At 36.3% G+C, this 288,358-nt stretch overlaps 1 non-coding gene across 1 annotated transcript; it reads right to left on the minus strand.

Moving 5' to 3' along the window:
• Positions 1-38,954: 38,954 nt before the first annotated feature.
• LOC128285926 (small nucleolar RNA R71) lies at positions 38,955-39,060 on the minus strand. Its single transcript, XR_008276473.1, has one exon. It is a non-coding gene; the product is annotated as a small nucleolar RNA R71 (small nucleolar RNA).
• Between the last annotated feature and the right edge of the window lie 249,298 nt (positions 39,061-288,358).

Below are 288,358 nucleotides of genomic sequence, written 5' to 3' on the forward strand. Positions count from 1 at the left end.
AGAGAGGTTAGCTTCTTGGGTCATGTGGTATCTGCATCGGGTATTGAGTCGACCGAGTAAAATTTTAGCCATACTTAGCCGGAAGCCTCAGAAATATTCCGAGGTTCGAGCTTTTGGGACTTGCCGATTACTACCGACGGTTTGTAAAAGGATTCTCGATGATAGCCACACCCATGACGAAACTGGTTCAGAAAGATGTCAAGTTTGAATGGACGGAAAAGTGTCAGAAAAGTTTCGACCAATTGAAAACTCATTTGACGGAAGCTCCAGTACTAGTACAGCCCGAATCTGGCAAAGAGTTTGTCATCTATAGTGACGCTTCCCTACTTGGGTTAGGTTGCGTATTGATGCAAGAGGGTCGAGTTGTGGCCTATGCATCGAGACAATTAAAGCCACATGAGAAAAATTATCCGACCCATGATCTCGAATTGGCTGCCATCGTATTCGCCTTAAAGATATGGCGACATTACTTATTTGGTGAGAAGTGCCATGTGTATTCGGATCACAAAAGTCTCAAATATTTGATGACTCAAAGAGACTTAAATCTGCAACAAAGACGTTGCCTCGAGTTGTTAAAAGATTATGAGCTTGTCATTGATTATCACCCGGGAAAGGCTAATATGGTTGCGGACGCCTTAAGCCGAAAATCACTATTTGCTTTACGAGCTATGAATGTACACTTGTCTATTCTACCCGACAATGTGTTAATAGCCGAATTAAAGGCCAAACCATTGTTGACTCATCAAATTCGTGAAGCTCAGAAGGTTGACGATGAGTTGGTTGCAAAGCAATTTGAGTGTGTTCGAACAAGGAATCGGAGTTTCAAATTGATGATGACGATTGTTTGAGGTTGAAGTCGTCTGTGTGTTCCAAAGAATTGAACTTATTTCGATAATTCGAACGAAGCCCATTGTAGCGGATGGCAATCCACCCGGGAGTACGAAGATGTACAACGATTTGAAACGTCGGTTTTGGTGGCATGGTATGAAACGAGACATCTCCGACTTTGTTTGAGATGTTTAATATGTCAACAAGTGAAAGCGAAACATCAAGTGCCTTGAGGATTACTTGATAGATTCTGAAACCCGAGTGGAAATGGGATCGAGTCACAATGGACTTTGTGTCCGGACCGCCATTGTCGCAAGTAAGAAGGATGCGATCCGGGTTGTTGTTGATAGGTGACTAAGTCGGCTCACTTTATCCTGTGCGTCGGATTTTTCATTGGATAAACTAGCTGAATTATCGTTTCTCAGTTGTGAGATTACACGGGTACCGATTTACATTGTGTCGGATAGAGATCGAGATTCACTTGCGATTTTGGAAGAAATTGCAAGAAGCTTTGGGTACCAAGTTGCATTTCAAAGACCGCCTTTCACCCCCAAACCGATGGTCAATCCGGCGGATAATTCGGATACTTGAGGATATGTTGAGATGTTGCATCCTCAAGTTCGTGGTTCATGGGAGCAGTACTTACCTTTGATTGAATTCGCACAACAATAGTTTTCAATCAAGTATTAAGATGGCGCCTTACGAGGCCTTGTGCAGGCGTAAATGCCGTACACCATTGTTTTGGACCGAGCTCGGTGAGAACAAAATTTTTGGAGTGGATTTGATTAAAGATCTTTGAGCAGAAAGTAAAAGTAATCCGTGAAAATCAAGACGACCTCCGATCGTCGAAGTCGTGACGCAGATCTGAAACAAAAGACATTGAGTATCAAGTGGGAGATAAAGTGTTTCTTAAAGTTTCGCCTTGGAAAAAGATACTCAGATTTGGCCGTAAAGGCAAATTGAGCTCGAGGTTCATCGGGCTATATGAGATATCCGAACGAGTCAGTCCAGTTGCGTATCGTTTGATTTTACCCCCTAAACTTGAAAAGATTCACGACGTCTTTCATGTTTCGATGCTTCGGCGCTATAGATCTGATCCATCGCACGTAATTAGTCCATCAGAGGTTGAAATTCAATCCGATATGAGTTATGAAGAAGAACCGATTCGTATCTTAGCTCGTGAAGTGAAGGAGTTGCGAAACAAAAGGGTTCCGTTAGTAAAAGTGTTATGGCTCAAACACGGGATGGAAGAAGCTACTTGGGAACCCGAGAGCTCTATGAAAGAGCGTTACCCAAACCTATTTACGGTAAGATTTTCGGGACGAAAATTTCTTAAGTGGGGAGAGTTGTGACACCCAAAATTGACCCTAGTCGGGAAGTGGTTTCGGGACCGCTAAACCGAGTCACCGAAATGTTTGAATGTAATATTTATTGTCTAGAATATGTAATTATGAATGTGTGAAAATTTCAAGTTCGATTTAGCCAATTGCATGTGAATTCAGTTAGTAGGACTTGTGTGACACTTTTGAAAAGTGAAAGGCTAATCTATAAGGACCTAATAGTGCATGTAGTCAAGGGAGGACTTGCATGTCAAATTTCCCCCAAGTTGTAGTGGCCGGCCATGACAAGGAATCATGGGCTAAACATGTCATGAAACATGTTTTGTTGGTGCATTAGGGAGAAACAATAAACAAATAAGTATGGGTAATAAAGAAAGAAAAAAAAATGTGTGTGTGTGGTGAAACCCCCATTACTGTGCATTGTGGAAGAGAAAAGAAAAAAATTGTTCATCCATCTTTTCATTCTCTCTTGACCGAAAATACTAGAGGAAGGAAGGAATTTTGCTTCATGTTTGTTTTGGAAGAGGATTAGGAAGAGGTTGGCTATACTTGCATCAAGATTAAGGTATGTTTGAGGTTGTGCCATGAGATTCATGCATGTTTTTAGTTGCTAGCTTGATGTTCTTGGTAGCCCATGGTTCAAATCTTTGCTATGTCATGGGAATGAAATTCGCCAAAATAAATGTGGTGTTAATGCCATTGCATGCTAAATATCAAGCTTGATAATGATACATGTGATGGGGATTGAGGACTCTTAGATTTTCTTTTAGCATTTTGAATGAGATACTAAATTCTTTGTTTAATCATGACCAAAATTATGGTGTTGTGATGTATTCGGCCATGGTACATCCATAAGTGTGATTTATGCTCATTGCATGGAAAGTAAGATTTGTGTATTGAAATTTTGTTCATGTTTAGTTACAATCAACTTGAGATTCGGCTCTAGCATATATATATGTATATATGTTTGCACACGATGTATTGGTATGACATATATGCTATTTCAAGGTGTATATTTGCTTGTGATGATGTCTCGATTATGAAGTAAATGAGAGATGTGTATTGAGCTACGATATGTAATGCGTTAGTAGCTGTTTTTGTGTGGTATTAAGTGTATAATTGGCCTCAACATGGACATGTATATTCGGCCACATGAGGGGAAATTGGTGTGCATGCATTCGGTTAGAGGCAAGCATATTGATGCCTATTCTTGGCTTAGAAAATTCGGCTAAGAGGAATATTAACTAATGTGTTGAGTTCGATTCATGATTTCGTACATATGCGACTTTGATGCCTAATGAGTATATATATTGGCTAAGTATCTTGAATTCCTCTTCGATGCTCAAATGATAAAACCAATTTATTTGTTAAATTAAGCTCAAGAGCAAGGGAGCTAAATCCGATAAGGGAAGGAAAAAGTCGTCGAATAGCCGTCGAAATCGTTCGACCACATCCGAGGTAAGTTCTTGAGTAATAGAGCTTAAATTCGAATTGATTAGATCATGTTTAAAGCAAATTAAAATCATGCTATTTGTGTGTGGCTATTGAGCGAAATTGCAAGTGTAAAAAGTGCCTTGTGTTTGAGTTTTGCTATTGAAAATGAAATACGAATGTGTCATAATTTATTGATAATTGTGCTCGGTTATTGAATGATGTCGGGCTAAGTCCCGAAGGCTTTGTGCTAAGTGACTATATCCGGACTAGGATCCAAGGCATTCGTATGCGAGTTAATAAATTCGGGCTAAGCCCGAAGGCATTGTGCAAGTTACTAAACCGGGTTAAGTCCCGAAGGCATTCGTATGAAGTCGCTATAACCGAGCTTCGTCCCGAAGGCATTTGAGCGAGTCGTTATATCCGGTTAAATTTCGAAGGTACGTGATTCTAGAATAAGCGATCTTGCTGTAAAATTTCAGTTAATGCTCTTGAAAAAAATTCCAGCAATGAGGTATGTTCATATGAGCTTGAATTAGTTGATTCCTTGAATAATATTCGCTCGATCGAGTAATGAGTTTCGGTATTTGACTAAGGTGATCCCTTATGTATGAACATAGGGGTTGGAATGTGAAATGAGTATGATATTGAGAATTTGTGCATATGAAATTATCCGTTAGCTTTATGAATGCTATGCTTTTGTTGTGCTGGAATTTCTTGCTCAAACTTACTAAGCATAAATTGCTTACTCCGTTTTCTCTGTTTCTCTGTTTTATAGATTTTGCTCGTTAGCTATCGGATTCGGGATCATTGAAGTCGAAGTCATCCACACTATCAAAGCCTCCATTTTGGTATAATTTTGGTTGAACTTTGAAATGGCATGTACAGGACTACCCTTTTGTTGAAGGTCATGTACCTTTCGGTTTTGTGTAAACTTGGATAGCCATGCGAAAATGGCTTATATACGTTTTTTTAGTACTATAATCGTTTGTATGTCGATCGTTATGAGGTATGGAATTGTTTTGAAACGATTTGCCATTGGAATGGTTAATCATGATCACACTTTGTGCTATGAATGCAAAAAGGGGCAATTGAATCATGGAAATCATGAAATAGGTAAAGCCTACCTTAAAGACAGATGCTAACTGCAGCAGTAATGTGGATGTGAAAAATCACTAAAAATAGTAGTAATAATATTAAATAGTGAATAAATTATGTAAATGAACCTTGATGAGTCTACTTTCATATGGAAGAAACGAAATGGTCATAGGAGTTACATGTTAAGAGATATTAAAGTTCTCGTGAAACAGGGCCAGAACAGTTTCTGGATCCCCTGTTACGACTTTGAAAATTCATTCTAAATTAACCAGAGATAATTAGGAGTCATTCCATATATTTATAGATTCCTCTCTGAGTCTAGTTTCTATAGAAATAAACGACATCAGTATTAAAGCCCTCTACAAGGAGATATTCAATTCGTAACACACAAAGGTCAGTGTAGTCGAACCCTGGGATAGGGGAGACTTTAACTAATAAACTGTACCAATTGGCTTGACCAAAAATTCTAGAAAAAAAGTTTTAGATGGACATATGAGTCTAGTTTTAGGTAAAAATTACAAAACAAATTTTCGAGCTCTGAAACTCAAGATATGATTTTTAAGGAGAGATAGTGATGCAGTAACCAGCTTGTCTGGAAATTTCTAAATGGACTGTGAAAATAGTTAAGTCTGTGTGCACCTTGTGTTCGATTCCGATAACGGACTCGGGTACGGGGTGTTACACTGAAAAATAGGAACCTCGAATTACTAGGGGACATTTCTTACACACTTTGTCGACAAGCACGTAACGACCCAAGGGATTTGACACCCGAAATACGAACTCAGTAGACTCAATAGGTAAAGTCTTACTGGATGCTAAGGTTTCACATATATAAGAATGAGTAGAACCAGGGTCAATCAAAGCAATCACATTAGTATCGAAGAGAGTAAAAGTACCGGTAATAACATCTGGCGAGGAAGCATCCTCGCGTGCGCGTATAGCATAAGCCCTAGCAGGAGCACGAGCCTCAGATCTGGTTGTAGCATCTCTAGATCCTCTCTGACCACCACTAGGATTTCCCGTGTTTCTAGATGGTCTACCTCGAGCAGTGGTAGCACCCGGTTTCCCACTCTGATTTACATTCTGTTCAGACAACCTCGGGCAATCTTTAATAAAGTGGTCAACCGATCCGCACTTGTAACAGGAGCGGTCATGGAATCTACAACTCCCCGAATGCCATTTACCACAATATTGGCACTCCGTTCTGTCTTGACGATCATTTCCAACACTGGCGATCGAAGTGACGCGTGTGCTCAAAGGGGGTCGATCGCGATCTCGTCTAGAAAAACCCGATGTGTCCCTAGACCGGCCTAAGTCATCTCTAAATTTCTTTGATGACTGTTGAAAGGGCTTTCCTGAAGATCACTTACGAAACTCCTTTGCTCCCATGTCAGCTTTCCTTTTCTCCTTACTGAGCTCCTCGGCTTTGCAAGCTCGCTCGACAAGTACCACAAATTCTCGGATTTCTAAAATGCTAACATACAGCTTTATATCATCATTCAGTCCATCTTCGAAATGTTTACACATCACAGCTTCTGAAGAAATGCATTCTCGTGCGTACCGGCTAAGCCTCACAAATTTTCGTTCATAGTCGGTAACCGACATGGAACCTTGTTTAAGTTCAAGAAATTCCTTCCGTTTTGGTCAATGAATCTCGATCGATATACTTCTTTCGAAACTCAGTTTGGAAAAACTCCCAAGTTACTAGCTCTCTGGGCTGTGAAGTCAACGTATTCCACCAATAGTAGGCGTAATCACGTAGCAAGGAGATAGTACACTTTAGGCACTCATCGGTGTGCAAGATAGCTCGTCGAGTACCGAATAGTGTTGTCCAACCAAAATTCAGCTTGCTCGGCATCATCGCTGTCCGTAGCTTTAAATTGATAGCCCCATGCTTTCGGATTCTGTCAACTAGGGGCTCATTTGACCTTATTTGGTCACTCACGGAGGTATCGTAGAGTCTTGAGGTGGTATTTGTCGGGAATGGAGGTTGTGGAACAGCCGTATTAGTTCGAATGTATTGGTTGAACCAATCATTCATCACGCTATAAAAAGCTTGTCTAGCTTCATCATTCGGATTACTAGCATTAGGTTGAGAGTCCGCCGGGCTGTCCCTTGTGCGGAGCAGCGCTACACTCTCAAGATCATCACCATCGCTGCTGTCGGGATCGGGATCCATTACTATAAATAAACACATTTTCAATTGTCGAAATCACCACACTATCAAATAATCACAAAATGGCATGTATAGCTAGACCCAAACGTATTACGGTAGTCCTAGAATCGACTAAACCATAGCTCTGATACCAATAAAATTGTAACACCCCATACCCGAGACCGTTGCCAGAGTCGGACACGAGGGGTAACGGGCTTAATCCACTTATTTGCACAGTCCATTTTAAAATTCCAGACGAGCTGGCTAACTGCGTCACTGTCACCTTAAAAATCATATCTTGAGTTCCAAAACTAAAAAATCAGTTCCGTAAATTTTTCCTGAAACCAGACTCATATGTTCATCTAAAAATATTTTTCTAGAATTTTTGGTCGAGCCAATTAGTACAGTTTATTAGTTAAAGTCCCCCCTGTTTCAGGGTTCGACTACACTAACCTTTGCGCATTACAACTTGGATATCTCCCTGTACAGGGCTTCAATACTGATGCCATTTGTTTATATAGAACCTAGAATCGAAACGGAATCTGTACATATGTGGCATGACTTCTGATTATCTCTGGTTAATTTATAATGAATTTCCAAAGTCGGAACAGGGAATCCAAAAACCGTTCTGGCCCTGTTTCGCGAAAACTTAAATATCTCATAATATACTGTTCATATGATCATTTTGTTACTTTCCTATGAAAATAAATTCATCAAGGTTCGATTACATAATTTATTCACTATTTAATTCCATTCCCACTATTTTTAGTGATTTTTCAAACTTACGCCACTGGCTGCTGTCAAGATCGCCTTTAAGGTAGACTTTACCTATTTCATAGTTTCCATGATTCAACTAGCCCTTTTAGCATATATAGCACAAAATATGATCATGATTAACCATTCCAATGGCTAATCGTTTCCAAACATTTCCATACCTCTTAATGAACAACATACAAAACGATTATAATACTACGCTCAAAGTGTATATAAGCCATTTTCGCATGGCTATCCAAATTTATACAAAACCAAAGGGTACATGACCCACAACAAAAAGGATAGTCCTATACATGCCATTTCAAAGTTTAACCAAAAGTGTACCAAAAGGGGCTTTGATAGTGTGGGCGGCTTCGACTTCAATAATCCCGAGTCCGATAGCTGACGAACCAAAATCGATAAAACAGAGATTCAAAGAACGGAGTAAGCATTTAATGCTTAGTAAGTTTGAGCCATAAAATTAGACACAACTAAAGTGTAGCATTCATATGGCTAAACAGATAATTTCATATGCACAAATTCTCAAAATCATACTTACTTCACATTACCAACCCTTATATTCATACACAAAGATCAACTTAGCCAAAGGCGGTAGCTCATTTATCGATCGGCGAATACTAATTGTAAGGATCAACTAAATCAATTGCATACACGAGACATACCTCATTCTTTGGGATTTTACGAGCATATTAATTGAAACTATTACAGCAAGGTCGCTCATTCCCAAGCCAAGTACCTTGGATTTAACCGGATATAGCTACTCGCTCAATGCCTTGGGACATAGCCCGATATAGTAACTCGCACCAATGCCTTGGGACTTAGGCCGGATATAGTAGCTCGCACAAATACCTTCGGGACTTAGCCCGGATATAATAACTCACACAAATGCCTTCGGGACTTAGCCCGAATGTAATAACTCGCACAAATGCCTTCGGGACTTAGCCCAGAACTAGTCACTAGCGCAAATGCCTTCGGGACTTAGCCCGGTTATCATCCGAATATTCATGCACATATCAATAAATCATGACACATTTATATCTCATTTTCATAATTAGAGTTCAAACACAAGTCATGTATTAAGCACTCCCATTTTCAGCTCACTAGCCACATACAAACAGCATGGTTTAGTTTGCTTTATGACACGATCTCTATGCACATATGGCTACCCGTCATATGTATAGACTAACTAACTCATCATATAATTCGAGTAGAATCATCATATCACCGTATATTTGTTATGCTCATACATCATGACTTAATCAAATCATAAACTAAGTCTCATTGCTCGAAAACTTACCTCGGATGTTGTCGAACGATTTCGATGGCTATTCGACCACTTTTTCCTTCCCTTTATCGGATTTAGTTCCCCTTTGCTCTTGAGCTTAATTTAACAAATAAATTGATTTAATCATTTGAGCATCGAAAAGAGGAACTCAAGGTATTTAGCCCATATATATATACATTAGACATTAAAGTCACATACATATGAAATCATGAATCAACTCAACACATTAACCCACACTTCCTTTTAGCCGATTGTCTAAGCCAAGATAAAAGCATCAATATGCTTGCCTCTAACCGAATACATGCAACACTAATCTTCTTCCTATGGCCGAATATGCATGTCTATGTTGAGGCCGATTATATGCTTAATACTTCCTACAAGTATGGTTACTTGTATTGATTATATATCATCTTGTTTCAAGTTCAAAACTCGCTAATACGCATATATACACTAGTAATCAAATACTAACATTTTGCACTTCACCTTACTACCATTTCACATCTATTTTCTACCATGGCGAATGCATCAAGACACCATACCATTCAATTTTGGTCATGGGTTACACAAAGAACTTAATGTCTAACTCAAAATGCCAAAAAGAAAATCCAAGAGTCATCAATCACCATCACATGTATCATTACAAAGCTTCACACTTAGCATGCAAATGACATCAACACAAATCCACCTTAGCGAAACTTGACTCATCTTCATGCCTCATCACCACAACATCAAACATCAACCAAGAAGACAACACCCATGGCCGAATATCATCTCCATCTCATAGCAAACATTTAAACCATGGGCTAGGTAGAACTCAAACTAACAACTAAAAACATGCATGAATCTCATGGACAACATCAAACATACCTTAGTCTAGCAAACCACCATAGCCGATTTTCTCAAGCTCTTCCCCTTCCTTTCTTTCCTCTATTCGGCCAAAGATGTTCAAGAATGAACACTTTTTTTTTTGTTTTCTTTCTTCAATTCACGGCAATGGGGGGGGGGGAAACATGGATGAGACAATTTTTTTCATCATCATTTACCTTTCCATTATTATTTTATTGCCCATACTCCTTATTTTATTTTTTTCTAACATAAACCATTATCACAACATGTTTTATGACATGTTTTGCCCATCACCCTTTGTCATGGCCGGCCACTAGTAATTAAATGGGGGAAATTGACATGCAAGTCCACCCCTTTGATTACATGCACTAATAGATCCTTATAGATTAACCTATCACATTTCAAAAGTGTCACACATGGTCCTATTGACTAATTTCACATGCAATTTAGTAAATCGAAGCTTAACACTTTCACACATTCATAATCACATATTTTAGACAATAAATATCATATTCAAATAATTTGGTGACTTGGTTTAGCGGTCCCGAAACCGCTTTCCGCTAGGGTCACTTTAGGGCTGTCACACACATAGGTTACATATTTGTCAAACCATGACCGATTATGTATATAAATTAAATATTTCACATAACGCATAACTCAATGACCAAAATTTATATAACCCTAAATGTCTAAATATGAATATCCCTCAATTCTCTTATAACTTAACCCTTTTTCTCCTTTTATCCTAATATCCATTAGCATTTAGTTCATCAAACCAACATTTAATCCTATTTCCTTTAACACAATTGTATTCGGCAATGACCACATCATTTAACCAACTAAAATAATAAACCACAACATTTAAATTCATCTTATTCTTCTCCCATTTGACCAAATGAATATTTATCAAATGCAACTCAACTAACAACAACATTTTTGTTTCTAAATGTATATACACTCATACGGCCGCTTTCAATTTGTACTTTTCAACCATGAATTCTACTCATTCAAACATCATTTAAGCTACTTAACAAGTAATTAACATCCCAAAAAAAACCTTATCAAAATGACACCAATTTAGCACTTGCCGAATGGATATTTATCTATTGACTCATGAAATTAAACCACGGGTTAAATAAGCTATGTACTTATCAATTTAATCTCATAGTCAATTAAAAAGAAAAATCACAATGCATACCTTAAACTAGGATAGCCATGGCGAATACCTTGGTTTTTCCTCTTCAAAATTTCCTTTCCCCATTTCGCAATCAAGAAGAAAGATGAGCATGTATACTTTTTTTATTGTTTTACTAATCACTTTATTTTAAAATAAAATAAAGCCATCCCTTATTATAATTCTAAAACAAAACATATATCTTACATCAAACATCATTTATGGCCTACCACTAAGGAAAATTTGGTGCATTTGACATGCAAATCCTCATGTCATCACTTCATGCATTATTTAGTACTTTAAAATTTACTTATCACACTTTCAATTTTATCACATGAGTCCTATCTTAAAATTTCACATACAAATAACCAAATCAAAGCATGAAACTTTCACACATGATTTACACATATAATAAACACAGAATTTAATAGTTAATTATTTTTATGACTCGGTTTTGTGGTCCCGAAACCACTTTCTGACTAGGGTCAATTTAGGGCTGTCACAACTCTCCCCCACTTAAGAAATTTTCGTCCCCGAAAATCTTACCGGTAAATAGGTTTGGGTATCGTTCTTTCATAGAGTTCTCAGTTTCCCAAGTAGCTTTTTCAATCCCGTGTTTGAGCCATAACACCTTTACTAAAGGAATCCTTGTGTTTCGCAACTCTTTCACCTCACGAGCGAGGATACGAATCGGTTCTTCTTCATAACTCAAGTCAGATTGAATTTCAACCTCTGATGGACTAATTATGTGCGAAGGATCGATCAGAACGTCGAAGCATCGAAACATGAAAACGTTGTGAATCCTTTCAAGTTCAGGGGGTAAAAGCAACCTATATGCAACTAGACCAACTCGTTCGGAGATTTCATACGGCCCAATGAATCTCGGACTCAGTTTGCCCTTACGGCCAAATCTGAGTATCTTTTTCCAAGGCGAAACCTTAAGAAACATTTTGTCTCCCACCTGATACTTAATATCTCTTTGTTTTAAATCCGCGTAAGACTTCTGACGATCGGATGCTGCCTTCAGACTTTCACGAATTATTTTTACTTTTTGCTCAGCATCTTTAATCAAATCAACTCCGAAAATTTTACTTTCACAGAGCTCCGTCCAAAACAATGGTGTACGGCATTTACGACCGTACAAAGCCTCGTAAGGTGGCATCTTAATACTTGATTGAAAACTATTGTTGTAGGCGAATTCAATCAAAGGTAAATACCGTTCCCATGAACCACTAAACTCAAGGATGCAACATCTCAACATATCCTCGAGTATCTAAATTATCCGCTCGGATTGACCATCGGTTTGGGGATGAAAAGCAGTGCTAAAATGCAGCTTGGTACCCAAAGCTTCTTGCAATTTCTTCCAAAATCGCAAGGTGAATCTCGGATCTCTATCCGACATAATAGAAATAGGTACCCCGTGTAATCTCACAATCTGAGAAACATACAATTCAGCTAGTTTATCCAATGAAAAATCCGTACATACGGGGATAAAGTGAGACGACTTAGTCAGTCTATCAACAACAACCCAAATCGCATCATTCTTACTTGTCGATACTGGCAACCCAGATACAAAATCCATCGTGACTCGATCCCATTTCCATTCAGGTATCATGATCGGCTGAAGTAAACCCGTAGGCACTTGATGTTCCGCCTTCACTTGCTGACATATTAAACACTTCGAAACAAAATCAAAAATGTCTCGTTTCATACCATGCCACCAAAACTGACGTCTCAGATCGTTGTACATTTTCTACTCCCCGGGTGAATTGACATTCGGCTACAATGAGCTTCGTTCAGAATCATCGAAATAAGTTCTGAATTTCTTGGAACACACAAACGACTTCTGAACCTCAAACAATCATCATCATCAATTTGAAACTCTGATTCCATATTCGAAACACATTCAGCCCGTCTTGCGACCAATTCATCATCAACTTTCTGAGCTTCACGAATTTGATGAATCAACAATGGTTTGGCCTTTAATTCTGCTACTAACACATTGTCGGATAGAACAGACAAGTGTACATTCAAAGCTCGTAAAGCAAATAGTGATTTACGACTTAAAGCATCGTAACCACATTAGCCTTTCCCGGGTGATAGTCAATGACAAGCTCATAATCTTTCAACAACTCAAGCCAACGCCGTTGTCGCAGATTCAAGTCTCTTTGAGTCATCAAATATTTGAGACTTTTGTGATCCGAATATACATGGCACTTCTCACCAAATAAGTAATGTCGCCATATTTTCAAAGCGAATACGATGGCAGCTAGCTCAAGATCGTGGGTCGGATAATTTTTCTCATGTGGCTTCAATTGTCTCGACGCATAGGCCACAACTCGACCTTCTTGCATCAATACGCAACCCAACCCAAGTAGGGATGCATCACTATAAATGACAAACTCTTTGCCTGACTCAGGCTGCACTAGAATTGGAGCTTCAGTCAAATAAGTTTTCAGTTGATCGAAACTTTTCTGACATTTTTCCGTCCATTCGAACTTAACATCTTTTTGAAGTAGCTTCGTCATTGGTGTGGCTATCATCGAGAAACCCTTTACAAACCGTCTGTAGTAGCCGGCTAGTCCCAAAAAGCTCCGAACCTCAGTAATATTTCTCGGAGGCTTCCAATTAAGTATGGCTGAAATTTTGCTCGGATCAACTCGAATACCCGATGCAGATACCACATGACCCAAGAAGCTCACCTCTCTTAACCAGAACTCACACTTACTGAACTTAGCATATAACTGCTTATCCCGTAAAATTTGCAACACTAATCCGTGTGTTCAAAGATGATCGGTTTCATTTCTCGAATAGACCAAAATATCATCGATAAACACAACTACAAACCGATCCAAATACGGTCTGAAGATCCGATTCATCAAATCCATAAATACCGCAGGGGCATTAGTGAGCCCAAACGACATCACTAAGAACTCGTAGTGACCGTATCTCGCTTAAAGCGGTTTTGGGTATATCCGAATCCCGACCAAGAATCGATAATAACCCGATCTCAAATCTATCTTTGAAAACACTGAGGCTCCCTTTAGTTGATCAAACAAATCGTTAATATGCGGTATCGAATATTTATTCTTTATTGTCACCTTATTCAGCTGACGATAGTCGATGCACAACCTCATGGTTCCGTCCTTCTTTTTCACAAACAATACTGGTGCACCCCAAGGTGAGAAACTTGGTCGAGCGAAACCTCTATCCATCAACTCTTGCAACTGAGCTTTCAATTCCTTCAATTCCGTTGGTGCCATACGATACGGAGCTATCGAAATCGGTGTAGTCCCAGGTACAAGCTCAATACCAAACTCTACCTCCCGAATAGGTGGTAAACCCGATAATTCTTCGGGAAAAACATCCAGATATTCACAAACCACCGGCACAGATTTAGGCTTCTTTTCTAACTCTTTGTCATCAAGTACATACGCAAGGTATGCTTCACACCCCTTTCTTACATATTTCTGAGCCAACATCGATGATATTACAGCTGGCAACCCATTCAAGTCAGTAGACTCAACTCGAATTATCTCGTTGTTTACACACCTCAAATCAATGGTTTTTCTTTTGCAATTTACAATTGCATCATGTACGGTCAACCAATCCATACCGAGGATAACATCGAATTCATCAAACGGTAAAAGCATCAAATCGGCTGGAAAATAGGAACCTCGGATTACTAGGGGACATTTCTTACACACTTTGTCAACAAGTACATAACAACCCAAGGGATTCGACACTCGAATTACGAACTCAGTAGACTCAACAAGTAAAGTCTTACTGGATACTAAGGTTTCACATATATAAGAATGAGTAGAACCAGGGTCAATCAAAGCAATCACATTAGTATCAAAGAGAGTAAAAGTATCGGTAATAACATCTGGCGAGGAAGCATCCTCGCGTGCGCGTATAGCATAAGCCCTAGCAGGAGCACGAGCCTCAGATCTGGTTGTAGCGTCTCTAGATCCTCTCTGACCACCACTAGGATTTCCCGTGTTTCTAGATGGTCTACCTCGAGCAGTGGTAGCACCCGGTTTCCCACTTTGATTTACATTCTGTTCAGACAATCTCGGGCAATCTTTAATAAAGTGGTCAACTGATCCGCACTTGTAACAGGAGCAGTCATGGAATCTACGACTCCTCGAATGCCATTTACCACAATATGGCACTGCTCGTCTCGACGATCATTTCCAACATCTGGCGATCAAGTGACTCGTGTACTCACGGGGTCGATCACGATCTCGTCTAGAAAACCGAAGTGTCTCTAGACCGCCTAAGTCATCTCTAAATTTCTTCGATGATGTTGAAAGGGCTTTCCGAAGATCTCTTACTGAAACTCCTTTGCTCCCATATCGCCTTTTCTTTTCTCCATCGAGCTCTTGACTTTGCAAGCTCGTTCGACAAGCACCACAAATTCTTGGATTTCTAAAATGCCTACATACAGCTTTATATCATCGTTCAGTCCATCCTCAAAATGTTTACACATCACAGCTTCTAAAGAAATGCATTCTCGAGCGTACCGGCTAAGCCTTACAAACTTTCGTTCATAATCAGTAACCGACATGGAACCTTGTTTCAGTTCAAGAAATTCCTTCCATTTTTGGTCAATGAATCTCTGACTGATATACTTCTTTCGAAACTCGGTTTGGAAAAACTCCCAGGTTACTTGCTCTCTGGACACAACAGAAATCAACGTATTCCACCAATAGTAGGCAGAATCACGTAGCAAGGAGATAGTACACTTTAGGCACTCATCGGGTGTGCAAGATAGTTCATCGAGTACCTGAATAGTGTTGTCCAACCAAAATTCATCTTGCTCGGCATCATCGCTGTCCGTAGCTTTAAATTCAGTAGCCCCGTGTTTTCGGATTACATCAGCTGGGGCTTATTTGACCTTATTTGGTCGATTCATCGGAGATATTGTAGGTGCGGGGTTGTATTAGTCGGGAATGGAGGTTGTGGAACAACAGATTAGTTCGAATGTATTGGTTGAACCAATCATTCATCACGCTATAAAAAGCTTGTCTAGCTTCATCATTCGATTACTAGCAATAGGTTGAGAGTCCGCCATTGTCCCCCTTGCGGGAGCAAAGCGCTACACTCTCAAGATAGACCCCAAACGTATTACGGTAGTCCTAGAATCGATTAAACCGTAGCTCTGATACCAATAAAATTGTAACACCCCGTACCCGAGACCGTTGCCGGAGTCGAACATGAGGTGCCAACAGACTTAATTCATTTATTTGCAGAGTCCATTTTAAAATTTCCTGACAAGCTGGCAAACTGCGTCACTGTTACCTTAAAAATCATATCTCGAGTTACAAAACTCGAAAACTGGTTCCGTAAATGTTTCCTAAAACTAGACTCATATGTCCATATACAAATTGTTTTCTAGAATTTTTGGTCAAGCCAATTAGTATAGTTTATTAGTTAAATTCTCCCCTGTTTCAGGGTTTGACTACTCTGACCTTCATGCATTACGACTTAGATATCTCCCTGTACAGGGCTTAAACAGTTATGAAGTTTGTTTCTAAAGAAACTAGACTCAAAAAGGAATCTGTACATATAGGGCATGACTTCTAATTATCTCTGGTTGATTTATAGTGAATTTCCAAATTCGGAATAGGGGATCCAGAAATAGCTCTGGCCCTGTTTCACGAAAACTTAAACATCTCATAAAATACGGCTCATATGATCGTTTCGTTACTTTCCTATGAAAATAGATTCATCAAGGTTCGATTACATAATTTATCACTATTTAATTCCATTCCTACTATTTTTAGTGATTTTTCAAATCCACACTACTGCTGCTGTCAGCATCTATTTTTAAGGTAAACTTTACCTATTTCATGGTTTTCCATGAATCAACTAGAATTTGTCATACATAGCACCAAAATGATCATGATTAACCATTCCAATGGCTAATCATTACCAAACATTTCCATACCTCTCAATGAAAAACATACAAAACGATTATAATGCTATGCTCAAAGTATATATAAGCCATTTTCGCATGGCTATCCAAATATATACATTACCAAAAAGTACATGACTAGCAACAAAGGGCAGTCCTATACATGCCATTTTCAAAGTTCAACTAAAATAGTACCAAAAGGGCTTTGATAGTGTGGACGACTTCGACTTTGACACTCCCAAGTCCGATAGCTGACGAACAAAATCTATAAAACAGAAAAATCAAAGCAACGGAATAAGCATTTAATGCTTAGTAAGTTTGAGTAATGAAATTATGCACATCTGAAGTATAGCATTCATATGACTAAACGAATAATTTCATATACATATATTCTCAAAATCATACTTACTTCACATTTCCAACCCTTATATTCATATATATGGGATCAACTTAACTAAAGGCCGGAAGCTTGTTAATCGATTGAGCGAATACTATTTAAAGGGAATCATCTATTCCAATGCATATACGAAACATACCTCATCGTTTGGATTTTACGAGCGTATTAATTGAAATTATTACAGTGAGATCGCTCATTCTCAAACCAAGTACCTTCGGGATTTAGCCGGATATCGCAACTCGCACAAATGCCTTCGGGACTTAACCTGGATATAGTAACTCGCACACATGCCTTCGGGTCTTAGCCCGGCGAAAATAGTCACTAGCACAAATGCCTTCGGGACTTAGCCCGAGTATAGCAGCTACTCACACAAATGCCTTCCGGACTTAGCCCGGATATAGTAACTTGCACAAATGCCTTTGGGACTTAGCCCGGATATCATTCGAATAATCATGTACATAGGTCCACAAATCATAACACATTTTTATTTCGTTTTCATTACTAGAACTCAGACACAAGGCACTTATCTACCATTACCATTTTCAGCTCAATAGCCACATACAAAGAGCATGGTTTTGATTCGCTATATAACATGATCTAAATGAATCATGATCTAAGTTCCATTACTCAAAAACTTACCTCGGATATTTTTGAACAGTTGCGGGTAGGCTATTCGATCGCTTTCTCCTTTCCCTTGTCTGGTCTAGTTCCTCCTTGCTCTTGGGCTTAATTTAAACAAATGAATTTGTTTAAACATTTCGAATATTAAAAGCTTCTTTAAAGCATTTAACCCTTATACTCAATAATGAAACCAAACCATATACATAATTATTTTATCACATCACCTTAAGCACACATATCAACTATCATACATCCATTTCGCAGGCCAAGTTACAAATAAAACAAGAATTGCATACACACCAAAAATTTAATTACCCATTTCGACCTTAGAGGGTAACTTCAATGCAAATTGTATATACAATTTGCCATACACGTACCACATTTTTAACAAGCCGAAATTACTCCTACATGTTATCCATTATAATTATTTCATAGATATAAAACATAGCTGAAATATCTTTAGCCTAAATACGTATAATAATACCCAAATCCTCAGCTATTTTAACGAACACGACACAAAAGATTAACTGAAACTCCATTCAATTTTAAGGTATTAACCCTACTAAACTCTTATCATGACCATACCTAATCGAATTCAAGTAGAGGATTAATTACAACCATGTACACCAATATATAATTATAACATGTTTTAATATCTTATATATCTCATTCGGCCCTAACCACACAACTTAACTTTTATATACAAATTCTATCTCATGATCAATTGTAGCAATTTACACATAGGTTACATATTTGTCAAACCATGACCGATTATGTATATAAATTAAATATTTCACATAACGCATAACTCAATGACCAAAATTTATATAACCCTAAATGTCTAAAATGAATATCCCTCAATTCTCTTATAACTTAACCCTTTTCTCCTTTTATCCTAATATCCATTAGCATTTAGTTCATCAAACCAACATTTAATCCTATTTCCTTTAACACAATTGTATTCGGCAATGATCACATCATTTAACCAACTAAAATAATAAACCACAACATTTAAATTCATCTTATTCTTCTCCCATTTGACCGAATGAATATTTATCAAATGCAACTCAACTAACAACAACATTTTTGTTTCTAAAATGTATATACACTCATACGGCCGCTTTCAATTTGTACTTTTCAACCATGAATTCTACTCATTCAAACATCATTTAAGCTACTTAACAAGTAATTAACATCCCAAAAAAAACCTTATCAAAATGACACCAATTTAGCACTTGCCGAATGGATATTTATCTATTGACTCTTGAAATTAAACCACGGGTTAAGTAAGCTATGTACTTATCAATTTAATCTCATAGTCAATTAAAAAGAAAAATCACAATGCATACCTTAAACTAGGATAGCCATGGCCAAATACCTTGGTTTTTCCTCTTCAAAATTTCCTTTCCCCATTTCGGCAATCAAGAAGAAAGATGAGCATGTATACTTTTTTTTTTATTGTTTTACTAATCACTTTATTTTAAAATAAAAATAAAGCCGTCCCTTATTATAATTCTAAAACAAAACATATATCTTACATCAAACATCATTTATGGCCGGCCACTAAGGAAAATTTGGTGCATTTGACATGCAAATCCCTCATGTCATCACTTCATGCATTATTTAGTACTTTAAAATTTACCTATCACACTTTCAATTTTTATCACATGAGTCCTATCTTAAAAATTTCACATACAAATAACCAAATCAAAGCATGAAACTTTCACACATGATTTACACATATAATAAACACGGAATTTAATAGTTAATTATTTTTATGACTCGGTTTTGTGGTCCCGAAACCACTTTTCGACTAGGGTCAATTTAGGGCTGTCATAGATTCGAACCAAAGTCCTCTCACATGCCAACTCATGCCACCACCACTAGGCCATCAACTCATTTGTGTCATAAATCCAACACATTAAACTTTAAAGTGCACCTACTTGCTTCCAGATTTATTGAAAAGAAAAACCAAAATATATTGCAAGAGCCAAAACTTGAACCTTGGACCCCTTTCTTCCTCTATGGCGTCACTTCCTTGTCCCCTAAGCAGCGCCACCTTGCCACTACACCACATTCCTTTTTGTGTCATCTTTTACCCCTTTACTCTTAAAAGCCCAAAAGGCAATTACATCACCTGTTCATAAAATTAAAATTTTGAAGACTACTACAGATTTAACTTAAGTTTGGGCCTTCTAAAGGCCCATTAACCTACTAAAATATATATTTTAACCAACCAAAACACACACAAATTTTAAGAATCACAGAAACACAGAAAACCCAAAAATTAGGGCGTTACATGACACGGCCTTAACACACGGGCGTGTCTGCTGGTCGTGTATGTCACAAAGACTGGTACACAGGCATGTGGTCGGCCGTGTGACCAAGTCAGTAGCCTCCTTAATTTTTACACGGCCTGGAACACGAATGTGTCTTGCGGCCTTAGGATAAGTCAGTATGTATGCCCTGTTTTGCCACAGCTTAGACGCATGAGCACACGGCCTGTTCACACGGGCATCTGACCTTTTAAAAGTTGAAAATTTTCTAAGTTTTTGAAACTTTTATATGTTATCAGGTTGGTCCCGAATGCATGAGTTAGACTTTGTGTGCTCGATTTAAGTTCTTATTGAATGTGAATAAATGACATTTACTGTAATGATATGATTATTTGATAATGATTATTCTAAATATTATTATAAGTCTAGTAATGCCTCTTAACCTATTCTGGTGACGGTTATTGGTTAGGGGTGTTACAAAGAACATCACCGATATCTATAGCTCCGTATAGAATGGCTCCAACAGAGTTGAAAGAGTTGAAAGCTCAGTTGCAAGAGTTAATAGATAGAGGCTTTGCTCAACCTAGGTTTCCGCCCTGGGGTGCGCCAATGTTATTTGTAAAGAAGAAAGACAGATCAATGAGAATGTGTATTGACTATCGTCAGCTTCATAAGGTTATGATAAAGAGCAAATATGCATTACCGAGAATAGATGATTTATTTGACCAGTTGAAAGGGGCAACAGTGTATATTTGAAGATTGATTTGAGATCTGGCTATTATTAGTTGTGAGTTAAAGATTCAGATGTGCTGAAATCTACATTTAGAATGAGGTACGAACATTATGAATTTCTTGTTATGCCTTTTGGATTAACTAACTCTCTTGTCATTTTTATACATTTGATGAATCAACTTTTTAGACCGTATTTAGACAGATTTGTTGTAGTTTTCATTGACGACATTCTGATTTATTCACGAGATGATTCTCAGCATGCCGAGCATTTGAGAATTGTACTACAAACCTTGAGAGATAAGCAACTGTTTGCTAAATTCAGTGAATGTGAGTTTTGGTTCTGAAAAGTTAGATTTTTGGAACATATTGTTTCAGCAGAAGGTATACGAGTTGATCCGAGCAATATTTCAGCAGTTGTTGACTGGAAACCACCGAGAAATGTATCTGAAGTCATAAGTTTTCTGGGTTAGCTGGTTACTATCAATGATTTGTTAAAGGATTCTTGATGATTGCTACATCGATGACTAGTTTGCTACAAAAAGATGTAAAATTTGAGTGGTCTGAGAAATGTCAATAGAGTTTTGAACAGTTGAAAGCATTGTTAACAGAGACACCATTTTTGGTTCAACCTGAGTCGGGTAAAGATTTTGTGATTTTCAATGACACATCATTGAATGGTTTGGGCTGCGTTTTGATGCAAGAGGGTAAAGTTATAGCTTATGCCTCCAGAAAGTTAAAACCGCATGAAAAGAATTATCCGACACACGATTTAGAATTGGTCGCTATTGTTTTTGCATTAAAAATTTGGTGGCATCATTTGTACAATGAAAAATGCCATATCTTTACCGATCACAAGAGTTTGAAATATATAATGACTCAGAAAGATTTGAATTTGCATCAATGAAGGTGATTCAAGTTACAGAAAGACTGTAAGCTAATTGATTATCATCTGGGGAAAGTGAATGTTTTCACGGTTGCTTTGAGTAGAAAATCATTATTTACTTTACAGGCGATGAATACATAGTTATCTTTGTCTGATGATGGTTTGGTATTAGCTAAATTAAAAGCTAAACCGATATTTCTTCAGCAAATTTGTGAAGCTCAAAAGTGTGACAACGAATTGCAAGCCAAAAGAATGAAATGTGAGTCGACTAGTGATTCTGACTATCAAATCGGATCCGATGATTGTTTAATGTTTCGAGGTAGAATTTGTGTACCAAAGAATTCTGAGCTCATTCAGAAAATTTTACACAAAGCACATAGTGGTTGTCTCTCTGTTCACCCGGGGAGTACTAAAATGTACAATGATTTGAAACAGTTATACTGGTGGTCGGGCATGAAACGAGACATTTCAGAATTTGTATCAAGATGTTTGGTTTGTCAGCAAGTTAAAGTTGAACATCAAGTGCCTTCGGGATTACTACAACCGGTGATGATATTAGAATGGAAATGGGATAGAGTTACGATAGATTTCGTATCGGGTTTACCCCTGTCTCTGAGAAAGAAAGATGCTATTTGGGTTGTCGTGTAACAGCCCATTTTTGTGTAAAATTAAAATTGTGGTTTCGGGACCACAAATCCAAAGTATAAATATTTATTTTGTTGTTATTTTAAGGTCTACAGTATTATTGAATGATTGTGTGAAAATTTCATTAAGAAATTTTATCGATTTAGTGTCCAATTTGACTAGAAGGACTAAATTGCTATAGGTGCAAAACTTGAGTTCTCTATGTTAAAAGTGTCTAATTAATATGAATCCTTAAATTAGAGGTCCTTAAATGGTAATTAGACCATTATACTCTAGGGTGGACAAAAATGGACATGGTTAGGTGAAATTTTGAAGTTTTTCATTTAGGGCATTTTAGTCATTTGGTAAATAAAGACAAAATTTAACAAATAAAAGATGTCATCTTCTTCAAATTATTCCCCCATGGACAAATTTTACAAGGAGAAGACATAGCTAGGGTTTTGGCCACTTTCAAGCTCGATTATAAGTCCGTTCTTGTTCCATTTTTAACGATTTTTATATTTTTGAGATGTTGTAACTTGATTTAGCTATTTCAAGGACTAATTTGAAAGAAACATGAAGTTTAAAATTTTACCCATGTTGAACATGTATGTATTTTGATGTTTGATGGTAGAAAATGCATGTTTGTTATTTGTTAAATGACTTTTGTAAAGTGATTTTCAATAAAAAAACGACAAATAGGGACTTTTGTAAAAGTCTATAAAATGAGTAGAAAAATGTGAATAAATGAAAAATGTGGGCTGTCATGAGCATGAAAAAGGTTTGGCTAGGCTTGGACTATGAGGAAATTGAAAGAAATTCATTTTACGAGCCTAGGGACTAAATTGTAAAAATGTTAAAAGTTTAGGGGCAAAATGTTATTTTTACCATAGTATGTTTTTGGACTGAATTGAATAATGTGAGGATTAAATAAGTTAAAATTGATATTATAGATCAAGAAAACTGAAGTTCGAATTTAGATCGGGGAAAGAACAATGTTGTAGACTAAATCGAACTAATAACCGTTTTTGTAATCGAGGTAAGTTTGTATGTTAAATAAGCTTTAATATAATTGTATTTAAATGCTTTAATATTGCATGAACTGTATGATTGATTGTATAGACGATTTCGACGATGGTTCGATAAGCAAGAAATCTCGTTTGAACCTTAGGAATAGATTAGGATACAAGTGACATGTCACTAGGGTTACCATGTGTTATGTGAACTGGGTGCTGGTCTCGTACATCCTACCGATGGCTGACTATACTGGCATATGTTATGGCTACTTGACAGCTTGTGTGAATAGCACCGAGTAGCTACTTCTTGACTAATAGTTTGTGTGAGCAGGCCCATTGATTAGCTCGAGAGCGAGCAATTATGTGATATGAGATTGAGGTAGCATTGGCTACATATGTGGCACTTAGTGTGCAAGATCCCCAAGTATTCGACATTATTATTTCGAGTGGTTCACATGTATGTCAAAGATGAGAATAAGTGTAAATTTTTTACGAGATGGTACAAGTATGTACTTTAAGATTATGATTATTAATTCGTGAAATGATGGTTACAAGGTAAGTCATGATGGAAGTGAATTATGATCATGAGATTATGGTAAATTATGTTATCTTATGTTATATTACTTTCATGCTTAATGTATGGTAAGGTTGTTTATTTCTTCATACGAGCTTACTAAGCTATATAGCTTACTCCATTTTATTTTCAATGTTTTATAGTGTCACCAAGCTAACTCGAGATTGGAGATCGCCGAAAGTCGCATCACACTATCAAACTGTCCTTTGGGTACCGATGATTTTAAAACATTTTGAGCATATAGCATGTATAGGGACTTGGTCATTTTGTTATATGTGTCATTTGATTTGGCCAAATGTATTTGTTTAAGGTGACTTGGTATTTAGCCATGTAATTGGCTTATTTTGGCTAAAATGATTGTAAGCCCATTTATATAAGTATATGTGTTAATGATTTCTTGTTTTTGTGTTTTGTAATGGGTTACTATGTGTTTATTATGGTTAAATGACTTGTTGTGAAATGGATGAGATGGGTCCTTTGGTGTTCTAGGAAATCTAAGTAGAATTATGCATGATGAAAGTATTCATGTTGATACTTGTGAATGTGAGTTTGGTATGAATTGATTTGTAAATTATGCTGTAGTAAATATGTTAAGTGTTGGTAATGAATGATTTGACTTCGCCTTGACTATGGATGTTTTGGTTGCTTAAACATGCCATGGATTATGCCATTGAACTTGTGTATGTATAGGTGTAAAGTAGATAGCCTTTATTTTGTCCACACAGGTAGACACACAGGCGTGTGTCTAGGTCGTGTGTGACACACGGTCTGCCCCATAGGCATGTGTTCTAGCCATGTGTCCCCTCCACCTTAATTTTGAGAAATAGAATGCTCAGAATTGAGCAAACAAGCAAAGACACGGGCATGTTTCTTAGCCATGTGAGGGACAAGGCCTCAGGTATGGGCGTACATCCCGACCATGTGAAGTCTGCACCTATTTTATGAAAATATAATTTACCACACGGCTTGGCACACGGGTGTGTGACTTGGTTATGTGACATCGATTTATTCATGCATTGCAAAATAGAGAGTTACACTAGTTAGGGACACGAGCGTGTGTGACCACACGGCCTGCCCACACGGATGTGTCCCAAGCTACACAGGCATGTGACCCTATTCATAGCAAAAATTTTCTAAGTTTTGTAAAAATTTCCTAAGTGTTCGATTTAGTCCCAAACCACTTCGGGCCTCATAGGCTCTTATTAGGGACTCTATGATTTAATGCAAATGGTTTTAATTTGGATGAAAATTTATTACTCGGAATTGTATGTTTGCTCGCTTTGTAAGTCTGATAATGCCTCATATCCTGTTCTATCGTTGAATACGAGTAAAAGGTGTTACATGTCATTGATCAACTGATGAAATCTGCACATTTCATCCTAATATGTACAGACTATTCACTAGATAAATTGGTTGAACTATACATTTTTTAGATCATTAGATTACACGGGGTGCCAGTTTTGATTATTTCGAATAGAGATCCGAGGTTTACGTCGCGATTTTGGAAGAAATTGCAAGAAGCTCTGGGTACAAGGTTGAATTTTAGTACCGCTTTTCATCCGCAAACCGAGGTCAGTTTGAGAGAGTAATACAGATTCTCGAAGATATGCTTTGTTGTTGTGTTTTAGAATTTGAAGGCAATTGGGAGAAATATTTGTCGTTAGTTGAATTTGCATATAACAACAGCTTTTAATCAAGCATAAAGATGGCACAGTATGAAGCATTGTATGGTCATAAATGCCGAACTCCATTGTATTGGACTGAGTTGTGTGAGAAAAAGATTCACAGGGTTGATTTGATCAAAGAAACTGAAGAGAATGTGAAAGTAATTTGCAATAGTTTGAAAGCAGCTTCAGATCGACAGAAATCGTACGCATATTTAAAATGAAAAGACATTGAATTTTAGATCGGTGACAAAGTATTTCTAAAAGTATCTCCGTGGAAGAAAATTCTTTGATTTGGTTGCAAAGGCAAACTGAATCCTCGATTTATCAGGCCGAATGAGATCATTGAAAAAATAGGACCAGTGGCATATCGGCTAGCATTGCCATCAAAATTAGAAAAGATCCATAATGTGTATCATGTGTCGATGTTGTGTCATTATAGATCGGATCCCTCACATGTAATTTCTCTGGTAGAGATTGAAATTCAACCCAACATAACCTACAATGAAGAACCAATTAGAATTTTAGCTCGAGAGGTTAAACAGTTGAGAAATAAAAGCATAGCTATAGTGAAAGTACTTTGGCAACAGCACAGTGTTGAAGAAGCCGCGTGGGAGCCCGTGGAAGCTATGAGAAAACAGTACGTTAACCTCTTTTTTGGTAAGATTTTAGGGGGGGAAAATCCCTAAGGGGGAAAGTTGTAACAACCCGTTTTTAGTAAAATCAGAACAGTGGTTTTGGAACCACAAATACGAAGTCGAAATAATTATTTTATTATTATTCTAATGTTTTCAGCATGATAGATTAATTGTGTGAAAGTTTCGTTAAGAAATTTTATCGTTTGAGTGACTAATTCTATAAAAAGGACTAAATCACGTAAAGTGTAAAACTTGTGTTCTATTAGCTAAAAGTATTAAATGGCTATGAAGTTAAATAGTGGAGGTCCTTATGTGGTAATTATACAATTGTTTATATGAGTGGAAATTTTTGGACATCTTTTAAGTGTTTTTGAATGTTTATAATTAAGGTTAATTTTGTAATTTGGTAATTAATGATGATTAAAGAAAAACTAATAAAACTTTGCTTCATGCATCTGCAACAACCGAAAATAAGAAGCCAAAAACCTCCATTGTTGTGCTTGAAGGTTCAGCTATGTATTAACCTTGCTGTAAGTGTAATTTTACTCAGTTTTTAACGATTTCTATATTTTTGAGATCGTTGAAGCTTAATCTAGCAAGCCTAGGGACTAATTTGCAAAATTATTAAAGGTTTAGGGTTTTTCCATTGTTAAATCTATATGTGTTTTGAGGTTTCTTGATAGATTATGAATGGTTGATGTGAATTATACAAGTTTTGTTAAGTGATTTTTAGTAAAATGCTCAATTAGGGATTAAATTGAGAAATGTTCAAAATTTATGATCAAAATGTGAAATAAATGAAAATTTTTGGCTAATATGGGTACTAGGAAAATTAGGCTAGCATGGACTGGTATTAAATTGCATGTTGTGATTTTATAAAATAATGACTAAATTGTAAAAATGTGAATCATTATGGGCAAATGTGTAAAAATGCATTAATATGAATTTTGGACTAAATTGAATAGAGAGGTAATTAAATAAGTTAATTTTGATTATATTTAGATCAAGAAAGGCGAAATACGAACTTAGATAAGGGAAAGAATAAGGTTTCAAAATAGTTGACTCGTGTCGTCACTTTTGCATCCTAGGTAAGTTCGTATGTAATAAGTTTCGTTATAAATGTATGTCAAATGCTTTGATATTGCTTAAACTGTGAATACGAGACTACGAGCATGTTCGACAATGATTTGATGATGATTCGGCATTTGAAATCCAGTTGAACCTTAGGAATAGATTAGGATACGAATGACATGTCATTAGGGGTTATTCTGATTATATGATCCGGGTGTTGGTCCTGTACGTCCTTTCGATGGCTGAGTATACCGACATGTGTTGCGATTACTTGACAGCTTGTGTGAGTAGCACCGTGTAGGTCTTGACTGACAGCTTGTGTGAGCAGGCCCGTTGATAGCTCTAGTGTGAGCAGTATATGTGATACGAGATTGAGATAGCTTCAGCTATATATGTGGCACTTAGGGTGTGAGTTTCCCATGTTTTTGATAGTATTCCGAATAGTTCAATGGGTAAATGAAAGACGTGGTTGAGTGTGAGATTGATACGAGATGATACAGATATGTACATGAACCGTATAATCTTTAAATCGAAGAAACTTGTGAAGGACACGTTTGATTTTATGATTGAATATATGAAAGGTTTGTTAGTTAAAATGAGTTACATGTTGATATATTCAAATTTTTGAATTGTGCATTTATGAATAGATTGAGTTTATTTCATACGAGCTTACTAAGCTATAAAGCTTACTTTGTTTATTTTACCATGTTTTATAGTGAATTCAAAGCTAGATCGAATTTAGGGATCGTTAGAGACTTCATCACACTATCCTACTATCACTTTGGCACCTTTGAGTTTTTGTTTTGGGTTGTATGGCATGTATAGGATTAAGGTTATTTTGGTTATTAGTTGATAATGATTTTGGTCATTTGAAATGGCTTGTAAATGTTAAATGTTTTGTAACAGCCCGATTTAGGGCCTAGTCAGAATAGTGGTCTCGAGACCACAAATCCAGAGTTGAATAAATTATTTTATAATTATTTAGATGTTATAGCATGTTTATATTAGTGCATAAAAATTTTGGTGAGTTAATTTTGACGTTTGTGAGCCCAATTTCGAAAAAGGAATAAATTGCATAAAGTGCAAAAGTCTTAAATTGATAGCTAAGGGTGTCAAATTTTCCATGTATCATAGATTGGGGGTCTTTAAAGTGAAATTAGGACATTAAATAGGTGATGGCCGGCAATGGGACAAGAAATTAAAATAGTCAAGCATTAGGTGAAGTTTGGTGATTTATTTTGACCAAAATGAAATAAAAGAAAAGAAAAATAATATCATCCTTTTTCACTATTTCTCTCCACTGAAAATTCAGCCATTGTTGGGGGTTTTGAGCTTCAAAATTTCAGCAACTTATTCCTCTTACAAGTAAGTGATTTGCATACTTTTTTTTTGATGTTTTTTACAATTTTGGACCCTTTGAAGCATGACCTTTCAAATGAGGGGATTATCTTGGAAAATGGTGGAGAGTTTAGTGTTTTGCTATGAAAGCATATGTGTAGTTTTCTGAAATTTTATGGAAGAATATGAGTATTAGATGTGTAATAAACAACTTTTGTGAAGGGTTTATTCATGAAAACTCTAATATGGACTATTTGGCATAAGTTGGAAATTTGTTGATAAATGGGTGAGATAGTGGAAATTTTGGATTGTTATAAAAGTATTAAGGGTTCAGATAGGCTTTTAATAGGAGGAAATTTGATAAAAATTAATTTTCGAACCTAGGGGTAAAATGGTCATTTTACAAAAGTCTAGGGGCAAAATAGTCATTTTGCCCAAGTATAGATTATTGAGTAATGATTAAATTTGTGAATTTTTGTTATTATAGATCAAGAAATTCAAACTCCAAACTCAGACCGAGGGAAAGCCAAGCAAATTGATTAGACTGACTTGACACCATATTTTGTAACCGAGGTAAGTTATATGTAAATAATACAACTACATTGCTAATTTGTGTGTTGATTTGTATTTGAATTAATATATCATGAATTACTTGATTGTGGAATTGAGAAAGTATGATGATAATAGAGATAGTAGAGTTCCCGTTTGAACCTAAGAAATAAATCGGATATCCATGCCATGACACATGGGTTATTGTGGGCTAGTGTAAGATGTGTCTGGGACATGCATCGGCCACATTATGAGAGCCTATGTAAGACCATGTCTGGGACATGGCATCGACATCAAGACAAGTGCTAGTGTAAGACATGTTCGGGACATGCATCGGCCTTGAGACGTAAGCCAGTGTAAGACATGTCTGGGACATGCATCAGTTAAGACATGTCTGGGACATGCATCGGCTACGAGATAATAGTCAGTGTAAGACCATATCTGGGATATGGCATCGGCACCCTACCCCATGTTTAAGGCTTGTCGAATATCCGGTAATGTTCTGAATGGTTCAATGGTGAGAGATACAGTTTAAGCTAACGAGTAAGGTATAACCGTGTTGTGAGTGGTACAGGTACTTAATTGACATGCATGAGATATGAGCTCGATATATGCTATGAGATTTATATGGATAGAGATGAGTAAGTTGTACTTATGCCCATTTTTGTGTGATGAGCATGTTGAAGAATGGTAAAACTATCGTCGTATATTTATTTACGTGTAACTTACTAAGCTTTATGCTTACCCCCTCTTTTTCCATTTTCTTATAGTGACACTTAAATAGCTTGAGGATTCAACAGACGTCAAAGGCTACGATCACACTATTATCCGAAGCACTCGGTATAGTTAGACTTCTTGTTTTTGAATATGGCATGTATATGGCTTAGACTTTATTGTTTTATGTCCTTGAGAAATTAGCCAAATGTGTGGCTTGGGTTAAATCCTTTCATTTTGTATAAGGCCATGGGTAATGGTCAATATTCATTTTGATATTGTAGAGTAGATGTTACTTTTTATGGATAAGTAAATTTGCACAATTGAAGTATTGTCTATTGTGGTTGATTTGACCATATGATGTGCCCTTGTACTAGTAGTATAGAGTGATATTATGCAGGTTATGTAAGTAAGGTTGACAAAGAGGCTTGGTAAATAGCTTTATTTTGTCCACACGGGTAGACACACGGGCGTGTGTTTAGGCCGTGTGTGACACACGGCCAGCTCATGGGTGTGTTGTCCTGCCGTGTGTCCCTTGCGCGTAAATTTTGTAAGTTAGTATGCATGATAGTAAACACAGGGACAGAGACACGGCCGTGTGTCTCAGCCGTGTGAAGGGTACGACCTAGCACACGGGCGTGTACCTTGGCCGTTTGACCTTTAAGAAATGCTGACGTCAGAAATAGAATGTCCAGGTTTTTGCACACGGGCTAGGACAAGGGCGTGTCATGGCCATGTGAAGGACACGGGCTAGGGACACGTGCGTGTGCCAGGCTGTGTGAAAACACCTATAGGTATGAATTTGGAATTAGTTCTACATGGGTGTTGAACACGGGCATGTCCCTATATTGCCTAGGCCGTGTGAGCCACATGGGCCAATAGCACGACCATGTCAAATTGGTCACACGGGCGTGTTGCCCTCCCACACGGGCGTGTTGCCCTCCCACACGGGCGTGTGCCCCTGTGTCAAGTGTCATTTTTCTAAAGTTGACTAAAGAACCCGAGTTGGTTTCGAATGATTTCTAATGTGTGTTTTGGGCCTTGTAGGCCCAAATTAAGGACGTGTTGATAAGCTTGAGAAAGTTTTAAATTTGTCCAAGTCTTGGAGACTCAAAATTGGTTGTAAGCATGAGTTTATGTTAGGTATGATGTGATCCGGCTCGGGTAGATGAGTCGAATTCACGTAGTTGCCCAATCGTAGTTCGAGAGAGTCGTTCGTGCCTCAGATTTTAGTAATAAAAGTAAAATAATAGATTAGAATAAGCAAAAAGTTTCAAGAAGGGTAAGTTTAGTAATAGGTTCGGTTATGTGTACCAAAGATGGGTGATGGATAAATGAGTCAGTTTGGTTACGAGAAGGAAAAGTTGAAAGATGGGGAATGGAAAAACGAACTCAACGTCAGGAATGATTCAACACTAAGAAGTGTCACCCCGGTTCCTATATTGTTAAGGTGAAAGATGGATAGATGGATAGGTGAACGCCACACCAAGATTGGTGATAAGTTCAAACAAGACGATTGACGCCACTAGCACAAGCCAGATAAGTCTTTCGAAACTTGTACGAGATATGAGAGCAAGCAACCTCACAAGAACAAATGTTCATTAACAATTTTGGCCAAAAGTCCTTTACAAATGAAAGAAAACAAATATTTATAGGCACATAGATGACCATTCAAATTCGGCATCTAGGTGTTCACACAATAATAAAAACGTTCACACTAATGTATTAAAATAGTTCATAAATTCGGCAGATTCATGCACTAGCTAAATGGACACTTTCTTCCCCCTTGGTTTGTGCATGAATGCTTAGTCATAAAGAAAGGCTTCAAGTGACTTGTATGTGCACCAAAAGGTTGCATTCATCTCCTTGGGATGTTCATGCACTTGTATGGAACATGTATCTTCATAATTAAACACTTTAATGGCATGTAAGTTCATAAATCGCAGCATGAACCTAGTAAATTCGTTCTCCCCTTTGTGCATGCACTTAATTCAATCAATGTGTTGAATTATGGAGTTAATTCCTTCCCTTGGACGTTCTTGAACCCATCCATGCATGTGTAGTAGCCTATAGGTCAATTCAAAGTGTGAACATGTTCAAGGAGCTCTATGGTCAACATAAAATTAGTTAGCAGCTACTTCTTGGCCGAATAAGTGCCTTGGAAAGTTAAGAGACAGCCACCATACATGCACTTAAGCCATTCATGCATTCTATCATCCCATGCATTTGATCCATTCATGGACTAGCCTTTAATGTCCATACATGCATTCGACACATGCATGAATTTGTAGAAACATTGCATCTAGCCGTACATGCACCAGCATTTAATACTTCTTCATTCATGAGTGTGGAATGCCCAAAAGAGATGTTTCTTCATCCATACATTGTACCATCCAAAGGAATGTACCTACATGAAATAAACAAGTCATTAAGACATCTCATGAACACTCATAAATTCAGCACAATGTGAACACATTTAAGTTATGTGATATCTATGACATATTAATAACAAATATTAATATAAGACAAGTTTAATGCTTAAATAAATATGTGCAAATTTTATTTAATGCATTAAAGACAAAACCGAAGTTAAACTAAAATGAGCTAAGCTTTAGCTCGTGAGCTAAAGTTGAGTGAGATTAAACTCCTAAGCTGAAGTTGAGTTAAGGTTTAGCTCGTGAGCTGAATATGAGCTAGGAGTGAGCTCGGTTTAGCTCAGGCAAGTTGGATTGAGCTCGAATAAGCTGGATTTGAGCTGGACGGAGCTAGTGGAGCTGGAAACGAGCTTGGATCAGTTTGCCAACATGTCAATGCTCGGCTTGACAGGCTTGTTCTATAAAGTTCGCGGGGCGTGCTCGTATCAAGGTAACTCCTCGTACGCAGTCCCGGCATAGGATACGGGTATGGGGTGTTACATGTTTAGTTTTGTATGTTGCCATAGGAGTTGGCTTATTTGGCATGTTTGAATCATGTATATATATATATATATATATATGTGTGCATGGCTTATATTATGAAGCTTAGCTTATAGATATAGATATGGTGAATGCTAAATGGTTGTAATTAGAGAACATATATGTTTGTGAAATTGAGCACATTGATGCATATTTGGAAGTGTATAATTAGTTGAATTGTATATGTGACTTTAGTATAAATAGTATGGTCTATTTTGTGACTTGTGTGTATTGAAAAAGGTGGTAAAGAATATGCATGAATTAGGCTTGAATTGGTTGGTTTAAATGCCAAATTATGCTATGTTTTGGTGCCAATTGGGTTGATGTAGGTGTGCACAAGTCTGGGTGGCAAAATGGCTTGGTAAATAGCTTATTTTTGTCTACAAGGGTAGAGACACGGACGTGTGTCTCAACCATGTGTGACACACGGCCGTGTGTCCTATGGTGTTGAATTAGAAACCAAGTCAGTATGTTTTCTTTGAGTTTATTGTTTTTGACATCAACTATGGTATTTTAAATCCTATTTGCTAGGATGATTATGTTAATTCAATAAGATTTATTTTATTCATGTTTAATATGTTTGGGCCTTAGTCAATCATGTTGTCAATTAATATCATGATGCATTTCATTCAAATATTATTGGATGCATCCAAATTAGCTGAGCAATCCTAACTAGGTGATGACTAGTAGGCATATAATTGAAGAGTGCAATGCTTAAGTTATATCATTAAACCCAACTAAGTTTAGGTTCATAATATCTTTAGTTAGCTCTATTATCTTGCATAGTTTTTAGGTTTATGTGATTAAACTGTTGCAAACATAAATGTCCCTGTGACCTTGAATAAATTCTAAAAAACCCTTAGTCTAATATGATCAGTAAAATGCATATTTCACTAAGTAAAATATCTGAAAGGACTTAATTTGGTTTCCAAACTCATGAAATATTGAGTTGCCATAGAATGTTTTTCGAACATTGTTAAGCATGATAAAAATGAATTTAGTTGATTAATATAATTATCCTATCCCATTTAATGTTGATTGTTTTTGTTACTAAAGTCATACATTCATACATCTAGATAATTTGCATTTAGATTAAAAATTGCATTAGGGATTAATCTTTACATCTAGTTAATTTCACTTAGTCTACACATCACCTTTCAAATTATTATGTTTTTATATCAAATTGTGAATTTATAATTTTACAAATAATCAATTAACATACATAGTCCCTGTGGAGACTATAACTTATTTTTACTTACTTATTACTTGAACGGCTATGTACACTTGCACAAACCACATTACAAGTTTTTGTCGCCATTTCCAGGGATTGTTGCCTTAATCATTCTTTGTGAAATTATTTTTTGCAGTTTGGTTTTTATTTAATTTCTAAAATAACTAATTTATTCTTTATTTTCTATTTATTTATCAGATGTTTATGAGCATAGATCAAATCATCGTTCTATTACCTGTACACCCTGAAATTGAGAGGACATTTGGAAAAAGAAGACGTGAGAGATTTGCTCAAAGAAAAACCCAGATGGACCTTGGAAATCAAAATGATGGACAAGGTAATGGAGTTAATCATGTACACAACCCAATCCTTATTGCGGATTATAGGGATCGTGCCATAAGAAAATGTGACAGCCCTAATTTGACCCCAGTCGAGAAGTGGTTTCGGGACCACTAAACCAAGTCGTGAAAATAATTGAATGATAAATTTTGTGCTTAATATGTGTGAAAATGCATATGTGAATTTGTGGTGCTTTGATTTTTGCCAATTAAGGTGAATTTTATTGAAAGGGACTTGTGTGAAAATTTTAAGAAATGTGCTAGGTATTTATGTGATGGCTTATTACTATGGTTTAAAAAGCATAAGGATGTGCATGTCAAATAGTCATTTTTTTTATAGTGGCCGGCCATGTGGTTGAGTAATTGAAAAAGTATAAATTTTATATGTAGTTATATATATAAATGTATTATAATATGTAATAACAATTTTTATATTATAATGAAATAAGTAAGTGGGTGAAAAGAACAAGGTTGATAACTTTTGTTCTTCATTGCCGAAAGGGGGGGGATAGGAGAGACCAAACTTTCGGCTATGTTAGCATCAAAATTAAGGTATGTTTCATGTGCTATCTTCAAAGTCTTGTGAAAATCTAGTTAATCACATAGTTTCCTACATAGCCCATGTTAAAAACTTTAGTTTTGGTTGAGGATATAGCATTCGGTCATTTACCTAAGTTTTTGCTAAATTATTGATAGTTGAATGTTAGTTTTAAAGAATGAATAATTGTGATTGTAATGGAGTTTCATGTTGCTTAGGTGGTGAATTAAGCATATATGTGCATTAGATGCTAAGTAGGAAATCGGCTAATGTGTTGGGTGTACTATGGCCGATTGTGACTTGGATAAAATTTAGTAATGTATGTGCTTTAAATGTGTTATGAACTATTATAAGTTAAATTAAGTTGAAGCTTGGTAAAATTGAATAATTGTGGTTTAATTTCTTAATGGCAATTGGCTATTATGGTGAAATGCAAATGTTAATATTTAGTTACTAGTGTTTATATGTGTGCTAGCCAGATTTGAACTTGAATGATGATTTGAGCACAATGTGTTGTATTGATATTATGCTTAAGTGAAATTATAGATATATATGATGAAATTGATTGGTGATATACATGTTTGAATGATATGTATGCAAAGAATGTGTGAAAGAGTTAATTGGTAATAATCTGTTTGGGACAGCAGCAGTAAAGTGATTTTGGAAAATCACCATAAATTGTGGGAGTTGAGTTAGAAGTAATTAAAGCATAATGAGTCTAGTTTCTTATAAAAGAAACTATGTAAGCAAAAGAATTTCCGATAATAAGATATTTGAAGTGATGTGGGACAGGGTCAAAATGACTTCTAGATCCCCTATTCTGTTTTTATAAAATCATTATAAATTGTACAAAAATGGTTATAAGATGAAGTTTATATTCTTAGACTCCTTAATGAGTCTAGTTATAAATGAAATAAACGAGAACATATTTTTCATTCTGTACAATGAGAATTTTGATTCGTTGTGAAGAGTGGTCAGATTAGTCAAACAGTGAAACAAGGGAAATTTTAAGAAAAATCTTGTATTGATTTGCCAAACAAAAAATTCTGAAAATTTTATGGATAAAATATATATGAGTCTATTTTCAGGGAAAATTAACGGCACTTGATTTGGAGTTTCGTAGCTCCAGTTATAAATGATTTAGTGATTGTTTCTCAGGAAGACATCTTGCAGTGAAATTATGATTATGTGGTAAACATTGACAAAAAATTCATTAATGAGTTGCTTATTGATTTCTTATAAGCTTACTATGATCAGTAAGTGTGAAAGTTGAATAAATATATATATTATATTTATAAAGTGATGCTTGAATAGTCGAATAATGACTAGTTTAAAATCTTTGAATTTAAGCTTAAGAGCATAGAGGGACAAATTCGGATAAGGGAAAAGAGAAAGTAATCGAATAGCCGTTGTAATCATTCGGTAACATTCGAGGTAAGTTCTTAAGTGTTTAAGCTTGATTCCTTTTCATATGGCTAAGAGTTAAATTAATATGGCAAAGAGAATGTAAATTTTATTTAGTTAATGTGTCGAATATGTAATGATTTAAGGTTATAACCCGATTATGGCTATTATGCTTAAGTTGAATTGGATTTAGAAATTTCATGCACTAAATGAGTGTTACAATGAGTAAACTATGTCGTATATGTGTTGGCAGAGATATCACGATTTGTGATTATTAAATATCTAAAGGAAACCATGATGTGTATAAAATTATCATTATTAGTCCTTTGTGGTAGCCAAATATGGCTTGGCACTAAAGTGATTAAATGTGAACTTCGATGAGGTAAACTATTAAAAGTGTGGTGCTTTAAGACTATGGGCTAATACGATACGTGGATTCGTTCCGTAAAATAAATTATTCAAGTACGAATAACCTAATTAAGTATATGTGAATTAAATGAATTTGATGATTGATGTGAATCGAACATATAAGAAATGGTTTCATGTTTATGTTCAACTATGAGACCTTGTGTTAAATTGACAATCGATTTCGTTCAATACATTAAGTTGGTCAGGTATGCGATATGTACTTATGCATGTTAAATCGATTGGAATTGAATCATGAATGTGAATTGAGAAGCATAGGTAAAAATGCCTATGTCATATATGTGAGTAAGGGTAAAACCATCGTAAATTATCGATAAGGATGGGCTATGTGCGGAACCAACTTATAATTGCTAATTTGAAAGGTTGTGCGTGAATCGGTGAGCAATATGTATATATTAGGTGAATTGTGACCTTTTGGTTCTACTTGAATTAAGTTGTACGATAAATAATTTATGTATATGACCTATAGTCGAATGGTCACTATGGGTTAAGCTTGAATGGTGAAATGGATATGTGATATTTATGTATGACTTTTGAACCGAAATGTAAATGATGGTGTTCATATGGAGCTTATATCCGAATGTAGAAAATGACTACTAATGTGATATGTTGAATGAGATGTGTTAATATATTATTAAAGATGCATGATATTTGATGTGTATCCGAGCTTAAAGACCATGCAGCTATATGTGGAATTATATCCGAGTTAAATCCATGCAGTTTCGTCTTTGGTAATATATCCGGTTAAATCCATGAGCTTCGTCTTTGGTATTATATCCGGTTAAATCTCGCAGCCTAGTGCTGGTATTATATCCGAGTTTAAAGTCCCGTAGGCTTCGTCTTTGGTGTTATATTTGGGTTTTATACCTTGCAGGCCAAGTGTTAGTGAATTTGATAAAGTATATGACTACGAGATCCTATGCTAAGATGATAAATTGAACTCTTATTACACATTAAGTGATTCAAGTATGTGATATATATATATTATATGTGAGATTGATCTGACGGGAATTAAGAATGTGTAATGAGAAGCATATGAAAAGATGTTGTAAATTCATATGTATAACTGTATATGTGTGCATTCAGTTATTATGCAAAGTTACAAGATAGTTTTTGATATGCTATTTAACTATGAATGTTGAAAGTAAGTGTGGGTAAGAAATGATACACTAGTGAAATTTGAAAGAATTAAAGTTAATCCAGAAGCTTGTAAATACTATGTTTATATGAGTTTGAGTATAAACAGAGTAAAATGATATGTGTTTGTGCATAATCACCAAATAGTATTGTACTCGTAAAGTGTTATGTGATTTCGAACATTTGGTTTGTTTTTAAGTTCAACTGTTTAAATTGCTTAAGACTTACTAAGCTTATGAAAGCTTACTTTGAATGTTATGTTTCTCTGTTTATTTTTGTAGATCGTTGACTCTTACTATTAGCTCGGGGATCGTCAGCACTTCGTCACACTATCTACTATTATAGTAATCATGTGATTTGGACTTAGCTTATGGCATGTATAGGATAGACTATAAATAGAATGATATTTTGACTATTGTATATAAGCCATGCGAATATGGCATCTTATGGAAGTTTACTTTTATAAGTTTTAAATTCGATCTTTGTTTGTGTCTATTAGATATATAAATAAATGATCTTTTATTTAAGAAAAGGTTCAAAGTTTTACTGTTTTGATCCGATTCCTAATTTCTGGTAATGTCTCGTCCTATTCTAGCGACGGTTACGGGATAGGGGTGTTACAGAAAATATGCTATGCCACTCTTCAATGAATTAAATCTGGGAATCAAAAGGCCAGATATCGAGGCACCTTAAATCGAATTGAAACCAATAAGGTTTCAAATGCTCCAAATGATGGGTCAATTTAGCGGTATGCCCATGGAGATCCACATCTACACCTTTGATTATTCATAGAGGTGAGTGATTCGTTTAAGTTAGTTGGTGTGATTGAAGATGCATTAAGGTTGAAGTTGTTTCTGTACTCGTCCTGAGATTGAACACGAGCATGATTGAATTCATTCCCACCAAGTTCAATATCTACATGGAAAGAATTAGCAAAAAGGTTTTTGGTAAAGTATTTTCCACAGAGCAAGAACACAAAGTTTCAAAATGAGATAACTACTTTCCAATAATTGGATGGCGTGTCCTTATACGAGGCATGGGAAAGACTCAAGGAATGTCTTAATAAGTGTCCTTATCATGGGATTCCTTATTGTATTAAATTGGAGACATTTTATAATGATCTCAATGCCCATACAAGATTAATGGTAGATGCTTCTGCAAATGGTGCGACTTTGTCTAAGTCTTATAACGGGGCTTACGAGATCATCAAAAGGATCGCTAGCAACAATTACCAATTGCCAACAAATTGAGCAGTTTTAAAAAGACAAGTAGCTGGAGTGCATGAAGTGGATGAGCTGACTTCACTCTCTGCTCAGGTATCTTTTATTTCCTCAATGTTAAAACAATTTACCAGTAATTGTTTGAACAATTTTACAGCTCAATCACCAAGTCAATATGATATTGTTTCTTGAGTATACTGTCGGGATAATCATTCATCCGAGAATTTCCCTTCAAACCCCGAGTCAATGTATTATGTAAGGAATTAGTATAAAAAATAGAAGTGGACAAGGACCACAGTCTAATTTCTACAATCCATCATGGCGAATCATCTGAACTTTTCTTGGAGTAACCAAGGAAATGGACTGAACACTCATATGTAGTATAGACCCAACCAATCTCAAGGGTTTAACCAACAAGCACCAAAACCACCTCAAGTTGAGTCATCAAAGAGTTTAGAGGACTTGTTGAAGGTATACATAGTGAAAAATGACGTCTTGATTCAAAGTCAAGCAGCAACATTGAAAAATTTAGAGAACTAGATGGGTCAATTAGCTACTGGGCTTCGTAGTAGATCGCAAAGAGACTTTGCCGAGTATAAAGAAAATCCAAGGAGTTTGGGTAAGAAGAATTGTGAATTGGTTGCATTACGAAGTGGTAAGATTTTGAATGTAACACCCCAAACCCGACCCCGACGTTATGGCCGAATCTGGCATGTCACATTGAAGTGTTTTATCAAAAACCTTGTTTTCATTGAAAACCCTTCCTTAGAATGAAAAACCTTAATTACTTTGTAAAGTCTCTTTTCAATTGCGGAAGCTTTATTTAAAACATTTGATTTGTGAAAACTTGTCATTTAAAATTGAGTTGCGAAAACGTAGTATTCAATAAAAATAGTTAGGGTTTAGGAGCCCATGTTCAAAAATAAAGATAAGGCATAAAAATAATAATCCTAATTTGAAAAATAACTAGAGGAAATGTCTTATTACAATTCGATATAAAATAACTTAATAAACTAGAAACTATATAAAAAACAAAAACAAGTCCAAGTTGTCTTACTAGCTGGCCACCTCAGAGTCCCTCCAAACATCGAACCTTCTACTGAGCCTCACCTGAGAAAAATAAAAGAGGGGGTGAGTTTTTAAAAACTCAGTGTGTACAACCCTCGACGAGTAATAAGTATTCATCAATCCATAAAACCATACATGCAATGCAATGCAGTGCAACCCACCCCAATAATCCAACCGTTACACATCAACTTCGTCCCCCAATACACATCATGTGGGGATATAAATATCGACTCACCCATCCAATACATATCAATGGTATCTTGGTTGCGGAACTACCTTCATTGCAGCAAGCTGCCAATCACATATTGGGCTTAAAAGTCAGGTGGACCCACGGTTGTCAAGCAACCATGTGATCCTCATATACTTCCTACGTTCCATAATTCCCAACCCATATGCAACCTAAATAGAATATCGTATGTATGCAGCAGATATACATGTAACATCCATAAATCTTACATTCAACACATAAGGGTATTTTGGTCATTTTTTCCCTTAGAGGCATTTTGGTAATTTCTTTTCATTAGGTTTATTACTTACCTTGGCCCGTTAACAAGTCATCATTGGCTAAAGTGAACAGATACTATGCACCAGGTAGGATTCCAGAGAAGAGGAGGTGAGTCATTAAGATCGCTTAAGTACCAAGCTCTTCCTAGATCTAATCCTAGACATGCATATACCTATTACCACACCTTAACCTTATGACTCGTCCATGGTCGCAATTAATTAATTAAGTTTTATGTCAATTAAATAGTTATCAGATACTAAGCCTAAAACCCCTTACAGAGCCCAAACAAGTCTACATACATGCATATGGCCCACTAGGCCCAATCTCATTCATATGGCCCATTAGGCCCAAATCACATTTGCATGGCCCATTAGGCCCAAATCACATTCATACGGCCCATTAGGCCCAAATCACATTCATATACATGCTTTCATATAATTTTCATCACTTAACATCAAGTCGCTAATTTCGCCCATTTTGGGCCCAACAGCCCATCAGCCCACTTAGCCCATCCTGGCCCAGTTGGCCAAAACACGACTCAAGTTAATGGAATCTCCCATGGGGCCTCAAATAACCTCTTAGTTTCCCTCTTACGAGTGTTCGCACACTCGTAAGACTACCGTAGCCAAACTTTTGGCTTTTCGGCATTTCAATTTTTGCTGATCTACTGTGTGTGTGCAGTGTATGTACACACCTGGTAATAAAACATGTTGTGATCCCCCTTACCACGAACCTACAATCGATATCACTCAATGATTACTCACATATACTTATCGAATACTTTACCAAAAGCCGAAGTCTCACCTTAACCTTACTTGAAACGCCAAGTCTTAATAGCTTTTCCTTGATCACTAATCACAAGTGCTACTCAGATCTGCATTAACCTTTATCGTTAAAAACATATTGGGTGACTTGTATCCAGCATATGTCACTCCTTTTCTACTAAAGCCTATTCGGCCAACCTTTACTGAAGTGAAGAACACTTACCAAAGTTTCAACACCTAGGGAGCAAATCGGTAGAGATCCAAAAGATTGGGATTCGATACTAATCCTACCAAAACCGATTAGAAGAAGTGAGGGATAGCGTGATCTATACTAGAAAAACTGATTGAGAGAGCAAAACACTTACACGAGAATCAGTCGAAGTAGAAAGAGTAGTGGCAGCACAGAGGATATCCGACTCTTGAGTCTTGTATGGTGGGAAAGGTTATTCGACACAAAGAAAAGTAAAAATCGTTTAAAATCAGAGGTGAATCAAAAAGGAAAACTTTGAGTAGGGAAGAATGGAGAATCGGCATAAAGAAAATGTAGGAAGAACAAGGGATTTTCGGCTTTTAGATCTTTGGAGAAAAAAAAAGGTACTTTCTGGCAACAAGGTGAGGGAGAATTCAACATTAGCCTGGCAACCTCACATTCGGCACCTATATATAGCCTCTATGGCCGAGTTTCCCATGCCCAAATTCCCAATTCGGCTCCACCTCTTCTTCACTCCTCATCTCCTAATTTTTCTCCCTGATAACTCTCTAATCCCTCCTCAAATTTCTCCTCTTATCAATCCCTACAGTGTTCATATCCAACGCCACCACTGTCCATCCCTTAAGCAAAAATAAATCCTTCTTTTGAGCAATGAGGGATTCAAACCCAGACCTCCTTGTCATGCATGTGACGCCACTTGCCACTCCACCACAAGGCTTTCTTGTGTCCAATTCTTCCTTTATTTATTTAACAGCCAACCTACTTGCCAACAAGGTTCTTTTAATAACTAAACCATAATTTCCTTCACCCCTAAGTTCGAACTCAAACCTTAACCAAGACATAATTAACACTTGACTAGGAATGTTAAGCACAATTTTTATCAAAATCGAAAAAAAAAAAAGTTCAGGATTTCGGGATTTTTGGGGCATTACATTGAAACCCATGGAGGTTGTGATTTAAGATGAGCCTACTGAGAAGGAGGAAAGTCAACCAAAAGTTGAAGTTCTTATACTAAAAAAATCAGATGCTGAAAAATATGATGAGGTAAACCCTAAACTAGTAAATTCTAAGAAGCTAACACCTTTTTCAGATTTACTTCTTTATAAAAGTTGTCTATATCAACCTAGAGTTACATATCCTCAAAAACTTCAATAGAATAAATAGAAATAAGAGGTACAATTTAAGAAGTTCTTGGATGTTCTAAAGCAACTTTACATCAGTATCCTATTGGTGGAGGCTTTAGAATAGATGCCCAACTACGTGAAGTTTATGAAGGATATTTTGTCCAAAAAGAAATGGCTTAGTGAGTATGAGACTGTTGCTTTGACAAATGAGTGCAGTGCGTTTTTACATAACAAGCTACCTCCGAAACTAAAGGACTCTAGAAGCTTTATGATACCATGTAACATTAGAGAATCTTATTGCGGTAAAGCTTTGTACAACCTTGGAGCAAGCATCTACTTGATGCCCAAATCTATTTTCAAACTGTTGGGAATAGGTGAAGTAAGACCTACTACTATGACACTTCAACTTATGGATCATTCGTTAGCATATCCTGAGGGAAAGATCTAGGATGTTTTGGTAAGAGTTGATAAATTTATTTTTCCTACTGACTTTATTGTGTTAGACTTTGAAGCAAATAAGGAAGTTCCGATCACCCTAAGGACACCTTTCCTAGCCACAAGAAGAACGTTGATAGATGTGCAAAAAGGAGAACTCGCCATGCGAGTTCAATACAATAATGTAACATTTAATATTCTAAAGGCCATGAAATTTCCCGATCCGACAGAGGAATTTTCAGTGATGGAGGAATTAAAAACCTTAGTTTCTATGGAATGGAAGAGCAATTTTGAAGAAGACCTATTAGAGATCACTTTAGGGTCTAAACCCTTGGAAGATGAAAAAGGTAATGAAGGTATGGCTTTGATAGAAGCCAATTTGAGGAGTTATGTTCAAACACTGCGGTTCGAACCGCTAGAGTTGGAAGTTCGGGAATTTACACAACCCAAGATGTCAATTGAGGAACCGCCTAAGCTTGAACTAAAGCTACTTTCATCCCATTTAAAATATGTTTATTTAGGTAACTGTTCTACTTTTTCTGTGATTGTTTCAATAGAATTGATAGAACATCAAGAGGAGTAACTAATTGCTATTTTAAAGAAATTTAAAAAGGTAATTGGTAGGACCATGGCTGACATATGAGGTATAAGCCCTTCCTTCTATATGCATAAGATTATTTTAAAGGAAGATGAGTGATTTAGAATCAATGGGCAAAAGAGACTTAACCCTATCATGAAAGAAGCGGTACGGAAGGAGGTGATCAAATGGTTAGATACTGGAATTATCGACCCCATCTCAGATAGTTCTTGGGTAAGTTAGGTACAATGTGTACTAAAGAAATGTGGAATCGTGATTGTCGAGAATGAACATAATGAGTTAATCTCGATGAGAACTATCATGAGTTGGAGAATCTACGTTGAATATAGAAAGTTGAACAGAGCCACTCGTAAGGATAATTTTTCGTTGCCTTTTACGGATCAAATGTTAGATCGATTGGCAGGTAACGATTTTATTGCTTTTTAGATGGATATTTGGGATACAACCAAATAGTTGTAGCCCTGAAAGATCAACATAAAACTATTTTTACTTACCCAAACAATACATTTTCTTTTAGGTGAATGTCTTTAGGCTTATGTAATCCACCTACCACATTTCAATGATGTATGATAATAGTTTTCATTGATATGGTTGAAAATTTTGTTGAGGTTTTCATTGATGATTTTTCTGTTTTTGGTAACACTTATGAGGTTTGTTTGAATAATTTGGCTAAGGTACTTAAAAGATGCAATGAGATGAATCTTGTCCTTAACTGGGAGAAATGCCATTTTATGGTTAAGGAAGGAATTGTCTTAGGACATAAAATTTCCAAAAATGGGATTGAAATGGATAGAGCAAAGGTGGATGTAATTGAAAGATTATCACCTCCAGTTAGTGTAAAAGGAGTTAGAATTTTCTTAGGCCATGTTGATTTTTATCATGGATTTATCAAAGATTTTTCAAAAATTTCTAAACCTTTGTATATGCTTTTAGAAAAAAAGGTTTTTATTTTATTTTATTTTAACAAAGCATGTTTAGGAGCTTTTGAAGAATTAAAAATCCAGTTAATCTCAGCCCCAATAATTATTACACCTGATTGGAATTCACCTTTTGATTTGATATGTGATGCAAATGATTTTGTTGTTGGAGTTGTGATGGGTCAAAAAAGAAACAAAGTATTTCATCCTATCTACTGTGCAAGCAGAACTTTGACAAGAGCCCAGATCAATTATATGATAATTGAAAAAGAACTCTTTGCTATAGTTTTTGCTTCTGACAAGTTCTATTCATATCTTATAGGTACCAAAGTTGCAGTGTTTACCGATAATGTTGCCATTAAGTACTTACTCGCGAAGAAATATTCTAAATCGAGGCTAATTCTTGGGTACTTTTACTCCAAGATTTTGACCTTGAGATTTAAGATAGAAAATGTGTTGAAAATCAAGTAACTGCTCGTCTGTCGAGGTTGTAACATAATGAGGTAACTTCTTGACTTGTTCCAACTAATGAGAATTTCCCTAATGAGCATATCTTTAAGGTAAGTCGAATTCATGAAATACCTTGGCTTGTTGATTTTTCCAATTATTTAGCATGTGGAATAATTCCTTGAGAAATGACATACTAATAAAGGAAGAAATTCTTTCATGATATTCGATATTATTTTTGGGAGTATCCATTTTTGTTTAAACAATGTGCAGATAACATAATTAGGAAGTGTATAGATGGAAGTGAAATTATGAGATTTTGGACACTGCCATTCATCTCCGAGTGGGGGACAGTTTCGTAGTTCCTATACAGCAGCGTAGATTTTACAAGCTAGATTCTTTTGGCCTACTATATTTAAGGATGTATATACGCATGTGAAAAACTGCGATAGATGCCAAAGAACTAGAAGCATATCAAGGAGGAAGGAGATGCCCTTAACAAATATTCTAGAGGTAGAACTATTCGACGTATGGGGCATTGATTTTCTATGCCCGTTTTCATCTTCGTATGGTAATAAGTATGTTTTGGTAGTTATGGACTATGTATCCAAATGGGATAAAGTCGAGGCGTACCCAACAGATGATGCTAAGGTAGTCATACGATTCCTACATAAGCATGTATTTACACGGTTTGGGAATCCTAGAGCTATAACTAGCGATGAAGGATCTCACTTTGTAAATAGGTGGCTTAAGTGGTTGCTTGACAAGTATGATGTGAAGCATAAGATTGCTACTGCCTATCACCCACAACATAATAGGTAAGTTGAAAGGGTGAATCAAGAAATCAAAGGTATTATTGAGAGGGTGGTGCGCCCTAATAGAAAAGATTGGTCTCGAAGGCCCAATGATGCTCTATGGGCCTATCGAACTACTTTTAAGATGCCATTTGGAATGACTCCCTATCGGCTAGTTTTTAGAAAGGCATATCATTTGCCGCTTGAATTGGAGAATAAAGCTCACTGGGCTTTGAAACAATTGAATTTGGATCTTAAGCAAGCCAGTGAGAGAAGGATGTTACAGCTTGATGAGTTGAAGAGTTGGGGTTATTTTCATACGAGAATGCCAAGATATGTAAAGAAAAATATAAGAGATGGCATGATAATCATATACAACCTTGTGAATTTAGATAAGGTTAGAAAGTGTTATTGTTTAGTTTGAGGCTAAGGTTATTTTCATACGAGAATGCCAAGATGTGGAAAGCTCAAATCTCAATGGAAAGGACCTTATACCATCTACAAAGTTTATCCATGTGGAGCTGTAGAATTGTACGACAACCACAGAGGTATGTTTAAAGTTAATAGTCAATGTCTCAGGCACTATTGGGATTGTGAAGTTGAGCGAATTAAAACCTCATTCAAATTATTAGACCCTTAATTTTTCATGGTTTTCTCTTTAATAAAAAGTTAGAAATCATTTTCTTAAATTAGTACATTTAATTAATTTTTTCTAAGGAGATTGAGACTTAAGCGGGACCACTGTGTCTCCTCCAACCTTTCCTAGGAATTAATTTAATGTAGTCTTTTGAGAAAAAATTTTCTAGTTAATTTTAAAATTTTTATTTTTAACTTTAATTTCTGTTTCTAATGTTAATTTTATTTGTTTATGTTTAATAAAGGGGTCAAATTGTCCCGAGTACTAATCAGTTTATTTTATCTTAAGCGATCTAGTTGTAAATATAGTTTGGGCTCAAAGCCTAAAACAACAAGGATGAGAAATTTATCCCATCAGTGCTGTCCATAAGGGTTCCCCAAAACCCTAAAATTGCCACCACTTTTTCCCTCCATCTACACTTGTTGCCCAATTCACTTAAATAGCTAAAATTTTGCTATAAGATTGCCATAATTCACAACTATATAAACCTTTCTCTACCACTATAATCCTCATAACCCTTCAAACAATTAGCTTAACCTTAGCTACTCATTCTTTTTACTCTTAGTCGTTAGCCGAACTCCCTAAGAATCTACCCAATATCCTTCTTTTTTCGCAAAACCCTAGCTTACTATCATTGCACTCCTTTTGCCGAAGCAACCATATTGTCGCCACATTCCTATCGTCACCACACCCTATCACTGTCGCAAGCTGTACGCTACCACAAATTTGTTACTACTGCAAGCCTATCATTGCTGCAAACTCTTTGTTCCATCCATTACTGACTTTTTTTTCCCTTATTTTGCTAAAAATTTGCCTATTTTTGGGAAAATCACTATGTCTCGCAAAAGAACTAGATCTTCCAAAACCTCTTCTAAAAATCCCATTGTAATTCATGACAAGGAAGTGAAAGAAAGGTTTGATTCCATCTTCAAAAATCAACCTATGATGCCGAAAAAAGGTTACAACTTGGAAAGTAATGATAAGATGGTTGTGCCTTTGCTGATTCGAAAGACGATTGATACCCTTAATTGGAATTATTTTTGCGATGCATGACCATTATCTGATGAGGAGTTAGTTCGAGAGTTCTATGCCAATTTGACTAAGCCATATGCTATTGATGTTCTTGTTTGCAAGAAGAAGGTACCCTTAACTTCTAAATCCATTAATGATTTGTTTAACCTACCTGAGGTTGAAGAAGATGAATACTTTGCCATGATGACAAACATAAATTGAGATTTTCTTCAACTAGTGCTTAATATTGTAAAAAATCTGGGATCCCAATGGATTATAGGAAAGTATGGTAGTTATTCTTGTTGTAGGGAATATCTAAAACCATTGGCTAAGGTATGGTTCTACTTTGTTCGATATAATTTCCTGCCTATTTCACACAGTTCCACCATCTCGATGGAGCGAATACTTATTTTGTATGCAATTATGATAGAAAGATCTATCAATGTTGGGACGATCATTCTTAGAGAAATCCATTATTGTGCTAGAAAGAAAACTAGGAAAGAAGACTAGAAGTGCTTACTTTACATTATTGATAACTTCACTTTGCTTAAGGGCCCAAGTTAAAACAAAAGCAAACATGAAGGGCCCATATGTTTAAGGTTGCATCATTGCTTATGATATTGAAAGGTTGGTGGAGAATGCCCATGAACTAAACTTGTAACACCTTGATTTTGGGCCTTGTCAGAACAGTGGTTTCACGACCACGAATCTGACAATGAAAATTTCATTTTTATTATATTTTTATGGTCTACGATTTCACGGAATAATTTCGTGAAAATTTCATTCGAAAATTTTGACATTCGGGCACTTAATTTAGTTATAAGGACTAAATCGTAAAAAGTAAAAAAGTTGAGTTCTACATACTAGAGGTGTCCAATTGTTATAAAATTTTAAATTGAGGGTCTTTAAATGTTAATTAGACCATTGGTTAATTTCTGGACAAAAATAGACATGAAATGGGTGTAATAAAATATTTTTAAGTAAGGGTTATTTTGGTAAACTAATAATTAAAAGAATTAAAAAGGGAAATAAGCCAAATTAGCTATCATCTTCTTCATTCAACCATTTCTACCAGCAGCAGCCATGGTTAAGGTTTGTTCAAACTCCCAAGCTCGATTGTAAGTGCTCCTTAGCCCCGTCTTTAAAGTTCTTTACATTTTTGAAATCCCGGTAACTTAGTTAAGCTTATTCTAGCAATAATTTAACCTAGGGTTTATATTTGGAAAAATACCCAAAGGTGAAATGTGTTTATTTTGATGTTTTATGGTGGAATATGAAGCTTGAAATTGTGTTAAACAACTTTTACTAAGCGATTTTACGTGAAAACGAGTAAAATGACATAATCAGTAAAAATACCTAATGTTCATAAGTACATGTTAGAGTGTGAATTTGATGTTGCTATAGAAGGGAAAAATGATCAGCATGTCATAAAACATAAGAAAATAGGATGCAGTTTAATTTATGAGCCTAAGGGTAAAAATGTAATTTTGACAAAGTTTAGGGGCAAATTTTTTTTTAAAATATGATTTTAGGTCAATTTGAATAATGTGAGTCCTAATTAGGCTATAATTGTAATGATAGAGCAAGGAAAATTAAAATTTGGGCTAAAATCGGCAAAATACCAAGTTGTGGACAAAATGGTAAAAATGGCCATTTTCGTATACTAGGTAAGTTCGTGTGTTTATAATAATGCAATACCATACTTGAATTTCAATTTTCTATTGTTATGGCATAAATTGTATGATTTAATATGTTTAGGAGAAGTTGATGGATGGTGTGTATAATATGGAAAATGTGATGCTTGTTGTGTCATGTGAAATTGAATGGCAAATTATTTTTACATGAATTGAATGCTAAATTACTATTACATGGGTTGTACCTGATGAGATTTCGACAAGTTTGTACGTAAATCATTTATCGATTCTTTTTATTTTATTATATTTTGTTATCATATGAAATGTGGCTTCCTATAGAATGATTATTTGTTGTAAATTGCAAATTTAAAAAGGACTATGAATAAATTTGTAACATGTTGGAAAGTGAGGAATTTCCCGGTTGAGCCTTCGGAATAGAAACGATACGAATGATCTATTGTGAGGTCACGTGTGTAGTACTAAGTGTAGGCTACTACGTGTACCAGATAATTGGTCGCATGTGTAGTACTAAGTGCAGGCTATTATGCGTACCTGATAACTTCGATCACGTGTGTAGTACTAAGTGCAGACTACTATGTGTATCAGATGGTTAGGTCACGTGTGTAGTACTAAGTGCAGGCTACTACGTGTAATGGATAATTGGTTGCATGTGTAGTACTAAGTGCAGGCTACTATACGTACCAGATAGCCTTGTCTACAAATGTGAAAATATGTGCAGGCAACTGAGTATCAATTATATTCTGAAGAGTTCAACGGGAAAATCGATTAAGTAAAAATACATGTGAACATGATTATATGATGAATAAGTGTAGGTATATGTTTATGAAAATTTTGAGTAATGTGCTCGATATTTGAGTGAACTTCGATAAGATAAAATGGATTAAGTGAAATTATGTAAGAGTGAATTTTAGTAGTAAAATAGTGTTGGACAACAGCAGTTGTGTGACTTTAAAAATTCACCAAAAATTGTGTAAGTTTAATTAAATTTCAAAAAAATATAGAATTAAATATTAATGAGTCTATTTTCATATAAAATAAATAGGGGGAGCAAAAGAGTTCTATATGATGTGATATTCTAATTTTTGTGAGACAGTATTAGAATGAATTTGAGATCCCCTGTTCTGACTTGAAAAATCTTTAAACATTGTAAAACAATAATTATGAGTTATAATTTATATGAATAGAATCCTAAATGAGTCTACTTTCAGGATTAATGGACAGAAACATCATCCGAGTCCTGAAATAAGAGATAAATAATTTTTAGTGAAGAGAGGTCAAAACTGTTGGACAACGAAATAGGGGAAAATTTAATGAATAAACTATACTAATTGGATGAACCAAAAATTATGGAAATTTTATGGGAGAAAGCTATATGAGTATAGTTTCAAGGAAAATTAATGAAACTAAATTTTGAGTTTTTTAGCTCCAGATATGAATGATTTAGTAACTATATCTTGATAAAATAGCTTAACTTGAACATGTGTAATTGTACAATTATAATGTTTTATCTTGAAAAGCATGTTAGTAATTGCTTATTAATTTCATATGGACTTACTAAGCGTAAAGCTTACCCATCCTCTCCATTTCTTTAGTATTGGCAGGTCGGCTCGGGGTTGGAGATCGTCGGAGGCAAAATCACACTATCAAACTATCATTTTTGGGAGAATTAATTCAAATATTAGAAATATCAAGTGAGTGGCATGTATAGGAAGTTGGTTTGTGATATGTGTTATTATTATGACTTTGACCATACGCATCAGTCTACATTGAGTTATCGTATATGATCATGAGATGTGGTTCTTATCCATTATGGTTTATAAGTTTAATTAATCATGCCATGTCCTATGTTTTGATGTGATGATATAGTTAGCTTTGTTTGTTATGCATGATTGGTAATACATCAGGTAAGTTAAATGCAGGCCAGTGGATCATGAATTAAATGGAAATGAGTAATGTTGCCTTGAATATGGATGTTTAATGGAAAAATTGGTACATTATGATGGTATAAAATGAGAATAAGATTTAGCATGTCTAGTTCTAGTTAATGTAAGAATGTATATTATATACAGGATGGTAAGCAAATATGTTTAAAGTGAATGACATGTTATTGCATGATTATGGATGTGTAAGTGCTCATTTGTGCCACGTTATATGTCTTTAAATATGAGTCTATACATCTGTTCGAAAAGTTTTGAATTAAATGAAATTTTATGGCCCGATTTTCGTCTATGTGTATGGTTAAGTCTGGTAATGCCTCGTACCCTATTCCGGCCTTGGATACGGATAAGGGGTGTTACAAAACCCAACTAAACCAAGTGAACCAACAGAACCAGAGACTAATAAGTCATCAAAAAAATCCAAAACTGAGGCTAACTCAGTTACTGAGATAGAAGAAGCAGAATCTAAGAACCAAACAATAAGAATTGATAAAGGAACTGAAAATCTCTGAAGCAAGAAAGGAGTCGAATGCTGATAAGCCAGTTGAACCAAGTGTTGATCCTGAGTTGATCATTCCTGTGGCCACTTCTTCAAATGCTATGAAGAAATTAAAATTGTCAATTATGATGGATATGAGGAAATTTATGCATAACCAACAATAGGCTTATTGGAAATATGCAAAGATTAGAAATGATTCTGTAAGAAATACTTTTAAAAATATCTCTAACAATTTTTTTCCTGAGTTCCTAGATTATATCTTCAGGTCATGGAAGGAAGATGAGAATGCAAGTGAGGATGAAACATGAAAGGAGGAAGACGAGGAGGATAAGTCAAATAAATAAAAGGGGGGAATTTCTTGTCTTTAGAATATATTTCTTTTTAGGTGTTTATTTTTATTTACTAGTTAGAATTTTTTCTTTTGTATAATAAATAGCAAGCATGAATAAATAAGCTCAATGTCTCTTCGATAGAAAAAGCAAAGTGATGTGGTAATGGGAATGAACATGTCTAGGATTGGATTGTTGAGAAAGACTTGGTACTTAAAGCAATCTTTATGACTCACCTCTCTTTTCTTACAACCTTACCTGGCATTTAGTTTCCATTCATTACTTTGATTTTACAATGAGGACATTGCTTCTTTTTAAAGGGGGTAAGGCATTTTTCATGAATTTTAAAGTATGTTTCAATATTTTTACTTAAGTGTGCTTAAATAAGTATGTTTCAATATTTTTACTTAAGTATGCTTAAATAAATTATTGTTCAGAGAGAATTTTTGTTCATAATGTGTTCAAATGCAAGCATGATTTCTGGTTTTATCTAAGTTATTCTTATGTTATCTTGAGTGATGGAATGCTTGTATGTTCTTTAGACTTACGAAATATTTTCCATGAAAATTTGATTTCTTTAGAAATAGACATGCAAAGTTTGTCTTTAGAATTGACTTGGTAACTTTCTTCAGGTCAAATCCTAGGAGGTACAAGAATGTAATATGATATAGGCACACTTTCTTTGGATCGTATGAGCCTTTTAAGCTTACCTTATTAAATTAACCCTTGAAACTTAATTTTTGAGCTTAATGAACTGTTTATTGCAAATTACCTACATCATAAGCCGTATTATCATCTTTTTGATTTTATCCTGTTCCTTTGCACCTATCTTAACTAAATTTGTCTTGGTGATCAAAGTTTGAGGAAAAATACAACAGATGTACATACTCTTCACATGTTTAAAAAAAAAGGAGAAAAAAAAAAGAATGAAAGATACAAGCCATTTTTCTCACCCAATTTGACATGTACCTACAATCACAAATGCACATATACACAATCCATAATAAGGCACCAAAACCAATCATATTCTAGTCTTATATAAATGGTATGATAACATACAACCAATATGCCCTTAGGCACCTCAAATGACAATATATAAAAATTTATAACCATGTATTCAATATGGCCAATTAATCAACTAATTATAGGCATGTTTACCTTAATACATAACATATAGTTACCTTACCAAAACATACCAAATGATACCAATTAAACCACTCAATCATTAGACTCAAAAATACATATATGTCTTACAAAACAAAGTACCAATTCACAACAAGTTATAAGACATATATAATATGCACATTCAATTAACATTAAGCAAATCATCAACCATATTAAGGCTAATATTTACATGTCAAAACTATACCATTTCAACAACAAGATGCCAAAATACAAGCCAAGTTAAATGGCCAAAACCACAACCAAAACACATGGCCACATTAGCCATAATAACCTATACATGCCATTATAACCAAAATTAAACATCCAAAAGTACCAAAAGAGCCGATCGATAATGTGATATAGCTCCGACAAACTTCCAACCTGAACGAGCTTCCAACTCACTATAAAACACGAAAAAATAACACAGAGTAAGCATTTAAGCTTAGTAAGTTCGTACAACATAGAATATAACTTACCATTTAATCACATATTAGGTAAATAAATAAAGCATATCCCAACACAATTTGGCCAAATGCCTGAGCACATTCAACCATGTTAGCCATGTAAACACATATATACAAGTCAATAATCATTGATGAACACAACAATTTATCAAATTCCATATACAAGTATCATCCATTTCATATGTCTATATATCATGTAACATCATTTCTATGTATTTCATGTATATACCTGTAATAGTTCGTATTGAATTCATATCGTTTTCTAACAGAACATTGCCTGTTGAACTGTTTAGAATTGTAACACCCTGAATTTGGGCCTAGAAGTTTTGGGCCTTGAGCATGGGAGAGGTTGAAGGTAGCTTATAATATTCTGTTGTGCATGCAAATTTCGTTAATGAAGGCTTGTTTTAATGGTTAAGTGTGTTGAGAAGTGTTGGAGAAGTCACGGTTTAAACACGGATTCTAGCAAAAATTTGGTTTAAGGTGAATCAAACCACAGGTGTAGTAGGTAGGCCTTAAGAATATTGTTGGAGAAATTGTGACACAAAAACCTTATGGCTTAGTGGCAAGTGGCGTGTGGAGCATTTGAGGGAGGCATGGGTTCGAATCCCATAGCAAGCAAAGAGCATTTATTTTGCTAACAGGGGCGGCAAGAGTTGGTGTTGAATTTAAACTCTGATGTTGGAGGGATCCCACGTCGGGAAGCTAACATAAGAGTGGATAGGAAGCTGGCTTTAAATAGAGAGAACCATGAGGAGAGTAAAGTACCTTTCTTGGCTGATCCCTTTCGCTTTATGGCGTGCTCGTTTGGGTTGGGCGTCGGCGAAGAGTGCTCGGAGCATGGATTAACTCCAGTCTCCAATCATGTGTGTATTTATCACTACTCTTGTTGTTAGATGGCTACTTCGGGCCGCGATGGGCCGAAAGGGGCCATGTGGGCCTAATGGGCCTACGGACCCAATTGGATAAGTTGTTTGATTGTGTAGTAAATATTGGACTAGGCTAGGTGAATCGAATATCGTGGCTAGGTTTGGGCTAAAAGGGCCACTGGCGTGTGGGCCCATTTGGGCCGAGAATAGGCTTTAGGCCCATTCGCATTGTTATCCATGTTTAGAATACTTTAGTTTACCAATTACTGAAATGCCCTCGACTTGTAAAATTACCAAAGTACTCCGATTTACAGAATTACCGTTTTACCCTCGATTTACAGAATTATCGTTTTACCCTTGATTTTTAAAATTACCGTTTTACCCTCGATTTACAGAATTACCATTTTACCCTCGATTTTTAAAATTACTGTTTTACCATCGATTTACAGAATTACCGTTTTACCCTCAGTTTACAGAATTATCGTTTTACCCTCAGTTTACAGAATTACTATTTTACCCTCGATTTACAAAATTACTATTTTACCCTCAGTTTATAGAATTACTGTATTATCCTCGATTTATAGAATTATCGTTTTACCCTCGATTTGTAAAATTACCGTTTTACCATTGATTTACAGAATTACTGGTTTACCCTCAGTTTACAAAATTATCATTTTACTCTCGATTTACAGAATTACCGTTTTACCCTTGATTGTGAAATTACTAAAATACCCTTGTAGGGTAGAATTTCCGAAATACCCCTATAGGGTAGAATTATTGAAATACCCTTATAGGATAGAATTACCAAAATACCCCTGTAGGGTAGAATTATCAAAATACCCTTGTAGGGTAGAAATACCGAAATACCCCTGTAGGGTAGAATTATCGAGATACCCTTGTGGGGTAAAATTACCATTTGCCCCTAGAGTGTTAAATGATTGTTTTGCCCTTGTGGGCAAGTGGTGACTTGGATTTGTGTGTTTGTGGATTTGATTGTGAATATATGTTGGTGATATGAATGACTTGACTGTGATTGTTTGATTCAAATATTAGCATGACATTCTGCATACATGACATGTTGCATGGGTTAGGATTTTGTACGGAGGAAGCGTTCTGGTGGCTGTGCCACAATATCTGTATCTGGTGACTGTCACAATATCTGTTGACCGATCGATGGCTAAGTGCCGATCACGCTACCGAAGGCTGTGTGCCGTTGTTGTGGGCTTCGTGCCGATTATAGACCCGTTGTTAATGGCTCTGTGCCAACCTAAATATGGCTTTGTGCCATCTTGACTATGGCTTCGTGCCAAACATATTTACCTGTAGCTATGTGCCTAACATATTTGTTGACGACTCCGTGTCGATCATATTTACCGAAGGTGTGCGCTTGATTATATTACAAATCCACCGATGGCTATGTGCGAAGTTATTACGATTATCTATGGCTTTGTGCCACCTATTACGTTAGGTGGGTTTGCCACATTATCGATTCGGTGGCTCGCCACAATATCATATCTGGTGACTCTGTCACGATATACGATACTGGCGACCATCTTTGCAAATTTTAGGGTGTGTAGCGGATGGGTGGGTCGAGTTGTCTCCCACATGGTGTAAGGTTGGTACAGGGTGTATACGGCTGGATTGGGTTGGGATTGCATTCACATTCGATTACGATTACATCACGTAATTCGATTCGATTACGATTACATTACTATCTTGATTACGATTCGATTACATTCGATTCGATTCGATTACGTCACCTAATTCGATTACGATTACGATTCGATTACATTACTAATATTGATTCGATTCGATTACATTCATCGATTTTGATTCGATTCTCATTTGGGTTCCAATTCGATAATGTTTCTTATTCGTAATGGGCTAAGGTTCATCCGGTACTATCTGTTGTAATGGGCTAAGACCGATTGGTACTAAAATTGTAAGTAAGGGCAGGACTTTTAATTCTTTTAGATGACCTGATTCCTTTTTATAGTAGGGATTTCACATGAGTTTTCGTAAACTCACCCCGTTTATTAACCTTTCGTAATTTCCGACCTTAGATGGATCGGGGTTGCTAGGGGCTCGGAGGAAGCCACACACACTGGTTATGTTACAGTTTTGATTATTACCTTTAAATTATTTTATGCGGGTTGTAGTAAAGCCGTTGTAATTTTCTGGATTTCAAATTTGGAATTTTATTTATTGTTCTTATAATTGCTAGTATTAGAACACGATTTTCCAAAGCAACTCATCGTTATTCAAAACATCACGTAAGTAATTGTTTTTAAAGTAAGTTTCGCAACTACCAAGATTTTTACAAAGTTGTTAAGAATGTTATTAAATTGAGGTTTTCTAACAAGGTTTTAAAAGGGTATAAGTTTTTAATTATTAAGAAGGGTTTTAATGGAAACATGGTTTTGAAAAACACTTGATGTGACACGCCAAGTTCGAGCCAAACTTCCAGGCCGGGTTTGGGGTGTTACAAGAATACCGTTGGATACCCGAGATAGCTCACATATAATGTGCTAGCTCATATAACTGTAATCCATCAATTCATGTACATATATGCTCATACGAGGTGTGAATCAGTCTACTCATTTGAGCTGAAGATCAGTATGCTCTCACGAGCTATAAATCGGTAACCCTAATGACATGTCATTTGTATCTTATAGATTCTGAAGGTTCAAATGGGGCTTGGTAATCATTGTACGTCATTGGATATTCACTTGATAAGTATATATGAAAAATCATAGAATTTATATAATTCAATTAAAACATATAAACACAATTTAATTGCACAAACTTACCTCGACAAGTATTCGTAGATATAAAGGCAATTAATCTGAGACTTTCTCTTTGCCCCGATCTAACTCTGTACAAGGTCTAACTGGATCAATATAGATAAATTTAACTCAATTCAACACATAATTCATTCAATTTAATCCAAAACATATTTTTGGCAAAATCATCATTTTTCCCCTATACTTTTAATTTGTAGTCCCTAAGCTTGGAAAATGAAATTCATGGAATTTTACCCATACCCAAGCCTAGCCAATTATTAAACAAATTTATAGCAGCCCACATATTTCATAAATTCACAAATTATACCAAGAATTTATCACATTTTACAATTTAAGCCTTAATTGATAATTTTATAAAAAAAATCCCATTACAAAAGTTGTCTATCTAACAACAACTAATCATTTTCTTCCATAAAAATTCAAAAAAAACCTATATTTATTCATAGAAAAACTCTAATACTTTAACAGTTTCACAAATTAGTCCCCGGGCTAGCTAGATTAAGCTACAACGACTTCAAAAACATAAAAATCATTAAAAACGGGATTGGAATTCACTCACATGCACAATGTACTCTTAGCCGAACCTTCATGCTCCATTAATGGAGTTTCCTTAGTCTAAAATCGATGGTAGATGGAAAAAACAAAGATGATGACTTTTTTTTAATTATTTTTCTATCATATTTTATTAATTTACAATTATAACCTTATTACCAAACATTAAAATCACTTAATAATATGTACATATTTGTCCAACCACAATCAAAATGGTCTAATTACCACATAAATCCCTTAAATAATTAATATCATAACCCTTTAGTACCTTTAGCTTGTAGAACTCAAATTTGTGCACATTTTGCAATTTAGTCCTTTTTACCAAATTAAGCATGCAAACGATAAATTTTCTTAACAAAATTTTTATACGACTTTACTAATATTCTATAGACTCTAAAATAATAATAAAATAAATATTTTTACATCATATTTGTGGTCCCAAAACTACTTCTGATTTTACTAAAAATGAGTTGTTACAACTCTCCTCCTAAAGAGATTTTCATCCCCGAAAATCTTACCAGAAAAGAGGTTTGGGTATTGCTTTCTCATAGCTTCCTCAGGTTTCTAGATGGCTTCCTCTAATCTGTGACGTTACCAGAGAACTTTTACTAAAGATATGTTCTTATTTCTCAATTCTTTCACCTTTCATGCCAAAATTCTGATCGATTCTTCAGTTACGACATATCTGGCTGAATCTTGATATTCCTTGGGGAGATAATATTTGAAGGATTAGAGAGGTACTGTCATAACATAGACATGTGAAAGACATTATGAATCTAATACGGCCCAATTCTTTCAGTAACCTCATACGGCCCGATAAATCGCGGACTCTACTTTCCTTTGAAACTGAACCGAAGGACTTTCTTCTAGGGCGATACTTTCAGAAACACTCTATCACTGACTTGAAATTCAATGTCTTTACGTTTAAGATCCGCGTATGATTTCTGACGATTTGAAACTGTTTTCAAACTGTCTCATATCACTTTTACTTTTTCTTCAGTATCACGAATCAAATCAACCCATGTGTCTTTCTCTCATTGAGCGCAATCAGTATAGTAGAGTTCGGCATTTATGGTAATATAAAGCCTCATACGGTGCCATCTTTATACTCGATTGAAAACTGTTGTTGTACTCAAATTCAACCAACAATAAATATTTCTCCCAGTTGCCTTTGAACTCTAGTACGCAACAACGAAGCATAACTTCGAGAATTTGAATCACACACTCAGATTGACCATTGGTCTGAAGGTGAAATGCAGTGCTAAAATGAAACCGTGTACCTAAAGCTTCCTGTAACTTTCTCTAGAATCGTGATGTAATACGGATCTCTATCCGAAATAATAGAGATTGGCACTCCGTGTAATCAGACAATCTTTGAAACGTATAACTCAGCTAGTTTGTCAAGGGAGTATTTTGTACGTACTGGAATAAAATGTGCAAACTTCATCAAACAATCAACGATAACCTAGATGGCATCTTTCTTTCTTGGTGTGTAACAGTCCTACTTAGACCCTAGTCGGAATAGTGGTTTTGAGACCACAAATCTGAGTCAAAAGTATTTAAATATTATTTTCTGTGATTATTATATGTTAATTAGTATGTGTGAAAATTTTGTACGAAAATTTGATCGTTTGTGTGCTCAATTTGATAAAAGGACCTAATCGCATAAATTGTAAAAGTGACCTTTTAATTGTTAAAGTGGCCTTTTTGTTATGGCTTAATAATTGTGAGGTCCTTGTGAAGCAATTGGACCATTGTTATGGTCAGTGGACATTTATGGCCATGTATATTAATGTTTTATATGTTATAAATCAAGGGCAAAATGGTAAACTAATTATAAAATGAATTATAATTAAAATAAGGTATGAAAATAAGCCATTATGTGTTTATATAGCCGAAATTAGAAAAGGAAAAAGAGAGAAAACTCAAGCTAAACTCAAGCTAGGGTTTGACTATTGTTTCCTTTGATTAAGGTATGTGTTTTGATCAGTTTTTGATAATTTTTACATTTTTGTGATCGTTGCTTGATATTCTATAAAGCCCATGTCTAAATTTCAGATTTGTTTGATGATTTTGAGTTATGCCATTGATGAAACTATGAGTTTTATGAAGTTTGATGATAGTATATGGAAGCTTGATGTTGGGTTAACATATTTTGTATTTGAATTTTTGATGAATTTGAGTAATTTGGACTAAATTGAGAAATTTTTAAATTAAGGGACTAAAATTTGAAATAAATGAAATATGTGGGCTTGTATAAGCCATATGAAAATTCAGCTAGATATGTGTATAAAGAAATTATGTATATTTTGTGATTTTGTGAAATAGGGACTAAAGTGTCAAAATGTGAAAATGTGTGGGCTAGTTTGTAAAGTGCCCTAAATATGTGTTTTTGGATTAATTTTAATGAGTGTGAAAGTGAATAAGTTAAATTTGAATTGATATAGATCAAGAACCAAAGAAAACGAAATTAGATTGGGGAAAGTCAAAAGTCATCGAATAGCCGATTCTGTCTATCTGAATCTGTACGAGGTAAGTCTATATACAAATAAATGTGTTTGAAATGGTTTATTTATGCTTATACGTTAATGAACAATGATGAATGGCTTTATGCCTTGAATATGAGATATACGAGAAAGTAATGACAAAGTTTCGATGTTTGTAAAACCCTGTACGAACCTTAAGAATAGTTAGGATACATATGTCATGACATAGGATCCGACATGTGTTATCATGTAAGACCATGTCTGGGACATTGGGATCGACTTATGATTTACATGTAAGACCGCGTCTGGGACATTGGCATCATACTTGATTTCATGTAAGACCCTGTCTGGGACAGTGGCATTGATATTTGATTACATGTAAGACCACGTCGGGGACATTGGCATTGTACGAGCTTTCTGATTTATCCACATATCCTTATGATTCCGAATGATTCAACAGGTATTCTGAAAAATGAATGATAATATGAAATGTGTATTTGATTCAAGTACATTTAAGGTTGTATATCATATTGATGTTGAAAGGAAAGTATATGTAACAAAAGTATAAGAAAATATGCATTATGAGCAAATGGATTAGAAATATGTGAATTGTATGTGAACTATGTGGTATATGTTAGTATCTTGGCCATGAAGCATATGTATTTTATGATGTTTATATGTTTAAGTTGATAAATTTATTTGTATATGGCTTACTAATCTTTTGAAAGCTTATTTTGTATGTGTTTGTATTGTTTTATAGATATCGTAGCTATCAGGAGCTTAGAGATCTTTAAGGATCGTCACCACACTATTGAACCTTATTTTGGTACCTTTTGACATTGTGAATATAAGAGGATGGCATGTATGGGCTAGATGTACTTTGAGATATGTTTTGTAATGTGTATATCATGCCATGAGATATGGCTAGATTATGGTTGAACTTATGGTTTGATTTTGGTATATGATATGTGATGCAATTGTGGTATGTTTGATGTGTTCATGATTGGCCAAGAGAAATGGTAAGTTAGGTAAGTTTTAGTATGTGCTTAATTGTGGGATTAGTAAGAATGTGGTGTGAAATTGAATGTGAATATTAAGGTTATAAATAATAGAAATTAGTATGTTTTTGACTTGTGGAATGATATGATTTGGTATGTGTTTCAAGCATGAAATATATTGATAATGAATTGATATAAATGATGTATGTTTTGGTTGTAAAATGGTTGAGAATTTGGTATAAAATGATGTGATTTTGATGTTTGTAGGGAGGACCCTTAATGGGTGGAAATATGGCCTTGGAAATGGCCTCTTTTTTGCCCACACAGGCAGAGACACGAGCATATGTCTCAGTCGTGTTGGTCAAGCGCCATTTCGAAATGAGCCTTGGCAGACCATATGGTAGCACACACGGGCGTGTGCTAGATCGTGTGGCTAGGTCAATTTCGACCACAGGCTAGACACATGGTCGTGTGACTGGCTGTGTGACCCAAGTCAATAGCCTTTCAAATGTTCACACAGCCTGGCTCAAGGACGTGTCTTGTGGCTGTGTGGGCAAGTCAGTATGTATGCCTTGTTTTGACACGGCCTAGACACACAGGCGTGTCTAAAACCTTGTGAGGCACACGGCCTGTTCACACGGGCGTGTGGCCTGTACAACTTTGAAAAATGTTTAATTTTTGAAAATTTTGTATGTACTCAATTTAGTCCCGACCCTTTTCTAATGCATGTTTAAGGTCTCAATTACCTATATAAAGGACATTATGATCATGTTTGATTATGATTGTTGATAATGTATGTGAATGGTTTGTAAAATGTTTTCGATTGTCTGGAAAAGCCTTTAAACCTATTTCGATGTCAGATACAGGTTAAGGGTGTTACATTTGGTTGGTATCAGAGCTATGGTTTAGTCGATTCTAGGACTAACGTAGCGTATGTGAGTCTAGCTATACATGCCATATTTATGAACTGCGATGGTGTGATGAATCCTGGCAATGAAAATGTATTTTTATATAGCAAATGGATCCCGAACAAGCTGTAGCTAATGATGTCCAGAGTAATGCGCTTGCTCCCATGCAAGGGACAACACCATCCAATTCTAGATCGGCTACGAGTAGCCATGATAGAGAGGCTAGATAAGCCTTCTATCAAATGATGAATGATTGGTTTAGTCATTACATTAGAACTAATCCAGCTGTTCAACAAGTCCTCCATAAGTCCCTACTGGGTCACAAGCTAATCTAAATTAGTCGATCAAGCCTTCAGTTGATAAGATTAGAAGATATAGGGCAGAAGAATTCCGTGCTACAACAAATAATGATGCTAAAAGAGCCAAGTTCTGGTTAGAGAACACAATAAGAGTATTCAATGAATTGTCTTTGAATTCGGATGAATGCATAAAATGTGTCATTTCACTTCTGAGAGATACAACGTATCACTAGTGGAAGACTTTGATATCCGTGATTTCGAGAGAGTGAGTCACTTGGGATTTCTTTCAAGTTGAATTCTGAAACAAATACATCAGTCAGAGATTTATCGACCAAAAACGTAAAGAGTTTCTTGAGCTTAAACAAGGCCATATGTTTGTTACAGAATACAAGCGAGAATTTGTAAGGCTGAGTCAATATGCTTGAGAATATGTTACGAATAAAGCTATAATATGTAAGAGATTCGAGATGGATTGAATGAGGATATCCATTTGTTAGTTGGGATTCTTGAGATCAAAGATTTCATTGTGCTTGTTGAACGAGCATGTAAAGCTGAAGAACTCGAAAAAGAAAAAAGAAAAGCTGATTCAGAAGCTAGATAAGTGTGAAAGAGATAATCGAGCAAGTCATTTCAGTCTGCATCAAAGAAGTTTCGAGATGATTATAGTCACTCAAAGGCTAATGTAGGAAATTCGAGTAGAGATCGTGCTAGATCACATTCGAGTTTCAGAGCTCCAGCTACATTTGTTGCCAGTGATGGAAATGTTCGACCTGATCGACTCGAGTGTAAGCACTGTGGTAAAAGACATCTCCGCAATTGTAGATTATATGATCAAGCTTGCTTCAAATGTGGATTTTTAGACCATTTTATCCGTGATTTCCCTAAGTCTGTCGTGCAAGAAATTGTACAAAATCAGAGGCCAAGTGGCAATGCATCTCGTGGTAGACCTCCCAGAAATACAAGTAATGTGAGTGGCAGTCAGAGGGGAACAAAAGACATTGCTGTTAGATCCGAGGCTTATGCACCTACCAGAGCTTATGCCATTCGAGCTTGTGAGGAAGCTTCATCTCCAAATATGATTACGGGTACTTTCACACTTTATGATACTTCTGTGATTGCTTTGATAGATCCTGGATCAATGCATTCTTATATATGCATGAATTTAGTGAATAGTAAGACTTTGCCTGTAGAGTCTACTAAATTTATGATTAGAGTATCGAACCCCCTAGGCAGATGTGTTTTAGTTGTAAAGTCTGCAAGAAATCCCCATTAATGTTTCGAGACATTTGTTTTCCAGCCAATCTGATGTTATTACCTTTTGATGAGTTTAATATAATTTTGGGTATGAATTGGTTAACTTTGTATGATGTTGTTGTGAATTGCAAACAGAAAATTATTGAATTGAGATTCAAGAATGATGAAATAGTTCGAATTAAATATACTGATTTGAATGGATTGCAAGCTGTGATATCTTCGATGAAAGCTCTGAGTATTGTGAAAAGAGGTTGTGAAGCTTACTTTGCTTATGTGATCGATTCGAAAGTGTCAGAAAAGAAAATTAGATTAGTGCCTGTTGTCTATGAATTCCCTGATATGTTTTTTGAAGAACTTCTGAGATTACCTCCGATTCGAGAAGTTGAATTTGGCATTGAATTAGTGCCCGGGACTACTCCAATTTTGATAGCTCCGTATAGAATGACTCTAACTAAATTAAAAGAATTAAAATCTCAGTTGCAAGAGTTGATCGATAGAGGGTTTGCTAGATCGAGTTTCTCACCTTAGGGTGCACCAATTCTGTTTGTGAAAAAGAAAGACGGTACGATGAGAATGTGCATAGATTATCGTTAGTTGAACAAAGCGACTATCAAGAACAAGTATCCTTTGCCTCGAATTGATGATTTGTTTGATCAGTTGGAAGGAGCTACCGTGTTTTCAAAGATAGATCTAAGATCGGGCTATTATCAGTTGCGAGTAAAAGATTCAGACATTTCGAAAACTACATTCAGAACTAGGTATGGCTATTATGAGTTTTTAGTTATGCCTTTCGAATTAACGAATGCACCTGTTATCTTTATGGACTTGATGAACATAATTTTTAGACCGTATTTAGATCATTTTTTTGTCGTATTCATTGATGAAATATTGATTTATTCACGTGATGAAATTGAACATACTGAACATCTGAGTATAGTGTTACAGACTTTGCGAGATAAGAAATTGTATGCGAAGTTCAATAAATGTGAATTCTGGTTACGATAAGTCAATTTTCTTAGTCATATTGTATCAGCATCAGGTATCCGAGTTGATCCGGGCAAAATTTTAGCTGTTTTGGATTGGAAGCCTCGGAGGAATGTCTCCAAAGTCCACAGTTTTCTGGGACTTGCCTGTTATTATAGACTGTTCATAAAAGGATTTTCTATGATTGCAACTACGTTAATGGAACTGCTTCAGAAAGATGTGAAGTTTGAATGGTCTGAAAAGTGTTAGAAAAGCTTTGATCAGTTGAAAGCTTTATTGACTGAAGCTCCAGTGTTAGTACAACCCGAATCGGGCAAAGAATTTGTGATCTATAGTGATGCTCCATTGAATGGTCTGGGATGTGTTTTGATGCAGGAAGGAAGAGTCATTGCTTATGCTTTGAGACAATTAAAGCCGCATGAAAAGAACTATCCGACGCATGACCTTGAGTAACCTACAATAGTATTTACTTTGAAGATTTGGTGCCACTATCTGTTCGGTGAGAAATGTCATGTATATTCTGATCATAAGAGTTTGCAATATCTGATGACTCAGAAAGATTTGAATTTGCGACAGAGAAGATGGCTAGAGTTACTAAAAGACTACGAGCTTGTTATTAATTATCATCCGAGAAAGGCCAATGATGTTGTTGATGCTCTAAGTCGAAAAGCATTATTTGCATTACGTTCTATGAATGCTCATTTAGCTTTTTCGATGCTGGTTCACTTTTAGCCGAATTGAAAGCGAGACTGTTGCTCTTACAACAGATTATCGAAGCTCAGAAGGTTGATAATGAGATTTTATCAAAATGAGCTCAATGTGATTTAGATTCTAATTCAAAATTCAGAGTTGATAAATATAATTGTCTGAGATTCTGAGATCAAATTTGTGTTTTGAGAAATTCAGAATTGATTCAGACGATTTTGAATGAAGCTCATAACAGTCATTTATTTGTTCATCCGGGTAGTACGAAAGTGTATAATGATTTGAAACAATATTATTGGTGGTCTAGAATGAAAAGAAATATATCCAATTTTGTTGCAAAATGCTTAATCTGTTAGCAAGTTAAAACTGAACATCAAGTGCCTTCTGGTTTGTTACAAACAATTATGATTCCGGAATGGAAATGGGATAGAGTGATGATGGATTTTATTTCGGGTTTGCCCCTATCTCTAAGAAAGAAAGATGCAATCTGGGTTGTGGTTTATAGATTGACGAAATCAGCTCATTTTATTTCGGTACAATCCGACTACTCACTTGATAAGTTAGCTGAGTTATGCATTTATGATATTGTGAGATTGTATGGTGTGCCATTATCTATTGTGTCAGATAGAGACCTGAGATTCACATCACGATTTTGGAAGAAATTACAAGATGCTATGGGTACGAAATTGCATTTCAGTACAGTACTTCATCCGAAAATGGATGGTTAATCCGAGCGGATTATTCAGATACCTAAGGATATGTTGAGATATTGCATTCTTGAGTTTGATGGTTCGTGGGAACAATATTTGCCTTTGATTGAATTCATTTTCAATAATAGTTTTCAATCGAGCATCAAAATGGCACCATACAAAGCTTTATATGGTCGCAAATTCCATACACCTTTGTATTGAACTGAGCTCAGCGAGAATAAGATTTACGGGATTGATTTGATAAAAGAGACTAAACAGAAAGTAAAAGTGATCCAAGATAGTTTGAAAACAACTTCCGATCATTAAAAATCATATGCAGATTTGAAACGAAAAGACATTGAATTTGATATCGGAGACAAAGTGTTTCTGAAAGTATCCCCGTGGAAGAAGGTACTCCAATTTGGAAGAAAAGGCAGATTCATTTTGAGATTCATCGGGCCGTATGAGATTACCGAGCCTATCGGGCCGGTTGCATATAGATTGTTATTGCCACCTGAGCTAGAAAAGATTCATAATGTATTTCACGTATCGATGCTTCGACGATATAGATTTGATCCTTCGCATGTAATTCCTCCGTTTGAGATTGAGATTCATTCTAATATGACCTACGATGAAAAACAGATCTGTATCTTAGCTTTTGAGGTTAAAGAAATGAGAAATAAGAAAATTTCATTAGTAAAAGTAATGTGGCATTGACATGGTGCCGAAGAAGCTACCTGGGAGCTTAAAGATGCTATGAGACAACAATATCTGGACCTATTCGACGGAGATTTTCGAGGACGAAAATCCTTAAGAGGGAGAATTGTAATAGTCCAGTTTAGACCCTAGTTGAAATAGTGGTTTCAAGACCATAAATCCGAGTATAAAATTTTTAAATATTATTTTCTGTGTTTATTATATGTGAATTAGTATGTGTGAAAATTTCGTACAAAAATTTGATCGTTTGTGTGCTCAATTTGATAAAATGACCTAATCGCGTAAATTGTAAAGTGGCCTTTTTGTTATGTCTTAATAATTGTGAGGTCCTTATGATGGAATTGGACCATTGTTATGGTAAGTGGACATTTATGGCCATGTATATTAATGTTTTATATGTTATAAATCAAGGGCAAAATGGTAAACTAATTATAAAATGAATTATAATTAAAATAAGGTATGAAAATAAGCCATTATGTGTTCATATAGCCGAAATTGGCAAAGGAAAAAGAGAGAAAACTCAAGCTAAACTCAAGCGAGGGTTCGACTATTGTTTCCTTTGATTAAGGTATGTGTTTTGATCAGTTTTTTATTATTTCTACATTTTTGTGATCAGTGCTTGATATTCTATAAAGCTCATGTCTAAATTTCGGATTTGTTTGATGATTTTGAGTTATGCCATTGATGAAACTATGAGTTTTATGAAGTTTGATGATGGTATATAGAAGCTTGATGTTGGGTTAACATATTTTGTATTTGAATTTTTGATGAAGTTGAGTAATTTGGACTAAATTGAGAAATTTGTAAATTGAGGGACCAAAATGTGAGATAAATGAACTATGTGGGCTTGTAGAAGCTATATGAAAATTCAGCTAGACATGTGTATAAATAAATTATGTGTATTTTGTGATTTTATGAAATAAGGACTAAAGTGTCAAAATGTGAAAATGTGAGGGCTAGTTCGTAAAGTGCCCTAAATATGTGTTTTTGGATTGATTTGAATGAATGTGAAAGTGAACAAGTTAAATTTGAATTGATATAGATCAAGAACTAAAGAAAACGGAACTAGATCGGGGAAAGTCAGAAGTCGTCGAATAGCCGATTCTGTTTATCTGAATCTGTACAAGGTAAGTCTATATATAAATAAATGTATTTGGAATGGTTTATTTATGCTTATACATTATTGAACAATGATGAATGGCTTTATGCATTGAATATGAGATATCCGAGAAAGTATCGACAAAGTTCCAATGTCTGTAAAGCCCTGTACGAACCTTAGGAATAGTTAGGATACATATGTCATGACATAGGATCCGATATGTGTTATCGTGTAAGACCACGTCTGGGATGTTGGCATCGAACTTGATTTCATGTAAGACCCTATCTGGGATAGTGGCATCGATATTTGATTACATGTAAGACCATGTCGGGGACGTTGGCATTGTACGAGCTTTCCGAGTTATCCACGTATCCTTATGATTCTAATCGGTTCAACAGGTATTCTGAGAAATGAATGATAATATGAAATGTGTATCCGATTCAGGTACTTTGAGGTTGTACATCATATTGTAACACCCGCACTGCAGAGGCTGCATTGTAGGAGTCGGACACGAGGGTTAACGGCTTAACCACTTACTTGCACGTTCATTTTAAAATTTCAGACTGACCACTAAGCGTGTCATTGTCACCTTAAAAATCATATATTGAGTTCCACAACTTGAAAATCAGTTTCGTGATTTTTCCTGAAACTAGACTTATATATGCATCTACAAATTTTTCTAGAATTTTTGGTCGGGCCAATTAGTACAGTTTATTAGTTAAATTCCCCATGTTACGAGGATCGACTACACTGACCTTTGTGCATTACGACTTGGATATCTCCTGTACAGGGCTTCAATACTGATGCCGTTTGTTTCTACAGAAACTAGACTCGAAAAGGAATCTGTACATGTATGGAATGGCTTCTAATTATCTCTGCTCAATTTATAATGAATTTCCAAATTCGGAACAGGGACTCCAGAAACCGTTCTGGCCCTGTCTCACAAAAACTTATATATCTCTTAACATACTGTTCATATGATTGTTTCGTTATTTTCCTATGAAATTAGACTCGTCAAGGTTCGTTTACATAATTTATTCACTATTTAATTCCATTTCTACTATTTGTAGTGATTTTTCACATCCACGTCACTGCAGCTGTCAGCATCTGTCTTTAAGGTAGGCTTTACCTAATTCATAGTTTCCATGATTCAACTAGCCCTTTAACATAAATAGCACAAAATATGATCATGATTAACCATCCCAATGGCTAATCGTTTCTAAACATTTCCATACCTCTTAATGAACAACATACAATGATTATAATACCATGCCCAAAGTATACTTAAGCCATTTTCGCATGGCTATCCAAATTTACACAAAACCGAAAGGTACATGACCTACAACAAAAGGGTAGTCCTATACATGCCATTTCAAAGTTCAACCAAAAATATACCAAAAGGAGCTTTGATAGTGTGGGCGACTTCGACTTCAAAAACCCCGAGTCCGATGGTGAAGAACCAAAATCTATAAAGCAGAGAATCAAAGAAGCGGAGTAAGCATTTAATGCTTAGTAAGTTTGAGTCATGAATTTAGACACAACCAAAGTATAGTATTTATGTAGCTAAGCAGATAATTTCATATGAGCAAATTCTCAATATCATACTTACTTCACATTACCAACCCTTATATTCATACACAAAGATCAACTTAGCCAAAGGCGGTAGCTCATTTATCAAGCGGCGAATACTTATTTGTAAGGGCTCGACTAATTCAAAGCACATCTGAAACATACCCCATGGTTGGGATTTCACAAGCATATTAACTGAAATTTTACAGCAAGTTCATTCATTCCCGAATCACGTACCTTTGGAGTTTAACCGGATATAGCTACTCGTTCAAATGCCTTGGGACATAGCAGGTTATAGTAACTTCGCACAAATGTCTTGGTCTTAACCCGGATTTAGTAACTTCGCACAAATAACCGGGACTTAACCCGGATTTAGTAACTCTCACAAATGCCTTGGATCTTAGTCCGGATATAGTCACTTAGCACAAAGCCTTGGGACTTAGCAGGACATCATTGAATAACCAAGCACAATTATCAATAAATCATGACACATTAGTATTTCATTTTCATTAGCAAAACTCAAACACAAGACACTTATCACACTTGCAATTTCGGCTCAATAGCCACACACAAAGAGCATGATTTTGATTTGCTTAAAACATGATCTAATCAAATCATAATCCAAGTTCCATTACTCGAAAACTTACCTCGGATGTTGTCGAGCGGCTTCAATGGCTATTTGATCACTTTTCCTTTCCCTTATCCAAGCTGTGGTCCCCTAAGCTCTTGAGCTAATTCAAACAAATTTAACTTATTAAAGTCTCATTTTGCTAGCTTATGGCGAATATGACAAGGAGTTTGATAGGTCATATGGCCACCTTTTAGCTCAAATACACAATGATCATACACATTTTAATCACATCAAGCAATTTAATACAATTCATTCGAACATCAAAGAGAAGCTCAAGGTACTTAGCCCATATATACATTAGACATTAGAGTCACATATGTACGAAATAACGAATCGAATTCAACATACTAGCTAATATTTCCCCTTAGCCGAATTTTCTAAGTCAAGCTAAAGCCATCAATAGGCTACCAATGGCCGAACATACCCATCAACTCATGCACTCATTCATGTGGCCAAACATACACATCTATGCTAAGGCCGATTGTAACACTTAATACATTCTACAAGTATGGTCACTTGTATTGACTAAACACCATTTGTTTCAAGTTCAAAACTTGGCTAATACACATATATACACTATTAAAGCATCCTCTCCCTTTACACTAATTCAACACATGCATTACCCATAATATACAAAATTATATTCGGCCTTAGCACACAACTTGCTAGCCGATTCTTCTCCATCTAGCAACTAATGCACATACGAGCTCATATGTTAGACGCTACTTCATCTAAAAACAACCTTATTTCTCTTCTATTTCCTACCATGGCCGAATGCATCACAACACCTTACCATTTCAATTTTTGGTCATGGTTGAACAAGGAATTTAATGTCTCACTCAAGGATGCTAAAAAGGAGATTCAAGAGTTATCAATCCACCATCACATGCATCATTACAAGCTTCACTTTTAGCATGCAAATAACATCAACACAAATCCACCTTAGCCGAATATCATCTCCATGACATAGTAAAGATTTGAAACATGGGCTAGTTAGAACTCAAGCTAACAAAAAAAACATGCATGAATCTCATGGCACAACATCAAACTTACCTTCACCTAGCTACAAGCATGGCCAAATCTCTTCAACATTTCCTCCCTTCTTTCTTTTGAATTTTGGTCAAGAAAAAAACCAAAGAACACAACTTGTTTTCTCTCTTCCTTAGAACATTCGGCCAAGAGCTATGAAGAAAGATGGACACTTTTTTTTTCTTGTTTTCTTTCTTACACTCACGGCAATGGGGAGGGGGAGAAACAATCTCTCCATTCTTTTCTTTTTTTCCATTTCTTTATTACTAACTTTAGTTTATTGTTTCCTCCCATGATGCACCAACATAACATGTCTATGACATGTTTTGCCCATCATCCTTTGTCCACCCTAATGTCATGGTCGGCCACTACTAGATGGGTGGGAAAATTTGACATGCAAGTCCTCCCTTTTGATTACATGTACTATTTGATCCTTATAGATTAGCCTATCATATTTCAAAAGTGTCACACAAGTCCTATGTACTACATTCACATGTAATTAACTAAATCGAAGCTTAAAAATTTTTGCACATTCATATTCACATATTTTAGACCATAAATATCACATTCAAATAATTTGGTGACTCAGTTTAGCAGTCCCGAAACCACTTTTCGACTAGGGTCACTATAGGGCTGTCACAACTCTCCCCCACTTAAGAAATTTTCGTCCCCGAAAATCTTACCGGTAAATAGGTTTGGGTATCGCTCTTTCATAGAGTTCTCGGGTTCCCAAGTAGCTTCTTCCATCCGTGTTTGAGCCATAACACTTTTACTAAAGGAACCTTTTGTTTAGTAACTCTTTCACTTCACGAGCTAGGATACGAATCGGTTCTTCTTCATAACTCATATCGGCTTGAATTTCGACCTCGGAGGGTTTATTACGTGTGAAGGATCGGATCATAGCGTCGAAGCATCGAAACATGAAAAGCGTTGTGGATCCTTTCGAGTTCGGGGTAAAAGCAACCTATATGCAAGCGGGCCAACTCGTTCGGAGATCTCATACGCCCAACGAATCTCGGACTCAATTTGCCCTTACGGCCAAATCGAGTATCTTTTCCAAAGCGACACCTTAAGAAACACTTTGTGTCCCACGATACTCAATATCTCTTCGTTTTAAATCCGCGTATGACTTCGACGATCGATCTTGCCTTGAGACTTTCACAAATTATTCTTACTTTACGCTCGGCATCTTTAATCAAATCCACTCGAAAATTTTACTTTCATCGAGCTCGGTCCAAAACAATGGCGTCGGCATTTTCGCCGTACAAAGCCTCGTAAGGTGCCATCTTAATACTTGACTGAAAACTATTGTTGTAGGCGAATTCAATCAAAGGTAAATACCGTTCCCACGAACCACTAAACTCGAGGATGCAATGTCTCAACATATCCTCAAGTATCTGAATTATCCGCTCGGATTGACCATCTGTTTGTGGATGAAAAGCGGATACATATGTCATGACGTAGGATCCGATATGTGTTATTGTGTAAGACCACGTCTGGGATGTTGGCATCGAACTTGATTTCATGTAAGACCCTATCTGGGATAGTGGCATCGATATTTGATTACATGTAAGACCATGTCGGGGACGTTGGCATTGTACGAGCTTTCCGAGTTATCCACGTATCCTTATGATTTTAATCGGTTCAACAGGTATTCTGAGAAATGAATGATAATATGAAATGTGTATCCGATTCAGGTACTTTGAGGTTGTACATCATATTGTAACACCCCGTACCCGAGACCGTTGCCGGAGTCGGACACGAGGGGTTAACGGGCTTAATCCACTTACTTGCGAGTTTATTTTAAAATTTCTGACGACCCGACTAAGCGTGTCCTTGTCACCTTAAAAATCATATCTTGAGTTCCACAACACGAAAATCAGTTTCATGATTTTTCCTGAAACTAGACTCATATATGCATCTACAAATTTTTCTAGAATTTTGGTCTTGCCAATTAGTATAGTTTATTAGTTAAATTCCCCATGTTACGAGGATCGACTACTTGACCTTTGCGCATTACGACTTGGATATCTCCCTGTACAGGGCTTCAATACTGATGCCGTTTGTTTCTACAGAAACTATACTCGAAAAGGAATCTGTACATATATGGTATGGCATCTAATTATCTCTGGTCAATTTATAATGAATTTCCAAATTCGGAATAGGGACTCCAGAAATCGTTCTGGCCCTGTCTCACTAAAACTTATATATCTCTTAACATACTGTTCATATGATCGTTTCGTTATTTTCCTATGAAAATAGACTCGTCAAGGTTCGTTTACATAATTTATTCACTATTTAATTCCATTTCTACTATTTGTAGTGATTTTTCACATCCACGTCACTGCAGCTGTCAGCATCTGTCTTTAAGGTAGGCTTTACCTAATTCATAGTTTCCATGATTCAACTAGCCCTTTAACATAAATAGCACAAAATATGATCATGATTAACCATCCCAATGGCTAATCGTTTCCAAACATTTCCATACCTCTTAATGAACAACATACAATGATTATAATACCATGCCCAAAGTATACTTAAGACATTTTCGCATGGCTATCCAAATTTACACAAAACCAAAAGGTACATGACCTACAACAAAAGGGTAGTCCTATACATGCCATTTCAAAGTTCAACCAAAAATATACCAAAAGGAGCTTTAATAGTGTGGGCGACTTCGACTTCAAAAACCCGAGTCCGATGGTGAAGAACCAAAAATCTATAAAGCAGAGAATCAAAGAAGCGGAGTAAGCATTTAATGCTTAGTAAGTTTGAGTCATGAATTTAGACACAACCAAAGTATAGTATTTATGTAGCTAAGCAGATAATTTCATATCGCAAATTCTCAATATCATACTTACTTCACATTACCAACCCTTATATTCATACACAAAGATCAACTTAGCCAAAGGCCGGTAGCTCATTTATCAATGGCGAATACTTATTTGTAAGGCTCGACTAATTCAAAGCACATCTGAAACATACCACATGGTTGGGATTTCAAGCGTATTAACTGAAATTTTTACAGCAAGTTCATTCATTCCCAAATCACGTACCTTGAGTTTAACCGGATATAGCTACTCGTTCAAATGCCTTGGGACATAGCCGGTTATAGTAACTTCGCACAAATGTCTTGGTCTTAACCGGATTTAGTAACTTCGCACAAATGCCTTGGGACTTAACCCGGATTTAGTAACTCACACAAATGCCTTGGATCTTAGTCCGGATATAGTCACTTAGCACAAAGCCTTGGGACTTAGCAGGACATCATTGAATAACCAAGCACAATTATCGATAAATCATGACACATTAGTATTTCATTTTCATTAGCAAAACTCAAACACAAGACACTTATCACACTTGCAATTTTGACTCAATAGCCACACACAAAGAGCATGATTTTGATTTGCTTAAAACATGATCTAATCAAATCATAATCGAAGTTCCATTACTCAAAACTTACCTCGGATGTTGTCGAGCGGCTTCAACGGCTATTCGATCACTTTTTCCTTTCCCTTATCCAACTGTGGTCCCCTAAGCTCTTAAGCTAATTGAGACAAATTTAACTTATTAAAGTCTCATTTTGCTAGCTTATGGCGAATATGACAAGGAGTTTGATAGGTCATATGGCCACCTTTTAGCTCAAATACACAATGATCATACACATTTTAATCACATCAAGCAATTTAATACAATTCATTCGAACATCAAAAAGAAGCTCAAGGTACTTAGCCCATATATACATTAGACATTAGAGTCACATATATGCGAAATCACGAATCGAATTCAACATACTAGCTAATATTTCCCTTAGCGAATTTTCTAAGTCAAGCTAAAGCCATCAATAGGCTACCAATGGCCGAACATACCCATCAATTCATGCACTCATTCATGTGGCCGAACATACACATCTATGCTAAGGCCGATTGCAACACTTAATACATTCTACAAGTATGGTGTATTGACTAAACACCATTTGTTTCAAGTTCAAAACTTGGCTAATACACATATATACACTATTAAAGCATCCTCTCCCTTTACACTAATTCAACACATGCATTACCCATAATATACAAAATTATATTCGGCCTTAGCACACAACTTGCTAGCCGATTCTTCTCCATCTAGCAACTAATGCACATACGAGCTCATTTGTTAGACTCTACTTCATCTAAAAACAACCTTATTTCTCTTCTATTTCCTACCATGGCCGAATGCATCACAACACCTTACCATTTCAATTTTTGGTCATGGTTGAACAAGAAATTTAATGTCTCACTCAAGGATGCTAAAAAGGAGATTCAAGAGTTATCAATCCACCATCACATGCATCATTACAAGCTTCACTTTTAGCATGCAAATAACATCAACACAAATCCACCTTAGCTGAATATCATCTCCATGACATAGTAAAGATTTGAACCATGGGCTAGTTAGAACTCAAGCTAACAAAACAAACATGCATGAATCTCATAGCACAACATCAAACTTACCTTTATCTAGCTACAAGCATGGCCGAATCTCTTCAACATTTCCTCCCTTCTTTCTTTTGAATTTTCGGTCAAGAAAAAAAAACCAAAGAACACAACTTGTTTTTCTCTCTTCCTTAGAACATTCGGCCAAGAGCTATGAAGAAAGATGGACACTTTTTTTTTCTTGTTTTCTTTCTTACACTCACGGCAATGGGGAGGGGGAGAAACAATCTCTCCATTCTTTCCTTTTTTTCCATTTCTTTATTACTAACTTTAGTTTATTGTTTCCTCCCATGATGCACCAACACAACATGTCTATGACATGTTTTGCCCATCATCCTTTGTCCACCCTAATGTCATGGCCGGCCACTACTAGATGGGGGGGAAAATTTGACATGCAAGTCCTCCCTTTTGATTACATGCACTATTTGATCCTTGGAGATTAGCCTATCATATTTCAAAAGTGTCACACAAGTCCTATGTACTACATTCACATGTAATTAACTAAATCGAAGCTTAAAAATTTTCGCACATTCATATTCACATATTTTAGACCATAAATATCACATTCAAATAATTTGGTGACTCGATTTAGTAGTCCCAAAACTACTTTCCGACTAGGGTCACTATAGGGCTGTCACAACTCTCCCCCACTTAAGAAATTTTCGTCCCCGAAAATCTTACCGGTAAATAGGTTTGGGTATCGCTCTTTCATAGAGTTCTCGGGTTCCCAAGTAGCTTCTTCCATCCCGTGTTTGAGCCATAACACTTTTACTAAAGGAACCTTTTTGTTTCGTAACTCTTTCACTTCACGAGCTAGGATACGAATCGGTTCTTCTTTATAACTCATATCAGCTTGAATTTCGACCTCGGAGGGGTTTATTACGTGTGAAGGATCGGATTTGTAACGTCGAAGCATCGAAACATGAAAAACGTTGTGGATCCTTTTGAGTTCGGGGTAAAAGCAACCTATATGCAAGCTGGGCCAACTCGTTCGGAGATCTCATACGCCCAACGAATCTCGGACTCAATTTGCCCTTACGGCCAAATCGAGTATCTTTTCCAAGCGACACCTTAAGAAACACTTTGTCTCCCACGATACTCAATATCTCTTCGTTTTAAATCCGCGTCACGACTTCGACGATCGATGTTGCCTTCAGACTTTCACAAATTATTCTTACTTTCGCTCGGCATCTTTAATCAAATCCACTCGAAAATTTTACTTTCACCGAGCTCGGTCCAAAACAATGGCGTCGGCATTTTCGATCGTACAAAGCCTCGTAAGGTGCCATCTTAATACTTGACTGAAAACTATTGTTGTGGCGAATTCAATCAAAGGTAAATACCGTTCCCACGAACCACTAAACTCGAGGATGCAACATCTCAACATATCCTCAAGTATCCGAATTATCCGCTCGGATTGACCATCTGTTTGTGGATGAAAGCGGTGCTAAAATGCAGCTTGGTACCCAAAGCTTCTTGCAATTTCTTCCAAAATCGTGAGGTGAATCTCGGATCTCTATCAAAACACGATAGAAATAGGTACCCGTGTAATCTCACAATCGAGAAACATACAATTCAGCTAATTTATCCATTGAAAAATCCGTGCGTACGGGGATAAAGTGAGCCGACTTAGTCAATCTATCAACAACGACCCAAATCGCATCTTTCTTACTTGCCGACACTGGCAGCCCAGATACAAAATCCATCGTTACTCGATCCCATTTCCATTCAGGTATCATGATCGGTTGGAGCAAACCCGTAGGCACTTGATGTTCCGCCTTCACTTGCTGACATATTAAACACTTCGAAACAAAATCGGAAATGTCTCGTTTCATACCTTGCCACCAAAATTGATGTCTTAGGTCGTGGTACATTTTTGTACTCCCCGGGTGAATTGACATTCGGCTACAATGAGCTTCGTTCAGAATCATCGAAATGAGTTCTGAATTTCTTGGAACACACAACCGATTTACGTACCTCAAACAATCGTCATCATCAATCGAAACTCCGATTCCACATTGAACACATTCACCCGTCGGCAACCAACTCATCGTCGACTTTACGAGCTTCACGAATTTGATGAATCAATAATGGTTTGGCCTTTAATTTGGCTACTAACACATTGTCGGGTAGAACAGACAAATGTACATTCATTGCTCGTAAAGCAAACAGTGATTTCGGCTTAAGGCATCCGCAACCACATTAGCCTTTCCGGGTGATAATCAATGACCACTCATAATCTTTCAACAACTCAAGCCAACGCCTTTGTCACAGATTCAAGTCTCTTTGAGTCATCAAATATTTGAGACTTTTGTGATCCGAAAATACATGGCACTTCTCACCAAATAAGTAATGTCGTCATATTTTCAAGGCGAATACGATGGTAGCTAATTCGATATCATGGGTCGGATAATTTTTCTCATGTGGCTTTAATTGTCTCGACGCATAGGCCTGGCCGACCTTCTTGCATCAATCGCAACCTAACCCAAGTAGGAGGCGTCACTATAGATGACAAACTCTTTGCACGATTAATTTTGCACTAAAATCGAGCTTCCGTCAAATAAGTTTTCAGTTGATCAAAACTTTTCGACATTTTTCCGTCCATTCGAACTTAACATCTTTTGAAGTAGCTTCTTCATGGGTGTGGCTATCATCGAGAAACCTTTTACAAACCGTCGGTAATGTAAACAAGTCCCAAAAAGCTCGAACCTCGGTAATATTTCTCGGAGGCTTCGGTTAAGTATGGCTGAAATTTTGCTCGGTCAACTCGAATACCGATCACGGATACCACGTGACCCAAGAAGCTAACCTCTCTTAACCGAACTCACACTTCTTGAACTTAGCATATAACCGCTTATCCCGTAAAATTTGCAACACTAATCTCGGTGCTCGGCATGTTCGGTCTCATCTCTTGAATAGACCAAGATGTCGTCAATGAACACAACTACGAACCGGTCCAAATCTTGTCAAGATCCGATTCATCAAATCCATAAATACCGTAGGGCATTAGTGAGCCCAAACGGCATCACTAAGAACTCATAGTGGCCGTATCTTGTTAAAGCGGTTTTGGGTATATCTGAATCTTGAATTCATAATGGTAATACCCGATCTCAAATCTATCTTTGAAAACACCGAGGCTCCCTTTAGTTGATCAAACAAATCATCAATACGCGATAGCGGATATTTATTCTTTATCGTCACTTTATTCGGTGACGATAGTCAATGCACATCCTCATGGTCCCGTCCTTCTTTTCACAAACAATCTTGGTGCACCCCAAGGTGAGAAACTTGGTAGAGCGAAACCTCTATCCGTCAACTCTTGCAACTGAGCTTTCAATTCTTTTAACTCGGTTGGTGCCATACGATACGGAGCTATCAAAATTGGTGTAGTCCCAGGTACAAGCTCAATACCAAACTCTACTTCCCGAACAGGTGGTAAACCTGGTAATTCTTCGGGAAAAACATCCGGGTATTCACAAACCACCGGCACATATTCGGGTTTCTTTTCCAATTCCTTGTCATCAAGTACATACGCAAGGTATGCTTCACACCCCTTTCTTACATATTTCTGGGCCAACATTGCTGATATTATAGCTGGCAACCCCTTTAAGTCCGTAGACTCAACTTGGATTATCTCGTTATTTGCACACCTCAAATCAATAGTCTTGCTTTTGCAATTCACAACTGCATCATGCACGGTCAACCAATCCAAACCAAGAATAACATCAAATTCATCGAGCGGCAAAAGCATCAAGTCCATTGGAAAGCAGAACCTCGAATTACTAGGGGCATTTCTTACACTCTTTGTCAACAAGCACGTAATGACCCAAGGATTTGACACCGAATTACGAACTCGATGAGACTCAATAGGTAAAGTCTTCTTTGGATGCTAAGGTTTCGCATATATAAGAATGAGTAGAACTAGGGTCAATCAAAGCGGTCACATTAGTATCAAAGAGAGTGAAAGTAGGTAATAACATCGGCGAGGAAGCATCCTCGGCGTCTTGGCGTATGGCATAAGCCCTAGCGAGAGCACGAGCCTCGAGATCTGGTGGTAGCATCTCTAGATCCTCTCGACCGCCGCTAGCATTGCCGTATTCCTAGATGGTCTACCCAGCGGTGGTAGCACCGGTTTCCCACTCGATTTACATTCTATTCGAGACAATCTCGGGCATTCTTTGATAAAGTGGTCGGCTAACCCGCACTTGTAACAGGAGCGGTCATGGAACCTACAACCCCCCGAATGCCATTTACCACAATACTGGCATTCCACTCTGTCTCGACGGTCATTTCCAACACTGGCGATCGAAGTGACTCGTGTGCTCACAGGGGGTCGATCGCGATCTCGTCTAGAAAAGCCCGAAGTGTCCCTAGACCGGCCCAAGTCATCTCTAAATTTCTTCGATGATTGTGGGATGGGCTTCCCCGAAGACCTCTTACGAAACTCCCTTGCTCCCACCTCAGCTTTTCTTTTCTCCATATTGAGCTCCTCGGCCTTGCAAGCTCGCTCAATAAGTACTACAAATTCTCAGATTTCCAAGATGCCAACATACAGCTTTATATCATCATTTAGTCCATCCTCGAAACATTTACACATTACGACTTCTGAGGAAATGCATTCTCGTGCGTACCGGCTAAGCCTCACAAATTTTCGTTCATAGTCGGTAACCGACATGGAACCTTGTTTGAGTTCAAGAAATTCCTTCCGTTCTTGGTCAATGAATCTCTTACTGATATACTTCTTTCGAAACTCTGTTTGGAAGAACTCCCAAGTTACTTGCTCTCTAGGCACATCAGAAGTCAACGTATTCCACCAATAGTAGGCAGAATCACGTTGTAAGGAGATAGTACACTTTAGGCACTCATCGGGTGTGCAAGATAGCTCATCGAGTACCCGAATAGTGTTGTCCAACCAAAATTTAGCTTGCTCGGCATCATCGCTATCCGTAGACTTAAATTCAGTAGCCCGTATTTTGGATTCTATCAAGCTGGGGCTTAATTGACCTTATTTGGTCGATTCTGGAGGCATTGTAGGTCTTGGGGTGGTATTTGTCGGGAATGGAGGTTGTGGAACAGTAGTATTAGTTCGAATGTATTGGTTGAACCAATCATTCATCACGCTTATAAAAACTTGCCTAGCCTCATCATTCGGATTGCTAGCAATAGGTTAAGAGTCTGCCAAGCCTTGTCCCTTGTGCGGGAGCAGCGCTACACTCTCAAGATCATCACTACCGCTTCGGTCGGGATCGGGATCCATTACTATAAATAAACATATTTGCAAATGTCAGAAATCACCACACTATCAAATAATCACATAAAATGGCATGTATAGCTAGACCTAAACGCATTAATGTAGTCCTAGAATCGACTAAACCGTAGCTCTGATACCAATAAAACTGTAACACCCGAGCGAGACCGTTTCCGAGTCGGACACGAGGGTTAACGGGCTTAATCCACTTACTTGCAGTTCATTTTAAAATTTCCAGATAGCCACTAAGCGTGTCACTGTCACCTTAAAAATCATATCTTGAGTTTCACAACTCGAAAATCAGTTTCGTGATTTTTCCCTGAAACTAGACTCATATATGCATCTACAAAATTTTTTCTAGAATTTTTGGTCAGGCCAATTAGTACAGTTTATTAGTTAAAATCCCCCATGTTACAGGGATCGACTACACTGACCTTTTCGAATTACGACTTGGATATCTCCCTGTACAGGGCTTCAATACTGATGCTGTTTGTTTCTACAGAAACTAGACTCGAAAAGGAATCTGTACATATATGGCATGGCTTCTAATTATCTCTGGTAAATTTATAATGAATTTCCAAATTCGGAACAGGGACTCCAGAAACTGTTCTGGCCCTGTCTCACAAAAACTTAAATATCTCTTAACATACGGTTCATACGATCTTTTCATTATTTTCCTATGAAAATAGACTCATCAAGGTTCGTTTAAATAATTTATTCACTATTTAATTCCATTTCTACTATTTTTAGTGATTTTTCACATCCACGTCACTGCAGCTGTCAGCATCTGTCTTTAAGGTAGGTTTTACCTAATTCATAGTTTCCATGATTCAACTAGCCCTTTAACATAAATAGCACAAAATATGATCATGATTAACCATCCCAACGGCTAATCATTTCCAAACATTTCCATACCTCTTAATGAACAACATACAATGATTATAATACCATGCCCAAAGTATACTTAAGCCATTTTCGCACGGCTATCCAAATTTACACAAAATCGAAAGGTACATGACCTACAACAAAAGGGTAGTCCTATACATGCCATTTCAAAGTTCAACCAAAAATATACCAAAAGGAGCTTTGATAGTGTGGGCGACTTCGACTTCAAAAACCCCGAGTCCGATATGGTGAAGAACCAAAAATCTATAAAGCAGAGAATCAAAGAAACGGAGTAAGCATTTAATGCTTAGTAAGTTTGAGTCATGAATTTAGACACAACCAAAGTATAGTATTTATGTAGCTAAACAGATAATTTCATATGCTAAATTCTCAATATCATACTTACTTCACATTACCAACCCTTATATTCATACACAAAGATCAACTTAGCTAAAGGCGGTAGCTCATTTATCAAGCGGCGAATACTTATTTGTAAGGGCTCGACTAATTCAAAGCACATCTGAAACATACCTCATGGTTGGGATTTCACAAGCGTATTAACTAAAATTTTTACAGCAAGTTCATTCATTCCCAAATCACGTACCTTCGGAGTTTAACCGGATATAGCTACTCGTTCAAATGCCTTGGGACATAGCCGGTTATAGTAACTCACACAAATGTCTTGGTCTTAACCCGGATTTAGTAACTTCGCACAAATGCCTTGGGACTTAACCCGGATTTAGTAACTTCGCACAAATGCCTTGGATCTTAGTCCGGATATAGTCACTTAGCACAAAGCCTTGGGACTTAGCAGGACATCATTCGAATAGCCAAGCACAATTATCGGTAAATCATGACACATTCTTATTTCATTTTCATTAGCAAAACTCAAACACAAGACACTTATCACACTTGCAATTTTGGCTCAATAGCGACACACAAAGAGCATGATTTTGATTTGCTTAAAACATGATCTAATCAAATCATAATCCAAGTTCCATTACTCAAAACTTACCTCGGATGTTGTCGAGCGGCTTCAACGGCTATTTGATCACTTTTTCCTTTCCCTTATCCAACTATGGTCCCTAAGCTCTTGAGCTAATTCAAACAAATTTAACTTATTAAAGTCTCATTTTGCTAGCTTATGGCGAATATGACAAGGAGTTTGATAGGTCATATGGCCACCTTTTAGCTCAAATACACAATGATCATACACATTTTAATCACATCAAGCAATTTAATACAATTCATTTGAACATCAAAGAGAAGCTCAAGGTACTTAGCCCATATATACATTAGACATTAGAGTCACATATATGCGAAATCACGAATCGAATTCAACATACTAGCTAATATTTCCCTTAGCCAAATTTTCTAAGTCAAGCTAAAGCCATCAATAGGCTACCAATGGCGAACATACCCATCAACTCATGCACTCATTCATGTGGCGAACATACACATCTATGCTAAGGCCGATTGCAACACTTAATACATTCTACAAGTATGGTGTATTGACTAAACACCATTTGTTTCAAGTTCAAAACTTGGCTAATACACATATATACACTATTAAAGCATCCTCTCCCTTTACACTAATTCAACACATGCATTACCCATAATATACAAAATTATATTCGGCCTTAGCACACAACTTGCTAGCCGATTCTTCTCCATCTAGCAACTAATGCACATACGAGCTCATTTGTTAGACTCTACTTCATCTAAAAAACCTTATTTCTCTTCTATTTCCTACCATGGCGAATGCATCACAACACCTTACCATTTCAATTTTTGGTCATGGTTGAACAAGGAATTTAATGTCTCACTCAAGGATGCTAAAAAGGAGATTCAAGAGTTATCAATCCACCATCACATGCATCATTACAAGCTTCACTTTTAGCATGCAAATAACATCAACACAAATCCACCTTAGCGAATATCATCTCCATGACATAGTAAAGATTTGAACCATGGGCTAGTTAGAACTCAAACTAACAAAAAAACATGCATGAATCTCATGGCACAACATCAAACTTACCTTCACCTAGCTACAAGCATGGCGAATCTCTTCAACATTTCCTCCTTCTTTCTTTTGAATTTTCGGTCAAGAAAAAACAACCAAAGAACACAACTTGTTTTCTCTCTTCCTTAGAACATTCGGCCAAGAGCTATGAAGAAAGATGGACACTTTTTTCTTGCTTTCTTTCTTACACTCACGGCAATGGGGAGGGAGAAACAATCTCTCCATTCTTTTCTTTTTTCCATTTCTTTATTACTAACTTTAGTTTATTGTTTCCTCCATGATGCACCAACACAACATGTCTATGACATGTTTTGCCCATCATCCTTTGTCCACCCTAATGTCATGGCGGCCACTACTAGATGGGGGAAATTTGACACATAAGTCCTCCTTTTGATTACATGCACTATTTGATCCTTGTAGATTAGCCTATCATATTTCAAAAGTGTCACACAAGTCCTATGTACTACATTCACATGTAATTAACTAAATCGAAGCTTAAAAATTTTCGCACATTCATAGTCACATATTTTAGACCATAATTATCACATTCAAATAATTTGGTGACTCGGTTTAGCGATCCCGAAACCGTTTTCCGACTAGGGTCACTATAGGGCTGTCACATATATTGATGTTGAAAGGAAAATATATGTATCTTTAGGATCAATTGAGTATATGTGACAAAAGTATGAGGAAATATGCATTATGAGCAAATGGATTGGAAATATGTGAATTGTATGTGAACTATGTGGTATATGTTAGTATCTTGGCCATGAAGCATATGTAGTTTATGATGTTTATATGTTTAAGTTGATAAATTTATTTGTATATGGCTTACTAATATTTTGAAAGCTTATTTTGTGTGTGTTTGTATTGTTTTATAGATATCATAGCTATTGGGAGCTTAGGGATCTTCATGGATCGTCACCACACTATTGAACCTTATTTTGGTACCTTTTGACATTGTGAATATAAGAGTATGGCATGTATGGGCTAGATGTACTTTGAGATATGTTTTGTAATGTGTATATCATGCCATGAGATATGGCTAGATTATGGTTGAACTTATGGTTTGATTTTGGTATATGATATGTGATGCAATTGTGGTTTGTTTGATGTGTTCATGAATGGCCAAGAGAAATGGTAAGTTTGGTAAGTTTTGGTATGTGCTTAGTTGTGGGATTGGTAAAAATGTGGTGTGAAATTGAATGTGAATATTAAGGTTATAAATCATATAAATTGGTGTGTTTTGGTATGTTTTGGTTGTAAAATGGATGAGAATTTGGTATAAAATGATGTGGTTTTGATATTTGTAGGGAGGACCCTTAATGGATGGCAATTTGGCCTTGCAAATGGCCTATTTTTGCCCACATGGGCAGAGACACGGGTGTGTGTCTCAGCCGTGTTGCTCGAGGGCCATTTCGAAATGAGTCTGGGCAGACCACACGGTCGCACACACGGGCGAGTGCTAGGCCGTGTGGCCAAGTCAGTTTCAACCACGGGCTAGACACACGGGCGTGTGACTGGCCCTGTGACCCAAGTCAGTAGCCTCCCAAATTTTCACACGACCTGCCAAGCAGGCGTATCTTGTGGCCATGTGGACAAGTCAGTATGTATGCCCTATTTTGACATGGCCTAGACACACTGGCGTGTCTAAAACCGTGTGAGGCACACGGCCTGTTGACATAGGCGTGTGGCCTGTACAACTTTGGAAAATGTTTAATTTTTGAAAATTTTGTATGTGCTCGGTTTAGTCCCGACCTCTTTCTAATGCATGTTTAGGGTCTTAATGACCTATATAAGGGACATTATGATCATGTTTGATTATGATTGTGGATAATTTATGTGAATTGTTTGTAAAATGTTTTTGATTATTCGGTTAACCTTATTCTGGTGACAGATACAGGTTAGGGGTGTTACATGGTGATAGGGGTAAACCCGATACCAAATCCGTAATAACTCTATCCTATTTCCACTCCGGTATCATCACTAGTTGTAATAGTCCTGAAGGTACTTGATGTTTAGCTTTAACCTACTGATATATCAAACATCTCGATACAAAATAAAAAATCTCACGTTCAATTCCCTACCATCAGTACATCTGTCTTAAATCATTGTACATTTTATTGCTTCTTGGATGTGCAAACAAGCTACCATTATGAGCTTCATGCAAAATTTTTTGAATAAGTTCTGAATTCTTCGGTACACAAATTCTACCTCTGAACAATAAGCAACCATCAGATCCTATCTAAAATTCTGAATCAAAAGTCAACTCATACTGTGCTCGTTTTTCTAGCAACTCATCATCACACTTTTGAGCTTCATAGATTTGCTGTAAAAACATCGGTCTAGCCTTCAACTCAGCTAAAATTGATCCATCCTCAGATAATGTCAATCGAGTATTCAATGCTCGTAGAGAAAATGAGGACTTTCTACTCAAAGCATCAGCAACTACGTTTGTTTTTCCCAGATGGTAATCAATGATCAACTCATAATCTTTTAGTAGTTCGAGCCATCTGCGTTGTCTCAGATTCAAATCTTTCTGCGTCATTAGATACGTCAAACTCTTGTGATCAGTAAATATATGACATTTTTTGTAACACCCCTAACTCGTATCTATCGTCGGACTAGGGTCTCAGAGCATTAGCGAAACTTTTAGAACATTTTACAAATAATTGATGTAAATTACTATTCATTAGCCGAGAACATTCAAAACATCCCTTGATTGGCCCCACGAGGCCCAATACAAGCATTAGAATCGAGTCAGGACTTAATCGGGAACACTAAGAATTTTTTGTGACTTTTTAAAATTTTTCCAAGGTACAGGGCTCACACGCCCGTGTGATCCAAGGGACACGCTTGTGTGACCCAGGTACACGCCCGTGCTATAGGCCGTGTTAGACCCCGTGTAACTCTCTGACTTGTGAACACGACCATGCCACACGCCCGTGTGCTAGGCCGTGTGGTTAAACAATTTAATTCTAAATTAGGTGCAGGTTTCACACGACCAAGACACACACCTGTGTTCTAGGTCGTGTAGCATAAACGGCTGAGACACATGCCCATGTCTCTGCCCGTGTGCTCAATTTTGAGCATTCTGTTTCTCAAAATTAAGGTGCAAGGGACACACGGCCTAACCACATGCCCCTTTTACCAGGTCATGTGTCACACACGGTCTAGACACACGCCAGTGTGTCTGCTCGTGTGGACAAAATGAAGCCATTTCTAGCTTCATTTCTCACCCAAATTTTTACTCAAGACCTGTACTTGAAACACACATCCAATACCAACCAATCCAAGCATTCTAAATAAATAATTCCATCTTTCATCATGGCATACCATTACGTGCATAAGTGTTTATAACTTACCTTGGATTAACTTAGGCATTGACATCATTTGATTACATATATACTTAACATATATTTAACCACCATAACATGAAATTACAAGTATATCAAAACAACCATTACTAGCCATTCCAATGGCTAGATTACAAGCATCATTATCAAGCCACTAATGGTCAAGTTGTCCTATACATTCCATTATTCCAAAATAATTTTGCCATATATATAGTGTGACGATGCTCCAATGATCTTCCAACCTTCGAGAGCTTTCGAGCACTATAAAACAGGAAAAAATAAAAGGGAGTAAGCATTACGTGCTTAGTAAGTTTGTATAACAGAAACTAAACTTACCAATCCCGTTTATTAAATCGAAGCATACAATATCATGTTACCATCCATTAGCAACATTGCCTAAACACATGTATTCAATCAAACATGTTAGTCACCAAAATCTTTATAACAATCAAGTAAACATAGATGAGCTCGTCATGCAATGTCAAGAGTTTTATAATCATTTCATCTCATAATTCTCATACCATGTCAAGAAATTTTAAGTCCGTTGAATCATTGAAATTTTGATGGATGCTCAAGTAGTACACTCGAGGTGTACTATTCCATAATCCATCAATTCTTATTCGAGGGTACCCATTAGGGCACTTACTCAAGGAACATACTCTCGAGCCACATATTGTATAACAAGATTACCAGTCCAGGCTAAATCTTTTATATAATGTATGCTCAGAAGAGCTCAATTAGGATTACTAGTCCTGGTTAAACCTTAATCGTAACATACACTTGAGAGGTATTATATCAAGATTACCCATCCGGGATTAATCCTTTCTATAACAAGGTTAATAGGGTTACTCGTCTGAACTAAATCCCGTCCGTAACAAATGCAAGACCTTATCCGTTTCGGGAAAGCGCATACAATTATCGGAATCCAATATTCAATCGAGACTTAACCCTTTTTCACCAATTCAAGCATGTATTATATTTTTCCTTATAGCATTCAAATAATGTACATAAATATAAGTCACATTCCATACAAACACAACATTCAATTTAACATATTTACATGCCCGATTAAGTTACACGAACTTACCTCGACACTTGTTTGCGTATAAAATCTACTAATCTAAAACCTTTTCTTTTCCTCGATCTAACCTCGAATTTGTGTTGTTTGAATCTATAGAAATAGCTTTAATAATCAATCTTACATATTTCATATTCATTTAGATTCAATTTATTCAAACTCTGAATTACTGTTATTCATAAGACATCTGTAATAAACACTGAAATATTAAACTGATTCATAAAATTCTTAACCAGATAATACGAAATGAGTACAGGAGCAGCTCGTGGAAGAGGCCATGGACGTGGCCAAGGTAATGCTCAGGCTGTGTTCGTCTTCAAGATATTGCCGGCAGCAGATGCACCGGTACCACCGGCAACGGAGGTAGAGTCTCATGATCGAGGTGTCGGGGACAATGCTCTATCCCAAGCAATGCTCCGTGTTTTGGAAAGGGTTGGTGGGGTAAGTATGGGAAACAGAATTCGGGGGTCTATTTCTGAGCGGCTCTGGGCCAATGGAGCAGAGATATTTAGGGGCGTATCTGGTGTAGCTCCGAATGTGGCTGAGTATTGGTTAGAAGCCACAGAGCAGATTATGGATGATCTGGACTACTCTATGGAGCAGAAGCTGAAAGGAGCCATATCGTTACTCAGGGATGAGGCTTATCATTGGTGGCTCACGGTGAGAGATGGAACTCCTGCTGATAGTGTGACTTGAGAGCTGTTTAAGATAGCCTTCAAAGGAAAGTATGCTAGGGCTAGTTACGTGGACGCTTGTCGGAAAGAATTTCTGAACCTGGTCCAAGGGAGTAAGTCAGTGGCTGAGTATGAGTCTGAGTTTCTGAGACTGAGCCGGTATGCTTATGGGATTGTCGCTACAAAGTATGAGTGTAGCGTACGCTTCGAGGATGGTCTGAGAGATGAACTTAGGGTGCTGATTTCTCCGCAGAGGGAGCGTAACTTCGCTACTTTAGTGGAGAAAGCTAAGATAGCTGAGGAAGTGAAGCATACAAAAAGACAGAATCGTGAGAAAGATCGGAACTGTTTTAGAAGAGATTCAGGACTTTCAGGTGGTATGAATAGGAATGTTAAGAGAGCAAGGGTAATGGAGCCGATTCGGCGATCTGGATGAATCTTTGTTAGACCGCAAGGTTGTAGGAATTGTGGGAAGATGCATATGGGCGAGTGTCAGAAACGTTCTGGTGCTTGTTTCTGATGCGGATCTATGGAGCATAAGATTAAGGATTGTCCCCAGGAACCAGATCAGGTTCAAGTTTTAGAGTAGAGGGTCGCTCAACCAGTGAGGGGTAGACCACAGTTTCTGAGAGGACATGGGCAAGGCAAAATTGGTAATGGAAATAGTCAAGGAAGAAGAGCGTCTGGTAGGGGTGCTAGATTTGCTGAGGCTCGTCAGCCGGCGTTGGTGTGTGCAGCTCGTCGCCTAGAGGAGGGTGATGCACCTAACGTCATAACTGGTACGTTTATGATTTCCAGTATGCCATACACTGCATTAATAGATGTTGGATCTACCCATTCATATGTTGCATGTGCTATATCTGGGTTGCTGGGTGTGTGCTCTGAGGAGACCGTGAGTGGGGTATTTGTACTAAGTCCTTTGGGTCACTCGGTTAGGGTAGATAAACTGTATAGAGATGTACCTATAGAAACTCAAGGAAAAGTTTTCTCTGGAGATCTGATGGAGCTACCTTTTGGAGAATTCAATCTCATTTTGGGAATGGATTGGCTTGTTAAGCATAGGGCTACTCTGGATTGTGCTGCTAAGCGAATAATGTTAAAGACCAAAAAGGACGAGGAGGTTTTGGTAATAGGCGAGCATAGGGATTATCTGTCTAATGTGGTGTCAGCATTGAGAGCTGAGAAGTGGATTCGAAAGGGATGTGAGGCTTATTTGGCATTTGTAAGCCAATCAAAAACTGAGGATCTAACAGTGGATAAAGTTAGAACCGTTAAGGATTTTCAAGATGTTTTTCCAGAGGAGCTTCCTGGTTTGCCCTCGAACCGAGAGGTTGAGTTTGGAATTGACTTGTTGCCTGGAATGGCATCGGTGTCCATTGCACCTTATAGGATGGCACTGAAGGAGTTGGTGGAGCTGAAAGACCAAATTCAAGAGTTATTAGATAGAGGCTTCATTAGACCAAGTGTGTCTCCATGGGGAGCACCAGTGTTGTTCGTAAAGAAGAAAGATGGGTCAATGCGGATGTGCATCGATTATTGGCAGTTGAACAAACTGACGATTAAGAACAAGTACCCACTGTCGAGAATCGATGATTTATTCGACCAACTTAGAGGAGCTTGATATTTCCAAGATTGACCTTGATCGGGTATCATCGATTGAGGTTAAGGAGGTGGATATTCACAAGTCGGCATTCAGAACTCGGTATGGTCACTATGAGTTCTTGGTTATGCCATTTGGGTTGACGAACGCACCTGCGGCATTTATGGATCTGATGAATCGAGTGTTCCAGCCATACTTGGATCGATTTATGGTCGTGTTTATCGATGATATTCTGGTTTATTCTGAAACTAAGGAGAAGCATGATGAGCATCTTCGTATTGTCTTTGCAAGTCTTTGAGGAGAAAGAGCTTTATGCGAAATTCAGTAAGTGTGAGTTCTGGTTGAGAGAGGTAACTTTCTCAGGGCATGTTGTCTCTGCTGAAGGGATCAAGGTGGACCCTCGAAAGATTGAAGCGATTCTATAATGGAAGCCACCAAGGTCAGTGTCGAAAATTCAAAGTTTTCTGGGTTTAGCTGGGTACTATAGAAGGTTTGTGGAAGGATTTTCTGTGATGGCAGTGCCTTTGACAAAGCTTATAAGGAAGGGAGTACCGTTTGTTTGGACTTAGAAACAACAGGAATCTTTTGAGAAGCTGAAGAAAGTTCTGACCGAGGCACCTGTATTGATTTAGCCGGAGTCTAGAAATGATTTTACCATATGCAGTGATGCATCACATGCAGGGTTGGGCTGTGTGCTGATGCAAGAGGGTAAAGTGGTTACTTATGCATCATGACAGCTTAAACCACATGAAGTTATCTATCCTACTCATGATCTGGAGTTGGCAGCGGTAATCTTTGTGCTTAAGATTCAGAGACATTACCTGTACGGAGAAAGGTGTATTATATACACAGATTATAAGAGTCTTAAGTACTTGCTGACTCAGAAGGAGCTGAACCTTAGGCAGCGGAGATGGATAGAGTTGCTTAAGGATTATGACTGCGCGATTGAGTATCACCCGGGTAAAGCTAATGTGGTGGCTGATGCCCTAAGTCGTAGAACTTTATCTAATCTGAGAGCTATGTTTGCTCGTTTGAGTCTGTATGACGACGGGCAGCCTGTTAGCAGAACTGCAAGTTAGGCCGACCTGGGTGGATGAGATTAAGGAAAAATAGTCGAGGGATGAGTCCCTGGTTTTTCGTTTCTGATATGTTAAGAATGGGGATACTTCTGAGTTCGGACTGAACAGTGAGGGAGTTCTATGTTACCGAGGTAGAGTTTGTATTCCAAAGGACTCTGACTTGAGGCAAGCAATTCTGAAAGAAGCTCATGGAGGTCTGTGTGCTATGCATCCTGGAGGGAGTAAAATGTATCGCGACTTAAAGGAGTTGTATTGGTAGCCTAGATTGAAGCGAGAGGTAACGAAAGTTGTGGGAAAATGTCTGACTTGTCAGCAAGTGAAAGCTGAACATCAATTACCTTCCAAACTTTTGCAGCCAGTGAAAGTACCACTTTGGAAGTGGGAGAGGGTAACCATGGATTTTGTGAGTGGGTTACCTATTACACCGTCGAAGAAGGACTCGATTTGGGTAATTGTGGATAGGTTGACCGAATCTGCTCATTTCATACCGTTCGCACTGATTATTCACTTTAGAAGTTAGCCAAATTGTATGTGGCAGAAATAGTGCGACTTCACGGAGTGCCAGTGTCAATTATTTCTGATCGAGATCCTAGATTCACATCTCGGTTTTGGAAAAAGTTGCATGAGGCGTTGGGTACGCGATTGAACTTTAGTACAGCCTTTCATCCTCAAACTGATGGTCAGTCGGAAAGGGTTATTCAGATTCTGGAAGACATGTTAAGGGGATGCGTTATCGACTTTCGAGGTAGTTGGGAGCATTACTTACCGTTGGCAGAGTTTTCATACAACAACAGTTATCAGGCAAGTATTCGAATGGCTCCTTATGAGGCACTGTATGGGCGAAGATGTCGTACACCTAGTTTTTGGACCGAGTTGGGTGAGCAGCGGGTTCTTGGACTGAGTTGGTGGCGAATCTTGAGGATAAGGTCAAGTTGATTAGAGACCGGTTGAAGGAAGCATCTGATAGACAGAATTCATATGCAGATTTGAAGCGCAAGGAAATTGAGTACTCTGTGGGTGATATGGTCTTCTTGAAGGTTTCACCTTGGAAGAAAATATTAAGGTTTGGGAGGAAAGGCAAGTTAAGTCCACGGTTCATTGGGCCTTATCGGATTCTTAAGCGAGTGGGTCCAGTGGCTTATCAGTTGGAGCTACCTTTAGAGTTGGATAGGATCCATGATGTCTTTCACGTCTCTATGTTAAGGCGGTATCGTTCTGACCCTACTCATGTTGTGCCGGTTGCAGAGATGGAGGTCCAAACAAACTTGACTTTTGAGGAAGAGCCTGTGCAGATTTTGGATCGAGATGTTAAGATTTTGAGGAGGAAATCAGTTTCACTAATAAAGGTGTTGTGGCATAATCATGGCAGAGAGGAAGCTACTTGGGAGCTAGAAGTGGCGATGCGTCAACAATATCCTCATCTGTTTGATTCAGGTAAAATTTCGAGGACGAAATTTCTTTAAGGAGGGTAGAGTAGTAACGCCCCAATTTTTGGGTTTTCTGTGTTTCTGTGATTTTTAAAAATTTTTGTGTGTTCTGATTGGTTAATATATATATTTTAGTAAGTTAGTGGGCCTTTGGAAGGCCCAAACTTAAGTTAAATCCATGGTAGTCTTCGAAATTTTAATTTTATGAATAGGTGATGCAATTGGCGTTTGGGCTTTTAAGAGTAAAGGGGTAAAAGATGACACAAAAGGAGTGTGGTGTAGTGGCAAGGTGGCGCCACTTAGGGACAAGGAAGTGACGCCATAGAGGAAGCAAGGGTCCAAGGTTCAAGTCTTGGCTCTTGCAATATATTTTGTTTTTTCTTTTCAATAAATCTGGAAGCAAGTAGGTGCACTTTAAAGTTTAATGTGTTGGATTTATGACACAAATGAGTTGATGGCCTAGTGGTGGTGGCGTGAGGTGGCATGTGATAGGACTTTGGTTCGAATCCCTTGGCACGCAAAGGTTGATTATTTTGCTATGTTGGGACGGCAAGAGTTGGTGTTGGTTTTAAACTCTAGTGATGGAGGGATCCCACATCGGGAAGCTAACATAAGAGTAGATGGAGAGCTGGCTTTAAATAGAGCAAACCATGAGGAGAGTAGGCATACCCTTCTTGGCTGATCCCTTTTGCCTTGTGACGTGTTCGTTTGGGTTGGGCATCAGCTAAGAGTGTTTGGAGCGCGGATTAACTGCAGTCTCCTAACAGGTGTGTATTTCTCATTACTCTAGCGATGGGGATGACTATTTCGGCCGTGATGGGCTGAAATGGGCCATGTGGTTCCAATGGGTCTGTAGGCCCAAGTAGACAAGTTGTATAATTACTAAAATACCCTTGTAGGGTAGGACTACCGATTTACCCCTGGAGGGTAAAATGACTATTTTGCCCTTCGTGCGTAAATGACTAACTTGTGTGATGATTGGGTTAGTTGACGTGGATTTATGTTAGTTATCATTAATTCGTAAGTCTAATGTGTTAGTGATCGATTGTAGGATTATCGCGTGGGAGATATCATCATCAATCGTCATCAACCAGGTGTGTAAACGACACCCTCCCTTAGATTGAATCCGTAAAAGCCGAAATACCAAAACGTTGGCATTTGTGAACTTCATGACGTCTGGCTTCGTGAACGATTGTTAATGAATATGGTGCATTTGGATGATTAGAGTGCAGAGTGTGCATTTTCATGCACAACGATATTTTTGGGCTTAATTGGCCGAAAACAGGCCAATGGGCCAACAGGCTCACTTTGGTAAAAAGACGAGGTAAGTATTTCTGATTACTTGGTAAACGTTAGAATGAGCATGAAACCTTAGCAATAAGTAATAATTACTGAAATACCCTTATGCATGAAAATTACGATTTTGCCCTTAGGGTTACTTTTTTTTTGAAAAGCATGATGTTCTGTTTCTGTATACGTATGCCATGACATATTATTTCTGTTGCATGGGACATGGGTTTATATTGATGGAGGAAGCGTTACGGCGACCTCATTTGTATTACAGTGGCCTCGCCACATATATCTGTTCTAGTGATTTTGTCACAATATCTGGCGACCTCATTGTATGTGGTAACCGCCACATATATATATCTGTCTGGTGGCCTTGCCACAATATCAGTATATGGTGACTTCGTCACAATATCCGGTGACTTATTGCAATTTCGTGGTGTGTAGCGGTTGGGTGGGTCGAGTAGTCTCCCACATGGTGTAAAATTTGATGCGGGGTGTTATGGATGGCTCGGGTTAGGATTTTTGCATTCATGATATATCACATTACAGTATCTGCTATGGGCCTATGGGTTTCATTCGATATCTGTCTTGGGCCAAGGCCCGATAAGTCGACTCGAGGTTTGATCTGTTTTGGGCTATGGTTGGGTTATGTTACACTCGAGTTTACGAACTCACCTTTATTTTCATCTCTGCAGAAATCCCCAACCGTAGTGGGCTTGGAGCCGTGAGGGATTTGAGTGGCACATCATCTGCAAAGTTGGTTTTCTAAGTTAGTTTATTTTATTATTTTTATATTCGATTTAATTTTGGGTTTTAAGTTGTAATAAAGGTGCTATTTAAATTTCTTTTTCCGCTATGGTTTTATTTTCTGATTATATTTATACTATAACGAAACTGCTAGTGTTAGGCTGCGTGGGTTTTCAAAATTAATGAATGTTTTCAAGACTCAACAAGCGCAACAAATTGATAGCCTAAAGATTGATAAACCGGCTTTTCATTCAACCGCTGTTTTTACAAAGACCACCCCAATCACTTAAACCAACGAATGCATACTAAGTCGTAAGTCCATGTGACACGTCAGATCTGGCCATAACGTCTGGGCCGGGTTTGGGGTGTTACAATACTGACCTAGGGGGTTTGATACTTTAACCACGAATTTAGTGGACTCAATAGGTAAATTCTTGCTAGACATTAAATTCGTGACAATATGAATGAGTGAATCCCAGATCAATCAAAGCAGTAATATCAGTATCAGAAATAGAGAAAATACCAGTAATAACATCTAGCGCAGAAGCATCCTCTTGTGTGCGAATAGCATAAACCATTTCTGATGCTCATGCCTCAGATATCACAGTAGAATCTTTAGTAACACCACGACTACCTCTCACATTTTTGGGATTACGTGGTGGTCTACCTCTCACGGCAGTATTGCTCGGCCACGTGGTCTGAGCTTTCTCTTTCTCAGATTTCTCTGGGCAATCTTTAAGATAGTGGTCTAAGGAACCACACTTGAAACATGCTTCATTCTTTAATCATGTGACAGCCTTAAAACGACCCTAGTCGGAATGTGGTTTCGGGACCACAAAACCGAGGCATAAAAATAATTTAATATTTATTTTATTGCCTATAATATGTGTTAACTCATGTGTGACATTTTTGATGCTTTAATTTAGAGTTATAAATGTGAATTTCACTAGAAAAGACCTAGTAGAAAACTTTGAAAGTATGATGGGGGAATGTATGATGACTAATTAAAGCATGCATGCAAAACAATGGCCTTGCATGTCAAATACCCCTCTTTTTACAAGTGATGGCCGGCCATGACAAGGGAGTTGGGCTAAACATGTCATGAAACATGTTTTGTTGGTGCATTAGGGAGAAACAATAAACAAATAAGTATGGGTAATAAAGAAAGAAAAAAAATGTGTGTGTGAGTGAACCCCCCATTGCGTGCATGGAAGAAAAGAAAAGAAAAAAATTTTGCTCATCCATTTTTCTCTCTTGACCGAAAATACTAGAGGAAGGAAGGAATTTTGCTTCATGTTTGGTTTGGAAGAGGATTAGGAAGAGGTTTGGCTATACTTGCATCAAGATTAAGGTATGTTTGAGGTTGTGCCATGAGATTCATGCATGTTTTTAGTTGCTAGCTTGATGTTCTTGTTAGCCCATGGTTCAAATCCTTGCTATGTCATGGGAATGACATTCGGCCAAGGTGGATGTGGTGTTAATGCCATTGCATGCTAAATATCAAGCTTGATAATGATACATGTGATGGGGGGGTTGAGGACTCTTAGATTTTCTTTTAGCATCTTTGAATGAGATACTAAGTTCTTTGTTTAACCATGACCAAATTGAAAGCGGTATGGTGTTGTGGTGTATTCGGCCATGGTATATCCATAAGTATGATTCATGCATGTTGCATGGTAAGTAAGATTTAAGCTTTGAATATGTGTATATATTTGGATATAAGCCACTTGAGAATCGGCCCTTGCACCTACATGAATATATGTTTGCACATGATGTATTGGTATGACATATATACTATTTCAAGTGTATATTTGCTTGTGATGATGTTTTGGTTATGAAGTAAATGAGAGATGTGTATTGAGCTACGATATGTAATCGTTAGTTAGTAAAATGTACGCTGTTTTGTGTGGTATTAAGTGTATAATTGGCCTCAACATGGACATGCATATTCGCCACATGAAGGGAAATTGGTGTGCATGCATTCGGTTAGAGGCAAGCATATTGATGCCTATTCTTGGCTTAGAAAATTGGCTAAGAGGAATATTAACTAATGTGTTGAGTTCGATTCATGATTTCGTACATATGCGACTTTAATGCCTAATGAGTATATATATTGACTAAGTACCTTGAATTCCTCTTTCGATGCTCAAATGATTAAATCGATTTATTTGTTAAATTAAGCTCAAGAGCAAAGGGGAACTAGATCCGACAAAGGGAAGGAAAAAGTGGTCGAATAGCCATTGAAATCGTTCGACGACATCCTAGGTAAGTCTTCGAGTAATGACCCTACTTGAATTATATTGAAATCATGCTCCTTGTGTGTGTGGCTATTGAGCCGAAATTGTAAAGGTTTGATAAATATTTTTGTGTTTGAGCCTTAGTAACGAAAATGAATTATGGATGTGTCGTGAATATTGATATATGTGTAAATGAACATTGGAATGATATCCGGGCTAAGTCCCGAAGGCAATTGTGCTAGTAATTATATCCGGGCTAAGACCCGAAGGCATTCGTGCGAGTTGTTATATCCGGGCTAAGACCCGAAGGCATTTGTGCAAGTTACCAAATCCGGGTTAAGACCCGAAGGCAATTGTGCGAGTCACTATAACCGGGCTTCGTCCCGAAGGCATTTGAGCGAGTCATTATATCCGGTTAAATTCCGAAGGTACGTGATTCGAGAATAAACGATCTTGCTGTAAAATTTCAGTTAATACGCTTGAAAAATTCCAGCAATGAGGTATGTTCATATGAGCTTGAATTAGTTGATTCCCTTCGAATAATATTCGCTCAGTTGAGTAATGAGTTTCCGGTATTTGACTAAGGTGATCCCTTATGTATGAACATAGGGGTTGGAATGTGAAATGAGTATGATATTGAGAACTTGTGCATATGAAACTATCCGTTAGCTTTATGAATGCTATGCTTTTGTTGTGCTGGAATTTCTTGCTCAAACTTACTAAGCATAAATTGCTTACTCCGTTTTCTCTGTTTCTCTGTTTTATAGATTTTGCTCGTTAGCTATCGGATTCGGGATCATTGAAGTCGAAGTCATCCACACTATCAAAGCCTCCATTTTGGTATAATTTTGGTTGAACTTTGAAATGGCATGTATAGGACTACCCTTTTGTTGAAGGTCATGTACCTTTCGGTTTGTGTAAACTTGGATAGCCATGCGAAAATGGCTATATATCGTTTTTAGTATAGTACTATAATCGTTTGTATGTTGATCATTATGAGGTATGGAATTGTTTTGAAACGATTAGCCATTGGAATGGTTAATCATGATCACACTTTGTGCTATGTATGCAAAAGGGCAATTGAATCATGGAAATCATGAAATAGGTAAAGCCTACCTTAAAGACAGATGCTGACTGCAGCAGTGATGTGGATGTGAAAATCACTAAAAATAGTAGGAATGGTATTAAATAGTGACTAAATTATGTAAATGAACCTTGATGAGTCTACTTTCATATGGAAGAAACGAAACGGTCATAGGAGTTACATGTTAAGAGATATTAAAGTTCTCGTGAAACAGGGCCAGAACGGTTTCTGGATCCCCTGTTCCGACTTTGGAAATTCATTGTAAATTAACCAGAGACTATTAGGAGTCATTTCATATATTTATAGATTTCTCTCTAAGTCTAGTTTCTATAGAAACAAACGGCATCAGTATTAAAACCCTGTACAAGGAGATATTCAATTCGTAACGCACAAAGGTCAGTGTAGTCGAACCCTGGGATAAGGGAGACTTTAACTAATAAACTGTACTAATTGGCTTGACCAAAAATTCTAGAAAACAATCTGTAGATGGACATATGAGTCTAGTTTCAGGGAAAAATTACGAAACTAATTTTTGACCTTTGAAACTCAAGATATGATTTTTAAGGCGACAGTGATGCAGTAACCAGCTTATCTGGAAAATTCTAAATGGACTGTGAAAATAGTTAAGTCTGTGTGCACCTTGTGTTCGATTCCGGTAACGGACTCGGGTACGGGGTGTTACAAATCAACACTTGCTATAATATGGTTTCTTACAGTACTTCCAATCGAGACAAATATCTCTAACACTACCCACACTTGCTACAGATGTAGCTTGCGATTTTGGACTCGCATGTCAGGTACCTCTTTCTCTACTAGAATAACCCACAAAATCTGTAGAATGGTTGTGATGTTTTATTGATTTCTTTGATACTAACTGATATGAATTCCTAGTTGATCTCTTTCTCGAGTCTCTAGCTTCATAATCAGCACGTTTTTTCTCTTTACTTAGTTCCTCGGCCTTATGTGCTCTGTCAACCAATACAACAAATTCTTTCAGCTCAAGAATTCTAACTAGAAGCTTTATGTCTTCATTTAATCCTTCTCTAAATCTTTTACACATAGCAGTCTCGGTCAGAATACACTCACGGGCATATTTGCTCAATCTAAAAAAGTCTCGTTTATACTCTAATACAATCATTCGGCCCTATTTGAGCTCCAAAAATTCTTTGCGTTTCTGATCCAGAAACCTCTAGCTAATATATTTCTTTCTAAACTCAATTTGGAAGAATTCTCAGGTGATTTTCTCTCTTGGCACAAAAAAAAATTAATGTGTTCCACCACTGGCAAGCCAAATCTTTCAATAATGATATTGCGCATTTAATACACTCAACTGGTGAACAGGATAACTCATCAAAACCCTAATTGTATTCTCTAACCAGAATTCAGCTTTCTTGGGGTCATCTTTAGAAGTAGCTCAAAATTCTTTAACCTTGTACTTTCGTATCTTATCAACAGGAAGCTTATTAACTCGGATTAGTTCTAAACCTTGAGGAATAACGGGAACCAACTGGGGAGCAGAAGGGGGTGGAGGTTATTGAGTGTCGGGTTCGTCTGTATAAACTCAGTAAACCATTCATTCAAATCTGGAAGAAGGCTTCTTTAGCCTCTCCTCCCCGGCCCTTAGATACGGGCCTTGTACCGCTCAATGCTACTCTTTGAACGGAGGCTTGAGTGTTACTCTCTGCCTCATCGGAGTCAACTTGGTTGGACATCACTGTTATATGAAAACATGTTTTAAACAATCAGAAGATATCACACTATCTTAGGTTATATAATGGCATGTATAGCTAGACTCGTACACGCTATGTTCAGACCAAGAATCTACTAAACTATAGCTTTGATACCAATAATTGTAACACCCATAACCCGTATCTGCTACCAAAATAAGGTCACGTAGCATTACTAGAGTTTACAAAACAATCAAACAAAAATTCAAACATTTCGAAACATATTATTAAACATATTAAAACTAATTCAAAACATACAAATTTTCCTTTATACAAGCCCTCAGGGCCCAAAATATGTAATAGAAATAAGTCAGGACTAAATCGAAAACTTAGAGAATTTTTTGAAAAACATTGAAAATTTTTAACATTGTAGGAGTCATATGGCTGTGGGGCTAAGCTGTGTGACTCACACGGCCATGTGGCTAGGCTATGTGACTCACACAGCCAAGAAACACTTTCGTGTCTCAGACCATGTGGGCATTTGAAATAGGGACACACGGCTGTGTCCCAGCCTGTGTCCATGCTCATATAACTCATTGACTTGGGTCACATGGCCAAGCCATACGCCAGTGTGCTAGGCCGTGTACCTTTTGAAATAAACTCACACGCCTGTGTGCCATGCCGTGTACATATTTATCCACCCACAATAAAAATGGTCTAATTACCACATAAATCCCTTAACTAATTAATAACATAACCCTTTAGTACCTTTATCTTGTAGAACACAATTTTTTGCACCTTTTGCAATTTAGTCCTTTGTACCAAATTAAGCATGCAAACGACAAAATTTTTCAAAAAAATTTTTATACGACTTTGCTAATATTCCATTGACTCTAAAATAATAATAAAAGAAATATTTTCACATCGGATTTAGGGTTCTAAAACTACTGTCCCGATTTCACTGAAAACGAGCTGTTACATACATATTATGTCTCATGTTGACATTATGATATTAGTATAAAGTTTGGAAATAATATTTGCATCGAGCTACTTATCAATAAAAAATATTTTTGAGCATGATTTTGTTGATGCATGATTATGTGCGAGGATTGATGTTGCTTTATCATTTTGCAAAAATTGCCTTAATAAAAAGTTCTGTTGTGCACGAACATTACTTGGGACGAGCAATGGTTTAAGTTTAGGGTCTGTAAACTCGAACTTATATAGGGTTTTTCTATATATTTTTACCACCTTTTTACTTAATAAACATGTTAATATTGAGTAATTATTATTAAAATAAGTGAATTTTACTTAATATTAATATTGGACATGAATTTATAAAGTATGTGAAATTATGTTTCATTACATAATTTTTGTACATATTTTATATTATTTCATGTTAATTTATTAATATGTGATTTTTCACTATGTAGGAGGACCATTGAAGATGTGATTAATATGAATGAAACATGGACATGCACAAATCAATTCATGTGGACGACAAGATCATGCAAACTGGGTCATGAGGTTGATAATTTGACCTAATAAAAGATGTACTAAAAGATGAATGTAACAGCCCGTTTTTGAGTCAAATCAAAACAATAGCTTCATAACCACAAATTTGATGTCAGAAAATTATTTTAATATTATTTTTGGTGTTTACAGCATGATAGCTTGTGTGTGTGAAAATTTCATGAGTTAATTTTATTGTTTAATTTCTCAATTTGAGCAAAAAGACTAAGTCGTGTAAAATGCAAAAGTTGCATTCTACTTGTTAAAAGTGTTAAATAGATATGGTTTATTCAAGTTAAGGTCCTTATGATGATATTAGACCATTTGAAATGTTGGTGGACAATATTAGACGTCTATTATATGATTTTTTAAGTTTATAAAAAAGGTTAATATTGGTATTTGATAATTAAAAGTTAAATTAATAAAACAAAAAATAAATTATATTCATATTATCATCTTACACCACCGAAAATTCATGTTTGGAGAAGCCATTGAAGCTTTCTAAGGTTCGGCTATTGCATGGTTTAATTGGTAAGTAATTTTTACTCAATTTTTAATGATTTCTATGTTTTTGTAATTGTTGCAGCTCAATCTAGCTAGCCCGTGCCTTTAGTTTTGAAATTGTTAAAGATTTTGAGAGTTGTCGTTGTTGAATTTATGTGTTTTTGATGTCTGATGATAGATTATGAAAGCTTGATGATAGTTTTACATGTTTTGTTAAGTGATTTTTGACAAAAATGTCAAAAAGGGATTAAATTGAGAAATTGTAAAATTATGTGGGTAAAAGTAGGAATAAATTGAAAATATGGGCTGCTAGTAACACATAGTAAATTCCACTAAGCATGGGTTGTACTAAATTGCATGAATTTGTAATTTTATGTGATAAGGACTAAATTGTAAAAATGTGAAAGTTTAGGGGCAAATGTGTAAAATAGCCTTAATGTATGTTTTGGACTAAATTGCATAAATAGTTGATTAATAAGCTAAATTTGATAATATATAGATCAAGATAAGCCGAGATCGGGTTTAGATCAGGGAAAAGGAAAGTTGTCGATTAGCCGATATTTGCTATTCGAGCGATACGAGGTAAGTTCGTGTAATTAGAATTGAACTTTTACATATTTGTAATTATTTGAAATGAATGCGTATAATTGAGTAGTTGATATACATGGAATATGAATGCCTTATTGATATAAACTGATGGTTACCGATCCCCGTTTGAACCGTATGAATTCGTAGGATACGAGTGACATGTCACTAGGGTTACCGTTCTGGTTGAGATCCTACATGTGTTGTGGACTCACCGTAGCTTGTATTAGCTTATCGATATATCAGCTCGTATGAGCTTACTATTTTCAACTCATCGAGCTTATCGTTTCAGCTCAATAGAGCTTACTGTCCATCAGCTCAGGAGGAGCTTACTATTCATAGCTCGAAAGAGCGAAAAATGATAATCAATTGACGAATTACTGGTTTGTACGTAATGTATATCACTCGAGTATCCATTGATATTCTAATAGGTTCAACGGGCATAAATACTATTTATATAGATGAAATATTGTTTATATGGATGAGCTATTATTTGCAAATGGATTATTATTTATATGATTGAGAATGAAATAAAATGTTACTAATGTTGTACATGATATATGAATTTAGTATAATGCAATGTACTGAGTATTGAATTGAAATAATGGATGGTTACATGTACTTATATGGCTAACTTGTTGATAAATGTTTGTGTTTAGGCATTTGGAAATTGAATTGAGTATACCTTATTTATTGCCTTAATTGTATAAATGGTAAGTTTAATTCTGAATTATACGGGCTTACTAAGCTATAAAGCTTACTCTGCTTATTTTTCTATATTTTATAGAGGTTCAGTAGCTCGCTCGTTTCGGACAAGTCAGAGTTACAGATCACACTATCCTGTTGCCGATTGGTATTTTTGAACTTGTGGTTATATGTAAATATGGCATGTATACGCTAGTTATAATGGTGATAGTTATGGTTATTTAAGATTGTGATTTTGGTACATTTTGTGTTATGAGTCTAAGCCATGTGATTTGGCTAAATTTGATATTATGTTTTGGTATGCTTTGGCATGTAGTAGATGGAATGGAAATATGCAAATATGTTTTGTTATATGGTAGGCTTATGAATGGAAAATGAATGATATTAGTTAAGTATTTGAATACTATGTGGAATTTATATCATATGTGTATGAAATGTTATGGAATGACTACCAATTGGGTTGTAAAAGTGTTACCATTTATGCTTGTGTATACATGTGAAAATAGGGTGGCATAATGGCTTTGCAAATAGCCTATTTTTGCCCACACGGGTAGAGACACAGGCGTGTGTCTTAGCTGTGTGTCCCCTGGTGTTGACAAAAAAATGAAGTTAGTATGCTCGCCTGTGTCTCTACCCGTGTGTCCCCTAGTGTTGAAATAAAAATGAAGTCAATATGTTCCACACAATCTCACTCACGGGCGTGTGACTTGACCATGTTGCATAAGTCAGTATACCCTACAGTTTTGGCTTGGCCTAGCACACGACCTGGCACACGGGCGTGTGTGGCCATTTTAAAGGGCACACGGGCTAGACACATGGGTGTATGGTTGGCCATGTGGCCCAAGTCAGTATGTATGCCCTGTTTCCACACGGCTTGAGACATGGGCGTGTCTACTAGCCGTTTGAGGTACACAGCCTATTCACACGAGCGTGTGACCTCTGTATGGATGAAAAATTTTTAAGTTTTCCAAAATTTTCATATGTAATCAGTTTAGTCCCGAACCACATTAAAACATGTTTAAGGCCTCGTAGGCTATTATAAGGGACAACATTATTAGAATTGTGATGATTGCATGATCTCCAATCGAATGTATGAAAAGAGTACAGTTATGATACGATCCGCCTCGGAAGAGTCGAGTCGTATTAGTGTGCCCGATCGTCAACAAGAAGTTACGTTAGGTTTAATTGAAAAGGTCAGATGAAGGAAAGAAGGGTATTGGTTTTGGGTTCGGATTAGAATAGGTAAGAAGAGTTTGAAAATTTGGGTTTGGAGTCCGAATAGGTATAGATGAAGGAATTGGTTCAATTAGGTAAATGGAGAAATGGGGTTGAACAAAAAGTGCAAACAAGAACCAATACCGATTTGGTATCGACCCGTTGTTTATAAGCTCTTTAGTTCGGTTTGGAATTGGTAAAGGAAAAACCTCGACCCACTATCTAACAAGATAGGAACCTCGGTATGTTTGAACGCCACACTACGAGTAGTGATAAGTTCGGTTTCGACAAAAGCAACGGTGACACACTAGAACGCTAGGAAGCCAATCGAATCTTTGAACGAAATTGGAGAAAAGTTTTGCCTAACAAATTCGGCAACATAACATTAACAAAAGTCCAAAAGTTCTTTACAAAGTAACACAAGCCACAATTTATAGTGAATGCAAGGGGTAGCCGAATAGGCTCTTGAGGTAGCTAAATGGTTTCTGAAAATTCCAGAATTTTGATGAAGCTTCCTTGAAGTTTCTTGTGCATGGAGAACAGTAAGGGGCAGCTTCTAGATGCCTTGGTTCAATAGAAAAATTGAATGAATTGTTTGGGAGCTAAAATGCCATCAATAGGTTCGGCCAAATGCTTGAATTTGGAATTAATGCTGCTGCTTGATTCAGCCGAATGGTCATGTGATTAAGGAGCTATCTAGAGCACTTCAATAGTCTTAGAATGTGAACAAACCGATTAGAATAGCCACACATGTGTGAACAAACAAAACCGAACAGCCCTTGGTGTGAAAGGAATAATCGGGTGGGTGTGAATAGCCTTAATTTGTCTTGGGCAGCCAATCGGTCTTCTTGAAGAGTTGTAAGGTTTGGCTGAATGGTCACTTAGGGAACACCAAAGATCAGCACACCAATTTTAAATCATCCATGCACCTATGACGTCCAAGGGTAATGTACCTACAACATTTAATTCAGCAAATTAAATCCCTTTTAGACACATTAAATTCGCAACATAGACAAATAAATCTTGCACCATAAATTAGGCTGGACATAATTAATCTTTGTAATAGTTAAGACAAATTTAATTGGTCCTAATTAATTAAGTACTTAATTTAGAACATAATTAAAACATGTCCAGATTATGACAAATTAATTATTAAAACAAATAACTAATAAAACTAACAGCAACTTAAATGATTTATTCCAGCATAATAAACGCAATAATGAAATGAGTTGAAACGAGCTCGTTGAGCTAAGTTAAGTTGAAGTTGAGCTGATTTGAGCTTGAAGGAGTATGCATGGTTTGCTTGGCTTGCTGGTCCAAGAGCTTTCAAGAAGTCCAGCAACGGTTTCACCCCAAACTCTATCAACTAAGGTTGTTGTTGCATCTTTGAATCTCTTTGCTCGAGCTCGGGTGATCGGTCCTACGGGCAATTCGAGAGGATCTTCATTGGCAGTCGACAACTCGGGAGGTGTGGTTGTATCAAGTTATATGTGTTATATGTCCGGTAATGCTTTGTAACCCTATTCCGGCATTGAATACTGGTGAGGGGTGTTATAATGAACATGTCTGATTAATTATTGGACTAGAAACCATCCAACAAAGGGGAATTAAAGACCAGCTTTGGCACAAGTAGATGGCTTCCCAAAAGCAAGCTTTGGGGTATTCAATTAAAGGTCCTTACAGTTGGAAAATAATTAGAAATCAGCCTAACAACTTTGCTGCTGAAACCATCCACCCTATGGCTATTAATATAGCATTGGTTTGAATTCAAAATGAGGAGACTAAGTCATCCCCTTTTCCATGAATTGTGGCTGGCCATATGTAAGAGAAAAGGAAGAAGTTTAAATTTTATTTTTAGCAAACTCTACCCCTTACCTTCACCTATAAATACCACACAAATCTCACTTCTCAAATCATCCCTCAACACTTATCTCTCATTCATTCTCTCATTCATTATTCTCTCTCATTACCCTTTTCCTTTCCCTTGCATAGCCACCATCTCCCTTTCCATCCTTTAGCCAACCTAAGCTTTATCGAAATCATTCTTTGGCTGGTCACCTTGAAACCCTTAGCAAATAAGCATTGATCAGAACAAAGGAGCACATCAGTTAGAATAGATCCGAAAGGCTGCTGAACTGAATAGAGTTTACTCTTTCCTCTTGTTATTTATTTTAATTATGTTTGCTTTGAGTTTATTGTCTTTGACATCAGCTATGCTATTTTAAATCCTATTTGCTAAGATGATTATGTTAATTCAATAAGATTTATTTTATTCATGTTTAATATGTTTGGGCCTCAGCCAATCATGTTTTCAATTAATATCATGATGCATTTCATTCATACATGATTGGGTGCATTCAGATTAGCTGAGCGATCCTAACCAGGCGACGGCTAGATTGAAAAGTGCAATGCTCAATTTAGATCATTAAACCCGACTAAGTTGAGGTTCATAATATCTTTAATTAGCTCTATTATCTTGTATAGTTTTTAGGTTTATGTGATTAAACTGTTGCAGACGTAAATGTCCTTGTGACCTCGCATATGATGAGTAAAATGCATATTTCACTAAGTAAAAGATCCGAGAGGACTTAATTTGGTTTCCAAACTCAAGAAATCTCCAATTTCCATGCAATGTTTTCTGAACATTGTTAAGCATAATGAAAATGAATTGAGTTGATTAATATAATTATCCTATCCCATTTAATGTTGATTGTTTTTGTTGTGAAAGCCATTCATTCATACATCTAGATAATTTGCATTTAGATTAAGAATTGCATTAGGGATCAATCTTTGCATCTAATTAATTTCACTTAGTCTAAACATCACCATTCAAATTGTTGTGTTTTTATACCAAATTGTGAATTTATAATTTTAAAAATAATCAATCAACATACACAGTCCCTGTGGAGATGATAACTCATTTTAACTTACTTATTACTTGAATGACTATGTACACTTGCACAAACCACGTTTCACTAGGCCTTGGGCTGTTATGAATTTAAGTGGCCTTGGACCACTCCTATATACCAAAAAAAAAAACTTTTTAATATTTTTAAATAATTTTAAAATTTTAATAACTTATTACTTTTTACAATTTTAATATTTTTATAAGTTTTTTTATTATTTTTGGACAACATAGTCAACATCGATCAATATGGCCAACTTGGCATGTTGTTGGTCAATTTGTCACTGTTGGAAAAATATGGACATCACATATATAATAAGTATAATTACTTGTTATTATTTACTATCATAAATATTATTCCAAATTAAAAGTGATCAAATTTTGTTAAGGTTTATTGGGCTTTAGTTATTAAATAAAGTATAGGTCAAATATATGTATATACTCTAGTAATTAATTTCTACTTCATGATGGGCTTATTAGAAATTAGGGTTAATGTGCAAATGTTATATATTAGGATTATGGTCCCCAAATTAAGCATATATGACTTTTCTAACATTCCATCTTTAGAAAAGAGAGTCATCTTCTTTAATTTACTTGTGAGCTAATATGGAATATCAAAACCATAAGATTCGAAGATTTCAAGAAATCGATGGATTCAGGTACACTTCACATCTAGTTTTGTTCTTGATTTATTCTTGATGATTTGATATGATAGATCCTAGTTAATAATGTTTTATATCATATCTTGTTTTTACAGTTCTAAGAAATGGCATTCGAGCTTCGTCATGTTGAATCATTAAGAATGAACTGATTCTTTATTATTTTTAGGTTGATTCATTTTTCAAATTATATGGATTTGATATTTGAATTCAGTCTTTTCGATCATACACATATTAAATCTTTTGGATTTATCTTAAAATTTTGAGGTTTTGATTCTCAATTTTTAATATTATCGATTTTTATTACTATATTTCAATTAATAATTGTATATATATTTATAATCAATTGATAAAAATTGATTTGTGAGATTTTTTTCTTTGTTTTGCACAATCACTTTGGTCATTCCTAATTTCTTTGTTTCAATTCAAGTTTATTTATGGGAATTTACTACTGGCTTGAGGTTCGTAATCACTAAAGGAGAAGTCAACTATATTCTTTCAATATGAATTTTTTTTATGCTTCAAATTAGCTTGAATTCAATACAAGGAAAAAAAGTTTGAGATTTATGATTCGGATTTCATCCAAAAAAAAATGTTAATCTTAGTATCCATGTGTCAAGAATATAGCATAAAGAAAAGAAAGAAATTAGGGAGAATCCAACCTACCAATTCTCGTGGGAATTCATTAGGTATTTGTTTATGGGATAATTGCAAGTAAATTCTTTCATTGTTTTGGATGTTTATAAATGGGTCCTTGAAGTCCAGTTTTCAATGTTGATAATTTGTCTATTGCTGCCAGTTTCGTTGAATCATATTTTAAAGAAAATTTATTATTGAATAGTTTTATGAATCTGGAATAAGTTATTAGTATTTGTTTTATTCATTTATTATTGAATAGTTTCCATTTATATATATGTTGTGATTTATATATTTTTTGGTTTTAAGTTTTGTGTGTATTGATCTAAGATTATTGGTAATTTTTATGGATTTAATTTTTATTTTTGTCAAATTGATTTTATTTTTGTCAATTTTTTGAGTGCTTTGATGCAAACTCATGGTAATCATGAGTATTAAGTTTAAGTATTATAAAATTTGATTTGAATTTTATTATAAAATTTTAATGGATGCTTGTAATCCATCAAAGATTAAGATATTTGTTTTCATTTAGCAATGAGACAACCTTATTTTGAGTTATTATTATGAACACTTTAAATTTGAATATTGGTATGTTTATATATATTAAAATAACTTAATTGAAATAAGTTATCAAAGTGACCTCTGTTATTGAAATTATTTTGTTTTTAAAATATAAAAGGTTGTGTGCATGTAACTTAAGTTACGCTAATATTAATCGACCCAAAGGAAGGTTAATATTTAACAAAATTACATGTGCAATTGTGGTAACAAACGCGTGACGATTATTCAATTTTACAAGTGAGCAATAAATAGGCCCAAAGGAAGATTTATTGTTGGACATATTTTTATTGTCAATCTTTAATTACTACAATACAATACCACTTACAAGTTAATATTTTGTCCAAAGATGAAATATCAATGGAGTGTCTAATATCTTGTGATGGGATTTACCTTTATTCAAAGTATTTTGTTTAGATTTGAAATGTTTTGAAACAAATAAATTCAGATTTTGGCTTTAGAATTTAATTAAGGATGTATAATATTTTAAATAGATTACTTGAAACCAAATGTCACCAGAGTGACTTCTTTTGTGTAGATTAGTTTATTTAAAATGTCAAGATGATTATATATTTTTGTGATTCATGCGTTTATTAATTGACCCAAATTAAGTTAATGTTTGGCAGAATTTAAATGACATCTATGGTGATATGTAACACCCCTAACCCGTATCCATCGTTGGAATAAGATTACAAGGCATTACCGGACTTATAACTCGTACCATCATACATTTCATGTTCAATTTTCAATCCAAACAAAAATCATTCAAATACAATCATATGGCCCCTAACATGAGCCCTCAAGGCCCAAAACACGCATTAGAAGTGGTTCGGGACTAAACCGATAGTAAGGGTCACACGCCTGTGTGCCCTGGCCATGTCTGTCACACGGCCAAGAGACACGCCTGTCTCTCAGGCCGTGTGGGCATTCGAAATGAGATCACATGGTAGTGTTCCAGCCCGTGTTCGACCCCATGTAACTCTTTGACTTGGCTCACACGGCCAGACCACACGCACGTGTCCAGGCCATGTGCTAGGTCGTGCCAAAACTAGAGGGTATACTGACTTTTGCCACAAGGCCAAGCCACATGCCTGTGTGAAAATAATAACTTGATTTTTGAATGGGACACACAGCCATGTATGTAACACCCAAAACCCGGCCTGGACGTTATGGGCAAATCTGGCAATGTCACATTGAAGTGTTTTTCTTAAAACAAGCTGTCGTTTAAAAACTCTCCTTTCTATTCAACCTCTTTTTATTATCTTTCGAAAACATGTCGTTCATTTCCAAAATGTGAATCATTATCAAGAAGTTATTTACTTCCAGAATGATATTAAATTTCCAAAGCGTCACTTGTCGCTGAAGCATTTAAAACAATTTGCGTATTTGTGTGAAATTTGTTATAACACCTGATTCTTTTGAAAACCTGATTACACCTACTTTTAGCAGTTATAAAACAGACCAGTAAAAATGTAACACCCCAAACCCGGCTTAGACGTTATGGCTGAATCAGGCGGAGTCACATTGGAGTGCTTTTCAAAAACTTGCTCTTGTTGATGAAAACCCATTTGGAAATTTAAGGCCTCTTTGTTAGATCTCAAATCATTCATTACTTTTTAAACTCTGTTTGTTGTAGAAGCATTTTAAAAGCATTGCGAAAACATAGTGTTTTTAAAACAGTTATCATTTTCGAAAATCGCGTTCTACGTTCAACAGATATAAGTCATAATAAACACAAAAACCCAAATTAAAAACAAGAAAATTAGAGAGACCTTATTACATAATTCAAAACCCAAAATGAAATCTAATAGCAAATAAAAGAAAACAGAAGAGTAGTGTGGCCATCTCTGAGTCCCTCACAGCACCGATCCGCCTAAGGATTACTTGAACAGTTAAAACAAATGGGTGAGTTTACGAAAACTCAGTGTGTAATCCCAATATCAAACAAACAGTGAATAACATAGTCTGGGCCTAAGCCCAGATCAATAATAGTCTGGGCCTGATCCCATTGTGGAACAGTAACAGTGTGGGCCTTAGCCCAATGCAGTAACAATGCAACACAAAAAATGCAACCCATCCCAATCCAGCCATCACACCGCTCCGTACCACCAACACTTCATGTGGGGACAAAGTCGACCCACCCAGCCAACACACCAATATCGCAACAAAGCTGCTAGTAATAATATCGCAGCAAAGCTGCCAGTTTCAGTATATGGGACAAAGTCATGAGTGGCAACACGAAGCCATCAATAGCGGTACAAAGCCATCAATAATGGCAAAAAGCCATCAATAGCGGCACAAAGCCATCAGTAGTGGCACAAAGCCATCAATAGTGGCACAAAGCCATCGATAGTGGCACAAAGCCATCGATAGCGGCACAAAGCCTTAAATATCATAGCAATTCTGCCAGTAATGGCAACACAATGAAGCTGCCAGTAATAGGCTTTAAGCCAATAGTAGGTCCACAGTCGTCTTGTGCGACCCGTGCAACCTTAGGTCCACAGTCATCTTGTGCGACCCGTGCGACCATATATGTACAGTACACTTCCTGAAAAATATATAAATCCATCCCCATGCAAAATATCATGTCATAAATCATATATATATGCAGAATGTCAAACTCAGAAAGAACAGTCAAATCATACCACAAATCAGTCATTTACCTTAAGGGGTAAAATAGTCATTTTACCCTATAGGGTATTTTGGTCATTTTACTTGCCTTGGGGTCTAGGTACTCTTATCGAATCATCAGAAGGTCTGCAGTCGCCTCGAGCGACTCATGTAACCATAACGGTTCTAACAGTATAAATGGGTCCAAGGCCCATCATGCGGTCCAAGTAGGCTCACACGGCTGTGTGGCCCATCAAGCCTAAAAATTACCACGACCATGCGAGCTACACAACCCGATCCAGTAATTACCATGTATAGTGGAATATATCCGTATGGAGCCCACACGGCCCATCGAGGCCCAAAACAGCCTAAGCCCATAAGAACGCCCATGGTGGCCTTTACATTCTTATGCCCATGATTCGTGGGCTTGGCTTACCACATGAGCGTTTGCACACCCATGTGGTCAAAAGGCCATTCTTTTTGTTTTTCGGCATTTTGGCATTTTGGCTTTTCAACTTTTGCCGTTCTACAGTCTATTCATTGTGTGAATACACACCTGCCTTGGAGTTGCAACCGAACCACTTCTGAAACGAGAACCAAACAAAAATCACAACCTTCCGTTGCTCTAACTCCACGTATCCTTCCAAAAACTTTATCTTCACAAGAACAGTTAACTAACTCATAAACATCTATAATCCCATATAGATATGTCTAAAACTTAAACCCTTACCAGTAGAGGAATTATCACTTGTAAAGGAAAAGTAATCGGCCTAACACCTAGCTTATAGAAATCGAGCCCCTAGCAACATTCGGTAAGATCACAGTATTAAAAGTCAATCATTAAGGTGAAAAAGAGAAGGAGTGGGAAGGTTACATTTGGCCCCTAGAAGAAGAAGACGACAAACCTTGAGAAGAAGACTTACCACTACCTAGCCAAGGCCCAAGCGTAGAAGTCGCCCGAAAAGTAGATGGATATTTGGCCAAGAACAATCCGACCAAGAGAAGAAAGAAGAGAAATGGAAAAAAGGATGTTCAGCTTTGAAGAATAAAGGACCCGAGATTCGGCCAACACAGTAGAGAAGCAAAGGAAATAGGAGGGAAGAGGAGGAAACAATTGATTAGGCAAAAACTCGAAAGTTGAGAAGGAGAGGAAGAGAAGTCAGTTGTTGTTTGTGAAGAACCAAAAATGAAAATAAGCAAGTGCCTGAATGCTCAAAATGAGAAATCCCAAGTCCCTTAGCAGAAATCGACTATTCAGAAAACAAAAGAAAAATACCAAAAACGCAAAAAGGAAAACGAAAGTGATAAATTGACCAAATGAGGTGTAGGAACCTTTGGCCAAATTCATCAGTGCCTAAAGTCCCCATTTGGCCAACTTCCCACAATAATTCAAACTCCTTCTTTTCCTCCACAAATCCCTCCCTAAAAATCATCCTTTATCTCCTCCTTGATTTACTCCACCCTCCTCTCCTTGACCAATTCAAATTCTATCTTGCAGAGTTTCAATCAGCTTCTATTTCTCACATGGCAAGAAAGCAAAATAAATACTCTTTTTACCTTGCCATGACTTGAACCTTAGACCTCAAAAGAAACATCCACATGACACATCCACTAGATCAATAGGCTCTTTATGTCATACCTTACCAAATTTTATTTATAACCCTACTGATCAAAGATAGGGGTTTTATCCCTAAAAAAAAAACCAAAATTTTTGTGAAAGCCAAGACTTGAACCCATGACTTCTCGGACACTTCCAGAGCATACAACCACTAAGCCAAACACTCAATTGTGTCACTTTCCTGCACGATTAAATCTTTATGTGCAGTCTCCTAACTGCACCCCTGCTTAAAACCTAATACTTCTAGGCCCAAATTTCAGGGCGTTACAAAAAATCCCAAATTTAAAATAAAAATCCAAAGAGACCATTATTACAGAAAAATACCCCAAAATAAAATTAAAATTACTAAAATAGAACGAAGTATATTGTGTGGCCACTGCCGAGTCCATCACCGCACCAACCTGCCTATGCCTGGGGATTACCTATATGGTCAAATTAGAAGGGTGAGTTTACGAAAACTCAATGTGTAATCCCTTATAAATCAAATAGAAAGAAGGCAAATACAGTCTGGGCCTAAGCCCTTTTCTGTAACAGTGACAATAACAGTTGGGGCTTTAGCTTATTTCAGTACAAAAACAATCGTGCATTTGGCCCTTGGCCCATTACAGTGTCAGTAACAAATCATACAACATACAAGTCCTACCCAGCCAGCCTCTACACTCCATCTCCGTCCAACCCTACACTCCTTGTGGCGATATAATCAACCCACCCATCCTTACACTCCAGCAAGTACCGAATTCGGCACTAGACAGTAGTTTGTAGCTGAGCTGCCAATAAATTAGGCTTGAGGCCTTTCAGTACACTTCCCCCGATCAATTAAACCCCCAACCCAATGCAATACAATATACATAAATGGCATGCTATAACATAAAATCATACATGTAATCAGGGAAAACAGTGTGTAACACCCCTAACCCCCACCCATCGTTAGACTAGGGTTAAAGGCATTACCGGACAAATCTAAACATCTTACATTCATTTCTGAATCACTATAGTATTATTGTCACTTATCATTACAAATTCCCTTACAAAGGTTTATGAGACCTTAAACATGCTTTAGAAAGGGGTCGAGACTAAACCGAGCACATACAATTTTTCTCATAAACTTAACAAAATTTTCAAAGTTATACAGTTCACACGCTCGTGTGCATTACACGAATTTAGACACGCCCATGTGTCTAAACCGTGGCAAAACAGAGCATACATACTGACATAACCACATGGCCAAAAGACAAGCTCGTGCCTTGGCCGTGGTCAAAACCAACTTGGGTCACACGGCCGACCACACGCCCATGTGTCTAGCCTGTGTACCCTTCAAAATGGCCACACACGCCCATGTATCAAGGTTGTATGCCTCACACAGCCACCAGACATGCCCGGGTGTCTAGGCTATGCTCGAGACTGACTCGAATAACTAAATCACAACAGACACACAGTCAAAACACATGCCCGTGTACTCGATCGTGTGGGGTGAAATTAAACTTGGTTAAAGCCACATTTCCCACCTATTTCAATCAAACCAAAACCACAACATTTTTGCATCATTTATAGGCAACCAAATCAACCATTTCATACATATTGCATAACATCCAAATACCATCCAGTTCACTACTCAATTCCACAACCTAAATATACCAAAATCATTAAAACTCACATAAGTTTTAAAAGTATAATCTCATCATCTTATCACCTATTTCATACCACAAAACTTGCCAATTCAACATCCTATATTTAAACTATCACATGAACATTATAAACATCACATTTCTTACTTATCAAACATACCAATTAGGCCAACTTAAGAGGTCATACATACCAATATTTACAAGCCAAGTCTCATGGTTACCCACAACACAAAACATACCAAAATGAAACTGGCCTATACATGCCATATACCAAGTATACAACTCACAAATGGTACCAAAATAGATGTCTGATAGTGTGAGTGAATTGCTGACGATCCCTAGATCCGAGCTAGCTTTATAACATTGTAAAATAGAGAACATTTCACATAGTAAGCTTTAAAGCTTAGTAAGTTCATACCATAAATAAACAACAATTTATAATATACGAAACATCAACTATTAAACACTTCGTAATTCATAATTCATCCATCAATTCTATTCTATCTCATATAGCATGTTCATACGAATTCATCAAGCTTCATACACATAGTATCATCTACCACATAGGTATCGAACATACCTGAACTTTCCCGTATAATTTCATTTCATTCTCACCTTTTGTTCAAATATATCAGTTCATTTGGGAGTCTTTCCATGCTTTAAGAATTCGCACACTTAGTGATCAGTGAATTTCCGAATCCGTAACAATCTCACACACTTAGTGTCATTTCAATAAATTAAAGCTATCTCGGTATCGCACACTTAGTGCCTCATATACTCGAAGCTATTCCAACACGCACACTTAGTGCCATTTGTAGCCAAAACTATTTCAAACCGCACACTTAGTGCCGAACATAGTCAATTATCATCATGCTCAAACCATAATCAAATATCTATATAATTTATGCATTTTCAAAGCATTAAAAAATATCTATAACATCATTTATCACGTACAAACTTACCTCGTACTCGGATTTGACGATTCAGATCGTTTACTCGATAATCTTCAATTTCCCTCGATCTAAATTCGAATTCCTCTTTTCTTGATCTATATGTATTGAAAATTAACCCTTTTATTCAAAAAATCATTCAATTCAATTCATATACACATATTTAGGGCATTGTACAAATTAGCCCTCACATTTTCACATTTTAACACTTTGGTCCCTATTTCACAAATTCAAAAAATACACATAATTTTTACAAACGCAAACACAACCAAATTTTCATATGGTCCTTATCAGCCCATATTTATCATTAACATTTCAACCCCTCAATTTACACTTTTCTCTATTTAATCCCTAATATGCATTTTTACTCAAAAAACACTTTACAAAACATGTGTATCAAGCACCAAGCTTTCATAATCCATCATTAAACATCATAAAACACATGAATTCATCAATGGAATCTTTCAAAATCATAATCAAATCAGAAATTTAGGCATAGGCTTGATAGAATGCAAAGCAACGATCACAAAAACATAAAAATCATCAAAAATTGAGCTCAAAACATACCTTAATCACTAATCTACTTGGTCGAACCCTAGCTTAAGCTTTCTTTTCTTTTCCTTTTGTATTTTTGGCTAACAAGGATGAATAAATCATCCATCAACATATTTTCTTTTATTATAACACATATTAATAATAATTTCCAATTATAACCTTTATTAAACCATATAAATATCACTTAATGGATGGTCATTAATGTCCATTAACCTTAGTTATGGTCTAATTGCATCATAAGGACCTCTCCTTTAATAAGACATAACACTTAAGTACTTTTAACTAATAGCTAGCCACTTTTATCTTTTACGCGATTTAGTTCTTTTTGCAAATTAATCACACAAACGATAAAATTTCCACGCGAAACTTCCACACATATCAATATATATATTATAAGTACCAAAAATAATAATAAAATAATTTTTTGACATCGAATTTGTGGTCCCGAAACTACTATTCTAATTAGGGTCTAAACCGAGCTGTTACAACTCTCCCACTTAGGGATTTTCGTCTCTGGATATTGTTTTCTCATAGCATCTTCGGGTTCCCACGTAGCTTCTTCAACCCCATGTCGATGCCACAACACTTTTACTAACGCTATTCTTTTATTTCTCAACTCTTTGATCTCACAAGCTAAAATCTGTATCGGTTCTTCTTTATTAGACATATCAGACTAAATTTTAACCTCAGTCGGGGAAATGACATGCGTAGGATCTGATCTGTATCTTCGTAGCATCGATACATGAAATATGTTACGTAGCTTTTCTAACTTAGACGGCACTGCTAATAGATAAGCCACTAGTCTGACTCGCTCTATGATTTCATACGGTCTAATGAACCTCAGATTCAATTTGCCTTTACAACCGAATCGAAGTATTTTCTTCTAAAGAGATACTTTTAAAAACACTTTATCCCCGTTCTGATACTCAATATCTTTTCTTTTTAAATCTCCATACGATTTCTGACGATCCGCATCTCCTTTCAGACTATCCTATATTACTTTCACTTTTTCTTCTGTTTCTCTGATCAAATCAACCCCGTGAATCTTATTCTGACTAAGCTCTGTCTAGTACAACAGTGTTCGACATTTCCTACTGTATAAAGCCTCATAAAGAGCCATTTTGATACTCGATTGAAAGCTATTATTTTATTCAAATTCAATCAATGACAAGTATAATTCCCATGTACCTTCAAACTAGAGAATACAACATCTCAACATATCCTCGAGTATCTGAATAATCCATTCAGATTGACCATCCGTCTGTGGGTGGAAAGCAGTGCTAAAATGTAGTTTCATACCTAATGCATCTTACAGTTTCTTCCAAAATTGTGATGTAAACCTTGGATCTCTATCTGAAACAATAGAAATAGGTACTTCATGTAATTTCACAATCTGAGAAATATACAACTAAGCAAGCTTATCAAGTGAATAATCTGTACGAACCGAAATGAAATGAGCCAATTTAGTAAATCTATCCACAACAACCCAGATTGCATCTTTCCTACTCAGTGACAGAGATAAACCCGATACAAAATCCATCATGATTTTGTCACATTTCCACTCAGGAATCATAATCTGTTGAAGCAACCCAAACGGAACCTGATGTTCAGCTTTAACTAGCTAACAAATTAAGCATTCCGAAACAAATTCTGAGATATCTCTTTTCATACCATGGCACTAATAAAGTTGTTTCAGATCATTATACATTTTAGTACCACCTGGATGAATAGATAACTGACTGCTATGAGTTTCATTGAAAATCATATGAATGAGTTTCATTTAAAATCATCTGAATCAACTCTGAATTTCTCGAAACACATATTCGTTCTCTGAATCTCAAACAACCTTCAATATCAACTCGAATTTCTGAATCAGTATTCAAATCACACTGAGCCCGTTTTGCTAACAATTCATTATCAACCTTCTGAGCTTCGTAAATCTGCTGAATAAATAATGGTTTTACTTTCAACTCAGCTAAAACCGAACCAGCATCAGACAAAGTTAACTGAGTATTTATCGCGTGCAATGCAAACAATGATTTTCGACTTGGCTTTTCCCAGATGGTAGTCAATTACAAGCTCATAGTCTTTTAACAGCTCTAACCATCTTCATTGTTGTAGATTCAAATCTTTCTGAGTCATGAGATATTTCAAACTTTTATGATCAGAATAAATGTGACATTTCTCACCAAACAGATAATTGCGCCAAATCTTCAAAGCAAATACAATTGCAGCTAACTCAAGGTCATGCGTCGGATAGTTCTTTTCGTGTGGCTTCAATTGTCTCGAGGCATAAGCTATGAATTTGCCTTTCTGCATCAAAACACAACCTAAACCGTTCAACGAAGCATCACTGTAGATCACAAATTCTTTACCCGATTCTGGTTGTACTATCACTAGAGCTTCAGTCAAAAGGGCTTTCAATTGATCAAAGCTTTTCTGACACTTTTCAGACTATTCAAACTTCACATCTTTCTAAAGCAGTTTCGTCAACGGAGTCACCAATCATTGAAAAGCCTTTTACGAACCGTCGATGATAACCAACAAGTCCCAGAAAACAGCGGACTTCAGAAACATTTCTCGGAGGCTTTCAATCCAAAATAGTCGAAATCTTGCTCGAATCAACTCAGATACCAGGTACCGACACAACATGTCCCAAAAAACTGACTTCTTGTAACCAAAATTCACATTTGCTAAGCTTCGTATATAGTTGCTTATCTCGCAAAGTTTGTAGCACTATTCTCAGATGTTCGCCATTCTCAATTTCATCACGTGAATAAATCAAAATGTCATCAATGAATACAACGACAAATCAATCTAATTACGGTCTAAAAATTCTGTTAATCAAATCCATAAATACAGCTGGTGTATTTGTTAATCCAAAAGGCATAACTAAAAACTCATAATGTCCGTACCTCATTCGAAAAGCAATTTTCAGAATGTTTGAATCTTTTACTCGCAAATAATAGTATCCTAATCTCAGATCTATCTTTGAAAACACTGTAGCTCCTTTCAACTGATCAAACAAATCATCTATCCATGGTAAAGGATATTTGTTCTTGATCGTCACTTTATTGAGCTGTCGATAATCAATGCACATTCTCATAGTTCCATCTTTCCTTTTCACAAACAAAACTAGTGCACCCCAAGGAGAATAACTTGGTCTAGCAAAACCTCTATCCATCAATTTTTGCAACTGAGCTTTCACCTCTTTTAACTTTGTCAGGGCCATTTTATACGGAGCTATCAAAATTGAAGTAGTTCCTAACATTAACTCAATACCAAACTCAGCTTCTCGGATCGGAGGTAAACCCAATAACTCATCAGGAAATACATATGGATATTCACAAACAATTGGCACTGATTCAATCTTCTTTTCAATCACTTTCGTGTCAAGTATATAGGCTAAATAAGCTTTGCAACCCTTTCTCACATATTTCTGAGCTAGCATCACTGAAATCATTGCCGGCAATCCGTTCAAACCATCTGATTCAATTCAGATAATCTCATTACTCTGACATCTCAAATTAATCATCTTTTGTTTACAATTTACAACCGCATCATGCAACGTTAGCCAATCCATACCCAGAATTATGTCAAACTTGTCAAATGGTAACAACATCAAATCAATCAGAAAACAATTACCTCGTATCATCAATGGACAATTCTTGCACACTTCATCAACCAATACACACTTGCCTAAGAGGTTAGATACTCTAATTACAATTTCAATAGACTCTACAAGCAAAGTGTTACTGGATACTAAATTCATGCATATATATGAATGAGTAGACCCTGGATCTATCAATACAATAACTTTAGTATCATAGAAAGTAAAAGTACCGATAATAACATTTGGAGATGACGCTTCTTTACGTGCTCGAATAGCGTAGGCTCGTGCAGGTGCTCTAGCATTAGATCTAGCTACAGTATCTCGCTCACACCTCTACCACCACTTGTATTTTCTGTGTTTCTCGGTGGTCTACCTCTAGCTGCAGTGTTACTCGGTCTCGTGTTCTGAGCTTTATCTTTTTCAGCTAGCTCTAGGCAATCTTTTATAAAGTGATCTCATGAACCACAACTATAACAAGCTCGGTTATTACTTTTTCCCCAGCACTCTCCAAAATACCGTATTCTACATTGTTAACACTCAGGCTTAACATCTTTTATGTTGCCAACGCTCGATACTGATGTGGCTTGAGCTTTAGAATTAGTGTATTGCTTCCCGCAATCTCTATTCTGATATCCTGTTGAAGTTGTCGATCGATTAAAGTAATCTCTTGATTTCTTCGACGAGGAATGATAATATTTATTCATCAATCTCTTCCTCGAACCTCTCACCTCTCCATCAACTTTTCTCTTTTCTTTGCTGAGGTCCTCATCTTTACAAGCCCTCTTAACCAGTACTACAAATTCTTTCAACCCAAGTATTCCAACTAACATCTTTATATCTTCGTTCAATCCATCAACAAATCTTTTGCACATAATCTCTTCAGTAGACACGTATTCCCGAGCATACTTGCTCAAACGTAAAAATTCTCTTTCGTATTCTATAACAGTCATCTGACCCTGTTTCAACTCTAAAAACTCTTTATTTTTCTGATCGAGGAATCTCTGGCTTATGTACTTCTTTCGAAACTCGGTCTGAAAGAATTCCCAAGTAACTCGTTCTCTGGGAACCATCGATGTCAACATTTTCCACCAGTGATATGCATTATCTCTAAGCAAGGATACTACACATTTAATACATTCGTCTAGAGTATAGGACAACTCATTGAATACTCTAATAGTGTTCTCAAGCCAGAACTCAGCCCTCTTGGCATCATCATCAACCGTAGCCCGAAACTCTTCAACTTTGTGTTTACGAATCTTATCAACATGTGGCTTACTCATTTGAATCAGATCTATTACTTGTGGCACAACCAGGACTTGTTGAGGAACAGGTGAGGGTGGAGGTTGTTGAGCAGCCAGATTTGTTCGTACGAACTTCGTGAATCACTCAGTCATCATTTGGAAGAAGGCTTGCTTGGCATTTCCTCCCTGACTACTAGATATTGGCCTAGATACGACCGGCGCTGCCCCTTGAGCGAGAGCGAGTGCATTGCTCTCAATATCATCAGCTATCGCTCGTTCAGGATCCATTTACTATATGGAAAATAGATTTCAATTGTCAAGAATCATCACACTATCGCAGTTCATATATATGGCATGTATAGCTAGACTCACATACGCTACGTTCATCCTAGAATCGACTAAATCGTAGCTCTGATACCAATCAAAGGTAACACCCCTAACCCCCATCCATCATTGGACTAGGGTTAAAGGCGTTACCGAACAAATCTAAACATCTTGAATTTATTTCTAAATCACTATAGCATTATTGTCACACATCATTACAAAGTCCCTTACATAGGTCTACGAGACCTTCAACATGTTTTAGAAAGGGGTCGGGACTAAACCAAGCACATATAATTTTTCTCAGAAACTTAACAAAATTTTCAAAGTTCTACAGGTCACACGCCCGTGTGAACAGGCCGTGTGCCTCACACGGCTTTAGACACGCCCGCGTGTCTAAACCATGACAAAATAGAGCATTCATACTAACTTAACTACACGGCCACAAGACACGCCTGTGCCTTGGCCATGGTCAAAACTAATTTGGGTTACATGACTGACTACATGCCCATGTGTCTAGCCCGTGTACCCTTCGAAATGGCCACACACGCCCATATATCAAGGCTGTGTGCCTCACACGGCCACCAGGCACGCCAATATATCAAGGCCATGTGCCTCACACGGCTTTAGACACGCCCGCGTGTCTAAACCATGACAAAACAGAGCATTCATACTAAATTAACCACACGGCCACAAGACACGCCTGTGTACCTTGGCTGTGGTCAAAACTGACTTGGGTCACACGACTAACTACACGCTCGTGTGTCTAGCCCGTGTACCCTTCGAAATGGCCACACACGCCCATATATCAAGGCTGTGTTCCTCACACGACCACTAGACACGCCCAGGTGTCTAGGCCATGCTCGAGACTGACTCGAATAACTAAATCACAATAGACACAGTCAAAACACATGCCCGTGTACTCAATCGTATGGGGTGAAATTAAACTTGATTAAAGCCACATTTCCCACCTATCTCAATCAAACCAAAACCACAACATTTTTGCATCATTTATAGGCAACCAAATCAACCATTTCATACATATTGCATAACATCCAAATACCATCCAGTTCACTACTCAATTCCACAACCTAAATATACCAAAATCATTAAAACTCACATAAGTTTTAAAAGTATAATCTCATCATCTTATCACCTATTTCATACCACAAAACTTGCCAATTCAACATCCCATGTTTAAACTATCACATGAACATTATAAACATCACATTTCTTACTTATCAAACATACCAATTAGGCCAACTTAAGAGGTCATACATACCAATATTTACAAGCCAAGTCTCATGGCTAACCACAACGCAAAACATACCAAAATGAAACTGGCCTATACATGCCATATACCATGTATACAACTCTCAAAATGGTACCAAAATAGATGTCTGATAGTGTGAGTGAATCGCTGACGATCCCTGGATCCGAGCTAGCTTTATAACACTGTAAAATAGAGAACACTTCACACAGTAAGCTTTAAAGCTTAGTAAGTTCATACCATAAATAAACAACAATTTATAATATACGAAACATCAATTATTAAACACTTAGTAATTCACAATTCATCCATAAATTCTATTCTACTCATATAACATATTCATACGAATTCATCAAGCTTCATACACATAGTATCATCTACCACATAGGTGTCGAACATACCTGAACTTTCCCGTATAATTTCATTTCATTCTCACCTTTCGTTCAAATATATCAGTTCATTTGGGAGTCTTTCCATGCTTTAAGAATTCGCACACTTAGTGATCAGTGAATTACCGAATCCGTAACAATCTCTTCCATGCTTTAAGAATTCGCACACTTAGTGATCAGTGAATTGCCAAATCCGTAACAATCTCACACACTTAGTGTCATTTCAATAAACTAAAGCTATCTCGGTATCGGACATTTAGTGCCTCATATAGCTGAAGCTATTCCAACACGCACACCTAGTGCCATTTGTAGCCAAAGCTATTTCGAACCGCACACTTTGTGCCGAATATAGTCAATTATCATCATGCTCAAACTGTAGTCAAATATCTATACAATTTATGCATTATCAAAGCATTAAAACACATCTATAACATCATTTATCACGTACGAAATTACCTCGTACTCGAATTTGATCATTCAGATCATTTACTCGATAATCTTCAATTTCCCTCGATCTAAATCTGAATTCCTCTTTTCTTGATCTATATGTATTTAAAATTAACCTTTTTATTCAACAAATCATTCAATTCAATTCATATACATATATTTAGGGTATTTTACAAATTAGCCCTCACATTTTCACATTTTAACACTTTAGTCCCTATTTCACAAATTCACAAAATACACATAATTTTAACAAACGCAAACACAACCAAAATTTCCTTTGGTCCTTAGCAACCATATTTATCATTTATTTCACATTTCAACCCCTCAATTTACACTTTTCTCTATTTAATCCCTAATATGCATTTTTACTAAAAAATCACTTTACAAAACTGTGTATCAAGCACCAAGCTTTCATAATCCATCATTAAACATCATAAAACACATGAATTCATCAATGACATCTTTCAAAATCATAATAAAAATTAGAAATTTAGGCATAGGGTTGATAGAACACAAAGCAACGATCACAAAAACGTAAAAATCATCAAAAACTGAGCTCAAAACATACCTTAATCACCAATCTACTTGGCCAAACCCTAGCATAAGCTTTCTTTTCTTTTCCTTTTGTATTTTCAGCTAACAAGAATGAATAAATCATCCATTAACATATTTTCTTTTATTATAACACATATTAATAATAATTTCCAATTATAACCTTTATTAAACCATTTAAATATCACTTAATGGATGGTCATTAATGTCCATTAACCTTAGTTATGGTCTAATTGCATCATAAGATCCTCTCCTTTAATAAGATATAACACTTAAGTACTTTTAACAAATAGCCAGCCACTTTTATCTTTTACGCGATTTAGTCCTTTTTGCAAATTAATCACACAAACGATAAAATTTCCACACAAAACTTCCACACATATCAATTTACATATTATAAATACCAAAAATAATAGTAAAATAATTTTCTGAACTCTGATTTGTGGTCCCGAAACAACTATTATGACTAGGGTCTAAACCGTGCTATTACACAATGTTAAATCAGTGGAACATTATCGTGCTTGTTCATATATAACATACAGCCATTTCAGTCAATTAGGGGTCTAGGTACGCTTATCGACTGTACAATAGGTCCACAGTTGACTTGGGCGACCCATGCAACCTTAGCAGCCACTCAATGAAAATGGGCCCATAGGCCCATATTGATGCACTTGTTGGCCCACACGCCCGTATGGCCCACACGGACCAAATGGCCTAATAATCCCACACACATGTGTGGTTCAGTCGTGTGGGGCCCATATGCCTATAGGGCCCACACTGCCCAATTCAGCCTGGCCCATGAATCGTACATGTCCTGCCTCATCGACCACATGCCCATGTCTGATCTCACAGCCTACCACACGAGCGGTTGTACGCCCGTGTGGCGTCAACTTTCATGTTTTTTGGTTTTTTGCCAATTTCCATTCCTAGAGTCGTGTTTACACACCTGATTTCGAAAAATACGAACACAATCCTCGAGCACTCTGAAACCTGTGTTCAACCATGATCACACAATTAATCACACCTCAAACAAATTTAAAACAGTCCCTATTCCAACACTTATGGACTTGATCGACAACCACTTACATTGTCTGAACAACCTAAGCCCTACTCACTTAAACCGTTGGAAAAGAATGATCACAAGCTCCTCGATTAATTCCTGTAATTTCAGTTGAAACCCCTATTACAAGAATATTTACAAGAATAGTCTAAGACAGAACGAGTACCACTTACCGAAAGGGCAAACCCGTAGAATAGAAATGGAACATTAATTTGGCAAAGAGCAGGATAGACCGAAAACACAAGGTAAGGGGAACACCTGAAGTTTCGGCAACTTCAAGAGAGAATTGGAGAGAAAGACAACAACAATAAGGAATTCCGACTAAAACAAACAGAAAAGAAAAGGATAGAGAGGGAACAAATCAGTAGGTAGAGGGGAAAGCACTCAAAAATACGACAGCAACACAGGGAGATTAAAGTCAAAGGAAAAAATGAAAAGGGGTGAGGGAAAGAGGGATAGAATTTGGTTATAGAGGCAGAGAGCAAAAAAAAAAAAAGAAAAGAAAAGAAAGATGGTAGAGGAGGGAGTAACGTTAGAAAAGAAAGAGGGAGAGGGATAGCCGAACTTGCAAATACAGTTTAAATGTGCTCAAACTCCTCCCTCCTTAATTTCCTCACCAAAATCCCTTAATCTTCTTCCCAAAACCGTCCACCCTTCCCTCAACCACCAAATTCAAATTCCACTAGAATTCTTTAGTGTTTCAGTCAAACCACAACACTCCCATGGCACCAGCAGTAAAAATAACTTCTATGATTGCATTAGTAATCTAATTCTAGACCTCCTGCTCATCTGCACTCTATTTAACCACCAGACCAATAGGCCCATTCTGCTATATTTTATCAACATTTATATAAGGCTACTAACTAGAGATAGGGGCTTATTCATTTAAAAGAAAAAATTGCCCAAGCTAAGGCTTAAACTTGAGACCTCTCATATACTTCCTAGAACACCTAACCACTGAAGTAGATACACACTTGTGTAACAAAAACATCCGAAAATAATTATAAAGGATTTTGGGGTGTTACAGTGTACCCTGGCCATGTGTCACACACAGCTGAGACACATGTCCGTGTCTCTACTCGTGTGGACAAAAATAAGATATGTTTCAAGCCACATCTCTCACCCAATCTTGCATACACCTAAACCAACTCAAAACACATATGACCATATCATCAAATGGTATTAAAACTCATATAAACAAAGTTCAATTCATGATATACCAATACCATCAATCACAAGACACACAAGTACCATAATATGCCATTAAATCTCATACAAAAATCACATTCGCTATTCATCAATATGGTCACATTCATTTAAGGCATCATTTTACTTACAACCACAAGCATGCAAACTCCAAATTCAGCCATTGGTACCATCATTACCAATTTACAACAAGACGTTCACCAAAAAATATAAACCACATCGCAAAAGGGCTTTTACACACACATATATATACCAAGATAAGCCAAATCACATGGCTATTCACAACCCAAATTACACATCATTTAAAAGCCAAATCAAATGGCTAAAATCCATCATTAATAAAACATGTAGGCTATCATTAGCCAAAATGACCTATACATGCCATTATAACCAAAATTATAAAACCATGAGTATCACAATAGCAGATAGATAGTGCGATGATGTCTCCGTGACCTTTCAACCCGAACGAGCTTTTGATATATATAAACACAAAGCAATTAACATAAAGTAAGAATAAAATGCTTAGTAAGTTCATAATTCAAAGAAATAAAGCTTATAACTTCACTTTACAAGCATAATCCATTTAGCCAATTCAATATGTCTTAGCCTTAGCCTAAACAACATTAGCCTTTCAATTTTAGTTATCACATAAACTAGCAAATCATCTCAAAACATCATAGCATAAGTATGCCCACTACTTAGTGCATTCACATTTTCAAATATGTGTTTAAGCATATTTGGATCATCTAATGACTCATACTCTTTCCATGCTCTCGATAGCAATTCAAATCAAAGAATCTACCAATCTTTACCTTTTTCTCATATTCGTTGAACGACAATTTCATTGAGTAAAACAGAGCATAGCACAACTCAATTTGGCCCAATAGCCTAACACATAATCATCAACCAAGTTTACCGTGTATTCACATATCATAAATATATATATATATGTATATACCATTTCCACGCACTTCAAGTACATATCTGTACTAGTTCGTATCGAACTGATATAACCTTATACTTGAACTATACCTATTGAACCATTTCCATGTAAATACCTGTACCATCTCATATCATTCTCATACTCAATCACATTTTTCATTTACCCATTGACTTTGGATTTGTGGTCCTGAAACCATTGTTCTGATTTTACTGAAAACGGGTTGTTACATGATAAATGTGTGACAATTATAAGGTATTTTCTGTGAGAAATAAGTTAATCAAAAGATTGATTCATTATTTGACAAAATTTATTGTCAATGTTTAATTTCTACAACAAGGGTATTACTTATGAATATTAATGTTATGTTTGGTATCTTGAGATTGGATTATCCACTATTTTAAATTTATTGTTTACTTATGAATATTCATGTGAGCTTGTTGTTATCTATTTTGTTTTATGTTTAGTTAGCTCATCTTCAGCTGCCACAATATATGCTAATATAAATTCTATGTCCATGCTTGATGGGACTAACTTCAAGGAATGGAAAAAGCACTTACTTATAGTGTTTGGTTGTATGGACATAGACCTTGTACTAAGGGAAGAACAACTTACACCTGTAACACCCCGCGTCCAAGTTCGATGCTGGAACAAGGTACGAAGCATTACCGAACTTAAACATACACATTCATGCAAAAATCGGGCCATAAAATCTCTTTTAATTCAAAACCTTTCAAACACATGCATGTCGTCCCTTATTTTGGTCTACGAAGCCCAAAATATTCATCGGAATCGATTCGGGACTAAACCAAGAACTTTGAGAAGTTTCAGGAAAACTTAGAAAGTTTGCCCATGAAACAGGGTCACACGCCCGTGTGGACTTAGGGACATGCCCATGTGCCTTTGGAACGCCCGTGCCCTTAGGCCGTGTAACTCTCTGTTTTTGACGTTAGAATGCACATCGAACAACACGGTCGGGCCACACGCCCATGTCTCCAGGCCGTGTCCCTCACTTGGTTGAGACACACAGCCGTGTCTCAACCCGTGTGGCAAACATTTAGGCTATTTTCCAAGCCTTCATGTTACCCATAATCTCTTGCAACCTTATGCACATCAAAATCGCAAATCATTGCATCATATTAGTGATTAAACACTCTTTATTAAGACATATCCTTAACATTAACCTGTCCTCTTACAAGTAATACATCTATTCATGCAATACCAAGTCTAGATTTCTTATTTCACATCCATAAGACTTGTCATTTTGATGACCACTTTTACCATTATGCTATGGTTACCAACTTATCCATCAAGCACTCAAGTTCAATCCTTATCACGTTGTGCCTATAACGTGCGATTACTGCATGGCTATGACCACCTCAATTGGTTATAGAGTATACATCCAACACACATGTCATATTACTAACCATGCATGGCAAACAAACATAATCACCTTATAAACATTAGACATGACATGAATAGCTAGGCTTACAACCCAAAATCAATATGAGCCATATCTCATGGCCATATACATATAACTCAATTTAAGCCAACGCATTTGGCCAAAGAAAAATAATACATGTCAATCAACTAGATCCCTATACATGCCACTCACTTGAAATTTCTAATATATGCTTCATTATTCCAAAAGTAGTGACTTGATAGTGTGATGTTGTCTCCGACGATCTCCAACCCCGAACTAACCTAAAAACACTAAAGAAAAGGAAGGAAGTAAGCTTTATAGCTCAGTAAGACCGTATGAAAGTAATAAGCAATTTATCAACTTGCTTCTCATGGTAATACAACCCTATTTGCATTTTTACTCATGTTCCAGTCAAGTTGTTTTCTCGAGTCATAGTCACCAAATTATTTATATCTAGAGCTACGAAACTCCAAATTAAGTTCCACTAATTTTCCCTGAAACTAGACTCAAATATCTTATTACCATAAAATTTTAAGAATTTTTTGTTTAGCCAATTAGAACAGTTTATTCCTTAAATTTACCCTTTTTCGCTGTCTGACAATTCTGACCCCTCTTCACTAAATATTAATTATCTCATAATACAGGACTCAGATGATGTTCCCGTCTATTTCTATTGAAAATAGACTACTTACGAATTCTAAGCATATAATCATAACTCATAAATATTTTTCTAAAATTTTCAATTATTTTCTCAAATCAGAATAGGGGATTTCAAAGTCATTCTGACTCTGTCTCACAACAATTAAAATATTTCATAATATGAAACTCTTTTGCTTACACCATTTCTTCTATGTGAAATTAGACTCATTAGGATTTAATTTCATATTTTATTCAGCCTCTAACTGAATTTTCACAATTTTTGGGGGATTTTTAAAATCAGACTATGGCTGCTGTCCAAAACTATTTTAGTGTAAATTAATGACACTACCATATTAATTCATTTTCACCACATTGGTAAGGGTACATATTCATACATCATTATTATACACCTATAATCACAAGGTCATCACAAAACCATTCTCATAAGCATGAATTACCTATTTACATCTTCACCAAATGTGCATCATAAACTGAAATCATTTCTCATGAGCTTGGCATATGTACCTGTGTTACTCAACATGCTTATATTCATTCCTTACTAATCATATAACATGAATTGAATTCACATCTCATCAATTTCATTTAAGTACCTGTACCACTCATAATATGGTCATAACCTTTCTCATTTAGCTTAAACCGTAACCCTCATCGTTAAACCATTCAGAACACTACCGGATATTCAATAAGCCTCAAACGTGGGGTAGAATGCCGATGCCATGTCCCAGACATGGTCTTACACTGATTATCGAAATCGAGGCTGACTCCATGTCCCAGACATGGTCTTACACTAGCTCTCGCATATTTGTGCCGATGCCATGTCCCAGATATGGTCTTACACTGGCTCTCATAATGTGGCCGATGCATGTCCCAGACATGCTTACACTTGCACACAAATAACTCGAATGTCATGGCATGAGTATCCGAATTGTTTCTTAAGGTTCAAACGGGAATTTTACTATCTCAATATTCATCACACATAATCATTTCCACAACCAAGCAAGTCATGCTATATCAATTTAAACACATTTAATAACAATGTAGTTGTATTATTTACATACAACTTACTCATTTCAATGGAATATCATATTCCATCAAATCTCCAAGCATTCAATCAACACATAAATGTTATTTACATTTGACATCACTTTCTCATATACAATATCATCAACATAGAACTTTAACACAATCATGGCAAGACAGATTTTCAAGTATAATAACAATGAAATAAATATCATGCTCATTTAATCACACGGACTTACCTCAAATACAATTTCGACTAATTATTCTCTTTTTGTCTTTAACCACGCACTTTCTCGATTTAAGCCCAAATCTCGATTTTCTTGATCTAACATGATGAGTTCACTCATTTAATCACTAAATAAATTTTAACAATCAAAATTCACATTTCTGGAAAAATGACCATTTTGCCCCTAGACTTTCACAAAATGACCATTTTACCATTAGGCCCGGAAATCAATTTTTATCGAATTTCCTTATTAGCCAAGCCTAACCGGCCAATTATTACTCTTATGAAAACCCCAAATTTCCACTATTCCACACAATTACAGCCTATTTTATAACTTTTACAAAATGACCCTTTTAGGTGTTTTCCATGAACATCCTTTCACAAAAGTTGTTTATTATACAACCGAGACTCATTTTCTTCCATAAAAATTCAGCAAACAACTTAAATCCTTTCATCGAAAATCCCTAGACTATCAATCATTTCACAAAATAGTCCCCCCCCATTAGCTAGTTCACGCTACAAGGGTTCCAAAAGTACAAAAATTATCAAAAATAGGCATCTAAATCACTTACTTGTAAGGGTTATAAGTTGCTGAAATTTTTGAGCTTGCAAAACCCCTTCTTTCCTGGCATTTTTGGTGGGGAAGAAGGAAGATGAAAATATGACAACAATTTTTTTCTTTTTTTTTATTTTATTACCAAAAAAGTCACCTAATGCACATCAACTTTGACTTTTCAACCTTTTTTTGTCTCTTTGATCAGCCACTAAAATATTTATGGTCTATTTACTCAATAAAGACCCTAATTTAATGTTCTATAGCTATTTGATACCTTTAGCTAGCAAAACAAAACTTTTTCCCTTTAAGCGATTTAATCCTTTTTCGCAATTAAGCATGAAATCGCTAAAATTATTTCACCAAAATTTTCATGCACTCATATGACCATGCTATATCACATAAAATATCATTAAAAATAATATCTCCGGCCCCAGAATAGTTGTTCCAGAACCACTATTCCGACTAGGCCCAAAATCAAGCTGTTACAATTCTCCCCCACTTAGGGACTTTCATCCCCGAAAGTCTTACCAAGAAAGTGGTTTGGTTTCTCACATAAACTTCTCTTTCTCACAATCATTGCTAAAGAAATTTTACTCTTCTGTACTGTAACACCCCGAACCCGAGTCCGTTGCCGGTGTCGGACACGAGGGGTTAACAAGCCAAACCCACTTATAGCACCGACCAATTTGACATTTCCAGGCAAGCTGGAAAACTGCGTCACTGTCGCCTTAAAAGGCATATCTCGAGTTACAAAAGTCAGAAACTGATTCTGTAAATTTTCCCTGAATTTAGACTCATATATACATCCCTGGATTTATTTCTAGAATTTTTGGTCGGGCCAATTGGTACAGTTTATTAGTTAAAGTCACCCATGTTACAGGGGTTGACTACACTGACCTTCGTGCGTTACAACTGGAATATCTCCCTGTACAAGGCTTCAATGCTGATGTCGTTTATTTCTAATGAAACTAGACTCAAAAAGGAATCTGTACATATAAGGCATGACTTCTAATTCCTTCTGGATAATTTGTGGTAAATTTTCAAAGTCAAGATAGGAGATCCAGAAACCGTTCTGGCCCTGTCTCACGAGAACTTTAATATCTCTTAGTAAACTGATCATATGATCGTTTCGTTACTTTCATAGGAAAATAGATCCATCAAGGTTCGTTTACATAATTTATTCACTATTTAATACCATTCCTACTATTTTTAGTGATTTTTCACATTCACGTCACTGCAGCTGGCAGCATCTGTTTTTAAGGTAGGCCTTACCTAAATTGTAGTCTCTATGGACCAACTATAGTCTTGTCATACATAGGTCCACTTATGATCATATTTAGCCATTCCAATGGCTGATCATGTGACTAACACTCCCATTCCAATCCATAATCACATCATGAGACCATATATAAATACAAACCACAAATTCGAATGGTCTAATGCCATACCCCACCTTTACGAGCCATTTTCGCATGGCCGTACACATATACATCACAAAGATACTTGAAAACAACCAAGGGTAGTCCTATACATGCCATATCCAAAATTCAACTAAAGGAGTACCAAAAGGGCTTTGATAGTGTGGTTGACTTCGACTTCGATGATCCCGAATCCGATCGCTAACAAGCAAAATCTATAAAACAGAGAGCCAAAGCAACGGGTAAGCATTTTTATGCTTAGTAAGTCTCAAGTAATGAAATCGGCTTTGACTAAAGCATTACATTCACATAGCCAAATGAATCACTTTATTAATACACATTCACATAATCGTACCTACTTCACACTTCATCAATATATACATTCACAAGATATCAACCCATTTCAAGAGCTGAAAATTAGTTAGTCGATTGAGCGAATATTATTTCAAACGTGTCGACTTTTCCATTGCACATGTAAACATACCTTATCCTTTGGGCTTTTCGAGCGTACTAATTGGATTTATTACAGCAACCAACGCTCACCTTCAACCCAAGCTTCTTGAATACAACCGGATATAACCACACGCATACGAATGCCCTCGGGTCTTAGCCGGATATAACGACTTGCACAAATGCCTTCGGTATTAGCCGGATATAACAACTTGCACAAATGCCTTGGTATTAGCCGGATACAACTTGCACAAATGTCTTGGTATTAGCCGGATATAGTCACTAGCACAATTGCCTTGGTCTTAACCGGATATAATTACTAGCATAAATGTCTTGAGGACTTAGCCGGGTATCATTCAAATGCTCATGCACACATAAATCAATAATCATTACACATCCATATTTCATTTTCGTTACTAAGGCTCGAACACAAACATATCACTAGCATAATTGCCTTGGGACTTAGCCGGGTATCATTCAAATACTCATACACACATATATCAATAATCATTACACATCCATATTTCATTTTCAGTTACTAAGGCTTGAACACAAACATATCACTAGCATAATTGCCTTCGGGACTTAGCCCGGGTACCATTCAAATACTCATACACACATATATCAATAATCATTACACATCCATATTTCATTTTCGTTACTAAGGCTCGAACACAAACATATCACTAGCATAATTGCCTTGGGACTTAGCCCGGTACCATTCAAATACTCATACACACATATATCAATAATCATTACACATCCATATTTCATTTTAGTTACTAAGGCTCGAACACAAACATATCACTAGCATAATTGCCTTCGGGACTTAGCCCGGGTATCATTCAAATACTCATACACACATATATCAATAATCATTACACATCCATATTTCATTTCACATAATTCAAGTAGGGTCATTACTCGAAGACTTACCTCGGATGTTGTCGAACGGCTTCAACGGTTATTCGATCACTTTTTCCTTTCCTTTATCCAATTGTGGCCCTCTAAGCTCTTGAGCTAATTCAAACAATTTCAACTTATTAAAGTCTCACTTGCTAGCCTTGGCGAATACACATATCATTGACCCAACATCACATAACTAAGCACTTTAGTCAATTTTCTTTAATTTCGCACACATTCGGCCTTAGCTCACATCAAGGTAGCCGATTACCTAATTCAAGAATAGGCATCATTATGCTTGCCTCTAACCGAATGCATGCACAACAATTCCCCTATTGTGGCGAATATGCATGTCCATGTTAGCCAATTTTATACTTCAAAACCGAAACATCATCACATATAAACATATACCAAAACACAAATTTTACCTATCATGCAACAAGCAAAAATCGCACTTATGAGCATACCATGGCCGAATACATCACACACCATCCCTTTCAATTTTTGGTCATGGTTAAACATAGAACTCCATGTCTTACTTAAGAATGCTAAGAGAAAATTCAAGAGTAGTCAATCCATCATTACATGCATCATCAACAAGCTTCATATTTAGCATGCAATGGCTTTAACACAATATCAACCTTGGCCAAATACCATTTCCATGGCATAACAAGGATTTGAACCATGGCTAACATGAACATCAAGTTAGCAACTAAAACATGCATGAATCTCATGACACAACCTCATACATACCTTAATCTTGATGCAAGTATAGCCAAATCTCCTTCTAGATCTCTTCTAAACCAAAAATGGAGCAAAATCCTCCCTTTTCCCTTAGTATTTTCAGCCAAAGAATTGAGAATGGATGAACAAATTTTCTCCTTTCTTTTCCTCTACTCACGGCAACAAGGGGCATCCATCCATTTTTTTGTCAACCTTTTCTTTAATGCTAACACATTATTTAATTGCTCCCAACATGCCTCACTAACCCAACATGTTGGAAACATGTTTTCCTTTGCCCATCACACCCATCTTGGCCGGCCACTATAGAATAATTTGGGCAATTTTGACATGCAAGTCCACCTTTGTGCCAACATGTACAAATAAGCCATTACAAATTAGCCTATCATTTTTTTACCATGTTTCACCTTGATCCCTATTTAATAATTTCTCATACATTTGGTAAAATTAGAGAATGAAACTTCCACATATTCATGCACACACATAATAAGTATAAAATATAACAATTAATTATTTTTATGCCTCGGTTTTGTGGTCCCGAAACCACATTCCGACTAGGGTCGTTTTGGGATTGTCACAACTCTCCCCCACTTAAGAAATTTTTGTCCCCGAAAATCTTACCGGTAAATAGGGTTGGGTATCGCTCTTTCATAGAGTTCTCGGTTTCCCAAGTAGCTTTTTCTATCCCGTGTTTGAGCCATAACACTTTCACTAGCAGAACCCGCTTGTTTCGCAATCTTTCACTTCACGTGCTAGGATACGAATCGGTTCTTCCTCGTAACTCATATTGGCTAGAATTTCAACCTCTGATGGACTAATCACGTGTAACGGATCAGATCTATATCGTCGAAGCATCGAAACATGAAAGACGTCGTGAATCTTTTCGAGTTCAGGGGGCAAAATCAATTGATATGCAACTGGGCCAACTCGTTCGGAGATTTCGTACTGCCCAATGAACCTCGGACACAATTTGCCTTTACGGCCAAATCTGAGTATCTTTTTCCAAGGCGAAACCTTAAGAAACACTTTATCTCCCACGATACTCGATGTCTTTTCGTTTCAGATCCGCGTCACGACTTCTCGACGATCGGAGGCTATCTTCGACTTTCACTTTCATTCAGCATCTTTAATCAAATCCACCGAAAATTTTGCTTTCACCGAGCTCGGTCCAAAACAATGGTGTACGGCATTTACACCGTACAAGGCCTCGTAAGGTGCCATCTTAATACTTGATTGAAAACTATTGCTGTAAGCGAATTCAATCAAAGGAAAATACCGTTCCCATGAACCACTGAACTCGAGGATGCAACATCTCAACATATCCTCAAGTATTTGAATTATCCGCTCGGATTGACCATCGGTTTGGGGGTGAAAGGCGGTGCTGAAATGCAACTTGGTACCCAAAGCTTCTTGCAACTTCTTCCAAAATCGCAAGATAAATCTCGGATCTCTATCCGACACGATGGAAATAGGTACCCCGTGTAATCTCACAATCTGAGAAACGTACAATTCGGCTTGTTTGTCCATTGAAAAATCTGTACGTACGGGGACAAAGTGAGCCGACTTAGTCAATCTATCTACCACGACCCAAATTGTATCCTTCTTACTCGCTGACAATGGCAGTCCGGATACAAAGTCCATTGTGACTCGATCCCATTTCCACTCGGGTATCGTGATCGGCTGAAGTAATCCTGAAGGCACTTGATGTTCCGCTTTCACTTGTTGACATATTAAACATCTCGAAACAAAGTCGGAGATGTCTTGTTTCATACCATGCCACCAAAACCGATGTTTCAAGTCGTTGTACATCTTCGTACTCCCCGGGTGGATTGCCATTCGGCTACAATGGGATTCGTTCAGAATTATCGAAATAAGTTCTGAATTCTTTGGAACACACAGAAGACTTCTGAACCTCAAACAATCGTCATCATCGATTTGGAACTCCGATTCCTTGTTCGGAACACACTCAGCCCGTTTTGCAACCAACTCATCGTCATCTTTCTGAGCTTCACGAATTTGATGAGTCAATAATGGTTTGGCCTTTATTTCGGCTATTAACACATTGTCGGGTAGAATAGACAAGTGTACATTCATAGCCCGTAAAGCAAGCGATGATCTTGACTTAAGGCGTCCGCAACCACATTAGCCTTTCCCGGATGATAATCAATGACAAGCTCCTAATCTTTTAACAACTCGAGCCAACGCCTTTGTCGCAGATTTAAGTCTCTTTGAGTCATCAAATATTTGAGACTTTTGTGATCCGAATACACATGGCACTTCTCACCAAATAAGTAATGTCGCCATATCTTTAAGGCGATTACGATGGCAGCCAATTCGAGATCATGGGTCGGATAATTTTTCTCATGTGGCTTTAATTGTCTCGACGCGTAAGCCACAACTCGCCCCTCTTGCATCAATACGCAACCCAACCCAAGTAGGGATGCGTCACTATAAATGACAAACTCTTTGCCTGATTCGTGTTGCACTAGAATTGGAGCTTCAGTCAAATAAGTTTTCAGTTGATCGAAGCTTTTCTGACATTTCTCCGTCCATTCGAACTTAGCATCCTTTTGGAGTAGCTTCGTCATTGGTGTGGCTATCGTCGAGGAACCTTTTACATATCGTCGGTAATAATCGGCAAGTCCCAAAAAGCCCCGAACCTCAGTAATATTTCTCGGAGGCTTCCTTCAGTTGATCGAACAATTCATCGATACGCGGTAACGGATATTTGTTCTTTATTGTCACTTTATTAAGCTGACGATAGTCGATGCATAGCCTCATGGTTCCGTCCTTCTTTTTCACAAACAACACTGATGCACCCCAAGGTGAAAAACTCGGACGAGCAAAACCTCTATCCACCAATTCTTACAACTGAGCTTTCAACTCCTTTAATTCCGTTGGTGCCATACGATGCGGAGCTATCGAAGTTGGAGTGGTACCAGGTACCAATTCGATGCCAACTCTATTTCCCGTACAGGTGGTAAACCCGGCAATTCTTCAGGGAAAACATCCGGGTATTCACAAACCACTGGCACAGATTCGGGTTTCTTTTCTAACTCCTTGTCATCGAGCACATACGCAAGGTATGCTTCGCACCCCTTTCTTACATATTTCTGGGCCAACATTGCTGATATTATAGCTGGCAACCCCTTTAAGTCCGTAGACTCAACCCGAATTATCTCGTTATTCGCGCACCTCAGATCAATAGTCTTGCTTTTTGCAATTTACAATCGCATCGTGCATGGTCAACCAATCCAAACCAAGAATAACGTCGAATTCGTCAAATGACAAAAGCATCAAGTCCGCCGGAAAACAAGAACCTCGGAATACTAGGGGACTTTTCTTACACACTTTGTTGACACGTAATGACCCAAGGGGTTTGACACCCGAATTACGAACTCAGTAGACTCAATAGGCAAAGTCTTGCTGGATGTTAAGGTTTCGCATATATAAGAGTGAGTAGAACCAGGGTCAATCAAAGCAATCACATTAGTATCAAAGAAAGTGAAAGTACCGGTAATAACATCGGTGAGGCAACATCCTCACGTCTTGGCGTATGGCATAAGTCCTAGCAGAGCACGAGCCTCAGATCGATGGTGGCATCTCTAGATCCTCTCGATCGCCACTAGCATTGCCGTGTTTCTAAACGGCCTACCTCGAATTGTGGTAGCGCGGGTTCCCACTTTGATTTACGTTTTGTTCAGATAAGCTCGGGCAATCTTTAATGAAATGATCGACTCATCCGCACTTGTAACAGAGGCGGTCACGAAATCTACAACTTCGAATGCCATTTGCCACAATATTGGCACTCCATTCATCTCGACGATCATTGCCAACACGGCAATCGAAGTGACTCAGCGTGCCCATAGGGGGTCGATCGCGGTCTCGTCTAGAAAAGCCGAAGTGTCTCTAGACCGGCCTAAGCCATCTCTAAATTTCTTTGATGATCGTGGGAAGGGCTTCCACGAAGACCTCTTCTGAAACTCCCTTGATCCCACTTCAGTTTTCTTTTCTCCATCTTGAGCTCCTCGGCTTTGCACGCTTTCGCTCGACAAGAGCCACAAACTCTCGGATTTCCAAAATGCCAACATACGACTTTATATCATCATTCAGTCCATCTTGAGCGTTTACATCACACTTACGAAGAAATGCATTCAGCAGCGTCTGGCTAAGCCTCACAAATTTTTGTTCGTAGTCGATGAACCGACATGGAACCTTGTTTAAGTTCAAGAAATTCCTTCCATTTTGATCCATAAATCTCGGTGATATACTTTTTTGAACTCGGTTAGAAAGAACTCCCAAGTTACTTGCTCTCTAGGCACTGTGAAGTCGAGTACTCCACCAAGAGGCGGAATCGCGTAGCAAGGAGATAGTACACTTTAAGCATTCATCGGTGTACAAGATAGCTCATCGAGCACCGGATAGTGTTGTCCAACCAAAATTCAGCTTGCTCGGCATCGTCGCCATCCGTAACTTTAAATTCAGTAGCCCCATGATTTGAATTCGTCGATTGGGGCTTACTTGACCTTACTTGGTCGGTTACGGAGGTATTATAGGTGCGGGGTTGCATTAGTCGGGAATGGAGGTTGTGGAACAGTAGTGTTAGTTCGAATGTATTGGTTGAACCAATCATTCATCACGCTATAAAAGGCTTGCTTAGCCTCATCATTCGGATTGCTAGCAATAGGTTGAGAGTCCGCCGGCGCTGTCCCTTGTCTTGGAGCAGCGCCACACTCTCCACATCATCAGCTATTGCTCGGTTGGGATCGGGATCCATTACAAATAATTAAACACAAATTCAAAATATCGAAATCACCACACTATCAATTTATCACTATATGGCATGTATAGCTAGACCCAAAGCGTATCACGGTAGTCCTAGAATCGACTAAACCGTGCTCTGATACCAATAAAATTGTAACACCCCGAACCCGAGCCCGTTGCCGGTGTCGGACACGAGGGGTTAACAAGCCAAACCCACTTATAGCACCGACCAATTTGACATTTCCAGGCAAGCTAGAAAACTGCATCACTGTCGCCTTAAAAGGCATATCTCGAGTTACAAAAGTCGGAAACTGATTCCGTAAATTTTACCTGAATTTAGACTCATATATACATCCCTGGATTTATTTCTAGAATTTTTTGTCCGGCCAATTGGTACAGTTTATTAGTTAAAGTCACCCATGTTACAGGGGTCGACTACACTGACCTTCGCGCGTTACAACTGGAATATCTCCCTGTACAAGGCTTCAATGCTGATGCCGTTTATTTCTAATGAAACTAGACTCAAAAAGGAATCTGTACATATAAGGCATGACTTCTAATTCCTTCTGGATAATTTGTGGTAAATTTTCAAAGTCAAGACAGGAGATCCAGAAACCGTTCTGGCCCTGTCTCACAAGAACTTTAATATCTCTTAGTAAACTGATCATATGATCGTTTCGTTACTTTCATATGAAAATAGATCCATCAAGGTTCGTTTACATAATTTATTCACTATTTAATACCATTCCTACTATTTTTAGTGATTTTTCACATTCACGTCACTGCAGCTGGCAGCATCTGTTTTTAAGGTAGGCCTTACCTAAATTGTAGTCTCTATGGACCAACTATAGTCTTGTCATACATAGGTCCACTTATGATCATATTTAGCCATTCCAATGGCTGATCATGTGACTAACACTCCCATTCAATCCATAATCACATCATGAGACCATATATAAATACAAACCACAAATTGAATGGTCTAATGCCATACCCCACCTTCTACGAGCCATTTTCGCATGGCCGTACACATATACATCACAAAGATACTTGAAAACAACCCAGGGTAGTCCTATACATGCCATATCCAAAATTCAACTAAAGGAGTACCAAAAGGGCTTTGATAGTGTGGTTGACTTGACTTGATGATCCCGAATCCGATCGCTAACGAGCAAAATCTATAAAATAGAGAGCCAAAGCAACGGGTAAGCATTTTTATGCTTAGTAAGTCTCAAGTAATGAAATCGGCTTTGACTAAAGCATTACATTCACATAGCCAAATGAATCACTTTATTAATACACATTCACATAATCGTACCTACTTCACACTTCATCAATATATACATTCACAAGATATCAACTCATTTCAAGAGCTGAAAATTCGTTAGTCGATTGAGCGAATATTATTTCAAACGTATCGACTTTTCCATTGCACATGTAAACATACCTTATCCTTTGGGCTTTTCGAGCGTACTAATTGGATTTATTACAGCAACCAACGCTCACCTTCAACCCAAGCTTCTTGAATACAACCGGATATAACCACACGCATACGAATGCCCTCGGGTCTTAGCCGGATATAACGACTTGCACAAATGCCTTGGGTATGCCTTGGGTATTAGCCGGATATAACAACTTGCACAAATGCCTTGGTATTAGCCCGATATAGTCACTAGCACAATTGCCTTGGTCTTAACCGGATATAATTACTAGCATAAATGTCTTGGGACTTAGCGGGTATCATTCAATTGCTCATGCACACATAAATCAATAATCATTACACATCCATATTTCATTTTCGTTACTAAGGCTCGAACACAAACATATCACTAGCATAATTGCCTTCGGGACTTAGCCCGGGTACCATTCAAATACTCATACACACGTATATCAATAATCATTACACATCCATATTTCATTTTCGTTACTAAGGCTCGAACACAAACATATCACTAGCATAATTGCCTTGGGACTTAGCCGGTACCATTCAAATACTCATACACACATATATCAATAATCATTACACATCCATATTTCATTTTCGTTACTAAGGCTCGAACACAAACATATCACTAGCATAATTGCCTTGGGACTTAGCCCGGTACCATTCAAATACTCATGCACACATATATCAATAATCATTACACATCCATATTTCATTTTCGTTACTAAGGCTCGAACACAAACATATCACTAGCATAATTGCCTTCGGGACTTAGCCCGGGTATCATTCAAATACTCATACACACATATATCAATAATCATTACACATCCATATTTCATTTCACATAATTCAAGTAGGGTCATTACTCGAAGACTTACCTCGGATGTTGTCGAACGGCTTCAACGGCTATTCGATCACTTTTTCCTTTCCTTTATCCAATTGTGGCCCTTTAAGCTCTTGAGCTAATTCAAACAATTTCAACTTATTAAAGTCTCACTTGCTAGCCTTGGCCGAATACACATATCATTGACCCAACATCACATAACTAAGCACTTTAGTCAATTTTCTTTAATTTCGCACACATTCGGCCTTAGCTCACATCAAGGTAGCCGATTACCTAATTCAAGAATAGGCATCATTATGCTTGCCTCTAACCGAATGCATGCACAACAATTCCCCTATTGTGGCGAATATGCATGTCCATGTTAGCCAATTTTATACTTCAAAACCGAAACATCATCACATATAAACATATACCAAAACACAAATTTTTACCTATCATGCAACAAGCAAAAATCGCACTTATGAGCATACCATGGCGAATACATCACACACCATCCCTTTCAATTTTGGTCATGGTTAAACATAGAACTCCATGTCTTACTCAAGAATGCTAAGAGAAAATTCAAGAGTAGTCAATCCATCATTACATGCATCATCTACAAGCTTCATATTTAGCATGCAATGGCTTTAACACAATATCAACCTTGGCCAAATACCATTTCCATGGCATAACAAGGATTTGAACCATGGCTAACATGAACATCAAGTTAGCAACTAAAACATGCATGAATCTCATGATACAACCTCATACATACCTTAATCTTGATGCAAGTATAGCCAAATCTCCTTCTAGATCTCTTCTAAACCAAAAATGGAGCAAAAATCCTCCCTTTTTCCCTTAGTATTTTCAGCCAAAGAATTGAGAATGGATGAACAAATTTTTCTCCTTTCTTTTTCCTCTACTCACGGCAACAAGGGGGCATCCATCCATTTTTTTTTGTCAACCTTTTCTTTAATGCTAACACATTATTTAATTGCTCCCAACAGCCTTACTAACCCAACATGTTGGAAACATGTTTTCCTTTGCCCATCACACCCATCTTGGCCGGCCACTATAGAATAATTTGGGCAATTTTGACATGCAAGTCCACCTTTGTGTCAACATGCACAAATAAGCCATTACAAATTAGCCTATCATTTTTTTACCATGTTTCACCTTGATCCCTATTTAATAATTTCTCATACATTTGGTAAAATTAGAGAATGAAACTTCCACATATTCATGCACACACATAGTAAGCCTAAAATATAACAATTAATTATTTTTATGCCTCGGTTTTGTGGTCCCGAAACCACATTCCGACTAGGGTTGTTTTGGGGCTGTCACATGTACCTTAATACTTATCTCATTAATTTCTCATATTCGAATCATGAGCGATTCTTCGTTATATGATGTTTTCACCAAACCTTAACCTCTATCAGAGAGTTCATGCACTCAAAAGTTTGATCTATATCATCATGCTACATATACACTCTCACTTGAATCTTTTCGAATTTGAAAAGTGAAACTAGTCAGTTCATCTTGGTCTTATGCTCACATAGTCCAATTGTTTACCAATTCAACTCTCAGTTGCTTCTAAATTTCAAAGCCTCCTTTAGCTTTCCCAAGAAATCATGATATAAAACCCGTATCTCAATCCGATTAGTGGAGACCAGAATTCCAAGAAATCCAACAATCATAAAGACACAAAATTCCATGAATCTAATGAGCGAAAATTCAGTATAGACTAGTATGATTTAAATATCTCGTGAAACATTTAACAATAAGTCTCATAATATTTTTCTCTTTCAGAGACTGGAATAATCCAGACATGAAATCCATGTCAACTTTTTCTCATCTCCATTCTAGTGATAACACAGGCAGAAATAATTCTGATGACACTTATATACATCCTTAAACCTTTCAACATTTCTAGAATTCATGCACAAAAATCAACAATGTCGAGTTCCATATTCGATCACTAATACACTATTCCCAAGGGTTTCCTTGCAAAATTTCTGCATAAGTTTTGGATTTTTCTGTCCAAGTACCCGTAGCCACAATTTGCTTTTTCCAAGATCATACGATTGCATTGTCCCAAATAACACAGATATCTCAATTGAAGGCATTAATTTCAATTAACTTACTTGAGAAAAGAGATCTATCATACCAATTGAAATTCGAAATTTCACCACTTAGGCCTTTGCCAATGTCAAATCCTTATACGTAAATTAGAGAAATCCAAATACTAAAATCACCGCATTACCATGATCACATCAGGAGCATAGTCACACTTGACATGATTATCGCAAGCTAAAGAACACACTTTGCATATGAGTCATAATTGATAGATTATGGAACAAAGATAGCAAGAAAACCAAGTAAAAAAATCCAGGATAGAGAAATCCCAAGATACGGGACTATATCGGAAGACTGAAAATAATCGCTTAAGAAAATATGAAAGATTTTGATAATTCCTCAGAGGGAAAAAGTCTAGAAGAAAGTATCATTTAATCCCACTGGAATCAAATACGATAATTTAGAGAAACAGAACCATAGAATCATGTGCATTTTCTCATAAGTTTCCATCAGACTGAATATAACAGAATACCAAAAAGAAGTAGAGTAAGGCAGATTATAAACCAATCAGACCGATAATGCCTTCACCTGACATTAAGATCAGATAAAATTCTCATATAACAAGAATTTCATCAGAAGATAGATAGCCACTATAATACTTCCGAGAACAATGATCTCTTAAAATATATCCAGAGAGACAGTCATCATCTACTAACTATGATTTCCATACTCAGACATCTCATGTTTCAAATATTATTCCTCTAACTATTTCTATCATCACAAATCCCATATCATTACATTTTCTCAACCTCGTACCTGAGTAATTTGATTTACCAAAGTACGTTTCTTCTCTAACTGTGACTGTGCATAATTCACATAATCTTTATGTCAACCTAATACTTTTCTAGCTCTGGCTTACTTATCAACTCATTCTCAATCTATAATCGTGTTTATAGATATTTCTCCACTAAATTTTTTGGTTTCATACTTGTGAATTTATTCAACGCAAATCTCGTGAAATTCCATTATAATACACCACTCCAGTAAGGGGGTGAGGTCGTAGGGCCTCTGACTCAACTCTCATATACATACTCAGGTAACACAACTTTCATCATCATAACAACATCATCAAAATCATATCATTCATTTCAGACAGACGGACATTAATATTCTTTTTACGCCAACTTTCCAGTTATCTCATTTAGACAAGTATAACTTTACTTATCCCATTCATTTAATCAAACCAGTCATGTACATAACATCATACGAGAGCCAACAAATATGGATAAGTATATTCCAATTTGTACTTTCATTTCGCACATCATCTTATGCATATCATTACAAACATGTAAATCAATCCAAGCAATTTAACACTTATACTCAGACTATGTGAATTTGCCAACCATATTCATTTAAATAAGTATACATGAACATTCTTTCTACCTGTATTTTTAGTAAGTTATCTAAACACATGTATTCATTCAAACAAATCAATCATGTACACCATGGGATTATCAATCAATCATAGCTAAGCTCATTATACCATGTACACATTCTATTTCATGTTCTTCATATCACAAATATGTACATATACATTTCACGAATTCTTGTTCGTACCTTTTCGAGTTTCAACTCTTCATAACTGCACTTTATTGAATACTTTAGCATCATTATCTACATGATCGGGTGTAGCTCAGTTGGAGAGTACCATGCCCACACAAGATAGTTCTCATTCGCGCTGCGAGACATCATACTATCACAAACTTGTTGCATGTATAGCTAGACTCTTATACATGCTAGGTTAGTCCTAGAATAGACTAAACCATGCTCTAATACCACTAAATGTAACACCCCTTACCCATGTCCGATGCCAAAATAGGGTAAGAGGCATTACTAGACTTAAACATACACATTCATGCAAAAATCAGGCCATAAAATCTCTTTTAATTCAAAACCATTCAAACACATGCATGTCGTCCCTTATTTGGGTCTACGAAGCCCAAAACATTCATCAGAATCAATTAGGCACTAAACTGAGAACTTTAAGAAGTTTCAAGAAAACATAAAAAGTTTTCCTATGAAACATGGTCACAAGCCCGTGTGGACATAGGGACACGCTAGTGTGCCTTTGGCACGCTCGTGTCCTCAGGCAGTGTAACTCTCTGTTTATGATGTCAGCATGCACATTGAACCACATGGCCGAGCCAACGCCTATGTCTCCAGGCCATGTCCCTTATACGGTTGAGACACACGGTCATGTCTCAGCCCGTATGGCCAACACTTCGGCTATTTTCCTAGCCTTCATGTTACCCATAATCTCTTACAACATTATGCACATCAAAATCGCAAATCATTGCATCATTTTTGTGACTAAACACTCTTTATTAAGACATATCCTTAACATTAACATGTCCTCTTACAAGTAATACATCTATTCATGCAATACCAAGTCTAGATTTCTTATTTCACATCCATAAGACTTGTCTTTTTGATGACCACTTTTACCATTATACTATGGTTACCAACTTATCCATCAAGCACTCAAGTTCAATCCTTATCACGTTGTGCTTATAACGTGCGATTACTGCATGGCTATGACCACCTCAATTGGTCATAGAGCATACATCCAACACACATGTCATATTACTAACCATGCATGGCAAACAAACATAATCACCTTATAAACATTAGACATGACATGAATAGCTAGGCTTACAAGCCAAAATCAATATGAGCCATATCTCATGGCCATATACATATAACTCAATTCAAGCCAACACATTTGGCCAAAGCAAAATAATACATGTCAATCAACTAGATCCCTATACATGCCACTCACTAGAAATTTCTAATATATGCTTCATTATTCCAAAGGTAGCAACTTGATAGTGTGATGCTGTCTCCGACGATCACCAACTCCGAGCAAACCTGAAAACACTAAAGGAAAGGAAGGGAAGGGAGTAAGCTTTATAGCTTAGTAAGACGTATGAAAATAATAAGCAATTTATCATCTTGCTTCTCATGGTAATACAACCATATTTGAATTTTTACTCATGTTCCAGTCAAGCTATTTTCTTGAGTTACAGTCACTAAATTATTTATATCTAGAGGTATGGAACTCCAAATTAAGTTCTGCTAATTTTTCCTGAAACTAGACTCACATATCTTCTTACCATAAAATTTTAAGAATTTTTTGTTCAGCCAATTAGTACAGTTTATTCATTAAATTTACCCATTTTCGCTATCTGACAATTCTGATCCCTCTTCACTAAAAATTAATTATCTCATAATACGGGACTCAAATGATGTTCCCGTCTATTTCTCTTGAAAATAGACTCATTAAAAATTCTAATCATATAAATTATAACTCATAAATATGCTTTTAAAATTTTCAGTGATTTTTTCAAATCAAAACAGGGGATTTCGTAGTCATTCTGACTTTGTCTCACAACAATTAAAATATTTCATAATATGAAACTCTTTTGCTTACACCATTTCTTCTATATGAAATTAGACTCATTAGGATTTAATTTCATATTTTATTCAGCCTCTAACTGAATTTTCACAATTTTTGGGGGATTTTTAAAGTCGGACTATGGCTACTGTCTAAAACTGTTTTAGTGTAAATTAACGATACTACATTTATCACACCATATTAATTCATTTTCACCATAAACTAAAATCATTTCTCATAAGCTTGGCATACGTACCTATGTTTCTCAACATGCTCATATTCATTCCTTACTAATCATATAACATGAATTGAATTCACATCTCATGAATTTCATGTAAGTACCTGTACCACTCACAATATGGTCATAACCTTTCTCATTTAGCTTAAACTGTAACTCTTACCATTGAACCATTTGGAAGACTACCGGATATTCAATAAACCTTAAACATGGGGTAGAGTGCCAATGCCATGTCCCATACATGGTCTTACACTAGCTCTCGCATATCCGTGTCGATGCCATGTCCTAGATATGGTCTTACACTAGCTCTCATAATATGGCCGATGCATGTCCCAGACATGCTTACACTTGCACAAAAATAACCCTAATGTCATGGCATGAATATCTGATTTGTTTCTTAAGGTTCAAATGGGAATTCTACTATCTCAATATTCATCATACATAATCATTTCCACAACCAAGCAATTCATGCTATATCAATTTAAACACATATAATAACAATGTAGTTGTATTATTTACATACATCTTACTCGTTTCAATGGAATATCATATTCCATCAAATCTCCAAGCATTCAATCAACACATAAATGTTATTTACATTTGACATCACTTTCTAATATACAATATCATCAACATAAGCTTTAACACAATCATGGCAAGGTAGATTTTCAAGTATAATAAAAATGGCATAAATGTCATGCTCATTTAATCACACGGACTTACCTCAAATGCAATTTCGGCTAATTATTCTCTTTTTATCTTTTACCACGCACTTTCTCGATTTCAGCCCAAATCTCAATTTTCTTGATCTAACATGATGAAATTCACTCATTTAATCACTAAATAAATTTGGACAATCAAAATTCACATTTTTGGCAAAATGACCATTTTGCCCCTAGACTTTCACAAAATGACCATTTTACCTTTAGGCCTGGAAATAGATTTTTATCAAATTTCCTTATTAGCCAAGCCTAACCGACCAATTATTACTCTTATGACAACCCCAAATTTCCACTATTTCACACAATTACAACCTATTTTATAACTTTTACAAAATAGCCCTTTTAGGTGTTTTCCATGAAAATCCTTTCACAAAAGTTGTTTATTACACAATCGAGACTCATTTTCTTTCATAAAAATTTAGCAAAAAAACATAAATCCTTTCATTGGAAATCCCTAGACTATCAACCATTTCACAAAATTGTCCCCCCATTAGCTAGTTCATGCTACGAGGGATCAAAAAGTACAAAAATTATCAAAAATAGGCATCTAAATCACTTACTTGTATGGGATATAAGTTGCTGAAATTTTTGTGCTCAAAACCCCCTCTTTCCTGGTATTTTTGGTGCGGAAGAAGGAAGACGAAAAGATGACAACAATTTTTTTCTTTTCGTTTTATTTTATTACCAAAAAAGTCATCTAATGCACATCAACTTTGACTTTTCAACCTTTTTTTGTCTCCTTGATCAGGCACTAAAATATTTATGGTCTATTTACTCAATAAAGACCCTAATTTAATGTTTTATATCTATTTGAAACCTTTAGCTAGCAAAACAAAACTTTTTCCCTTTACGCGATTTAGTCTTTTTTCGCAATTAAGCATGAAATCGCTAAAATTATTTCACCAAAATTTTCATGCACTCATATGATCATGCTATAACACATAAAATATCATTAAAAATAATTTCTCCTACCCCAAAATAGTGGTTCTGAAGCTACTATTCTGACTATGCCCAAAATCGAGCTGTTACAACACCTCTATAACGACCTTGGTTGTATGGACTAATTGAAGGATTACATTTGCAATTGGATTTTTCTTAAACCACCAAACAATGGTGGATGCCAAATTTTATCCATTAAAATTGGAAATCATCATTAAAATTAATTTAATTAAAGTTTAAGTTAATTAATTAAGGTTTATTAAATTAATTTAAGTATAAAGGAAATAAAATAATAATAAAAAACCATTTCTACTTTTTCCACTGGTCTTCTTCATGAAACCAAGGAAGAAAAATGTAGGGTTTTGAATTTTAACTTTTGGTCCCTCAATTTGGTAAGATTTCAAGTCATTTTCTTATAATGTTATGTTTTTGAGGTCTTGGGAGCTTAATTTAGCTAACCTGTGTACCAAATTTTAAAATTATTAAAGTTTTCAAAAGTTTTCATCGATGATTTCTTGATGAAATTGATGTTAAATGGTTAAATTTTAAGCTTAGATATGAAAAATGAGTGTTTGTAAAGTTAAATTGCTAGTTTTTTAGCATAAGGACTAAAGTGCAAATATTTCATAATTAGCATGAAATTTATGCAATTATGGATAGTAGAGGGTCTTAGAAGGATGTAATTGAGATCAGTTCAAAATCAAGACTCAAATTTTAAAGATATTGCAATTTCGATTTTAGGGGCTAAATTGAATAAAACATAAAATTTTGGGGTACATTCAAAAAATAAAATTGGATTGATATATGTTTATAATAGGTTGTTATAAGATGTTTGGAATTGATAAATTGAAATAAATTACTATAGGTCGAGAATGAAATTAATCGAAGTTTAATCGTGAAAAAGGAAAAATTGCGTATTAGTACCTAACACCTTGTTTGTTGTTGTTTTGCCAAGTAAGTTCATATGATTACTTTATTAATTCATAATATGTTTTTCTATATTTTTTTACTTATATTTTGAATTGTTGTATCATTAATTTCTTTTTCCATCAAATGGACTAACTCGTAAAATATGAATTAAATGGAAAATATGGATAAATACATGATATCGAATGAATGTGACATTGTTATATGATTGGATAGTATGTATATGATGATGTTACAAGGTTTAAATTGTAAATGGATTGCTATTTGAAATGTGAAAAGTGTGTATATGGCTATTGGGATCATAATGAACTGTGTATAGTAAAAATTAGGATACGATTGGCATGCCAATAGAGTTATTTGCACGTTGTATGGGATATACATGATGGATGAAGATATTACTAATTATATCATAATCAAAAATTTTCTATGGATTATCGAGTTATACTAGTGTGGTGGAGGGATGTTTTGATACTGATTATATGATGCTTATGGGTTTTGCACTTCGGTGCTCTGGCATGTTGTAGGTTGATCTCTTACGAGCATTTTGGTGTGGTGTAGTTACCCCTGTACCCGAATCTATTTATTATAGTTCATCGGGCAAATAGAATAATGAAAAAGAGAAATGACAGTTAAATGATACAAGTCACACACTAAAATTGTTATATGATGAATAAATGATACAAATTGTAAAATATTGAATAATAACTACATGTTATAATGCTATATTACTTTGTTATACATTGGACTCATCTTAATATTATAAAATGTTATGTCATGCTAAATTTTATCAAGTTATGAGATTGATATGTTTATAAAATGAGCAAAGTTGAATTGCATGATTGTACTTGTATATGAATTGAGCAATGTAATCTTGTTGTATAAATGGACTAACCTTGTGGTGAAATTGTGAAGCTGTATATGCATGCATAAGAATGCCAAGGAATGTCATGTTTTGTACAATTGTGTTTCAATTACATTTAACTAGTTGAAATAGCAAGGTATGTTTAGTTATTTTCATATTGACTTACTAAGGATTTTATATGCTTACCCTATTGTTTCCCTTTTCCTATAGATTACGAACTTGCGGAACATGTCTAGCAGATCGTCAAGGAGCTCACACTATTCTATTATTGATTCGATAGTCTTTCTATTGTTTAAAGCTTGGTTTTGTGGCATGTACATAAGCGTTATGTAATTGTCGGGTTTAAATATTGATATAGTTAAAACTTACCTAATGCTTGATTATTGGTAAGTGAAAATGAATAGGTTGAAATGGTATGTTTTGAATCATGTATATAAGAGTTCATATATGTGTTAGTTTTAAACTGATAGTTGGTTTATGTTGAACTAATATGGATGTTGTGATTATGGTATCAACTCGTGTGCATGACTTAATAATAGGTTGTGAAATGTGAATGATATATATACATTTGCATGATAAAACATGTTGTGACATGGAGATGAATGAAATTGAATGACTTGTTGGCATGTTGGTAGTAACTAGAATGTAATGGTTTATAAGTTTGAATGGTTGAGATTTCATAGTTTGAAATATTATGCTCAAATGCTTAATTGGAGTTTAATGATTTGCTTGATTTTGGCATAGTTTAAATGATGAATTGATATGGATTTTGCAGTTATTTCTGTAGGTTTGAAGATGCCTAAAGGTATCATATTGAACACTTCTGATTTGGGCATGAGTTAGGGACTAAAATGGATGTTTTTAGCATATAGGTTTGAATGATGTCGAAATGGTTAATTACATTATTTTGGGTGAATTTTGGTCAGTTTTGTGCAAATATGGATGTGCAATTATGCACAAAATGGGTTATTGGTACAGTTGGCTTGAAATAGGTATCATGTGACATCCCAAAATTGACCATAGTCGGGAAGTGGTTTCGGGACCGCTAAACCGAGTCACCGACATGTTCGAACGTAATATTTATTGTCTAGAATATGTGAAAATGCATGTGTGAATTTTGAATTCTTTGATTTAGTTAATTTGATTGTGAATTGAAAGAAAAAGGACTCATGTGAAAGGATTTAAATAGATGTGGCTAATTTTAGGAGATTAATAAAAAGGATGAAGTAAAATAAATGGACTTGCATGTCAAATAGCCCATTCCTAAGGGTAGTGGCCGGCCATGTCAAGAGTGATGGGCAAGGGAAAACATGTTTCAAACATGTTTAGCTAATGGATTATGCTTGAAAGAATAAAGAAATGAAATTGAAAAAAAATAGGGATATGATGAAAACAAAAGAAAAAAAAAAGTGTTCATTCTCTCATTTTCTCCTTGCTTGGCCGAATATACTAAGAAGAAAGGGGGGGAAAAAGCTTGAGAAAATCAGCCATGGGAGCTTACTAGACTAAGGTGTTTTGATACAAGAAGGTATGTTTTATGCCACTCTTGAAAATGCATGCATGATTTGGAGGATTGGTTCAAAATTTTCCTTGAATCTCAAATCGAAACTAAGTTGTTAGGTGAGTTAAATTTCGGCCATGCATGTTGTTTTCCTTGGTGAGTGTTTTGATGTTGTTGTGATGAAAGCATGGAGATGAGTGAGTTCGAATGTTTAACAAAAAGGAAATTTTGTGCCATTGAGTTCTTGTTGTTATGTGTGTGTGTGCATGAGTATTCGGCCATGCATGTTGTCTTCCTTGGTGAGTGTTTTGATGTTGTTGTGATGAAAGCATGGAGATAAGTGAGTTCGAATGTTTAACAAAAAGGAAATTTTGTGCCATTGAGTTCTTGTTGTTATGTGTGTGTGCATGAGTATTCGGCCATGCTATAGAATTTATGTTGCAAAATGATTAATGCTTAATGAGATGTATAATAGTACTTGTGAATGAGCTTGAGAGTATTTAAACAATTAGACATGAAAAGGGTGGTAATGAGGCTGAAAAATTGTTGGATGGTTAATTGGGTAAGGAATGAAGCATTCGCCATATGGGGTATAAATGGGCATAGGTGTTAAATACCTTGTATTGGAAACTTTGATAAATAAGTAGCAATAAATTAAGATGAGATTGAGTAAATTTTCAGCTTAGTTGTGTTAAGTATTCGCCAATAACCATAATAATGCATGTGAATGCCGTATGTTTGTGTTTGATGGAGAGGTAAATTGTTTGATTTAGCTCAAGAGCAAAGGGGAACTAGATTGGACAAAGGAAAGGAGAAAGCAAACGAGTAGCCGATTTGGAACCGTTCTACCCCAAACAAAGTAAGTCATTAAGCACATATGTTTGATATTGCTTAAATGATTGGAAAATCTATGCAATTGTGTTTAATGGAATGCTATATATGTATAAATGAAATTGTATGTGTATGGAGTGAGGATAATTGTTGAATGTAAAAGAAATAGTGGAATGTGTAGAAAGTTTGCTTTCGGCACTATGTGTCGGGCAACACGTGTGTATGGTGACGAGATTGGCACTAAGTGTGCGTGCTGGAAATATATGGCACTAAGTGTGCGTGCTGGAAATATAAGGCACTAAGTGTGCATGCTGGAAAAATATGACACTATGTGTGCAAGCTGGAAAAATACGGCACTGGGTGTGCGAGCTCGAAGGGTATGGCACTGTGTGTGCGGGCTTAAATTGCGTGGCACTAAGTGTGGAAATCGAGTGGTAAGCACTGTGTGTGCGTACTCTATATATATGGAGGGTGTGTCTCCATTGAATTGAGTATGGACAGCGGATCGGGTAAGTACCTCGAGCTCATGACGAATAGAGAATACGTTCATGCTTGGGGTTGAATTTGGTAAGCCTTAAATCTATGTGATGATTGAAATTGTATGGTTGTGCTGGAAAATGAGTTAATGTGTAAAATGCTTGATTATCTTGTTGTGTAGAATATGAAATGTGGATGTATGACTTGGTACGAGATTGGACCGAAAGGTCCGAGGTACTATGGTATAGATTCGATATGGATGAGTACCTAGCCTCGTTTGTTGTACATGTTGTAGTAACTTTATCGGTGGATTGATGAATGCTTATGACTTCTGAGTTGTAAACTCACTCGGTGTTTTTCTTGTCACCCATTTTAGGTCTCTCGGACTCGTATTGTTTGCGTGATCGGGACCGTCGTTGAAGTCATCACACCGGCTGAAATCTTGTGGTATTGTTTTCGTTGTTGAAGAACATTTGGCATGTATAGGCTATTATATTTTGTCGAATTGTGGGTTGTAAACTTTAAGCCATGTGAAAATGGCCTATGTGGTTGTCGAGTGGGATGCTAGAACCTATAGCCACGAGTCTTAGAAACTCTAATTTTGATAAGGTGGCCATAATTTGTGTCATGTATGATGGATGATTAAGGCCAAGGAAAGATTCATGAAATTGGCATAGTCTACTGCAGTAACTGTTGCGGACAGCAGCAGTGAGATGAGATTGAAAAATCACTAAAAATAGTAGAAGTAGAATTAAATAGTGAGTAAATTACAAAATTGAACCTTGATGAATCTATTTTTATATGGACGAAACGAAACGACCATATGAGCAGTATACTGAGAAATATTAAAGTTCTCGTGAGACAGGGCCAGAACGGTTTCTGGGTCCCCTGTCGCAACTTTTAAAATTTACCATAAATTATACAGAAAGAATTAGGAGTCATTCCTTATATGTACAGATTCCATTTTGAGTCTAGTTTCATTAGAAACAAACGGCACCAGTATTAAAGCCCTGTACAGAGAGATATTCAAGTTGTAACGCGAGAAGGTCAGAGCAGTCGATCCCTGTAACATGGGTGACTTTAACTAATAAACTGTACCAATTGGCCCGACCAAAAATTCTAGAAATAAATACATGGATGGGTATGTGAGTCTAAATTCAGGGAAAATTTACGAAACCAGTTTCCAAGTTTTGAAACTCGAGATATGATTTTTAAGGCGACGGTGACGCAGTTTTCCAGCCTGACTGATAATGTCAAATTGGTTGGTACCTTGAGAGGATTTGGCCGTTAACCCCTCGTGTCCGACACCGGCGACGGTCACGAGTTAGGGGTGTTACATATCAAATGGCTTGATTTTCACCAAAAATAGAGTCCTCGTCCCGACGATTACATTTCTTCATCGCAACATCGGCTAGACAATAGGCAACGTTGTAATGTCAGGTGGCTTGGCATCGTGACATGACAAACTATTGGATGACATCACAACGTGGAGGAGGTGACGTCGCAATGTCAACCTTATATTTTTAAAACTTTACAATTTGGTTCTATTCCATCTCAAGTTAACAAAAGAGCTTTCCTAAGCTTAAGTAAGGCTCATATTTAATTGTGTATCTTAACATTTAGGTATTTATGACATGATTGAATATTTGAATGATTTGTTTATGGTATACTTGATCAAAAATTTTTAAAATGATACAAAAAGGTCCCTATTTGATATCGAGTTGACTTTAAAGCATTCGTATGCTTGAATAAGAACCGAAAATGAATGTTCATCATATTCAATGTTGAAGTATTTTTTATTGCATAATTTATTATGTGAAATGATGATTTTACTATGAATTTGTCTATAGTTACTCCAGCAACAAATGTGGCATCCCATTGCTTGGACTCAACGAACGAGTCAGGTATAGGGGTGTATCTCTCACTATGGCAAGCACCCCTAATTCTAAAAGGGATTTTGAGAGGTGGGATCATTCAAACCGCTGAGTCTAATGATTATGAGCATAACATTCCAAAAGCCTTTAGGGGCACAGAGTCTCAAGAGATTACTCAGGCCAAAGGTTTCCTTGACGAAATTCAGAAACGTTTCGCCGAAAATGATAAGGTTGAGATGACATCACTTTTGACTTATTTTATGTTAGTAAAGTATAAGAGTCATGGAAATGTGAGGGAGTACATTATGGAAATGTTCTATGTTGCTTCAAGACTTAAGGAACTTAATATCTAACTTTTTGAGGAATTGTTTTTTCTTATGGTTTTTATATCACTTCTTGCATAATTTAACAATTTAAAGTTAATTACAATTATCAAAAGGAGAAATGGACTTTAAATGAGCTCATTTCTCATTGTGTGCAAAGTAAAAAAGGTTGAAACATGAAAGTCTGAAAGTACTCATTTGGCCAGTGCCTCTAAAGACAACATTTTACATTTTGAATAGAATACCCACTAAAGCAACTTCAAAAACACCTTATAAGCTTTGGACAGGTCAAAAGCCTAGTTTAAAGCGTTTTCATATTTGGGGATATCCAGTTGAAGCAAGGCCTTATAGGCCATATGAAAGAAATTGGACTCTAAAATAGTGAGCATATACTTTATTGATTATTTTAAGCGATTTAAGGGTTATAAGTTTTATGATCCCATAATTAGGAACATTTTTTAGACAGGAACTGCAACATTTTTTTGAGGATGTTGAGTTTGGAGGGAAAAATAAGTTTAGAGACAATGCTTTTGAGGAGGAATCAATTTCTAACTTAGTTCTTTCTATCACTTTTGACGATGTTCAGTTTTTCATAACTATCATTGATCAAGAAGTGAATTAAGAACCTCAATAAGATAATATTGAACAACTTCCTATTCAAGATGAGGTAATTTTTTCAAAAGAACAAACTCAATAACCTCAAGAACAAATGCCATTGAAGAGGTCGAGAGAGAGGAGAAATGCTATTTCAAATGATTATGTCTTATTTCTCCAAGAACATAAGGATGGCAAAGGAATGATTGAAGATGATCCAATCAACTTTCTTCAACCCATGTAAGTTGATTGATGCCATGCAAGAAGTGTAACACCCCTAACCTATATCCGTCGCCAGAATGGGGTTACGAGGCATTACTAAATGAAAGTACAGCTCTGAATATTTTCATATTAATTTAAGTTATAATCATATTTATTTAACAACCATACTACACATGCAAACATTTCGTTCATTGTAATTCAAGATTTAAATCACTTCAATGCTTATGACTTAATCTAATATCTAATCATAAATTTTTATCATTCACCACATAGCTTAAATAAAACATAATCCAAAATATATATATATCCAAAATAATTCAATACATATACAGAACATATAACATATCAATAATTTCATTATGGAATATTAAACCTATATTTTTATTCTTAAATAGGTCATGCATATACACAGTTATTTATCAATTGAACTAAATTTCATTACTAACCCTTTCATTCATATATGAAGCATTAATGTGTTAATCATGTGTGTATATATATGCTTGCATATTAACACAATTTAATAATAAACATTAGGTTATAAATAACCCATTTCAATTTTATGTCTACTTGGCTAAGTCAATTCATTTATACATATTTAATATTTTATAAATACCTAATGAATTTACATTGCCATGCACATATACATATCAACCATATTACAAGCACATATATTTATACATGAAAAACATTTAAAACTCAACTAACATAACATGACCAATTACCAACACATATATACCCTTATATAAATCTAAATCTCAATATGTCTTACTTATCAAACAACAATTCGAATGTCATCCATATCATTAATATGGTCCATAAATGGACACTCAATTTAAACCATGCATATGTCTTGGTTTTTACCTAATAGCTCATAACCTACCTTAGCTTAATTAACATCCAATGGAAGCATATAGCCGAACACAAAGTACCTTCACAAGCTTTATATACTTAGATACATTTCCAAAATAACACAAAAATGATCAACCATGACATACGGCATAATAATCAAATAGACTTAGACCATGACTCAACCAAAACAAAATTCGAACCTAAAATTAAAGCCATTTTCAATGCATGAAATACTTACCACAAATATCCATTCATAGTACTACTCACTTTAACTAAACAAATTTAAACCACTATCAAGCATAACCAAATTATCAAAACCAAACTTACTAAACCTTATAACTAAGCACCCATAAAACTAAATCCAAACATAAATAGCAAGCCATATTCGCATGGCTTTAATTACATAACCAAATTCAACATTTCCAAAAATATGTTCCAGCCTATACATGCCATAGTAAATCTCAACTTATATAGCCACAAAGTCGAATACACATGCCAATCTCACTTAAATTCAACATTATCAATTGCACATGAATAGAACAAATATCAAGTACTTACTTACTTTATTACTAATAGCCAACAAGCTGATTCATACCTGGCCATTTAACTTGTATTACACATCTGTACACAGTTTACCTTTGCCCGATGAACCATTCAAAATTGGATAGGACACTCGGATAATCACACATATATCGTACAATGCCAACGTCCCAGACGTGGTCTTACATGTAGTCACATATCGATGCCATTGTCCCAGATACGGTCTTACTCGTAAACACATATCGGAATCACATATCGATGCCATGGTCTTACTCGCACACATATATCGAAATCCTATGTCATGACATATGTGTCCTAACTATTCCTAAGGTTCATACGGGGCTTTCGGACGTCGTAACTCGGTCGAAACGAATGCTTGAACATGGTTACCAAGCTTTTTCACCTTCGAAAATAGCATATATAAATTCATATTTTCCATACCAGCATATATATTTGGCATTTATCTACAATTAAACACGTCTATTTGCTTATAAACTTACCTCGGACGTTATAAAACGAGACAGGGCTGCTAGTCGACAACTTTCGTTTTTCCCCGATCCAAATCCTACTTCTTTGGTTCTTAATCTAAACATATTCAAATTAAGCTCATTCAAACATATTTTCATTCAATTTAGTCCAAAAACACATAAATGGGAAAATTACCATTTTACCCCTGACATTTACAATTTTTACAATTTAGACCTTATTACACAAAACACAAAATATACAAAATTTCAAAATACTCATGTTGGGCCGAATTTTACCCATGTCCATACAAACCCATATAATTCATTTATTTCACATTTTAGTTCCTCAAATTATTATTTTTGCAATTTAGTCCTAATTACTCAAAATCATCAAAAACTCCAATACAAAACATATTAATCTAAAATATATCTTTCATATTTCATCATCAAACAACAAAAATAACAAGCTCTCAACAATGGCATAACTCAAAATATTCACCAAAATTAAAAATTCAAGCATGGGTTTTGTAGTACTCGAAGCAACGATCTCAAAAACGTAAAAATTATCAAAAACCGGGCTGAACTCTTACCTTGATTGAGCTTGAATGAAGCCAAACCCTAGTTCTTTTTCTTTTTCTTTCTTATTTGTTATTTAAGCAATGAAGAAAGTATGAACACTAATGTTTTTTCATGATATATGTTATATTATATTAGTTATATTATTAGTTTACTAAATAAACCTTAATGATATAATATAAAAATCATATAACACATGTCTATTACCGTCCAACCAATAGAATAATGGGATATTTACAACATAAATCCTTCAATTTAGAAAGCCACTAACAATTCAACCCTTTATATATTAAACTACCAAATTTTCAATTTATGCGATTATGTCCTTTTATTTAATCGGGTACCTAAATGACAAAATTAAATCACAAAAATTTCACAGATATAAATTCACACAAAATAAACACAAAAAATAATTTTTAAATATTTTTCTGACTCAGATTTGTGGTCCCAAAACCACTGTTCTGATTAGGGTCTAAATTGGGTTGTTTTAAGAAGAGTATATAAGTCCATGCAAGACAATAAAGTTTGGGAAATTGTCCCATTACTTGAAGATGCAAAACCAATTGGTTGTAAATGGATATTTAAAACCAAGAGGGATGCAAATGGTAATGTGGAGAGGTATAAGGCACATTTTATAGCTAAAGGATATACTCATAACAAAAGACATTGATTTTATAGAGACTTTCTCTCCAGTTTTATTGAAAGTCTCTTTCGGGACAATCATGACACTTGTTGCTCATCTTGATCTTAAGTTACATTAGATGGATGTTAAGACTAAGTTTTTTTAATGGCAACATTGAAGAAAAAATTTATATGGTACAACCAGAAAACTTTCAGTCGAGAAACCTGATGCGTGCTCATATTCGTGAATTCGATCACAAGACGCTAAATTTCCCGATCATCTAATTTTTAGTATTATTTCATGTTGGTATTCAAAGTGAAATTGTGAGTAATGGAAAATAGGTTGAATAAAAATATCAAAGTAGGTTTTGGAAGGATGACTTGCACGAATCAAACACTTAGAAAAGAACCACTGATATAATTGATCATGACCCAATTTCTATATAGTGTAATAACATAAAAGTATTTGAATAAGAAGAAGTAAAATGTGACCCGCTATTTAGCAAAATAGGAATCAACAGTATGTTAGAATGCCACACTTTAGAAAATAAGAAAAGAATGGAAGTGATAAGTTCAAAAAGAAAGGGTTTGACGCCACAAGGAGAACCTAGATAAATCTAGGTAAGTTAGAACAAGAACAAAGAGATAGAATTCTCACACAAAACTCAAAAATATTCATTAGCCTATCAAAGTTCTATTTATAGGATATTTATAGGCACTTTTGTGACTATTCAAATGCCTATGTGAGACTTTTCATATTCGACCATTAACTAGTTTTATTACAAACACTAATTTGATTTTTAAATCTTGTGAGGAAGCCAATGAGTCATGTCTCTTCATTGGAATCTGATGTAGTTGATAAGGCTTGCCAATTCTCCTTAACGAAGACTTAATGTATCCTTAATGTGTTTAATTGATGTCCCTTCAGCTCTCATGAAACCAATTTATAAAAGCTTGTGTAACATCCTCTTAAATGGCACCATGATAAAGGTTTAAGACTCCAAAAACGTTCAGACTTGAAGAGTCTCCTTCGGTACATTAAACAACCTCCTTAATGTTTTTTAAAAAGCTTTGAAACCATCCAATTTGAAGAGTCTTTAATCATATGAAAAGTCACCTGCAAAATAGATATTTAAGATTAAAAAATAACTTAAAACACTCATAAAAACAACATATTTAATAACACTCATGCACACAAATTAAATGAACATGCAACTTAAACCATACTTGAAGTAAATTAACAAATGAAATGATTTAATGCATAACTTATGAAAACACATAATGTAGGTCTTAAATAATGCTAATGCATTAATGTAAAACGTTAACTAAAGACGTATTCAATAAATAAGAAACATAATGCATATTTTAAAAGATGCAGATATATCAATACAAAACATTAAATAAAGATGCATTTAACAAACAAAACACATAATGAAGCAGATTATTAAATAAAGATGCATTTAACAAACAAAGTACGTAATTAAAAATTGAAGAGTTTGTTCAAGCTAATCAAATTGTCCCATGCAACACATTGCATGGAATTGGATCATTATCCTGAGCTCAATAGAAATTGGACTTCTCATGCTCGGTTGGAACGATAAAAATGTGCAAGTGTACACAATCGTAACAAGTAAAAGTGAAAAGTAAATGTCAAGTTATCGTACCCTAGGGACTGCGAAAAGAATTATTTATGAATGCTATTTAAAACACTTTGGTGAAGAAAAATATTTTGTTTGAAGAGGGTAATTAAAAACTAAGATTTTAATCTAAGTAAACTAAATAAATAAATCTCAAATTCACAATTTCAAAATATGATTTAATCAAGATGACATAATTGTGTTGGATTAATTACATTTCTTTAACTTAGAATTATTAAACTCATGCTTATGCTGTTACGAATAAATTCAACTTGGTAATTTGCTAACTTAGAAACATACTCACTTACACAAATCCATTCATCTCTTAACATATCCCTATGTCAATTTAAACGATTAAACAAATTTTAATAAGCAAACATGTTATTACATATACATACTCATTAAATTGAACTAATCTCTTGCATATCGCTATGTTAATTCAAACTATTAATTAAACCTAATGAGCATATAAAAGACTATGTGAGGTAACAAGGTATTCTTGCCTTGAATCAGTTTAATCACAATAATCTTGCAAGTTATGCAAGGCAAGTGTATCTCCATATACATTGCTAATTTAACGTTCAGCTATCTTAGAAGAATAAACATGCACTGATTAAGTATTGTGTTCATTAATTACAATTTTAATCCATTTAAATAATTAATTCATTAGCTACCTCAAAATTGTAATGCAAGAATAACTTAGGCATGATTTTACTTAATCAAGCATTTTACCGAGGCCTATAACAGCATAAACACAATTTTAATAATTTAAGTAGATGAAATGCAATCAAACCAACACGAATTAAATTCAAGCTAAGCTGATTAAATTAAACATTCCAACAACATAAATATTCATAGATATTTTCATCATAACAACAACAACAATTAAAGAGATAGGGAATAAGAATCAAATCACGTGTTTTTCTATGGCTTGACTAGGTTACTTCGTTCTTCCTTTTTTGTTGTCCTTGCCGATCAAGGCTTCTATGAACACTCAATTACTGCTCCAAATGGATGAAGAAGAACCCTTTCTCAAGGGGAGAAATTGACATAAGAGCAAGGGACTTGAAATAGAGAAATGAGAGGAGAGAGTGAGAGAGGAGAGAAGAAATGTGAATGAATGAGGGACGAATGAGGGATGCTTTGAATGATCAACCAAAGGGGGTTTTTATAGCAGAATGTGGCAGCTAACATTTGCTAAAAATAGCAGCCAAAGAGACACACCTTAGCCGGCCATCTATGTGGCAAAGTTGATGGCCTCAACTTTGCTAAATTTGGCTTGGGGCAAAACTTCAAAGCCATCAATTGTGAAGGGGAAGATTTGCAATTTGAAAAGTCTTCAAGGGATTCTTTGCAGCTAAAATAATCAGCTAATGAGCTGAATTGGGTCAGCACTTGGACAGTTTTGAGCTGTCCTCTCCTTGGCTGGTTTGGTTCACTCGGTTTAATCAGACCATTTTTTCATAATTAATTAATAATAATTTATTAACCCAAATTAACTTGGATATAAATTAAAATTAATTATATTATCATTTAATACATATAATTTTTGGATCGTCTTAGGCTAGAAATTAATTCACCTCGATACTTTAAATTGCTTCTCGATTTTGTGCTTTTGACAGTGTCTGCTGAGCAATTTTTTGCCCTTTGTGGAAATCTATCGAAAATAACCAAATTCATCAAAAATAATTATAAAATTAGCTAAATTTCAACATGTTCATATTTTAAGTGCACTTTAATTATTTTATAAAAATTAATTATTTTTTGACAAGAATTTAATCGAATTCGTATGAATTTAAGTTAAAAAGGGTATTAAAAAGTGTGTAAATTTTTGTGTTTCCATCGGCCCAAACTTGCTGAACCAACCCTAACATCGCCTCTTTAAGCTTTTTGGATTTAGCCTGAGTCATAGGCCCAATGGGAATTTCAATTGGATTTCTTCTTGAATTCTCCTCATCTTTCAATCTGATTGGTATTGACATGGATGACTTTGATTTTGTTCCAATTGATTCTTCATCAGACATTCCCATGCATGTATCATCCCCTCCCTCTTCAAAACAATTTGTCCTCAAATCGTCACTTGCATCATAAGGAGATAAATTAGATACATTAAAGCTAGCACTAATGTTGAGCTCACCGGGAAGGTCTAGCTTATAGGAGTTATCATTAATCCTCTTTATAACTTTGAAAGGTCCGTCTCCTCTTGGAAGGAGCTTTGATTTTTGTTGGGCTAGAAATATTTCTTTACGCATGTGCACCAAAACCCAATCTCCAGGTTCAAACAAAATTTTCTTGCAGCGTGTAACAGTCCATTTTTAGTGAAATCAAAACAGTGGTTTTGGGATCACAAATCTAAAATATAAATTGTTTTTATTATTATTTTATTGTCTACAGCATGACAGTAGTATCGTATAAAAATTTCATTAAAAAATTTTACCATTTACATGTTCAATTTGATAAAAAGGACTAAATCGTGTAAAGTGCAAAAGTTGAGTTCTAGTAGGTAAAGGTATTAAATAGCTATAGAAATTTAAAGTCGAAGCCCTTATATGGTATTTGGACCATTAGAGTTGATAGTGGATTTTAATGGTTTGGCATTATTGAAATTTGGATAAATTTTTAAGGTTGATTTTGGTAATTAGTAATTAAAGTTAAAATAAATAAAACAAAGCAATCTTTCATCTTCTTCCATCCTTTTTCAACCAAAAATTAGGGTAAGAATAGCCATTAAAGTGCTCCAACATTCGGCTAAGCTAACCACCTTGCATTGGTATGAATTTTTGTCTCGTTTTTAATGATTTCTATATTTTCGGGATCGTTGTAGTTTAATCTAGCTAGCCCAATGACTAATTTGTGAAAATGTTAAATTATTAGGGTTTTACCATTGATGTATGTGTATGTGTTTTGATGTTTGATGATAGAAAATGGATGGTTGTTAATAGATAAACAACTTTTGTTAAGTGATTTTTGATGAAATTGTCATTTAGAGATTAAATTGAAAAATAGAAAAATTTTACATGATGAAATTGTGAAATAAATGAAATATAAGGCTTGCTAGGGACTATATTAATATTCGACTATAATGGGTTGTGGTGGAATTTCATGAATTTCCATTTTTATGAGCTAGGGACTAAATTGCAAAAAAATGAAAAGTATAAAGGCAAAATAGTAATTTTTCCAAAATATAATTTTGGATTAAATTGAATGAAATATATATTGAATTGAGTTAAATTTATCTGTATAAATCAAGACAGACCTTGTACGACTTTAGATCGACGCAAGGAAAAAGCTTCAGATTAGTCGACTTCGCTTTCTACATTTATCATCGAGGCAAGTTCATACGTTTAAATAATGTTTTCAATTATGATTTAAATGATATTATTGCATAATATTAAATTTTGTGTTGATGGAAAAATTCAATGACGTAATGGCAATCATCGATCTATGAAAAGGGATGGCTTCGGTTATCAAATTATGGAAAGGGATGCTGACGACCATTGAAAATTGGAAAGGGATGGCTTCGACCATCAAGTTATGAAAAGGGATGGCTTCGAATATCTATCTATGAAAAAGGATGGCTTTGGGTATCAAATTATGAAAAAGGATGGTGACGACCATCGAAAAATGGAAAAGGATGATGACGACCATATAATTATAAAAAAAAGATAGCTTCGGCTATCAAACCATGAAAAGGGATAACTTCAATTATCGAATTATGAAAAGGGATGTGTCAACCATCGTAATATTACCTCATGTGAGCTTCTGTAAGAGCTTACAATGTAAATTACATTATTATGATGAAAGGTAGCTAATGTGTACCTTTGTGGAAATTAAGAGTAAGAATGTATATATATGAGTTTTTGACTTAGTTGTGTTCATGTTGAATTGAGATTAACATGCTTTGTGGTTGTTTAATCTATTCACAAATTTAGACTATATTTGTTACGAACTTACTAAGCATAGCATGCTTATTTTTTCTTTATTTTCTCTGTTTGTAGTTGTCGGAAGCTTGTTCAGGTTGGAAAGTCATCGGAGATCTATCACACTATCTATCGGTTCTTTTGGTACTTTCAAATGCTTAATTTTGGTTATAATGGCATGTATAGGTATTTTGGCTTATGTTGGCTTATATGTTTTATTGTGGTTGTGGTCAATTGATTTGGCTTGTGTTTTGGTATATTTGGTATGTATATAAGTAGCCTTAATATGGTCGATGTTTGGCTTGTTTTGTGTTTGAAGGATGAAAGGTAATAGTAGTTAAATGTGCATATTATAAATATGTCTTTCGATATGATGAAATTTGTGGTGAATTGGTACCTTAGTATGTATGACTTATATGGTGATTTGGTGCTATATTAGAATGGCATGTTTGGTACCAATTGAGAAGTTTTGGTATGTTTTGGTAAGTAAATTAAGTGGCATGTATTGATGCAAATATGTTTAGTGGTTAGTTGATTATTTGGCCAAATAGAGTACATGGTTATATATATTTACATGTTGTCATTTGAGGTGCCTAAGGGCATATTAGTTGTTTGTGATAATACCATATGTATAAAGCTAGATTACGCATGATTTTGGTGCCCTGTTATGGCTTGTATACATGTGTATTTTTTATTGTAGGTACATCCTTGTTGGGTGAGAAAAATGGCTTGTAAAATGGGCTATTTTTTTCCACACGAGAAAATACACGGGCGTGTGTCTCAACCGTGTGTGACACACAGCCAGGCAACACAGCCATGTGTCCCTTGTAGCTTTCCCCTGTAATGTTGAAAATTTTCAATATTTTTTGTAAAATTCTCTGAACTTTCGATGTAGTCCCGACTTTTTTCTAACAAGTATTTAGGGCCTTAAGGGCTCATATAAAGGAAAATATGTATGTTTTGAATTGATTTTAATGTGTTTAATGATATGATTTGAAAAGTTGGACATTTATGTTTGTTTAATTTGAAAACTCTAGTAATGCTCTGTAACCCTATTTTGGCAACAGATACGGGTTAAGGGTGTTACATTTATTGGTATCAGAGCTACGGTTTAGTCAATTCATAGACTGAATGTAGCGTGTACAAGTCTAGATATCCATGCCATTATATAACCTGTGATAGTGTGATATCTTCTAACCATTAAAAAACATTTTTTCTTATAGCAATGACATCCAACTGAGCTGACTCCGATGAAGTAGAAAGTAGCGCACAAGCCACCATTCACAAAGTAGCGTTAAGTGGTTCGAGGCTTGTATCTGAGGGCTGAAGGGAAGCTAAGGAAACTTTCTTTCAAATGATGAGTGAGTGTTTTACCGTGTTCGTACGAACGAACCCAGCGGCTCAACGGACTCCACCCCCACCTATTCCTCAACCAGTTCTCGTTGTTCCTCAAGGCTTAGAAATAGTGCGAGTTAATAAACTGCCAGTTGACAAAATTCACAAATATGGGGTTGAAGAATTTAGAGCTACAGTTGATGATGATCCTGAGAGAGCAAAGTTTTGGTTAGAGAATACTATTCAAGTCTCCGACGAGTTATCTTGTACACCTATTGAAAGTGTACAGTGTGCAGTATCTCTATTAAAAGATTCTGCATATCAGTGGTGGAATACCTTGATTTTAGTTGTGTCGAGAGAACATATTGACTGAGATTTCTTTCAAAACAAGTTTAGAAAGAAGTATATAAGTTAGAGATTCCTTGATTAGAAACTAAAGAATTTCTCAAACTTAAGCAGGGCCGTATGACAAAGTTAGAGTATGAATGGGAGTTTGTTAGATTGAGTACATATGCCTGGGAGTGCATTCCAACCGAGACTGAAAAGTGTAAATGGTTCGAAGATGGGGTAAACAAGGATATAAAGCTTTTAGTTGGGATTCTCGAGCTGAAAGAATTCGTTGTTTTAGTTGAGAGAGCACATAAAGCTGAGGAGCTTAGCAAAGAAAAAAGAAAAGATGATTTTGAAACTAGAGACTCAAGAAAATGATCAACTGGGAAGTCGTATCAATCACAGCCGAAGAGATTGAAAGAACACTATAATTCGACTATTTTAGTGGGATACCTTGATAGAGACCGAGGTAAACATTATGCAAGTTCAAATATGTAAGCTACATCTGTAGCTAGCATAGGTAGCGTTAAAGATAATAAACTTGATTGTCAATGGTGTGGACGTCAACATTTTGGAAAGTGTAGGGTGAAAGATGGAGCATGTTCCAAATATGGTTCATATAAGCATTTTATTCGTGATTGCCTAGAAATATCTGAGAAAGAAAAGGTTCAAAATGTTCGACCCAGTAACACTGCCATGAGGGGTAGACCACCTCGTAACCCTGGAAATATGAGTAGAAGTTGTGGTGGAACAAAAGATTCTGCTATGAGATCTGAAGCACGAGCCCTAGCTAAGGCTTACGCTATTTACGTATGAGAGGAAGCTTATGTGCCAAATGTTATTACAGGTACTTTCTCTATCTTTGACAGTAATGTTAATGCTTTGATTGATCCAGGATCAACCCATTCGTATGTATGCACGAATTTAGTATCTTATAAGAATTTGCCTGTTGAGTCCACTGAATTCGTGGTTAAAGTGTCAAACCCCCTAGGTCAGTATGTGTTGGTTGATAAAGTTTGCAAGAACTGTCCTTAGATGATTCAGGGTCACAACTTTTTCGACTGATTTGATTCTATTACTATTTGATGAATTTTACATGATTTTGGACATGGATTGGCTAACTATACACAATGCTATTGTGAATTGTAGACGAAATCTTATTGTATTAAAATGTCAGAATGGTGAGACACTTTAGATTGAATCAAATAGTTCAAGTGGATTGCCTATTGTTATTTCAGTTATGTCAACGTAGAAATATGTGAGAAAACATTGTGATGCTTACCTTACTTATCTACTGGATTCTAAAGTATCTAAGTCGAAGCTTGAATCAGTGCCAGTGGTTTGTTAGCATCTTGATGTGTTTCTAGAGGAGTTACCTAGATTACCGCCAATAAAAGAGGTTGAGTTTGCTATTGATTTAGTACTGGGGTCAACACCGATTCAATAGCACCTTACAGAATGGTTCTTATTGAGTTGAAAGAGTTGAAAGCACAGTTGCAAGAATTGAAAGATAGGAGTTCTGCCTGACCTAGTTTCTCACATTGGAGTGCACCGGTTCTATTCATTAAGAAAAAGGATGGATCAGTGAGATTGTGTATTGACTACCGTCAGTTCAACAAGGTTACGATCAAGAATAAATATCCAATGCCTCAAATTGACAATTTGTTTGATTATTTGAAAGGTGCCATAGTATTCTCGAAGATTGATCTTTGTTCTGGCTATTATCAGCTACGAGTGAAAGATTCAAATGTGCCAAAAACTGCATTCAGAACCACGTACGGACAATACGAATTTCTTGTGATGCCATTTGGTTTAACTAATGCACCTGCAGTATTTATGGATTTGATGAACAAAATTTTTAGACCATATTTAGACAGCTTTGTTGTGGTGTTTATCGACGACATTCTAATATATTTATAAGATGAGGCTGAGCATGCGGAGCACTTAAGAATTTTGTTGTAAACCCTACGAGATAAACAACTATTTTCCAAATTTAGCAAATGTGAGTTTTGGCTCCGAAAAGTTAGTTTTATGGGATATATAGTATCATCTGAAGGAATCAGAGTTGATCGAGTAAAATTTCAACAGTTGTTGACTAGAAACTGCTGAGAAATGTGCAAGTGTACACAATCGCAACAAGTAATAAAGTGACAAGTAATAAAGTGACAAGTAAATGTCGAGTTATCGTACCCATAGAGACTGTGAAAAGAATTATTTATGAATGCAATTAAAAACACTTTGGTGAAGAAAAATATTTTTATTTGAAGAGGTGATTAAAAACTAAGATTTTAACTAAGTAAAATAAATAAAAATAAAATAAAAGTTCGAATGCACAATTTCTAAAGATGATTTTAATCAAGATGACATAATTGTGGTAGGTTAATTACATTTCTTAACTTAGAATTACTAAACTCATGTTCATGTTGTTACGAATTTAATTCACAGCAACTCGATAATCTGCTAACTTATAAACATACTCACCTACCATAATCCATTTATCTCTTGACTATATATCTATGCCAATTCAATCGATTAAACAAATTTTAATCAGCAAATGTGTTAATGCACATACATACTTATGAAATTAAAATAATCTCTTGTACATATCTCTATGCCAATTCAAACAATTAATTCAATCTTATAACCACATAAAAGATTTCTACCTTGAAACAGTTTAATCACAATAATCTTGCAAGTTATGCAAGGCTAATGTATCATTAGATACCGTTGTGTAACACCCCAAACCCTGCCCAGACGTTATGGCTGGATCCGACGTGTCACACTGAAGTTTTTAAAAAAACCAATGCCTCTTTCAACGTCCTTCTTAGTGTTTTAAAAGATAGTCTTTGCTAAGTTAATAAAGTGAATGGAAGCTGTGCACCAGGTAGGTATCCGAAACAGAGGAGGTGAGCCATGAAGGCTACTTAAGTACCAAGCTCTTGATTGGATCCAATCCTAGACATGCCTACAACCATTGCCACACTTTGGTGCTAGGTTAGTTTTGAAAAAAACGAGTTGCAATTCATTTAAGTCGATATTTTTGATAAACGATTAATTGTATCGTTGCGTTTATTTTGAAAACAATTATCATTTTGGAAATGCGCCCTAGGTCTAACTCATATTGTTATCAGAAAAATATAGGGTATAAAATAAAATAATCCCAGAAAAATAATTAAAATGGCCTTATTACAACCCAAATCCAAATAATAATATTAATAAGATAAAACTTATAAAGAAATAAATCGGCTACTTATTGCAATTTAAAGAACCGAAGCAAGATCTTGTGGCCATCTCCGAGTCCTCATGACTCCAAACCATCTAAGCTTAGGGATTACCTTGCAGTTAGAAGCGGGGTGAGTTTACGAAAACTCGGTGTGTAATCCCAATAACAAACAAACAGTGAAAACACGATTGTCAAGACAATCAGGCCAAAGCCCTATTTAGTCTTGGCATATACTAGGCCGAAGCCTTTCGTTTAACGGTTACTGGGCCGAAGCCTTTTCATAAATCATATCACTGGGCCGAAGCCTTATCATAAATCATATCACTGGGCCGAAGCCTTATCATAAATCATATCATTGGGCCGAAGCCTTATCATAAATCATATCTCTGGGCCGAAGCCTTTTCATAAATCATATTACTGGGCCGAAGCCTTTATTGTAAACGGTATGGCCCTTAGGCCCATTTCAATATCACATGTAATGTCAATGGATGTGTGCAAGCCCATTTGGGGAGACTACTCGACCCACCATCTGCTACTTTCCACCCGTACCAACCAACACACCATGTGGGGAATGATTCAACCCACCCAACCAACACACCACTGGCAGCATAGCTGCTTTATCATATATCTGGAGACCTAGCCTCTTTTAATAACTGGGGCAAAGCCCTTTTGATAAACTGGGGCAAAGTCCTTTTCGGTAAACTGGGGCAAAGCCCTTTTCGATAAACTGGGGCAAAGCCCTTTTCGGTAAACTGGGGCATAGCCCTTTTAGCACTTCCTCCATTTATAAAACCCAACCCATGCAACATGTCATGTATGCAGAATGTCATGCACATATTTGAATCAAACAATCACAGTCAAGTCATTCATATCACCAACATATATTCACAATCAAATCCGTCAACCACACAGTCCAAGTCAGTCACTTGCCCACAAGGGCAAAACAGTCATTTTTCACATTATAAGGGTAATTTCGTAATTTTACCAAATATTAGGGTTTTCCATGTTCATCAACAATTATCAATATTTCCGAGTGTTTAAACAATGATCTTTAACCCACTTTATCAAACTCGGGCTTTTGGGCCCAAAACCTCTAATGGGCCCTACAAATGCCGATTTAGCCCATTAAGCCCACATAATCCAAATTTTACAACAGTACTAACCATGTTAACATGCAACTTTTCCAGATTCTATTTTCTATCAGTTTTACCCAAATGGGCCCGAAGCCCATGGGCCCGATTTCAGCCCATTGAGGCTAACTTACCATCGTGCACAAAATTGAGTTCTTACATGTTCCATCGATCCAAACACCGATCTTATCGTATTTATCGCATCTATACCCAAATGCAACATTACAAGTTCCCAAAATATCGGTATTTTAGCATTTCGGCTTCTCAGCAAATATTAATCTAAGCTATTACGAGGGTTAGTACACACCTGTTACGGGTTGAAGTTGAAACGTTTCCAAAATCAATCGCCTACGATAACCACCACCTGTCACTCAAACTTAACTAATCCAATATCAATATATGTAAATCCTAAGCACATCAGTCATACGGAACATAAGGGCATATTCGTCATTTTACCATACAGGGGTATTACAGTCACTTTACCCTACAGGGGCTTTACGGTCACTTTACCCTACAGGGGCTTTACAATATTTTTACCTAATAGGGGTATTTTAGTCATTCACCCTACAAGGGTGTTTTGGTAAATCTACAAACCAAGGGTATTTCAGTAATTTTGTAAACCAATGGTATTTTTATAATTTTTAGAAAGTCAAGGGTATTTCTATAATTTTGTAAATCAGGGGTATTTTGGTAATTTTACAAATTGAGGGTATTTCAGTAATACAAACCAGTGGTATTTTGGTAATTTTACAAACTAGGGGTATTTTGGTAATTTTACAAACCAGGGGTATTTTAGCAATTTTACAGACCAGGGTATTTTGGTAATTTTACTGATCGAGGGTATTTTGATAATTTTGTAAACCAAGGGTATTTTAGTAATTTTGTAAATCGAGGGTAAAACAGTAATTCTGTAAATCAAGGGTAAAATAGTAATTCTATAAATCGAGGGTAAAACGATAATTCTGTAAATCGAGGGTAAAACGGTAATTATGTAAATCGGGATACTTTGGTAATTTTACAAGTCGAGGGTATTTCAATAATTGGTAAACTAAAGTATTCTAAACATGGATAACAATACTAATGGCCCTAAAGCCCATTCTCAGCCCAAATGGGCCCCCACGCTCGTGTGGCCCTTTTAGCCCAAATCTAGCCACAAATATTAGATTCACCTAGCCTAGCCCAATATTTACTACACAATCAAACAACTTATCCAATTGGGCCCGTAGGCCCATTAGGCCCACATGACTCCTTTCGGCCCATCGCGGCCCGAAGTAGCCATCTTACAACTAGAGTAGTAAGAAATACACACCTGATAGGAGACTGGAGTTAATCCACACTCCGAGCACTCTTAGCCAACACCCAACCCAAACGAGCACGCCATACAGTGAAAGGGATCAGCCAAGAAAGGTACCTCTACTCTCCTCATGGTTCTCTCTTTTTAAAGCCAACTTCGCATCCCCTCTTATGTTAGCTTTCCGACGTGGGATGCTTCCAACATTAGAGTTTAAATTCAACACCAACTCTTGCCACCCCCTGTTACCAAAATAAATGCTCCTTGCTTGCCATGGGATTCGAACCCATGCCTCCCCTTAGATGCTCCACACGTTACTTGCCACTAAGCCACAAGGCTTTTTGTGTCATATTTTATCCCCAATTAATTATAAGGTCTAAAGGCCAAAGTCCAGGTTCCCTTAAAAAAAACCAAAATAAATTGCAAGAGCTAAGGCTTGAACCCAGGCTCCCATACAACCTTAATGACACCACAACCACTAGACTACAAGCTTTCTTGTGTCATTTATTTAACACAATAATTTAAAAGCCCTCATCCAAGCATCCAGGTTTTTTTTTTCCTCTTAATACCAAAATTTTTGCTAAAGCCTTTGAACCCAAGATTTCTCTAACACTTCTCAGGGCCATTAACCACCAAAGCGGACATTTAATTGTGTTATTTCATTGCACAATTAAATACCTATATACAACCTCCTTACGGACCCGCACTCAAGGCCCAATACTTCTAGGCCCAAATTCGGGGTGTTACACGTTGCTAATTTAATCCTCAGCTACCTTAGATGATTAAACATGCACTGATTAGTATCATGTCAATTAATTACAATTTCAATCCGTTTAAATAATTAATTCATTAGTTACTTTACAATTGTAATGCAAGAATAACTTAGTCATGGTTTTACTTAATCAAACATCTTACCAAGGCCTATAACAACACAAACACAATTTTAATAAATTAAGTGGACAAAATGCAATCAACCTAACATGAATTAAATTTAAGCCATATTAATTAAATTAAACATATCAACATCAAAAATATTCATAGACATGTTCATAACAACAACAATAAAATTAAAAGTATAAGGAACAAGAATCAAATCTGGTGTTTCTCCGAGGCTTGACTAATTTGATGTGCTCCTCCTTCTCCGCTTGTCTTTGTTGAACCATGACTTCCATGAACACTTGAATGATGCTTCCAATGGTGGTTGAAAGACTCTTTCTCAAGAGGTGAAATCGGTAAGGGAATGGGGAAAAAGATGAAGATCAAGGAAGGGGTTTTGAAAGGAGAGAGTGAGAGAGAAGTGAAAGGATGAGAGGGTTTGAGATGTGTTTGAAATGAACAGCCAAGGGGAGTATTTATAGGTTGAGATAGCTACTAAAAATAGCAAAAATTAGCAGCCATAGACTCCCCCCATGGACGGCAACACATGTGGCAAGTTTGAAGGTTTCAAACTTACTATTTTAAGGTAGGGGCAAATCTAGGAAGGCATGATAAGTGTAGGCAATTGAATGGAAATTCAAGGAGGGATATTTTGCAAGCCAAATAATCAACCAAACAAGCTAATTGGGTTAGCATGTGGGGCAGTTTTGGGCAGCCCAGTGCTCAGTTGGATCGGTTTTCTCAGTTCAGCTGAACTAGGCCTCTTTTCATAATTAATTAATAATATTATTTAACCCAAAATAAATTGGATTAAAATTATAATTAATCATATCATGAATTATATTCATAATTTGGACCATCTTTGGTTGAAAAATTCATTTTCCTCGATGCTTCAAAAATCGCTTCTCAGTTTTGTGCTTCTAGGAGTGTCTGTCGAGCCAATTTTTGTCATTTGTGCGAACCATCAAAAATGATCAAAATTAATCAAAGTTTATTATAAAATTAATTAAAATTCAACATGTTAATAATTTAAGTACAATTTAATTATTTTATAATTATTATATATTTTTCGACAAGAATTACTATGTTGCTTGAATTTGAGTTAAAAAAGGCATGAAAAAAGTGTGTATATTTTCGTGTTTCCAGTTGGCAGCTATTTTTTGCATTGAAAATTTGGCGAAACCATTTTCAGTGAAAAGTGTCATATATTTATCGATCATAAGAGTTTGAAGTATCTAATGTCACAAAAAGATTTGAATATGAGACAGCGTAGATTGCTCGAACTGTTAAAAGATTATGAGTTGGTTATTGATTATCATCCGGGAAAAGCGAATGTAGTTGCTGATGCTTTGAGTAGTAAGTATTTGTTTTCTTTGCGAGCGATGAATACTCGTATAACATTGTTTGATTATGGTTCAATCTTAGCTGAGTCGAAAGCTAGACCGATGTTCTTACAGTAGATCTGTGAAGCTCAAAAATGTGGTGACGCTAGCTAAGCAGGCACAGAGTGAGTTGGCTTTTGATTCAGAATTTCAGATAGGACCTGATGATTGCTTATTGTTCAGAGGTAGAATTTATGTACCGAAGAATCTAGAACTCATTCAAAAAATCTTGCATTAAGCTCAGAGTGGTAGCTTGTCTGTTCATCTAGGAAGTAATAAGATGTATAGTTATTTGAAGCAGATGTACTAGTGGCTGAGAATGAAACGCGAGATTTCTAACTTTGTATCGAGATGTTAAGTATGTCAGCAAGTTAAAGCTGAACATCAGGTAAATTCTAGATTGTTGCAGCCAGTGATGATACTAGAGTGGAAATGGGATCAAGTTACTATGGATTTTGTATCAAGATTACCCCTACCTTCGAGAAAGAAAGATGTCGTTTGGGTTGTTGTTGATCGTTTAATGAAGTCAGCACATTTTATTCTGGTACGTACAGATTACTCCATTGAGAAATTAGCTGAGTTATACGTTTCTGAGATTGTCAGATTACACGGGGTGGCAGTTTCTATCATTTCGGATAAAGATCTGCGATTTACGTCACGATTCTGGAGAAAGCTACAGGAAGCTCTAGGTACGCGATTGCATTTTAGCACTGTATTTCATCCTCAGACCGATGGCCAATTCGAGCAGTGATTCAAACTCTTGAAGATATGCTTCGTTGCTGTGTATTGGAGTTCGAAGGCAATTACAAAAAATATTTAACATTGGTTGAATTCGCATATAACAACAGTTTTTAGTCGAGCATAAAGATGGCATCGTATAAAGCTTTGTATTCTCACAAATGCCAAACTCCATTATACTGGATCGAGCTTAGTGAGAAAAAGATAAACAGAGTTGATGTGATTTGTGAGACTGAAGAAAAGTAAAAGTAATTCAAGATAGCTTGAAGACAACTTTAGTCGGCAGAAATCATATGTGGATCTTAAAAGTAAAGACATAGAATTTCAAGTCGGTGACAAAGTATTCTTGAAACTATCGCCCTAGAAGAATGTAACAGCCCGTTTTTAATGAAATCAGAATAGTGGTTTCGGGACCACAAATCCAAAGTCAAAAATTTTATTTTATTATTTTATTTCCTACAGTATGATAGTAATACCGTATAAAAATTTCGTTAAGAAATTTTACTGTTTACATGCTTAATTTCATAAAAAGGACTAAATCGCATAAAGTCCAAAAGTTGAGTTCTAGTAGCTAAAAGTATTAATTGGCTATAGAACTTGAAAGTAAGAGTCCTTATATGGTAATTAGACCACTAATGGTGATAGTGGAATATGATGGCTTGGTAATGTTGAAATTTGTAATAATTTAAATGATTATAAAAGTAAATTAATTATTAATGATTAAATAAATAAAACAAAACCAAGTATCATCTTTTTTATCATCATCTTCAACCGAATTTAGGGTTAAGAAAAATCCATTGGAGAGCTTTTCATTCGGTCACATCTCTTGCTTGTGTGGTAAGATTTTTCATCTCATTTTTAATGATTTCTATGTTTTCGGGATCGTTGTAGCTTAATCTAGCTAGCCCGTTTGTAAAACTATTAATGGATTTGAGTTTTGCCATGAATGAATATTGGTTGCTTTTTTTTTTTTGATGGAAGAAAATGATTAATTGTTAATAGATAAACAAATTTTGTAAAGAGATTTTTTATGAAATTGTCAAATAAAGATTAAATTGAAAAAATAGAAATTATACATAGTAAATTTGTGAAATAAATGAAATATAGGGTTTTCTAGGGACCTATATGAAATTCAGAATAGTGGGTTAAGCATGAATTGCATGAATTTTCATTTTATGAGCTAGGGACTAAATTGCAAAGAATTAAAAAGTACAAGGGCAAAATGGTAATTCTGCCAAAATATGTTTTGGATTAAATTGAATGAATTCTATGTTGAATTGAGTTAAATTTATCCATATAGATCCAGTTAGACCTCGTACAGAGTTAGATCGAGGCAAAGAGAAAGTTTCGGATTAATCGCCTCCGTATCAACGAATACTCGTCAAGGTAAGTTCATATAATTAGATTGTGTTTATATGTTTTTAATTGAATTATTTAAATGTTATGATTTGTCATATATAATTACCGAGTGCATATCCAGTGATGTACAATGATTACTGAGCCCCGTTTGAACCTTAGGAACCCGTAAGATGCAAATGACATGTCATTAGGGTTACCAGTTTATAGCTCCTAAGAGCATATTGATTCACAGCTCGTATGAGCATACATGTACATGAATTGATGGATTACAGTTATATAAGCTAGCACACCATGTGTGAGCTATCCCAAGTATCCAATGGTATTATAAACGGTTCAACAGGCAATGTTCTGTTACGCAACATATGAGTTCGATATGCACTGTTACAGGTATACACATGAAATACATAGAAATGATGTTATATGATATATAGATATATGAAATGGATGATACATGTATATCAAACTTGATTAACTGTTGAGCTCATCCATGATTATTGGTTCATATATGTATTTACATGACTAATATGGTTGGTGTATATGTACTTAGGCATTTGGCCAAAATGTGTTGGTATATGTTTTGTTACTTACCTATTACTTGATCTGTTATATGAACTTACTAAGCTTAAATGCTTACTCTGTGTTATTTTTTGTGTTTTATAGTGAATCGGAAGCTCGTTTGGGTTGGAAGCTTGTCGGAGCTATTTCACACTATCCACCGGCTCTGTTGGTACTTTTGGATATTTAATTTTGGTTATAATGGCATATATAGGTATTTTGGCTAGTGTTGGCCTATATATTTGGCTGTAAATATGGCCATTTGGCTTGGCTTGTGATTTGGCACTTGATGATGTTATGAACTTAGTTTTGGGCATGTAAATATTAGTCTTAATATGGTTGATAAATTGCTTAATGTGTTTGATTGATGAAAAGGGAAATGATAGTTGAATGTGCATAATATATATGTGTAGGTATCATTTGGTATTTTACTATAGAAGTCATATATGTATGTTAAGGCCAATAATTGAGTAATTATTTAGTACACTTTGTTATGCTTTGGTAAGGTAACCAAATGTCAAGTATTGATGCTAATGTGCCTATAATTTAGTTAGGTATTTTGGACAAATAGAGTGCATGATTGAACATGTTTATATATTGTCCTTTGAGGTGCCTAAGGGCATATTGGTTGTATGAATTTATACCATATGTAAATGACTTGTTTATGCTTGATTTGGATGCCTTGATATGGTTTGTAAGTATGTGCAATGCTGTGTGTAGGTACATGCCAATTTGGGTGACAAAAATGGCTTGTTAAATGGCCTATTTTCGTCCACATAGGCAGAGACACGAGCATACGTCTCAGCCGTGTATAACACATGGCCAGGCGACACGGCCATGTGTCCCCTATAGCTTTTAAAGGGTTGAAAGTCAGGCTGTTACACAACCTAACACACGACCTGGAACATGGGCGTATGGGATTATTTCGAATGATACACGACCTGGCACACAAGCGTGTGGCTTGGCCTTGTGGCCCACGTCAGTGAGTTACACCAGTACGGACATGGGCTAAGACACGACCGTGTGTCCCCATTTCGAATGCCCACATTGCCTGAGACACGGGCGTGTCTCTTGGCCGTGTGTGTAACACCCCGAACCCGAGACCGTCGCCGGAGTCGAACACGAGGTGTTAACAGACTTCAACCCACTTATTGAGAGTTTCCAGACAAGCTGCCAATCTGTGTACTAGTCGCTCCAAAATTCATAACTTGAGTTTTACAACTCGAAAATCAGTTTCGCAAATTTTCCATGAAACTAGACTCATATTTCCATCTACATATTTTTTCTAGAATTTTGGTCGAGCCAATTGGTACAGTTTATTAGTTAAAGTCTCCCTGTTGCAGGGATCGACTACACTGACCTTTGAGCATTACGAATTGGATATCTCCTGTACAGGGCTTCAATACTGATGCCGTTTGTTTCTATAGAAACTAGACTCAGAGAGGAATCTACACATATATGGCATGACTCCTAATTATCTCTGGTTAATTTACAATGATTTTCCAAAGTCGGGACAGGGGATCCAGAAACCGTTCTGGCCCTGTTTCACAAGAACTTTAATATCTGTTAACTTATAACTCATATGACCATTTCGTTTCTTCTATATAAAATTAGATTCATCAAGGTACATTTACGTAATTTATTTACTATTTAATACCATTCCTACTATTTTTAGTGATTTTTCAATCTCACGTTACTGCTGCTGCCAGCACCTGTCACTAAAGCAACTATGCCTATTTCATGATTTCCTTTGATCTAACTAGTGATTCATCATACATGTCACAAATCATGATCATGACTAGCCATACCAGAGGCTAATCATTATCCAACATCTCCCTACTACACTATTGCCATAACATGCATTTTAATACCAAAATAATCAACCATGGCATAAGACATGGAAATCGAATTACCAAGACTTGTGACTTAACATTGGAGAACTAAATCCAACCGAGCATTTATGCCATTTTCGCATGGCTAAAAGTTTACATACCAAAGTTCAACAAAGCATATTAGCCTATACATGCCAAAATGTTCTCCTAAACCGACTACACAAAAAGATACCAAAAGTTGATAGCGGTGTGATGACTCCAATGACGATCACGAGCACGCAAAAAGGACGAGTCCGAGAAACCTAAAATGGCGACAAGCAAACACCGGGTGAGTATATAACTCAGTAAGCCATAAGCATTATATTGCCGTTCAGTAATAATATACCATAAAAGAAAATAATTAAGGCGGGATTAAAATCCTCCATCCACACCCCAAACGGTACTATAATTCTTTAGGCATTTCGGTTTGGTCACATACCAAGCCCTACTTGATATTTCATACATTACGCCATATGACATTGCATGCATTTATTTTCGAGTAATATCACCACATAGATCAAGACTTACCAAACCAAAATTCCAAATATAAATAAAATGTCCATTCCTCATAAGCTCAAGGTGTTTACTCGCATCGCTGTCCATGATTGACTCGGTAAGGCCGCGCACGTAGAACGTGTACGTTTATTAGAGGATGTGCCATAAGCCCGCACACTTAGTGCTTAATAGTCGAACTCGCACACTTAGTGCTATATAATCAAACTTGCACACTTAGTGCTGTATAATTTGAACCCGCACACTTAGTGCCAATTTGTGATTATAAATGTTTACACCGCACACTTAGTGCCGAACCGATCATTCAATACATCTCACCTCTTTTCTTTCAATTCAATATTTTTATCACCACATACATACATGTTTATATATATATTCTACCATTCCATTCAGCAACATTACTTAGACATTACGACCCTTTAAATTAGTACAAATAAGTGCTTAATGACTTACCTTATATCGGATGAAATGATTCCCAATCTACTACTCGATTATCTTCGCTTTGCCTTTACTTGGTTCTCCTCTTTGATGTCTTGATCTAAAATGAATACATTTAGTAGTTTAATCTTCTTGCTGGATTTTTATGTGTATAACTTAATGGTTTTCACCCCATTTCACAACTATCTTTGTTCAAAATATCAAAATCTCAACCAACCTTTGTTTAATGCTTCAAGGTCGAATGCATGGTCACCATTAAGCTAATCTAGTCTCAAGTATTTTAATCCTAACATACAACATCATGAATCAACTCAACCTTATAAGCCAATATTACTCCTACAACCGATTGTAAGGAGTTAACAAAGAAAATATATTTTTACAAACATATACACCCATGTGGCCGATTTTACCAAATCAAATTTAACCTTACTTATCTCAAATTTTCATTTCATACTATCATCCCCATGACATAGCAAGGTTTTGAATCATGGACTAATTAGAACTAAAACTAGCAACTAAGAACATGCATGAATCTCATGGCACCATATTAAACATACCTTAATCTAGCTACAAGGATGGCCAACCTATTCCAAACCAACCATGAGCAAGGACCCCTTTCTTCTCCCTTGAGATTTTCGGCCAAAAGGATGGAAAAAAGATGAACAAAGCTTTTTTTTTTTTTGTTTTTCTTTCTCACTTGCACGGCAATGGGGAGGGGAGGGGAAAGCCTTCACACACACACTTTTTTTTTACTCATGCACCTTATTTTATTTATTTCAACATAAACCACTCACCCAACATGTTTCATGACATGTCTTGCCCATGCTTCCTTGTCATGGCCGGCCACTAGCACTTGGGGGAATTTTGACATGCAAGTCCTCCTCTTGACTACATGTACTATTAGGTCCTTATAGATTAGCCTATCATTTTTCAAAAGTGACATACAAGTCCTACTAACGAATTCACATGCAATCGACTAAACCGAAGCTTGAAATTTTTACACATTCGTAAATACATATTCTAGACAATAAATATTACGTTCAAACATTTGGTGACTCGGTTTAGTGGTCCCGAAACCACTTCCGACTAGGGTCAATTTTGGCTGTCACAACTCTCCCCCACTTTAGGAATTTTCGTCCCCGAAAATCTTACCGGTAAACAGGTTTGGGTAACGCTCTTTCATAGAATTCTTGGGTTCCCAAGTAGCTTCTTCCATCCGTGTTTGAGCCATAACACTTTTACTAACGGAACCCTTTTGTTTCGCAACTCCTTCACTTCACGAGCTAGGATACTGAATCGGTTCTTCTTCATAACTCATATCGGCTTGAATTTCAATCTCGGAGGGTTTATTACATGTGAAGGATCGGATCGGTAACGTCAAGCATCGAAACATGGAAAACGTTGTGGATCCTTTCGAGTTCGAGGGGTAAAAGCGACCTATACGCTCATTGGGCCGACTCGTTCGGAGATCTCATATGGCCCAATGAATCTCGGACTCAATTTGCCCTTACGGCCAAATCGAGTATCTTTTTCGGTGATACCTTAAGAAACACTTTGTCTCCCACGATACTCAATATCTCTTCGTTTTAAATCGCGTCGACTTCGACGATTCAAGCGACCTTCAAACTTTCACGAATTACTCGAACTTTTGCTCAGCATCTCTAATCAAATCCACCCCGAAAATTTTGCTTTCACCGAGCTCAGTCCAAAACAATGGTGTACGGCATTTACGACCATATAAAGCCTCGTAAGGCGCCATCTTAATGCTTGATTGAAAACTATTGTTGTAAGCGAATTCAATCAAGGGTAAATACCGTTCCATGAACCATTAAACTCGAGGATGCAACATCTCAACATATCCTCAAGTATCTGAATTATCCGCTCGGATTGACCATCGGTTTGGGGATGAAAAGCGGTGCTAAAATGCGACTTGGTACCCAAAGCTTCTTGCAATTTCTTCCAAAATCGTGAGGTGAATCTTGGATCTCCGTCGACACAATAGAAATCGGTACCCGTGTAATCTCACAATCGAGAAACATACAATTCAGCTAGCTTATCCAATGAAAAATCCGACGTCACGAGGATAAAGTGAGCCGACTTAGTCAATCTATCAACGACGACCCAAATTGCATCTTTCTTGCTTGCCGACACGGCAAGCCGGATACAAAATCCATCGTGACTCGTTCCCATTTCCATTCGGTATCATGATTGGTGAAGCAAACCCGTGGGCACTTGATGTTCCGCCTTTACTTGCGACATACTAAGCACTTGAAACAAGGTTGGAAATGTCTCGTTTCATACCATACCACCAAAAGCGGTGTTTCGTGTCGTTGTACATTTTCGTACTCCGGGTGGATTGACATTCGACTCTGTGAGCCTCGTTCAAAATCATCGAAACAAGTTTCAATTCCTTGGAATACATAATCGACCCTTGAACGTCAAGCAATCATGGTCGTCAATCTGAAATTCGATTCCTTGTTGGAACACACTCATCCCGTTTGCAACCAACTCATCGTCGACTTTCTGAGCTTCACGAATTTGACGTATCAATAATGGTTTGGCTTTCAATTCAGCTACTAACACATTGTCGGGTAGAACAGACAAGTGTACATTCATCGTTCGCAACGCAAATAGTGATTTACGACTTAAGGCATCCGCAACCACATTAGCCTTTCCCGGGTGATAGTCAATGACCAACTCATAATCCTTTAACAGCTCGAGCCAACGTCTTTGTCGCAGATTTAAGTCTCTTTGAGTCATCAAATATTTGAGACTTTTGTGATCCGAATACACATGGCACTTCTCACCAAATAAGTAATGTCGCCATATCTTTAAGGCGAATACGATGGCAGCCAATTCGAGATCATGGGTCGGATAATTTTTCTCATGTGGCTTTAATTGTCTCGACGCATGGGCCACAACTCGCCCTTCTTGCATCAATACGCAACCCAACCCAAGTAGGGATGCGTCACTATAAATGACAAACTCTTTGCCCGATTCGGGTTGCACTAGAATTGGGGCTTGATCAAATAAGCTTTGATTGATCGAAACTTTTCGACATTTCTCCGTCCATTCGAACTTAACATCCTTTTGGAGTAACCGTCATTGGCGTGGCTATCGTCGAGAAACCTTTACAAATCGTCGGTAATAACCGCAAGCCCCAAAAAGCTCCTAACCGGTAACATTCCTTGGTGGTTTCCAATCGACTATGGCGAAATTTTGTTCGGGTCCACCCGACACCGTCACGGACATCACGTGCCCCAAAAAGCTAACCTCTTTCAACCAAAATTCACATTCTTGAACTTTGCGTATAATCGCTTATCTCGTAAGATTTGCAACACTAGCCTCGGTGTTCAAAGATGTTCGGTTTCATCTCTCGAATAGACCAAAATGTCATCGATAAATACAACTACGAACCGATCCAAGTATGGCTGAAAATTCTATTCATTAAATCCATAAACACCGAGGGCATTAGTGAGCCCAAACGGCATCACCAAGAATTCAGTAGTGACCGTACCTCGTTCTAAAAGCGGTTTTGGGTATGTCCGATTCTCGGACCCTCAACCGATAGTACCCGACCTCAAATCTATCTTTGAAAACACCGAGGCTCCCTTTAATTGATCAAACAAATCGTCAATTCGTGGCAGCGGATATTTATTCTTTATCGTCACTTTATTGAGTTGACGATAGTCGATGCACAACCTCATGCTTCCGTCCTTCTTTTCACAAACAATCTGGTGCGCCCATGGAGAAAAACTCGGTCGAGCGAAACCCCTATCCGTCAATTCTTGCAATTGGACCTTCAATTCCTTTAACTCCGTTAATGCCATACGATCACGGAGCTATTGAGATCGGCGTAGTACCGGTACAACCGATGCGAATTCCACTTCTCGAACCGGTGGCAATCCCAGTAACTCCTCCGGAAAAACATCGAATACTCACAAACCACTGGTACCGATTCGAGTTTCTTTTCCGTCTCTTTACTTTCAAGCACATACGCAAGGTATGTTTCACACCCTTTTCACATATCTCCGAGCGGTCATAGAAGATATTATCGCTGGCACTCCTTTTAAATCGATGAGACTCGACTCGGACTACCTCATTATTTGCACTCCTCAAATCAATGGTTTTCCTTTTGCGATCCACCCTTTGCATCATGTACGATCGACCAATCCATACCAAGAATAACATCGAATTCATCAAATGGTAGAAGCATCGGATCGGCCGGAAAGCAGATTCTCAAATTATTAGGGGCATCTCTTGCACACTTTATCAACGAGTACGTATTGACCCAAAGGGTTTGACACTCGAATTACGAACTCGATGAGACTCAACAGTAGAGTCTTCTTGGATGCTAAAGTTTCACATACATATGAATGAGTAGAGCGGGGTCAATCAATGCAATCACACTAGTATCAAAGAGAGTAAAAGTACCGGTGATAACGTCGGGGAGGATGCCTCCTCTCGTGCGTGGATGGCATATGCTCTAGCAGAGCACGAGTCTCGGATCGAACAGTACCGTATCGGTGGCTCCTCTCGATTACCACCCCTACCTCCCCTGAAATCCTCGGGGTCTACCTCTAGCTGTCGCCCACTCGATCTTGCACCTTGCATCTTATTCTTCTCATCTAGCTCGTGCAATCTCTAATGAAGTGGTCCTTGAACCACATCCGTAACAGGCCCGGTTAACAAACTTACCCCAACATTCACCTAGGTGTCGTCTTCCACATTGGGGGCATTCAGGTCTCTCTTGGCGATTATTGCCCACACTAGCCACCAAGTAGCTCTGGAGTCCGTCGATGGTCGTGCTCTAATGGAAATTCCCGCATCGTCCTCGATTTATTAGTGTCCTCCACGAACTTCTTTACGATCGAGAACGGAGCTTTACCCATCGATCTCTTATGATAGTCTTTAGCTTCAAATTCAGCCTTCTTCTTCTCCTTTCCAAGTTCTTCCGCCTTGCAGGCTCGTTCGACCAGCGTCACGAACTCCTTTATCTCCAAAATACCCACTAGTAGTTTTAAATCTTCATTCAATCCTTCTTCAAATCTTTTGCACATAGCAACCTCATCGGCCACACACTCCCGAGCATACCGACTAAGTCTTACGAACTCATGTTCGTATTCAGGTACTGTCATACGGCCTTGCTTGAGTTCCAAGAATTCCTTACGCTTTTGATCGATGAACCATTGACTAATATACTTCTTTCGAAATTCATTTGAAAGAAATCCCAAGTAACTTCGCTTCGTTTGGGACTATGGAGATCAAAGTCCTCCACCAATAGTAAGTGAGTCTCGCAACAAGGATATAGCACACTTTAGACATTCATCGGTGTGCATGACAGTTCATCAAACACCGAATGGTGTTATCAAGCGAACTTCGGCTCTTTCGGCATCATCAAGTAACTATGGCCTTAAACTCCTCAGCCCGCGCTTTCTAATCAAGTCTCTGGTGGCTTACTCAGCCTCATAGGATCGAAGAACCGATGGCATTACAGCCCTTGGGGTGGATTATTTAAATTCGGGAATTGTTGGACAGCCGGATTGGTTCGGGCGTATATGCTACCCACTCATTCATCATGGTAAAGAAGGCTTGTTTTGCCTCCTCACCTTGATTATTCGCAGATGACTGAGGTTCAACAGGCGGCGTCCCTTGTGCAGGAGCAGCCGCTACACTTTCAACGTCATCCGCCAAGGTTCTCTCTACACCGGGATCCATTTACTAATCAAAACAAAAATTTTAACCGTCAGAAGTCATCACACATTTAAACATTAACATTAAGGCATGTATAGCTAGACTCATACGCGCTATGGTAGTCCTAGAACCGACTAAACCATAGCTCTGATACCAATAAAATGTAACACCCGAACCCAAGACCGTCACGAGTCGAACACGAGGTGTTAACAGACTTCAACCCACTTATTGAGAGTTTCGGACAAGCGCCAATCTGTGTACTAGTCGCTCCAAAATTCATAACTTGAGTTTTACAACTCGAAAATCAGTTTCGCAAATTTTCCATGAAACTAGACTCATATTTCCATCTACATATTTTTTCTAGAATTTTGGTCGAGCCAATTGGTACAGTTTATTAGTTAAAGTCTCCCTGTTGCAGGGATCGACTACACTGACCTTTGAGCATTACGAATTGGATATCTCCTGTACAGGGCTTCAATACTGATGCCGTTTATTTCTATAGAAACTAGACTCAGAGAGGAATCTACACATATATGGCATGACTCCTAATTATCTCTGGTTAATTTACAATGATTTTCCAAAGTCGGGACAGGGATCCAGAAACCGTTCTGGCCCTGTTTCACAAGAACTTTAATATCTGTTAACTTATAACTCATATGACCATTTCGTTTCTTCTATATAAAAGTAGATTCATCAAGGTACATTTACATAATTTATTTACTATTTAATACCATTCCTACTATTTTTAGTGATTTTTCAATCTCACGTTACTGCTGCTGCCAGCACTGTCACTAAAGCAACTATGCCTATTTCATGATTTCCTTTGATCTAACTAGTGATTCATCATACATGTCACAAATCATGATCATGACTAGCCATACCAGAGGCTAATCATTATCCAACATCTCCCTACTACACTATTGCCATAACATGCATTTTAATACCAAAATAATCAACCATGGCATAAGACATGGAAATCGAATTACCAAGACTTGTGACTTAACATTGGAGAACTAAATCCAACCGAGCATTTATGCCATTTTCGCATGGCTAAAAGTTTACATACCAAAGTTCAACAAAGCATATTAGCCTATACATGCCAAAATGTTCTCCTAAACCGACTACACAAAAAGATACCAAAAGTTGATAGCCGGTGTGATGACTCCAATGACGATCACGAGCACGCAAAAAGGACGAGTCCGAGAAACCTAAAATGGCGACAAGCAAACACTGGGTGAGTATATAACTCAGTAAGCCATAAGCATTATATTGCCGTTCAGTAATAATATACCATAAAAGAAAATAATTAAGGCGGGATTAAAATCCTCCATCCACACCCCAAACGGTACTATAATTCTTTAGGCATTTCGGTTTGGTCACATACCAAGCCCTACTTGATATTTCATACATTACGCCATATGACATTGCATGCATTTATTTTCGAGTAATATCACCACATAGATCAAGACTTACCAAACCAAAATTCCAAATATAAATAAAATGTCCATTCCTCATAAGCTCAAGGTGTTTACTCGCATCGCTGTCCATGATTGACTCGGTAAGGCGCGCACGTAGAACGTGTACGTTTATTAGAGGATGTGCCATAAGCCCGCACACTTAGTGCTTAATAGTCGAACTCGCACACTTAGTGCTATATAATCAAACTTGCACACTTAGTGCTGTATAATTTGAACCCGCACACTTAGTGCCAATTTGTGATTATAAATGTTTACACCCGCACACTTAGTGCCGAACCGATCATTCAATACATCTCACCTCTTTTCTTTTAATTCAATATTTTTATCACCACATACATACATGTTTATATATATATTCTACCATTCCATTCAGCAACATTACTTAGACATTACGACCCCTTTAAATTAGTACAAATAAGTGCTTAATGACTTACCTTATATCGGATGAAATGATTCCCAATCTACTACTCGATTATCTTCGCTTTGCCTTTGCTTGGTTCTCCTCTTTGATGTCTTGATCTAAAATGAATACATTTAGTAGTTTAATCTTCTTGCTGGATTTTTATGTGTATAACTTAATGGTTTTCACCCCATTTCACAACTATCTTTGTTCAAAATATCAAAATCTCAACCAACCTTTGTTTAATGCTTCAAGGCCGAATGCATGGTCACCATTAAGCTAATCTAGTCTCAAGTATTTTAATCCTAACATACAACATCATGAATCAACTCAACCTTATAAGCCAATATTACTCCTACAACCGATTGTAAGGAGTTAACAAAGAAAATATATTTTTACAAACATATACACCCATGTGGCCGATTTTACCAAATCAAATTTAACCTTACTTATCTCAAATTTTCATTTCATACTATCATCCCCATGACATAGCAAGGTTTTGAATCATGGACTAATTAGAACTAAAACTAGCAACTAAGAACATGCATGAATCTCATGGCACCATATTAAACATACCTTAATCTAGCTACAAGGATGGCCAACCTATTCCAAACCAACCATGAGCAAAGACCCTTTCTTCTCCCTTGAGATTTTCGGCCAAAAGGATGGAAAAAAGATGAACAAAGCTTTTTTTTTTTTTTTTTTTTCTCACTTGCACGGCAATGGGGAGGGAGGAAAGCCTTCACACACACTTTTTTTTTTACTCATGCACCTTATTTTATTTATTTCAACATAAACCACTCACCCAACATGTTTCATGACATGTCTTGCCCATGCTTCCTTGTCATGGCCGGCCACTAGCACTTGGGGGAATTTTGACATGCAAGTCCTCCTCTTGACTACATGTACTATTAGGTCCTTATAGATTAGCCTATCATTTTTCAAAAGTGACATACAAGTCCTACTAACTGAATTCACATGCAATCGACTAAACCGAAGCTTGAAATTTTTACACATTCGTAAATACATATTCTAGACAATAAATATTACGTTCAAACATTTCGGTGACTCGGTTTAGTGGTCCCGAAACCACTTCCCGACTAAGGTCAATTTTGGGCTGTCACAGTGTGAACCCTGCAGGGTTAAAAATTTTCAATGTTTTTTGAAAAATTCTCTGAGTTTCCAATTTAGTCCTTACTTGTTTCTAACGTGTATTTTGGGCCTCGAGAGCTCATATTTGGGACATTATGAATGATTTTGGTGGGTTTTTTATATGAATATTGATATGTTTTGAAATGTTTGAAATTTCTGTCTGTTTAATTTGTAAACTAGGTAATGCTCTGTAACCCTATTCTAGCGACTTTTTCAGGTTACGAGTGTTACAAAGAAATTTCTATGGTTCGGCTGCAAAGGGAAGCTAAGTCCACGATTTATCGAGCCATGTGTGGGGTTATTTCGAAAATTACATGGCCTAGCACACAGGCATATCTGTAACAGCCTATTTTTCAATGAAGTCAGAACAATGGTTTCAGGACCACAAGTCCGATCCAAAAATAAAGTTTATTTTTATTTTATTATATGGTTCGTATTATGATAGATATGTCGTGTGAAAATTTTGATACAAAAATTTTATCGATTAAGTGTTTAATTACGAGAAGGACTAAATCACATAAAATGCAAAAGTTGAATTCTAGTAGCTATAAGGATTAAATAGCTATGGAATTCAAAACTAGATGTCCTTCTGTAGTAATTGGACCATTAAAGAAAAGTATGTAGATTTTTGGGTGACTCATCCATGGAAAAATTAGAAAAGAGTAGGGACTAAATTGGAAATCACAAAAATTAAAAGATGATAATTAATTAAAAAGAACTCATAATCTTATTATCATATCTTGTTCCCCAAAATTTCTATCGAAACCCTAGGAGAGAGGAAGAAAACTTTCCAAGCTTAAAAGGGTATGAAATCAAGTCCCGTTTTTAGTAATTTTTATATTCTGGAATCGGGATAGTCTAATCTATCTATTTTGGGGGATTAATTTGAACAGTTATCAAGGTATGAAATTTGGGCCATGGATGAATATGCTAAAAATTTGAAATTTATGGTAGAAAATGTAAGGTTATTGATAGATAAACAACTTTTACAAAGTGATTTTGATGAAACCATGATTTAGGGACTAAAATGTAAAGTTGTGAAATTTGATGAAAAATTTTGAATTTTTATGAATACATGTGCTGTAAATTTTGTAATCGAATTTTGGTTAGGCTTGGAAAAGGGAGTAAATTGCACAAGTTTCATTTTTCGAGCCTAGGGATGAAATTGGAATTTATGGAAAAGTTAGGAGCAAAATGGTAATTTTTCCTAGGACGTAAATTGAATCCAAATGAGTATGAAATATGAGAAATTGATGATTAAAGCTATTTATATAGATCCAAACAGCTCACATTCGAGGTTAGATCGAGGAAAAGAATAGGTTTCAAATTAGTAGATTACTTATGCGAAGAAGTGTCGAGTTAAGTTCATGTAACTTAATCCAGCATGTAATTATGTTAAATTAAATGTTGTGATTTTATGAAATGTGATTATCGTTTATGTGATTTACTTATATGCTACAATATGAGAAATTAATACATGCTTGAAAATGGTGAAAAAGGGTTATGTCCCGATTGAATATTGAATTCCGATGAACATATGTACTTTTCCGGAATGAATGAGGTCCTGCATTTGTTGCCGACGGGATTTAGCTCAAACGAGTAATCCTATTGACCTCATTATAAAAAGGATTTAGCCTAGACGGGTAATCCTAATGTAAAGCCTCTCGAGTATATGTTACAATTAGGGTTTAGCCTGGACTGGTAATCCTAATTGAGCTCTTTAGAGCATAAGTTATATAAAAGATTTAACCTGGACTAGTAATCTTGTTATATGTCATGTAGCTCGAAAGTGTGTTCCTTGATTAAAGTTGTAATGGGTACTTTTGGAAAAGAATTGACGCATTATTGAATCGTACACCTTGAGTGTACCATTTGAACATCCATCGAGATTTCAATGATCCAATGGACATAAAACTCTTAACATGGTATGGGAATTATGGGGTGACATGATAATAGTATGAAAGAATATTCCATGATGAGATAATCTATCCTTACTTGATGTATATGTAAATTTTGTGACTAACATGTTTGATTGAATGCATGTGTTTAGGCAATTTTGTCAAATGGATGGAAAACATGATACTGTATGCTTAAATTTAATAAACGAGATTGGTAAGTTCAGTTTCCGTTATACGAACTTACTAGGCATGTAATGTTTACTCCATTTTATTTTCCCTGTTTTATAGTGCTCGGAAGCTCGCGAAGGTTGGAGATCATTGGAGCATCGTCACACTATCTACTAGCTATTTTGGGTATTTATAGTAGCATCATTTTGGTATAATGGCATGTATAGGACAACTTAGCCTTTAGTGGCTTGATAATGATGTTTGTAATCTAGCCATTGGAATGGTTGGTAATAGTTGTTTTGATACACTTGTGACAGCCCTAATGTGACCCTAGTCGGAAAGTGGTTTCGGGACCACAAAACCGAATCACAAAAATAATTAACCATTATAATCTATGCTTATAATATGTGTAAATGCATGTGTGAAATTTTCATATCTTAATTTTGTCAATTGCATGTGAAATTATTAAATAGGGACTTATGTGAGACATTGTGAAATGTGATAGGTTAATTTTAAATGGTTTATTAATGCATGTTAACATAAAGGTGGACTTGCATGTCAAATTGTCCATTTCTTTGATAGTGGCCGGCCATGATGAGGATTTATGCATATTATAGATATTTTATAATAATTTTAAATGTCAATTAAAGGAATTATAGAATTAAAGGAAATAAAATAATGAGAAGGGGGAGGAGAAACAAAAGTGTTTCATCTTTACTTCTCCATTGCCGAAACTAGAAGAAAGAAAGAAGAAAAACTCTTGTTGAATTTCGGCTAAGGTGTTTTGATACAATAAGGTATGTTTTATGCCACTCTTGAAAATGTATGCATAATTTGGAGGATTGGTTTAAATTTTACTTGAATCTTGGATTGAAATTAGGTTATTTAGGAGGGTTGAATTTCGGTCTAGGAACTTAAAATTTTTAGTAGAAGTTTTGATGACATTAGATGGATAGTTAGGTTGGATGTGTTAAATTGTTAATTGTTTTAGCTTGAAAGTTAAGGTTAATATGGTTTATGGGATTGCCGAATCTAATTTAGGGAGAAAGAAAAATATATGTATTCGGTTATGCTATTGATTCTTAGAAAAAATATATGTATTCGGTTATGCTATTGATTCTTGGGGAAATAATGTTTAATGTATTTTTGTTTATGTTTTATAAAAGCACTAGTAATTGAAATTGAGAAATTTTAACTTGCTGATGGGAGGTGTTGAACGTGATATTCGGATGTGTTTCAAGGAATGACATTAGGGTAGCTAGAGTCTAAAACTTTCGATCAAGGACTATTGTGTGAGCAAATTCGGTATAAAGGTTTAGATGTTAATTGCATTGTATTTAATGTTTAAAGAATAGGTAGTAGCTAATTAAAGTTAAGAAGGCTATAATTTCTTTTAAGGGAGGTGTGACCTTAATTTGAACAAAATCGAATCGGCCTTAAGCTTGACTAAATGGCTCAGTTATTATTAGCTTAGAAGAAACCTATATGAAATTGTTGTATTAGGTCATAATATATAATTACATATGAAGGCTAAGTTTAAGTAGTAAGGCCGAATAGGTTATAAATTAATTATAGACGGTTTATATACATAGGAGTATGTATGTATTTGTGTGTGTGGCATTGATGATAAATGGTGAATTGGTAATAATCTACTTGGGACAGCAGCAGTAAGGTGATTTTCGAAAATCACCATAAATTGTAGGAATTGAATTAGAAGTTGAATAAATTATGTAATTAAAGCTTGATGAGTCTAGTTTTCTATAATAGAAACCGTAAAAGTAAAAGAATTACCAATCATGAAATATTTGAAGTAATGTGGGATAGAGTCAAAATCACTTCTAGATCCCCTGTTCTGTTTTTGTAAAATCATTATAAAATGTATAAAAATGGTCATAGAATAAATTTTATATGCTTAGACTCATTAGTGAGTCTAGTTTCAAATGAAATAAACGACAACATATTTTGATTTCTGTACAATGAGAAATTTATTTCGTAGTGAAGAATGGTCAGATTTATCAAACAATGAAACAAGGGAAACTTTAGGAAAAATCTGGTATTGATTGGCTAGACTAAAAATTCTGAAAATTTTATGGATAAAATATAAATGAGTCTATTCTCAAGGAAAATTTACGGCAATTGATTTGGAGTTTCGTAGCTCCAGTTATAAGTAATTTAATGACTATTGCTCAGGAATTCAGCTTATAGTGAAATTGTGATTATATGGTAAACATTGATAAAAGAAAAATTTTACTAATGAATTGCTTATTGATTTCTTATAAGCTTACTATAATCTGTATGTGTGAAAGTCGAATATATATGTATTATATTCTGAAAGTAATACTTGAATAATTGATTAATGATTAGTTTAAAATTTATTGAATTAAAGCTCAAGAGCATAGAGGGGCAACCTCGGATAAGGGAAAAGCTAAAGCCGCGGAATAGCCAACCTGAAATTTGTTCAGAAAGATACAAGGTAAGTTTTGAGTAATCGCCTTTAGCATAAAATTTATAATGCCTTGACATATATATACTGCATGGATTTTGATCTTTTTGGTTCTATTTGAATTAAGTTGAATGGTAAATTAGGGTTAAGCTTGATTGATGAAAGGTATGTGTGATATTCATGCATGATTTTAAGCTGAAATGAAATAATGGTGTTCATAAGAAGCTCATGTCCGAATGTAGCCAATGGCTACTAATAATGTGAAATGTTCTATAAAATGCGTTAGAATACGAAAAAAAAAACATGTTATTTGATGTGGAATTGTATCCGAGCTTAAAGACCCGCAGGCTTCGTGCTGGAATGACATCCGGGTTAAAAACCTGCAGGCTGTGCTAGATATGTGTTTCGAGTCCTAAGACTTGATAGGACCGGTGTCAGTAAGTTAAGTATAATTACGACATTGAATATCCGTGCGAGTAAGTATTATATATGTTATACCTGCTAAGGTACGTATTACGTACTCATAAGTGAATTGACTTCAAAACGAATTATTAGTATCAAAGAATGGTACATATATATATATACATATATATATATATATATATATGTGAGTGTGTGTATATGTATGTGAATGAATACCATATTTATGAATAAAAGAATGACTTATTTGGTCAATGTATGTCATTGTAAAAGCATGTGTCTTAAAGAAATTTTATGAACCATATAGTATAGTGAAATATGTACTGAGAATTTTCTTGTGTATTCATGTATATATATATATATATATATTCGGCCAATAGGTTATAATTAATGTACTTGTGAGTTTTTGGCCAAGTAATTTACAAATTAAATTTGGGTTCTTGTGATACTTAATGTTAGAATTTAAATGATACGTTTTAATTGTTTGAAACACTTAAAACTTACTAAGCCTCGAAAGCTTACTCCGTTTTATTTTATTTCTCTGTTTTATAGATTGTCAATTTTGGCCACCGACTCGGGGATCATCAGCAGTTCATCATACTATCGATCTTTTTGGTACAGTTATATTTTGGCCTTGGTATGGCATGTATAGGTTAGGCCGGTGACGGTTATGTTTTGTATTGTAAATATTTTAGCCATACGAAAATGGCGTATAACTTGAATATCAATATCTAATTCAGTTCGATCTCTGTTTATGTTTATTTACTATGCGAATGAGATATTAAAATGTTGATTGATTATATGGACAAAAAAAAATTTATTGTTTTGCTCGGTAATACCTCATAGCCTAAACCGGCGATCGGACTCGGGCTAGGGGTGTTACAATACTTGTAATGTCATGGTATGGTAGCTATACATATATATATATGTTAAGTAGTTGATCAAATCATGTTTAACACATGGATTGAACCAAGGTAAGATTGTAAACATGTATGCATGCAATGCTATGCCATGTTGAATGATGAAAATTGCTTAATTTGAATGTTTGAATTCATTGGAATGTGTTTGGTATGTTTTAGTACAGGAAAATGGTAAATTTGGGTGACAAATGAGGCTAGGAAATGGCTTTATTTTGTCCATATGGGTAGACACACGGGCGTGTGTCTAGATCGTGTGTGACACAAGGCCGGGTACATGGGCATGTAGTTAGGTCGTGTGTCCTCTGCACCTTAAATTTGAGAAACAAAATGCTCAGAATTGAGCACATGGGCAGAGACACGGGCATGTATCTCAGCCGTGTGTGCTACACGATCTAGAACACGGGCGTCTGTCTTGGCCGTGTGAAACCTGCACCTAATTTCGAAAAGAATTAATTAACCACACAACTAACACTCGGGCGTATGGCATGGCCGTGTACACAAGTCAGTGAGTTACACAGGGTCAAACACGGCCTATAGGATGGGCATGTCCCAGGGTCACACAAGCATGCCCCTTGGACCACACGGGCGTTTGAGTTCTACACCTTGGAATATTTTTGTAATTTCAAAAAAAATTCTTAGAGCATCCAATTAAGTCCCAACTTGATTCTAATGCTTGTATTGGGCCTCGAGGGTCCATTTAAGGGACGTTATGAATGATTTCAAAATTTGAATAGTAACTTGCATGATTTATCTGTAAATGTTTTTAAATGTTTTGGTAATGCTCCGTAACCCTGTTTCAATGATAGATACGGGTTAGAGGTGTTACATTTAATGGTATTAGAGCTACGATTTAGCCGATTCTCAAATTTGATGTTGCAAACACAAGTTTAGCTATACATGTCATTATATAAATTGTGATGGTGTGATGACTCATGATCATTTTAAATGTTTTTTTCATATAGTAATGTCATCCAACCAAGCTAGAGCTGAATTTGAGGAAGCTGAGAGCAATGTTTTAGCTTCAGTTCAAAGAGTTGCGTCTGCGTTTGGTAGTAAAAAGCCCATGTCTGGGGGCCGAAGTGAAGAGGCACAATAAGCCTTCTTTCAATTGATGAATGAATGTGTAACAGCCCTCACGCATATTCAATGCCAGAATAGGGTTATAGAGTATTACCGGACTTACAACACATTTTATACATACTTTTCACATACATTTAATTATCATCATTTAATCTCAATTAGTTTGTCCCTAATACGAGCCTACTAGGCCCTAAACATGCTTTGGGAGTGGTTCGGGACTAAATCAATAACTTAAGAAAATTTTATGATACTTTGAAAATTTTTCTCAAAACAGGGGACACACGCCCATGTCACAGGCCATGTGAACGTTCGAAATGGGAGCAAATGGTCTGTCCCAACCCATGTCTGACCTGTGTAACTCTCTGAATTGGGTCACACGGCCAACACACACACCCATGTGACTAGCCCATGTACCCTAAAAATGGCCATACACACCCGTGTACCAGGCCATGTGCTAGGTCGTGCCAAATCTATAGGGTATACTGACTTATGCCACACGGCCAAGTCACACGCTCGTGTGTGAGGCCGTGTGGAGCATACTGATTTGAATTCAAATTCAACACCAAGGGGACACACGATTGTGTACTTAACCGTGCATCACACACAACTGGGACACACGCCTGTGTCTCTGCCCGTGTGGACAAAAATAGGCTATTTACCAAGCCAATTTGCCACCCAAATTTAGGCACACCTATACCTCTCAAATAGCATACAATATAGCATCAACAGGCATATATTTCAATTCCAATCAAGCACGATTTATACCAATTCCAACACCAACCAATACAAAACATATATACCACATATTGCCATCTAAATTCATCCAATCCTTTTCTTCTCAAAACATCAAAATGATCATTTACAAATATGCATTAACATGCTGAATTCCACAAACATATCAATTCACAAATCGTTACCTATTGACATTCAAATTACCTAATATCAATAAGCATCATGAATCCAACCTCGATCACACAAAATAGGTCAATTTCCAACTCAAACAAAAGCCATTTGTACATTTATATACATCATCAAATTCACCATCCTAAGGCAACTCACATGATTATATATATACAAACCAAAACATATACATTTACAAGTCAATTCAAATGGCCAAAATCATTATCAAAACATAACCAAAATGACTCAAAGTCCCTATAAATTCCACATACTTAAAATACCAAAGTTTATAGGCAGCAAAAGATAGGTGGATAGTGTGATGCGATCTCTGACGATCCCTAAGTCCGAGCTAGCTTTGAAAACTATAAAACAAAGAGAAATACACAAAATAATCTTTATAGCTTAGTAAGCTCGTATGAAATAAACTTAATGCAATCATAAAAATATAATTCAATAATTTGAATACACCAATATGTAGCTTACATTAGCTAACAAACCTATCTAATTCTCAAATGTGAGATTATACACTGTCTTCACAAGTTTCTTCTATTTGAAACTTATAATTCATGTACGTACCTATGTCATTTAATGTAACACCCTGAATTTGGGGCCTAGAAGAGTTGGGTTTTGAGTCTAGGATTCGGATAGAAGAAAACCTGAATAATTAAGAAGTTTTAAATATTATCGTTTAAGAAAAAAATTTTGAATTAAATTACTACTAGAAATTTTTTACTATATTTATTATTACGGATATTTTAAATTTTTATGATTAGATATATTTATAAAATTATTATTATTATTAGATAGGAAATAAATAATATATATATTTATAAAAGTATTGTTGTTTTGGTGTTTAAACTCTAGGAAAAAAATTGTTTTAATTTTTGCCTCATAGAGGGAATCTGGGCATAAGGCTTATAAAATAAATTGGGCAAGACTGGGCATGAAGAAGTGTACCTGGCCCAGTGGTTAGCATGCTAGGTAGTGGGAAGGAGAGCTGGGGTTCGACTCCCAGCATGTACAAAAGTGTTTTATATTTTCTTTATATTAGGGAACGACGCAAGGAAGCCTTATATATAGTTGGGGTTAAAAGGTAACAAAAAGGGAAGCTCGGTCCAGTGGCAGAGGCGTTGGGAGTGTGGTATAGTGCCTAGGTTCGAGGGTTGGTGCACGCAAAGGCTTGTTTTTATTTTAGAATCCAGGTCGCACTAAAGTGAGGTTTAAGAATAGTTGCGACCGAGTTATGCTACAAGGACGCTTGTGGCGCAGTGGCAGTAGGGTGCTAGGAGTTCCACAAGGGCACAGGTTTGAGTTGCGTGGAAGGCGAAGTTCCCCTTTTATTTTTAAGCGGACCAAAGTTTCAGCAGGTAAGGTTTATAATTAACTGTAACCATATATCAGTAAAGAAGAAAACGTAGTGCAGTGGCCAGTAGCTCGGGCGAAGGCGCCAAGGCGCAAGGCGGACGGAGGTCTGGGGTTTGAGCTTCATCTCGTGCACTCAAGGTTGGGATTTTTGCTGCATGCGTGGGGAAGGAGTTGGGGTCTGATCAGGACTCTTGGCAGCATGCTGAGGCAGTACAAACGGTGGGTTGATCGTTGAAGAGTTTGAATAGAATTCAAACATTGAATGTGGCCAAAAATCAAGGAGCAATTCAAGGAATTGGAATTCCTATGCCAAAATACACTCACTCGGCCATAGCTACTAAGTGCCGTATATTTTGGCCTTTAGGATTCAGTTTTTTCTTCTTCTTTTCTTTTCTTTTCTTTTCTCTTCATCTACTTTCTCTTCTGCTTTTCCCCCATAGCCAAATCCTTCTACTATTTTACTCATCTCCACTTTCTAATCATTTGTTCCTAAGCTTTATACACAAAAGCCAAAATCCCGAAAGCTTATATTTCTTCTGTGCCAATTTCTCCTAGCCAAACCCTTTGATTCTTCTCCATCTTATGGCCGATTCTTTCTTCTTCTAAACCTTAAAATTCTATCAACAAAGCCACTACAAAACTCTCATATCTCATCTTCTTCACGGTTTCAAAAAGCCGAAAACCCCATAGTTTAGGGGCATAGCCGAATCTTTAGACCAGAAAAGGACCGACTTCTACTAGGGTTTGAAGGTTAGATTTACATCAGAATCAAATAAGAAATAAAATGGAATCGTTGGTTGAAGGAACCGGTGGTAAGTTTTCGAAACTATTTCTTTATTTCAGGAGTTAAGAAAAGTCGAAACCTTTATGGGTGGCTAGCGTTTTGGACTAAGGGTTTTGTGCCTCTTTCTGTTTGGTTGTGTAAGCGTTAGCGTAGACAAGGGGACGTATAGCAAAGGGCTTGAAGACTAATTCGGTTGGCTCATCAGATCTATCCCATATTTCAGAAAAAGGTAAAGAACTCTGGGATCTAAGGTTGTGTTGGCCGAATACGGTAAGGGGTTAAATATGTAGTTTATTTTCGATATTTAGATTGACGTGTTAGTAATCCAATTGTAGGCAGTTCGTGTGAGGATCTCGCCAACGTACCGTTCTAAATCAGGTGAGTATCGAACACTCTCTCATAGTTCAAATCGGTAAAAGTTGAAATGCCGAAAATCAAACATTTCGTGGGCTTGTGAGTGTGTGAGTGCTCACAAGACGTTTAGAAATCATTAGATCTGAAATCGCAGAGTGGTAAGTTAGTCGTGTGTGAAATTTCGTGCACTTCGGTAATTGGGCCTCGATAGGCTAAAACTGGGCCTAATGGGCTTACAGGCCCATATGGGTAAAATAATAAAAAAATAGGCAATAAGTATGTTCTGTTAGACTGTGAAATCGAAACTGCTTATGTAATAGCCCAAAATTGGGTCTAGTTGGAACAGAGGTTTCGGGACCACAAAATTCGAGAGAGAAATAATTATTTTATGATTTTTTGAGGTCTATGATATGATTGCATGATTGTGTGAAAATTCTGTGAAGAAATTCTATGCATAAAGTGCTCAATTTGAAGTTAGGGACTAAATTGAATAAGTTGTAAAACTTGCATTTTAGAAGTTTCTAGTATGAAATTGCTTTGAAATATTAATTAGGAGGTCTTAAATAGAAATTTGACCAATTTCTAAGTGATGGACAAAAATTGGACATGGATGGAATTTTTGAAAGTTTAGTAAGGAAGGGCATTTTGGTCATTTGGTAATTAAAAGAAATAAAAAGGGAAAATAAAGCCAAAATTGACTCATCTTTTTCATGGAGGCTGAAATTAGCATGGGAGAAACCATGGCTAGGGTTTTCAAGCTTTCCAAGCTCAATAGTAAGTCCGTTCTAACCCCGTTTTTCAAGTTCTTTACGTTTTTGGAATCCCGGTAATTTGATTAAGCTTATTCTAGCAATAATTTGAGCTAGAGTTCATATTTGGAAAAATACCCAGAGGTGAAATGTGTTTATTTTGCTGTTTTATGATAGAATATGAGGTTTTAAATTATGTTAGACAACTTGTGCTACTCAGTTTTGAGTGAAAACAAGTAAAAGGGCTTAATTGGTAAAAATACCTAATAGTCATAAGTATATGTTAGAGTGAGAATTTGATGTTTCCATAGAAGGGAAAAGTGATCAGCCTGTCATAAAACATAAGAATAAGGGATGAAGTTTAAATCCCGAGCCTAGGGGAAAAAGTGTAAATATGCAAAAATTTAGGGGCAATTTTTTAATTTTTCAAAAGTTTGAGTTAAGGACTGTTTTGAACAGTAAATTAATTAAATAAGTAAAATATGATGTTTTAGATCCCGAAAAATGAGATTTGAACCTAGAATGAGAGAAAAATCAAAAATTAGGAAAGTTGGTAAAATGATCGTTTTAGTATAGAGGTAAGTTCATATGTATAATAAGCATTAATTTATGCATGTTTCAATGTAAAATTGATATATTTATTATAATTTCTGAGGTGTTGAAAGTATGTAAGTTGGTATGATAATAATACAACAATAATGCTGTAAATTTGAAAGTTAAATTTTGTGAATTAATTGAATTATGTTAAATTAAATGATTATGGTGCCAAGTTTATGAATTGATTTAAAAATATGTCTATGGTACATGAAGTGCATTGAATTATCATACATAAATGTGATTTCTATGATTATGGATATTATGGGAAATTGTAAGTTCATATGATTTTTAATAAGGCAATGTGTAATTTAATGTTATTGCCTTGATATTAAATGAGATGTAAGTTTATATGTAAGTAATACATCAATATTACTTGTATTATGATATTTTATAATAATATTGGAAATATGTTTGTGGATAATTACTTGATTGGTGAAATTGTTGGAAAAGAGAGAAATCCTGGTTGAACCTTCGGAAAGATTGGATGATACAGATAGTATGTAGCTAGGTCACATGTATGGTGCTGAGTGCACATCATGTGTACAAGAGAGCTACAAGACATTATGATGTAGCTAGGTCGCATGGGTGATACTATGTGTACACCATGTAGACAAGAGAGCTACGGGATATATGTAGCTAGGTCGCATGCGTGGTTCCAGGTGAAGGACACCATGTAGACAAGAGAGCTACGAGATAAATTGGCTAGGTCACATGGGTGGTACTGAGTGTTCACCATGTGTACAAGAGAGCCGAACTATATGATGGGTGGAGCTATGTACTGAAACCACCAAGTATCGAGGAACTTGGTTATGTGAATGATGTGTTCACTAAGTGACCAGGATGTGGTAAGGTTATAAACAAGTAAGTTATACATGAGGATGATTTTATGGTGACCTTGTGATCATGGGCATATACTTGTGATGTATGAAATGTGGTGAAAATGATTTGTTATATGTATGTTAAAATGAGGTTAATACAAAGAAAGTGTGAAAGAGTGAATTAGCAATAAAATTGTTTTGGACAGTAGCAGTGACGTGATTTTGAAAAATCACCAAAAATAGTAGAAATTGAATAAGAGACTTAATGAGATATAAAATTAAATCTTAATGAGTCTATTTTCATATAAAAAAAACAAAGAAAGAAAAGGAGTTCTATATTTTGAGATATTTATGTTTTTGTGAGACTGGTCCAGAACGATTACGTGATCCCCTGTTCTAACTTTGGAAAATCACAAAAATTTGGATAAAAATAATTAGAGGCTTAAACTTATATTTTGAAAATTCCTAATGAGTCTATTTTCAAGATAAATCAACAAGAACATTATCCAAGTTCTGTACTGTGAGATAATTAATTTTTAGTGAAGAGAGGTCAGAACTGTCAGAATGTGAAACAGGAGAAATTTTAATGAATAAACTGTACTAATTGGCTAAACCAAAAATTATGAAAATTTTATGGTGGAAAGAATGTGAGTCTAGTTTCAAGGGAAATTTACGGATCTTAATTTGGAGTTCATTAGCTTGAATTATAAATAAGTAAGTGACTATGACTCTTGTGGACTGTTTGATGTGAGCATTTATTAGTAAATTGTGAAATCGTACTTACAAGAATGCTATATACATTAAGGATGTGGAATGGAGAGGAGGAAGGAAAATAAATATATGTGGAATACATGGAAACTATGGTATATGAAATATTGATATAATGAAATAAATTATATGTGTTTATAAGAAAACAGAAAGAGAATGATATGTATCATGACATGTATATATATATATATATGACTAGTCTCAATGTAATGTTTGTAGGGTATGGAGTTGAATTAAAATTTTTTAGGCAAACATGTTATTTGCGCATCTGAATTGTGATATTTTATAAAGATATGATCTAGTTTTAAATATGAATGCTTGATGATTAAGCTGAAGATATTTGGTAAGATGATAATCTTGGTATAAATGTATAAGTGGTATAATAAACAAGGTAAAATGAGTATGAGAGACACATGTATGATGATATACAAATGCTATGTTTGTGGTTTAATTGAGAAATTTAATCATAAATGAATACCATGTTATATGCTTTTGATTTTGTATAAGTGTGTAAGAGATTAAGGTTGACCAAAGCTTGGAAAATAGCCTAGGTATATTCCACTAGCAGAGACACGACCATGTGTCTCGGTAGTGTATGGAACACGACTTTGGGACAGGCGTGTGGAGCCTTAAAGCATGAAATTTCCAAGATTTTTGTAAGTTCTCGGTTTAGTCCCGAACCCTTTCTAAAGTATGTTTTGGGCTTCGTAGACTCAAATAAGGGACTATGTGTAAGTGAATGAACGTTTTGAAATATGAATGAAATTTTATGGCCCGTATTTTAGTTTAATGTTTGTATATTTGTCCGGTAACGCCTCGTACCTTATCCCAGCCTCGGGTACGAGTAAGGGGTGTTACAGCTTAAACCGGTAAACTGGTCATAAAACTTGAATTGAATGGGCTTAAATTACTAGTGGACAGTGTAGGGCCCATTAGGGGTTTTAGGGCCCAATGGCTAAAATTGTGAAATTGAGACAAATAAATTATTGCGATGACAAATGGGCTAGTAAGGACAGTAACATTCGTGAGAAACCTTAAAACTGATAAAATTACTGAAATACCTTTATAGGTGGAAAATTTACAGATTTACCTCTAGGAGAAAAATTACTGATATACCCCTAGGGTTAAGGTTGACCTGAATGCATGTTTGACTATTACTATTTACTGCATGCCATGTTATTATTATCTGATGCATGGGACTAGGTTATTGATGGAGGAAGTACTGAAAGTGGCTTGTCCACGTACTGGAGGCTTTGCCTCAACTTATCGATATCTGAGCAAGAATTTGAATGTGGAGTGTAGGGAAATTTGGATGTGTTGAGCTATTCCCCACATGGAGTGTAGGGCTGGTACGGGTGGAGTGTAGCGGTTGGTTATTGGCTGGGTTGGGCTTGCATACACGAATATGTCTGTTCTGTTCTGGAATGGGCCTATGGGCCATACTATTATCTGAAAAGGGGCTAAGGCCTAGTTTACTGTATTCTAAAAAGGGCTTCGGCCCAGTACCCGCTATTATCTGAATAGGGCTTAGGCCCAATAGGCTTGAGTTGATTTGGGCTTTGGATGGGTTTTCCATACACACTGAGTTTTCCAAACTCACCCCCTTTCTCTTCCATCCTTGCAGGTGAGCCCTAGTTGGTGGACTTGAAGCTGAGCGGGATTCAGAGTCGCCACGAAGATTAAATTTTTGGTTTTTAAATAAGTTTCAATTAGCTTCCTTTTAAATTTCGCATTTATTTTTGATTATTTCTATTTTGGTTAAAGTTGTAATAAGGCCGCTTTATTATTTTTTTTGGGGTTTTTAAATTACTTAAATCATTTTCAACTTGAGATACACATTACTTAAATTGATTCCTTAAAATTGGTTAGCTCTAGGGCGCGTATTATAACAGTTACTTATTTTCAAAATATCATGATAACCGAGCAAAACTTCCGCAACGTAAATGTTTTCAAAGGAAATAAATATTTTATTAGACTTAAACTTAATTTGTTGTTCATGGACAAGTAATAAGCTTAAAGTGTGGCAATGGATGTGTGCATGTCTAGGATTGGATCATGGATGAGCTAGGTACTTAAGCAGTCTAATTGACTCACCTCCTCTTTTCTTGAATCCTACCTGGTGCGCAGCTTCCATTCACTTTAATTTAAAACAAAAATATTCTTTAAACACTAAGAAAGATTTTAGATAAAACATGACTTCTCTAATAACGCTCCAATGTGACACGCCAGATTCAATCGTAATGACTAGGCCGGGTTTGGAGTGTTACATTTAGTGGTATCAGAGCCTAGTTGCAACAACTCGGTCGTAGATAGGGTCCAAAAAGGCTTTCGAATTTTTTTTAAACCCAAGAAGGGTATTTTTGGAAAAAAATCTAAAAATTTTTGTTTTAAAGAGACTTTTTTTTCAAACTTGTCTTCTTCAAAATACGCATCTTTAGAGAATTTGATTTTAAAGAGGTTAGATTCTTCTAAGTTTTCTGAAATCTGATGTGGCACACTGAATCCCCGGCACCAAGTCTGTAAGTACTTTTGCCTTAAATACTGTACTAAAACCTTACTGTAGATAGGATTGAGACTTTACTATGATACTGTAGCTAGGTTGATACTGAAACCATAGAGACTGAGACAGTAGGAACTAAAAACCCAAAAAGATTGAGACTATGGCTAGGCTATGATTCTATAAAGAACAAAAACTCTAAAATACTATCTCTGCATAAAACATATGAATAAATAGTAAAAAAATTTTAGATCTTTGTAGTTATTTGATATGTGTACTAGTAATGTAGAGTATTGATATGGATTCTGAGGGTAAGCAAAGTCTGCCAACTTCGGGTAGCGGTAACTCGGAGCTTGGTACTGAAGCACTAGCCAGTTAGTAAGGAAAGTGGTAGAGGAAGTATTGGATACGAGGAAATTAGGGAAACGCTTCAAGTAGGGTGCTTGGAGTGTAAGAAAAGGAAGGATCCTAGTTCTTAGAGAACAGAGCTTCATTCTATGAAACATGTTAAGACACGACCAAACTTTCCGACCTGCAAGAATTGCAACGGGCATCATCCGAGTGAGTACAATAGGAAGACAGGAGCATGCTTTAGATGCGGGTCACGGGAACATCGAGCTCAAGATTGCCAAGCTTATTCTAGTAAGGAGTGCGTGATGTTTGGGTACGAATTGTATACATGTGCGATAAAGTGTTTATTTATTTCGGTAATTACATGTTCTGGGTCGTATTAAAATTATTTAGATCGAGTCTTGTGACGATAGCGTAGTAGCATAGTGTTACACGATTATTTTAGTTTTGGAAATTTCGAGGATGAAATTTCTTTAAAGAGGGTAAAGTTGTAACACCCTGAATTTGGGGCCTAGAAGAGTTGGGTTTTGAGTCTGGGATTCGGATAGAAGAAAACCTGAATAATTAAGAAGTTTTAAATATTATCGTTTAAGAAAAAATTTTGAATTAAATTACTACTAGAAATTTTTCTTGTATTTATTATTACGGATATTTTAAATTTTTATGATTAGATATATTTATAAAATTATTATTATTAGATAGGAAAATAATAATAATATATATATATTTATAAAAGTATTGTTGTTTTGGTGTTTAAACTCTAGGAAAAAAATTGTTTTAATTTTTGCCTCATAGAGGGAATCTGGGCATAAGGCTTATAAAATAAATTGGGCAAGACTGGACATGAAGAAGCGTACCTGGCCTAGTGGTTAGCATGCTAGGTAGTGGGAAAGAGAGCTGGGGTTAGACTCCCAGCATGTGCAAAAGTGTTTTATTTTTTCTTTATATCAGGGAACGACACAGGGAAGCCTTATATATAGTTGGGGTTAAAAGGTAACAAAAAGGGAAGCTCGGTCCAGTGGCAGAGGCGCTGGGAGTGTGGTACAAGGCGCACACAAAGGCTTGTTTTTATTTTAGAAGCCAGGTCACACTAAAGTAAGGTTTAAGAATAGTTGCGACCGAGTTATGCTACAAGGACACTTGTGGCGCAGTGTTAGTAGGGTGCTAGGAGTTCCACAAGGGCACAGGTTCGAGGTGCGTGGAAGGCGAAGTTCCCCTTTCATTTTTAAACAGACCAAAGCTTTAGTGGGTAAGGTTTATAATTAATTGTAACCATATATTAGTAAAGGAGAAAACGTGGTGCAGTGGCCAGTAGCTCGGGCGAAGGCGCAAGGGCGCAAGGGCACAAGGCAGACGGAGGTCTGGGGTTTGAGCTTCATCTCGCGCACGCAAGGTTGGGATTTTTCTGCATGCGTGGGGAAGGAGTTGGGGTCTAATCAGGACTCTTGGCAGCATGCTGAGGCAGTACAAACGGTGGGCTGATCGGCCAACAGTTTGAATGGAATTCAAACATTGAATGTGGCCAAAAATCGAGGAGCAATTCGGGGAATTGGAATTCCTATGCCGAAATACACTCACTCGGCCATAGCTAATAAGTGCCGTATATTTCGGCCTTTAGGATTCAGTTTTTTCTTCTTCTTTTCTTTTCTCTTCATCTACTTTCTCTTCTTCTTTTCCCCCATAGCCAAATCCTTCTACTATTTTACTCATCTCCACTTTCTAATCATTTGTTCCTAAGCTTTATACACAAAAGCCAAAATCCCAAAAGCCTATATTTCTTCTGTGCCGATTTCTCCTAGCCAAACCCTCTGATTCTTCTCCATCTTGTGGCCAATTCTTTCTTCTTCTAAACCCTAAAGTTCTGTCAACAAAGCCACTACAAAACTCTCATATCTCATCTTCTTCACTGTTTCAAAAAGCCGAGAACCCCATATTTTAGGGGCATAGCCGAATCTTTAGACCAGAAAAGGACTGACTTCTGCTAGGGTTTGAAGGTTAGATCTACATCAGAATAGAATAAGAACTAAAGTGGAATCGTTGGCTAAAGGAACTGGTGGTAAGTTTTCAAAACTATTTCTTTATTTTGGGAGTTAAGAAAAGCTGAAACCCTTATGGGTGGCTAGTGTTTTGGACTAAGGGTTTTGTGCCTCTTTCTGTTTGGTTGTGTAAGCGTTAGCGTGGACAAGGGGACGTATAGCAAAGGGCTTGAAGACTAATTTGGTTGGCTCATCAGATCTAACTCATATTTCGGCAAAAGGTAAAGAACTCTAGGATCTAAGGCTGTGTTGGCCGAATACGGTAAGGGGTTAAATACGTAGTTCATTTTCGATATTTAGATTGACATGTTAGTAATCCAATTGTAGGCAATTCGTGTGAGGATCTTACCAACATACCGTTCTAAATCTGGTGTGTATTGAACACCCTCTCATAGTTCAAATCGACAAAAGCCGAAATGCCGAAAATCCGGCATTTCGTGGGCTTGTGAGTGTGCGAGTGCTCACAAGACGTTTAGAAATCATTAGATCTGAAATCACAAAGTGGTAAGTTAGTCGTGTGTGAAATTTCGTGCACTTAGGTAATTGGGCCTCGATAGGCTATAACTGGGCCCAATGGGCTTACGGGCCTATTCAGGTAAATAATAAAAAATAGGAAATAAGTATGTTCTGTTAGACTGTGGAATCAAAACTGCTGAAACTAGTAAACTGGTCATAAAACTTGAATTGAATGGGCTTAAATTGCTAGTGGACACTGTAGGGCCCATTAGGGGTTTTAGGGCCCAATGGCTAAAATTGTGAAATTGAGACAAATAAATTATTGCGATGACAAATGGGCTAGTAAGGACAATAACATTCGTGAGAAACCTTAAAACTGATAAAATTATGAAATACCTTTATAGGTGAAAAATTTACAGATTTACCCCTAGGAGCAAAATTACTGATATACCCCTAGGGTTAAGGTTGACCTGAATGCATGTTTGACTGTTACTATTTACTGCATGCCATGTTATTATTATCTGATGCATGGGACTAGGTTATTGATGGAGGAAGTATTGAAAGTGGCTTGTCCACGTACTAGAGGCTTTGCCTCAACTTATCGATATCTGAGCGCAATCTTTGAATCGTGGAGTGTAGGGTGGGTGGGTTGAGCTATTCCCCACATGGAGCGTAGGGTGGTACGGGTGGAGTGTAGCATTAGTTATTGGTGGGTTGGGTTTGCATACGAATATGTCTATTCTATTCGGAATGGGCCTATGGGCCATCTTGTTATCTGAAAAGGGCTAAGGCCCAGCCATCTTGTATTTTGAAAAGGGCTTGACCCAAGATTGTTATCTGAATAGGGCTTAGGCCCAATGGGCTTGAGTGACTTGGGCTTTGGATGGGTTTTCCATACACACCGAGTTTTCAAACTCACCCCTTTCTCTTCCATCCTTGCGGTGAGCCCTAGTTGGTGGACTTGGAGTCAAGGGATTGAGTCCCACGGAGATTAAATTTCGGTTTTAAATAAGTTTCAATTAGCTTCCTTTTAAATTTTGCATTTATTTTGATTATTTCTATTTTGGTTAAAGTTGTAATAAGGCCGCTTTATTATTTTTATTTTGGGTTTTTAAATTACTTCAATCGTTTTCAACTTGAGATTCACATCACTTAAATTGATTCCTTAAAATTGGTTAGCTCTAGGGCGCGTATTATAAAAGTTACATATTTTCAAAATATCACGATAACCGAACAAAGCTTCCGCAACGTAAATGTTTTCAAAGGAAATAAATATTTTAAATAGCTTAAACTTAATTTATTGTTCGTGGACAAGTAATAAGCTTAAAGTGTGGCAATGGATGTGTGAATGTCTAGGATTGGATAATGAAAGAGCTAGGTACTTAAGCAGTCTAATTGAATCACCTCCTCTTTTCTTGAATCCTACCTGGTGCGCAGCTTCCATTCACTTTAATTTAAAATGAAAATATTCTTTAAACACTAAGAAAGATTTTAGATAAAACATGACTTCTCTAATAACGCTTCAATGTGACACGTCAGATTCGGTCGTAACATCTAGGCCGAGTCTGGGGTGTTACATTTAACATCAATCTCATACTCATCCACCCCTTTTGTATACTCGTTGAACCATTCAGAATAGAAGTCAGATACTCAAGGTTTTCACCTGATAAGTACCTATACCATGGCCAGAAACCAAATCAAGGTAACTTATCTCTGAAGTACTGATATCATGGCCCGAAGCCAAATCAGTTAATCTACATGGCCCAAAGCTAAATCGGTATAACTCGCACTCGAAGTGCTATGTCATGGTCTGAAGCCAACTCAATGTATCCCCTAATGATATGTCATTAGCATCCTGAACTATTCCTAAGGTTCAGCCGAGATTTTGAATTTTGAATCATTGTTGAATCACTATCGTTCATATCCACAATCTCGTATTCACAATTTATGCAATGTCAAAGCATATGAAATACATTTGTATTGAAATTTATCACATACAAACTTACATTGGTTCAAAAACAATAAAAGTGTCGATTAATCGAGTACTTTATCTTTTCCTCGATCAAATTCCAAATTCCACTTTTCTTGATCTATATAATATCAAATTTAGCTCATTTAATTATCCCACAATTTAATTTAGTCCAAAAACACACTTTAAAACTCATTTACACTTTTTCCCTAATATTCACATTTTTCACAATTTAGTCTTTATTTCATAAAATCAAAAATTAATAAAATTCATAATAAACCCATGCTAGCCGAATTACTATTATGCCCTTAGCAGCCATATTCTTCATTTATTTCACATTTTAGCCACAAAGTTTTAACATTTCTCAATTTAACCCCTATTTTGCATTTTCACTAAAAATCGCTTAACAAAACTTGTATAATTCATAACAAATATTCATAATCTATCTTCAAACATCAAAACACACATGTATTCATCAATCAAATCATTCAAAATCTTTAATATTTTTGCAAAATAGTCCCTTGGCTAGCTAGTACTAGATGCAACGATCATAAAAACATAGAAATCATTAAAAACGGGACAAAAACGGACTTACAATTCAACAAATGACCTTGGCTAAATGAAAGGAATGAAAATGGCTTTCTCTAGCCCTAATTTTTTATGCTAATCACTTAAGGAAGATGATGATATTATGTTATTTTATTTTTAACTTATTAATTAACTAAATTACTATATTAACCTTAGTTATAATTCATTAAAACCATATAATGCATGCCCATCTTTGTCCACTCACAATTAAAATGGTCTAATTACAACATAAGGACCTTAACTTTAAGGTTCTATGGCTATTAGACAACTTTAGCTATTAGAGCTCAAGTTTTACGCTTTACGCGATTTAGTCATTTTTATCAAATTGACCAATCAAATGATAAAATTTCTTAACGAAATTTTCACACTAATTTTCAAACTAACATAATATCATACTGCACACATTAAAATAATAATAGAATAAATATTTTGACCTCAGATTTGTGGTCCCAAAACCACTGTTCTGATTTGACTAAAAACGGGCTCTTACAGAATGGTTTACTGGGATTTAAGAACAAACCCCGCAGTACAACGACCTCCCCCACCTGCTTCTCAACTAGTTCTTGAGATGCCATAGGGTTTTGAACCTATTAGAATGGGTAAGCCTCAGGTAGATAAAATCCACAAGCATGGGGCGGAAGAATTTAGAGTTACCGCAGATGATGATCTGGAAAGGGCTGAATTTTGGTTGGAAAATACCATCCAAGTTTTTAATGAATTATCCTGTACACCTGCTGAATGTCTGAAATGTGCAGTATCTCTACTAAAAGATACAGCTTATCATTGGTGGAATACCATAACTTCGGTTGTACTGAGAGAGAACGTTACATGGGAATTCTTCCAAGCCGAATTCAAAAAGAAATATGTTAGTCAGAGATTTATGGATCAGAAAAGAAGGAATTTTTAGAACTCAAGTAGGGAAATATGACTATGTCTGAGTATGAATGAGAATTTGTTTGGTTGAGCAAATATGCCAGAGAATGGGTTCTGACCGAGGCTGAAATGTGTAAATGCTTTGAACAGGGTTTAAATGAAGATATCAAGTTATTGATTAAAATTTTTGAAATAAGGGAATTTGCGGTGTTAGCCGATCGACCATACAAAGTTGAAAAATTAAGTAAGGAAAAGAAACAAGCTGAAAGAGAGGCTCGGGTTTCTAGAAAAAAGAACTAAGTCACAATCATTTGCTTTAAGAAATTAAAGAAGTATTATGATCGTGTTACCACCTCTACAGGATATTCTGGAAGAGAGCGGGGCTCTCAACATTCTAACCCGAGGTCTTCATCTCCATCTATGACTAGTGTTGGTAATCCCAAACCGTAATGTAAACACTGTAACAAATTTCATCATGGGAAATGTCTTTCTAGAAGTGGAGCTTGTTTTGGATGTGGTTCACTTGACCATTTTCTTAGAGATTCTCCACAAAGAGTTGAAAAAGAGATAGAATCAGCTCCAAAGTCTAGTAATCCTATTTCGAGGGGCAAACCACCCCGTCATCTTGACAATGTTAGTGGTAGTCGAGGTACTACTAGGGATACAATAGTTAGATTTTAGGCACGAACACCTACAAGAAAATATGCTATTCATGCTAGAGAAGATGCCTCTGCACCAGACATCATTACTGGTACATTTTCTCTACTTGAAACTGATATTACTACATTGATTGATCCTGGTTCCACACATTCATACATATGCACGAACTTAGTGTCTATTAAAATTTTACCTATTGAATTCACTGAATTTGTGGTTAAAGTTTCAAACCCTCTAGGCCAATGTGTTATGGTGGATAAAGTTTGTAAGAACTGTCAGTTGATGGTAAAAGGTCATTTCTTTTTCGCTAACTTGATGTTATTTTCATTTGAAGAATTTGATGTGATTTTGGGAATGGATTGGTTAACCCAATATGATGCAATGATGAAGTAAACAGAAATAAATTGTATTAAAATGTGAGAGTGATGAATTACTTCATGTTGAATCTGATAAATTGGATGGATTACCTAATGTGATTTTAGAAATATCAGTACAGAAATATGTTAAAAAAGGTTATGATGCTTCTCTTGCATATGTGTTGGATACTATAGTATCTAAGTCAAAGATTCAGTCAGTGGTAGTTGTATGTAAATTTCCTGATGTATTCCCAAAAGAATTACCTAGTTTACCATCGGATAGAGAAGTGGAATTCTCTATAGATCTTGTTTCAAGTACAACACCTATATCCATAGCACCTTATAGGATGGCTCCTAATGAATTGAAAGAGCTGAAAGCACAGTTGCAAGAATTGATTGATAGAGGTTTTGCTCGACCTAGTTTCTCACTTTGGGTGTGTCGGTTCTATTTGTAAAAAAGAAGGATGGAACGTTGAGGCTGTGCATCAATTATAGACAGCTCAATAAAGTTACAATAAAGAACAAATATCCATTGGCTCGTATTGATGACTTGTTTGACCAGTTAAAATGTGCCACTGTATTTTCTAAGGATCTTCGTTCTGGCTATTATCAACTACAGGTAAAAGATTCGAATGTACCAAAGACAGCTTTTAGAACCAGGTATGGACACTATGAGTTTCTTGTGATGCTATTTGGTTTGACAAATGCACCTGCAGTGTTTATGGATTTGATGAACAAAATTTTCAGCCCATATTTAAACAGGTTTATAGTGGTATTTATAAATGATATTTTGGTTTATGCCCGAGATGAAAATGAACATGATGAGCATTTGAGAATAGTGTTGCAAACCTTGCGAGAGAAACAATTGTACACCAAATTCAGTAAATGTAAATTTTGGCTACGGGAAGTTAGTTTTCTCAGGCATATAGTATCTGTTGAAGGTGTCAAAGTAAACTCGAATAAAATTTCAGCCATTTTTAATTGGAAGCCACTGAGGAATGTGTCTGAAGTCCGAAGTTTTCTGGGACTAGTTGGTTATTATCGTAGGTTTGTAAAAAGTTTTTCAATAATAGCTTCTTCGATGAACTGTCTATTACAAAAAGATGTGAAACTTGAGTGGACTAACAAATGCCAGCTGAGTTTTGACAGATTAAAAGCTTTATTGACAGAAGCACCTGTGCTAGTCCAGCTTAAATCGGGAAAGGAATTTATAATTTACACTGATGCATCATTGAATGGTTTAGGTTGTGTTTTGATGCAAGAAGGTAAAGTGGTAGCCTATGCTTCAAGACAGCTAAAACCATATGAAATAAATTACCCGACACATGATCTTAATTGGCAGCCATAGTGTTTGCATTGAAAATCTGGCGGCATTACCTGTTTGGTGAAAAATGTCACATATTCACTGATCATAAAAGTCTAAAATATTTGATGCCATAGAAAGATTTGACTTTGAGACAGCGCAGGTGACTTGAACTACTGAAATATTATGATCCTATTATTGAGTATCATTCAGGAAAAGCTAATGTGGTTGCTAATGCTCTGAGCAAAAAATCTCTGTATACTTTGCGAGAATGAATACTCAATTGTCATTATCTGATGATGGTTCAATCATAGCTAAATTAAAAGCTAGACCAACGTTTTTGCAGCAGATCTCTAAAGCTCAGAAAAATTGTAGTAAGTTGCAAGCAAAACGAATTCAAAGTGAATCGACTCCTAACTCAGAATTTCAGATCGATACTGATAGTTGTTTGTTATTCAGTGGCAGAGTATGTGTACCAAATAGTTCAAAACTAGTACAGAAGATTTTGAATGAAGCTCATAATGGTGACATGTCTATACATCCTGGTAGTAATAAAATGTATAATGATCTGAAAAAGATGTACTGGTGGCCAGGAATGAAACGAGATATTTCTGAGTTTGTATCTAAATGTTTGATATGTCAGCGAGTAAAAGCTGAACATCAGTTGCCTTTTGGACTATTACAGCCAGTTACATACCAGAATAGAAATGGGAAAGAATTACTATGGACTTTTTATCGGGGTCACCCCTGTCTCCAAAGAAGAAAGATGTCATTTGGGTAATTGTTGATCGGTTGAAAAAGTCTACACACTTTATTCCAGTACGTATGGATTTTTCCTTGGATAGATTGGCTGAATTATATGTTTTTGAGATTATCAGATTGCATGGAGTGCCTGTCTCTATTATTTCAGATAAAGACCCTCGGTTTACATCTCAATTCTTGAGCATATTGCAAGAAGCTCTGCGTACTCAGTTACACTTTAGTACTACATTTCATCCCCAGATAGATGGTCAATCTAAACATGTTATACAGGTTTTGGAAGATATGCTTCGGTGTTGTATACTTGGGTTTTAAGGTAACTGGGAAAAGTATTTACCTTTAGTTGAATTTTCTTACAATAATAGTTATCAGTCTGGCATCAAAATGGCACCGTATGAAGCTCTGTATGGTCGCAAATGTAGAACTCTATTGTATTGGACAGAACTCAGTGAGAAAAAGTTACATAGAGTTGACTTAGTCCGTGAAACTGAGGAAAAAGTGAGACTAATTCGGGACAGTTTGAAAGCAGCCTCTGATGATCAAAAGTCTTATACTGATCTAAAACAAAAAGAAATAGAATTTCAAGTTGCTGACAAAGTATTATTATAAGTATCGCCTTGGAAGAAAGTTCTCTAGTTTGGTCGTAAAGGAAAACTAAGTCCACGGTTCATTGGACCATATGAGATTACAGAAAGAATTGGACCAGTTGCATATCGATTAGCTTTACCAACAAAACTTGATCGGATTCATAATGTTTTTTATGTGTCTATGCTACAATGGCAACGATCCGATCCTTCATATGTTATTTCTCTAACAAAGGTAGAGATTCAGCCTGATATAACTTACGGTGAAGAACTACTCAGAATCTTAGCTTGGGAAATAAAAGAGTTTAGAAATGAAAAGGTAGCATTAGTAAAAAGTTCTTTGGCAACGTCACGGTATAGAGGAGGCTACCTAGGAACCGAAGGATACTATGAGGAAGTAATTCCGAATCTTTTTACTGGTAAGATTTTTAAGGAAAAAAATCCTTAAGGAGGGAGAGTTGTAACAACCCATTTTTCAGTGAAGTCGGAACAGTGTTTTCAGGACCACAAATTTGATACGAAAATAAAGTTTATTTTTATTTTATTATATGGTCCGTATTATAATAGATATGTTGTGTGAAAATTTTTATACGAAAATTTTATCTATTAAGTGTTTAATTACGAAAAGGACTAAATCACATAAAATGCAAAAGTTGAATTCTAGTATATATAAGGATTAAATATCTATGGAATTCAAAACTAGAGGTCCTTTTATGGTAATTAGACCATTAAAGAAAAGTATGTAGATTTTTGGGTGACTCATCCATGGAAAAATTAGAAAAGAGTAGGGACTAAATTAGCAATCACAAAAATTAAAAGATTATAATTAATTGAAAAGAAATTATCATATTATTTTCATGTGTTCTTCCCCAAAATTTCTATCAAAACCCTAGGAGAGAGGAAGAAAATTTTCCAGGCTTTCCAAGCTTAAAAAGGTATGAAATCTAGTCCTGTTTTTAGTAATTTTTATATTTTTAGAATCGAGATAGTCTAATCTATCTATTTGGGGGATTAATTTGAAAAGTTATCCAGATATGAAATTTGGGTCATGGATGAGTATGCTGAACATATTAAATTTATGGTAGAGAATGAAAGGTTGTTGATAGATAAACAAGTTTAACAAAGTGATTTTGATGAAAACATGATTTAGGGACTAAAATGTAAAGTTGTGAAATTTGATGAAAAATTTTGAATTTTTATGAATACATGTGCTTTAAATTTTGTAATGGAATTTTGGTTAGGCTTGGAAAAGGGAGTAAATTGAACAAGTTTCATTTTCCGAGCCTAAGGACGAACTTGGAATTTATGGAAAGGTTAGGGGTAAAATGGTAATTTTTCCTAGGTCGTAAATTGAATCCAAAGAGTATGAAATGTGAGAAATTTATGATTAAAGCTATTTATAGATCTGAACAACTCACATTAAAGGTTAGATCGAGGAAAAGAAAAGGTTTCGGATTAGTAGATTACTTACGTGAACAAGTGTCGAGGTAAGTTCATGTAACTTAATCGAGCATGTAATTATGTCAAATTAAATGTTGTGATTTTATGAAATGTGAATATCATTTATGTGATTTACTTGGATGTTACAATGTGAGAAATTAATACATGCTTGAAAATGGTGAAAAAGGGTTATGTCCCGATTAAATATTGAATTCCGATGAACATATGTGCTTTCCCGAAATGAATGAGGTCCTCCATTTATTGCTGATGGGATTTAGCTCAAACGAGTAATCCTGTTGACTCATTATAAAAAAGATTTAGCCTAGACAGGTAATCTTGATGTAAACCCTCTTGAGTATATGTTACAATTAAGGTTTAGCCTAGACTAGTAATCCTAATTGAGCTCTTCAAAGCATATGTTATATAAAGGATTTAACCTAGACTAGTAATCCTAATACGGTCTCGCCTCAGTGTGACGAGTTCACTCACTTAGTTGCCTGGCCATTGAACAAGGAAGTAGCGTTCCAAATTTATACTAGGTTTATATTCAGCTAAGTATGCAAAATAAGAATGAATATTAGGATTAAAATGACTAAGTGTTTGTTTGAATAAGTTCGGCTAATAGAGAAATTAAGTTGGATAATTGGTAATGGAATGAGATGGAAATCGAAAATGAACCAACACTAAAGAGAGTGTTGACCAGGACTTATATAACTTAAGGTGGTTTGGTGATGGAAGAAAGGGGACCTTGACCCGTTACCTAGCAAGGTAAGAACCAAAGGTATAAGGATAGGTTGAACGCCAACTCGAATTAGAGTGATAAGTTCAGAAAAGACAAAGCTTGATGCCACTGACTAATAGATAAGCCAAGCTAAGTCTTTGGATGAAATTTGAGAGAAGTAAATCTCACAAAAATAACAGAATTTCATTCAAAGTTGCAAAAGTTTGAAATACATGGATATAGCTAAGTATTTATAATGATTAACCTAGGCTAGCCGAATGGTCAATAAGGCAACTAAATGGACAATTGTGTTCAGCTTTAATGAACTAAAAATTCCATGAAGTTTCCAAGTAGATTCCTTGAAGTTTCCTTGTGCATGGAGGACGTCAATGGACAACTTCTAGATGTCTTGTTTTAGCTAAAAATTAATTGAGGCATTTGGGAGCTGAATTGACTCAAGTAGGTTCGGCCATGGTGCTTGAATGACTTTAATCATGCTGCTTTGATTAGCTGAATGGTCTTGAAGAATTAATGAACAACTTGGAAAACATGAATAGCCAGTTGTACATTGGCTGAATAAGTGCTTGGGAGAGGCCAAACATCAGCACATATTACATTAATGACGTCCATGCATATAGCTGCACCTAATAAGTCAGCAAATTAAATAAGCTTAAGGCACATTAATTCAGCAGCAGCTAGGACATAATAAACCTGCACATTAATTCGGTTGGAGCTAAAACACATTAAAATTATGTAATAAGCTAAGACAAATTAATTATATGTATTAACTAAGACATATTAAATGCATGCATTAAAATAAAACATATTTAACACATAATTAAGATGTCTAGATTTTGACAAATTAAACACTTAATAATTATTTGAGCTGAACTAACTAATTTAAGTAACACATTTAATTTATTCTAGCAACTAATAAAATGCATAAATTAAATCGAGCTGAATTTGAACTCATCGAGCTGATTCAAACTCATGGAGGTAAGGTTGAGTTGAGTTCAGCTTGCAAAAGGCTGCACGGTAAACCCGTAGAGCTGGTCCAAGCTCTCTCAATGTGTTCAGCCAATGTCTCGCCCCACACTTGATGGACTAAGGCCAAAATGGACTCTTTAAATAGCTTGGCTCGAGCTCGTGTGATAGGGCCCTGGGACAGCTGCATCAAATCCTTGCTCGATCTTGGTGGGCTCTGAGGGATGCTTGCATCATTCCCCCTCTTAAAAGCGAGTTGACCTCAAGTTGAGCCACTTACTCGCAACAAAGCATTCATCGACACAAGGCTTTGGTTGTCGCACTTGATAATGACCTGAATATCACACACAACTTGAAAAGACGATAGATTAGTCACATACCCTCCCTATTTAGGGATGAGCCATTTCATAATGTCATCTACATGATAAAGACAAGAGTTAAGGACATGATAAAAAAAACTTAAAAAACTCTCTTTGAATGCTCAATCCAAACTTGAGCAAATAAACCATTTCCAAATTCAAGAGTATAAATGGGTCTTACCTTTTCAAAATGGATCTCCATGATCGGCAACATTGAAAGCATAGGGATCAATTTGAAGTTGTAACCAGAATGCATGAGTTTCATTTTCTTAGCTAAATGCTAAGCATCAATTAAGCACACATCGCACTCATACTTATCTTCACAAAATTTGTAAGGCTCGATCTCTCTCAATGTCGAACCATAATGATAAACTTCAAGTTTGAACACACAAGTTTGGTCACTTGATTTAACATGCAACAAGAGTTTCTGGATTTCCAATGTCCCACTCAGATTAATCAAAGAACATGTGATCAAGCAATCATTCAAACAATCATATAACTTAATTCTCACTTGATCAAACTTACACGAGCATGTAGAATTTACACAACAAAGCAGAAACGTCACACCACCTTCACAAACAATCGAACTAGGAATTTTACATGTCAACTTTTTATCACACAAGATCAAAATTTATTTGGACTGAATTAAACTTATTTCACCAACATACTCGCGAACAACACAATTTTCATTAGATTTACTCTTCTTTTCATCTTTTAAAATGAACGCATCAACATTAGTCAAAGAATGACCGATAACCATATCGTCAATAAGATCACAAATATCCAAATAGGTTAATGAAGACTGGAATGCTTTAGAATACTTACCTTGCTTACCTTTAAACACATGTGGACTAAGATCTTCCACGATCTAATGTTTGCTAATCAACATGAACTGTCTCTCCTTTGAGAGGTATTGAAGTTGAGTCTCACCACTTAAACCCTTGGAAACCTAAATAGAAGGAAAAACACAAAGACAACTCGCACGTTGGTTAGTCAAAATACTCCTCTCCTTTTCACTCATTTCATTTTTAAATTCTTTCTCTTGTCCTCTACTCATGTTTTCCTCACAATCTTTGATCTTCCCTCTCGATTTTTCATCTTTCTTTTCCTTCACATTTTTACTCTTTTCTTTTTCTCTCATTTGTTCCACAGAAATTTTCAACTTTTACTGGTCCTCAAACACTTGTTTTGGCGATAAAGGTACCAAGGTTACACTTTTACCATGGTGCTCGAAAGTATATCAATTCACGAAACCATCATCTTTGACCCTTCGATCAAACAGCCATGATTTTCCCAAAAGCAAATGTCTCGCATGCATAGGTACCACGTTGCATAGAACTTCATCGTTGTATTTCCCAATTGAAAATGCGACAAGGGTTTGCTTGGTCACCTTTAACTCAACGCCTTCGTTGAGCCATTACAGCTTATATGGACTTGGGTACTTCATGGTTGGTAGCCCCAACATCTCCACCATGAGAGTGCTGGCCATATTTGTGCAACTCCCTCCATCAATGACCAGGATACAAACTTTGCCTTGGACATGGCAACGCGTGTGGAACAAGTTTTCTCGTTTCAGTTCACTTCCGATACTTTGTAAACTCAAACTTCTTTTGACAACGAGCATTTCACCTTCGATTGCATATTCCAAGTCTTATACTTCTTCATCGGTAGGTTCCTCAGGCTCTACTTCGTTCTCTTCCTTCGATCCAATTTCACCATTAGCTCGAACTACCATAACATTATGGTGTGGACATTCACTCGCGATATGTCCCCTCCTGAGGCACTTGAAGCACTTAATGTCTCTTGTTCGATTGGGAAAGCTTTCGGCAGCCTTGCCTTTACTTGATTCGGCCACGGGCTTAGTCGACTTTGCTAGCACCGTTGGCTCTTTTGATTGGCTCGATGAAATATTCTTACTAACACCTTGGCTCCATTTTGAAGTGTTCACGGCGGAGTAGCCTTGGACAGCGCCTTTGCATTTTAGTTGCTTCTCCACTTTGATGGCCATATGCACCATGTCTACTAATTTGGCATAATGCTGAAGCTCCACGAGTTTGGTGATGTCTCGGTTGAGACCAGCCAGAAAGTGTGCCATGGTTACCTCACCATCTTCTTGCACATCTGCTCGTATCATCGCAATCTCCATTTCTTTGTAGTAATCCTCTACGCTCCTTGATCCTTGGGTAAGATTTTGAATCTTTTAGTAGAGCTCGCAGTGGTAATAAGACAGAATGAATCTTCGGCACATCACTGATTTCATTTTAGCCCATGTACTAATCGGTTGCTCTCCGTTTCACCTTTGACTTTTGGTAAGTTGATCCCACCATATCATCACATAATCTGAAAACTCAATTCCTGCCAACTTAACCTTTTTGGCTGGAGAGTAGTTATGACATTCAAACACCAATTCTATCTTTTTCTCCCACTCGAGATAAGCCTCCGGATCCGATCGGCCTTGGAATGGTGGAATTGATAGTTTAATACTTTTGAGATCGTCGGTGTACCATCCACGTTCTCTTTGGCCATGGTTTCGTTGTCCCCTCCGCCAATCACTTAAGTTAGACCCTTGATCACTCTCGGCATCACTAGGGTCGAATAACTCGTCTTCTTGGACTTGTTTTCGGCCTCAGTTCCTTGGTGGACTTTGGGGTGTCCTTTCCTGTCGGGCTCTATCCTCAACTTGATCAAGCCTTTTTTGGATAGGCTCAAGCTTCTGATCGAATAAACGCTCCACTTCGGGCAACAAAGCTTGGAGATTTAGATTCGGTACATTTTGAACTGGTTGCCTTTTGGTTCATTTTGCCATATTTTGTTCCGGACTTCTTGACATGCAAAAAATTATAAACCTCACCACAAACCTCACGTTTCACTTGGAAAGAAAAGTTATAGGGTCACTCACGCTCGTGCTTACACTCGTTATATGCCTTTTTCTTTCTCTCTATTATGCTCACACACTCGTGCCTTTTTCTGCTCTTTTCTTCTTTTGTGACTTCGTAGGAGACTCTTTTAAACTTTATCATAGTCTAGGGGTCGGTTTCAAATGGTCTACAAAGGATTGATGAAAAAGGTGTAGAGTAGGCTGAAAGAAAACAAAGTTGGCTTTGAGTGTGGCGTGAAGGTAGAGGATGGTAGTAGGAAGGGACTTACTTGATCGGGATTACAAAAAGACGAACACAAACTTTCAATCACTTTTTTAATAATTTTTGAACCCCTTTTTTTTCAATATATATAACTACAATGCACTTATACAATAATAGTTTCTTTTTGTAATACACGAAATAATAATTTTTTTTCTGAATTTTTTTATAAACCTATTCCGGGATTGATCTGAATGTTCGTACTTCTCATTTTTGCAAGCTTTGATACCAAATGATATATCTCTCCTCAGTGTGATGAGTTGAGTCGCTTAGTTGCCCGATTGTCGAATGAGGAAGTAGTGTTCCAAATTTATACTAGGTTTATATTCAGCTAAGTATGGAAAATAAGAATGAATATTAGGATTAAAATGACTAAGTGCTTGTGTGAATAGGTTCAGCTAATAGAGAAATTAAGTTGGATAATTGGTAATGGAATGAGATGGAAATCAAACTTAAGCTTCAAGAACGAACCAAAACTAAAGAGAGTGTTGACTCGGGACTTATATGACTTAAGGTGGTTTGGTGATGGAAGAAAGGGGACCTTGACCCGTTACCTAGCAAGGTAAGAACCAAAGGTATAAGGATAAGTTTAACGTCACACTAGAATTAGAGTGATAAGTTCAAAAAAGACAAAGATTGACGCCGTTGACTAACATATAAGCCAAGCTAAGTCTTTGGAAAAAATTTGAGAGAAGTAAATCTCACAAAAATAACAGAATTTCATTCAAAGTTGAAAAAGTCTGAAATACATGGAAATAGCTAAGTATTTATAATGATTAACCTAGGCTAGTCGAATGGTCAATAAGGCAACTAAATGGACAATTGTGTTCAGCTTTAATGAGCTGAAAATTCCATAAAGTTTCCAAGCAGCTTCCTTGAAGTTTCCTTATGCATGGAGGACGTCAATGGACAGCTTCTAGATGCCTTATTTCAGCTGAAAATTAATTGAGGTGTTTGGGAGCTGAATTGACTCAAGTAGGTTAGGCCATGGTGCTTGAATGACTTTAATTATGCTGTTTGATCAGCTGAATGGTCTTGAAGAATTAATGAGCAGCTTGAAAAACATTAATAGCCAGATGCACATTGGCCGAATGGGTGCTTGGGAGAGGCCAAACATCAGCACACCTCGCATTAATAACATCCATGCATGTAGCTGCACCTAATAAATCAACAAATTAAATGAGCTTAAGGCATATTAATTCGACAGCAGCTAGGACATAATAAACCTACACATTAATTCGGCCGGAGCTAAAACACGTTAAAATCATGTAATAAGCTAAGACAAATTAATGATATGTATTAACTAAGACATATTAAATGCATGCATTAAAATAAAACATATTTAACACATAATTAAGATGTCCAGATTTTTACAAATTAAACACTTAATAGTTATTTCAGCTGAACTAACTAATTTAACTAACACATTTAATTTATTCCAGCAACTAATAAAATGCATAAATTAAATCGAGCTGAATTTGAACTCATCGAGCCGATTCAAACTCATGGAGCTAAGGATAAGTTGATTTCAGCTTGCAAAAGGTTACACGGTAAACCCGTAAAGCTGGTCCAAGCTCTTTCAATGTGTCCAGCCAATGTCTAGCCCCACACTTGATGAACTAAGGCCGAATTTGCCTCCTTAAATAGCTTGGCTTGAGCTCATGTGATAGGGCCTTAGGCAACTCCATCGGATCCTTGCTCGAGCTTGGTGAGCTCCGAGGCGTGCTCATATCAAATCCCGTTATACGTCATGTAGCTCAAAAATGTGTTCCTTGATTAAATTCCCTAGTGGGTACTCCTGGAAAAGAATTGGCGGGCTATTGAATCGTACACCTTGAGTGTACCATTCAAACATCCATCGGGATTTCAATGATTCAATGGACATAAAAGTCTTGACATGGTATGATAATTATAAGGTGAAATGATAATGGTATGAAAGAATATTGCATGATGAGCTCATCTATCCTTACTTGATGTATATGTAAATTTTGTGACTAACATATTTGATTGAATACATGTGTTTAGGCAATTTTTCCAAATGGATGGAAAACATGATATTATATGCTTATATTTAAATAAATGGGATTGGTAAGTTCAATTTTTGTTATACGAACTTATTTAGCATGTAATGCTTACTCCGTTTTATTTTCCCCTGTTTTACAGTACTCGGAAGCTCGCAAAAGTTGGAGATCATTAGAGCATTGTCACTCTATCTACTAGCTATTTTGGGTATTTATAGTAGCATCATTTTGGTATAATGGCATGTATAGGACAACTTGGTCTTTAGTGGCTTGATAATGATGTTTGTAATCTAGCAATTGGAATGGCTAGTAATAGTTGTTTTGATATATTTGTAATGTCATGGTATGGTAGCTATACATATATATATGTTAAGTAGTTGATCAAATCATATTTAACACATGGATTGAACCAAGGTAAGATTGTAAACATGTATGCATGCAATGATATGCCATGTTGAATGACAAAAATTGATTAATTTGAATGCTTGAATTGGTTGGAATGTGTTTGGTATGTTTCAGTGCAGGAAAATGGTAAATTTGGGTGACAAATGAGGCTAGGAAATGGCTTTATTTTGTCCACATAGGAAAACACACGTGTGTGTGTCTAGACCGTGTGTGACACACGGCCAAGTACATGGGCGTGTAGTTAGGTCGTGTGTCCCCTGCACCTTAAATTTGAGAAACAAAATGCTCAGAATTGAGCACACGGGCAGAGACACGGGAGTGTGTCTCAGCTGTGTGTGCTACACGACCTAGAACACGAGCGTGTGGCACGACCATGCACAGGTCAGAGAGTTACATGGGGTCGAACACAGCCTATAGCACGGGCGTGTCCCTTAGACCACACGGGCGTGTAATAGCCCGATTTAGACCCTAGTCAGAATAGTGGTTTTGAAACCACAAATTCGAGGTTGTAAAATTATTTTAATATTATTTTTGGTAATTACAGCATGTTAATTGATCTGTGTGAAAATTTCGTGATTTAATTTTATCGTTTGTATGCTTAATTTGATAAAAATGACTTAATCGCGTAAAGTGCAAAAGTTGCATTCTATTTATTAAAGTGCTTATTTGCTATGAAATTAAAATGTGAAAGTCCTTATGTTGTTATTATACCATTGGTTGTGTAAGTGGACAATTATGGGCTTTATACATGTGAAATTATAATGTTTTCATTAAGGTTAATATGGTAATTATGTTATTAAATGATAAAAAATAAAACAAAACATAAAATGGCCATGCATGTTCATCTTTTGGCCGAATATTGAAGGGAAAAAGAACCATTTGAAAGTTTTTAAGGTTCGGCACATTGAAGCTCAAACTGAGGTATGGATTTTGTTCGGTTTTTGATGATTTTTATGTTTTTGAGATCGTTGCTTCGAATACTATCTAACCCATGCTTGAATTTTTGAATTTGTTGATGTATTTGTGATTTTCCATTGTTGATAGCTTGATTTTTTTGTTGTATGATGATGAAAAATAAATATTTGATGTTAGATTATCATGTTTTATTAAGTGATTTTTGATAAAATGCATATTAAGGACTAAATTGTGAAACTTGTAAATTAAGGGGTCAAAATGTTAAATAAATGAAATTAATGGGCTGTTAGGGACCCAAGGTAAATTCGGCCTAACTAGAGTATGTTGAAATTTTGAATATTTTGAGTTGTTTTGAAATAGGGACTAAATTGAGAAAATGTGAAATGTCAGGGGCTAAAGTGCAAAATGACCATTTATGTGTTTTCAGGTGAAATTGAATAAATATATGATTGAATTAGTTAAATTTGAATTGATTTAGATCAAGAAAAAAAGAAATCGGATTTGGAATGGGGGAAGTTAAAAGTTGTCGAATAGTCGTTTTGGTCCGTTCGTGTCCGTATGACGTAAGTTCATAAGTAAATAAATGTTGTTAAATTTGATTGTATATGTATTACATGTGCCGAATTGAATTATAATAAATATATGTGTATATGCCGAAATAAATTAAGCATTGGAGAACTAGTTATGAACTTGAATTGATCAAATTACGACGTTTGAAAGCCCCGTACGGACCATAGGAATAGTATAGGATACATATATCATGACATAGGATTTCGATATGTGATTACGTGTAAGACCACTTCTGCGACGTTGGTATCGATTTGTGATTTACGTGTAAGACCATGTCTGGAACATCGGCATCGTATTTGATTCACGTAAGACCTTGTTTAGGACAGTGGCATCGATATGTGATTACATGTAAGACCACGTCAGGGACGTTGGCATTGCATGAGCTTTCCAAGTTATCCGAGTATCCTTATTGATTTCGAATGGTTCAACGGGTAAATATCGAGAAATGAACTACTAGGTGAAAGTGCATCCGATTTAGGTATGTGTGATTTGTTTATGTAATTCAGAAATGAAAGGTGAGTACGTTCAAATGACGATACGTGAAATATGTGACAATGAATAAAATAATTGTATACAAATGAATGAGGTGATATATATACTCGTTATATGAAATTGTGGTCCTATAATTTGAACATGAGAATTATGAAACATGAAACATGACTTTGATGTATGATTTCTTGGTTCGATTACTTGAACAAATAATGAAATTAAAATGTTTGAGTTTGGAGTATGCTCTGTATGTGATATATGATTAATATAATAAGGTTGATCTTGGTTAGCTATATGATTCATATATGTGAATTTGGTTTATGTGAAAAGTGGATTATGGATATTCGAAATTGGAAGTGTTTAAAAAGAAGTTAATATAACCTTAGGTGTGAATTGTAATAAATGACCATGTTTTGGTTGGTTATGTAATGAATATGTGCAAGCTTGATTTATATGATTGAACTAATGGTTGATATTCGGATTTGAAAGCATGGTTTATATGTTCATTGATAAATAAAATAAGTGAAGTAACTTAATGTGATGATATGGATTATATGAGAAAAGTGATTGTATATGTGTATGAAATTAATTAAATTTGACCTATTCAAGTTGAATTATATATGTTCTTGTGATTTATTATTTGCTTAAGGCTTAATAAGCTTTTGAAGCTTACCCTGTGCGTTTTTTCTATGTTTATAGACTTTCAGATACTTGCTCAGTTTAGAAGTCGTAAGAAATCTCATCACACTATCCAGTTTTTGCTTCGGTAAATAAATGCTTTGAGATTCGATTATGTGGCATGTATAAGCTAGTTTTGATATATTTGGTTTTGAAATTTGTATATATATATATAGCCATGCGAAAATGGCTTGATCATGATACTAATGTTGGTATATATATATATATATATATATATATTTATGGTCATGTTATAAGCTTAATTTGGAGGTATGTTTCATGTTAAATATGTTTGTGATGTTGGATATATGATTCGAAAATGAGATGTGTTAATGATGAAATATAATCGGCCATGAAAGTAGCTCATTTTGGAAGTATGATTTGCGGTATATTTTGTGTGGTGGTTGATTATAAAATTCAGCTTAAATGAGGTAAATATGGTTTATGGATGTGTTTCCGTTGTGGCTTATTATTGACCTATTTTGGATGTATAATTTGTGTTGTGTAAAGGTGTAACACCCCACACCCGTACCCCACACTGGGTCGGAATATGAGGCATTACCTAACTTAAACTTATGCATATAGACATTTTCATAACACCAAAACATGGTCAAATTAAAAATTTTTCAATTTTATTTATAAACTCCTTAATAAGAACTCTGAAAATAACTCTTAACACAGGGGCACACGCCTGTATGGTAGAGGCAACACGCCCGTGTGACAATTCAACATGGTCGTGCTATTGGCCCGTGTGGCTCACACTGCCTAAACAATACAGGGACACGCCCGTGTCCTATACCTGTGTGGAATTAATTCTACATGCTCACCTATAGGGATCTTCACACAGCCTGGAACACGCCCGTGTCTCTTGCCCGTGTCCTTCACACTGCTATGACACGCCCGTGTCCTAGCCCGTGTGTACAAACTTGGACAATTTGTTTCTGACATCAGCAATAATTAAGGGCCAGACAGCCAAGGCACACTCCCGTGTGCTAGGCCATGCCCTTCACACGGCTGAGACACACGACCGTGTCTCTACCTGTGTGTTTACCACCATGCATACTGACTTACAATTCTTATGTACAGGGGACACACGGCCATATCACATGCCCATGTGATGAACCATGTGTCACACATGGCCTAGACACACACCCGTGTGCCTCCCATGTGGACAAAATAAGGCTATTTACCAAGCCTTTTTGTCACCCTTACTTATGTAACCTATACAAAGATCACTCTATACTAACTTAAGGGCACATCACATAGCCAAAATAACCACAATGGACAACATTTCATTTATGCAATTTACTTATCCATGAAAATATCAACTTCTATTTATAAATCAAAATGAGTATTGACCATCATCCATGGCCTTATACAAAATGAGTATCATATTCATCATATGAGCCAACACATTATGGCTAACTAACAAAACACTAAATAAAGACTCGAGTCCCTATACATGCCAGAAAACATAACAATGAAACTAGCTATACCAAGGCCTTGAATGATAGTGTAATCGAAGCTTTTGGTGTCACTAGATCCCTGATGCTAGCTTGGCGGTACTATAAAAAAAAAAGAAAAGAAAGGAGGGTAAGCGTAGGAGCTTAGTAAGTACATATATGCAAATAAAGTGTAATTATAAGAAAATCATATTCATCAAACGGTAGCTTGTCATGCTTAAAAGATATAAATCACTTAACGTCTCTATCTTACTCTCTTTTTCATTCATGTATACTTAATACACCTAGTCCTTTACTCAGGTCCTAACCATGAATTCAGTATACATACCTCATCAAAGTATTCACCAACTAAAACTTTGGGTTACCTGTTGAACTCTCAAAATACATATGCATACGCGAGAAATTTGCATCTAAATGCCATATAAGAAATTAGGGCTACCTCGTGCTATGAAACGCTCACATTTGAGCTACTCATGGGCCTTTTTATCAAGTTAGGACCCAAACCCTATAGCTATCATGTGACAGCCCTAATTTGGCCCTAGTCGAAAAGTGGTTTCGAGATTACAAAACCGAGTCACAAAAATAATTAAATGTTATATTCTGTGTTTATTATATGTGAAAGTGCATGTGTGAAAATTTCATGCTTTGATTTTGTCATTTGAGAGTAAAATTATGAAATAGAACCTATGTGAAAATTTCTGAAAATGCTATAGGCCAAATTGTAGTGGCCAAATAATTTGTAGTGTAAAATAGGAGGATTTGCATGTCAAACCTCCCATTTTACATGTAGTGGCCGGCCATCATGTTGGTGGTAGACAACATGTGCAATTTTTTTTATTGAAATTATGGCATGAGTATGGCACAAATATTATATGCCATTTTGTGTCATAAATTGTTGGATAATTAGAATAATAAGAGTAACAAAAGGAAGTGAAGGAAAATTTTTGTCCATCCTTGTTCATGGTAGCTGAAAATGGAAGAGAAAGGAGAGGACAAGAGCTCTTGAATGTTCGGTCACTTGGGGAAGAAAATCCAAGGTAATTTCATGGTGCTTTGCTTCTATTTTGATGTTCATGGGTTTTTCTTGTTTCTACCTTAACCCATGAAGCATATTTTTGATATTTGGTTGTGTTGTGAGCATTTGGTCATGAATGGAAATGAGAGAAATGGTTGTTGTTTCATGTTCTTTTGATGAAAAATGGAGAATAGATGAAGTTGAGCCAAGCAAATGAGCATGCATGTGCCTTAGATGCTAAGGGGAAAAATCGGCTAACATGTTGTGTGTATTATGGACGAATGTGAACTTGGATAATATTGAGTAATGTTGTGCTTTAAAATGATGAAAGGAAGATTATGCTTAAGTGAAGTTATAGGTATGTGATGATTGATTTGTGATATGCATGTTTAAATAACATGCATGCAAGGTATGTGTGAAAGAGTGAATTAGTAATAAATCTGCTTGGGACAGCAGCAGTAACGTGATTTTGGAAAATCACCATAAATTGTGAGAGATGAGTTAGAAGCTGAATAAATTATTTAATTAAAGCTTAATGAGTCTAGTTTCTTATAAAAGAAACCGTGTAAGAAAAATAATTGCCGATGATGAGATATTTGAAGTGATGTGGGACAGGGTCAGAATGACTTCTAGATCCTCTGTTCTGTTTTTATAAAATCATTATAAATTGTACAAAAATGGTTATAAGATGAAGTTTATATGCTTAGACTCCTTAATGAGTCTAGTTTCAAATGAAATAAACTAGAACATATTTTTAATTTTTTACAATCAGAAATTTGATTCGTAGTGAAGAGTGGTCAGATTAGTCAAACAGTGAAATAAGGGAAACTTTAAGAAAAATCTGGTATTGATTGGCCAAACCAAAAATCCTGAAAATTTTATGGGTAAAAGATATATGGGTCTATTTTCATAGAAAATTAACGGAACTTGATTTGAAGTTTCGTATCTTTAGTTATAAATGATTTAGTGACTGTTGCTCAGGAAGACAACTTGCAGTGAAATTATGATTATGTGGTAAACATTGACAAAAATTTGTTAATGAGTTGCTTATTGATTTCTTATAAGCTTACTATGATCAGTAGGTGTGAAAGTTGAATATGTATATATATATTATATTTTGAAAGTGATGCTTGAATAGTCGAATAATGACTAGTTTAAAATCTTTAAATTTTAAGCTCAAGAGCATAGAGGGGCAAATTCGGATAAGAGAAAAGAGAAAGTAATCAAATAGCCATTGTAATCATTCGGCAACATTCGAGGTAAGTTCTTAAGTGTTTAAGCTTGATTCCTTTTTATATGGCCAAGAGTTAAATTAATATGGTAAAGGGAATGTAAATTTTATTTAGTTAATGTGCCGAATATGTAATGATTTAAGGCTATGTCGATTATGGCTATTATGCTTAAGTTGAATTGGATTTGGAAATTTGATGCACTAAATGAGTGTTACAATGAATAAACTATGCCGTATATGTGCTGGTGGAGATATCACGATTTGTGATAATTAAATACCTAAAGGAAACCATGATGTGTATAAAATTATTATTATTAGTCCTTTGTGATAGCCGAATATGGCTTGGCACTAAAGTGATTAAATGTGAACTTCGATGAGGTAAACCATTAAAAGTGTGGTGCTATAAGACTATGGGCTAATGCGATATGTGGATTCGTTCCGTAAAGTAAATTATTCAGGTATGCGATATGTACTTAGGCATGTTAAATCGATTGGAATTGAATCATGAATGTGAATTGAGAAGCATAGGTAAAAATGCCTATGACATATATGTGAGTAAGGGTAAAACCATCATAAATTATCGATAAGGATGGGCTATGTGCGGAACCATCTTATAATTGCTAATTTGAAAGGTTGTGTGCGAATCAGTGAGCAATATGTATATATAAGATGAATCATGACATTTTGGTTCTACTTGAACTAAGTTGCGCGATAAATAATTTATGCATATGACTTATAGTCGAATGGTCACTATGTGTAACACCCCGTACTCGAGACCGTTGCCGGAGTCGAACACGAGGTGCTAACGGACTTAATTCATTTACTTACACAGTTCATTTTAAAATTTCCAGACAAGCTGGTTAAGCTGCGTCCTTTGTCACCTTAAAAATCATATCTTGAGTTCAAAAGCTCGGCTGATTAGTAAATTTTCCACGAAACTAGACTTATATGTCCATCTACAAATTTTTTTCTAGAATTTTTGGTCTAGCCAATTAGTACAGTTTATTAGTTAAAGTCTCTCCTATTTCAGGGTTCGACTACATATGAAGCATGACTTCTAATTGTCTCTGGTTAATTTATGGTAAATTTTCAAAGTCGAGCAGGGGATCCGAGAATCGTTACGCCCTGTTTCACGAAAACTTAAACGTCTCATAAAATACGACTCATATGGTCGTTTCACTTCTTCCATATGAAAATAGACTCATCAAGGTTCATTTACATAATTTATTCATTATTTAATTACATTTATACTATTTTTAGTGATTTTTCAAACTCACATCACTTCTTCTTTGTCAACATCTATTTTAAAGCGATTTCACCTATTTCATAGTTTTCCATGAATCAACTAGCAAATTGACATACATTATTATCAAGGATAATCCCGATTAGCCATGACGTACGTAGCACCAATAGGACCATGATTGGCCATTCCAATGGCTAGTCATTACCAAACATTTCAATACCACTTAATAACCATATCACAAGACCATAATGTTATACTTGAAATATCGAGCCATTTTCGCATGGCTATACGAATACACATTACAAAAGGGTACTTAATTAACAACAAGGGTCAGCCCTATACATGCCGTTTTCAAAATTGAACTAAAGAGTACCAAAAAGTGGCTTAGATAGTGTGGACGACTTGACTTTGACAATCCCGAGTCCGATAGTGAAGAGCAAAATCTATAAAACAGAGAATTAAAGCGGAGAATAAGCATTTCGATGCTTAGTAAGTTTAACAATGAAAACATTTAAAGGAATGGCATAATAATATCAAGTTTATTTGTTCATCCCTTGGCGAATAGAAACATAACCGAGATATCACTTTTATCATTAATATCACAAAGGTGAAACCAATTTATCCGCCAACTCCAATCCACAATGAATGCTCTCATCTCAAATGTCCTGTCCATTTCATGCATATGCACACACATTCATAACTATGACATTGAACTCTCATATTCGAACTCATACATCATAATCGGATCATAAGCGTTCGGATGATTTAAATAATGTGCTAAGCATTCCCATCAATTTCAAAGTCATAATTGAAGTATATTCACATTCTCAACAAGGGTAAATTACTTACGGTTGTCTTACGATAAGTAGCGCATGTGATTAAAATTATTCCAGCATGTATTATATGATTTCTCGTAAGAACACTTACGGGTTTTCACCCTCAAATATTATCTTTGGTGCAACATCCTTCGGAATATAAGTCCGACTCTTAGCACCGGCTCAAAAGCACTTCGAGACCAAGCTCGGATTAGACTACTGGCTCGAAGGCCCTTCGGAACTAAGTCCGGTTATGACACTGGCTCTGAAAAGCCCTTCGAAACTAAGTTCGGTTATTAGCACTGGCTCAAAAGCCCTTCTAGACCAAGCTCAGATTTAGACCCCGATTAGTATTCACATGTATATGCATATATATATATCATATCACATCTGGATATCATTCCTAATACTCGAATACAATTACAGCATGTTTACTAACCATACATCGATCGATTCATTAATCCCACACAAATAACATAATCCCTTTTCGTTAACCCACAAGATTTCTATAACCATTCGGCTACAAGTAAATACCTTACTTATTTATTTTACCATGTAATTCAAGTAGAATCGTCAAGTCATGAGTTAATTATTATGCTCATAGACAAATAATTGCCTTATTAAATCGTGAGCTAAATTTCATTACTCAAAGACTTACCTCGGATGTTGTCGAACGATTTCAACGGCTATTCGATCACTTTTTCCTTTCCCTTATCCAACTTTGATCCTCTAAGCTCTTGAGCTAAATCAAACAAATTTACTTCTCAATCAAACACATACATACGGCAACCATATACATTTCAAAAACCAATTCATTCGTATCATTTGTCCATATATTAGCTTTTAGCATATTTGGTCATTAGAGCGACCTATTTAACTTTCAAGCATTCATTTCTAATTTTAATTAAACAATGCCGAATGCCATTAACTACTAATGCCACACACACACATATGCATAAAATTCATCCATACATAACCTATAGCTCATTCGGTCATTCATCTCTCAAACCCATCAAGGCTTCATATCAAACTTCCCTGGCCGAATACACATATAAGCACATAATGCACATTTAGCATTTTATTTACTTCATGATACATTCGCCTTGGCATAATTTCATTAAAATCCTATTAGCCACTTCACCAATCAATTATACCATTTACTTAATATTTCATAACTTATCATGCTAGTGAATATTATTTATTCAAGTTCATCATCTTCATATTCGGCATTAGCATCAAATATAATAGCCAATTCTTCCCACTTTGAATCTATGCATCCATTTAATCATAGTTTGTTCAAGCACTCATACAACAAGATTCATCCAATTTAACAAGAAACAAAAACTTTATTCCTCCATAGCTACAATGGCGAAAGATCTAGACATCTCAATACCGAAATTTCTAACATGGGTTGCCTAAAGAATTTGGTAGGGAGTTCAAATTTATCTAACATTTCAAGTAACTTAACACATCCATATAGCTAACATGCTAGTAGTATCAAGGCATCAACTAAAATTTTGAAGCCTCTTAGTAGAATCCTAACTCTCCAACAACTCCAATTTCATCCATGAGATAAATAGAAGTAGGCTAACCCTCCAAAGGATGTGTAAACCTCCAAAAGCAACATTGAACATACCTTAATCTAAAGAACCACCTTGGCCGAACTTCCCCTCTTCTTCTTCCTTCAATTCATGGCAATGGAGGAGCAACCTAGCTAATTTTTTGTTTCTCCCCTTCTAACCACTATTATTTTATTACCCATGTTCTTTATTTTATTATTTCTAACATAAAACACTAACATAAAATGTTTATAATACATTTTAACCCATAGCATGGCCGGCCACTACTTGTCATAGGTGGAAATTTGACATGCAAACCCATTATTTTCATAGCATGCACTAATAGATCCTTATAGATTAACCCATCACATTTCAAAGTGTCACACATAAGTCCTATTAACTAAATTCACATGCAATTGACCAAATCGAAGCTCAAAACTTTCACACACTCATATTCACATATTTTAGACAATAAATATTATACTCAAATACTTCGGTGACTCGGTTTAGAGGTCCCGAAACCACTTTCCGACTAGGGTCAATTTAGGGCTGTCACAACTCTCCCCCACTTAAGAAATTTTCGTCCCCGAAAATCTTATCGGTAAATAGGTTTGGGTATCGTTCTTTCATAGAGTTCTCGGTTTCCCAAGTAGCTTCTTCGATTCCGTGTTTGAGCCACAACACCTTTACTAACGGAACCCTTTTGTTTCGCAACTCTTTCACTTCACTAGCTAGGATACGAATCGGTTCTTCTTCATAACTCATATCGGATTGAATTTCAACCTCTGATGGATTAATTATGTGCGATGGATTAGATCTATAACGTCGAAGCATCAAAACATGAAAGACGTCGTGAATCTTTTCAAGTTCAGGGGGTAAAAACAATCTATACGCAACTGGACCAACTCGTTCGGATATTTCATATGGCCCAATGAACCTCGGACTCAGTTTGCCCTTACGGCCAAATCGAGTATCTTTTCAAGGTGAAACCTTAAGAAACACTTTGTCTCCCACGATACTCAATATCTCTTCGTTCTAAATCCGCGACGACTTCGACGATCGATCTTGCCTTGGACTCTCACGAATTATTTTACTTTCGCTCAAAGCATCTTTAATCAAATCAACTCGAAAATTTTACTCTCACCGAGTTCGGTCCAAAACAACGGTGTACGACATTTACGACCGTACAAAGCCTCGTAAGGTGCCATCTTAATGCTTGATTGAAAACTATTGTTGTAAGCGAATTCAATCAAAGGTAAATACCGCTTCCATGAACCACTAAACTCAAGGATGCAACATCTCAACATATCCTCAAGTATCTGAATTATCCGCTCGGATTGACCATCAGTCTGTGGATGAAAAGCGGTGCTAAAATGCAACTTGGTACCCAAGGCTTCTTGCAATTTCTTCCAAAATCGCGAGGTGAACCTCGGATCTCTATCTAACACAATAGAAATAGGTACCCCGTGTAATCTCACAATCTGAGAAACATACAATTCAGCTAGTTTATCCAATGAAAAATCCGTACGTACGGGGATAAAGTGAGCCGACTTAGTCAGTCTATCAGCAACAACCCAAATCGCATCTTTCTTACTTGCCGACACTAGCAACCCAGATACAAAATCCATCGTGACCCGATCCCATTTCCATTCAGGTATCATGATCGGCTGAAGTAAACCTATAGGCACTTGATGTTTCGCTTTCACTTGTTGACATATTAAACACTTCGAAACAAATTCGGAAATGTCTCGTTTCATACCATGCCACCAAAACTGACGTCTCAGATTGTTGTACATTTTCGTATTCCCTGGGTGAATTGACATTCGGCTACAATGAGCTTCGTTCAGAATCATCGAAATAAGTTCGAATTTCTTGGAACACACAAACGACTTCGAACCTCAAACAATCGTCATCATCAATTTGAAACTCGATTCCATATTCAAACACATTCAGCCCGTTTTGCAACCAATTCATCATCGACTTTACGAGCTTCACGAATTTGATGAATCAACAATGGTTTGGCCTTTAATTCACTACCAACACATTGTCGGATAGAACCAGACAAGTGTACATTCATCGCTCGTAAAGCAAACGGTGATTTACGACTTAAAGTATCCGCAACTACATTAGCCTTTCCGGGTGATAGTCAATGACAAGCTCATAATCTTTTAACAACTCAAGCCAACGTCTTTGTCGCAGATTCAAGTCTCTTTGAGTCATCAAATATTTGAGACTTTTGTGATCCGAAAATACATGGCACTTCTCGCCAAATAGGTAATGTCGCCATATTTTCAAAGCGAATACGATGGCAGCTAATTCGAGATCATGGGTTGGATAATTTTTCTCATGTGGCTTCAATTGCCTCGACGCATAGGCCACAACTCGACCTTCTTGCATCAATACACAAACCAACCCAAGTAAGGATGCATCACTGTAAATGACAAACTCCTTGCTCGATTAAAATTTGCACTAATCTTGGAGCTTCATCAAATAAGTTTTCGATTGATCGAAACTTTTCGACACTTTTCTATCCATTCGAACTTAACATCTTTCTCAAGTAGTTTCGTTATTGGTGTGGCTATCATCGAGAAACCCTTACTGAACCGTCTCAGTAAGTAAGCAAGTCCCAAAAGCTCGAACTTGAGAATATTTCTCGAGGCTTCCAGTTAAGTATGGCTGAAATTTTGCTCGGATCAACTCGAATACCCGTCTGAGATACCACATGTCCCAAGAAGCTAACCTCTCTTAACCAGAACTTACACTTACTGAACTTAGCATATAACTGCTTATCCCGTAAAATTTGGAACACTAATCCCAGGTGTTCAGCATGATCGGTTTCATTTCTCGAATAGACCAAAATATCATCGATAAACACAACTATAAACCGATCTAAAAACGGTCTGAAGATCCAATTCATCAAATCCATAAATAACGCGGGGGCATTAGTGAGCCCAAACGGCATCACTAAGAACTTGTAGTGACCGTATCTCGTTCTGAAAGCAGTTTTGGGTATATCCGAATCTCGAATTCGCAACTGATAATAACCCGATCTCAAATCTATTTTTGAAAACACTGAAGCTCCTTTTAGTTGATCAAACAGATCATCAATGCGTGGTAACGGATATTTATTCTTTATAGTCACTTTATTCAGCTGACGATAATCGATGCACAACCTCATGGTTCCGTCCTTCTTTTTCACAAACAATACTGGTGCACCCCAAGGTGAGAAACTTGGTCGAGCGAAACCTCTATCCGTCAACTCTTGCAACTGAGCTTTCAATTCCTTTAATTCCATTGGTGCCATACGACACGGAGCTATCGAAATCGGTGTAGTCCTGTACAAGCTCAATACCAAACTCTACCTCCCGAGCAGTGGTAAACCCGGTAATTCTTGAGAAAACATCCAGATATTCACAAACCACCAAGACAGATTCAGGCTTCTTTTCTAACTCTTTGTCATCAAGTACATACGCAAGGTATGCTTCACACCCCTTTCTTACATATTTCTAAGCCAACATCGATGATATTACAGCTGGCAACCCATTCAAGTCAGTAGACTCAACTCGGATTATCTTGTTATTTAGACACCTCAAATCAATGGTTTTTCTTTTGCAATTTACAATTGCATCATGTACGCTTAACCAATCCATACCAAGGATAACATCAAATTCATCAAGCGGTAAAAGCATCAAATCGGTAGGAAAAGCAGAACCTCGGATTACTAGGGACATTTCTTACACACTTTATCAACAAGCACACAATGACCCAAGGGATTCGACACTCTAATAACGAACTCAGTAGACTCAACAGGTAAAGTCTTATTGGATGCTAAAGTCTCACATATATAAGAATGAGTAGAACCAGGGTCAATCAATGCAATCACATTGGTATCAAAGAGAGTGAATGTACCGGTAATAACATCAGGCGAAGAAGCATCCTCGCGTGCACGTATAGCATAAGCTCTGGCAGGAGCACGAGCCTCAGATCTGGTTGTAGCGTCTCTAGATCCTCTCTGACCGCCACAAGGATTTCCCGCATTCTTAGATGGTCTACCTCGAGTAGTAGTAGCACCCGATTTCCCACTTTTATTTACATTCTGTTCAGACAGTCTCGGGCAATCCTTGATAAAGTGGTCAGCTGATCCGCACTTATAACAGGAGCGGTCATGGAATCTACAACTTCCTGAATGCCATTTACCACAATACTGGCACTCCATCCTGTCTCGACAATCATTTCCAACACTGGCCACCGAAGTGACTCGTGTACCCACAGGGGGTCGATCACGATCTCATCTAGAAAAGCCCAAAGTGTCTCTAGATCGGCCTAAACCATCTCTAAATTTCTTCGATAACTGTTGAAAGGGATTTCCCGAAGATCTCTTACGAAACTCCTTTGCTCCCATATTAGCTTTTCCTTTCTCCTTACTGAGCTCTTCGGCTTTGCAAGCTCGTTCGACAAGTACCACAAATTCTCAGATTTCTAAAATGCCAACACACAGCTTTATATCATCGTTCAATCCATCCTCGAAAAGTTTACACATCATAGCTTCTGAAGAAATGCATTCTCGAGCGTACCGGCTAAGCCTTACAAACTTTCGTTCATAATCAGTAACCGACATGGAACCTTGTTTAAGTTCAAGAAATTCCTTCCGTTTTTGATCAATGAATCTCTGACTGATATACTTTTTTCAAAACTCGGTTTGGAAAAACTCCCAAGTTACTTGCTCTCTGGGCACAACAGAAATCAATGTATTCCACCAATAGTAGGCAGAATCACGTAGCAAGGAGATAGTACACTTTAGGCATTCATCGAGTGTGCAAGATAGTTCATCGAGTACCCGAATAGTGTTGTCCAACCAAAATTCAGCTTGTCTGGCATCATCGTTGTCCGTAGCTTTAAATTCAATAGCCCGTGTTTTGATTACATCAAGCTGGGGCTTATTTGACCTTATTTGGTCGATTCACGGAGGTATTGTAGGTCTTTGGGTTGTATTAGTCGGGAATGGAGGTTGTGGAACAGCCGTATTAGTTCGAATGTATTGGTTGAACCAATCATTCATCACGCTATAAAAAGCCTGTCTAGCTTCGTCATTCTGATTACTAGCAATAGGTTGAGAGTCCACCGGCGCTGTCCCTTGTGCGGGAGCAGGCGCTACACTCTCAAGATCATCAGCTACCACTCGGTTGGGATCGGGATCCATTACTATAAATAAACACATTTTTAACTGTCAGAAATCGCCACACTATCAAATAAACACACAATGGCATGTATAGCTAGACCCAAACGTAGTACGATAGTCTAGAATCGACTAAACCATGGCTCTGATACCAATAAAATTGTAACACCCCGTACTCGAGACCAGGGGATCCAGTAATAGTTCTGGCCCTGTTTCACGAAAACTTAAACATCTCATAAAATACGACTCATATGGTCGTTTCGCTTCTTCCATATGAAAATAGACTCATCAAGGTTCGTTTACATAATTTATTCATTATTTAATTACATTTCTACTATTTTTAGTGATTTTTCAAACTCACATCACTGCTACTATCAGCATCTATTTTAAGGCAGATTTCACCTATTTCATAGTTTTCCATGAATCAACTAGCAAATTGACATACATTATTATCAAGGATAATCCTGATTAGCCATGACGTAAGTAGCACCAATAGGACCATGATTGGCCATTCCAATGGCTAGTCATTACCAAACATTTCCACACCACTTAATAACCATATCACAAGACCATAATGTTATACTTCGAAATATACGAGCCATTTTCGCATGGCTATACGAATACACATTACAAAAGGGTACTTAATTAACAACAAGGGTCACCCTATACATGCCGTTTTCAAAATTGAACTAAAAGAGTACCAAAAGTGGCTTAGATAGTGTGGACGACTTCGACTTTGACAATCCCGAGTTCGATAGCTGAAGAGCAAAATCTATAAAACAGAGAATTAAAGTAGAGAATAAGCATTTTGATGCTTAGTAAGTTTTAAGCAATGAAATCATTTAAAGGAATGGCATAATAATATCAAGTTTATTTGTTCATCCCTTGGCCGAATAGAAACATAACCGAGATATCACTTTTATCATTAATATCACAAAGGTGAAACCAATTTATCCGGCCAACTCCAATCCACAACCGAATGCTCTCATCTCAAATGTCCCTGTCCATTTCATGCATATGCACACACATTCATAACTATGACATTGAACACTCATATTCGGAACTCATACATCATAATCAGATCATAAGCGTTCGGATGATTTAAATAATGTGCTAAGCATTCCCATCGAATTTCAAAGTCATAATTGAAGTATATTCACATTCTCAACAAGGGTAAATTACTTACCGGTTGTCTTCTGATAAGTAGCGCATGTGATTAAAATTATTCCAGCATGTATTATATGATTTTCGTAAGAACACTTACGGGTTTTCACCCTCAAATATTATCTTTGGTGCAACATCCTTGAATAAAGTCCGACTCTTAGCACCGGCTCAAAAGCCCTTCGAGACCAATCTCGGATTAGACTACTGGCTCGAAGGCCCTTCGGAACTAAGTCTGGTTATGACACTGGCTCTAAAAAGCCCTTCGAAACTAAGTTCAGTTATTAGCACTGGCTCAAAAGCCCTTCGAGACCAAGCTCGGATTTAGACCCCGATTAGCATTCACACGTATATGCATATATATATATCATATTACATCTGGATATCATTCCTGATACTCGAATACAATTATAGCATGTTTACTAACCATATATCGATCGATTCATTAATCCCACACAAAAAACATAATCCCTTTTCGTTAATCCACAAGATTTCTATAACCATTCGGCTACAAGTAAATACCTTACTTATTTATTTTACCATGTAATTCAAGCAGAATCGTCAAGTCACGAGTTAATTATTATGCTCATAGACAAATAATTCTCTTATTAAATCGTGAGCTAAATTTCATTACTCAAAAACTTACCTCGGATGTTGTCGAACAATTTCAACGGCTATTCGATCACTTTTTCCTTTCCCTTATCCAACTTTGATCCTCTAAGCTCTTGAGCTAAATCAAACAAATTTACTTCTCAATCAAACACATACATACGGCAACCATATACATTTCAAAAACCAATTCATTCGTATCATTTGTCCATATATTAGCTTTTAGCATATTTGGTCATTAGAGCGACCTATTTAACTTTCAAGCATTCATTTCTAATTTTAATTAAACAATGCCGAATGCCATTAACTACTAATGCCACACACACACATATGCATAAAATTCATCCATACATAACCTATAGCTCATTCGGTCATTCATCTCTCAAACCCATCAAAGCTTCATATCAAACTTCCCTGGCCGAATACACATATAAGCACATAATGCACATTTAGCATTTTATTTACTTCATGATACATTCGCCTTGGCATAATTTCATTAAAATCCCTATTAGCCACTTCACCAATCAATTATATCATCTACTTAATATTTCATAACTTATCATGCTAGCTGAATATTATTTATTCAAGTTCATCATCTTCATATTCGGCATTAGCATCAAATATAATAGCCAATTCTTCCCACTTTGAATCTATGCATCCATTTAATCATAGTTTGTTCAAGCACTCATACAACAAGATTCATCCAATTTAACAAGAAACAAAAACTTTATTCCTCTATAGCTACAATGGCCGAAAGATCTAGACATCTCAATACCGAAATTTCTAACATGGGTTGCCTAAAGAATTTGGTAGGGAGTTCAAATTTATCTAACATTTCAAGTAACTTAACACATCCATATAGCTAACATGCTAGTAGTATCAAGGCATCAACTAAAATTTTGAAGCCTCTTAGCCGAATCCTAACTCTCCAACAACTCCAATTTCATCCATGAGATAAATAAAAGTAGGCTAACCCTCCAAAGGATGTGTAAACCTCCAAAAGCAATATTGAACATACCTTAATCTAAAGAACCACCTTGGTCGAACTTCCCCTCTTCTTCTTCCTTCAATTCACGGCAATGGAGGAGCAACACAGCTAATTTTTGTTTCTCCCTACTAACCACTATTATTTTATTACCCATGTTCTTTATTTTATTATTTCTAACATAAAACACTAACATAAAATGTTTATAATACATTTTAACCCATAGCATGGCCGGCCACTACTTGTCATAGGTGGAAATTTGACATATTATTTTCATAGCATGCACTAATAGATCCTTATAGATTAACCCATCACATTTCAAAGTGTCACACATAAGTCCTATTAACTAAATTCACATGCAATTGACCAAATCGAAGCTCAAAACTTTCACACACTCATATTCACATATTTTAGACAATAAATATTATACTCAAATACTTCGGTGACTCGGTTTAGCGGTCCCGAAACCACTTTCCGACTAGGGTCAATTTAAGGCTGTCACACTATGGGTTAAGTTTGAATGGTGAAATGGAAATGTGATTTGTTGAATGAGATGTGTTAATATATAATTAAATATGCATGATATTTGATGTGTATCCGGGCTTAAAGACCCGCAGGCTTCGTGCTGGCAAAATATCCGGGTTAAATCCCGCAGTCTTCGGGCTGGAATTATACCCGGGATAAATCCCGCAGGCCTAGTGCTGGTATTATATTCGGGCTTCGTGCCTTGCAGGCTTCATGCCGGTGATGTGTATTCGGGCCTTCGTGCCTAGCAGGCTTCGTGCCGGTGATGTGTATTTGGGCCGTCGTGCCTAGCAGGCTTCTTACCGGTGATGTGTATTCAGGCCTTCGTGCCTAGCAGGCTTCATGCCAGTGATGTGTATTTGGGCCTTCGTGCTTAGCAGGCTTCATGCCGGTGATGTGTATTCGGGCCTTCGTGCCTAGCAAGCTTCGTGCCGGTGATGTGTATTCGGGCCTTCGTGCCTAGCAAGCGTAATGCCGGTGAAATGATATGTTATGTGAATTCGGTGTTCCCTGTAAGATAAGGGTTTAGCCGAATGTTAAAGATGAAATGATAGTGTATTGTATCATGCTTATATGGCCTAATGGCAAGTATAACATGTTGGTAAATATGCAATGTGCTTTTATAATCGAATGATAAGTTTGAAATGAATGTGAGTGAAATGTTATGCATAAGCTATCAAATGTTAAGTGTGAAAATGAGATGAAAGAAAAGTGTTTGAGATGTATAATTATATATATACGTTTGAATGATGTTAGTACTCAATTGATATGAATATGTCATATGGAACTTGTTGATTTTATTATTCGGGCCTTTGAGCTTAGCAGACTATAATGTCGGTAAGATACTATTCGGGCTTGCGAGCCTATCAGGCTATAAAGCCGGTGAAATGATATCGGGCCTCGAGCCTAGCAGGCGAAATGCTGGTGATTTGAGAAAAGCCTATGACTAAGGTACCTCGTGCTAGATTGTCAAATGAATACATTTAATACGTAAAGTGGGCTAGGTACGCAGTATGTACTCAAATATGAGTTTGATTTGAAGTGAATCATAAGGGAGTAATGTGATACATACGTGAATAAATGTTAAAACTATACCTATATTGTAACACCCCGTACCCGAGACCGTTGCCGGAGTCGAACACGAGGTGCTAACAGACTTAATTCATTTATTAGCACAGTCCATTTTAAAATTTCCGACAAAGTGGCTAAGCTGCGTCCTTGTCACCTTAAAATCATATCTCGAGTTACAAAACTCGAAAACCAGTTCCGTAAATTTTTCCTGAAACTATACTCAAATTTCCATCTACAAATTTTTTTTCTAGAATTTTTGGTCAAGCCAATTAGTACAGTTTATTAGTTAAAGTCTCCCCTTTTTCAGGGTTTGACTACTCTGACCTTCATGCATTACGACTTAGATATCTCCCTGTACAGGGCTTCAATACTTATGTTGTTTATTTCTAAAGAAACTAGACTCGAAAAGAAATCTGTACATATAGGGCATGACTTCTAATTATCTCTGGTTAATTTATAGTGAATTTCCAAATTCGGAACAGGGGATCCCTAAATCGCTCTGGCCCTGTTTCACGAAAACTTAAACATCTCATAAAATACGGCTCATATGATCATTTCGTTACTTTCATATGAAAATAGATTCATCAAGGTTCGATTACTATTTAATTCCATTCCTACTATTTTTAGTGATTTTTAAAATCCACATCACTGCTCCTGTCAGCATCTATTTTTAAGGTAAACTTTACCTATTTCATGGTTTTCCATGGATCAACTAAAATTTTGTCATACATAGCACCAAAATGATCGTGATTAACCATTCCAATGGCTAATCGTTACCAACATTTCCATAACACTCCATGAACAACATACAAAATGATTATAATGCTATGCTCAAAATATATATAAGCCATTTTCGCATGGCTATCCAAATATATACATTACCGAAAGGTACATGACCAACAAGAAAAGGGTAGTCCTATACATGCCATTTTCAGAGTTCAACTAAAAGAGTACCAAAAGGGCTTTGATAGTGTGGATGACTTCGACTTTGACACTCCCGAATCCGATAGTGACGAACCAAAATCTATAAAACAAAGAATCAAAGAAACGGAATAAGCATTTAATGCTTAGTAAGTTTTGAGTAATGAAATCATGCACAAGCAAGTATAGCATTCATATGACTAAACGAATAATTTCATATACACATATTCTCACAATCATACCTACTTCACATTTCCAACCCTTATATTCATACATAAGGAATCAACTTGACTAAAGGTCGGAAGGTTGTTAATCGATTGAGCGAATACTATTTAAAAGGAATCAATTATTCCAATGCATATACAAAACATACCTCATCGTTGGGGTTTTACTAGCGTATTAATTGAAATTATTACAGCAAGATTGCTCATTCCCAAACCAAGTACCTTCGGGATTTAGCGGATATAGCTACTCGCTCAAATGCCTTCGGGACTTAGCCCGGTTATAGTAACTTCGCACAAATGCCTTGGGACTTAGCCGGATATAGTAACTCGCACAAATGCCTTGGGACTTAGCCGGATATAGTAACTCGCACAAATGCCTTCGGGCTTAGCCAGGAATTAGTCACTAGCACAAATGCCTTGGGACTTAGCCGGTTATCATCCGAATATTCATGCACATATCAATAAATCATGACACATCTATATTTCATTTTCATAACTAGAATTCAAACACAAGTCACTTATCAAGCATTATCATTTTAGGCTCAATAGCTACATACAAAGAGCATGATTTTGATTTGCTTATAACATGATCTAATCGAATCATAATCTAAGTTCCATTACTCGAAAACTTACCTCGGATGCTGTTGAACGATTTCAACGGCTATTCGATCACCTTTTCTTTTCCTTTATCGGATTTAATTCCCCTTTGCTCTTGAGCTTAATATTAACAAATAAATCGATTTAATCATTTTGAACATCAAAGAGGAATTCAAGGTACTTAGCCCATATATATTAGGCATTAGAGTCATATATGTATGAAATCATGAATCAAATTCAACATATTAGCCAATATTCTCCTTTAGCCGATTTTCTAAGTCAAGATTAAGCCACCAATATGCTTACTTATAGCGAATACATGCAACACCAATCTATGTATTCATTCATGTGGTCAAGTATCGTATTCCAATATGATATCATTTCCATTTCGTTTAACACTTAACATTTACCACATATCAATTAACCCATTTCTTTACTCATGTGGCCGATTATACTCGGTCATGCATACACATGATTAAGTTATTTAACACCTAACTCACATAGTCATAGTGTACAAAATCTTAAGGTCCACATATGAATACCCCAAGTTCCCATGACTTAACCCCTAACCACATTTTTGCCGAGAATTCCTTGAATTTCTAATAGCATACACACATATAATCAATTTGGAGACTCTATTAACCCAACATACATCCAAGCAATAGTCTATAGCTCTCTCGGCCACTCATTTCACAACTTAACAAAGCTTCAATTCGAAATCATTAGTGAGCATCAATTAACTTAAGCTACCTTTAAACTTTTATTTATCACCTCACGCCAAACCATCAAAACGAACTAATTATAATTACATAGGTACTACCAAAGCCGAAACCTATGCATACTATTATTCCTTATGCCCAAACCAAAGACCACATTCGGCACTTTCATCCACCATTCTACCAAGCATGTAATATTCAAACACAACCAAACTCACATTCGGCCCTAGTTCATAATAAGGTAGCCGATTCTTTCCCCTCGTGTCTAATGCTCACCTATGATTCTTTTTATAGTTCAAACACACATCTATCATCATTCACCTAACTTTAACATGAAACAACAAAACTCACCATTATTAACTACCATAGTCGAAAACCTTACTCATTCCAAAATCAAAATTTCATCATGGGTTACAAAAATAACTTGATATCTCACTCAAGATCAACTAAAATTTCAAGAACTAATATGAACACCTTACCTTAATATTAACCTAAGATGACCGAATGCTTTCCTCCCTTCTTCCTCCTTTCATTTCGGCCAAGAAGAACCAAAGAATACAACTTGTTTTCATCATCGAATGCTCTTGTTCTTTTCTTTCTTTAGAATCGGCTAGGAGGAAACATGGATGAAGACTTTGTTTCTTTCACCCATTTCCTTCCTTTAATTATCATTTCTTTATTTTATTACATCCTCCATACTAATATGGCATCTAGCTAATTAAAGTTAATATAAAATTCACATTTGATTATATAATTTGTAGCATGGCGGCCACTACCTATAGTTTGGCTAATTTGACATGCAAGTACAAGCACTTTCCCACATATATTAATAGGCCACTTTAGCACTTGCCTAGCACATTTCTAAATTGTCTCACATAAGTCCCTACTAATAAATTTCACATACACTGACCAAATTAAAGTATGAAACTTTCACACATGCATTTACTCACATCATAAACACAGAATATAACTTTTAATTATTTATAAGACTCGGTTTCGTGGTCCCGAAACCACTTTCCGACTAGGGTCAATTTAGGGCTGTCACATATATCATGATAAACCTGGTCAGGGTGTGAAAGTATGTGAGGGTGTTTGATAAAAATATGTTATATGAATTCAGATTAAGTGTGATAAGAATGCTGAACGTGCATTATGTGCTTGCGTATATTCGGCCAGATGGCAATATCCCTAGAATTTGGCCTCTTAAGAAATTAAATAATCGAAGTATAATTGCGTTTATTTGTTTGCATTGCTTAAAATTTACTAAGCTTATGAAAGCTTACTCCGTTGTTACATTTCTCTGTTTTATAGATTGTTGACTTCAGTTACCTGCTCAGGTTGGAGTTCACCGGAGATATTATCACACTGTCGAGCTCACGTTATCGGTGTAAGTAAATCCTAGTATTTCGAGTCTATGGCATGTATAGGGTTTTAATGTTTTGGACCTCGTAAGCTCATATATGGGATAGATTACATGTGAAAAGAAAAGTTTTAAATTGATTGAAATTTTTCAGCACGGTTTTTGTGTGATTGACTGAGTTTAAGTCGGGTAACACCTCGAACCCTGTTCCGGTGAAGGATACGGGTGAGGGATGTTACATATCATGTAACGTATGCTCATTGAGCCACTCACGGGTCTGTACACAAAGTCAGTATCCGGACCCACATTACCTATAGCATTTATCTCATGAACTCAGACTCAACTCAGGAGTTCAGACCATATAATTTTCATAACATGACCCTTTGTATCCTATGCTATGTCTAAGGTTCAACGGGACTTCATATCTAATCGAATAGCATCGCATTTGCTCACATTATAATTTACTCGCATAACATGTCATTTAAACATTTATGCAACAATTAGAATTTAGATACATAACAACAATAAGCTAAATACACATGTATATTATTAAAATATACCAAAGTAAGCTTCAATAACATATTATTTACATATGTACTTACCTCGATACAAAATGATAAAGACGAGCTTAATCCCCGTAAACTTTGTTCTTATCTCGATCAAGACCGAATCACGTTTCTCTTGATATAAATTAATAAAATTCATTTATTTCATCAGCATATCAATTTAAACGCCCGAAAGTTTGTAATTGGGCAAAATGACTATTTTGCCCCTAGACTTTCACAAAAATGGTCATTTTACCCCTATGCTCAAAAATTGATTTTTATTGAATTTCTTCATATTATAAGCCTAACCGAACCCTTTTTACTCTTATAGTAATCCAAAATTTCCACTAAATCACACATTTATCATCTATTTTACAACTCATGCAAAATAGTTCCTATTAGGGTTTTCATGAGAAATCCATTCACAAAAGTCGTTTATTACTCACCAAAGGATCATATTCTTCCATAAAAATTCATAAAACAACCTAAATTCTCTCATGGAAAAACCCTAGACCTTCAACCATTTTGCAAAATAGTCCCCTCATTTAAAAGCTCTTGCTTCAAGGGGTCTAAAAATGTAAAAATCATCAAGAAAAGTCATGAAAACCACTTACTTGTGAAGGCTTAAAGTAGCTGAAATTTTCAAGCTTCAAAAACCCCACTAATGGCCAATTTTTTTCGGTGGAGGAAGAAAGAGTGAAAAAAAACAGATGAAACCTTTTGTTATTTTATTTTATTTTATTTAAAACTAGTCAAAATTGGTAACCAAAACACCACTTAATTTTGACTTTCCCATCAATTTGCCCCCTATGGCCGGCCACCCTATTCTCTAAGGGCCTAATTACTCTTCAAGGCCCCCAATTTAGGTTCTTTAGCTAATTGACACTCTTATATAACAAAATAGGACTTTTGCACTTTATGTGATTTAATCCTTTTTCACAATTAGGCAAGCAATCGCTAAAATTAATTCACCAAAATTTTCATGTACTTATCTAATCATGCTACAATACATAAAATAATATTTAAAATAATTTCCTTGACCTCGATTTAGTGGTTCTAAAATCACTATTCTGACTAGCCCCAAATCAGGTTGTTACAAAGGGTTTGAAAATGGTAAATGACGTGCTTTTGATATAATACATATGCTCACATAAGCTAAGTTATGTATATGTGATATCTTGCAGATTGTTTGTTAAGGTACGATTTGAGATGTTAAAGTATGAATATGTCTTGTAATTTATTTGATGGTCATTTAGGTACTGTTATAAATGGTACAATTAGTTTTGATTTAAATTGTGAATTTGGTTAAATTATCGAAGAATAAATTTTATGACCGAATATATGGTTAAAAGATCGACTATGCATATGTATTTTGGAAATGGTAAAGGGTGTGTATTTATATTTGGCTAACAATAGGTAAAATATACTTTTACATGCCTATGATATGTTTTGTTCGTGATTCAGTAATTAATGGTTAAGTTGTTAAGTTAAATGCTTGAGTTTAAAATGTGCCTTATATATGGTTTATGAATTTGGTAAATGACAGATAGGTATTTTGGATATTTCATTAGTCAAGTGATATTGTAATTATGGTATGATTTGATTCGGCACTTATGTGTGAATTGGTAGTTATTATTTTGGTAAAATGTGCACAATTTGGTAAAACCAAATTTTATACTTGACCTTATGTGAAGTTTGTTAATGCCGTGTATATATATATTAATGATTAATAAATCATGTGGTTTGGCTTGACTTAGTAAAATATGAAGAAGTGCATATTTATAAATAGTGTTTTTGGAAAATAGTTAATGAAGTATATTTATATGAGTGGATGTCTTAATATATGATCGGTATATGAAACGAACTATACTTGGTTATAAGTTAAGCATTCAATTGCCATGATTCATTGGTTATAATGTTTGAATATTAATTTGGGAAGTGTATGAATTATAGAATCGAAGCATGTTAGATTGGTATAAAATTTTACTAGATGATTAGTATTGAAATGATTATATTATTTGGAGCACGAATTGAAATTAATGTATGTTCTAAGTTGTATTTTGATCAAAAATGCCTCGTAACCCTAATCTAGTGATGAACACGGGTTAGGGGTGTTACAGTGCGTGTGAGCTCTGCACCTTAGAAAATTTTTGTAATTTCGTAAAAAATTCTTAGAGCTTCCAATTAAGTCCCGACTTGATTCTAATGCTTGTATTGGGCCTCGAGGCTCCATTTAAGGGATGTTACGAATGATTTTAGAATTTGAATAGTAACTTGCATGATTTATCTATAAATGTTTCTGAATGTTTCGGTAATGCTCTGTAAACCTGTTATGGCGATGGATACGGGTTAGGGGTGTTACAGTGTGGGGTTATTCAAAGGGTACATGTATAAGGGATAACATGTATGTTTTGAATTGATTTTAATGTGTTTAATGATATGATTTGAAAAGTTGGAAATTTATGTTTGTTTAATTTGAAAACTCTGATAATGCTCCGTAACCCTATTCTGACGATGGATACTGGTTAGGGATGTTACACAGCCCTTGTTTGCCTTCGTCTCATATTGCCTAGTTCTTCTCTTGATATTGTCTTTCACCTTTTGATGCAATTCCTTAACAAATTCTACTTTCTTTTTACCATCTAAATTAACATTCTCTTAGAAGGTAAAGGTATTAAATCTAAAGGTGTAAGAGGATTAAAACCATATACAACTTGGAATGGTGAAAACTTCGTAGCAGAATGAACGGTGCGGTCATAAGCAAATTCAACATGGGGTAGAAAATCTTCCCACGTCTTCAAGTTCCTTTGTATGATCACTCTCAATGATGTAGATAAAGTTTGATTAACTACTTCAATTTGTCCATCCGTTTGTAGATGATAAGTAGTTGAGAACATTAGCTTTGTGCCTAACTTACTCCACAAGGTCTTCTAGAAGTAACTCAAAAAACTTAGCATCTTGATCTGAAACTATACTTCTCAGAATCCCATGCAATCGAACTACCTCCCTGAAAAATAAGTTTTCTACTCGCATAGCATCATTAGTTTTGTGGCAAGGTATTAAGTGTGCCATTTTGGAGAATCTATCAACCACCACAAAAATAGAATCTCTACCATTTTTCGATCTCAGTAGTCCTAACACAAAGTCCATCAATAAATCAACCCAACATTCTGTAGGTATGGGTAAGGGCGTATACAAACCATGAGCTTTAAGTCTAGACTTAGCCTTTTTGCACGTGATAATTCTTTCAACATCTCGTCTCATGTGTGGCCAAAATAAATGTTCTTGTAACACATCTAAAGTTTTGATCACGCCAAAATAACCTATAAGTCGTCCTCTATGTGCTTCCTTCACAAATAGCTCACGAATGGATTCTTGAGGATCATAAAGCTTGTTTTCTTTAAAAAGAAAACCGTCATGTCTAAAATTTTTCCAAAAGTTTCTTTTTCACAAGCTTGATATACATTTCCAAAATCAACATTAGAATCATATAAGTCTTTAATATACTCAAGTCTAAGTAATTTGTATGCAAAGTTGATAACAGAGTATACCTATGTGGCAATGCATCAGCAACAATGTTTTCTTTACCTTGTTTGTACTTGATGACATAGGGAAAAGTTTCAAAAAACTTTACCCATTTTGTATGTCGTTTGTTCAACTTATGTTACCCCTTCAAATACTTCAATGGCTCATGATCAGTGTGAATAACGAATTCATTTGGCCAAAGGTAATGTTGCCAAATTTCTAATGCTCGTACTAAGGCATGCATTTCTTTGTCATAAGTCGGGTAATTCAAAGTAGCACCATTCAACTTCTTACTAAAGTACAGGATGTAACACCCCTAACCCGGTCGCTAGAACAGGGTTTCGAAACATTACCAAAACATTCAAAAAAAATTCCATTAATCTACATAAATTACTATTCATTTACTAAGATCAACCATAACGTCCCTTGATCAAGCCATCGAGGCCCAATACGAGCATTAGAATCGAATCGAGAATTAGTCGAGACCTCTAAGAATTTTTCACGACTTTTCAAAATTTTTCCAAGGTGCAGGGCTCATACGCTCGTGTGTGGTCTAAGGGACACGCCCGTGTAACCTTGGGACACGCCAGTGTTGGAGGTCGTGTTCGACCTTGTGTAACTCTCTGACTTGCACACATGGCCATGCCACACGCCCATGTGCCAGGCCATGTGGTTAATTAATTTAATTCAAAATCAGGTGCAGGTTTCACACGGCCAAGACACACGCCTGTGTTCTAGGCCGTGTGGCAGACACGGCTGAGACACATGCCCGTGTCTCTGCCCCTGTGCCCAATTCTGAGCATTCTGCTTTTCAAAATTAAGGTGACACACGGCCTAACCACATGCCTATGTGCACACGGCCTAGACACATGCTCGTGTGTTTGTCCATGTGGACAAAATAAAGTCATTTCTAGCTTCATTTCTCACCCAAAATTTCACCCAAGACCTACACTTGAAACACAGAACCAATACCAACCAATCCAAGAATTCAAAATAGATAATTTCATCATTTGACATGACATATCATTGTAAGCACAAGTGTTTATAAACTTACCTTGGATCAATTTAAGCAGCCACAACATTGATCATATATTCATGACATAACACATGTGTATATGTATATCAAATTAATGTACTTAAACATACCAAAATGAACTATTACTAGTCATTCCAATGGCTAGGTTACAAAATAACATTTTCAAGTCATGATTGGCCAAGTTCTCCTATACATGCCATTATACCCAAAACGATTTTACTAAGTATACCCAAAATGCTAGTTGATAGTGTGACAATACTCCAATGATCTTCCAACCTTCACAAGCTTCCGAACACTACAGAACAAGGGAAAATAAAATGGGGTAAGCATTACATGCTTAGTAAGTTTGTATAACAGAAACTAAACTTACTAATCTTGTTTATTAAAATCTAGGCATACAATGTTATGTTTCCTTTCATATGGTTAAATTGTCTAATCACATACACTCAATCAAACATGTTAGTCACAAAGTTTCCATACACATCAAGTAAGAATTGATGAGCTTATTAAGCAATATTCTTTCAAGTCATTATTATATCATCTCAACATTTTCATGCCATGTCAAGAGTTTGATGTCCGTTGAATCATTGAAATTCTGATGAAGGCTCAAATAGTACACTTGAAGTGTACTATTTATTAATCCATCAATTCTTATCGAAGTTACCCCTTAGGTTACTTAACCAAGGAACACACTCTCAAGCTACTTGTCGTATAACAAGATTACCAGTCTAGGCTAAATTCTTTAAATAGCGTATGCTCGAAAGAGCTCAATTAGGGTTACCAGTCTAGGCTAAACCCTAATCATAACGTATGCTCAAGAGGTAATGTATCGGGATTACCCATTCTGGCTAAATCATTTCTATGACAAGGTCATTGGGATTACTCATTCGAGCTAAATCCTGTTCACAACAAATACAGGACCCTATTTGTTTCGGGAAAACAAATACAATCATCAGAATTCAACATTCAATCGGGACTTAACCCTTTATCACCATTTCAAGCATGTATTAAGTTTCTCATTATAACATTCAAGTAATGTACATCAATATAGATCACATTCCATACAACACAACATTCAATTAAACATATTTACATGCCGGATTAAGTTACACGAACTTACCTCAACACTTGTTCGCATAAAAGTCTATTAATTTGAAATCTTTCCTTTTCCTCAATCTAACCTCGAATTAGTGTTGTCCGGATCTATATAAAGGAGTTTAACCATCAATTTCATACATTTCATATTAAATGGACTCAATTTATGTCCTAGGTAAAATTACCATTTTGCCCCTAACTTTTCCATAAATTTTGATTTTGTCAATAGGCCCGAAAAATGAAACTTGTGCAAATTACTCCCTATTCCAAGAAACCAAAGCCCCATTGCAAATTTTCCAGCACATGTATCCATTAATTTCAGAATTTTTCATGAAATTTTACAACTTTTCATTTTATTCTCTAAATCATGTTTTCATCAAAAATCACTTTGTAAAAGTTATTTATCTATCAATAATGTTTCCTTTTCTACCATAAATTTCTAATTTCCAGCACAATACATCCATGACCCATTTTAATACCTTGATGACTTTTCAAATTAATCCCTCAAATAGAGAGATTAAGTTATCCCGATTTCAAAAATACAAAAATTACTAAAAACGGCTTACCCAATTAAGCCTTGAAAGTTTCCCCTCTCTCTCCTAGGGTTTCCATAAAATTTTTAGGTTGAAATGATGAAAATAAGATGGTATATTTCTTTTCATCTTTTAATTAATTAAGTATTTTGGTATTTCCAATTTAGTCCATGCCCTTTTTCTATAATTCCATGGATGAGTCATCAAGAAAAATCTACATACTTTTCTTAATGGTCTAATTACCATATAAGGAACTTAAGTTTTGAATTCCATAGCTATTTGATCCTTATAGCTACTAGAATTCAACTTTCACATTTTATGCGATTTAGTCCTTCTCGGAATTAAGCACTTAATCGATAAAATTTTCGTTTCAAAATTTTCACATGACATGCCTATTATATTACAGACCATATAATTAAATCATATTTTTGGGTCAGATTTGTGGTTTCGAAACCACTGTTCTGATTTCACTAAAAAATGGGTTGTTACACAGAACGTCCTTCTTACATCAACATAGCGCCAATGCTTAAACCTGAAGCATCACACTCAACTTCAAAGGTTTTAGTAAAATCAGGTAAGCTAATAACGAAGGATTGGTGAGTTGTTATTTTATCAAATTAAAGGACTTTTCTTACTCATCTGCCCAATGGAAGTTCGATATATTTTTAATGACTCCAGTTAAAAGTGTGACCAAAGTACTAAAATTCTTAACAAACCTTCAATAGAAGCTAGCTAGTCCATGAAAGCTTCTAACTTGTCTTACACTTGTCGGTCTTGGCCAATCTCGAATTGCACTCACATTTTCTTAATCAACTTTGAGGCCTTTGGAAAACCTAAGAAAACAAGTGTTTAAGTACAAAATGAGCATTCTTAAGATTAGCAAATAACTTCTCCTTATGTAAAACCTCTAAAATCGAACCTAAGTGTTGCACAATTTAAATTCTTACTATAAATCAAAATTTCGTCAAAATAAACAACATAGAATTTACCAATGAAGTGTCACAACACATGATTCATCAACCTCATGAAAGTGCTTGGTGCTTTAGTTAGGCCAAATGGCATGACTAACCACTCATACAAACCATATTTTGTTTTGAAGGCTGTTTTCCACTCATCGCCTTCTCACATTCAAATATAGTGGTAGTTGCTTTTCAAATTAATCTTAGAAAAAAATGCACGAACCACTCAACTCGTCCAACAAGTCATCGAGTCAGGGTATCAAATGCCTATATTTAATAGTCATCTTAATGATAGCTCAACAATCGACGCACATATGCCGCGTACCATATTTCTTTGAAACCAACAACATAGGTATGGCACAAGGACTTAGACTCTCACAAACGTAACCTTTCTCCATTAATGCTTCAACTTGTCTTTGCAACTCAGTAGTTTCTTCAGGATTGCTTCGATATGTCGGTCAATTCAGTATAATGGCACCGAAAATAAATTCAATTTGGTGCTCAATTCCTCGAAGGGGTGGTAATCCATTTGGCACATCATTAGGAAAGACATCTTGGAATTCCTGTAATAATGAAACAATAGAAGATGACAAACTCTCATCGAGTTCATTAGTATTAAACAAGGCTTCCTTGTACAAAAGTACAAGCAGTGGATGTCTAAGAACTAGAGTTCTCTTAATCTCTCTCTCATTAACATAAAAACTCACTTTTTCAGTTTCTTTCTCCTCTTTTCTCTTGATTTCTTTTGATTTTACCTTAGACTCTTTTTTCTTTTTGTTGCTCTTTTCTTTTTCACTTTCATCATTCTTTTCTTTTTCTTTTGATTTTTTTTTTCACTCTCTTCTTTCAAATGAATCTGATCTTGATAGAGTTGCTTTGGTGCCATCGGAGCTAAGGTAATAGCTTTCTCATTATGCTTGAATGAATAGCGATTGGTGTAGCCATCATGCACCACTCATCGATCATATTGCCAAGGCTTCCCTAGCAAAAGATGTCCAACATGTATGGAAACAACATCACAAGCCAATGGAAAAAGGAACTACAACTTGCTTGGTCACCTTGATCTTCACACCATCGTTTAACCATTGCAACTTATATGGTTGAGGTTGCTTAAGTGTTGCCAATCCAAGTTTTTCCACTATTGCATTACTTGCGACATTAATGCAACTTCCACCATCAATGATTACACTACATACCTTTCCTTGAACATGGCATCAGGTGTGAAAAATGTTTTCTCGTTGCTGTTCATCTTCCGAGACATGAATTTTCAAACTTCTTGTTATCTTCCGAGACATGAATTTTCAAACTCCTTGTTACCACAAGAAGTTCACCACCAACAGTATATTCTATTTCATTTACATCATCTAGTGGCGGTAAAGACTCATCATCGGATTCATCTTTATTATTGATTTCTCTATTTTTTCTAAGGACCATCGTACTTCAATTGGGACAATGGCTAGCAATATGCCCTCGGCCCAAACACTTGAAGCACTTGACATCTCCCAAACAATTTTGTTGCATTTCTGCCTTTCCTTTATATGCAATGTCACTTGGCTTTTGGAATTTGGGTGGTCTGGATTTGTCTTTTGCTGGCATGGTTACACCCTTTTTAAAAGATGTTTGGCCCTATTTTAAAGCAGAACCAGTGTTGGATGCCAATCAAAACACTCATTTTTTCTTGAGTTGCCGCTCAATTTTTATGGCCATATGAACCATATCCATCAATTCGAAATAATATTATAGTTCAACAATATTAGCTATTTCTCAATTTAAGCCGGACAAAAACCTCACCATGGTAGCCTCTCGATCTTCATCAACATTGGTTCAGATCATAGCTATCTCCATCTCCTTGAAATAATCTTCCACACTCCGATTTTCTTGTGAAAGATTTTGGAGTTTCTGGAACAAGTCTCGCTGGTAATGACAAGGAACAAATATTTTTCGCATGAGTGCCTTCATTTTAGCCCATGTTTCCATGATTCGTTCTCCATTTTGTCTCCTATTCATGGTTAGTTGATCCCACCATATAATAACATAATCTAAAAAATTGATGGCTGCGATTTTTACCTTTTTCAATTCTGAATAATTATGGCACTCAAATACTAACTCTATCTTCTTTTCCCATTCTAAATAAGCTTCAGGATTAGTTCTTCCTTGGAACGAAGGAATCTGCACCTTAATATTTTTAATATTGTTATCAACTTACTCTCGCCCCCTTGGTTCTTAATTTCTACGATCATTTCATCTCACTTTATTCTAACACTTGATCACTTTCCACTTCACTATTGCCATAGTAGTCATCTCGGTAATTTCTTACAGGTGTCTATTACCATTGAGCATTAGGAACATGAGGTGATCGGTCTAAAGGTGAAGGTGAATGGCCTCATTATAGAGGTAAACGTCCTTGTTGTGGTTGTAAACGAGCTCGTTGTAGATGTGAACAACCTCGTTGTGGACTCCCCTCTAACTGATCAAGCTGCTCTTGGATGGGCTCCAATTGATTTTACATCATGTATTCTATTCCCCTTAGCAACACCTGATAAGCCAAGTTTGGAATTCCCACTCCTTCATTAGGATTATTCCTTACAGGACTCCTTGACATGATTTCTACTAGTCACAAAAACAATGTTAATAATGAAATATTCCTCACCAAATCAAACCTCACAATTTTCTCTCAGAAAAGAAAAGAAATCGCTCCTCTCGTGTTTTCACTTAGTTTGGCTTTTTCTCGCTCTTTTAATCTCACCGCTTGTGCCTTTTTCCACTCAAGTTCTTCTCTAAGTTCTGGATCGAACTAGTTAGGACCTTATCAAAGAACACTTGCAACAGTTGGTTAGCAACAAATGGTTGATATGGTAGGATAGGTTCAAAAAGGAAAGGAAAAGGTAAAAAAAAATTAATCAAAAGATTTCAGTAGTGTGACAACTTGTCCAAAAATATAAGATATACTCCAGGATTGAATCGATTTTTTATATTATTTTATTTTTCAACTTCAAATTGTTGTTTTTTTTCACTATTTTGAAACTTCTAATACGATACCTAGATTAGATTTCTGTAGCTTTGATACCAAATGATGCGAGCTCATATTCGTGAATTCAATTACAAGACGCTGAACTTCGATAATCTAATTTTAGTATCCTTTCATGTTGGTGTTCAAAGTGAAATTGTAAGTAATGGAAAATAGGTTGAATAAAAATATCAAAGTAGGTTCTGGAAGGATGACTTGCATGAATTAAACACCTAGAAAAGACCACCGATATAAATGTTCGTGACCCAATTTCTATATAATGAAATAACAAACAAGTCTGTAAAAGTCTGATTTTGACCCTAGTCAGAATAGTGGTTTTGGGACTATAAATTCGAGTCTGAAGAATATTTTAATATTACTTTCTGTGTCTGTGATATGTGAATTTATGTCTATGAAATTTCTGTGATTTAATTGTCCTTTTCTGTGTTTAATTATCAGAAAGGACCTAATCACGTAAAATGCAAATGTTGCATACTAAATGTTCATGGGGCAAATTCGCCTTGACTTTTAAAGTAATGTCCTTGCATGTCAAATAAACCATTTTAAAATGGTAGTGGACATTGTTGGACATCCATTATATGTTGAAAATATTATTTTAATAAGGTTAAAATGGTAAAATGCATATTAATGTATATTATAATATAATCAAAACATGAAATTGGCCATATTATCATGCATATAGCTGAAAATCAAAGAAAAAGAAAAAGGAGAAAGCCATTTTAGGTTTCGGCACTTTGATTGCTTGATTAAGGTACGGTTTTAACTAATTTTTGATAATTTCTACATTTTTGTGACCGTTGCTTCGTGTTCTTCAAAACCTATGTCTGAATTTCTGTTTCTGATAAAGATTTCATGAAATTCCATTGTTGATATCATGAGTTTTGTGATGTTTTTGAATGAATTATGAAGGCTAGGTAGATGATTCATAAGTTTTGTCTTTGAGTTTTTGATGAAATTGAGCTATTTGGGTTAAATTTTGAAAATGAGGTTTAGAAGGACTAAATTGTGAATTGAACATGTTGTATGGGCTTATATAGAAGCCATGAAAATTCAGCTAGCCCTTGTTGCAAAGAAATTTTGCATATTGGTGATTTTGAGAAAAATGGACTAAATTGTCAAAGTGTGAAAATGTAAGGGCTAAAATGTAAAGTGCCCTAAATATGTTTATATGGATTAAATTGAATAAAATGAATGATTGAATGGTTGAATTTGTATTGTATTAGATGAAGAACAAAGAAAATCGAACTTAGATCGGGGGAAGTTCAAAATAGTTGAATAGATGACTCGTTTTATCTGATATCCATTCGAGGTAAGTCAAATTACAATTATGTGTTAATTGAAATAAATTTTGCACATATAAACTGTAATCTGTATTGGATGGCCTTGAGTGCCTGATGAATATCTTTGGAGTAAAGTATGATAATATATTAATATCTGAAAAGCTCTGTATGTTTCTAAGAAAAGTTGACATCTGTTTGAGACATCGTGTGAGACCATGTCTGGGACACAGGCCTCGATTGAGATTTACGTATAAGACCATGTCTGGGACATCGGCATCGTATCTGATTTCGTGTAAGACCCTGTTTGGGACAGAGGCATCGATATTGAATTACATGTAAGACCACGTCTGGGACGTCGGCATTGTACTTGTTTATGAGCATCTATATTGTTTCTGACTCGTCTGATGATAACGTACGAAATCTGAGTTTGAGTATATGAAATGTATAACCTATGCAGGTACTTTTGTATCATACTAAATTTTTGAATATGAAAAGCTCTGTCTCTGTGAAATATGTATGGAAATGAAGCATGACATATATGCAAACAAATGAGCATGGTTAAGTTTATGAATTATTCTGTGAAATGGTTATGAATCTATATGGGTGAATTGTATTTATATGCTTTAGTAGTTAGACCAATTGTTTGGCTTACTAAGCTCTTTGTAGCTTACTCTATATGTTTACTGTCTATTTTATAGTTATCGTAGATACTGAAGGCTCAAGGATAGTCGAGGATTGTCACCACACTATCGAACTCATTTTGGTACTCCTGAAAGTGTAAATATTTTAAAGCATGGAATGTATAGGCTAGAAGGCTGATGTATTAAGGTTTGAATTGTAAATATAGGTTATGCAATGAAAGTTGGCTATCAAATGGTATGTTTGTGTTAAGTTTTGGTATGGTTTAAATGAGTTTTGAATGATGATGAAATAGTTGTAATGAAGCATGTTTTGAGCATGAAATTGGTTGAATATTTTGTATGAATGTTGTTTAATTTGGCTTGTAGGAATGACCCGTAAAGGGGTGGCAAATTGGCCTAAACCAAGCCTATATTGTGCCACACGGCCATAGCACAGGGGCGTGCTTGTTGGCCATGGGCTTAAGTCAGTAGCGAGCTAAGAATTACACGACCGTGGTACACAGTCGTGTCTGTTAGCCGTGGGAATAAGTTAGTTTATAAGCTCTGTTTTGGCACGGCTGGTTCACATGGGTGTGTCTAATGCTCGTGTGGGGCACACGGCCTGGTCACACGGGTGTGTGACCTCTATAGAATTGAAAATTTTTAGAAGTTCTAAACTTTATAAATGTGTTCGGTTTAGTCCCAACTGTCTCTTAAAAGTACATTTTAGGTCTAGTAGGTCATCTTAAGAGATGATTGCTTATGAAATGATGTTATATGATATCTGTGATTCTGAATCTGTTTGAAATGTTCTGTTTGTCTGGTAATGCCTCGTAACCCTAATTCTATGTCGATTACGAGTTAGGGGTGTTACATTTTATTGGTATCAAAGCTATGGTTTAGTCGGTTCTAGGACTATCATAGCGTATGTGAGTCTAGCTATACATGCCATATATCTGAAACTATGATAGTGTGATGAATCTTGACATTGAAATGTGCTTTTATATATAGCAATGGATCCCAATAGAGCCGTAGCTGACGATGTTGAAAGTAATGTACCTGCCCCCGTGCAAGGGACGGTGCAAGATGATTCACAACCGGCTATGAGTAGCCATGATAGCGAGGCTAAGTAAGCCTTCTATCAGATGATGAATGATTGGTCCACTCAATATATTAGAACCAATCCAGCTGTACAACAACCTCCACCCCCAGTTAATTCTTCTCAAATTCCTACTATGCCCTCGGTGAGTCCGGTTCAACTAAGTAGACCATCGGTTGATAAGATTAGAAAGTATGGGGCTGAAGAATTTCGAGCTACAACGAATGATGATACTGAAAGAGCCGAATTCTGGTTAGAGAATACAATACGAGTGTTTGATGAAATGTCTCTGAATCCTGAGGAATGTGTTAAATGTACCGTTTCACTTCTGAGAGATACAGCGTATCACTGGTGGAAAACTTTAATATCTATGGTTCCGAGTGAACGGGTTACTTGGGATTTCTTCCAAGCTGAATTCCGGAAGAAATACATTAGCCAAAGATTCATTGATCGGAAACGTAAAGAGTTTCTCGAGCTTAAACAAGGTCGTATGTCTGTTACTGAATACGAACGTGAATTTATGAGATTGAGCCAGTATGCTCAGAAATGTGAATCGAATGAAGTCATAATGTGCAAAAGGTTTGAAGATGGACTAAACGAATATATCCATCTGTTAGTGGGAATTTTGGAGATTAAAGAAACGGTAGTGCTTGTTCAGCGAGCTTGTAAAACCGAAGAATTAGGTAAAGAGAAAAGAAAAGCTGATTCTAAAGCCAAAGATGCTAGAAAGAGATCTTCAAGTAAATCATTTCAGTTTGGGTCAAAGAAATTCTAAGATGATTGTAACCGTTCAAATGCTAATGTGGGACATTCGAACCGAGATCGAGCTAGATCGTATTCGAACTCCAGAGCCCCTGCTACCTCTATTGCAAGTGTTGGAAATATCCGATCTGAGAAACCTGAATGTAAACACTGTGGTAAAAGACATCCGAGAAATTGTAGATTGAATGACCGAGCCTATTTCTGATGTAGATCTCTGGATCATTTTGTAAGAGATTGTTCTGAACCTGCTGAGAGAAAGAATGTACAGAATCTGAAATTGAGTAACACCTCAACTAGAGGTAGACCTTCTAAAAATGCAAGAAATGCAAGTAGTGGTCAAAGAACTACTGGAGATACTATTGTTAGATCTGAGGCCAGAGCACCTGCCAGAGCCTATGCTATCCGAGCTCGTGAGGAAGCCTCATCTCTAGACGTGATTACTGGTACTTTTACTCTCTATGATACTTCTGTGATTGCATTGATAGATCCTGGATCAACACATTCTTATATATGTATGAATTTAGTACATAATAGGACTTTGCCTATAGAGTCTACTGAATTCATAATTAGAGTATCGAACCCCTTAGGCAAAAGTGTCTTGGTTGATAATGTCTGCAAGAATTGCCCGTTAATGTTACGAGATATCTATTTTCCAGCTGATCTGATGCTTTTAACTTTCGATGAATTTGACATAATTCTGGGAATGGATTGGTTAACTTTGCATGATGCTATTGTGAATTGCAAAAGAAAAGGCATTGATTTAAGGTGTAAGAATGATGAAATAATCCGAATTGAGTCTAGTGATCTGAATGGACTACCAACTGTGGTATCTACAATGAAAATACGGAAATATGTGAAGAAAGGTTGTGAAGCCTACTTAGCTTATGTGTTAGATTCAAAAATGAATGATAAGAAAGTTTAATCAGTGCCTGTTGTTTGTGACTTCTTTGATGTGTTTCCTGAAGAACTACTTGGTTTGCCTCCGATTCGAGAAGTCGAGTTTGGCATTGAATTAGTACCTAGTACCACTCCGATTTCAATAGCTCCATATAGAATGGCTCCGACCGAGTTAAAAGAATTAAAATCTCAGTTGTAAAAATTGACCGATCAAGGGTTTGCTAGACCGAGTTTTTCACCATGGGGTGCTCCTGTTCTGTTTGTGAAAAAGAAAGATGGCAAAATGAGAATGTGTATTGATTGTCGACAGCTTAAAAAAGTGCATCCTCTACCTCGAATTGATGACTTATTCGATCAGTTGAAAGGTGCTACTGTGTTTTCTAAGATAGATATGAGATCGGGTTACTACCAGTTGCGAGTAAAGGACTCTGACATTCTGAAAACTGCTTTCAGAACAAGGTACGAGCATTATGAATTTTTAGTTATGCCTTTTGGATTAACAAATGCACCTACTGTATTTATGGATTTAATGAATAGAATTTTTGGACCGTATCTTGATCAATTTGTTGTTGTATTCATTGATGATATTTTGATTTATTCACGTGATGAATCTGAGCATGCTGAACATCTGAAAATAGTGCTACAGACTCTGCGAGATAAATAGTTGTATGAAAAGTTTAGTAAATGTGAATTCTGGTTGCGAGAAGTTAGTTTTCTGGGTCATATTGTATCAGCTTCCGGTATCCGAGTTAATCCGAGTAAGATTTCAGCTACTCTGGATTGGAAGCCTCCGAGAAATGTATCTAAAGTCTGCAGTTTTTTGGGACTTGTCAGTTACTACAGACGATTTGTAAAAGATTTCCCTGTGATAGCAACTCCGTTGACAAAATTGTTTCAGAAAGATGTGAAATTTGAATGGTCTGAGAAATGTCAGAAAAGTTTTGATCGGTTAAAAGCTCTGTTAACTGAAGCTCCGGTATTGGTACAACCTGAGTCAGGTAAAGAATTTTTTGTTTACAGCGATGCTTCATTGAATGGATTAGGTTATGTTTTAATGCAAGAAGGAAAGTTATTGTTTATTCTTCAAGATAGTTGAAGCCGCATGAGAAGAACTATCCGACACACGACTTTGAGTTAGCTGCCATCGTGTTTGCTTTGAAGATCTGGTGTCACTATCTGTTTGGTGAAAAATGTCAAGTGTTTTCTGATCATAAAAGTCTGAAATATTTAATGACACAAAAAGATTTGAATTTGTGACAGAGAAGATGGTTAGAACTGCTAAAAGACTACGAACTTGTGATTGATTATCACCCGGGAAAAGCAAATGTGGTTGCTGATGCTTTGAGTCAAAAATTGTTATTTGCAATGAATTCTCATTTAGTTCTATCTGATAATGGTTCAGTTTTAGCTGAATTAAAAGCGAGACATTTGTTTTTACAATAGATTATCGAAGCTCAGAAGATTGATAATGAGATTATGGCTAAACGAACTCAGTGTAATTCTGATTCTGATTCTGAATTTTGAATAAATGATGATGACCGTTTGAGGTTCAGAAATAGACTTTGTGTTCCAAGAAATCTAGATTTGATTCAAACGATTTTGAATGAAGCTTACAGTAGTAGATTTTCTATACATCCAGGAAGCACGAAAATGTATAATGATTTAAGACAACTATATTGGTGGCCGGGAATGAAAAGAGATATTTCTGACTTTGTCTCGAGATGTTTAATCTGTCAACAAGTTAAAGCTGAGCATCAGGTGCCATCTGGGTTATTACAACCGATTATGATTCCAAAATGGAAATGGGATCGAGTGACCATGGATTTTGTTTCGGGTTTGCCTCTGTCTCCGAAAAAGAAAGACGCAATTTGGGTTGTAGTTGATCGTTTGATGAAATCAGGTCATTTTATTCTGATTCGGTTTGATTATTCACTTGATAAGCTAGCTGAGTTGTATATTTCAATATTGTGAGATTGCATGATGTGCCATTGTTAATAGTGTTTGATAGAGACCCGAGATTTACATCGCGATTCTAGAAGAAATTGTAAGATGCTCTGGGTACTAAATTGCATTTTAGCACTGCTTTTCATCCGCAAATAGATGGTCAATCAGAACGGATTATGTAGATACTCGAGGATATGTTGAGATGTTACATTCTCGAGTTTGAAGGTGTGTGGGAACAATATCTACCTTTGATTGAATTCACTTATAATAATAGTTTTCAATCGAGCATCAAAATGGCATCATACGAAGACTTATATGGTAGAAAGTGTAGAACTCCGTTATACTGGTCTGAGCTCAGTGAGAATAAGATTTACGGTATTGATTTGATAAAAGAAACAGAACAGAAACTGAAAGTAATCCGGGATAGTTTAAAAGCTGCCTCTGATCGTCAAAAATCTTATGCAGATTTAAAACAAAAAGATATTGAATTTAAGATCGGTGATAAAGTGTTTCAGAAAGTATCTCCGTGGAAGAAACTATTTTGATTTTGTAAAAAGGGAAGTTGAGTCCGAGGTTCATTGGACCGTATGAAATCACCGAGCGAATTGGGCCGGTTGCTTATAGATTGAGGCTACCATTTGAGTTAGAAAAGATTCATAATGTATTTCATGTATTGATGCTTCGACGGTATAGATCTGATCCGTCTCATGTGATATCCCCTTCTGAGATTGAAATCCAGTCTGATATGACTTACAAAGAAAAGTTGATCCGTATTTTAGCCCATGAGATTAAAGAGTTACGAAATAAGAAAATTCCTCTAGTTAAAGTGATATGGCATCGTCACGGTGTAGAAGAAGCTACGTAGGAGCCTGAGGATGCAATGAAATAGCAATATCCAAATCTGTTTAATGGTAAGATTTCCGGGGACGAAAATCCCTAATGGGGGAGAATTGTAACAGTCCGGTTCTGACCCTAGTCAGAATAGTGGTTTTGGGACCATAAATCTGAGTCTAAAGAATATTTTAATATTATTTTTTGTGTCTGAGATATGTGAATTTATGTCTATGAAATTTCTGTGATTTAATTTGTCATTTTCTGTGCTCAATTATCAGAAAGGACCTAATCGCGTAAAATGCAAATGTTGCAAACTAATTGTTAATGGGGCAAATTGGCCTTGACTTTTAAAGTAATGTCCTTGCATGTCAAATAAACCATTTTAAAATGGTAGTGGACATTGTTGGACGTCCATTATATGTTGAAAATATTATTTTAATAAGGTTAAAATGCTAAAATGCATATTAATGTATATTATAATATAATCAAAACATGAAATTGGCCATATTATCATGCATATAGTCGAAAATCAAAGAAAAAGAAAAAGGAGAAAGCCATTTTAGGTTTTGACACTTTGATTGCTTGATTAAGGTACAGTTTTAACTCGATTTTTGATAATTTCTACATCTCTGTGATCGTTGCTTCGTGTTCTTCAAAACCCATGTCTGAATTTCTGTTTCTGTTAAAAATTTCATGAAATGCCATTATTGATATCATGAGTTTTGTGATGTTTTTGAATGAATTATGAAGGCTTGGTAGATGGTTCATAAGTTTTGTCTTTGAGTTTTTGATGAAATTGAGCTATTTGGGTTAAATTTTGAAAATGAGTTTTAGAAGGAGTAAATTGTGAATTGAACATGTTGTATGGACTTTTATAGAAGCCATGAAAATTCGGCTAGCCCTTGTTGCAAAGAAATTTTGCATATTGGTGATTTTGAGAAAAATAGACTAAATTGTCAAAGTGTGAAAATGTAAGGGCTAAAATGTAAAGTGCCCTAAATATGTGTATATGGATTAAATTGAATGAAATGAATGATTGAATGGTTGAATTTGTATTGTATTAGATTAAGAATAAAGAAAATCAAACTTAGATCGGGGGAAGTCCAAAATAGTTGAATAGACGACTCGTTTTATCTGAAATCCGTTCGAGGTAAGTCAAATTACAATTACGTGTTAATTGAAATAAATTCTGCACATATAAACTGTAATCTGTATTGGATGGCCTTGAGTGCCTAATGAATATCTTTGGAGTAAAGTATGATAATATGTTAATATCTGAAAAGCTCTGTATGTTTCTAAGAAAAGTTAACATCTGTCTAAGACATCGTGTGAGACCGTGTCTGGGACACAGGCCTCGATTGAGATTTGCGTATAAGACCCTGCCTGAGACAGAGACATCGACATTGAATTACATGTAAGACCACGTCCGGGACATCGGCATTGTACTTGTTTATGAGCATCTATATCGTTTCTGACCCTTCTGATGATAATGTACGAAATCTGAGTTTGAGTATATGAAATGTATAACCTATGTAGGTACGTTTGTATCATACTAAATTTCTGAATATGAAAAACTCTGTCTCTGTGAAATTTGTATGGAAATAAAACATGACATATATGCAAACAAAAGAGCATGGTTAAGTTTATAAATTATTCTGTGAAATGGTTATGAATCTATATAGGTGAATTGTATATATATGCTTTAGTAGTTAGACCAATTATATTTGGCTTACTAAGCTCTTTGTAGCTTACTGTATGTGTTTACTGTCTGTTTACAGTTATCGTAGCTACTGAAGGCTCGGGGATAGTCGAGGATTGTCACCACACTATCGAACTCATTTTGGTACTCTTGAAAGTGTAAATATTTTAAAGTATGGCATGTATAGGCTAGAAGGTTTATGTTGTAAGTTTTGAATTGTAAATATAGGTTATGCAATGAAAGTTGGCTATCCAATGGTATGTTTGTGTTAAGTTTTGGTATGGTTTAAATGAGATGATGAAGTAGTTGTAATGAAGCATGTTTTGAGTGTGAAATTGGCTGAATATTTTGTATGAATGTTGTTTAATTTGGCTTGTAGGAATGACTCATAAAGGGGTGGCAAATTTGCTTAAACCAAGCCTGCATTGTGCCACACGGCCATAGCACAGGGGCGTGTTTGTTGGCTGTGGGAATAAGTTAGTTTATAAGCTCTATTTTGGCAAGGCTGGTTCACATGGGTGTGTCTGATGCTCGTGTGGGGCACACAGCCTGGTCACACGGACGTGTGACCTCTATAGAATTGAAAATTTTTAAAAGTTCTGAACTTTATGAATGTGTTCAATTTAGTCCCGACTGTCTCTTAAAAGTACATTTTAGGTCTAGTAGGTCATCTTAAGAGATGATTGCTTATGAAATGATGTTATATGATATCTATGATTCTGAATTCCTTTGAAATGTTCTATTTGTCTGGTAATGCCTCGTAACCCTAATTCGATGTCGGTTACGGGTTAGGGTGTTACAAAGTCTTTGAAGAAAAAGAAGTAAACTATGACCCGCTATTTAGAAAAATAGGAACCAACAGTATGTTAGAATGTCGCACTTCAAAAAATAAGGAAAGGATGGAAGTGATAATGTAACATCCTGATTTTCGGATTTATTCGCGGTTTTCAATATTTTGTTAAGATTTTAAAATTTTGTATTTGGATGTGGAATTAATATTTTGAGTAAGTAAATGGGCTTATGGAAGGCCCATGAGTTGGCCAAAACCCAGTTTGAATTTTTGGAATTTTAGACTTAGGAGTTAGGGGTTCTGGCTAAGCGGCCCTTAAGTAGAGTTGTGGGTAATTTGCATCACAAAAAGAGCCTTGGTAAAGTGGCAAGGGTGACGCCACTAGGTTCCTAGAAAAGTGGCCTGTGGAGCATTGAGGAAGGCATGGGATCGATTCCCTGTGTTGGCAAATAGATGCATTTATTTTTAAGTGCAAGAGGGGTAAGTGTTGGAGTCCAAGTGGATTCTGCTAAAGGAGAGTTTGGATCAGTCCAAACGCTTGGATTAAGGAGGGATAAGGGGAGAGATTTAAGGGATTAGGAGAGAGGCTAAGAGTTGGCCGAATTTTGGGAATTGAAGAGGGAAAAATCGGCAGAGGGTTTTGAGGTTAGTATTTCGGCACTTAGGGTGTTAAGTGGTTTCGTTTTCTTTTGCTGAAACACCTTAGGGTTTTTCTTTTCTCTCTTCTTCCTCTCTAGCCAAAACTACCACCTCCCCTATTCTGATTTTTCTATTTTTCTTCTTCAAAACCATTCATCATACCCGCTATTCATCAATACTTTTGCGAATCCATAAAAGTGAAATCCTGTGATCACTTGCTTGCCGATTTCTTCAAAGCCGTGTTCTTCTATGTTCTTTGTTTTATTAAATCTACAACTATCTTATCTTAATCCTAGATACCGACGGCAATTCTTCTTCAAGGTCATAGCCTCATATCTCCATCTCCTTCACCACCCAAAAGTCAAGTACCCTTGGTTTGGGGCTTATAGTCGAAATTTCATCAACCCTTGGATTCGTGTTTTACCATTTTTCTAAGGTTAAATCTGCACCGGATTGCAAGGAAATCAAGTAGGAGTAAGGGGTAAGTACTTATCATCTCGGATCTGTTCTTATTTTGCAAAGTTAAGAAAAAGCCAAAGTCCCTAAATTTAGGGAGGTCATCGATTTGGGCATGTGGCTCTAAGGGTTTTAATCGACGTTTTCATCAATGATTAGTGCCTTCTTAAGTGTTGGATTGAAAGCGTGAATCATTGGAACAATCGGATTCGAGCTAGCTATCGATTTTGGCAAAAGGTAAGGGTTCAAAGGCTTTTTAGGGATATGGTTCGATCATAGATAAGTAAGTTTTGGGGGTTTAGTGATTATGGTTTGTAATTAAAACTGTGCTAATCAATTGTAGGACATTGAAAGTGATCTCGAGCGATCTTCGTGAATCGGTGTGTACCGAACCCCTTCCTTAGTTCAATTAAGAAAGTTTAAATGCCAAATTCGGCATTTCATAGGCTTGTGAGTATGCGAATGCTCTTAAGACATAGAGTAATTGTTAGATTTAGCACCGCAAAGTGGTAAGTAAGTTCGTGTGACATTTTAGCATATTTCGAAAAAAGAGGCCTCGATGGGCCAAAATTGGGCCCAATGGGCTTACGGACCAATATGGGTAAGAGATGGGCAAAATAGCTCGTCGGTTAGATGGTAGAATCAAACCGCATAAAATTGTTAAGAATTACTGGAATAGCTTATGTAGTTACGTAAGTTACGAAATTACCCCTGAAGAGCATAATTACCGAAATACCCCTAGGGTTTAAAATGACTGAAATGCATGAATAATTGATACTGTATTTTGCATATTATGCTTTTATTAATATCTATTGCATGGGATTGGGGTATTGATGGAGGAAGTATGAATGTGGTTCATCCACGATCGGAGGCTTTGCCTCAACTTTCGATATTTGAGCGGCGTTCTGTCGCCACTGTGGAGTGTAGGGTGGGTGGGTTGAGATATTCCCACATGGAGTGTAGGGTAATGGCACGGGACTGTAGCGGTTGGTGGGTTGAGTAGTCTCCCAGTTGGGCTTGCATGCATTATTACTATTGTTACCTATGTTATCGAACGGGCCTATGGGCCATCTTGTTATGTTAAAAGGGCTAAGGACTTGCTATCAGATTCGAAAAGGGCTTCGGTCCACTGTGTACTGTTATCTGAATAGGGCTTAGGCCCAATGGGCTCGAGCTGATTTGGGCTTTGGATGGGTTTTCTGTATACACTGAGTTTTCCCAAACTCACCCCTTCCTCTTCCATCCTTGCAGGTGAGCCCTAGTTGGTGGACTTGGAGCTGGGCAGGATTCAGAGTGGCCATGAAGATTGATTGCCGATTTTAAATAAGTTTAGCATTTAATTTGGATTATTTTTATTATGCTCAAAGTTGTAATAAGGCCGCTCTTTTTAATTAATTTTATTTTGGGGATTATTAAACTGGTTAGCACTAGGGTTCGTTTTATAAAAACTACTTGTTTTAAAAGATCACGATGACGCGCAAAGTAAATGTTTTTTTTCAAGAAAATAAATATTTTCAGCAAACGTTTTACAACCTTAATCAGTTTCTTAAAATGAGACATAACCAAACGGTTTTTTCCAAAACATACGAGATGTTAAAGTGTGGCAATGGCGGTGTGCATGTCTAGGATTGGATCCGAAGGGAGCTTGGTACTTAAGCAGTCCAACGGACTCACCTCCTCTCCTTCCTGGTTTCCTACCTGGTGCACAGCTTCCGTTCACTTTAACCTACTTTTAAAGTGTCTTTTACAACACCAACTAAGTTTTTTTCCAAACTAAGTAATACGGAATGTTTTGAATACTTCGATGTGGCGCATCAGATTCGGTCATAACATCTAGGCCGGGTTTGGGGTGTTACAGATAAGTTCAAAAAGAAAGGGTTTGACGCCACAAGGAGAACCATGATAAGTCCAAGTAAGTTAGACCAAGAACAAAAAGATAAAATTCTCACACAAAACTTAGAAATATTCATTAGCCAATCAAAGTTCTGTTTACAAAATATTTATAGACACTTTTGTGACTATTCAAATGCCTATGTGAGACTTTTCATATTTAGCCATTAACAAGTATTATTACAAGCACTAATTTCATTTTTAACTCTTTTAAGAAAGCCAATGAGTCATGTCTCTTCATTAGAATCTGATGTAGTTGATAAGGCATGCCAATCCTCCTTAATGAAGACTTAATATATCCTTAATGTGTTTAATTGATGTCCCTTCAGCTCCCTTGAAACCAAATTATAAAAACTTGTGTAACATCCTCTTAAATGGCACCAAGATGAAGGTTTAAAACTCTAAAAATGTTCAGACTTGAAGTGTCTCGTTTGGTCTATTAAACAGCCTTCTAATGTTCTTTAAAAAGCTTTGAAACTGTCCAACTTGAAGAGTCTTTAATCATATGAAAAGTCACCTGCAAAATAGATATTTAAGATTAAATAATAACTTAAAACACTCATAAAAACAACATAGTTAATAACACTCATGCACACAAATTAAATGAACATGCAACTTAAACCATACTTGAAGTAAATTAACAAATGAGATGATTTAATGCATGACTTATGAAAACACATAATGCAGGTCTTAAAGGATGCTAATGTATTGATGTAAAGTGTTAACTAAAGACGCATTCAATAAACAAGATGTGACATCCCTAAATTGACCCTAGTCGGAAAGTGGTTTCGGGACCACTAAACCGAGTCATAATAATAATTAACCATCATAATTGATGCTCATTATATGTATATATGCATGTGTGAAAATTTCATGTTTGGATTTTGTTAATTGTAAGTGAATTTTTATCAAATAGGACTTATGTGAGAAAATTTAGAAATGTGCTAGGCAAATGTAAGGTGGCCTATTAATACATGTGGGAAAGTGTTGTCCTTGCATGTCAAATTAGCCAAAATGAAGCATGATGGCGGCCATACTATGGGTGGAAACATGTCTCCAACATGTTAGACTAGTGATGCATGTAGGAAACAATAAATTAAGAAAGTTAGCATTAAAGAAATGGAAAAAGAAAATGATGATAACAAAAAAAAGAGTGTGGATGCTTTCCCCCCTTGCCGTACATGAGAAACAAAACAAAGAAAGAAAGAAAAAAAAATGTTCATTCTCTCATTTTCTCCTTGCTTGGCGAATGTACTAAGAAGAAAGGGGGGAAGCTTGAGAAAATTAGCCATGGGAGTTTGCTAGACTAAGGTATGTTGATGTTATCCATGAGATTTATGCATGTTTTAGTTGATAGTTTGAGTTCCACCTAACCCATGGTCTAAACCTTTACCATGAAATGGGGATGATATTCGCCATGGGTGTTGTCTTCTTGGTATCATTGATGTTTGATGTTTGATGTTGTGGTGGTGAGGCATGAAGATGAGTTAAGGTTCAACTAAGGTGGATTTGTGGATGTTATTTGCATGCTAAAGGTAAAGCTTGTAATGATGCATGGTATGGTGTTGTATGGCATTTGGCCATGGTAGGAAATAAAAGGAAACTATGTTCGTTGTTCATGTCATTTGAATGAGAAGTGCTAGTAAGGTGAAGTACAAATGTTAGTGTTTGATTTACTAGTGTATATATGCATACTAGCCTAGTTGTGAACTTGAATCAAATTGGTGTTAAGTCGATACAAGCGACCTTACTTGTTGAATGTATCAAGTGTGGAAATCGGCCTTAACATGAATGTGTATGTTCGCCACATGAACGAATACATATGTTGATGTGTATATTCGGCCTTAGGTAGCCTATTGAGGGCCTTAGCTTTTCCTTGATGCTTGAATGAATTGTATTGAATTGCTTGATGTAATATAAAATGTGCATGACCAATGTGTATCCAAGCAAAAGGGTGGCCATATGACCATTTAAACTCCTTGTCATATTCGCCATAAGCTAGCATAATGAGGTTTTAATAAGTTAAATTTGTGTGAACTAGCTCAAGAACTCAAAGGATCAAAGTTGGGCAAGGGAAAGACAAAGTAATTGAATAGCCATTGAAAACGTGCGACAACATCCGAGGTAAGTCATTAAGCATATATTTGGTATTGATTTAAATGATCATAATATATATGCAATTGTGTTTAATGAATTGATGTGTAAATGAAAATGTATGTGTATGGAATGATGCCATTGTTGAATGTATAAAGGCAGCAAAATGCATAAGGTATTGGTCACGGCACTAAGTGTGCGGGTATAAATGGACACGGTGACAAGATTGGCACTAAGTGTGCGGGTTTAAAATTGTACAGCACTAAGTGTGCGAGTTTGATTCTATAGCACTAAGTGTGCGAGCTGAAAATATATAGCACTAAGTGTGCGGATTCACTATATGCTCTTGTATTACAATTGGCACTGAGTGTGCGACATTATCGAGTTAATCCCGGACAGCGAATCGGGTAAGTACCTTGAGCTCATGACGAATAGGCAATATGTTCATGCTCGGGGTTGAGCTTGGTAAGCTTTAAATCTATGTGATGATTGCAATTGTGTGATTGTGGTGAAAATGAGTTAGTGTGTGAAATGCCTCAAATATCTTATCGTATAAATATGAAATGTGGATGTATGGCTTGGTATGAGATTGAACCGAAAGGTCCGAGGAATTATGGTATAGTTCCGATATGGATGAAGTACCTAGCCTTGTTTCATTGTTTCACTTTGTGATGAATTTAGCTAATGGATAATTGTAAAGTGCTTATGACTTACTGAGTTATAAACTCACTCGGTGTTTTCTTGTCACCCATTTTAGGTCTCTTGGACTCGTATTGTTGCGTGCTCGAACCGTCGTTGAAGTCATCACACCGGCTGAAATATTTTGGTATTGTCTTCGTTGTTGAAGAACATTTGGCATGTATAGGCTATTATATTTTGTTGAACTGTGGGTTGTAAACTTTAAGCCATGTGAAAATGGCCTATGTGGTCGCGTCGAGTGGGATGCTAGAACCTATAGCCACGAGTCTTAGAAACTTTAATTGTAATAAGGTGGCCATAATTTGTGTCATGTTTGATGGATGATTAAGGCCAAGGAAAGATTCATGAAATTGGCAGTCTACTGCAGTAACTGTTGCGGACAGCAGCAGTGAGGTGAGATTGAAAAATCACTAAAAATAGTAGAAGTAGAATTAAATAGTGAATAAATTATCCAATTGAACCTTGATGAATCTAGTTTAATATGGATGGAACGAAACGACCATATGAGCAGTATATTGAGAGATATTAAAGTTCTCGTGAGACAGGGCCAGAACGGTTTCTGGGTCCCCTGTCGTGACTTTGAAAATTTACTATAAATTATCCAGAAAGAATTAGAAGTCATTCCTTATATGTGCAGATTCCATTTTGAGTCTAGTTTCATTAGAAACAAACGGCACCAGTATTAAAGCCCTGTACAGAGAGATATTCAAGTTTTAACGCGCGAAGGTCAGTGTAGTCGACTTCTGTAACATTGGTGACTTTAACTAATAAACTGTACCAATTGGCCCAACCAAAAATTCTAGAAATAAATCCATGGATAAATATATGATTATAAATTCAGGGAAAATTTACGGAATCAGTTTCCGAGTTTCGAAACTCGAGATATGATTTTTATGGCGACAGTGATGCAGTTTTCCAGCCTGTCTGGAAATGCCAAATTGGTTGGTACCTTGAGAAGATTTGGCCCATTAACCCCTCGTGTCCGACACCGGCGACGGTCACGGGTTCGGGGTGTTACATTTCATTGGTATCAGAGCTATGGTTTAGTCGGTTCTAGGACTACCATAGCGCGTGTGAGTCTAGCTATACATGCCAAATTGTTGGTGCTTAATAATGTGATGACTTCTGACGGTTGAAATTTTTTGTTTTGATTAGCAATGGAACACGGGTAGAGAGACCCTTGGCGGATGACGTTGAAAGTGTAGCGGCTGCTCTGCGTAAGGGACACCGCCTGTTGAGCCTCGGTCATCCGCGAATAATCAAAATGAAGGGCGAAACAAGCCTTCTTCACCATGATGAATGAGTGGGTCGCGTAATATGCCCGAACCAACCCGGCTGTCCAACCATTCCCGAATTTAAATACTCCACCCCAAGAGCCCATAATGCCTCTAGTTATCGATCTGTGAGGCTAAGTAAACCACCGTGGACTTGATTAGGAAGCGCAATGAGGAGTTCAAGGCCATAGTTCTTGATGATGCCGAAAAGGCCGAGTTCGCTCGATAACACCATTAGAGTGTTAGATGAACTGTCATGCACACCGATGAATGTCTTAAGTGTGCTATATCCTTGTTAAGAGACTCGACTTACTATTGGTGGAGGACTTTAATTTCTATAGTCCCAAATGAACGAGTTACTTGGGATTTCTTTCAATCCGAATTTCGAAAGAAATACATTAGTCAACGGTTCATCGATCAGAAGCGTAAGGAATTCTTGGAACTCAAGCAAGGCCGGATGACCGTATCTGAATACGAACATGAGTTTGTAAGACTTAGTCGGTATGCTCGGGAGTGTGTGGCTGATGAGGTTGTGATGTGCAAAAGATTTGAAGAAGGATTGAATGAAGAGTTAAAGTTACTAGTGGGAATTTTGGAGATAAAGGAGTTCGTGACACTAGTCGAACGAGCCTGCAAGGCGGAAGAACTTGGGAAGGAGAAGAAGAAGGCTGAATTTGAAGCAAGAGATTACCGTAAAAGATCGACGAGTAAAGCTCCGTTCTCTACTGTAAAGAGGTTCGGGAGGACACCAAGAAGTCGAGGACGATGCGGGAATTTCCATTAGAGCCCGACCATTGACGGACTCGAGCTACTTGAGTAGCTAGTGTGGGCAATAATCGTCAAGAGAGACTGAATGCCCCAATGTGGAAGACGACACCTAGGTGAATATTGGGGTAAGTCATTAATAGGGCTCATTATGGATGCGGTTCAAGGACCACTTCATTAGAGATTGCACGGAGCTAGATGAGAGGAATAAGACGCAAGGTGCAAGACCTAGTGGAACGACGGGTGGAGGTAGGCCCCAGAATCTCTGGAGGTAGGGGTGGTAATCGAGAGGAGCCTCTAATACTACCGTCCGATCCGAGACCCGTGCTCTGCTAGAGCATATGCCATCCGCGACAAGAGGAGGCATCCTCCCCGACGTTATCACCGGTACTTTTACTCTCTTTGATACTATTGTGATTGCATTGATTGACCTCGGCTCTACTCACTCATATGTATGTGAAACCTTAGCATCCAAAGAAGACTCTACCGTTGAGTCTCGAGTTCGTAATTCGAGTGTCAAACCCTTTGGGTCAATACGTGTTTCGTTGATAAAGTGTGCAAGAGATGCCCCTAATAATTCGAGAATCTGCTTTTCCGGCCGATCCGATGCTTCTACCATTTCATGAATTGATGTTATTCTTGGTATGGATTGGTGACCGTACATGATGCGTTGGTGGATCGCAAAAGGAAAACCATTGATTTGAGGAGTGCAAATAATGAGGTAGTCCGAGTCGAGTCTCATCGATTTAAAAGGAGCGCCAATGATAATATCTTCTATGACCGCCGGAGGTATGTGAAAAGGGTGTGAAACATACCTTGCGTATGTGTTTGGAAGTAAAGAGACGGAAAGGAAACTCGAATCGGTACCAGTGGTTTGTGAGTATTCAGATGTTTTTCCTGAGGAGTTACCGGGATTGCCACCGGTTCGAGAAGTGGAATTTGGCATCGAAGTTGTACCGGGTACTACGCCGATTTCAATAGCCCCGTATCGTATGGCATTAACGAAATTAAAGGAATTGAAGGTTCAATTGCAAGAATTGACGGATAGAGGTTTCGCTCGACCGAGTTTTTCTCCATGGGGTGCACCTGTATTGTTTGTGAAGAAGAAGGACGGAACCATGAGGTTGTGCATCGACTATCATCAACTCAATAAAGTGACGATAAAGAATAAATATCCATTGCCACGAATTGACGATTTGTTTGATCAATTAAAGGGAGCCTCGGTGTTTTCAAAGATAGATTTGAGGTCGGGGTACTATCAGTTGAGGGTCCGAGAATCGGACATACCCAAAACCGCTTTTAGAGCGAGGTACGGTCACTCTGAATTCTTGGTGATGCCGTTTGGGCTTCTGATGCCCTGCGGTGTTTATGGATTTAATGAATAGAATTTTCAGGCCATACTTGGATCGGTTCGTAGTTGTATTTATCGATGACATTTTGGTCTATTCGAGAGATGAAACAACATTTGAACACCGAGGCTAGTGTTGCAAATCTTACGAGATAAGCGATTATACGCAAAGTTCAATAAATGTGAATTTTGGTTGAAAGAGGTTAGCTTTTGGGGCACGTGGTGTCCGTGATCGGTGTCGAGGTGGACCGAACAAAATTTCGCCATAGTCAATTGGAAACCACCAAGGAATGTTATCGAAGTTAGGAGCTTTTTGGGGCTTGCGGTTATTACCGACGATTTGTAAAGGTTTCTCGACGATAGCCACGCCAATGACGGCTTACTCCAAAAGGATGTTAAGTTCGAATGGACGGAGAAATGTCGAAAAGTTTCGATCAACTGAAAGCTTATTTGATGAAGCCCCAATTTTAGTGCAACCCGAATCGGGCAAAGAGTTTGTCATTTATAGTGATGCATCCCTACTTGGGTTGGGTTGCGTATTGATGCAAGAAGGGCGAGTTGTGGCCTATGCGCGCCGAGGCAATTAAAGCCACATGAGAAAAATTATCCGACCCATGATCTCGAATTGGCTACCATCGTATTCGCTTTAAAGATATGGCGACATTACTTATTTGGTGAGAAGTGCCATGTATTCGGATCACAAAAGTCTCAAATATTTGATGACCCAAAGAGACTTAAATCTGCGACAAAGGCGATGGCTCGAGTTGTTAAAAGATTATGAGCTCGTCATTGATTATCACCCGGGAAGGGCTAATGTGGTTGCGGATGCCTTAAGCCGAAATCACTGCTTGCTTTATGACGATGAATGTACACTTGTCTATCCTACCCGACAATGTGTTAGTAGCTGAATTGAAAGCCAAACCATTATTGATACGTCAAATTCGTGAAGCTCAGAAAGTCGACGATGAGTTGGTTGCAAAACGGGATGAGTGTGTTCCGAACAAGGACTCGGAATTTCAAATCGATGATGACGATTGTTTGAGGTTCAGAAGTCGTCTGTGTGTTCCAAAAGAATTCGGAACTTATTCCAATAATTTTGAACGAAGCCCATTGTAGCCGAATGGCAATCCACCCGGGGAGTACGAAGATGTACAACGATTTGAAACGTCGATTTTGGTGGCATGGTATGAAACGAGACATCTCTAATTTTGTTTCGAGATGTTTAATATGTCAACAAGTGAAAGCGGAACATCAAGTGCCTTCAGGATTACTTCAGCTGATCACGATACCCGAGTGGAAATGGGATCGAGTCACAATGGACTTTGTATCCGGACTGCCATTGTCAGTGAGTAAGAAGGATGCGATTTGGGTCGTTGTCGATAGACTGACTAAGTCGGCTCACTTTATCCCCGTACGTACGGATTTTTCAATGGACAAACTAGCCGAATTGTACGTTTCTCAGATTGTGAGATTACATGGGGTGCCTATTTCCATCGTGTCGGATAGAGATCCGAGATTTACCTCACGATTTTGGAAGAAGTTGCAAGAAGCTTTGGGTACCAAGTTGCATTTCAAGACCGCCTTTCACCCCCAAACCGATGGTCAATCCGAACGGATAATTCAAATACTCGAGGATATGTTGAGATGTTGTATCCTTGAGTTTAGTGGTTCATGGGAGCAGATTCGCCTTTGATTGAATTCGCACAACAATAGCTTTCAATCAAGTATTAAGATGGCGCCTTACGAGGCTTTATACGATCGTAAATGCCGTACCCATTATTTTGGACTGAACTTAGTGAAGGTAAATTCTTGGGTTGATTTGGTTAAGGATGCCGAGCAAAGAGTTCGAGTAATTCGTGAAAGTTTGAAAGTCGCTTCGGATCGCCAAAAGTCGTATCGGATTTGAAAAGAAAAGATATTGAATATCGGGTTGGAGACAAGGTCTTTCTCAAAGTTTCACCTTGGAAGAAGGTGCTTAGATTTGGTCGTAAGGGCAAATTGAGTCCGAGGTTCATCGGGCCATATGAAGTATCCGAACGAGTTGGGCGATCGCATATCGATTAATTTTGCCCCCGAGCTCGAAAGGATTCAACGTTTTCATGTCTCGATGCTTGACGATATAGGTTTGATCCATCGCACGTAATTGCTCCATCCGAGATTGAGATTCACCTAATTTGAGCTATGAAGAGGAACAGGTTCGCATTATGAGGCGTGAAGTAAAAGAGTTGCGCAATAGGAAAATCCGTTAGTGAAGGTGTTGTGGCATAAACACGGAATGGAAGAAGCCACTTGGGAACTTGAGGACTCTATGAAAGAGCGATACCCAAGCCTATTTACAGTAAGATTTTCTGGGACGAAAATTTCTTAAGTGGGGAGAGTTGCGACATCCCTAAATTGACCCTAGTCGGAAAGTGGTTTCGGGACCACTAAACCGAGTCATAATAATAATTAACCATCATAATTGATGCTCATTATATGTATATATGCATGTGTGAAAATTTCATGTTTGGATTTTGTTAATTGTAAGTGAATTTTTATCAAATAGGACTTATGTGAGAAAATTTAGAAATGTGCTAGGCAAATGTAAGGTGGCCTATTAATACATGTGGGAAAGTGTTGTCCTTGCATGTCAAATTAGCCAAAATGAAGCATGATGGCGGCCATACTATGGGTGGAAACATGTCTCCAACATGTTAGACTAGTGATGCATGTAGGAAACAATAAATTAAGAAAGTTAGCATTAAAGAAATGGAAAAAGAAAATGATGATAACAAAAAAAAGAGTGTGGATGCTTCCCCCTTGCCGTACATGAGAGAAACAAAACAAAGAAAGAAAGAAAAAAAATGTTCATTCTCTCATTTTCTCCTTGCTTGGCCGAATGTACTAAGAAGAAAGGGGAAGCTTGAGAAAATCAGCCATGGAGTTTGCTAGACTAAGGTATGTTGATGTTATCCATGAGATTTATGCATGTTTTTAGTTGATAGTTTGAGTTCCACCTAACCCATGGTCTAAACCTTTACCATGAAATGGGGATGATATTCGCCATGGGTGTTGTCTTCTTGGTATCATTGATGTTTGATGTTTGATGTTGTGGTGGTGAGGCATGAAGATGAGTTAAGGTTCAACTAAGGTGGATTTGTGGATGTTATTTGCATGCTAAAGGTAAAGCTTGTAATGATGCATGGTATGGTGTTGTATGGCATTTGGCCATGGTAGGAAATAAAAGGAAACTATGTTCGTTGTTCATGTCATTTGAATGAGAAGTGCTAGTAAGGTGAAGTACAAATGTTAGTGTTTGATTTACTAGTGTATATATGCATACTAGCCTAGTTGTGAACTTGAATCAAATTGGTGTTAAGTCGATACAAGCGACCTTACTTGTTGAATGTATCAAGTGTGGAAATCGGCCTTAACATGAATGTGTATGTTCGCCACATGAACGAATACATATGTTGATGTGTATATTCGGCCTTAGGTAGCCTATTGAGGGCCTTAGCTTTTCCTTGATGCTTGAATGAATTGTATTGAATTGCTTGATGTAATATAAAATGTGCATGACCAATGTTTATCCAAGCAAAAGGGTGGCCATATGACCATTTAAACTCCTTGTCATATTCGCCATAAGCTAGCATAATGAGGTTTTAATAAGTTAAATTTGTGTGAACTAGCTCAAGAACTCAAAGGATCAAAGTTGGACAAGGGAAAGACAAAGTAATTGAATAGCCATTGAAAACGATGCGACAACATCCGAGGTAAGTCATTAAGCATATATTTGGTATTGATTTAAATGATCATAATATATATGCAATTGTGTTTAATGAATTGATGTGTAAATGAAAATGTATGTGTATGGAATGATGCCATTGTTGAATGTATAAAGGCAGCAAAATGCATAAGGTATTGGTCACGGCACTAAGTGTGCGGGTATAAATGGACACGGTGACAAGATTGGCACTAAGTGTGCGGGTTTAAAATTGTACAGCACTAAGTGTGCGAGTTTGATTCTATAGCACTAAGTGTGCGAGCTGAAAATATATAGCACTAAGTGTGCGGATTCACTATATGCTCTTGTATTACAATTGGCACTGAGTGTGCGACATTATCGAGTTAATCCGGACAGCGAATCGGGTAAGTACCTTGAGCTCATGACGAATAGGCAATATGTTCATGCTCGGGGTTGAGCTTGGTAAGCTTTAAATCTATGTGATGATTGCAATTGTGTGATTGTGGTGAAAATGAGTTAGTGTGTGAAATGCCTCAAATATCTTATCGTATAAATATGAAATGTGGATGTATGGCTTGGTATGAGATTGAACCGAAAGGTCCGAGGAATTATGGTATAGTTCGATATGGATGAAGTACCTAGCCTTGTTTCATTGTTTCACTTTGTGATGAATTTAGCTAATGGATAATTGTAAAGTGCTTATGACTTACTGAGTTATAAACTCACTCGGTGTTTTCTTGTCACCCATTTTAGGTCTCTTGGACTCGTATTGTTGCGTGCTCGGAACCGTCGTTGAAGTCATCACACCGGCTGAAATATTTTGGTATTGTCTTCGTTGTTGAAGAACATTTGGCATGTATAGGCTATTATATTTTGTTGAACTGTGGGTTGTAAACTTTAAGCCATGTGAAAATGGCCTATGTGGTCGTCGAGTGGGATGCTAGAACCTATAGCCACGAGTCTTAGAAACTTTAATTGTAATAAGGTGGCCATAATTTGTGTCATGTTTGATGGATGATTAAGGCCAAGGAAAGATTCATGAAATTGGCAGTCTACTGCAGTAACTGTTGCGGACAGCAGCAGTGAGGTGAGATTGAAAAATCACTAAAAATAGTAGAAGTAGAATTAAATAGTGAATAAATTATGCAATTGAACCTTGATGAATCTAGTTTAATATGGATGGAACGAAACGACCATATGAGCAGTATATTGAGAGATATTAAAGTTCTCGTGAGACAGGGCCAGAACGGTTTCTGGGTCCCCTGTCGTGACTTTGAAAATTTACTATAAATTATCCAGAAAGAATTAGAAGTCATGCCTTATATGTGCAGATTCCATTTTGAGTCTAATTTCATTAGAAACAAACGACACCAGTATTAAAGCCCTGTACAGAGAGATATTCAAGTTTTAACGCGCGAAGGTCAGTGTAGTCGACTTCTGTAACATTGGTGACTTTAACTAATAAACTGTACCAATTGGCCCAACCAAAAATTCTAGAAATAAATCCATGGATAAATATATGAGTATAAATTCAGGGAAAATTTACGGAATCAGTTTCTGAGTTTCGAAACTCGAGATATGATTTTTATGGCGACAGTGACGCAGTTTTCCAGCCTGTCTGGAAATGCCAAATTGGTTGGTACCTTGAGAAGATTTGGCCCATTAACCCCTCGTGTCCGACACCAGCGACGGTCATGGGTTCGGGGTGTTACACAAGAAACATAATGCACATTTTAAAAGATGTAGATGTATAAATGCAAAACATTAAATAAAGATGCATTTAACAAACAAAACACATAATGAAACAGATTGTCGCACCCCAAACCCAGCCCAGACGTTATGGCCGAATCTGACGTGCCACATTGAAGTTAAAAACCGATGTTCCCTTTTAAGTGTTTTAAAAGCCGACTTTTGTTAAGCTAACCAAGTGAATAGAAGCTGGGCACCAGGTAGGTATCCATAACAGAGGAGGTGAGCCATGAAGGCTGCTTAAGTACCAAGCTCTTCGATTGGATCCAATCCTAAACATGCCTACATCCATTGCTACACTTGGTTATAACGGATTGAAAATTTTTTGAGTGGTTATCTTTGATAAATCGAATATTTGTGACGTCATGTTATTTTAAAAACAAGTATCGTTTTGAAATCGCGCCCTATGTCTAGCCCATTTGAATTATTATCCACCAGAATATAGTTATTAAAAATAATATAATCCCAGAAAATCAAAAAGAAAATAAAGTTAAAATGGCCTTATTACACCACAAAAATTTAATAGTAAATAAAAATGACTTAAGGAAACCAGTCTTTTTTCAAACCCAAAAGCGTTCACTATGGCCACTCTGAATCCCCTCCGGCTCCAGGACACCCACATCAAGGCCCACCTGCAAGGTTAAAGAAGGGGTGAGTTTGGAAACTCAGTGTGTAAGGAAAACCCATTCAAAGCCAAACTCAGTGTGTAAGGAAAACCCATTCAAAGCCCAAGTCAGCTCAAGCCCATCGGGCCTAAGCCCATTCAGATAACAGTGATACTGGGCCAGAGCCCTTTTCAGATTACATTAAACTGGGCCTTAGCCACTTATTCAGATAACAGTACGGCCCATAGGCCCATTTCAAAATACGTGCAACATCAATAAACATATGCAAGCCCATCTGGGGAGACTACTCAGCCCACCAATCGCTACACTCCACCCGTACCAGCCCTACACTCCATATGGGGAATAACTCAACCCACCCAGCCTTCCAGTCCACGATTGCGGCCTTTGCTCGGTGAAACGATAAGAATTGAGGCAAAGCCTCCGAGACGTGGACAAGCCACTTTCAGACTTCCTCCATCAATATCTCGGTCCCATGCATCGATAATAACAACATGGCATGCAATAAATAACAATGATCAAACATGCATTTAGGTCAATTTACTCCTAGGGGTATTTGGTACTTTATCTTCTAGGGTAAAGCGTAAATTTTCCACTTTTAAAGGTATTTCAGTAATTTATCTATTTTAGGGTTTTTCATGCATATTCCTACCTTTCACGTACTAACAGAATCACTTACCGAGGGTTTTTACCGAATTGGGCCCGTTGGCCCTTTATTCCAATTTTGGCCCAATAATCCCAAAAATATCGAGGGCACAGAAATCATGCACTTTGCAGTCCAAATATTGAAGCTTACCAAAAAAATTAATCGATTTACCTCACGAGCATTCGCACACTCGCAAATCTACAAAATACTAGTTTTTCGGCATTTCGGCTTTTCGACTTTTGCCGAACTAGACTAAGAAAGGGTGTCAGTTACACACTTGTTTTATGACGATTCGTTTGACGAGATCCATGCACGAACTACCTACAATTATATTACTACCACGTTAATCTACTACCGAAACGAACTATATAATATCTCCTTACCTTATTCGGCCATAACACCTTAGGCACTAGCAATCCTACCTTTGCCGAAGTTTGCGACTAGACTTAGATCCCGTTGCTCCACTTGTCCAAGCCCTTGATCAGCAGCCTCTAGATCACATTATTATCAAGACAAAACAGTTATCACAACCCCTTAGGGCTACAAGTCCAAGTCGACAGCCTCCCTAACCTTTAGGGGTTTCGACTTTTCTAAAATACGAAATAAAGACTAGATTGAAAAGACTTACCACCGGTTCCTTCGGTCAATGATCCCAATTAATTTCTACTCAATTCTGATGCCGATCTAAGCCCTCAAATGATAACAAAAGTCGAGCCTTCAGTGATCTCACTATTTGGCCAAGTCCCTAAGAGAGTGGGGTTTTCGACTTTTGTTGAAGCTGTGTAAAGAAAGATGAAATAGGAGGGTTTTGCTATGGTCCTATCGACAGAACCTTGAGGTTTAGAGAACTAGAGAATCGTTCAAGAATGATGGAAAAGATAATAAAATTGGCTAGGAGAAATCGGCATAGAAAAAGTATAGTTTTCAAGATTTCGGCTTTTTATGGCAATGGCTATGAAGGTTTTAGAAACGTCTGAAGAAAAAGATGGAGATGCACAGGTGGTTAGAGAGATTGCCATGGAGGAAAAGAAGAAAAGAAAAGTTGAAGAGAAAAGGAGAAAAGAAAGAAGAGGAGAATGGTCGAAAAGCGGCACAACTTTCCCCTCATGCCGAATTTATACTGGCACTTAACCTAGCCGAATTTTCCCATGCTAGAGGCCCTTGGCCGGCCAACTCCTGCTCCTTGATCAGCTCCTAAATCTTCTCCTTGATCAGCTCCTAAATCCTCTCCCTTATCAGCTCCTAAATCCTCTCCTTATCGACTCCTAAATCTTCTCTGATGACCTTTCACTTTAGTTCTACTGCTTACCTTTTCTGTACATAAAAATTAATATCACCAATTTGCTTACCTTGCGACTCGAACCTTTGCTCTCCTTGGTCATCCACACGCCATGTAACACCCTGTACCCGAGTCCGTTACCGGAATCGAACACAAGGTGCACACAGACTTAACTATTTTCACAGTCCATTTAGAAATTTCCAGACAAGCTGGTTACTGCATCACTGTCGCCTTAAAAATCATATCTTGAGTTTCAGAGCTCGAAAATTTGTTTCGTAATTTTTCCCTGAAACTAGAGTCATATTTCCATCTACATATTTTTTTCTAGAATTTGTGGTCGAGCCAACTGGTACAGTTTATTAGTTAAAGTCTCCCCTATCCCAGGGTTCGACTACACTGACCTTTGTACGTTACGAATTGAATATCTCATTGTACAGGGCTTTAATACTGATGCCGTTTGTTTCTATAGAAACTAGACTCAGAGGGGAATCTATACATATATGGCATGACTCCTAATTATCTCTGGTTAATTTACAATGAATTTCCAAAGTCGGAACAGGGGATCCAGAAACCGTTCTGGCCCTGTTTCACGAGAACTTTAATATCTCTTAACATGTAACTCCTATGACCGTTTCGTTTCTTCCATATGAAAGTATACTCATCAAGGTTCATTTACATAATTTATTCACTATTTAATACCATTCCTACTATTTTTAGTGATTTTTCACATCCACATCACTGCTGCAGTCAGCATCTGTCTTTAAGGTAGGCTTTACCTATTTCATGATTTCCATGATTCAATTGCCCCTTTTTGCATACATAGCACAAAGTGTGATCATGATTAACCATTCCAATGGCTAATCGTTTCAAAACAATTCCATACCTCATAATGATCGACATACAAACGATTATAGTACTATACTAAAAAAACGTATATAAGCCATTTTCGCATGGCTATCCAAGTTTACACAAAACCGAAAGGTATATGACCTTCAACAAAAGGGTAGTCCTATACATGCCATTTCAAAGTTCAACCAAAATTATACCAAAATGGAGGCTTTGATAGTATGGATGACTTCGACTTCAATGATCCCGAATCTGATAGCTAACGAGCAAAATCTATAAAACAGAAACAGAGAAAGCGGAGTAAGCAATTTATGCTTAGTAAGTTTGAGCAAGAAATTCAACACAACAAAAGCATAGCATTCATAAAGCTAACGGATAATTTCATATGCACAAATTCTCAATATCATACTCATTTCACATTCCAACCCCTATGTTCATACATAAGGGATCACCTTAGTCAAATACTGGAAACTTATTACTCGATCGGCGAATATTATTGAAGGAATCAACTAATTCAAGCTCATATGAACATACCTCATTGCTGGAATTTTTTTCAAGCGCATTAACTGAAATTTTACAGCAAGATCGCTTATTCTAGAATCACGTACCTTGAATTTAACCGGATATAACGACTCGCTCAAATGCCTTCGGATGAAGCCGGTTATAGCGACTTCATACGAATGCCTTCGGACTTAACCCGGGTTTAGTAACTTGCACAATGCCTTGGGCTTAGCCCGGATTTATTAACTTGCACGAATGCCTTCAGATCCTAATCCGGATATAGTCACTTAGCACAAAGCCTTGGGACTTAGCAGGACATCATTCGAATAACCGAGCACAATTATCAATAAATTATGACACATTAGTATTTCATTTTCAATAGCAAAACTCAAACACAAGGCACTTTTTACACTTGCAATTTCGGCTCAATAGCCACACACAAAGAGCATGATTTTAATTTGCTTTAAACATGATCTAATCAATTCGAATTTAAGCTCTATTACTCAAGAACTTACCTCGGACGTGGTCGAACGATTTCGACGGCTATTCGACAACTTTTTCCTTCCCTTATCGGATTTAGCTCCCTTTGCTCTTGAGCTTAATTTAACAAATAAATTGGTTTTATCATTTGAGCATCGAAGAGGAACTCAAGATACTTAGCCAATATATATACTCATTAGGCATCAAAGTCGCATATGTACGAAATCATGAATCGAACTCAACACATTAGTTAATATTCCTCTTAGCGAATTTTCTAAGCCAAGAATAGGCATCAATATGCTTGCCTCTAACCGAATGCATGCACACCAATTTCCCTCATGTGGCGAATATACATGTCCATGTTGAGGCCAATTATACACTTAATACCACACAAAAACAGCATACATTTTACTTCTAACGCATTACATATCGTAGCTCAATACACATCTCTCATTTACTTCATAATCGAGACATCATCACAAGCAAATATACACCTTGAAATAGCATATATGTCATACCAATACATCGTGTGCAAACATATATACATATATATATGCTAGAGCCGAATCTCAAGTTGATTGTAACTAAACATGAACAAAATTTCAATACACAAATCTTACTTTCCATGCAATGAGCATAAATCACACTTATGGATGTACCATGGCGAATACATCACAACACCATAATTTTGGTCATGATTAAACAAAGAACTTAGTACCTCATTCAAAAATGCTAAAAGAAAATCTAAGAGTCCTCAATCCCCATCACATGTATCATTATCAAGCTTGATATTTAGCATGCAATGGCATTAACACCACATTTACTTTGGCGAATTTCATTCCCATGACATAGCAAAGATTTGAACCATGGGCTACC

Source organism: Gossypium arboreum, chromosome 12, assembly GCF_025698485.1.
Source record: "Gossypium arboreum isolate Shixiya-1 chromosome 12, ASM2569848v2, whole genome shotgun sequence".
Classification (NCBI taxonomy): Eukaryota; Viridiplantae; Streptophyta; class Magnoliopsida; order Malvales; family Malvaceae; genus Gossypium; species Gossypium arboreum.